The sequence below is a fragment of the Acomys minous genome (assembly GCF_964271855.1).
Source record: "Acomys minous genome assembly, chromosome: 4".
Lineage (NCBI taxonomy): Eukaryota > Metazoa > Chordata > Mammalia > Rodentia > Muridae > Acomys > Acomys minous.
The window spans coordinates 821396-1109753 of record NC_140486.1 but is presented as its reverse complement, the minus strand read 5'-3'; the positions used below and the strand labels follow the sequence as shown (position 1 = coordinate 1109753).

At 40.3% G+C, this 288358-nt stretch overlaps 2 protein-coding genes and 1 long non-coding RNA gene across 7 annotated transcripts in view; all 3 read left to right on the top strand.

Annotated features, from left to right (window-relative positions):
- The first annotated feature begins 73640 nt into the window (after positions 1-73640).
- Positions 73641-246262, top strand: RTTN (rotatin). 3 transcript variants are annotated; one of them, XM_084778023.1, is made up of 49 exons: positions 73641-73898; positions 74172-74359; positions 75835-76012; positions 76730-76819; positions 78328-78418; positions 80432-80546; positions 82516-82666; positions 86569-86734; positions 88730-88911; positions 91577-91692; positions 96363-96533; positions 106434-106646; positions 108056-108168; positions 109836-109962; positions 111350-111475; positions 111871-111987; positions 113803-113942; positions 117104-117275; positions 119865-119964; positions 125986-126074; positions 127061-127178; positions 131513-131609; positions 132186-132254; positions 139311-139499; positions 140220-140459; positions 144258-144402; positions 149239-149393; positions 156177-156396; positions 161388-161516; positions 162131-162241; positions 165444-165602; positions 167591-167662; positions 179910-180099; positions 181701-181792; positions 196126-196216; positions 202001-202190; positions 203711-203801; positions 208182-208335; positions 211514-211651; positions 212658-212866; positions 218676-218781; positions 219791-219888; positions 220635-220712; positions 226620-226746; positions 228604-228803; positions 233456-233723; positions 242620-242723; positions 243572-243641; positions 245854-246262. In XM_084778023.1, the coding sequence occupies exons 1-49, from the start codon at positions 73868-73870 to the stop codon at positions 245937-245939; spliced, it is 6672 nt and encodes a 2223-aa protein (XP_084634149.1). In that variant the 5' UTR covers positions 73641-73867; the 3' UTR covers positions 245940-246262. The 3 variants fall into 3 exon arrangements, 2 of the variants coding, with proteins under 2 accessions (XP_084634149.1, XP_084634150.1); XR_014778421.1 differs by lacking the exons at positions 228604-228803; positions 233456-233723; positions 242620-242723; positions 243572-243641; positions 245854-246262 and having other exon boundaries at positions 219791-219899; XM_084778024.1 differs by lacking the exons at positions 73641-73898; positions 74172-74359; positions 75835-76012; ... (6 more) ...; positions 91577-91692; positions 96363-96533 and adding an exon at positions 97104-99396.
- A 20037-nt stretch (positions 246263-266299) lies between these two features.
- LOC311596170 overlaps positions 266300-288358 on the top strand; it is a 181344-nt gene continuing 159285 nt past the window's right edge. Inside the window, exon 1 of the long non-coding RNA XR_014778745.1 lies at positions 266300-266337. This is a non-coding gene — a long non-coding RNA (uncharacterized lncRNA). The remainder of the gene's footprint in view (positions 266338-288358) is intronic.
- Positions 284943-288358, top strand: part of CD226 (CD226 molecule) — an 83112-nt gene continuing 79696 nt past the window's right edge. For 2 of the 3 annotated variants that reach the window (XM_084779372.1, XM_084779370.1), the window contains exon 1: positions 286112-286622. The gene's annotated coding sequence lies outside the window, so the exon portion shown is untranslated. Of the gene's footprint in view, positions 285096-286111; positions 286623-288358 lie in introns of those variants that run through there. The other variant, XM_084779371.1, reaches the window with a different exon arrangement.

The window sequence follows — 288358 nt, the reverse complement described above, 5'->3', positions numbered from 1 at the left end:
AGTGGGAGTGACTGACTTTGGCATTTGCCCGAAGAATTGGTGTCCTACTCCATACCTACTTCCTCAGCCAGTTCCTGCTGTTCTAGTCACTGTGCTTAGTTAGGTGTGGTGGCTCTTCTTGGTTGTCAACTTGACTACATCTGAAACTAACTAGAGCCCAAAAATAGAGTGGACACATATGAGGGATTTCTACTTAATCTGAAGGGGGCAGATCTACGTCTAATCTGGATCTTTGAGGTGGGAAAACACACCTTTAATCCAGATTTACTCTGTGTCATGCCTTCTGCTGGAAGCCTGTACAAGGGCATAAGGACATGGAAAAAGAAAGCTTTTCCTCTTTTATTTCTGCTTGGTCTTACCTTGCTAGCAAATTCATTCCTTCATTGGCATTGGAGCCTTCAAGATTCCAGTGCACACCAAAGACCAGCGGTGACATCCAGCCTTGTGCACTGAGCAACTACTAGACTCAGTCCAATAGTTTGGACGTTCCATTCACAGCCAGCTACTGTTGGGCTAGCTGAACCACAGCCCGTCGGTCATTCTAGTAACTCCCCCAGATGGTAGGTAGGTAGGAAGATAGATAATAGATAGATAGATAGATAGATATTCATTGTATAAGTTCTGTTACTCTAGAGCAGTGGTTCTCAATCTGTGGGTCAAGACCCCTTTCGGGGGTCAAATGACCCTTTCACAGGGGTCACATACAAGATATCCTTTGTATCAGATATTTACATTACATCACAACAGATATTACATTTATAATAGTAGCAAGATTACAGTTACAAAGGAGCAATGAAAATAATTTTAAGGTTGGGGGTCACCACAACATGAGAAATTGTATTAAAGGGTCACAGAGTTAGGGAGGCTGAAAACTACTGCGCTCTAGAGAACCCTGACTTCTACACTAGGAGGGAGGAACAACCTAAATGTCCTGTAACTGATGGATGAATAATGAAAATGTGGAACATATACACTATGGACCACTGTGGAGGAACGCCTTGAGTGGGTTGTCAATAAAGAGCTGTTTGGCCAATCAGCTGGGCAGGACAGGAAGTGGAAGGGAGGACTTCCAGGCATGGGGAGGGGAACAGGAGGAGGATGGCTGAACAAGTGGCTGGAGAGAGACTGATGGAGTGGAAGCCGCCCAGGGACTGACAAGGTATTGGTTTATATGTGGGATTTAAGGGCATTAGGATTAGAGTAGCTCAGATTCTGCCCAGCATACTGCTTGCAGCTTAAAAATAAACCAAAGTCTCTGTGTCTGTCCTTTGGGAATTAGCTGCTGGTTAAAGAAAAGTACTACCTTAATAATTTTCTGTATCAATTAATGTAGGAAGGTTAAAAGGTAATTCAACAGACTACTATTAAGCTTAAAAAAAAATTAAATCATGAGATTTGGGTGGAACTAGAAAATATTACATTGAGTAAGGTAACTCAGATCCAGAAAGACAAATGTGGATATTCTCTGCAATAACTATAGAAACCAAGAAAGTCGAAAGGGACCATTTGGCAGTGTCAACACTAGGGAGGGAAATAGAGGGTGGCATGTGATCTGAAGAGGGAAATGGAAAGAGGGAGGGACCCTATCGGGGGGGGGGGGGGGGGGAGAAGAAGATAAATGCAGACGAAGGAGAAGGATAAAATAACAGTAAGGACAGCCGAGAAAGTCGTAATGAATCATACTAGTAACTATCTCTCTGAAGAATGGTATGTCTAATACACATAAGTTGGTGGAATTTAAATGACAATTTACTATCTGGGCTGACAATGCTCCCTCTAAGAGCCAAAGACGACCACCTAAGAAAAACCCACCACCAGGCATGAGAAGTCCTCTTTTGAGTAATTGGCTAGGGTTGTCCAAGAGACTCTCAGAATATTGAACTGTTGCTATAGCTCCTGGCTGCACCCAGAGCTGGAAGGTAAGTACACCTTAATGAAGACACTTCAGATACAGGACCTGGAGAACCCTGAGCTGAGGCGTCCCTGAAAGCTTTCTCTCTGAGGACTACACTTCATGTTACCAGAAGGCACCATGCAAGCTTCCAACCGAAGGAAGCAACCAACGGTCCTGCCCAGCTATGACATCTACAAACCACAACAAAGACCAGTATGACAGGCTAACCCTAAGGGTAGGGTAGTGGCATGTATACCTTGGCAGTAACCAAGAGCTCTCTAATTGGACTTAAGATCCACTCAACAGAAAGGGAGATTGTGCCTGGTACTGAAAACCTAGCCATCTCTCCAGGGCTAGTGAAGTCACCAGTCGTGGAGGAGAACCCATAACCATCACTTTACCAAGCCAGCACAACCCCTAACTACAGTCTACATGTGTGTCTTCATACCCACAGATAAGTGTCATCCTCACTCCTCATCAAGGAAACTTCTTTTTGCAACAGAGACCATTATGGAAAACCACAACCAATCAAAATACAGAGTTGTGGAGCCCAGGCCCACAACTGAACCTAAGGCTTAGGGATCATCCTGGAAGAAAGGATGGGAAGATCTGTAGGGCCAGAGGATTGGGGAGTTTGCTATGACTTTTTGTTTCCTAGTAATGTCAGAAGCTACATCCATGAAGTCTCACCAACATGACTGCCTAAACATGAGCCGAATGAGAATGACACTGATAGACATGCCAAAGTAAGTGAGGGGAAAGTTCACGAGGCCTCAACTCTACTCAAAGAACTACAGTCAATTAAGAAATGCCAAGAGCAGGAGAAATCGTTTTCCCCAGGAAAGAGCGCACCAACTAGCTATCCGATACCAAATGGTCAGCTCTGAAAACATACATAGAAGTAAAAATGTACAGACGGATCAGGCTATATTAATTTATTTCAGATTGTGTGTGTGTGTGTGTGTGTGTGTGTGTGTGTGTGTGTGTGTGTGTGTAACAGTTAATGAAAAAAGAGGCCATGAATTTAAAAGAGAGCAAAGAATGGGATATGGGAAGTGTGGAGGGAGGAAGGGGCAGTGATGTAATTGTGCTATAATCTAAGAAAACAAAGATGATTTATAAAATGAGAGGATCACATGCTAATATTAACTATGTCAGGTAGTTTGATGATTACATAATATAGAAAACCTACTTGGGGCCTAGTTAAAATGACTATTATTGCCACATAATAAGACTTTATAGGTCAGGAGTTACACTAAGGTCTTTCGTCTATATAACGTGGTTTAATTTTAACTATTATTCTCTATCCTAAAGTCAATATTATCTTCACAGTTACATTAAAGATGAGGAGACAGGTTTCTAACACACACACGCACACAAAATCACTTTATCAGAAGTCAGACAACTACTATGGGAAAGACCAGGAATGCTGACATATCTTTGTGACTCCAGAATGTAAGCACTTAGTCACTAAAATAAAATAATAGCCATAGAAATAATGATACAGTGCAACTAACTGTAGATAATAGCATCTAAAGATACTCTTGATATCTCTGTGCTTGGCAGAATTCTAAGCCCCATCTTGGCTATCGACATGTATTCTCTTCTTGGCAGACCCTCACCCAGCTCCTCTGTAAACAAGTCAGTATTGCTTTGGGTGACATCTTTGCCCTACCTAGACAGCCACAGTGCTTGCCCATGAGTCTCATAGTCTGAAGCAGTGATACAGGGATGCTCACATGCGGGAAGGAAGGAGCCACTCTAGTAGGATAAGTCAATAAACTGATCCTGGTGCCAGAACACCTAAGTCAACCTTGTTTTGCTAGACAGTCAATTATTTTCCTCCCTTTTATTCTTATTTGTTGTTTTGCTTGGTTGGTTTTATTGGTTTGTTTCCTTTTAAACAGTCTTATATATACCAGCCTGACCTAGCAGAAGATGGCCTTCATACCCCTGCCTCTTTCTCCCTCCCTGTCTGTTACCTAAGCAAGCACTCTACCAGCTGAACTACTACTCCCCAGCCTCACAATACTTCTTTTATATAGAGAAGAATGTTAAAACAGCAATGAACCATGCTTATAGCCTAAGCATGTATGACCATAATCCTTTCTCAGATATTTTCAGGGAATCTCAAAACTAAAGCTTTGTTTAGAGTAAATGATCTTAACTTCCCCTGTAGCCCTGTGGCCTAGGATTTTACCTTATTACCTGCAATCCTACCCAATGCATGGAAACCATTGCATGACTCCATTTAGGTCTGTTGGGATATTTTGAGGTGTAACATCAGAAGCCACTAAAAACAGTATGCATGGCTACCATATGAAACAGTTACACCTCTTCTTTAAGAAATCCATGCCCATATTCTTGAGTGGGTTTACTTTCTTCCCAAGTACTGTTATTTCTCATGACTAAGCATGTCATTTAGGCCCAGGGGAGATGGCTCAGTGTGTTAAGGCACTAGCTATACAAGCCCAAGGGTCTAAGTTTGACATCAGGAATCCAGGTAAAAACCCAAATATGGTGGCATCTAGAATCACAGGAAAATAGAAAACAGAGACAAGCAAATGGCTCAAACTCAACTAGCCTAGAGTACTCTAGAATTTCCATAAGTTGCCCTCTGATTTACACACACACACACACACACACACACACACACACACACACACACACACAGTGACACTCACACATGCACATGAGAGCTAACACACACACACACACACACACACACACACACACTTTTTATTTAAACTTTTATTTTTAAAGTCACTTAATAAACTCCATCTGTACTTGTCTTAATCAGTGTTCTATTGTTATGAAGAGACACCAGGACCATAGCAACTCTTATAAAAGAAAGCATTTAGGCCGGGCATGGTGGCACACGCCTTTAATCCCAACACTCGGGAGGCAGAGACAGGTGGATAGCTGTGAGTTCGAGGCCAGCCTGGCCTACAAAGCGAGTCCAAGACGGCCAAGGCTAACACAGAGAGACCATGTCTCGAAAAACCAAAAAAAGAAAAAAAGAAGAAAGAAAGAAAGAAAGAAAGCATTTAATCGGGCCTTGCTTGCAGAGGTTTCATCCATTATCACTATGCATAGTGCTGGAGAAGAGTATCTGAGAGCTCTACGTCGTGAGAGACTCAGGGCTTGGCATGGGCTATGACAAACCTCGAAGCCCACCCCCAGTGACCACACAGCTTCTAATCCTCGAACAATGCCACTCCCTGACAACCAGCTACTCAAGTCTACGAGCCTGTGGGGGCCATTCTCATCCAAGAAACCAGACTTCATACTAACTCATCATGAAGCTATTTTCTGTGATTAAGGCTAAAAAACAGTACCTGTGTTGAGATGGCTGAAAGAGTAAAAGAGTGCATTTGCTGCATTGCTGCTCCTACTAAAGACATCACTTAATGCGACAGAGTAGTTCCATGAGGACATTTATAGCATGATACCTATACAAAAAGTTTGAAACACTTAACTAATAAAAAAGTATGATCACATGCACACATAGAAAATGCATGTGAACATGAACTGGAAAGATCTACATCAAGTTCACAATGGGTTTTTTGTTTGTTTGTTTGTTTGTCTGTTTGTTTGTTTGAGACAGGGTTTCTCTGTGTAGCCTTGGCTGTCCTGGACTCACTTTGTAGACCAGGCTGGCCTCAAACTCATAGCAATCCACCTGCCTCTGCCTCCCGAGTGCTGAGATTAAAGGGGTGCGCCACCACTGCCCAGCTCACAGTGGTTTTTATCTTCAGAGACACAGCTAAGAGAACACCAAAGTGGTGTACAAAGAGGATTTTTGGCAATCTGTAATATAGTCTTCTTTAAAATTCTAAGTTGAGTATAGCAAAATTTAAAAATCTGTTAAAATTTTGTGGTAACTTAGTACTCACTCTGTTAGTCTCTGTAAAATATAGATTTCAAGTGCAGATTCTGCATTCAATTCCAAATGCAAAGCCCCTCTCTACGCTGTTCCTGGTGTGACAACTAGGATTTCTGCTACTGAGGGCTGAGTTAGCCACCATATACACATGAGCTTGTCTGTGTAGCCCTGGCTGTCCTGGACTCACTTGTACACCAGGCTGGCCTCAAACTCGCAGTGATCTGCCTGCCTCCCAAGTGCTGGGATCAAAGGTATGTACCACCAGGCCTGGCTAGATGACAGGTCCTTTTGTTTTGTTTTGTTGGTTTGGGTTTTTTGTTTTGTTTTGTTTTGTTTTGTTTACAGTGAAGAGGGGCTGGAGTCACGGCTCAGCAGTTAAGAGCACAGTCTGCTCTGAAAGAAGGCCCTATCTATTTAAGCTGCTTACAGCTGTCTATAACTCAGGCTCCAGATCTGACGTCATCTTCCAGATTCCATGAGCACCTACACTCACTCACAGATACACACACATATACACATAACTATAAGTGGAAAAATAAATACAAAAAATTAAAGCAGTAAAAATTAACTTTGTTTAAAGCAAAACAAAATTGATAAGATCAGAACATACCGTAAGAACCCCATTGACCACATGAGTGAAAATACCCAAGGTCTTTCATTTTCTTGAAGTACAGTAAAATGTCTGCATTTTGGAAAGGAAAAGAGAAGATGCAGGTAGAGACAGGGACTGGTATCATCAGTTGGCCTTGGTGCTGCTTTATTTGATGCATTTGTCACTTCAAAATGTCAGACTTTGGGATAGTGATTTCTGAGCCTCAGCACCCATTTCACAAAGATGGAAAAGACATAGAGCCATTCAGAAAATGGAAACCCATTACAATGTTAAAGAAAACCAGAGTTGTACATTAAACTCATACATACACACACATACACACATACACACACACACACACACACACACACACACACACAGAGAGAGAGATTATTAATTAGGATATCTTGCAATACAAGAAAGGAGACTTTATTACAAAGCTGAGCTCCATTCTAAACACAGAACAGTGGCATTTGCAGTCAAAGAGAGAGTGAGGTCAGTGCATACACATTACTAAAGAGGAACTTCAGAGGCAGAAGGCATAAAGGTTAAATCATAGCATAAGGGTGGAAAGGTATAATGTATTTCCTTCACAGATGATAAAGGTCCTGGATGACAGTCCTATAAAAAAAATCAGGGAATTAAGCAAAAAAGCAGAGCACATTTATTTAATCAAGGTTTTATGTGACATGGGAAGCTTCAGAGATATGGACTAATATACCCAATGGAAAACTATTTCTCTGCCTCAGACTGACTAAAAGTAGACAGAATTGTGTATTCGGAAATGTGATTAGGCCAAAGGGACGGAGGTAAGAGTAACAGACTGACATGGAGAAACCCAGGAAAAAATGTCTGGTCTTCACCCTCTCCTAGGCCTTTCTGTGTGGCATTCCTTTCCCAGAATCAAGGAGAAGAGAAAAAGTAAACTTTTCCGGTTTTATGGCTTTGAGGAAAAGATTCTAGTTTCGATGACTCACCATGAGAACAGAGTCTGGTTTCTATGGTTTGTGTGAGGGTAGAGATAGGACAGGAGACAGGAAAGCAGAGATAACTTGATCTGGGGCCCTTCCAAACACCTTCAGTTCAAAGTTCTCAGCGTTTCAAAGTGTCATAAATCTAGAGTATTATATCCTGAGCCACAACAAGAGAAAGTGTGGCAGACAGGCCAAGGTGGTCACATAGCACCTAAGAGATGGTGGGCAGTGAGTAACTTGATCTGCTTTTTTTTTAAACTGACAAATAATATCTTCTCTAAAACTGGGTGACACAGGTTGGCAACAATCAAAGACATACACTAGCCACCAGCCTCAACATAGTTGGCCGTAGTTAGATTGTTAAAAATCTATCAACACTTAGAACAGCTCTTATCTCATAAGGCTACTGAGAGACCTAAGTATTATACAGGGAATTTAATATACACTGGGCTTGTCAACAATTCCTAATAAATTAAGACTGTATCACTCCTTAATGAAAGTTCATTAATGTATGTATGTATGGCTATGAATGTAGCCATGCGATTTTTTGGTGATTACCTATTAAACAGCATTTTGTTCTGAACTCTTAAAATTCAGAGGGGCAGAGGCTTCACTGTTCCTTCAGCATTTGCTATTGTATTGTGTGTGAGGAAGGATAAGAATTCATTCTTGGATAAATGAATGATTTAACGGTGTCAGTGCATTTGTTTCTAAGACATAAACATGAAAATTCTAGCTTTGAGTGACATCATATGCATAGTAGAAAAGAGAAGACTGACAATAAGTTTGCTTTATAGTGTTTTCATTACATCTATTCACAAAATTCCAAGATGTGCTTAGAAAAAGTATTGTCAATTTGTGAATGAGAATCTGTGTGAGTAATTTATTTGTAGATCATATGTGGAACTAATTAAGTAACTGTCATCAAGTTTACCAAACTTTTGGGTTGCTTATAATTTACTCATGCTTTAACAAACTTTATAACACATGGTTGTAATTGAGATATATTTTGTTATTTATCTCAAGCCATATGGAAAGTCTCACTTACAAACACCAGCTTCTGTGTATAAGTAAGAAATTAGACTAGGGAAGAACATGTGCTCAAGGTTAATCCTATTTTAAGGACTTAGTTCTTGCCCGTAGTCTCATGTATTCACAACGCTGAAGCAGAGTCAAGCCAGGCTTAGAAAATAGTGGCACTCCGTTGTAAGACAGACAAACAACAGCAACAACATCCTAATTTCTAGCATCAAATAAAGCCAGAAACCAACTGTGACTCATGCTACCGGTCTGTTTGGAGAGCTATAACAAAACACTGCTAGCCATGATGGCCACAGGCAACAAACATTTACCTGTCACCGTTCTAAGAGCTAAATGTGCAAGATTAAGATCCCAGTAAGTGTAGGTCACTTGGAGCCCCTTCCTGGTTGATGGAGAACTGTCTTCAAAGGCAAGACTAGGTAATTCCTGAGGTCTTCTTTACCAGAGCATTAATTCCACTCAAGCAGGGCCCTTCACAGTCTAATCACCTCCCCAACATTCCGAAATGTGCCAATATCATAAGGATTTCAACATACGGGTTCAGAGGGTACACAACCAGTCAGATAATTAGCAGATGAAAAGTGGGGTTGATTCAGGAAGGGAGCACAGTGCAAGCTCAATTCCAAGCACATGGTATTTACTAGGTCATTAGGGATACACAGCTGCAGAGCATCTGTGGGCAGTAGCTGCAAAAGGACTAAGGAAATCTCAAGTGCAGCTGGGATTCTGGCTAAGCCAACTGGACTGGCTCCTCCTCGAGGGCACTGGCAAAGGGGAGCAGGCGTCACCTAGAGGCAGGGGAGGCTGAGGCAATGGATCAGATATCAAAAATGGCTAGATAGGTAGGACAGAGACTCTGCACAAACCGACATAGCAGGAATGCTGAGACCGGCTGCGCTGGGCTTGGAGTGGCTGGAGCCCAGCTGAGGAAAGGGCCTGTGAGCCCCACATGAAGTTTAGTTAAGGATAGGATTTTTGTTGGTAACAAATCTTTCCTCACTTTATTTTTTTTCCAAAGGTTATTAACTCAAAGTTACAAACTCCTACTGTGGTGTAGGGAAAGAAATCAGACTTTTATTCAATCTATTCTTAGTTACTATAGAATGGGCCCTGTAGCAAAAGAAAGCTTCACAGAAGAAAAATGACCTTATTAATGTGTATATTCCACACATAATGGGAGACGCCCAGGAAATGAGGCAGCTTTGAGTTTCATTATGATGTCTGTGGTAGTGGATGTGGGCCATAGGAAGAGCTGTGGCACTTTAAGTTCTTTTCAGAGACCTTTACTCAGGTGGAGCTCACAGAAAAGAAATTGAAGACAGGCAGTGTGGGGCATGCGGACTGTGTGACAGGGGAAACCGGTGTGGAGCTAGATAGAGTGATGCCAAGTTGTTTCCAGACCCTGAAAATCGCGACCTTGAGACTAGCAGGAGTAAGGATCGATCCTTCCCTGTTCTGTGCTGGCGTTAGCTGACTTATGTAGTCTTGCAACCCCCCACCCTTGCAGCTCTTGAGGTAGTCAGTAGCTTAGTAGCCTGAATTCCTCTCTATGCAAATGAAGCATTACCAACCTCAGTTACAGCCAATGATGTTCACTCACCTGAAAACCCCTACCCACTTCCCCAAGGTTTCTATAGTCCTTATTTCCCCTAATAAAGAGAGCTGCATCACTGGAAGAGCTGTGCAGGTGAAAGGGCAGAGACGTCGATCGGCATGCCCACTCATTGACAAATCAGGATCCTTCAGATGGATCGACTTGCCTGTTGTAGCTTTCCTTCTCTAGTACAGAGAGTTAAGAAGCCATGTTGCACTGTGGCCTAATAACCACTGGTTTACGCTGCCTGGATCCTCCATACTCTGCTATATTGAACTAAATCTCATGGTATGGAACTTCCCATTACCCCTTTGTGGGACTACTTTGAAGGCCCTCCTTTAGGTTTGCTCATGACATCCTGTCCATAGAGGCCCTCCCCCTGCCCCTCTGTTTTTAGAGACAGGGTTTCTCTGAGTGACAGATCCAAGGTTGGCTATCTTGTACTCAATTTGTAAACCAGGCTGGCCTTGAACTCACAGAGATCCACCTGCTTCTGCCTCCCAAGTACTGGGATTAAAGGTGTGCACCACCTTTGAATTTCATTTCCCCTGTCCACGTTCCCCACACTACCTAGTCTTGAATTTCTTTTCTGTGAGCTCCACTTGAGTAAACGTCTCTGAAAAGAACTTAAAGTGCCACAGTTCTTCCTATGGCCCACACCCACTACCACTGATATCATAATGAAACTCAAAGCTGCACACTAGACAGCAAGGCTGTCTCTCCTAATGATGTTCCTTTCTAAGTTTTAAATGGAAGCCTATCTTTCCCCTCAAAGCCTCAACACAGTGTCTCTGATGTGATGGACTCCCATCTCAAGGCCCAACTATAGCTCCCATGGCCATGAGGACCTCTCTCCTAATGAAGTTCACAGATGAACTGTAATTTCATGTCTGCTCTTTTGCTGAACCCACAGCTGCCAGTTCCTTTTCTAAAAGAAGCATTGCTCGTTTGAGTCTTTCTGTGTTGTAGTGATTTAAAATGCTTTTAAAATGGTATGTGTGGGGGGGGGCAGCTGGAGAGATGGCTCAGAGGTTAAGAGCACCAGGTTGTTCTTCCAGAGGTCCTGAGTTCAATTCCCAGCAACCACATGGTGGCTCCCAACAATCTATAATGTGATCTGATGCCTTCTTCTGGCCTGCAGGTGTACATGCAGACAGAGCACTGTGTACATAATAAATAAATCTTTATTTAGTAAAACTAATCCCCCCGAAAAACAAAAAGCGGCATGCGTGCATTTCCTATCCTGAGTCACATCTTTATCTCAGCTGGCCAAAAGTCTTGAGCTCAGAAAGAACTCTCTGAAGGAAATGCTACTCAGTTTCTACATAGGGACTTTCCCTGCCAAGACTCATTTGATGTCCTGTTGGCTCAGAGTTTTGGCTGAGGCTAGGAACAATAGGTGCTAAGTACCTTTGCATTAAGTTCTAGAACATCCCCGCCAGTCTTGGAAAAGGATGCTTTTAAACCTGTTCTGCCTGATGAGCTAGTTCAACCACCTAGCTTAAGGGTACATATCTTTCACTGGTGGAGAAAAAGAGGTTTTCTTCTCTTTTAAGTCAAGTGATGAGGTGATTTAAGAAAGCCTGACAGAGACACTGGACAGCCCTTGATGCTTGAGTGAAACAAAGCCTCCTGTCAGACTGCCTGAGTCTGCAGCAACAGCTCCTCTCCCATAATGCAATAGGCCTTCTCTGCACATTGGCAATAATCTTTAAGAATAAAATCTACTGCTGAGTCTGGATTTGTGCTTGATTTGTTAGGACAAGCAGGAGAGCAGATTGACGTGTGCCTGAAAAGACAGGGACCAGAGGACAACCTGGGGCTGTTTGGTACAAAGACATCCTGAATCAAATCGTAGCTTAGAGAATGCAGTATTGACAAGGTGGGTACCTCCAAGGCTTTCCATAAAAAACAAAGAAACAAACAAACACAAAACAAAGAAGAAAGAGAGAAAGAAAGAAAGAAAGAAAGAAAGAAAGAAAGAAAGAAAGAAAGAAACGGCACTGGGAAGCTGGTTCCTAGTGTCAGAGGATGAGTGACAGACAATGTGGTACTATCAGCCGTTCCTTTCTGTTGGTTCTCAGCAGAGCACTCGCTTAAAACGGTGGCGTAGGGAGACAAAAAGAGTCAGGTGTGGTGGCGCATGCCTTTAATCCCAGCACTCGGGAGGCAGAGGCAGGTGGATCGTTGTGAGTTCGAGGCCAGCCTGGTCTACAAAGTGAGTCCAGGATGGCCAAGGCTACACAGAGAAACCCTGTCTCAAAAAAACCAAAAAAAAAAAAAAAAAGAATAAGCCCTGCCTTCCGAACCATACGCTCCTAAAAAAGAAAAGAAATGCAGGTTCTGTAAAATGATTATTCTGAGGGTTCTTATTATTAATTTTTGGGGGAGGTCGGGGAGCGGGGAGCTACCTGCAGAGGTCAGAAAAGGGTGTGGGATTCCCTGGTACGGGAGTCACAGGTGGTTATGACTACCCGCTATGCATGCTGGGAATTGAACTTTGGTTTTCTGTATAAATGGTCAGCATTTCTAACATCTGAACCTGATCTAAATGCTCTGAGGCAATGTCTATGTAGGCGTGGCAGTCAACATTACACTCAGAACTGTGTGTTTCCACTAACCCGTTTGCGAGCAGGGCCGAAGGAATGCTAGCTGGGTTTTCTCTCCTACTAAGCTACATTGGCAGCACCCCACGTTCAATATTACAGTGAACAAGAATTTCCTAAATCCTAAAAGTAGCGAAAGTTTTTTTAAACTTGATAATGCATGAGGACCTCCTTAGAGATAGCTGTTATGAGTGAAAGCATTTGTGTCTGTACAGTTGTTTCAGTGAGACGGTCTTAGGAAGTAATACATCTTTCTTAATAAAAGTTCGCATATAGTAATCCCATAGTACCATCAGCCACTTTTTTTCTGAGAATAAATAAACTAATCTTGAAACTAAAGTTGAAAATCAAGTTTTTTCTTTTTCAGTTCACTGTGTATATATTGAATGATAGTTATGTTAGGCACTAGGAAGGCACAGCCATGTTTTCTTGGACATCATAGAAGGCGATTATGGTCGTTGATGCCTTGTGCCCATTGGACTGGGACAGGTGGTACAAACATTATGGGTGTGTCTATGAAGGTGAATTGCAGACTGAGAAGAGCAAATTGCTCTCTCTATCACAGAATGGCGCCATCTACTTAGTTGACCACATGAGTCGAACCAATAAGGAAGCACTTGGGTCTGACTCATGAGGTCACTTCTGCCTTCGTTACTCAGAGAAGCCGCGAAACGATGGATGCTTATTTTAATCCTCTGTATGTGAAGTGTTTCCTGCAAGCTCATGCACTTGGACACTTAGACATCAGCTGGTGGCACTCTTTAGGGTGGCACTTTTGGTCTTGGAGTCTAGCTGGCAGAAGTAGAGTAAGAGGTGCAACAAGGAGGGTTCTAGGCCAGCGCTGTTTCCCATCTGGCCGTCTGCTTCCTCTCAGAAGCTGTGATGTGAACCTGCTGTGCTCCAAGCTCTTGATGCTATGCTAGCAGTAACCAGCAATTGCAGGGCATACGGACTGTATCGCAGCAACCATGAACCAAAACAAATCTTTCCTCCTTAAAATTCTCTCTGTTAGGTGTTATGTCACAATGACAAGGAAGGCAATTAACCACTAAGTTTTGGGGTGGTTTATAGTATCTATTAATTAATATACTTTATAGGTAAACTTTATTGATAAAAATTAACTTTATAGATAAAAATTAAGTCACCAAGATAACTTTCCCAGTACCATGCAGCTAAAAGTGACAAAGCCGGGGTGCATGTGTATGTTGGTGTTAGCTAGGCCACCGCTACCCAAGGAGCTGGAGGCTTGAAAATGAGTAGAAATCCTAAGCAACCAGCAGGCACAGGTGTTTGATTATATTATTTGTTTTTAAATTTTTAGTTTATTCTTTAATATGGTATCTTAATCTTCTTCCTATCATTGTCACAAAATGTTAGGCCATGTGCTTTACAGAAAAATGAGTACGTTTCCTCATACTTTGGGAGGCTGAGCACCTAGGATCTGTTCAGCCCAAAACCTCAGGGAAAATAATCCTATGCCAGGCAGGATTGCAATGAGAAGGGAACTAGGATGAGTCAGAGTCTAGGCTTGCTCCTTCTGTAGAAAGTTGCTTTCATGGGAACTAACAAGGGTCTTAAACCATAGTAATTAGTGCTATGTTCACAGCAAAACTGAACAGCACTTTTTTTTAAATTTTTTGCTGTGAAACCTTTGAATATTATTTGACCTTATTTTTTTTTAAACTATTATGGTTTGAATATGAAATGCTCTCCACAGGTTCACGAGTTAGTGGTTCTGGGAAGACTGAGGCGCATTTCAGAGGTAGAGCCTGTCTGGAAGAAGAGAATCATGGGAGAAAGGCCCTAGAGCTTTGTACTTAGCCTTATGTGCATTTTCTCTCTGCTTCTTGTGTGTGTGCAATGTGAGCAGCCAGCCTTCTGCTCCTGCCACCACGCTCTTCCACATCCTCTTAACTGTGATGATGCTGTCCTTCTCAGAAACCCATTTGCCTTCAAGTTGCTTCTGTCAGGGTATTTCTTTTAAAACATTTTATTTATTATTATTATCATTAGTACTGTGGTGGGGGTAGGGCACATGTGCAGCAAAAATTTTGGTTTCTCTAAAAAAAAAAAAGCAGTTATGTTATGTAAACAGGTTTTTGTTTTAATCCCAAGTATAGGCTATGAGGCTGCCTTAGTTTATCCACAGCTGTTAACTGTGATAGTCTTGTGCAGGAATGAGGTCTTTGCCACCTGTTAACAGCCTTGTACAGCTTGGAGAAAGGGATGATCTTTGCCAGATGCAGTTAGCTTAGTTCTGAGGACTCAGAGAGCAACAGGCATAAATATCAGAGCCCAGAGAGAAGAGAAAGAAGGCTTTGAGATGAGCATGTCCGAGGAGGAAAAAAGCTGCTGCTGGTTCCTTCTGCTGCTACATTTGCCACTTGCTGGTTTGCTCTTTGCTGGTTAGCTAAACTGCTGGATATCCTGACAGCTGAGATTGGTATTGCCCCAAAGAACCCAATGACCCTCATCAGCTGGAAGTAGTAAGGAGACCTTCTCTCCTACCTAGTGCATGGGGGTTGAAAGGGAGTTAGACAGATAGAAAAAGTACACCAACACACATTTCTCTCCTTCCAGGGATCCAATTCAAGCTACTAGGCTTGTGTAACAAGCGTTTTTATCAGGAGCCATCACATAGGCCCTTTTTAGGGGGTATTTTGTCACACAAAAAGAAGGATAACTAAGACAAAAGCTGATAATAATAATAATAATTAGTAACTTCATAATAATTTTTTTCTCCTTGTATTTATTGTTTAGGGAGGAGGCATATTGCTCTTACCCAGATTAATCTCTGTTCTCCATTAATACTTACCTGGTTTATTCTAATTTAACTTGTAATGATTTGATGTTTAATTTAAACAACACAGCGAAGTAAGTACTGATATTTTGAGACCACAGGGTTCCATTATGTAAGGCAAGCTAGCTTCAAACTCTGGGTCTTCTGCCTCAGCTTCCTGAGTGCTGGGATCATAAGTGTCCACCACCAGGCTTTATATTAATGATCACTATGAGTAAGTATTGAAAGCCAATTTATTCGTTTCCACTCATTTGCTCTTCAGTATATACCGCTAATTGTGATGGTGATAAAATATGTCTTTAAATGAGTGCAAATATAATAAGCTGTGCAGCCATTAACGCATGAGTAAAGCACTTGGCCAAACACATTTTTCCATTACCTAAGAAAACAAATAACTATCTATCAGTACTGAATGCATCTTATATTTTCATCGGCATAGATACACATCTATTAAAATAGCAAATTACTGTCTATTAATAATGGCCAGTAAGAAATGTTGTCAGAAATCTCTTGGAGCAGTTTTTTAGGTTATTTCTTCTTAACAATATTGCTGTATCCTAATAAAAGGGTTAAGCTTGAAAAGACAAAGCAACAGAGTGAGGCCTAGGGGGCTGTTAAGGAAACATCAGTGCGAATCAGATCTTCTGCCGTTCATGATTTTCAGGTTCAATTATGCTTAAGAATCGTTCTGTGGGGGATTGTATAGCCAACAATTACAGAGCAATTGCTTAGTTTTTCTTCAGGAGGACAGCCTCACTGGACTGCTGTCAGGCTGTCACAGAAAACAGTAACTCTCACCCGAGTTGCTGATGAGTATTGAGCGGCAGCCAGATAAGCATCTCATTCCTAACAGATGCCTAGGGAGTGTTTAGTCTTTACTGAGGGTTGGTGCGGAGCAATAGGTTTAGTTTCAGGCAGGCCACACGCAGGCTTGCTGCATGAGTAGAAGTCAAGGAACCAGGCAAGAATGTGTTTGAATATTAGAGTATCACCTTGGACCATGGCATGTCCAAGGCATGGCCGAAACAACTGCCAGGTCTTCACTGTCATGTCAAGGCACAGAGGTGCCCCATGTCAGGCCGGGATGTAGCTTAGACGATAGAGCCTGAGAGCCCTGGGGTCCATTCCCAGGGTCATGTACACTGGGCTTTTAGGTCATTCTAGTACCGCAGAGTTGGACATAAAGACAATCACAAGGTCAAGGTCATTTGTAGCTACACAGTGGGTTTGAGGCCAGCCTTGGATGCCTGAGATCTTGTCCCAAAACAGACAGACAAGGAGGACATCTCCAATCCATACAGTCCATAGCAAAAATGCTTACCACAAAATAAATAAACAAGTATAAATAAATACGGCCTTTCTTTAAAACAAACAAAAACTCCCATGAAATGGTAAAACAGATATTTTTGTGAGATAAAATCCTGTTTTGTTTTCAAGAACTTAATTATCCCCAGCACTTGGGAGGCAGAGGCAGGTGGATTGCTGTGAGTTCGATCTCCAGCATCTCCAAAGAGAGTCCAGGACAGCCAATATAACACAAAGAAGCCCTGTCTGGAAAAACTAAAAAAAAGAGGGAGAGAGAGAGAGAGAGAGAGAGAGAGAGAGAGAGAGAGAGAGAGAGGGAGAGAGAGAGAGAGAGAGAGAGAGAGAGAGAGAGAGAGAGAGAGAGAGAACTTAATAATCCTTCTTGATTGTTATACAGTTGATACGGTTTGTTATTTTGATCAAGGAGATAGAGATCTACCAAGTTAACAAATTAAAAATCTAAATAATAAATAAAAAAATACAAGTTTAAATTATATATGATTTTTCAGAACTACTGAGTAAAAGGATGAAGTATTTCCCAGGTGTGATGATTAGTTTTATTTTTATGATTGATTGATTAATTGACTGATTGAAACAGGATCTCTCTTTTGTAGCTTTGGCTGTCCACTTGCCTCTGCCTCCCAAATGCTGGGACTAAAGGTGAGTGACACCACACCCAGTAATAATTAGTTTTAATTATCAACTCACCACAGTCTTAGAATTACCTGAGAAGAGAATCATAATGCAGGGCAGTCTAGGCCAGGTTAACTTGTGTCACATATGTGGGGGTTGTCTTTCTTATGTTCATTAACATGGGAAGACCCAGCCGGTGTTGGCAGCACCATCCCCTAGGCAGAGGATCCTGATCTGAAGCTGAACAGAGCGCGCATGCATTGGTTATGCTCCATTCCCGATTACGGATGTGACACAACCACCTTATTGCCCTGATATGGTAGATTGCAGCTCAAATAAACCCTTTCTCCTCTAAATTCCTTTTGTTAGGATATTCTATCATAGCAACTAGAAAAGAAACTAAGACATTAGGCAAACATGCAAAGAGGAAAAAAAAGAAAAATATCAAAATTATTTAAATTCATACTTTATAAGATTTTCTTGTTCATGTTTTGAATTAGCTACAGATAGAAGAATAACAAACATTTCACAACTCATTTCAGTTATGAAACAAGTTCAAATAGACACACAGAAACTAACATTCAAGCTGGACATGGTGGTACATGCCTTTAAACCCAGCACTCAAAGAGACAGGCAGGAGGATTGCTGTGTGTTTGAGGCCAGCCTGGTCTACAAAGCAAGGTTCAGGACAGCCTAAGCCACACAGAGAAACCTGTCTTGAAAAATCAAAGAAACAAAGAAACCGACATTTATTTCTAACTAAGTTAATTGATATGAGCAATCTAAGTAGGTATAGAAATGCTTACATAGATTTTTCTATTTTTAATGTTTTTCTTTAAAAAATAATATTGCTCCAAGAGCAATTCAGTCTATCACTATCAAGATAAAATGTGAAATCTTAACATCAGAAAAGAAATTAAACATTGTTTTTAGTGTGGAAATTAAAACATCTTTCTTATGAAAGCCACTCTTCAACAGAATATTTTTAATCCTGTATCAGTATTGAAGTTTTCTTGTTAGGCCCATGAGACTGTTTAGTGGTAAAAGCCCTTGTCATATATGCCTGTACACTTGAGTTCACAGCCTGAAACCTACATAGAGGTGGAAGGTAAAGCTCCATGAAGTCATCCTCCGAACTCCTCACACCTACCATGGCACATGTACCCCACACACATCAGGTACATGCATGCACAATAATAACACATTTGGAAATTAAAATATTCCTGCTATTGGAAATATGGCCATATATATGGTTAATAAATAGAAAACTCAATCACCACATTAGAGAAAATAATGACAAAAAGCACCTTATCCAAAGGTCCAAGGCATTCGACAATTATACTTTGCTTTATGACCACTAGCAAGGTGTTCTGGGTCCCAGGAACTGATTTCTGGGAAAACCTGAAGCTAAAGCTCTACCCTGAGCTGTCTTTGTGCTTTTGTGAGTAAGGTGTTCCCCACTGTCAGAAAGACTCTTGAAATGCTTCCTCATTTCCTCGTTGGCTCTGTTTTTGTAAGAAAGGTCTCACGGGACAAGAAGCATGTTCTGAGCTTGGTTTCTTAATTCGCACGTGGTCCAAACTTCCTTTGTAGGGTCTAAATTATTTCTTCCAAACAGCCTGGCTCTGGTGAGATTATGTGTGTGTGTGTGTGTGTGTGTGTGTGTGTGTGTGTGTGTGTGTGTATGTGTGTGTGTGTGTGTTTGTATCTCTGTGTCTGTACATGTGCATACGTATGTCTGTGTGTATGTGTGTATGTGTCTGTGTGTCTCTTTGTGTGTTTTTCTGTGTGTATGTATGTATATGTGTTTCTCTGTCTCTGTGTGTGTTTGTGTATGTCTGTGTGTGTGTCTGAGTGTGCATGTGTGTGTGTATCTGCATCTCTATGTCTGTGTGTGTCTGAGTGTGCATGTGTGTGTGTATCTGCATCTCTATGTCTGTGTGTGTCTGAGTGTGCATGTGTGTGTGTGTCTGCATCTCTATGTCTGTGTGTGTCTGAGTGTGCATGTGTGTGTGTGTCTGTGTGTATCTCTATATATGTCTGTATCTCTTTGTGTGTATGTGTGTGTGTGTGTGTGTGTGTGTGTGTGTGCATGTTGGGGGAATAGGAGATTGTACCTGTGCTCTGACATGAGAGGGGTTGAGTAGGAGCACATGGTTTCAGCATCTTGGGGGATGGCGTGTTGAGGGTAGCCCTACACGAAGCTATCAACATTATAGGTCATCTGGGGTGACCAGTAAGCTGAGCTCGGTCTACTCTTGTTCCTGGTACTTAGCTTGCCCCTGGATGGGAGCTGTAACAGTGGGACTCACGTGTCTATGTAAGCAGGGTTGGCAAACCATTGGGGAGGAGGATAACTGCCTTGACTATTCCAGCCCATTCCAAGGTAGAACAGCCAAGGGCAGGCACATGGGTTTGGTGGAAGAGGAGTTAGAACAGTGTAGAGGAGAAGGGAAGGATGCCACAGTTGCTGAGGCTGTTGTTAAGGCTAACAGCTTTCTTTTGTTGCTAATACCTGAATGCTTCTTCATTCCTGTTGGATTGCTGACTCAACTCACTGATCTGGGTCCCAGCTTCTTATTGAGTTTTTTGGTTTTTTTGGGGGGGTTGTTTTGTTGTTTTTTCTTTTGATAAAACACTTTGGGTTTACCTTCAGTTTCTCTTAGTTGTGATTTTTGACATGGCCATTTCTTTATATAGCATATTGGTAAATATAATTCAGATATACAATTTGGAGACCTTTTTATTGGAGAATTATAAACATTTCTCATTTCCTACTTAATCCTATACTATTATGCCATAGAAGGAAATGGCATCAAGTTTAAACTTGGAATGTGGTATGTATTTCTTTTATCGGCATTGATCTCACTGTCTTCTCATCTTTTTCATCTTTAAATATATGGACATCTAAATTGGCAGTATGTTAAACTGAGTAGGTTGGACACTTCCCAGAATTCTGTTCTAGTTAGGGTAAGCTCAAAGATATTTGAAGTATATGCAATAACTTTGAAGATGTTTGGCAATGCACCAGGTGGTGTGTCAGCTCATAAGCTGTTGTGACTGGCTAGCTCACATGGTTGCTATGAAGCCTGGACTTTACCTATTCCAGTTCCGCCAGATCTCCCCTTAGCTTCTCTGACACCTGGCTCAGGAGTGTGTTCAGCTTTGAACCAACTTCCTTTGCAGGATGCTGGTAACGTCAGCACTGCAGAGATGGCTCAGTGGGTAAGAGCATTACCTATGCAAGCATGAAAACCTAAGTTCAGATCCCTATAACCCACATAAGAAGCCAAGCTAAACACACTCTCTTTAGCCCCAGCACTGTGGGTGGAGGATTGGGACAGGAAGTGAGATGTACCCCAACTCAAAGGAAGAAGGTGGGAAATGATAGAGCAGAACACTCAGTGTCCTCCTCTGGCCCCCCATGCACACTTGCAGCCTTACAGAGACTGTCTCACCACTCTCCGTAATAACATGAGATCATTCCTAAATCAGCGTCTTCTGTGAGGGTTGCCTAGGATGGGTCCCCAGTCAACCCCTGACATGCATCGCCATTCTTCTATGTTCTCACATATGCATTAGCTGTACAAATACTTCAACTTACTCCCTTATTAAAGCCTTTTAAAGATGTCAGGAAAGTCTGAGATCTTTTTCCCGTTAGGAACATAATTAACTAATTAATGTCAATCTGGATACCTCTGATGCCTTTGTTGAGGCAGTTAGCTTTCTCATAGCAGCCGAGAGATGGAATAAAAATCCAAACTAGCTATTTTTGTGTTGTTTCTCAAACTATTCTGTCATTTTGTAAAGATACTTTTAAAGTTATTGGTAGATTTATTTTTCTGTTTCAAATGACAATTTATTGCAAGATGGTATAACTAACTACAAGTTTAAACTATAACCTGGTAGTTTCAGTTGAGCAGCAAGTTGCTGCAAATTACTTATTCAAAAGCGATCACTAGACAACTCTGGATGCGGAGCAAGGATCAAAAATACCTGACTGGCCAATAGGATTAAGCCGCTAAATGAACCTTGATAATTTCTTGGGAAAGGTACACTGTAATTCAATAGACAGCAATACAGGAAGAGTTTATTTAAAACACTTATAAAAGGTAAAACAGATGAAAATTAGTTGAGTAGAAAGAATCTATTTGGAAAACAATTGCACTTTAAAAGCCTATAAAATACTGTTTATTGTAACCATTACATCTGAATTGAGGCACTCTGTGAACTCCCTCCTTGGAGACAGCTAAAAGCGCCAGCGTTAGTTACACTGTGCATTGCTAAGGTAACTAAGTGCCCTCCTCGCTGGAACACGCAGTCAACCTCACAGTGGACAAGCACTGTTAGACCGTTACAGGAACTAAGCTGAGATTGTCTCCTAATTTAAAAAATAATTTTCTAAATCAAATATACATATTTGGCACAGTGTTCATTTTCATTAGAAGATGTTTATTTTTAGCATAATTGCCACGAACCATGGACAGAGTTCTTCCACTAATGTTATAAACCTCAGTAGGCCCCTACAAACAAACAAAAAGCGTGGCAGCAATTTCCTGCGCCATGGCTGAGCCTGTGACTAATGCTGTAATGATTATGGGTAGGGGAGAGAAACACATAATTCCGTAGGAAGGTTATCTAAAATTTGCATTAAACTTTCAGGAACAAAATATAGTTTATTGTTTACTGCTAATGCATTGAGTTAGTGTGTAGAACACATATTCTATATTCCCCTAACATACAGTCTGGCACGATAAACAATAAAACTATTGTATAATCTAGATGTAAAAGACACACTAGTCACCTGCATCTTCTAAGAATCACAGAAAAGAAAGAGATCCAATTTCTCATTTGTTTTCACCACAGAGAAAGGGGAAGGAATAATTTGCCCAGTGAATTTTATTTTATTTTATTTTATTTTTGCTTTATGTAATAATAATTGGATATTTCAGGGGAAAAATCAATATCTTAACAGAGGGTGAAAATTGCCAAGGCATTATTTAGACACAGAACTCTTAGTGGAATTGTTAAATAGATAAAAGTTGCGAGCTCATTTCCTCTCCAGGAAAACACAGTAATTAAATTATCCTCTTTTAAATAGAGATTTTGCCATTAGCCTCTGAATTCATAGATGCCAACTTCAATATTCTCCACTTGGTACTATTAAAATTACCCTTCCAAATGTTGGGAAAATATTAAGGACATTATTTGTTTTTGATTAAAAGCCTGGCATTCTGCTCTGTATTAAAATTATCTGTATAGCCACTTTCCAGTTCTGATAGCCTTAAGTATGGATATTAAACCTTCAGCTGTCTTAATATCTCAAAGTAGACAAAACGAACATGTTCATGAATGCCCTAGGGTGATAAATTTTTTATATGTTAACTGGGTTCTAACCACATGCCTTACTCTGCAGGGTCCCTTTGTGAATTGTACTATAGACTAATTTTCCCACACAAATTCAAGGACAAAGATGGTGTTGTTTTACATCTATTCAAATGTAGTGGCTAAGTTTGCACAAATACTGTCATCTGGCTTTCTCTCATTTGTATTTTAATTTTATGAAGTAATGTCCTGTGTGCTCCACATCAAGAATTTTTATTCCAGAATAGGACTGCTAGGCTAGAGTCTTACTTAGCTCAGCTCAATCCAGTCTCAGGATTGTCTGCATGAAATGACTGGTCGATCCCTTTGGTTGAATCCTGTTACCAGATTCTTCCCTTTCTCTGCTCAGATATTTTTTTCTGTTTTTAAAAAATTTTTAATTGATAATATTCATACTACATCTCAATTGTTATCCCATCCCTTGTATCCTCCCATTCCTCCCTCCCCCCCATTTTCCCCTTATTCCCTTCCCCTATGACTGTGACTGAGGGGGATTACCTCCCCCTGTATATGCTCATAGGGTATCAAGTCTCTTCTTGGTAGCCTGCTATCCTTCCTCTGTGTACCACCAGGTCTCCTCATCAAGGGAACGTGGTCAAATATGAGGCACCAGAGTTTGTGTGAAAGTTAGTCCCCACTTTCCACTTGACTGTGGAGAATGTCCTGTCCATTGGCTGGATCTGGGTAGGGGTTTGATGCTTACTGAACGTATTATCCTTGGTTGGTGCCGTAGCTTGAGCAGGACCCCTGGGCTCAGATCTGCCCATCATAATGTTCTTCTTGTAGGTTTCTAGGACCCTCTGGATCCTTCTATTTCCCCCATCTCCCATACTTTTCTCACCTAGAGTCCCAATAAGATGTCCTCACCTCTATCCCACTTTCCTAGTAAGTGAAGACTTTCATGGGACATGCCCCTTGGGCTAGTGTCCAGATACAAGTGAGTATATACCATTGGTCTGCTCAGATATCTTATAGGTCTATAAAATACTATATAAAGCCAGTAACACTGAAATGTTATTTAAGGAGCATCACACCCAGTATTTTACAAACTAAGATTAATTCATATTAGAATCAGGTTTGCATTGAACATACAAAATGCACAGAGTCTTTAAAATAATGAATATTTGTCCAAGTATACAAAAATTAAAACAATGCTTTATAACCCAAATAATACCAAACCTTTCTTGCTGAGTAGTGGTGGCACAGGCCTTTAATCACAGCATTTGGCAGGCAAAGGCAGGCAGATCTCTGCGTTCCAGGCCAGCCTGATCTACAGAGAAAGTTCCAGAACAGCCAGGGCTACACAGAGAAACCATATTTCAAAAAGAATAGAAAACAAACAAGCAACAAAACAACTTAATCCCTTTCCTTTGGAATTAAGGGTACTTGATCTATAAGGAGACAATGGAGGCTTTCACAATTGCTCCATACCATATTTTTTTCTGAAATAAGACCACCTATTTAGTGAGAGTGATTAGCCAGTGAGGCAACTTTAGTGAAAGTGTAGGTCAATATTAATATGTGTTTCATTAGCAAAGCTGCACTACCCATGAGCAGCACACTTCCAAATGTATTCAAACAGGGCTCATTTGAAAAGAGAGACTTTTACCTTATTCAAAAGAAAGTGACTAAAATGGTAAAAGAATTTCAAAGCCTGAGCTATATGCAAAATAGTAAGAGGAACTTTAAGTCAAGAAGACTGAAGGGATCCAAAATCATGGCTTCTAAACATCTGAAATTATACCTTCCTGTGGTCCAAAAGGCAGCAGTGAGGTGCCTTCAGTCTAGACACAGAAAAGCCTGTTGCGCAGATAGACCAGTGTTTGCCTCACAGGTACAGGGGTAGATGGCACTTGAGAGCCACTGTCTGCTACTGCCACTGAAACAATAGAAACAGTCAAGATAACCAATGGGTGCCAAAACCAACAGCATGCGATTAGAAATGGGGTAACCATGTGACGTGTGGTGTGGAAGCCTTACCCAGGGCTTGGGTCTACTGGTATTAATGTCTAGTAAATAACTTGGACATGACAATAACTTTGCACTTGGCTCTGCATGACCGAACCCACAAGAACCATTGTTCTATTGCCCACTTCCCTGTACAAATCTCAGGTCTTTTCAGGGGTGCTGTGGTGTCTGTGTGATGTCCATGTATTGCTTTCATTTCATGTTCCCGTTTTTATTAGGCTTGTACCTTTTGAAAAAAATGAGTAATTGATGAAATTTTGCGTGCTGTGCCTCTAGTCCTATTTTTCCCATAAGCTTTAGGGTTTTGACTTCAAAATTGTGCGTACTTGGTCATTTTTATTCATTTTATTTTAAAATAACTTTCATTAAGTTTGTCTTGATCATATACATAAACATGCATTTTGGTTATTGTGACCTCTTCTGTCTACCCACCACCTCAATCAACCCCTACCTTGCTTCCCTGAAGCCCCTTTCTTATTTGTATTTTTTAAATTTTATTTTGTGACTCACTGAGTTTAAACAGGGCTGCCTGTGTGACTATGAGCTTGGATCTGTCCACTGTGGCTCAGTGGTTCATCTGTGAAATGGTATGCCCCCAGCCCCAGGACAACATGCCTGAGCGTTCTTTTGAGCATTGGTGATAGTCAAGCCATGTCTATTATTTTTAACTACCTAACGACTGGTCTCTTGCTCTATAAAATCTAAACTACTAGAGCTCTGACACCTTCAGCTGTAAATTACAGCTGGACACACAGTTCCCTAATGACACGTGTAAAACGTCCCTAGGCCACTGTGGCATCAGCTGTTTGTCTCAGAGGAGCCCACTGAAGGAGAAACGCACGAGAAAATAAAAGCACGTGCGCACATTCACTTTATACTTATTCTCCAAATTTCTGAAGAGAAAGAGGCAACGATTCCCCCCTCTGCCTCTTTGTGACCTCTCTGTACCCTCAGGGGATCTCTGGAAATCTACTTAACTCGGTTTCGGCTGGACGAAATTGATGGTTAGAAGGAGGAGGAAGCATATAACGTGATTACACGTGCCCCGATACTTCCTAGAGCAGCTCCGCGCTGCAGAGCCCCCAGGGATGATGTGTTGCTATTGCACAACCCGTACAGCAGCTTACAATTATACCACCGTTTGTCCCTTTCCTGCTTCAGCTCTAACTGAGTTACTTATCTAACGGTCCCATTAAAACCCACTTTAAAAAATTAATCAGTTATTCATGGGTTTTTGTCCATCTCTGAAGTATGTTCACCAGGAAAAATAGCCCGCATTTGCAACTTAATTGATGAGCATACATATGGTGGTATCTGATAATGCAAATAGTGATTCCTAGTTAAGTGCACCTTACATTTAGTAAGATTAAAATTATCTTTATTTTTACAGTTTTTCCTTCTAATGTGATTTTCATAAACACACTAAAATAAAAACTAGAGATTGTTTGCATACTAATTGCCATTATCAAATATCCATACAATCAGCATTGCCAGAGGAAATATAAGGGGCTTCATTGACTGAATTTTAAATGAAAAATTTTGTGTGTGCATATATATGTAAAATTGTTTCTAAAATTTAACTTTGTATGTTGTGGAAGTTATGTGTAAACATGTTTTTGTTTTAATCCCAGGTGTGGGATATGGGGGCTGCTCCAGTTTGTCCACAGCTGATAACTGCCTCCTGAGAGGACACATGATGTTTGTCAGCTGTACACTACCTCCTGTGGGGCCGTGGCCTTTGTCAGTGGGGATAAAAGCCAGACCCAGAGAGAGACTGGGGGCTCAGAAAGCAGAAGGCTGCTGAGGCTTCCCCGTGCTGCTCCTGGTTGCTGTTGATGCAGTGTGACAGAAGAAGTTGGAGAGATGTTGAAACAAGGATTGGATTTGCTCCTGCTCCAAGGAACCCAATGACCCTAAACAGCAGGAAGCAGCTAATGACAACTACATCCCCTTTCCCCATTAACCTTCTTTCCCTCCTACCTGGTGTTGGAAGGGATTGAGGTGGAGTAGGGAGAAAGAGATATGAAGAACCCGAAACAAAAAAAGAGTTGGTTCAATGTACACCAATATTTGTATCTTTATTTCTTTAATCAGACAACCGCACAATCATATACACACATATATACATACATATATACGAAGTTTAAACTACATAATTCTACACCACTAATAAAGCTTTCCTCTTTCTCTAGAATGCTTTAAAAAATGTTTCTGGTAGAGCTGGAGAGACGGCTCAGCAATTACAAGCACCTGGCTGCTCTTCTAGAGGAACACTTATCCCAGCATGGACATGGCAGCTCCCAGCTGTCTGTATCTCCAGGTCATGGGATCTGATGACCTCCTCTGGCATCACTGTGCATTGTATACATGTACGTGGTGTGCAGACATACATGCATAATTGCTTCTGCTCATACTGATCCTGCTGCCCCCCCCCTCCCTGTGAGCTGTGTGGATTAAGCCAGATAATCCAGGCAAACATAATCTTCTCAAAATTCAATTTAACTACATCTACAGAATCTTTCTTCTCAGGAAAGTAACATCCATAGACTTCAGAATTAGAATGACTCTCTGTCCATTATTCATTTTTATCACAGGAAACGGTTGGCAAACTCAAAGTTGTTATACATTTCCACATCTGCATTATAAATAATGTAAGGGCTGGAGAGATGGTTCTGTGGTTAACAATGCTTGTTGTCCTTGCAGAGTACCAGGGTTCAATCACCAGCTTTCATATGATGGCTTAAAATTGCTTATAACTCCAGTTCCAGCGGATCCAGTGCCTCTCTTTGGCCTCTACAGCCTCCTACAGCCTGTAGTGCACATGAACTCATGTAGGCATAGAAACACATACATATAAGGAACATTTAGGAAAATGAGAAATGGGCCTGGAGACACAGCTCAGTAGTTAAGAGTACAGACTGGTCTTCCAGGGCACCTGGGTTCAATTCCCAGCACCCACAAAGGTGGCTTTACAGCCATCTGTAATTCCAGATCCAGGAGCTCTGATGCCTTCTTCTGCCCTCCATGGGCACCAGGCATACACGTGGTGCACAGACATACGGGCAGGAAATACCCATACGCATAAGTAATTAAAAACTGAAACTAAAAATGTATGCATATACACATATCTTGCGTCTGTCAGTCATTGGAAGTTTTCTGAAAAGCAGGGATTTTACTTATAGTAACCACTCTTAATAATACAGTGATGTGATAAAATAAAGTTTTATTGTTTTACAGCTTTTTGTATATTATACAATAGCAAATGTTTAACTGTTTACTATATGTTAGCCATAGTGGGAATATTTTATTTTCTTCCACTGTGCTATGAAGCCAGTTCTATTATTCTCACTTTCAGATAATGAAAGATTAAAAGATTAGTTAAATTAGCAACAGTAATAACTATTGAAACTGAGGGGTTTTCCACCTTTTAGTATGTCAGTTACAACAGCATTTTATAGACATTATTCCATTAAATTCTCTTAAAACTCCAATGAGTAGAGCATGCTTCTAATCTGTACCTGTAGAAGACGTTAAATGGGCCTAAGGTCACACACTTGTAAGTGGCAGAACAGAGGGTCCCCTCTGACCTACTGGATTCTGAGGATCATAGTGTATTCTAAGGATCATAGTGTTAACCACACACTATATTAAGGCACTGGTCTGAGATTGTATAGTCAACATGTAGCAGAGCCGGTTATAACAAAAAATACCTCCCTCCTCCAGTCACCAAGGTGCTGTTCCTAATGCAGTCTTGGCACTCAGAGGCTCCAACTGCAACAGTCTAGGTGAGGGAGCATAGAGAAAATGCCTTTCTGGGTGAAATCTGACTGTAGCCAGTGTTTCAAGCTACTGCCATACCACGGTGTCTGGTTAGTTTTTGTTGGCAGCGTGAAACAATCAAGAATGACCTGGAACGACCTGGAAAGAGGGAGTCTCCAATTATCTAGATCAGACTGGCCTTTAGCCATGTCTGTGGGGGAATTTTCTTGGTTGTAGATGCTCATGGGAGGGTCCAGCGTACTGTGAGATGGGCCACCTCTGGGCATGTGACCTTGGGTTGTAAGAGAGCTGGCCTAGCAGCAGCCAGAGGGAGCGAGGGAGCTAGTAGGTATTCTTCCTCCATGGTTTCTGCCCTAATTTCCCTCAATCATGGGTTATCACCTGGAAGTGTAGACTGAATAAACTCTTTTTCCCCCCAAGTTTCTTTTGGTCATGGTGTTTATCGTAGCCAACGAAAGCAAATTGGAGAGAACCTAAACTTCCAGGAAGCAGCAAACGGTGATGCAGGAAACAAACAAACCATCAAAATGCCAAAATCAGAGTAGAAAGTTTACTCAGCAGGTCAGTTATGTACCTCTGTCACTTGCCTCGTCTTAGGGACTGTGTGCTCTTGTAGCAAAGGGCTGTTTGTTTGCAGTCATTTGTTTGATACTGTGCTCTGGCTGAGAAATGACAGTGAGCAGGGGCATCTCAAAACGAGCAACGACATCAGTGGTTTTGGTAAGAGGACAGCAGGAAAGCTCTTCAAAGTGTAGCTGCTTAGGATCGCTCCACTGTGCTCACAGTGCGAGGATGAATGTAAGATGAGGGGATGGAGAGAAAGCTAATGAGCAGATTTTCCACAGTATAATAATACCTCATAAGAATAGTGTTAGAACTAGCCCAAGGGACATGTCCCATGAAAGTCTTCACCTACCAGGAAAGTGGGATAGATGTGAAGACATCCTTTTGGGACTCTAGGTGAGAGAAGCATGGGAGATTGGGGAAATAGAAGGATCCAGAGGGTCCTAGAAACCTACAGGAAGAACATTTTGATGGGCAGATCTGGGCCCAGGGGTTCTGCACAAACTATGGCAGCAACCAAGGACAATACATGCAGTAAACATTGAACCCCTACCCAGATCTAGCCAAGGGGACAGGTCATTCTCTACAGATGAGTGAAGAGTGGGGTATGACTTTCACACGAACTCGGATGCCCCATATTTGACCGCGTCTCCTTGATGGGAAGGCCTGGTGGCACTCAGAGGAAGGATAGCAGACTACCAAGAAGAGACTTTATACCCTATGAACATATACAGGGGGAGAAGGTCCCCCTCAGTCACAGTCATAGGGGAGGGGACTAGGGTGAAAGTGGGAGGGAGGGAGGAATGGGAGGATAGAAGGGATGGGATAACAATTGAGATGTAATATGAATAAATAAATAAATAAATAAATTTTAAAAAAGAATAGTGTTAGATGCTTGGCATGGTGGCACACGCCTTTAATCCCAGCACTCGGGAGGCAGAAGCAGGTGGATTTCTATGAGTTCGAGGCCAGCCTGGTCTACAAAGGGAGTCCAGGACAGCCAAGGCTACACAGAGAGACCCTGTCTCGAAAAACCAAAACCAAAACCAAAAAAAAAAAAAAAAAAAAAAAAAGAAAAGAAAGAAAGAAAAGAAAAAGAGAGAGAATAGTGTTAGAAGGGTAAATATACATAATATTTACAAATTTGAAGGAAAATGTGCAAGACCTTATGTCAAAGGCAAACAAACAAACAGATCTTAAGGTAACGTTTTAAGCCTCACACTTACAAATTTGGTGCCTACATCATTCACCTGTCCTTCTGAGATAAGATGTGCTCTTGTCTCCCCAGCATGCAGGAGCCAGGAACTGTTTTTGATTTCATAATAGATTTTGCAGTAGAAGCTGGAGCCCCAGGTAAAGAGCATATGTCTTTTCCCTTTTTTCCTATATGAGTTTCAGTTTGGGTTTATGTTTCTGGCTTTAACACATTTATTTTCCCTTAAAAGCGTACTGGCTTTGATCCGTTGTCTTCAAGTCTTTGGCTCTTCGGCAAGCATGTGACCCATTTCTCTTCCTTGGGATATTTAAGGTCTCTTTTGCTTATTTTTGTTTTTTAAAATTTTACAAATACTTTGTTATTTCCTTTCTTCGTTGTGTTGTACCTATTGCAGGGAATTTTCGCTCTGAATGATTCTCACCTCTCGGTTTGGAGGGTTTCCCTAAGATTGTCTGTTCTCTCTTAATCCCTGTTTCTGATACTCCTATTGATGGAGTTTGTAAAAATCTCTCTTTGGAACTTATTTCATCTTCCTCTCTTTATGTTTTCTCCTTGCTTTATAATTTTACTCTTTGAGAAATTCTCTCTACTTGATATCTTAATTCTCTATTACATTCTTTCTTTCTCCTATTATAATACCAATTTCCCATTGTTGCATTTGTCTGCTGAATAGTTATAATATATAATATATTTGAATATATATATTTGAAATATATATTTGAAAGCACTCATCCAGTATTGGAACATTGTCTTATTGCTAGGAAAATACATACATACATACATACATACATACATACATACATACATAAGAATTTACACACACACACACACAGCTCTTCCATTTTGAGCTTTCCTACTCCTGCCAGCCTCTTTTTTTGCTTCTCTGCTTGGCTCTTTCCTGTCTGGGTTTCTTCAAACGCTCTGTGATCCCTCATGAGCCATTCCTATTTTTAAACAGAGTTCTGGAAGGCTGATTGGGAAGCTCTATTTGGGAGCAATGCTGCAGTCTTGTGAGGATCATGCAGGGACAGCATGACACCAGAATGTCTTGAAGTTTGTTTTCCTTTGGGGGGATGGTCAGTATTCTCACAAAGAGACACGTGTCTGCCAGTAGTCAGGGCTGAAACTGGTGACACACTGTTGATAACAAAGACCATCAGTTGTCTCTTCTTTTCTGTTTCCTGCCTAGATTATTGCTGATAAGATTTGACTGCCCAGAAATCTCTACCTCAGATCTCCCTAGTTCAGATTGTTCAATGACTTTGCCACAAACCAAGTGAGGAAACAAAGTACTTCACAAAATAGTAAAATAGTAGCCTGACTCACAGAATTTAAGATACATTACATATATTCTGTTTCCCCATACCTTCTCTGTCCCTGTTACAACAAGTGAAGGAGAGGAGGTTATTTGGGTTGTGGTCCTACACCAGACCTCAAGAAGCCAGACCAAGACAGAAGAGCATGGGTCAACTATGAAGACCTTCAGTTATTTATTTATTTATTTATTTATTTATTTATTTATTTATTTAGCACAGGGAGGTGAATATGCCTGTCCAAGTCAGAATGTAGTCACCAGGTTAAGTGAACAAAAAAAGAAAATCAAATGGAAGAGCTAAGAAGATTGCTAGGCTAGTTTTTGGTTTTGGTTTTGGTCTTTGGTTTTTTGAGACAGGGTTTCTTTTTGTAACCCTGGCTGCCCTGGACTCACTTTGTAGACCAGACTGGCCTTGAACTCACAGAGATCTGCCTGCTTCTGCCTCTCGAGTGCTGGGATTACAGGCATGTGCCACCAAAAAGTAATTGCCACACCATCATGAGGACTTGAATTTCAGTCCCTTTGAATAGGCTGTTTCTTGGAGCTCTCTGGCTACATAATAAAGCAGCCAGTGAGGTTCAGATTAGATAAGAGACTGTCTCTGTCTGGGCGAGAGTGACAGTGGTGAAGAACATTGGCTTTTCTTCCAGAGGACCCAGCTTCAATTCCCAGCACCCACATGGCCGACTGTAACTCCAATTCCAGAGGATCCATCACTGTCACATAGACATACATATAGGCAAAACACGAGAGAGAGAGAGAGAGAGAGAGAGAGAGAGAGAGAGAGAGAGAGAGAGAGAGAGAGAAAGACTGACTCTGTCTCAAAAAATAAGGTGGAAAGCAATAGAGAGAGATATCCAATGTCAACCTATGGTCTCCATATGCACAGGAATGTCACACACACACACACACACACACACACACACACACACACACACACAATTAAAGCAAATCTTATCAAACTTAGAATGGTCCAGTCAGAGTGGTTTTGCTTTGGTGCTGTGGGACCCATGAAACTTTCAATTGCACTTGTTTACAGTTTCTATTTACTTTAGTTCTTTTCTCTTCTTTTCTTTTTCTTTCTTCCTTCCTTCCTTCCTTTATTTTTCTCTGTCTACAAAACCAATCTTCTCCACTCAGTTATCAATGTTGTGACATCGGAAGCCAATGACAAGACTATAGTGATATTTTGAAAAGCTTGAGTCTTTGGAAAACTCAGGCTGAGGATGAGCTTCTTACTGTGTCCGTGCTGGGAGGTAGCCTGCCCAGGGACGTTATGAAGGGTACGTGCTGTCTCCTGAGACTGAGGTTTCACTGCAGTCCTAGATGAACTGCCATGTCAGTGTGCTGTCCTAAGCACTACTACCTCTTGTGTCGTTCTCTTTACACTTGGTACCTTTCCCTGCTGACTTTCTGCAGGGCGAGGCCTTCACCAAAAGCCAGCTAAGCCTATTCAATCTTGGACTTCTGTTCTCCAGAACGGAACCTCTTTTCTTTATGAATGACCTACACTAAAATGTTCTGATGTATGCACAGAAACCAGACTTAGACAACCATTACACTTAATTTGTTGACATATCGTTTGATCATTCATAGTGCTATTGTTATGTCTGGGTAGATCCCTTAGACTGTTAAAAAGGGTTATATCTAGGAAATGACTTGTGGAGAGAAAACAGTAGCACTGGAACCTGAATTTCTAAGTTTTACCTTCCCTTTAGTGAGCATTTATAATTTTACAAATGTAGTTGTTCTGTTTTTGTTGTTCTTGTTTTGTTTTTTGAGATAGTATTTCTCTGTGTAACAGCTCCGGCCATCCTGGACTCACTTTGTAGTCCAGGCTGGCCTCGAACTCACAGAAATCCACCTGCCTCTGCCTCCTGAATGCTGAGATTAAAGAAATGCACCACCACGCCCAGCTATGAATGTAATTTTAATGCCCCTTAGAACTTGACTGGTTAGCCATGAATCATTCCCTATCCTTCATCAGAATATTAAAATTAAAGTTTGAAGAGGCTTCTTGATGGGGCTGTAGCAAAGTGAGTGTCACATGAAAGTAATCTTTAATTGTTTTCATTATTGTTTTAATGACATAAGCATGCCTGAGTATTTATTTAAATAAACTTCAGTTTACATCTGACTCTGAAAACTAGTTATATTCTCCCATACACATCTTTCTATAGACAAAGTACAATATGTTTGAAAGTATTTTTCCATCAAATAAAAAAGTACTGTTATGTTTCCAATTGTCTCCTGTTTCCACCCACTTAAAAAAAAAGCAAACCCAAAAATTCCATTGCTACAAAAAAAAAAAAAAAACAAAAAAACACAACACTTTTCCCCTCAAAAACATTTCACAAGTTTTATAATTTGCCAGAGTGAAGGGGAGAGAAGTCATGCTTTATGCACCATCATAATTACATTTTGAGAAAATAATTTTCAGTAAACAGAGAAATAGAATGCTGAGCATTTTATTGATAACCACCATTTTACCACTTGCCTGGCTCTTTTGTTTTGGGACAAAAAAAGTAAGTTGAGGAGTTTCTCTTAGGATGACAGGCCAGATTCCACAAGCTTTCTGACAGGGCCCACATCAGCAACGGATGTCATTTGCTGTCATTCACTGTTCATTGTCAGTCTTCACACAGACTTTAGCACTTGGGTTATGTGTACTTCCATATTTCTTAAAGACACTCTGAATTTTGCATAGCAGTGGCCTACATATTGATGTAAACAACACTCCGTTGTTGTTCTGAGTTGGAGGGGGAGGATTTCTTGAAAAGAATTTCCTAAAAATTCTCAGCAGCTTTGTTCCTGGCTCCGATCAGAAGACCTGCAGCAGCAGCGGCAGTGGCAGCAGCAGCAATGGCAGTGGCGGCAGCAGCAGCAGCAGCAGCAGCAGCAATGGCAGCGGCAGCACCACCCCCACCCCCACAGCCCCTGCCCCCCCCTGGGGGGGGGGGAGCTTCCCACTGCCTGGAATGAGGTGTCCTCTGACCTCCTATTGTCATGACCTGTAACTTCATGCTAACTGCCTGCTCTGACACACCCCAGCTGCTCTTTATGAGCAAGGACACACCTTGGAAAAGCATTCAGGATGCTAGGTCATTTTTTCCATGTTATAAAATCGTATCATGGAGTTATGATGTGCTTTAAGCAATTAAACAAAGCTCCGATAAATACAGAACAATTCCTTGTTTATCCTCATGAAGGGCAATTGTAGAAAATGGAAAGAAACAGCTAAAAATATTCAGATATGAACTGGGCTTTGCCAAATAACTCATTCCTTTACAAAAAAGTAACTTTCAAAGAGATTTTTATCTGGTTGGTTGGAAACAGCCCAGTTGACAAAGTACTTGCCATGTGTCCTGAGTTTGACTCCCAGCACTCCTTTACTCACATACAAAGCCTGGTGGCATGTGCTTATAAGCCCAGAAATAGAATGCTGAGCATTATATTGATAACCACCATTTTACCCCATGCCTGGCTCTTTTGTTTTGGGGCAAAACAAGTGAGTTGAGGAGTTTCTCTTAGGATGATAGGCCAGATTTCACAGGGCCCACAGTAGCAACTGATGTCATTTGCTGTCATTAACTGTTCATTATCAGTCTTCACACAGACTTTAGCACTTGGGTTATGTGTACTTCCATATTTCTTAAAGATTTCTTAAAGGGTAGGAAAAACAGGAGGAATCTTGGAGATCCCAAAGGTTAACCAGCCTATCCTCTCCTAGTAGCTCTGGGCCCAATGAGAGACCTTGTCTCAAAAAAAAAAAAGGGATGGCTCTAGAGGAACAAAAGCTCAGGTTGACCTCTGACCTACGCACGCGCGCGCGCGTGCGCGCGCACACACACACACACACACACACACACGCGCACACACGGGGGAGGGTGGTAGGAGGGGATAACTAAACTTGCAGAGTTCTATTCTTTCTTCTTAGGTTTCATTGAATGGGCTACAAATCCAATAAGTGTTTCTTTAACCTGGAGAGCAGCCAGACTGCATGGTGAGTGCACAGCAGTGGTATTCCAGAATTCAGGTAGATCCCCACTCTGCTTAATACCTTGAGGCTTCTACCTCTACACACAGCCAATGCGCTGCTTCTCCTTCTCTGCTTCATGAATTCCTCCCAAAGGGCATTGGCTGTGGGAAAGATTAAGCTTTGTCACAGGTGGAAGCAATCTTGGCGGGCTTTACCCTTGGGGCACCCCATGAATACCTTGTGAGAGACTGTTTGGAGCCTTCCTGGGCTTAGAATTCAGGAAGCAGACCTGGGAACCCCACCGTGGCTATTGTTTTCCTAATTGACCCTCAACGGGAGAAGGAGACCGCCCTTTCCATGTGACTGAGGGAGGTGGGGAGGAGAGAACAACAAGTTCAGCCCAGGCAAGAGCTGTGGAGAGCAGCAACCGGGCCGGACCAGCACTCGGGACAGAGAGACACCTAAGGACCCGTCCCGTGGAACGGATACTGGAAGGTTCACTCTTTTGTCCCTTTAACGTTTTTTCCTTCTTGTGTATGCTAGTTGGGTTGTATAATAAAGTTTAATTGTTAAGAAACAGAGCCAACAATTGGCCCTCACACACAGCCAAAGAAAGACATGAATGCAGTTCTCTGCAACTGTGAGAACGCCATAAAACTAGGGAAATGAGGAGTTTCTCCAGCATTTGCTTATTAACTGATATTATTTTGCATAAATCGTGTCTTTTAATACTTATTGTTGAGTTGCTTTTACCTTTTCCGTTTTAGGTAACTTTTCCACATATGTGGCTCTTCCTTGTTCCTGGGGCCATTGCCCACCGGTCCTTAGGAACAAGGAGACAGAAGCAACGAACTAGAGATTAGGTGGCCTGCTAGCACAATTGGAAATAACCTTGTGGGACCAGCTGCCGACAGGCAGACCAATTTTATTCAAGGTGAAGGAGAGTTATATAGAACTTTGGTGGGGGGAGGGGGAGGGGGCACAGGGGGAGGGGGTGTGGAGGAGGAGTGGTGGGCGAGGAAGTCCAGGGTGGGCAAATGTCATTGGCAGAAGGGCTAAGGTACTGAGATGCCTCATTAGCGTGGAGAGGCATTCCAGGGATCCCAGGTCCTTGATGAACAGGTTCTATTGGGGGAAAGGGAGTTGACCCGTAACTTTCCCAAGGACAACGTAGTGACATTCTTCAAGTAGAGGGTGTCGGGTCTGGGATCACCCAGGCAGAGAAGAGGAAGCAGCAGTTTCCTTTGAGATCAGCATTCTGTAATCCAGAGAAGCTCACTAGGACAGGGAACAAACAACTCAAACAGCTTCATGAAGTCCCTGAAACCGACCCAACTCACTAGGCTCCTCCCTCCCCAAGAGCATATTAGCAACACATTGAATAAAGATTGTTGAAAGCCATTCTTGGATAAGCCCAGCTGCTTAGAAGAAGCAGTGATCAGCTGAGCCGCTCGAGAAGAAACAAAGACCAGTTGTTGAGTCAACTGAACCACCTGGGAAAGAGATCCTCCATCCTGCTGAGCTCCATTTGTGTGTGTGCTGTGCAGTGTGCTCCAGGCGTCTGGATTTTCTGAACTGTCACCCATGCTGGAGTAAGTTTTGGTAATGCATCTATCTTTGAGTCATTTCTGCTCCTTTTAACCCCTCACCCACATTCCTATAAGTAACTCCGACAACATTTACTGGTTCATCAAATTGGACTTCGGTGCCAGCATTTCTACAGTCTGTTTTCAGTTCCCTATCTAGGGTGAGTAAACATTTGTTCACATGTCCCCAGAAATAATTGTCACACTTCATCACTGGTTTCTAGAATCAGAGCAACCATGTTCATCCACAAGAGACCCACAGAAGGTCAGACTCCTTATTCCTTCTGGAAGGAGGAAGAGGTTCCCCCGCCACCCCCCCCCCCCCCACACACACTTCAGAGGGTTTTATAAGGTAAACTGTGGACTGGGGTTTGGGAGCTTTTGGGAGGGTAGGTGCCCTTACTAGTCCAGTGAGTCTTTTCAATGTTGCAACTTTTCTTCAGCTACCCAGGATATGGGTGTGATTCCTCAGTGGTGTGTCTTTCTTTAAGTTGCCCAAGAGACTTCCTAGCTGTTTAACTGCTTTTGAGTCACCCATAAGTCACTGCAACAAAATCATTGGTTCTCCACACTTGACTTTGAAACCTTTTCTTTGATGTGTTGGAGCCTTTTCTATCTGGGATAAATAGACATTTCTTTGTGGCACCATAGGAAAATTCATGTGACAAGTGGGCTATGTAGCAGGTTGGAGGAAATAAAAACTACTGCTACTTCTGTGTATCTACAGAATGAATGAAATCTCTTGGTGTGTGCCTCTGTAATGGGGTTAATGAAAAAACAAACAAACAAAAACCTCCTTAATATTAGTGTGATTATTTATTAGAGCTAAGACCAGAGCATTGTAATGACATGCTAAATTTGACTCTGAACATTTTGGCAATTAACTCCCAAACTCAATCAACTGCCTCATTGTTCTGTACCTCAAGTGTCAGTCATGATACTTTTATTTGAGAATAACAGACATTAATGGAGAAATTTAGAGCACTAAGCTGGAAGTGATGATGCTTCTGTGGATCTTCAAGTTAGAGGCTTAATTATAGCCATGAAGAGTTCATCTTTATGGCTTGCCCTCTGAGCATGGGCGCCACCTCCTCCTACCTCCCAGCGGTCACAAGCTGGCTGCATCAGCTTCAAACATGATGTGATCACACAAAAATATCCACAGGCTAGATGGACAGTGAAGAGTGTGTTTCCTGCCATGGCCTATTCTTAGAATCACTGTCTTCTAGATTCAGTCTCCGGCTTCAGGGGCTGGCAAGGCATCGCTAGCCACTCCATCAGTCTCTACTCAGCAGGATCACTGATGACATCCTGCCCCATCCGCCCCTACCCACACAAGGACTGCAGAGGACTCATGTCCTTAATAAGTGAGTGCAACCCACTGTACACTACCAATTTAGCTTGCTTTAACAAAGACTGCTGATTTCAAGTGAAAGAGGTGCAGCCTGCAGATAAATAAACAACACTGTGGCACAGTACAGTCTGCTCACACCACCAAGTATGTCCAAGTGAAATACCTAGTTTATTTTAAAATTTCATTACATTTATTTACTTATTTATTCACATGTTTATGTGGGGGCAGTGTATGTTGTCATGTGTGAAAGAACTGGTCTCTCTTTCTACAATGTGCAAATGGAGATCAAACAGGTTGTTCAGCTTGGTGGCGAGCTTTACCCGTTGAGCCCCCAAACCGAGTTTAACAGGATGGACAGACTCATTGAAAGTTAAGGAGGAAGATCATTATTCTTTTAAAATACATAATTACAATAGAATTCAATGGTGTGTTTTTTTCTTTTCTTTCTTTCTTTCTTTTTTTCTTTCTTTCTTTCTTTCTTTCTTTCTTTCTTTTTTTTTCCAAGACGGGGTTTCTCTGTGTAGCCTTGGCTGTCCTGGACCCACTTTGTAGATCAGGCTGGCCTGGAACTCACAGTGATCCACCTGCCTCTGCCTCCCAAGTGCTGGGATTAAAGGTGTGCACCACCATGCCCGAACCTCAATGATATTTTGAGAGAAGACTTCTCAATTAAGAATAACATTTGTTCATCACCTCAGTGCTCTTTGTGAGGAGAAGTGAAACATGTGAAAGCAGCCACTGCACTTCAGGAAGCACTGACACACTGGGGACTACAACCTAGGAGTGCAGAGTCCGCAGTTCCTTAATGAAGGGCACCGAGAAGATCACACCCATGTGACTCAGAGAGAACTGATGTGCTTTCAAAACACATTTCCTCAGATTTTTTTTTGTTGTTTTGGAAGAGATTTCATGTAGTTTTTAAAACTTCTTATAAAATAGAATAATTGTATAAAAGGCAGCAAGTTAATCCTTTTATCAGGCAACATAATTTTCATAAACTTAATTTTATAAAATATTTGGAAAATTCAGACGCTTCTAATAGTTTACATGGTTGGCATATATTGAACAAAATGATAATAAATTGATTTACAGTTGCATGTATCATATTCAGTAGGAAGCATGGCTGAGAGTAAGCACTGGAGAAACCAATATTGTCAAGAACATGGGCCTATATTCTTCAAAGTAGGGAAATGAATGAATTCTGGTCATGTGTTATGTCAGAGTGAAAGTGGTAAAACAAAACAAAACAAAACAAAAACAAAAACAACCTATTCCGTTAGGAACCAGCCTCCACCTGAATCTTTCCAATATCCCGAGCGAATATCCCGAGCGTCGTTTAGGCCCTAGTTCTTTGTCTCTTAGTAAATAGAACCCATGTCTGTGAAAGAGGCCTCATGTACTTTGCATGATCCACCAATAGAATCTATCTGTATGCTTTTCACTAATCCTTCCTCTGGGACCTAGCCCTGAGCTCTGTTTATCAGCCAGTAGAACTCATTTGTAAAGGTCACAGGTGCTTTGCCATCTTGGTAGGGAGTTTCTATGTAGCTGTGCCTAAGATTTGCTGTGATAATTGTCCCAAAGTTTTATGATGCTTAAGTGTGTAAGAAGAATAAAGCATAAGGTCAGACTCTGGGAGTCTTGATCCAGTGCCTACAAAGATGGGAGTGACTCAAGTTTCATTCTTCACATTAATTGTCTCCCTGCTGGCCGTGAAGTCTGTGGGATCTGAACAATAGTCTGGGTATATGAAGGAGAGATAAACCCGTTTTTTATATGATCCCAAGTGTGCGATGGGGAACGGTCTTGTGAGAGAACACGTGAGGTTAATCCATTAGAAGACAAACCACCTACCTCGTGCGGGGGGTTGATTGTTGGTAGCTGAAAAGATCTCGTGAACAGGCTCTGGGAGGAGACATATAAATGAGCCCAACACTGGAAGTGGGGCTTTTTGGAGACTTTGGATAGTTTTGGCTGTTCATCACTCCACTTCAAGATGCTCCTAGAGAGAACTGCTGGAGGGAAGGCTTCGGGGCTCTGGCTCCTGCTGAGGTTCCCTGCTCTGGTTACTCCAGGTTCCAGCAGAAGAAATCCTGCTGGCAACGCCAGGAGAATTGTTCCTCAGAACTGATATCCTTATGGTTTTGTTATTCTTTAATCCTCTTTTCCTATTTTTTAGGTTAGTCGGGTTATAAGGGACGTATGCTCAGTTAATAAGTTCATAATAAAATATATTGGTTAAGAAAACTGAGCCTACAGGTATATTTTCTGTGAAGGACAACTTTAACTATTGGAAATTGGTATACTTTGCAGGTATATTTTCAACAGATCTGTTTTGAGTTGCTCTTTTCTTTTCTTTTCTTTTTCTTTCTTTCTTTTTTTTTTTTTTTTTTTTTTTTTTTTGGTTTTTCGAGACAGGGTTTCTCTATGTATCCTAGGCTGTCCTGGACTCACTTTTGTAGACCAGGCTGGCCTTGAACTCACAGCGATCCGCCTGCCTCTGCCTCCTGAGTGCTGGGATTAAAGGAGTTGCTCTTTTCTTCTGGTCTATTTTATAGACATTAATTTTCCTTTCTGGAACATCCATTGGTAAATACTAAAGCAAACTACTCGCTATGTAGTTTTCCTTTTGATTTCTATACCAGATGGAAACAGGGGCATTCCACTAGACATACAGACATTGAAGTGGAGAGATGCAGTCTGCCAGCCAAAAAGTGCCTGGACTGGACCTTGAATCATAGCTTTTCAACTTCAATAATTGTTTCCTGTTGAGTAAGTGAGTGTGCTTTTGACTAGAAGGAACATTGGCTATCTAGCAATACACATGTTTTTTAGTCTATAGTAAGTGTATTTCAGGGAGGATGGTGAGAGAACTCTTAGGACTGACATTGACCCTTAGATATGCAGAGCTCAGAATATGTAACCCTGGAGAGATCCCTGAGGGGCTCACCATGATGGGGTGGGAGCTTCTCAAAGTCTGCAGATAATCTCTTGTTCTCCAAAACATGGAGCTGGGTAAACCTCTTTATACAGTAAAAACAAGTAGAGAAAACATAATAATAACCACACATGCAAAAAGCCCCACAGAACAGGTCAAACACATCATTCTAAAATATAGACTTAGACACAGGGGTTGGTGTTTTGAGACAGGGTTTCTCTGTGTAGCCTTGGCTGTCTTGGACTCTCTTTGCAGACTAGGCTGGCTTCAAACTCACAGAGGTCCACCTGTCTCAGCCTCCTGAGTGCTGAGATTAAAGTTGTGTGCCACCACGTATGGCAGTTGGCTCTTGGTGATATTTAATCTTGATTGTTAATGCAATAGGATTGAGAGACACCTAGGAGATTAATAAATCATGATTTTTGGTGTATCTGTGAAGGTATTTTTCAGGGAGAGCTAACTGAGGGAAAAAGTTCCATCCTGAAAATGAGGTGACACATCTAAAAGGTTCTAGCAAAGAGGAAGGCAGCCAGCAACACAAGCATTCTGCAGCCTTTGCTTCCCAGCCACCATCAGGTGAATAGCTTTGCTCTACCAAGTGCCCTTCTGACACAGCACTCGTGACCTAGAAGCAATGACGCCTGATGAGCAGGCAGTGAGACCTCTGAAATGCAGAAAAGGACAGAATTTATTCCTTCAACTTGTTTTTCTTTCTTCCTTTTTTTTTTTGGTTTTTTTTTTTTTTTTTTTTTTTTGGTTTTTTGAGACAGGGTTTCTCTGTGTAGCCTTGACTATCCTGGACTTGTTTTGTGAGCAGGCTGGCCTCGAACTCACAGCAATCTGCCTGCCTCTGCCTTCCAGGTGCTGGGATTAAAGGCATGCACCACCACCACCCGGCAACTTGTTTTTCTTAGTGTTTTGTTGCATGCATAGACACACAAAACTAGCACTGGATTGTTCTGAGCTAAAGGCATTTCAGAAAGTTAGGTGTGAGAGGTTCACTCTCATCTCAGCTCGCTCTTCTTCCCAGCTAGAGGTTAAACCCTTACATGGCAGATGCCCTTCTGGATGCAGGAAGAAGCAACAAATCTCTCAAGGGTGGGAAGTGAAAGCCTGTGAAGGCGGCATTTATCCTGTTAGTCACTTCTCCACTGAACTAACTCCAGGATCCTAACTCTCTTTCCCTCTTTATGTTTTCATGGATGATGACTTCATGTAATTGAGGATAAGCATTTGACTATGCTTCCTTGAATCTTCATTTTCTTATGAGGCCCATAAAACTTAAATTACATACATTTGCATGATTGCGTCCTGTTAACATACTTTTTCTCAGCTTAATTATCAGACCAAGCCCAAGACTCTAAGACGGAGGTAAAATCTTCTCTCCTGTCCTAGATTCCTATCTTGTCTGGTGAAGATGTAAAAACTGCCTTAGGATCTTGAAAAACATTACTACAGATCTACTTTTGGGTGACCTAAATTCAAGGAAAGATATTGTCACCAGAAATCAGGATATCTATATTCCCCTTTCTGTTGTTACAGTTGATTCCCCCCCTTAGACCAACACCGATTTTAATTAAAAGAGCAATGAAAAATTTGGCACCTGATGGCTATGTTAATTGGCTTTGATTGTCAAATTGAACGTATTTGAAATCACCTAGGAAACACATCTATGGGAGTGTCTGTGAATGAGTTTTCAAGAAAGTTTAATTGAGGAGGAATCTCCGCCTTGAGTGTAAGTGGCACCATCTTATAGGATCCTAGACTGAGCGAAATGATAAAAACAACAAGGTGAGCCATGCACAAATCCCATTGCTCCTCTCCTTTCTGAGTGCAGTAAGATGTGACTGGCAGCATTGTGCTCCAGCCTTTATGACATCCTATCGCGACGAACTGTGCACAGCTTTTAATATTGAGACAAAATAATCATTCTTTGAAGTTGCTTCTGTCCAGTCATATCCAAGAGGAAAGTAACTGATCCAGTGTTGTGAGTTAGATAACCTTTCATAAAAAGCAATGGGCTAACAACACTGCTGGGGAGTGGAGAGTGTCAGACAATAAACGTAGACACACATTTCTTCTTCTTGCATAACAGGCTGAAAAAACAAAAATAAACACCTCCCACCCCCGCCAAAAAAACCAGCTCTCATACAACAGCCTCCGTGTACTAAATTTGGAACCATAGATAAGGACAGAAGTGACAGGTCTGATTTCCAGCCTTATTCCTGACACCAACTTAATGATCTTAAGGAATTATTGTTGGCGGATCTCAAGTTCTTTTAATAAATTAAAAAAGATTAGAAGCTTTCCAATGGCCTTTAGTTTTAAAGCTTTAGGGTTTTATTCCCTCACAAGCCTTCAGCTCCAATCCTTATTATGTGCTTTGCTACCCACAACTAGTTTTTAAATATCTTTCAGCCACACTGATTAGAAGTGATAGGCTAATTCATGTGCTTCCCCTAGGCCCAAAAGTGTATCCCTTAAGAAACTCCGATGGTGAAGCCCCATCTCCCCTAACTGTGGCTATATTGGGGTATTTCAGGCTTTATGAGGACATGAAATTGTCTCTTGATCTCATGCCATTATTATCTTATTCTTTGCAATGTGAGGGCCTATTGAGAAGGTGTCTGTTACAAGACAGTCTCCACTAGAAATTGGATTGACTAGCACCCAGGTGATGGGCTTCCAGTCTTCAAAACTACAAGAAATAAGTTTCTGCTACTTAATCTACACAGTCTATGTTTTCTCTTAAAGTAAGATACTTTTAATTGCTAGCAGAGTATGTCCGTGGTAGCACAAGGCATTTCTGTCTTGGGGTCCCACAGAGTAGTAGTAGGCTTCTGGTCAAAAGGAGATGCAAAGTGCACATGCAACGTGTGTGGTGCTTTTTCCTTTCTGGCATTTGTCACCCATGTATACCACACATCATGCATTTCCCCAGCTTATGTAGGAGTCCAGCTTCATGAGCTACAGCCAGTTAGCTGTAACCTCATTTGTTCCTACCAGGTAATCCTGGCACTCACTTCAGACTTAGTAGGATAAACACGGCCATTAAGATAGTCATCTGAGAGCATTTTGTGCCATGCCTGGACTATTTCTTAACTGATATGTTAATAGTGTTTGAGAAAGCCCAAGTCCTTTCTTGTTGGCCATGATTCACTTTTGCTCAGCTTGGTATACAACCCCTTACTGCTGCCTTAGGCGTGGGCATTCTTTTGCTTGCTGCCACCCAAGTGGTGCTTCTGCATGTACGTCTGTAATTACTGGTGTTTTGTGCAATCCTAGATTTGTCTGCCTCTCTGTACTTTCTATATTGGTGACTGGTTCTCATATAGTGGGTTTTCCTGAAACATCTTGATTCTCAGGCCAAACCTAAAGTGAATTTAAAAGCCCTGTGTCTCCCGTATTACTGGAACATACACTGCTTCCTTCATTTGTTCCTCCTTTCTACCAGGTATTGGGCATAATGGTTGGCAAAGAGGATTCAGCCAATGGTTTCTAGAATGAGCTCATTTCATGAGTTAAAAATAACCTAGATCTAATAGAACAGCTGGATACTTGACCGAGATTAAGTTGGTGGCTGAAGGGGACATTGGACTCAGGGCCTGCCCTTGGGAGTTTGAGGAGATAAAGGAGACAGAATGGGAAGCCAGAATGCTGGTGTGATGTGCTGGCTGGTGTGATGTGCTGGCTGGTGTGATGTGCTGGCTGGTGTGATGTGCTGGCTGGTGTGATGTGCTGGCTGGTGTGATGTGCTGGCTGGTGTGATGTGCTGACTGGTGTGATGTGCTGACTGGTGTGATGTGCTGAAGTGCACACCTCGACACAGCCCCGGACAGAGATGAAAGGAGCCTCCTGGGCCCTAAGAATGGCAGATGGGAAGTAAAAAGTTATTGAGGCTATCGCTCAATTGCAGCGTCACCAGCTTTGAACTGAAGCGTTCTCTTGCTCCTAGCAGGCTATGATTTTTCACAGTTTGAACTCTGTATCATGCCCCCTTGGTATTATGGAGAAATAAAACTCTAAGGAAAACTAGCTCCTAGATGCTTCAGTGGGAAGAATAACACTACCACTTATTATGTGATCACGAACTATGTCTCCGTCTTTTTTGTTTTCCTCTTGTATAAATAGGAGTTAACAACAAGCTCCTTATGGCATCATGGAGATTAAATGAAAGATTAAAATATTTATTTGGAATGTGTATTTACTGTAAGCAATAGCTATTATGAAAAAAATAAGTAATCTAAAAATTACTTTTTTATATATGGTGCTAAGGATCAAGCCCAGGACCTTATAGAATGCTAGGCAAGTTCTGTGCTGCCGAGCCACTCTTCTAGTCTTCAAAACGATCACTTTTGTGCATTTAATAATCATTGCATAATCTCAATGCACTGATGCTCCACCACTGAACTGTATATACTTTATCTACACATTTTTCATTACAGTTAAGCAAGCTGAACAAATTGGCCACTAAAATATAAAACACCAATTCTAATTGTAAGAGAAGTATAGTCAGCCCTCATCTGTGAGTTTTGCATTCTTATGGTCAACAATCCAAAGTTAAGAAAATAATATTCAGAAACATTGCATCATGGACTCTGGCCATCTGGAACGATAAGCCTGATTAATTGCTTCTTTTACACTTTCTTTGGTCATGGTATTTTGTTACAGCAATATAAAAATAACTGACACATCTTCTTCCAGATCCAAAGGTACCTAAACACATGTGTATTCATATACACAAATGAAAATAATAAATTTAAAATGTAATACAGTGGATGAATATAGTCAAAGTATATTAAACGCTTATATACAAATTCCACAATTAAACCCTCTGCTTTGCATATTACACATGTGACAAAATACCATGACTAAAGAAAGTTATAAAAGAAAAAATTTAATTTGCCTTACGGTTCCAAACTGATAGAGCCCATGATGGAGGAGTAGAGGTGGCAGGACAAGCTGAGATGTCATATTATAATTCACAAGCAGGAGGCAAAAAGGGCACTTGGAATAGCAGCAGGCATTGAGGCCTCAGGTCTCACCCTCACTGACACACCTCCTTCAACAAGGCCACACCTCCTAGTTCTTCCCAAACAGTTCCACCAAGTGAGGACCAAGTATTCAAATACATGAGCCTGGGGTGCTATTTTTCCACCATAGAAAGTGTAAAGTCTCCTGGAGCAGGAGTTACAGTTAGTTATCAGCTACCTGATGGGGTACTGGGAACCGAACTCCAGTCCTCTGCAAGAGCAGCAAGTTGTCTTAGCCACCGAGCATCTCTCCCTCTCTCCTGTTATTCTTTTTTAATCTACTCTGCTAGTTAAATTTTATGTCAACTTGATACATGCTAGAGTTATCTGAAAGGAGAAAATCTCTGTTGAGGAAATGCCTCCGTGAAATCCAGCTATAAGGCATTTTCTCAATTAGTGGTTGATAGGGAGGGCCCAGTCCATTGTGGGTGGTGCCATCCGTGAGTTTGTGGTCCTAGGTTCCATAAGAAAGCAGGCTGCGCAAGTCATGAGGAGCATCTGTCTGCAGTCTCTGCATCAGCTCCTGCCTCTAGCTTAGATCTCTTGCTCTGCCTTTCTTCATCGATAGACTACAATGTGGAAGAGTAAGCCAAGTAAATCCTTTTCTCTACAACTTGCTTTGGTTTTTGTTTGTTTGTTTTGTTTTTCTTTTGTCATGGTGTTTCATTGCAGCAATAGAAACCCAACTAAGACACCTACCTCTTGTAAAATGTAGAAGAGGTAAAAGATTCTGGTGTTTACCGGGCGTGGTGGCGCATGCCTTGAATCCCAGCACTCGAGAGGCAGAGGCAGGCAGATCGCTGTGAGTTCGAGGCCAGCCTGGTCTACAAAGTGAGTCCAGGACAGCCAAGGCTACACAGAGAAATCCTATCTTGAAAAACAAAAAAGGAAAAAAAAAAAGATTCTGGTGTTTGTTGATTGACAGAATTTATATTGTAAAAATAGCTAAACTACCAAGAGCAATGTGTACAGATTCAATGAAATCCCATGACTGTCTTCACATAAATAGGAAAAAAATTCTTAAAACTCATCTATAAGCATAAAGCCTCCAAATAGCCAATGCAATTCCAGGAAAAAATAATAATACAAAGATATTGTAATACCTGATCTCAAACTATACCACTAGACTGGTTTAAATATGCCTGGTTTGCTTCATATTGCTGTAATAAACACTATTACCCAAAACAACTTGAGGAAGAGAGGGTTTGTTTTATCTTACTTTTCCACATTAAAGCCCATCATTGAAGGAGCTCAGGTCAGGAACTCAAGCAGAAACCGGAGGTAAGAAATGAAGTAGCAATCCTGAAGGGGCTTGGCTTATTGACTTGTTTCCCATGGGTCACATAGTTAGTTTCTTATACAAGCCAAGACCACTTGCCTGGGGGTAGCACCACCCACAGCATCATGCGGGGGGGGGGGGGGGGGGTAGCACCACCCACAGCATGTTGGGCCTTCCTTCTTCAATCATGAATTAAGAAAATGTCTCTACAGACTTTCCCAATGTGATGGAGGCATCTGCTAGGCTCCAAGAGGCTCGGGCAGCCCCATTCATTTCTCCAGCTCTGCCATCCACAGCACCCGGAACTTGTTTCCTAGGCTCAGCCCAGCACTCCCTGGCATCTCCCACATCCGGGGTCTGCACTGAAACTGTGGACAAACAGCAGCCTCTCCTGTCCCCGCTTCAGGAACTCCACTCTTACAACATGGTGCCCAGCCTTCGTTTTTCTCCAGAATCCTTTCAGTCCTGGAGCTTTCCTGCCACCCAAACTAGTACACATTGCCAAGTTGGGTGCCAGTGTGAGATGAAACTTTGCCCTTACCTCTCTAGACTACATTATTTGTGAGCTGACCATAAGAAAATATTCCCCAGAAAAAGAAAAAAAAAAAACCAATCTCACTTCAATGAGTCTAATCTCTTCTTAATCACAGCCAGTTTTCCAATCCCAGTTATACAGCATTGATTGTTACAGTAAAGCAAAGTTTTATTGGTCTTCAGTAGTCAGCTGGTATCTTGATAATCACCTTGTTAACCTCAGGTGACAAAAAAAATGACATATTCTTTTTTTCTTTCTTTCTTTTCTTTTTCCCCCTGAGACAGGGTTTCTTTGTATAGCCTTGGCTGTTCTGGACTCTTTGTAGACGAGACTGGCCTTGAATTCATACCAGATTGACATCTTCTTATTATTCATATTCTTCTTATTACTTATTGCTATTGATTTATTCACTTTGCATCCTGGTCATGGCCTCCATCCCTCCTCTCCTCCGAGGCTCCCCCTCCCTCCCTCTCTGCCTATCCCCCTTCCCCTATTCCTCAGATGATGGGAGTGCTCCCTTCCTATCCACCTCAGCTCATCAAGTCACATCAGGACTGAGCACATCCTCTTCCCCTGAGGCAGCTCCCCCAGGGGTAAGTGACTGAAAAGCTGGCAATAGAATCCATGTCAGAGACGGCCCCCATTCCCCTTACTAGAGGACCCACATGAAGCCTGAGCTGCCCATTGGCTACATCTATGTAGGGGGCCTAGGTCCAGTTTGTGCATTGTACTTGGTTGGTGCTTCAGTCTCATCAAGCCCCTCTGGGCCCTGGTTAGTGGGATTCGTTGGTCTTCTTGTGGAAATCCTGTCACCTCCAGGTCCTTTTCTCGTTCCTCCCACTTTTCCACAAGACTCCCTACACATCTCCCAATTTCGGCTGTGAGTATCAGCATCTGTGGAAAAGCGCTGCTGGGTGGAGCCTCTCAGAGGACAACTCTTCTAGGCTCCTGTCCCCAAACATAGCAGAGAGTCCTTAACAGTGTCAGGGGCTGGTTCTCTCCCATGGTGTAGGTCTTGGGTTGGGCCAGGCATTGGTTGGACATTACCTCAATCTCTCCTCTATTTCTATTCTTGCACATCTTGTAGGCAGAGTAAATTTGGGGTGGAAGTTTTTGTGGGTGAGTTGGTGGTCCCCTCCCTCCACTAGGAGTCCTGTCTAGTTAGAGGGTGTCCTCTTCAGTCTCCGTGGCCCCTGCTGCTAGGAGTCTCTGCTAGAGCCCCCCTTGTGTCCTCCCAGGAGCATACCCTGACTTAGGTCTCCAGCTTGTCACAGAGGTGCCCCCATCCACAGTTTCTCTTTGCTCTGCAGGCCTTTTGTTCTCCTGCCCTACTCTTCCAAGGTCTGATCTCCACCCTCATATTTCACTGTGCTCCCTCTCCTACCTTGTTACTTCTTTTCAACCACTACTGTTTTTTCTTTTATTTCCTCTTCTGAGTGAGATTTAAGCATCCTACCTTGGATCGTCTTTGTTACTTATCTTCTTTAGGTCTGTGCATTGCAGTGTTTTTATCCTGTACTATATGGCTAAAATCCACTTACAAGTTAGCATATGCCATGTGTGTCTTTCTGGGTCTGAGTTACCTCACTCAGGATGAATTTTTTCCTAGTCCCACATATTTGCCTGAAAATTTCATGATTCCTTTGTTTTTAATAACCGAGTAGTATTCCATTGTGTCAGTGCATCACAGTTTCTTCATCCATTCTTCAGCTGAGAGACATCTAGGTTTTGTTCCAGATTCTGTCTATTATGAATAAAGCTATTAGTTGAGCATTTGCCCTTGTTGCATGGTGGAGCATCTATTGGGTATATACCCAGGAGTGGTATAGCTGGGTCTTGAGGTAGAGCTAGTCCCAATTTTCTGAGAAAGTGCCAGATTTATTTCCAGAGTGTTCGTACAAGTTTGCACTGTTAAGAATTCTATTTAGCTCTGTACCCCATTTTTAATTGGGTTATTTTGTTTGTTTGTGTTTAATGTTTTGAATTCTTTATATATGTTGGCTATTAGTTGTTTGTCAAATGGATTGCTGAAGACTTCTGTTTCATTCTATTGACAGTGTTGTTTGCCTTACAGAAGTTTTTCAGTTTCAAGAGGTCCCATTTATTGATTGTTTATCTTAAAGTCTGAGCTATTGGTGTTCTGTTTAGGATGTTGTCTCCTGTGCTAATAAATTTAAACTCTTCTCCACTTTCTCTTCTATACATTTAGTGTATCAGATGTTATGTTGAGGTCTTTGATCCACTTGGACTTGAGTTTTGTGCATGGTGATAAATATGGGTCTATTTGTTTCTTTCAACATGTAGACAGCCAATTAGACCAGCAGCATTTGTTGAAGATGCTGTCTTTTCCCCTACTGTATGCTTTTGGCTCCTTTGTCAAAAATCAAGTATCCATAGGTGTGTGAGTTTATTTCTGGGTCTTTGATTTGATTCCACTGATGCACCTGTCTGTTTCTATGTCAGTACCATGCAGTTTTTTACTACTATTGCTCTGTAATATAGCTTGAGTTCAGAGATGGAGATAACTCGAGAAGTTCTTTTATCTGACATATTCTTACTAGAACGCATAACATAAATATCCAGGTAGAGTCTATGCGTCACTGTGAAGTGTGACAAGGCAAACCTCCGGCATCTGCAATGCTCTCAGCCATTAGTTTATAGGTAACAGCCTCAGCAAGTCCTAGTCTGGAGCTGAAGGACTAGAGGATTTCTGGATTTTAGTCCATATTAGAAAACCAAGAAGCTGTTATTTGACGTTAGTGAAGGCAACGGTGGCAGCACCGGGATAGACACATTTACCAGCAGAAAGCAAAGGAGAGCAGGCAAAGAAGCTGCACTCCATTCCGTGGACCTTGTCATCCCTAAGGCTGCCATTGGAAGGTCCTGCCCACTCTGGAGAAAGGTCTTCCCCTACTTCTCACTTAATTCCCAAGGGAAATACTTCTAGACCCCACAGAGAGTCGTGTTTCTTAGTTAATTCCAGATGTAGTAATGCTTACAAACAGAAAAATGTAACTCAGAGCTGGGGAGTCCATATCATCTCTTTCAGAATTTTTATCATTCAGGAAACTAGTAGCAATAAATGTTAGTAAAAAAAATACAGGTGAAAAGGAACATCTGTACATTGGTGGTTGGGAGTGCAACTAAGATGCAAATCATTCTGAAGTGTTCAAAAGAAACCAAAAAACCACCATGATAAATAAGTAAACAAAAGAAAATTGCCATATGGCTCAGATTTACGACTCCTGGGAATATACCACAAAGTATCTAAGTTAGTGTACTGCAAGTCACCTGCCACGAATATACCACTAAGTATCTAAGTCAGTGTACTGCAAGTCACCTGTCACGAATATACCACAAAGTATCTAAGTCAGTGTACTGCAAGTCACCTGCCACATCTGTGATTATCATGGCACTACTCACAGCAACCAAAGTGGAACTAACTTATGTGTTTATTCATGAATGAATAAAGAAAATACAATACATGGATGTCATAGACTTTTATCTAGCCATAAAAAGAATAAAATTATATATTTGCATGACAATAAATGGAACTAGAAATTATTATGTTAAGTGAAAAAAGCCAGACTCAGGCCAGAAAAAAATTTGCATGTTTTCTCTCATATGAGATTCTAGATTAAAATATATTTAAGAGAGAATCAGAACATGAGGGAGCACACTAGAGATGGGGAGAGAGAAAAACAGGCAATCATGAAGTGGATTAGATGGAAGGGACTGACAAACAGCCATAAGGGCAGAATGGGAGGCTATTTGGAAGAAGGAACAAACGAGATCTGTAGGCAGGGAAAGACAGATGGATAAGGATAGTGAGGATTGATAAGAACAAAGTACAACAACATATATGAGCCTATTAACTGAGCCTATTAACTAAAAATTAATAAAATGTTTTTAATGGATGGATTTAGAAATGCAGTTGTCACTGAAAACATGTAAAATAGTTGAAATATGGATATACCAATATATAAAAATATTTTACAACAAATCCTAGTCTTAGTTACTTTTTATTGCTATGACAAAGCACTCATGGTAAGGCAACTTAAAGAAAAGAGCATTTAATGGGAGCCGGGGGTGTGGTTTGATTAGGCTCCCACAAACTCATGGGTTTGAATGTTTGACCCATAAGGAGTGATACTATTAGTAGGTATAGACTTGTTGGGGTCGGTGTGGCTCTGTTGGATTAAAGTCTGTCACTGAGGAGCAGGCTTTGAGGTCTCCTGTGCTCAGCCTATGCCCTGTGTGGCACACGGTCTCCTTCTCCTGCCTGCAGTCTAAGATGTAGAACACTCAGCTCCTTCTCCAGCACCATGTCTCCTGCATGCTTCCCACCGTGATGATAGTGGACTAAACCTCTGAAACTGAGAGCCAGCCCCCAATCAAATGTTTTCCTTTTTAAGAGTTCCCTTTTTATGGCACAGCAATCAACCCTAAGACAGGAGACTTACATTTCAGAGGGTGAGTTCAGGACCATCGTGGTATGGAGCGTGACAGCAGGCAGGCATGAAGGCTGCCGACTCACAGGTATAGAGAGAGAGCCAACTGGAATGACATAAAGTTTTGAACCTGCAAACCCACCCCATAATGACACACCTCCTCCAAAACGTCACACTCCCTAATCTTTCCCAAACACCTCCACCAACTGGGGACCAAACTTTCAAGTATACTAGCTCATGGGGTCATTGCCATCCAAACCACTGCAGTTCTCCTGCATTAGTGAGACTTTTCAGCACTGTGGCAAAACAAAAACAAAAACAAAAACAAACAAAGAGGACAACAGCTGAGCCCGGCCTTGATTTCTGAAGTTTCAGTCAGTGGTTAGCTGACTCTATTACTCTTAACTTTTATGTTAAGTCAGGGTTAGTGCGAGGCAAAGCTGAACGTGGCAGAGGTAGTGTGTAGATGAGGAGGGTGCTCACCTCATACACAGGAACTACAGAGGATCATAGTAGATAGGATGGAAGGGACCAGATCATGCTCCTGACCTACTTTCTCTAGCAAGATAAATCACTTCCAAAAGTTTCCACTACTTAGCCGGGCGTGGTGGCGCACGCCTTTAATCCCAGCACTCGGGAGGCAGAGGCAGGCAGATCGCTGTGAGTTCGAGGCCAGCCTGGACTACAAAGTGAGTCCAGGACAGTCAAGGCTACACAGAGAAACCTTGTCTTGAAAAACAAAACAAAACAAAAAAAAAAAGTTTCCACTACTTCATTAAATGGTGCTACCAGCCGGGGACCCAGCACTCAAGACAGGAGCCTGTGAGAGACACTTCCAGCTCAAGCTATGATGCTTTACTATTTAACATCACTATTAAAGTTACATTCAAAGCTGGGAGTTTTGCTTAGTGGGAGAACAACTGTGTTCTTAGTGACTAGTTTATTAATAGGTTTCACATGCCATGATGAAAAATTCTTCTAATTTTTCTATTATCACCTAGACTCAATTATTATTATTATTATGATGATGATGATGTGTGCATGTGTTGCATGCATTATGTCCACTGAGGCAAGAAAGAAGGCAGTTGAAGATGGTCATGAGCTACCATGTAGGCACTGAGAACTGAACCAGGATCTCCTGCAAGAATAGCAAGTGACCTTAAGTACTCAACCACTTCTCTAGTCTCACTTTGATAATATTTTGTAACAACTTAGCATAGTTAATTAGTTGCTCTTTGTAGCTTATCATGCTATAGTTTTACCTGCCTTTTAAAAATATGATATCAAACTCATTATAATTTAAAAGGTGAAGTGTTGCCTCAGTGAATAGCAGGTATTTTCCCAATTCTGTGTTCTCATTAACTAGTATGATATGTGCACTTATGACTGTGCTGTTACAAGTCAGAGTCTCGGGGTTCATTAACATCACGTTTCTGATGAAACATTGCAATTTTAATTTTGTCTTGAATTTCTATGTATATGAAAAAATTCAAGCAATATATCTGTGGTTAATAATATTGGTATACTCTCCTTGATATTTAAATTCAGGAATGATTAAATAGACTGGAAATAATCATGTCTTGCATGGAGTTCACTGTCAGTCACAGGTCAATATTTCAGCAGGAGAAAGAGTTGAGCAAAGATTTACAGGTAAATTGTACTTCCTATGGGACAGAGATAAAAATATACCCAGCAATGGAGTCATCTTTAATAGATTTGTAGGGAGATGGGGGAGGTTAATAGGAATATAATTATCTCCCAGCAGGAACCACTGCACAGACCTCACTCAAGTCTAACCATACACTAGAATGCACATTTGAGGAGTAAAGCACTGGCCTTTAGCTGGTTATTCAGAACAGATTTCCTATTTAAGAGAGAGGTACCTTATCCCCTATAAGAGCCTCCCCCCTATTTTTTGGAGTCACCTAAAATTGAGTACTTGCTTACTCGACTTGGAAATAAAACTGTGGCCATGAAGACTTGAGTTCCAATTGGAGCTTTGATGTCAGTGAAGAATTTTGCTATGATTCAGTGAAAACGTATTTAAATTGTGTAGCTATGTTTGTTTGCTGGGCATCAACTCCATGGATCCCTCCTCCAAGTTTCACGTTAGTTCTCTAAGGGGATGAACATACTGCTCTCCACTGCTATTACATCCTAGGGGTTCAGAGTTCTCTTTGTAAAATATTTGCTGTGCTTTGAAATGTGGCTGATAGCTTTCAGACCTGGTTATCTAACCTCTGTGTTAAGTTGTCTCTAAAAACAGCATGGGGTTCTATTCTCAACCACAACAGCCATAGTGGAAAGAAATGGAACAGAATGGCTCAATTAGGAAAATCACTCAAGTAGTAGGGCTAGAATTCCATAGAAGATCATATTTTTTTAGAATGTTATTTAGCTAAAAGTAGGCCATACTGGGTGACATAGATCTTGGCTTAAGAGAGGGTGAGTGAGGAGGGATTCAAGTCCAGGCCGAGCTTCATCCAGAGACCCTGTCTCAATACATCAGACAGCAAACAAAACCCATTTGATGAAGAGACAGGCCATGTGACAAACTCTCTCAAGGTTGGCTGGATCCAAGCTTTTCTCTATCAGTCTACCAGTAGACTCTGGAACTATTTCATTAACCTGTACTGGTCACTTTTTTATGGCAGCACCGGATTTCCCTGATGACCGTAGTTTAATAGTAGACAGTGAAACCGGAAAGTATGAGTTACCCACATTTGTTTGTTCTCAAAACTTATTTGGCGCGAATGATTCTCTGGAATTTCATGTGAACCCTAAGATCATTCTTGTCTATTTAAAGAAAAGGTTGCTGTAATTTTGCACATTGAATATATAGATAACTTTGGGGGGTATTGTTAGATGAATTGAATGAAGTTGTGGTTCACATTCAGTGAGATGAAATTTATAAGGTACACTATTAGATTCAGGGACAAGAAAGGAGTGCTGGCAGGTTAAACATTCTGGGCCTAAGTAAACAGATTTTTTGAGACCTGGCTTTGCCACTCTAAACTCCATTGAGAACGCAAACACAGAGGCAAGATGATTCTACTTTGTTAGGCCTGTGAACACCAGCACCTGGCCAGTACCACCCAGAAGGCACAAACTGATTAGCTTATTATTCCTAGAAGTAATGGATGACACCCTGTAAACTTATCAGAGTAACTTAGGACAATATGAGCACATAGATGCATTAAGATCTTAGGAGGAAAGCCACGCCTGGGAACTTATTTAACGTACCAGACCAAAGTATATGCCTTGCCTCTATGTCCTCCATTGTCATGCACTTTGCTTCTGCAGTTCTACTGTCCCTGAGGCTTAGCTTAATTCTGCCCAGTGCCTCCCCCTGGGCTTGCTCACATCTTCTTTATGCATTTGTAGGAACACTCTGCATCTGCAGTAACCTGTTGTCCACCTTCCAATGATGCTTCTTTGGAACTTTTTGACCCCTATGGTCACTTCTTTAACCCCTTTGCAGCCATTACGTAGCCAACATGAACAGAAGGTAGGTATAGATACATTTACTCTGTGATCTAGAATGTGCAATCTGAGAGCTAATGTTAGTAACTAAGATTAGAATAAAAGAGCCTGTGTTTGCTCAGCCAGCTATCAAAGGAAATCAGTATAGTTGGCAAACTACTGCCGATGGAACTGACATGCAGCTTGTGGATTTATTGCTCTTCTATAAATTCTGACATTGTGTAAAGATGAATGAGCCCGTTCATGCACTTGCCACAGCACGCTCATGACAATAGTTCATTTGCTGTTTTGAACAACATCATTTGAGATGTCCTTGGGAAAACCGGAGCTATCTAGGTAGGCAATTTTGGTTTTATTAGTTGTATTGATGATTCTTGACTTCTAGCCTACAGCAAATGGATCCCAAGGTGAGGTCTTCTTTTACTGTGTCTCTTCAATTTTTCTTTCTCTCTTGCCTCCATAACCTCTTAACTGTTCATTTTATGGACTCAAGCTAAAACAAACCCTACTTTTCCTGGTACCTGAAAGTGTTAGGTTTATGGTTATTGCCAACTAGATTTTCAGCAAAGAAGCTGCACCCACAAAGGCTGATCTGCTGATTAAAACTCAGTGAAATGGAGAGGCTAGAATGCTGCAGGTCCAGAGGCTACTTACCCAATCCTGGGCTAGCTTCACCATGCCCTCCCCAATAGCCATTCCTTGCCCACCTCTGTTAGAACTAACATCCTATGAGTAAGAGACTAAAACCATTTTGGAATCTATTAATTTAGCAGGCTACTGGCTTTCACCAATCCCCAAATGAAGATGTCATCAGATATCATCTGAGGTCTACAGAAAAACTCTCAACATCTAGCTGTACACACTGATATATTTTTAATTGCCTTAATCAGTGACTTTCTTTGTCCTATGAAACTGCTTACACAGTGGGGCATGGAATTTGGGGTGATTTTAATCTGTGTTCTCTGGCCATGGTTACTTACGTTTGGCTCTAGAGGAATACCGCCTCTTTTCCCTTTAACAAGAGAGAAGCCAGATTGAATAAATCAGCTGGCAGAGTTTGAACCAGAACAGATGAGTTGAATCAGTCAGCCCAGAGCTCAGAAAGAACAAGTAAGGATGATCTTATTAAACAGTAAGTCTCAGAGGCTGAAAACATTCTAGGCCTAGGTTGCCGTAGATTGTATGGAGGCCAGAGGTGTCCAGAACTAGGCCTAGTTAGCAGACAGAGGCAGGCATCCTCCGAGACAACTATTGAAACAGACAAATTGAAATTCATTTTCCTGAAAGTTGTGTTTTTGTTTTTCATGGAAATTGTGTGTGAAATGAGTTGATGTTTCATATCTACAAAAATCATAACCAGTCCTGCACTGCAGGCACTATGGAGAAGACAAGCGCAGACTGTGTCTGATTTGGCTGGTGCCATTGCTCCCTGGGTATCTGGAACAGACTTCTTGGCTACCAAGTGTTCCTTTCAGTTGGGAGATCAATTTAATTAGTGAATAATCCTAATCTACTAATTTAGCCAACACTTCTTTTGGGCACTGTATCATTTAGCATAATGTTTTGAGACTTCACAGAACCCTGAAAAGTTTCTGGGCAGTGTGCCTTCATTTACTGAATCACTGTGGCCCCCTAGTATTTAACTTTTCTGTGGCTTGGCACTGCAAGGTTTTCAGCCAAACCTACCGATGCCTGTTTGCTAGGACCGGTTGTCTACAAAGCACCTGCTTTCCTGGGAGAGGATCTGATTACTGAGACACAGCTAGTTCTCACCAGGGAAGAGGCTTAAATTTCTTGGCCTGCTTCCTGCTTTGTCAGACTGCCCGTTGGTCTTTCTATTTGTTGTGCTCAGCCCAAGTTTCTTCCTTCTCTTTTGTTCTGGAAAGGTCCTGCTGTGAATCGCTCTCTATTTCCTTCATTCTCTCCTTCTAAGGCAGATCACGCTGTGCCCAGCCCTGGTCCAGATTGTGCTGTGATCTGAATACAATGCACCTAGTTCCTGCTGCCATCCCAGGGGAGTCTTTCAGCCACAAGGACATCTAGAGTTAAGCCTGCACCTCCACTTCACTGTCCCTGGCGGCAACTCCTGTCTTCTTCTTTTGTTTCTATTCCGGGTACCTTTCTCCCTTTTTCATTAAAGGGTTCCTCTTGTAATCATGAAAGGCAGGCCCAGTGAAGGCAGGGGAGCTTTCAAGCCACTGCTTTGTTCCAAGGACAGCTGGTTCCACTAATGCCCTCTTAAAAATGGAAAGAGTCCCACCGGGGAAATCACCTGAAACTCAAAATACTTTCTTGCAAAATGGAAGCAGAACCTACCCTCTGTGACCCTGGGCTGGAAGCGGTGTTTCTTCACATCTCAGCTTCTCCCTGCAAAAAAGAACAGAGTGGACTAGATTCGTTTCTTTATTTTTGGCAGGTGGATACGTAGAATGTGAGTCTCCTGAAAGCCTTGGACTCTGTCTTTAGAAGAGTGCAAATCTGAAAACACCTATGAAAGCTCTAAACAAGTCTGACTGACACGCTGGAGATCCAAGTTTACTGAGCTAAAAAAAAATAATAAAAATAAAAATAAAAAAAATCCTAAGTACAGCCTTTAAAAAATTCATCTTGAAGCTTCATGTTCTGAATGTCCCTCTTGAGTCTCTTGGCCTGATTGAGAACGCCCTTAGCACTTATTCCTCCCTCAAGCCCCATTTCTGTGAAGTGTCAAATGTTCTCTTTGCGACTAGTTAGTCATAAAGGGTCACCTTGGGCAAAATCACAGAATTGTAATAAGACACTGTAGAAAGTAACCCCCGTCCCCAAATTAAAAAACTTGTTTTTTAGGCCCCAGCTTTCAAAATTTTGGTAAACTGGATAACATAATTGTTGCCATTTTAAGTATATATTTTGAGATAGGGTTGTGTCCTGCCCTAAGTCACTCCACACTGTATAAACTCGTGCTTGCCCAAGTATTGCGGTGCCCAGCAGACTCCACTTTGAGGATGGAGGGTGACTCTGCACTTGGGTGAATAGTTAAAGGACACCCTTTGCCTGGTAATCTCCATGCAGCACAGACTGACACATAATGAAGTCATTATGTTCTTATTCCTGGAAGTATGAAGGGTGCCATATTGTTGGGGTGAACTGGGATGGTAGGGACTCATGAGTTTATTAAAATCATATCAGGAAAACAAGCCTGAGAACCTTATCAGATATATTAGACCAAGGAAAGGGTATATAAATCCCTCCCCTGGACTCCACAAGGAGGTCACCACAGCACAGTGATAGTAATGGCTCCTGCCATCTGACCATCCACGCTGTATACCAGGTATGTGAGCCAAGGCAGAGAATCCCTGACTGTCTTAGAAGCTTCATCTTGTCTCTATTTCCATTCTTTTTGTTTTGTTTTGGGTTTGTTTGTTTGTTTTATTTTATGTTTGTTCGAAGCAGGATTTTTCTGTGGTGCCTTGGCTAGCCTGTACTCCCTTTGTTGACCAAGCTGGCCTTGAACTCACGGCAATCTGTCTGCCTCTGCCTCCCTGAGTGCTCAGGACTAAAGGCGTTCACTACCGAGCCCTGCTTCTATTCCCATCCTTGACTGTTGACATGGCCTCTCAGTCAGTCCTGTTCACCCACCTAGACCCGTAATCCACCCATCTGGAGATTCTTGCCTCTTTGCCTCTGTAGCTGGACTCAGCACTACTTGTTGGACTCTGCTGTTAAGGTCAGGGTCCCTGAGCTTGGTGCTAAATGACGGACTCTCTTCCTCAGCTGGGTTCTCTCCTCTCTGCCTGATCTGGGGAATCCTCCAATGCTCCAATGAGTGTTACATAGCCCTCAGGGGGATTCCAGGCCCAACCCTTTCCCAATAAGAAACTCATTCAGTGTGCATGTGGGGATTCCAGGAAATACCTTACTCCATGCTAATGAGATGTCTTGGTAACTTAGCTTTCAGCCAAAGACCTTTTTTTCATACCTCTAAACATGCCTGGCGTTCTCCTCCCCACCCGCATTGGATGATTAAATACTGTGTTCCCCTTTCGCGCTGCTGCATGTAAATGAAGTACCCTCCCTCTCCCCCCCAACTCCTAGCACCAGCAAATCGAATACTTTCACCCCCATCCCCCACCTCACACACACTGCCCAAGGTTTATAATGTGCTTGATACACAAGGTAAACTCTCTCACTCCATTTCTTCACCATGATCGTTTGAGACTCATCGTTTATTCTGGGGAAGGAAGGGTTCCCCTTCTGCTCAGAGAATCCACTGCTGGATCCCCAGGCTTGACCACTGGTCAGGCCACACCCGCTGGCCACTGTGAGCTCCTGCCATTTATCTGCATGTCAGGGTGGATCAGTGCTGCCATCTTTCTCATTCTGTTCTGTCTACCACAGTGCCCATCTGTGGAGGAAAGCGCTGGCTTTTGTCAAAGCCGCCATTCCATCCACCCAAATCAAACAGGGCTCCCACCTCTGCTTTGGACCTCTGAGGCCTTCTTGCCCCTAGGCTTGGGTTTCTGAGTCCTGAGCTCTCTGCGGCCACCTGGCCTGCGGCTAGCAGCCTACCTACTGTGGACTGCCACATTTACTGTGGAAAAACCCTTTCTCCTGCATCCCAGTCGAACCAGAGATCTTCTTCCCTTTTGGTCAGACACTACCGGAGCACTAGACCCAGCGCTTTGCTTCACTTCACTCTTTTCTGCCCTGGAAGCCAGTGGTGCTCTGCGCTTGGATTTCCTCTGGAAGTGCATGCACGCACATCAAGCTCCGTGCTTGCCAGCGGCAGTGGCCGGAGCAGCAGTTTAGTCTGACCCTGCAACAGCAGATAAAGCGCCTCTGAAGAGACGCTGTTTGGTTTGCTATCTCATCCTCACAGAGATTCTATTTATTTTTCTATCAGCTTCTCATCTTTGTCTTTCTAGGCTTATCGAAAACTCCTCAAACCTCCTTGGCTCTTAAAGCCTTCGTTGTCATTCTGTATCTATATAGGTATAGCTCTCTGCATATCTATATCTATCTATGGATGTATTAACAGTGGGGTGTGTAATGAGTGATCTGTGCGTAGTTATTATTGGAATAAATGCATTTGTGTGTTGGTGGATGCCATTCAGGAAGAGCTGCAGCTGACAGGTGAGCTTCCTGGAGATGGCTCATGTTTTTGCTTGGCTGCCTTGGTTGTACCTTGGAGAGGCATGGCCCCAGGGCCCTCTCTGGATTGCTTCTTGCTGCTGCTGTGCCGTCTCATGTTTGTCATTGCTGTATTCCTCATATGTCTGGCCTGGTGTTATTGGCTGTGGGGAGACCCTCACTGCCCATAGTCTGGTGTGACTGCTTCCTGGATATTAGCCCATTGATTTTGGCTATTTTCCTGCAGGTCAATATGAAGATGAACTTTCATGGAAAAATATTGTTAGATGAATTAATGATTTTTTTCAGAATTCCTGATTTGATTTAAATACTTTTAGAAATTTAGGTTAAGATGTTTTTGTCAGTGGCTCTGATGTATAAAATCTTGATGAACAATTTAAAGTTTAGAACAGCATGCTCTTGAGCCAGGTGTCGTGGCACATGTCTGTAATTCCAGCACTCAGGAGGCAGAGGCAGGGGGCGTCTTTGTGAGTTCAAGACCAGCCTGGTCTACAAAGTAAGTCCAGGACAGCCAAGGCTATATAACAAAAGCCGTCGAAAAGAAAAGAAAAGAAAAGAAAAGCACACTCTTAATAGTTGGGCTAAGGACTTTCTGAGGGTAGGGAGCAAGAACAATAGCCTGAACCAGCACTGACTGACATGATTCCTTCTCTGAAGCTGGACTGGTGATCGATCATAAGTAATTTCTTGTACTCATTTTGTCCTCAGCTTCCTGATATGATTTAATAAAAATTGCTAATGAGTAGATGTACACCTACAGGATTTAAATTAGAAATAGCTGATTGTTTTATATATAAATAAAAGTTTAGATTTATTATTTTTTAAGGTTTTTATAAGACTATTATTATTATTATTATTATTATTATTATTATTATTATTATTATTATTATTATTTTTGAGACAGGGTTTCTCTGTGTAACTTTGGCTGACCTTGAACTCACAGTGATCCATAGCAATCCACCTGCCTCTGCCCCCGGGGCATGGGTATTAAAGGTGTGAGCTTCCATGACCAGCAGATTACTTTTTAAGATAACTGATTCTTCCTTTGTAACCTCAAATTGCAGCCTGCCAGTAAAGAGAAACTGGCTGGAAAAAGTACATTGCTTGCTTTCACGTTGTTAATCTATAGCAAGTTGCTTAGTTACAAATGTATGTGGGTTCTTGGAAGTAATTTGTTTTTCACCCATAATACATAAAACATTTGAGCATATGAGGTTTTGGGGGAACATGTTGTTGCTCTTTTTCCCCTAAGCATACTCATTGTAATTGTTCACTTAAAGAAAAACAGAATGTACCCACAGTGAAATTACAAAAATTATTTATTTATTTTTATTTTATGTGCATTGGTGTTTTGCCTGCATGTATGTCTGTGTGAGGGTGACAGATCTTGGAATTACAGACAGTTGTGAGCTGCTATGTGGGTGCTAGGAATTGTACCTGGGTCCCTTGGAAGAGCAGTCAGTGCTCTTAATCACTGAGCCATCTCTCCAGCCCCACATTGTGACTTTTTTTTTAATTGCTTGAAAGATTTTTTTTGAGATATAGAAGCTGTGGAGAATGAATACATTTGTAGGAGCTTGCTTGTTTGAATTTGCTCCATCTACCCAATATGTATATGTATGTGTGTGTAAAATGGTTGGACTTGGCTTGTTGGAGGTTTGCACCATCCATGCAATATGTAAAGTATATCTGTCTGTCTGTCTTGTGAAGTTGTTGGAACTTGCTCGTTGGAGCTTGTCTTCCTTTATCTACTAAGTGTGTGTGTGTGTGAGTGTGTGTGATTCTTTCCCGCCATTTCTTTTTTCCTTATCACCAGCCAGCCCCTAAAGAGTTAAAAGATTTCAAAGAGTTCTGAGTCTCTGGAGGACAGGTACAAGCAGTACTGGCTGCAGTTGCCAGGAGCCATCAGCTCTGGCTTCTGCTGGCTCGATGCACACATCCTCAGTCTACTCTGACCTGCAGCCGCTGGTCTCCACCAGCGTGTGCCTTGGCCAAGGTTGTCAAGGAAAGTGGAAATATTTGACAAATTGCTTCCAACGAAAACTCCATACATTATGAATTTACTTTTAATAAAGTCTGATATTTTAGACAATTATATAAATGTTTATATGTTTTTATGATATTGTATGTTAATGATCATATAGCTTAACGTCATTATGTACAAGCACACTGCTATCTAAAGATGAGCACTATTTATTTCTGGAATTCTTTTCTCTTACAAAATTGAAGTACCGTAACTGTTACTCATGTGGAGAGAGGATCTCCGTTGCAGGTTCTTGGTTTCTTAGAAGGGGATGAAAATATCAGGTCAAGAGAAAAAGTTACGCTTTCTAAAACAGTAGTTAAGAAAGCCAGCAGGCTCAGCAGTGGAAGTCTGTGTGCCGCAAGGGAGAAACTTTGTGGGCACATAAATACATATACCATTGGATTAGTTATTTGTCTTACGACTGCATTAAAATACTTGATAAAAGAATCATAGTCACAGTCAGGCAGCAGAGATAATGCTCCTTCTTGCTCAGTCTAGGACCCCAGCCCATGCAATGTGCCTCCCAGAAGCACCACAAGACCCAGAGCTACGGACCAGATAATCCCTGACAGGCATGCTCAATATAAGTAATGTTCCACACGAATGCCTGGGGTTAACGTAATACAGGCAATTCTGCACAAGCATGCTCAGACGTTTGTCTCCTAAGTAATTCTAGATTCTGTCAAACTGACTGTGTTAACCATCTAAATCATCAACAGTCACATTTCATCCTCCAGGTGGGTGTTTTTTAGGTTGTAAAACAGGTCTTCACCCTTAATACAAGAGGTCCTAGCATTTTCTTTACCACTGAATAACTTTCTAGTGACTTCTTAAATAATGTCCTTTTGAAAATGAAATTGATTGCTCAGCGGTTAAGAGCACTGGGCTGCTGCCCTTGCAGAGGAGCTGGCTTTGATTATCGGTACCCACATGGTGGCTCACAACCACCTGTAACTCCAGTTCCAAGTGACCCAAAACTATCTTTTGGTCTCCATGGGCAAATACACATGCAGGTGGTGTGATGACATACATGCAGGCAAAACACTGATACACATAAAAGTGAAATAACAAAACATATTTTGAAAAGAAAATAAGTGTAAGATGGGTTGTGAGGTGTGGTGTTCAGGTCTATGGACGAGACAAGTGCTGGCCACGGTTAAAATTGAGTGTCATAAATGTTTTGGTATTAAGCATGGCTCATGAGCTGCTTTAGTCCTCTTGTTTGAGATAACATTAAGAAAATGAACACTGTCTCTATGCAGTTTTTTTTTTATAGCAATGTACTTTTGCTTTTGTTTTGTAGCTGTGCTGACATTTATGCTTTTTGGCCACTAAAATGCAAGATAAATATAGGCTGAGAGGTTCCCATTTTTTTCCTATGACTCCTTACTTTTCTGTATTTCTAGACTACATCAATTATGTCTTCTGTCTCTACAAATTTATCATTCTAAAGTCTTCATATACTATAAGTAGATTTGAAATGGGGAAGGGGAGATGGTCATTGAGAGTAAGCAGGCTTCCTCGGTTTTGGTGGGCTTTCACTCGAGTTAAGATGCCAGAAGCCCCGGTCACATAAAACTTCCCCCCAATTCAGTGGAAATTTAAGGAATGAATTTCATGGATAACAGGAGGAGTTTAGAGTTTAGAGAGGAGCGCCATGATAGGCTATAGGGGGAGGGAGTTAAGAGAAGGAAGGAAACAGATACTATGTAGCTGGAGTGGCTCTATGCAAACAGGGTACTACTAAATTGCTTTTCTAGAAATTTTTATAGGTCTTAAAGCAGAAACTGGGCAGAGGTATGAGGAGGTGTTCAGTCTAGTTAATCTATCTAACAGATGCCCAGGTACCTCTCAGTGTTAGTCACAGCCTAACTTGTCTTCTAAGCAGTAAGGTTCATCCAAGAAGAGAAAAACAGAAGAACACACGAGTCCAGCACAGGAACCAGAGGCCCCTTCTGGCCTTCCTGGCATGAAGTCAGGACAGAACCAAGGGCATTCTCAAGTTTCTGGGGAGGACAAGAATCTTTTGAGGTTTATGTCTTACACTGCTTCAGCAGTTTCTATCTCCTGATTTCACCAGAACCACAGAACTTGTTATTTTGTGAGAGGCCTACTTTGCTTATCATAATGTAGCGAAGGTTTGCTGACATTGTAGCATTGCCAGAATTCAATTGTAAGGCTGAATAATATTTCATTATATATAAGGGCCACCTTTTGTTTACCCACCCATCTGCCAATGGACAATTACATTTCTTCCACATGCTGCTAGTACTGCTGAGAACAAAAGTTTACAGGTATCTAGTTGAGTTGTTGCCTTTAAGTCTTTTGAGCGTATACTCAGAAGTGATATTGCTAAATCAAATGATAATTATATGTTTATAGCTTTGAGAGGTAGCCATGTTTTTCCATAGAGGCTGCACCATTTTACACTCCCTTCAAAAGTATATGTACCTTAGTGTTTCACCACATTATTGTTAAAACTTATTTCGTGTTCATTTTGATGGTTGACTTCTAATGGGTGTAAAATGTCACTGTGGCACCAACCATGCAAGTAAGGTACTATTGAGTTCTTCCTCCAGATTTTTATTGTGGCTTTGGTGTACATTTCTTTAATGACTAGTCATTTACAATAATAACAACCCTTTGTGTGATTATTTGCTAGTTGCATATCATCTTTGGAGAAATGTCTAGATAATTTTTCTCTTTTTCATTACAGTGTGCATCCTACCCCAAACTCATATGTTAAAGTCTCAATCCTCACATGATGGCAATTTGGAGGTGAACTCGTTGGGAGCTTATGAGGTCATGAAAGTCAAGCCCATAGGAGTGGATCAGTCTTTGTAATAAGAGACACTGGGGCTGGCAAGAAGGACCAGTAAGGAAAGGCACCTACCAAGCCTGACCTGAATCTAATGCCCAGCATACCATGAATAGAAGGAGAGAGCTGATTACTCCAAGTTGCCTTTTGCATCCATTGGAGCACTGACTACACACACACACACACACACACACACACACACACACACACACACACACACAACGTGAGCTCAACGTGTGAGAATGCTCACTCTCATCCTTCTTGCTACATAGAACATATGGTAGACATCAAATAATGTAAAACCGGAAATGAGCTGGATCTCAAATCAGGATTACACTGTGCTTAGAGCTGATAGCAAGTGTCTAGCTTGCTGGGGATGCCAGAGAAGGCGCTTCTGAAGGGGGACCATGAATTAGAACCTTTGCAGGTAGGGCAGGTCAAGAGAAACAAAAGTGGGATAGAAGAATAAGTATTTCAAGCACAAACCAAAACCGCTCAAAGGCATTAAGAAGGTACAAGGGGAAAGTCAGAACTCCAGCTAAGGCCAGAAGGAGTGGAATTCAGTGAGAGGAGCTAGAGAAAGGGCTGCTCTGTCTGGAACAGACTCTTCAGTGCTGTCTCTGTTCCAAAATTCATGGGAAGCCATTGAGTATTTTTAACAGTGTACTGTGGAGGGCTGATATAATAACATGTGTTATACCTCATGATGTGTGCTGATTTCTTGGGGTAAGCCAATCTGAAGCAGCATATATGTTTACATAAGTCCATAATTTAGGTGGTCAAATAACCTAAGAAAGTGGAATTTGTTATTTTAGATGTAGAGACTAATATGTCTCTGGAGCATAAGGACTGAAGAATTGTATAGAAGATATATGTTAGGGCTGAAGGTGACCGTGTTTGTCAGTAGTGAGTTTGGAGACCTTTGTATTTTGGAAAGGCTTGAATGTCCTTCCAGGGTTTGGCTTGCAAAGGCAACGGCTGGCACCACTGCTCTATGATAGTGCGAACTCTGAGTGAAAAGGAGGTTGGAAAGAAGACTGTTTTATAGTGTATTAAGCTCAAGATACCTTTTAAGGAGTTCAAGTAAAGATGCTGAGCCTGTTAAACACACCAAGATAGGAAAGATGTTTTCTTCAAGGATGTCAAATACACACAGCCAAAACACTAAGAATGTAACATTTATATAATTCCTGATTTTGTCATGGTTCTTCTTGCTAAAGGTAATTTATTGTATATATGTGTAATAATATAAATGTATATGTAAAAATATGAAAAAATGCTGAGCCTGGACCTCTCCACCTCCTATGATGCTGTAGTCACAAGTGCCCTTCAGGGTGCCTGCTTTTCATGTGGGTGCTGGGGAATATAGACACCTCAGGTTTGTATCTATGATTTTTTTTATCTACTGAGCCATCCCCTCGTGCCCAGTCAAATATATAGGATTTTATAGCTTGCTTCATTACTTCCCTAAATGACGTTTCCATTTAGTAAGTATCAGCTCCTCTTTCATCTGTTTTGAGACAGGTCACTATGTAGCCTTAACAGTCTTGGAAATTACTATATAGGCTAGTGTCACCTCGAACTCACAGAGGTCTGCCTGGTTCTGCCTTGTGAATTCTGGGGCTAAAGTTATGCATGCATGGAACCTCATTAACTGTTAAAACGTCACAATACTTTGTTGTATAGATATAATTTATTCCTTCTACTCATCCATTGTTTATAGATTCATAAATTAATGAACATTTCCTTTTTCTCCCCTCCAGGACCTTGTGAAGAAGTCTACTATGACTGCTTGTATACAGGTTTCAAGACTACATATGCTTTCATTCTGATGAGACATACCCAGAAGTGGCAGTTTGGGGTTGTCTTATATTGATTTGGGAACTAATAATACTAGATTATCTTTTTGAGGATCTTTCTATTGTTTTTCAAAATGGCTGCAACATTTTACATTTTTATCAATAGTGCAAGAGATTTACAAGTCCTCCACATCCTAGTCAAAAATTGATCTTCTCTTAGATATGTGTAGTAATGTAAAAATAAATAATTTTTAAAATATATAAAAAAATAAGATGCAAGCGACATAAAAAAAATTGCTGTCCTCTGACCCAGCAGCATTTCCCATGGCCTCAATGCTGTGTGGCTGTCACCTCACCTACTTAGTTCCTGAGCACTTCCTTTTTTTTGTTTGTTTGTTTTTTTGTTTTTTCAACACAGGGTCTCTCTGTGTAGCCTTGGCTGTCGTGGACTCGCTTTGTAGACCAGGCTGGCCTCGAACTCACAGCGATCTGCCTGCCTCTGCCTCCCGAGTGCTGGGACTAAAGGCGTGTACCACCATGCCCGGCTCTGAGCACTTCCTTTAAGCCAAAAAGAAGGCAGTGTACTCACTCCCTGTTCTCCCGGGCCACCCACCCCTAGCAGCCAACAATTTGTCTCCCAGATCTCGGAGTTTGCCTTTTCTAGAGATGACTTTGTCTATAATTCCTAACTTCACATGTTAATCTAATCGCTAACAGGTCTGACACAGGGAGTCAGAGGAGTTAACTACAGTGCAATGAGACCACAAGGGTGAAACTAACTCTGATTTTATGACAATAAGAAGAGTCACCAGAGCGCTCTCTCCCTCCCTCCCTCCCTCCCTCCCTCCCTCCCTCCCTCTGCCCGCCCCCCCTCCACACACTGAGGAAAGGTTAGGAAGATACTCTCATCTGAAACTCAATTTTCAGTACCTTCCCTGGTACTTGTCAGCTTCCAGAGCTGGAAGAATATTTTTGGCTTAAGCTGCCCAGTGTGTGGGATATCAGCCTGAGCCGACCCACAGACCTATGAGTGACAGTGAACCGGCCAGGCTTTCACGCCTTGCTTCTCTGGAAGCACAGCACTGTAAAGTTTCCATCCCTGCTGTGCCAGCCATTGCTTCAATCCTTATTACAGGGGAGTAACATTCCACTGCATGGGCAATCCATAGTCTGTCTATTCCTTAGCTGACAGTCGTTTTCACTTTTGTAAATAGCAGTGCTGAAAGTGTTTGTTTTCCTTTCTCTCTGGTATATAGTAGTCCCTCCTGATCTGCACGCCACACATTGGAAGACCTCGAGCGGAAGCCTGGAACCTCAGAGAATACCGACTCCCATTTGTACCAGGGTTTTCTCTGTTGTAGATCTGATATCTGTAAATACCTGATAAGGTTTAGCTCATTAACTAGGAATAGTAATACATTAACAAAAATGATAAATGATTGATTACAGCAATACATCCCGGGAGGTTTTGTGGGTGGGCTCTCTGTTACAATGCTTCCTGAATATATTCACATCCTCTTTGTTGTTGTTGTTGTTGTTTTGAGACGGGGTTTCTCTGTGCAACCTTGTCTGTCCTGGAACTCACACTGTAGACCAGGCTGGTCTCAAACTCAAGAGATCCACCTGTCTCTGCCTCCCAAGTGCTGAGATTAAAGGTGTGAGCCATGACCACCCAGCATGCATTCACCCTTCTTATGATGACGTGAGTGGATACAGTGCCCGTATGCATGATGAAATGTCAGCACACACAGTGTGGAAGTGGCAGACAAAGGAAGCCTCACGCTTGGATGGGATGGAGCGGGATAATGTGATGTTTCATCATGTTTCTCATAACAAGTGAAATTTAAGAAGTATGAATTATTTTGGACATAAAAAGACAAAAAACACAGACAAAGGAGGGCTTGTGTATATTCAGGAGTAGTTTTGCTAGGCTGTGTGGTAATTCTATGTTCATATTTTTGACTGTTTTCTATAATCCTCCACCACTTTATAGTTCCAAAATGTTCCAAATTCTCACCAGCAAGACTAACTCTCCCCCTATCTGATGCAGCTAGATTATAATTCTGTCTGGTTGACTCGTGTTGGGGGCCTTTCCATGCATTTTTTTTTAATCATTTATGGTAGGTCTATTCTGATTCTTAGCCTGTTTTTAAGTTGAATTCTTGTTGAGCTCACTTTATTGCTATGTCTTAATTAAGAGTTTAAAAAATAAATGTAGGACAATATATGTCTATGCAATATATGATTTACAAATGGTTTTTTTCATGTTCTGTTACCTGTCTTCATTTCCATGGTAATATCCTCATAAAACAATGAACATTAAAAACACAATTCTTAGTCTATTTATACATACACAACAGAAGAGGGCATTAAATCACTTTATAGGTGGTTGTGAGCCACCATGTGGTTGCTGGGAATTGAACTCAGGTCCTCTGGAACAGAGGTCAGTACTCTTAACCTCTGAGCCATCTCTACAGCTCAAGCATAAATATTTATTGCTAATATTTTTTTACTAGGAATTTCATAGTTCAGTTTATTTTGTTCTTTGGTACATTCTATACAGTTATCTGCACAGCGTAAGGGAGCAATACGCACCCCATCCCTACCCTGTGGATACCTAGTTCTCCTATTTATTAAAACAGCTACTCGTTGTATTGATGCACTGGTTCAGACAGCCAGCTAATTATGGGTGTATTTGTTTCTGGTTTCTATAATTAAGAAGCATATGCACTAGCTGTACAATGGGAACAAGGCGCAAATTCATGTGGCTCTACTCTTGGAGATATAATCATCTTTTGTTCCAACCTCCCTGCTTTAAAATGGCATAAAATATTTATCAGCTTTCTATTTTCATATTGAGAGGATAAGCTAGAATTTTATGATGCTTTTAAAAATTAAATATTGTGTGAATTCATGGCATGAAGTTATGGTGCTTGATTTGGATAATTTATAAGCGGGGAATGAAACCTCAGGCTTCAACCATTTTTTTCTTCCTAGGAATAAGTATTATTAATAAATTGTGACCTTTATTCTTAAATAACATAGGCTGGCATTTGGGTAACTTTTTGAAAGATACACAGAACACAGGCTTGCCAGAGAGACAATGCCTGAAACCTCCCACACCTGTGGCTCGAGCCTTATTTGTTTAGGAATCTTTATTGTTTGCTCTTTTTAAATGTTGTCTTAACAAATAAATTAGGATTCCAATTAATTGTTGGAGGATGGAGAAGGATAGTCTTCTAAAGCCAATAACATCATCCATACGAAGAAATGAGATGCTGGAATATGGCTGCACAAATAAAAGGCTGTGAGGTTATGTGCAGCCCTGTTTTTGACGTCCCTGGAACTTATGGGCTCAGAACCACCAACACTGAGGAAACTAGCTTTTGCCTGTTTGAGATTTCAGTCTTGGCAGAGCAGAAGAATCCCTGCCAGCTCACGAATAAGACATTTTAGAGCCACAGTATTCCTGAGCTGCCTGGGTGGAATTCACAGCCTCCTGAGCCAGGCTATGTCTCTGACATTCCCTTCTCAGTATTTTTGTCAAGCCCAGTGCAGAGTGAAACTTCATTGATCGATTTCACTGATCTTAGTAATGTTCAGCGCTCTCTCTTCACACCAGAAGTCACTGGAAGCAATCCCTTCCTGTAGTCAGGCACTCTCATGATTGTGGCCACAAGAGTGAGTGGGAAGAGCTTGTTTTATGTATGTTTTTTTAAACAGCAGAATTAAGAAATTGGAGGTTGATTCTTTGAGGGAAGATGGTCAGATCTATACTTAAGTTAATAGTAAAACTCTAGATAAATTTCTTTGATTTGAATGCAGTAAATAGTATATAATGATCTTGCCTGATTATAAAGGCCATTTGGGATGAACGTTCATAATTCAAAAATCAGAAAGCCCAAATTCTCCAAAACCTGAACAATTTTGGGTACAGATATTATGGAAAGTTGCACACCTTCAATTCCTTTTCATGTATACAAGTGTCGTTAAAGGGCTGGAGAGTTGGCTCAGTGGTTTGCTCTTTCAAAGCACCTGAGTTCTGATCTCAGCACCACAGGCAGATCAACATCTCCAGCTCTAAGAGATGCGATGTCCTCTTCTGTCCTCCACTGAAATCTGTTTATATTCTCTCTCTCTCTCTCTCTCTCTCTCTCACACACACACACACACACACACAGAGAAACACACAGACACTCATAAAATTATGTTTAGATTATGCTGAGAAAGTACATATAAAACAAATGTTCTCAATAGCTTTGGGCCCCAAGCCCAAACTATCTAATTATGTGTAAATAAATGTTCCAATATCAAACAAACAAAAAACCAAAAACCAAAAATACAAAACATATTTGCTTCCAACCCTTTTTGAGAAGGGATAACTTTATCTTAACCCTTATGAAATCAACAATAACAAAAACATTTGAAAAGTAAAATATTTATATTGGACGTAAGTCCAACATACAGACATTTGTATAGTTACTCCTCCCAAATGGGGGTAAGACAACATGTTTATGTTGATATTTTCTCCACAGTATTATTACCCTTTACCCACTGCATACCTAGTCATCATCTAAGACTGGCTTTTAGAAATACCACTGTTATTTCCATTATTTCTGTATGTGGTCATGTGCACTGTGTTCCAATCAAGAAGTGTATCTTTGGTGCTTGGGTTGATTGCTCAGTTCTTAAGCGGTGTTTTGTCCATTTGTCACATTATTCATGATTTGCCTTGGCCCATAGGTAGAGGAAGGTTGGAAGAGCTGGGAGGGACTATTGGAAGGCCAAATAGAAAATATTTAGAAACTAGAGCAACCTTCCCATCCCCTTCTTCCTCCCAAGTAAATTGGCCTCATTGATTTTCTCACTTTCTTTGTATCTGCTCCCTCTCCTACCCCTTCCCCCACTCCTTTTCCTTTTTAACAATACAGTTTTCTCTGGTATGAATTCCTTTATCTTACTTTTGGGGCTTAGTACTTTTTTTTTTTAAATCTAAGATTATGGGTACTTCTCTTTGATTTTTAAATCTCCTCTTTTGAAAAAACATTCCCTCCTTCCTAGAGAAACTGAACAACACAATAAAATCCTCTCTAAAATGCAAATTAATTGTCACGGCTCTTACTACGTTTATAATTTCATTGAGGCGGATAACAGTGCAGGCTAGAAATATCAACTTGGAAAGCATTCAGATAGAATCTTTCCACGCAGTTCCTTTTTTCTCTTCTTGTCTCCCCTTTCTTTCCCCCCTCTCCTTTTGTGCCTCGCTTGTCTATACCTGAGGTCAGGTGTCCCAGACGCTGCAGAACTTTGCCGTTTTATTTTCTAGCTTGAGTCATTTAATAATCTGGGACAGAGTTGGAAGGTCAACTTCACACAAACAAAACAAAACCCAAGCTCTAGAAGCTACGCATTCAGATTGGCAGGGTCTGAATAAATCCCTCTTGGAGCAGAGAGAACCAGAGATCTGGACAGCTGCCAGGGACTAACCGCCCGCTTCAGAGCCCGGGACTGAAAGCCGGAACTCTGTACCATAAGTAGGGGCGGGGATGGGGCGTGTCCGGAACTTCTGAAGGGAGCAGAGTTGAGCTGGGACTACAACTCCCGACACGCACTTAGGCGGAAGAGGGTTCTACCTTTCCTTGACACCTTTATTAATTCGGCTTATTAGGCCCCAGATTGCGGTCTAGATAATGAGCAGTAGTAACAAAGAGAGACTGTAAGCTTGTGTGGTGACGGAAGCATTTGGATTATCTCACCGCATGCTCTTTGCTCAAGGGATGTCTAGCTTAGATATCGTGGAACTTCTGTTCCTAACGACCTAATTTCCGGTGGAACATTAATTTTGGCCGGACGCTGTGGCGCGACAGTTTAATTCTCCGGCGGCGGCAGATTGTGGCGGCGAGATGGTTCTGGCGGGGCTCATCAGGAAGCTTGGTAACTGTCTGTGTAGCCCGGGTGGCGGAGCCCTCCGACCGTGGCTTGGGGGTGCTTGGGTTCCGGCGGCCCGGTCGCGCTGCTGGCCCCGAGCTGCCCGCGGAGCTGATCACACTGGACAGTCCTCGCCGCATCCAGCGCACCTGCGGCTTAGTTTCACCAAGCTTTGTCCCCAGGGGGGGAAAAAAACCACGCACATTTAGGATAAGTTAGGGGTGGGTCGTCTCTGCAGAATCGGTAGATAAAATTACTTTGTGCTAACTTCTCTGACAGGTCATCAGCTGGCGGAGATCAGGGAACGCGCTCTCAAAAGTATCCTGTGCAAGATCGAGCACAACTTAATCTGCCATGCTGACCTGATTCAGGAAAGGTTGCTTTTCCTCCATTTGCTCGAATGGTTCAATTTCCCATCCGTCCCAATGAAAGAGGAGGTTCTGAGCTTGTTAAGCAGATTGGTTAAGGTAATTGTCGCTTTTAAATAAAGCAACTATGGCCCAAATTAACTGTAGCATCTACTGAAAGGCATACATGGGATTTAAAAAAATTTTTTTTTTTTTTTAAGACAAGAGGTGTTGAATTTTAACTCATCTGTGTAGATTTTGCTCATCGTTTGTTGTAATAGCCTATCTCACAGTGTACTGTACCCAGATACTAAGTTCTGGTATTTTCTGATTATTTGCCGTCTGCTTTTCATCATTTTTCTGATATTTCATATTTAAATTACACGTTTTAGTATTAAAAGGAACACATTTAAATATGCTTAATTAACAGTGCATATAATGCCATTTCATGAAAATAAATGGTTTCTGTCCCTTTACCTACCTTAAAAGTAACTTAGTTTTCAGGACCAATGTCAAGTTCAGTCTTTCAGACCTTTAAGTCACTGCCCTCATGGGGAATTCTAACGACTTTAGCATCTTGAACTACAGAAAGGATAGGATAAAGTGTCAGTAGGGAAAAGTGGCTATATATATGTTCTCACACACACACACACATACACACACACACACACACACACACACACACATACACACACATACACACACACACATACACACATACACACACACATACACACACACACACATACACACACATACACACACACACATACACACACACATACATACACACACATACACACATACACACACACACACACATACACACACACACATACACACACACATACACACACACATACACACACACACACATACACACACACATACACACACACACATACACACATACATACATACACACACACATACACACATACACACACACATACACACACACACATACACACACACACATACATACACACACACATACACACACATACACACACACATACACACACACACATACACACACACATACACACACACACATACACACATACACACACACATACACACACACACATACACACACACACATACACACACACACATACACACATACACACACACACATACACACACATACACACACACATACACACACACACACACACACACACACACACACACACACACATACACACACACTCTGTCTTGAAAAACCAACCGACCACCACCACCACCACCAACAACAAAGACATGGAAGTAGAAGGGATCCTATGAAAGTACAATGATTCATATGTGTGAAAGTGTCATAATGAAGCCCATTTTCTAAGGTGGCCATATTAACAATAAAACATTTGAAAATAAAAGAGGAATTGGAAGTGTGTAATTTTAGTGCTCAGAGTCCTGGCTTCTTTCTCTTGATTCTGGGAAGTTGATTACTCTAGTGCACAGCAATGCAGAATTTATTTGTCAGAACATGGAATATTGGATATACCAAAGTGACTATGTTTTGATTGTGGTAAAATGAACTTTAGAGATTTCTGTGTTCATGACTAGTCTTAAGACTTTTTCTTTTACTGTAGTATCCCCCCGCGGCCCAGCACTTGATTGACCTTGGTGCAGTAGAATTCTTATCTAAGCTTCGTCCAAATGTGGAGCCAGCAATACAGGCGGAGATCGACGGCATTCTCGATGGGCTTTTTGTTCTTCCTTCAGAAGTTCCTGTACTATGTTCTGCCACTTACCAAACTGATCAAATTGGTAAGTGCTTTTCTGTATTATATTTTGTATTAAATCTTTGATGTGTGTGTGTGTGTGTATAAGGGTGTATTTTTGTGGATGCCTGTCTGCCATGACATGCCTGTGGAAGACAGAGGACACCCTGTGGGCGTCAGTTTTCTCTTCCACCAGTGTGGGTCTTGGAGACTAAATTCAGGCTGTCAGGCTTGGTGGCTAGTGCCTTCCTCAGCTGAGCCATCTTGCCAGCCCGTGATGCTCCTCTTCCCGCTTTTGACTCTCCAGTGAGAACTAAAGCAACTGGGTACTGTAAAATTTGAGCAGTGAAAAGAAGGGCGATAGACAAAGAAACGCAGGAGGAAGCGCAGGAGGAAGCGCAGGAGGAAGCGCAGGAGGAAGCGCAGGAGGAAACGCAGGAGGAAACGCAGGAGGAAGCACAGCCATCGCTTGATACTTCCAGCAGGACCATCTTACACACCATGAATACTTTCACTCTAAGTAGTAACTGTATTTACCTTACAGCAAAAGAGAGAAAAGCACCCTGGGTGGAACTAGGCTAAACAGTTATTTTTATTTTTCTAGTTTTGGAAGATACAATATTCAGAGAACAAGTTAGAGTGCTCATCCTTTTTAGTTTTAATAATCACTGAAAGATTGAGAGAAAATAATACAACTTAAAAGGAATAACTTTTATTTAGCAGGTGAATTGATAACACAGTAATTAATGTTTTTTATTTTCAGAATTGTCACAACAACCTGAAGGCTTAACAGGATATTTCCCCCAAGACAAAAGTAATTTCCAGCAGATGGAAGCACCACCAGGGCCAGTGGGTGTGTATAAGTAGGGAAGTGTTTGACTTGTGAATAAAAGAAAAAAAAAATCAGTGAACTCTTCTTTCTTGCTCTGAAAATATATTGTGGTCAGGCTGGGATTTAGCACAAAGCTAAATATTTCATTTGCTTTGAATTAGTTTATGATTTGCCTCTGTATGGTCAATTTTTTGCTACGCTAAATGTGTTTGAGCCACTGCAGGCAGGCGATGGTGGTGTCTGTAGAACTTGGTGCTTGTTGAACACACATTCTTGTCTGGTATTGCGCCATGTGTACATGGGCAGTCTCGCTCATCCTCTATCCGTGAAATGGTACCTTCGATCCAGTCAGTCCTCTTAGAGCCTCGTAGTCATCCTAGTTTCCTTTTCATCACTGTTTGTCTAACAACCAGTTGACATAAGCTTAGGAAATTCTGATTTAAAGTTCTTTTGCAAGAGTCTCCGCTCCAGGTCTCTGTGTGTGGCTGTCTTGTGTATGGTTTCTGCTCTTGTGCCTCGGATGTAGAGACCTTCCTGATGGTTCTTTGTAGTGATTTAAATTAGTTTGTTTTCTGTTGCTGTGGTAAACACCGTGACCAAAAGCAGCTTGGGAGGAAAAGGTTTATTTCTTACAGTTTATAGTCTGTCATGAAGGAAGTCAGGGCAGGAACTAGGAGCTGGGACTGAAGCAAACGCCATGGAGGAATGCTTGTAATTGGCTTGTTCTCCATGGCTTTCTCAGTCCCCTTTCTTATGCCACCCAGGAACACCTACTGGGGCCTGGGCTGACATGCTGACAGACAGTACCCATAAGATAACTAGCCAGTTTGTTTTACATTGATCAAAACTAGCCAGGAAATGACTGTGGTTGTGCTGTGTCTATTTCTGCTCTTCATGCGTCCTTTTGTGCAGAGAACTTTCTGGTTGACCTTTCTTTTACTTTCCATCATAGCAAATTGTATATACATTTACTGTCTCCTCCCTAGTGGAATAGGCTGTGAGCACTCCTCTGTCCTCAGTATTTGAAACAATGCTAAAAATGGACCAGGCTTCCAGTGTGGAATCTTTGAAGGAGAGAATGAATATTTACCAAGCCACGCGAGATTGGTATTATTAGTGTCCCTATTTTACCAACTAAGAAACTGAGAAAAGTTGAAAAATTTCTCCTAGGTGACAGGGAATAGTTAAACATTCTATGTGTCAACATTTTATTGTATATTATAGTTGAGATGAAAGTGTGTGCTGAAGGGAATATCTGCTGATGTCAGGATTAAAATTAACTGAGTTTGGAAGCCCTCTGATTTTAAAATCTTTGATGGGAAGTAAGGGCTGAGTAACAACATAAGGGAACAGGAAGCAGCTAAAGGTGCTTTAAGTGCTGTGCTCCCTCCGTCTGGAAAAGCAAGAGATTTAATAATAACCTCTGTATTTACTAGTTCCATGTTCTTTTCACACCATTTGACAGATATTATTTGCACACTGTCATGTTTGATTATTTGACATCTTAAGTTCTGCTTTTCCTTTAACAGGAAACCCAACTGTGAAGTGGCTGAAGTTTTCTGTGTTTCCTTGGCTACCGCTGACCACAACAGACAGACATGTTCTCTCCTCCAATGAAAGGTATCACCCTAATGTATTGCAGGTCTTTTTGGTTCTTTGTAGCCATTCAATCTGATAGTTATCACCAGACATTTTCAAAAAAAGCAGGCCAGAAAATTGTTGTATGTTTATATCTTTGAGAAATCTACATGGCCATTCCCCCCCTCCCCACCCCCAAGCGGCCTTGAACTTACTGTGTGTGCCCAAGGATGACCTTGAACTTACTGTGTGTGCCCAAGGATGACCTTGAACTTACTGTGTGTGCCCAAGGATGACCTTGACCTCCTGCTGCTCCCCTTCCCCCTCCCGTGGACTGAGATGATAAGCTCCACACACCTGGGTCACCCCTAGTTTTCTTTTGTGTTTGGAATAGTACATACTTCATGACATGTTGTCTCTAATTGTGCAGATTGTCTGGTTGCCCGTTTCTTGTTCCCTTCTTGAGGAACAAGGAGAAAATTACACACAATCTTTTTGGTAGAATATACTTTAAAACATGGGCACGGTTAGGAGAAACACTTAAGATGCTGAGAAGGCTGGAGACAGCTGCACTGACCTGCTCTAGTGCGTATTGACTTTACTACCTTCAGAAGGAGAGGGTTGATTTATAAAAACCGGCAGAGTTCTGTTTGTTGCTCTTGGTTTTTAAGAATAATTTTAAGACTGCTAATGCTTGTACTCCAGAGGCAGAGACAGGTGGATCTCTGTGAGTTTGAGGCCAGCCAGGGCAACATAGTGAGACCCTGACTTAAAAAAATGAGAAAGTTTTATTTGTAGTTTTGTTCATGTGTGAGTGCAGGTACAAGAGAAGTCCAGAAGATTCCCTCTGGTCCCCTGGAGCAGAGTTACTGGTGTTGTGAGCTGGTTAGTGTGGGTGCAGGGAACTGAACTTGGGTCCTCTGCAGGAACAGCATGTGCTTTTGACTACCGCATTATTTCTCTAGTCTCAGATAGTGTGTTTTAATATCCATATTCACTTGGTGCAATTTAATTGATGTCACAATAAATGTCTCTTTTGATAAGGTGTGAATTAGATGAAAAATCGAACTTAGAAGAGTTAAGGCAAGATACAGAAGGTTTCTGGTAATACATCATTGTCTTAGGGCAAAGTACTGAAGAGGTAGTATTATTTTTAAACAAAATCCCAAATGCTTGATTTTACCAGTAACGAATCCAGAGCCAGATACTGGGGTGAAAGCTCAGAGGCAGAGAAAGCACCCAGCCAACCTCCCTACTCAGCTGATGTCCCAGAAGGAAAAATCCCCTTCTCCTTCTCCATGCTGTCTTAGCAACACTTCCAGCTGGATGACTCTCCTTTCTACTTCCTGTGTGTTTCTCTATCTGTCCTCTGGACTTCCTCTCATTCTCTATGGTTTTTTTCCCTGTATTTACTCCCTGTCAACTGGTTGCTTGCTCTGTCTCTCGACCTTTGGTTGACTTTATTTAGTCCTATTTACAGAAAGTTCCTGGATTAAAGATGTGGTAGAGCTGATCCACACCACAGCTAGAAGCAGTTTTTTCTAGTACACACCATCTTGGGGTTCACAGTGTAGTCAAATATCCTGCATCAAGGTAGTGCCCGCCTTAGAAACTCCAGCGGGGTTCTTGAGGTAGACAGTATCCAGTTGCTGCATCCTCAGGTAGGCGGGAGCTGAGGGGCACGGGGTAAAAGGATGCCTAGACTAGGGAAGATGGCAAGAGGATCAGGGTCCCAGAAACGACCACTATCCCGGATGCCATTTGTTCTTTTAATCAGAAAGTTGGATTTCACTCCCCAATCCCATTTGGTGGACTTGTGATGGTCTCCACATTCAGTGGCTAATGTGTCTCTCCTGAGCACAGTTAAGTGGAGGATGCAAAGCAGTCAGTACATGGAAGAAGCACCTCCTCAGAGCGAGTAGGAAAGGTGAGGACGCCTCTGCTAGGGTGTTAACAGGTACGTTACCCCTTACGCAGACACACGTCTGAGCCTGCCTGTGAGCTTACGGAGGCAGCCGTAGCGGCTCTCTTTCTGAAGTCTGTCTGTTGTCTTAGCTCTTTGAGAAGCAGTAACCACACTCTGATCTGGAACACCTGTGAGCTGCTGAAGGCCGTGATCATGCAAGACTTCCCTGCTGAGATTTTCCTTCAGAGGCCACGGATTGTTCAGGTAACTGTCTTCTGCAACTGCTTTAGGTTTTATTTCTTTTTTCTTTTTTCTTTTTTCTTTTTTCTTTTCTTTTTTTTTTTTCAAGACAGTATTTCTCTGTGTAGCCTTGGCTGTCCTGGACTTACTTTGTAGATCAGGCTGGCCTCGAACTCACAGCAATCTGCCCCCCACCACCCCCATGACTGCTGGGATTAAAGGCATGCACCACCACGCCCTGCTTTAGGTTTTAAAACAACATTTTATCTTACACATTTTATCTTAAATTGTACAGTAAGAAAACTTGTACTTTCTGTCAGGTTTGTCTATCTCAAATTATCATATTTAGATTTTCTTTTTAAAATAATTTCCTAATGTGTGTGTTGACTCACATACCAGAGTGTGCCTGTGGACTCACATACCAGAGTGTGCCTGTGGAAGTCAGAGGATAACATATAATTTTTTCTCTCTTTCCACCTTGATGTGGGTTCTGAGGATCAAGCCTAGTTCTCCAAGTTACATGACAAATGCCTTTACCCACTGAGACATCTCCCCAGCACTATTCATGGGTAATCTAAGGGAGAAAATAAGCTTTGAAAGTTAAGGGTGAACAGCAAAAATCTTTGAGTATCTTTTGTGTTTAGGGCATAATGCTGGAGAAATATGTTATTAACGAACAGTATTGATTAGCTCTTTCCCGCTGTGCAGTCTTTGCTTCTCCAGTAGAGAGGGAGAGGGAGAGATCCAGGTGGGGCATCTTGTAATACCTGAGGGCTCTCTGTTCCCCTCAGGCTGAAAGGACCTCAGTGATTGACACTGTGGGCACCTTTCATTACAGATGGCAAATGGAAACAAAAAAGCTGTGTTTTACCAAAGTCTGCAAAATGCTTCGGATGTGTGAGGTGCAGAGGCCTTGCTGTGCCTCTGTGTGCTGTGCTGTACAGTGTCCACAGGGAAAAGCCACTTTCCTTCTCCTGGATGGTGTGGTCTACAGATACTAGAAATAGGAAATGCTACTTCTTCTTCTTCTTTTTTTTTTTTTTTTTTGGTTTTTTTCTTTTATGTGTATGAGTGTTTTGTCTGCATGTATTTCTGCCTGGTGCCTGTGGAAGTCAGAATTGGACATCAGGTCCCTGGAACTGGAGTTACAGCTAGCTGTGAGCCACCATGTGGTGATGAAAATTGAACCCAGGTTCTCTGCAAGACAACAGTGCTCTTAACTGGTGAGGCATTTCACCATTCCTCGTCACCTTTTGAACATTGCTGTTGACATGAGGTCTGGCTGTGTTGCCCAGGCGTGTCTCAGACTCACATGGGCTCAGTGTACTGGTACCTCCAGTGTACTGGTACTGCAGCAGGCATGTGGCACCACCTCGACCTACTTAGATTTTATTATCTTAGATTTTGGCAGTTTGCTGTCATTTCTGCCAGTATCTCTTTTCAAACATTTGTTTTGAAATTTTACCTAATTAATGTTATTGTCATGTATGAGTGTTCATGGTGTGTATCTGTCTGTGTGCATGCCATGATGCATGTCAGAGGACAGCTTTGTGGAGCCAATTCCCTTCCTTACGTGAAATCCTGATATTGTCTGGCTTGCATGGCTAGAGCTTTGTCCCTATGGCCCTAGTTTTTCATCTTTTATCAAAATTCGCATCCTTACTTTTTCTTGGATTATTAACCTTTCTTTACTTAAGTGCCAGATCCTCCTTTCTTTTTGCATGTAGTTCTGAAAACATTAATTTTTAGAAACCAAGGTCTTGTTATATATGTTCTGGAACTTGCTATGCAGAACAGACTGCCAGCTTGAAGGTGTGGTGCACCGCCTGCCTTGGCCCAAGGGATGGAATCTTGGGCCTGCCCACCGAGCCTGGCGTTACTGTTTTTGGAGCTGTGCTCTGTCCCCATGACCATGCTGCCTCTCCTGTTGCAGGGCCTTCTGTGTCTGGATCTGTGCTCTGTCCCCATAACCATGTTGCCTCTCCTGTTGCAGGGCCTTCTGTGTCTGGTGAGGCTGGCCTTTGGAGGAGATGGGAAACATCGCCTGGCATTGCAGTCGGTGTCCTGTTTGCAGCAGCTGTGCACATGTTTAAGGAACAGACTCAACTTTTACCGAGACCCCAACTTTTTCTCGAGTAAACAAGGTACTTTGCTTCTCTGATTACCAGTCAGGGATATTGTTTATCTTCTGAAAACTGTCTGCTGCACTTGAAAGTTTTCTGTGTATGAATTTCACAATACAAATTCCCATTCCTAAAATGTAATTGGATCCTTGGATGACAGAACTACTGTAATCCCATTTAAAAAAATTTTTTTTATTAAGTATTTTTTACATATACATTTTTATTATTACACGTACATACAATAATCTGCCTACAGCAAGGAGAACCATGAAACAATTAGGAATTATATAAATGTTACATTCAGAGTGTTTTGGCTATTTGTATTTGGCAGCCTTAAAGAAAACATCTTTCCTTTCTTGGTGCGTCTAAAATTCTGAATGCAAATCAATATCTATCATATCTTGTCATTATCTACTTAAAACATCTATCTAGACCTAAAAATATCTTAACCCTAAAACAATTAAGCTTAATTGTAAAACTAAACTATCTGTTCTTCAACCCCATCAGAGACTTGAGAAGGAATAAACTTGATTACCTGAGTATACAGGGGGTGCAGGTTAGCAGCTTCCCAAATGAGAAGATGATAGAGACAGTTTGTTGCCTGAATAGTCAAGCAAAGTTGGAGTTACTAAGAAGAAGATTGTCATAAAAACTTAGGTGTGGCCACTAAGAAACGAGAAACACCCTGATGGATAGTTGTACACATCTGAGGTGGGCGCCACCTTCAGGGATTTGCTTTAAGGGTCTTAACAATGGTTACAATGTGATGTAGGTAAAACATGTTCAGTATGTTTCCTTCCTAAATGAGTTGATAAGGTGGTTTATGGGGTTCCATGTGTGGCTGTATGGGTTTGCAGGCTCATAAAGTAGGTCAGAAGAGGTCAATAGGATTCTAACTGTAGGAAGTCAGACCTTCATGATTCATTATTTTCTGGAATTTTCTCAGAAAAAGGAGTATATTCCTTTGTAGATGGTTTAAACATTTTTTAAAAGATTAATTTATATTATTTTTAATGATTTATAGTTGTGTGTCTGCATGTGGGTATGTGCACTTAAGTGCAGGTGCCTGAGGAAGGCAGAGCTGTAGTTATAGACACATGCAAGGCACCTGAGGTGGGTGCTGGGAACAGACCTGGTTCTGAGGAAGAGTGGGGAGTGTTGTGCACTGCTGAACTGTCCACATCCTGGGTGCTCTCCCTTCTCAGCTCTCCTTTCTTTTAATGTTGCATCGCCTCTGTCTCCCCCCCCCTCCCCAATATCTAGTTCCTCCTCATAGGGATGCTGTAGCAGAAGTTCCGTTTTCTGAAGCTTTTTCATGGTGACTTTACTTGCTTAGGCATTTGCAGAGTGCTTTTCTGTTTATCCCCAGACTCTTCTATCCTTATGGGCCTGGGGACCAGATTCAATTGTGACAATTCATGTGAGACTTAGGGAATTTAAATTCAAGGTGAAAAATTGTTTTGTTTGAAAACACTGATTTTTATTTTACCAACACCGAGTTTATGCTCTTTGAGATAGATGTGCTGGCAGCCACAGGCTTTTCAGAGGAAAAGTGCCACCTAGTGGACAGATGGAGTACAGGGTGGCCCAGGCGGAATGGTCCCCACACCCTGATTTCTGTGTGTTGCTGCACACGGTGCCTTGAAAGCTGAACACAACACTGCAGTCATCTGTGTTTTTACAGCCCTTGTTTACTTGGAGCTTTACTCACCCTCTGCAACTTGAGCATTCGTGCTTCAGGCTTAGAGGCTGTGAGCTCTCATCCATGTTTGTGGGGTATAGCTATCTGTAAATGATCTCAGAGAGCTGGGCCCCATGCTTTAGCAGAGAAAGAGTCCTAGTATTAATATAAACAGTCTCTGAAGACCAACTGTATATTAGGTATGTACTTTTGTATCTCCGACTGCATGCCAGGCGATAGACGAGGCTTTGGGTAGGGAGTACTGACCAAGTGGCCCTGTACAGAGAGGAAGACAATGAAAACCTGCTCTGGATCTGACAAGAAGTGTGCTAAGGAGATACAAGGACGGTGTGACAGAAGAGGATGCCATTTTTAGATGGATGGCCGCTTTTCTCTTGAACTGTTGCAACAAGAGCATCCCAAGGGAGGTCTGAGCCCAAGGCACCAAGTGGGGCAAGCATGGCCTGGGAGAGCAGGGTGTCATGGGCCAGGAGGTGACAGAAGAGACGTTATGGGGCACGTGGATCTTACTAAGCATTTCATAATTTTTGAGAGTGAGAAATGTGTGGTGTCAATTTTTTCCCTTGTATTTCTATTATCCATCAATGTATCTGTGTATTTATCATTATCTCTGGCTATTTATAAAGATATGCACATATGTGACATGAAATGCTATTATGGCTACTTTCAATATTATGTCTTATCTATAGATCTGTCTGTCTCTATCTGTCTATCTATCTATCTATCTATGTATCTATCTATCACTTATTAAGACAGGATCTCATTATTTGGCTTTGGCTGTCCTAGAACTCACTATGTAGATCAGCCTGGCCTTAAACTCATAGAGAGAGGAGGGGGGGGGTTCTTGTCTTTGCCTCACTATTGCTGGGATTGCCTCCTTAATGCACAGATTAGAGGTGTGAGCCACCAAACCAGGCTGCATGTGCATTTATAACATAAAATGTAATTATTGCTTTTTTAAAAAGTGTGTAATATGATGCATTTAATGTTCATTGTTTTACAGCTCTCTATGGACATTTTTTTTTTTTTGTTATCCTGAGGAGAGACATTAAGTAATAAATCCCTATTCCCCCTCTAACTGCCTTGATAGTCTTTAGTCTAATTTTATTGTAAATTTTGTCTATTCTAGGTACACGTGTGCTCATACAGAATTTGCCATTTTTGTGTCTGGCTTATTTTATTTGTAATGTTTTTAAGCTATGTCTTCTTTATTCCAAGTATCTATAATTTATTCCTTTCTATGGCTGAGTGATTTTCCATTGGATGTATGTGCCAGATTGTATTTGTTCATCTCTTGAGGAACATATGTGTTGTATGTACCTTGAACCATGTGTCAGTGAACAATGTCCTCCATGTGTGTATTTGCGTCTGTTGTAAATGCCAAGAATGGAGCTGAAGATCGTATGCTACTTCTTTCTTTAGCGCTGGAAGGTCTTCAAGCCCTTTTCTTGGTAGCTACAGCATTTTACACTTTTACCAGAAATGCATAAATCTTCAACACCCTGTAGTTACTCAGCTCATAGGCGCCAAGTGGTTTACCACTCTCCTTTTGATTTGAATCTCCCAACACTAACAACAGAGGATGAACGCACTAGTGATTTTTCATGTGCTGTGTATTATTTGTGTGTTTCTTTTAATGACTATTAAAATTTTTCCCATTTTTTAGCTTATTCTTTGTTTACTGTTGAGTTTTAAGAGTTATTAATGTATTCAAAATATTAAATAATTACTATACACGTACTTTGCAAATATTTTACCACTGTGTATTTTGTCCTTATATTTCAATGCACAAAAGTTTTAAAATATGATAAAGACTGGCTTATGGTTTTTTTTTTTGGTTTAATACCTAAGAATTCGTGGCCATGAGGATTTTCTTTTATTGACAGGGAGGAGTATTTGTGGCTTTAGCTCATATTTAGATCGATGGTTCATTGTGTAAGTTTGCATGTGGCTCAAGGCATGGGTGCTTTGAGAGCTTAAAGCTGGGGCCCGTTCCCCAGCGTTCTTCTTCACAGTCTCAGCTGTCACTGCTCAGAGCTCCTGAAAATCAGGTCAGGAATGTGTGAATATTTGCTGGAAAGGACAGTTTTTCTCTTTGAATTTTGTCCCTGCAGAATCATCCTGTCTCTTGTTATTTTTTTCTAAAAGTCTGGTGGATATAATCCACATTATCATAAGTCTGTTTCTACTAACGGGTAATTATATTTCTTTATTCCTCCAGACACAATCTCCCAGAATTCTTCCTTGTCTTACTGCCATGAAGCAAGAGGTCCTTACCATTCCCCGAACCCGTCCCCAGGAAGCAGCAGCCCTCGGCCTTCTGTGGTTGGGCGCACAGGCCAGCGGCCTCGAGGAGACGGCCAGGACTGGGATGCGGTGTCCTCCAGGTGACTGGCTCCCGCATCTGTGTCCATTACGAGGAGAGGACTGACCCTCCCTGTCTCCTCTTAGACCATGGTCCGTGGTATAGGCTTGTTTAAATCACTGGTTTCATAACTCTTTTATCATGAGCTGCAGGTTAACAAGTGTCAGCTTGAAAGTCTGCACTCAGTGCTCACTCAGATGCTCTCGCTTGCTCTTGTGACTCTTTCTTTTTATTTTATGTGTGTTTAACTAAAAAGCAATATGCTTGCTGCATTTTATCTAATTTGCTATTTCCCAAGAGTCCATATTCTCTATTCCTTTCTATTTCCTTAAAAAAATGGTTTTTTATTTTTTTCTGTTATTCTTATCAACTATACATAGAATATTGCCTATTTTAAAAATTGTAACTTTAAGTGAATGATGCATTAAAAAAGTTTTAAATGTGTGTGCCTGTGTGTGTGTGTGTGTGTGTGTGTATGTGTGTGTGTGTGCATGTGTGCGTGCGTGTGTTGTGTGTGTGTATGTGTGTGTGTGTGCACGCGTGTGAGGGATTTGGGTAGTGACTAGCATGCCGTGCAATACGTGTGTAGGTGAGAGGACAGTTTTGTGGATTTGATTCTCTCCTTAATCTTTTACATGTGTTTTTGGGGGTAATTCAGGTCGTCAGGCTTTTATGGTTTTATCTGCTGAACTGTCTCTCAATCCCTGACTTATGTATTTAACATAGTATTTTATGCACATTTTTGTAAGTCTAATCATAATTTGAAGTCCTGTGTATATGGAAATGAATGATTAGAGAATATGGAAACTCTTTCCGGGGACATCATTCCTCTTTGTGAAGGCAGAGTTTTTATATGTCATGTGTGGTGGGAGGGATGGCACTAGATTTCTGTTGCCTTATCCGAGGCAACAGAATATTGCAGCCCAGCAGCCTTTGCTTGCAAGCCATACCAGCAGGGTTCAGTTAGGCGACCTGGGTCTTGGCTTAGATGCTGCTGCTGCTGCTCTACAAGCTCACACAAAATCAGCATGCTCATGAGTGTTAGCACCACATGTTTTACGTTCCTGACTTCCTTAATCACCGCAGACAGCCTTGTATTAGGATAGGCGTTGTTACTGTTGCCAGTGCTTGCATTAAAGCCTGTATTTTCAAGGGCTTGAAACCATGACAGCTGCTAAGGAGGAGAGTCGGGCCTGTGTGTGACAGGAGAGCACAGTGCTCATGCTGTGGTTGGCTGATGACTGAGAGGTTTCCTTTTGCTTTGCTGCATTGTTCTCCATGTGTGAACAACTTCCTCTGGGTCTGTCTGACATTAAGCGAAACTGGGCGGTTCCATTCCATATTTTGGGATGTCTGGAGTCTTGAAGCTAAGAAAGAAGGAAATAGGCATATCCCAGGGAGGGTTGAATGTTGCCTGTGAGTCAGCTGTAACCCTGCATCACATAAACTGAGTTACAATTCTGAGGACCCAAGATAAGAACATTTGAATGGAGAAAGCATTTTCAAAATTATTATATGATGTCGAATGTACTGCTAAGTAGCGCATTTCCCATGGTATCTTTTGGGGTATTCTCCAGTTGCCCATGTTGGTTTACTTAGAACATTTCCTGTTTTACCCTCATGCTTTGCACCCATCAGTGCTTTGCTGTAAGCCTACTTGTTCTCTTCTTAGAAGTGAGTGGGCCATTGCTGCTCATGTTTGCTGCTGTAGGAATGTTTGTGTTTCATAATCATCAATATGAGAAGCGAGGCATAAATAAATGTTCAATTTTTCTGTTTTTCTCCTGAGGTGTTGGAGTTTGTAATCTAGTACATGCTAGGTGAGTGCTGTCATAGACCTGCACCCCTAGCTCCTTCAGGAATAATCTGAAGTTCTCTGTATGGAATTTAATTCATCAGAATTCTTATATGCGTCAGTGTGGTTATGAGTGGTGTGGGTTCTGCTGTGCAGCAGGTAACAGCAAGTCTGCACAAAGCTTGTTTCCTTACTCAAGATCTACCTTTGCTTACTTTCCAGTGGAAGTAGTGGTCATGCTCACGTGACCTCGAGGGTATCTGTACATTCTCCTTTGGATGTGGCCCATGTCGATCTGCCGGAGCTGGAGGCGGAGGATGCCCTGGAGCTGCAGTTCCAGCAGCTTAGTCTTCCTCAGTTCTGTATCTCCATCCTGGAGGCAGCGGTTCCCCTGCTGAGGACAGGTCAGCTGAGCCGGGAGCCCTGGGTCTTACATAATCTGTGTTTTATGTGTCTTCTACGACTGATTGACTTTCTTTCTTTTGTATTAAGGCTTTTAGTATCTATTTTTACTTATCTTTCCTAAGAAATTAGTAAACCCCCTTACCCCTTTTTAAATTTACTAAATGTGGGTGCTGTGCTGATATTCAAATAGGGTATTCTTGTCCTTTCATTCGTGGTCATCGGCCTCTTCTTTATTTTAAATGTGAACACTAACTATAAAATTTACATGGAGAAAGTTAAGAAAGATACATTAAGACCAGTAGGAAAATTCACTTTTGCTCTTTAGTCACTGCTTAAGTTACTCTGTGTTGCTCACACTTCTCACTCATGTCTTTTAAAGAAAATATTTATTTATAATTTTTGTGTTTGAGTGTTTGTTTTTTACATATAGGTATGTGCACCATGTGTGCTTGATGCCCATGGGGCTAGAAAAGGGCATCAGGTCCCCTTGAATGAGTAACAGCTTATGAATCAACACGTGGGTGCTGGGAACCGAACATGGGTCCTTTTGAAGAGCAGCAAGTGCTTTTAACTACTGAACTATCATCTCTCTAGCCATATTCATATCTTATAAGCCAGGATATAGTAACCAACCCCCTAATTAGATTCCTAACCTTTATAACAATATAATTTTCTTTAAGAAAACCCTCCCAAATATTCTGGTCACATTTTACTCATATGTGCTAAGTATTCTTTTCCTAAAGAGTGGTAACAACAGTGACAGCATGGCTGCTGTCTGCCAGAGTCTAGTCGTAGAGCCTGGGTTGAGGTCTCAGTTTGCTCAGCCATTATTGGTACTTGGTTTCATGAGCGTTATTTTCTGTATTTGTTTACAACCCATTTTCTCCTTCAGCAGTGGCTGTTAGTATTTTTGTCCTCATGTTGTCAAAGGAGGAAGCTAGGGTTTAAAATGGTCTGCAGACTTAATTACTGTTGAGATGGCCAACAGCAGGACGCTAACCAAAAGCTCCAAACACGGAGTTCATGCTCTTTTACACGTCTTGGTGTGAACAGTATTGGAAGCAGCAGTGACTTTTATTCTGCAAGTCTAACTTTCCCACTCAGTTTTGGAGATTGGAGCAGGTGTTCATGTTTTCTGGGCAAGTACTCACCCCCCCCCCCATTTTCGCAGTTGGTAAAGTTGTCTAGGTAGACAGATATAAGTGAGCTTTGTCCTTGTTAGTTTAATTATCAAAAATAATCTCATATTCATAACTAAACATTAAAGTTTTTGTTTGTTCTGTTTTGTTTTTTGCCTGTGTGAAGGTGATATAGAGAAAAATAGAGCAAAGGTGTAAATCTGGGGAACATTTATGTCTAGAAATAGCCTCTCTGCTTCCTTCCCACAGTGCTGATCATGGCTTCCAGGAGTGCGTGAGTGCACATGATTTCACATGTGACAGTGCTGTGTGATGGGAGAACTGAACTTTGGCATCACCAAATCTTTTTGTTTATCTGTCTGGTATATTGGGAAGAACAGTTTTAGACTTAATGATTTTGCACTTAACCTTTCTTTAATTTGCTATAAAAAGTCAGATTGATAATTACAAAGCTATATCTTGCACATAAAATTTTCTAAATGTTCCCTTGCCCTTTTGCAGTAAATTATTGTATAATTTGTAATTGTTCAGTATTGTAAGAGGTGTAGAGAGAGCTTGTTCCAGCTGTTCTATTGAAAAAAAAAAAAAAAAAAGAATGTAGATCCCCCGTGATTCAGGATTTGTTTTACTAATAATTTATTAGGAATTAACCTTTAAGATGCAGACCTTTAAGAGTAGTCTTATTTGAAAGTTTGCCTCACATAGAATTTTGGAAACTGTTTTTGTTTTCTGTTTCATCAGAGAAAGATTGGTTTTATTCTTTTGAAATGGTCTGGTAATGTGCCCAAAACCTGTTATGTAATCCAGTGCTGGAATATTTGTGGGTAGTGGCCTTTTGTTTGTTTGTTTTAGATAGTCTCAGGTATCCCAGCCTGCTCTTAAACATACTACACAGCTCAAGATGACTTTGAACTTCTGATCTTGCCTTCACCTCTTGAGTAATGGCATTAGAGGTGTGCCCTGCCAGACCTGGTGTAGGCCGCGCTGGAGAGCGAGCACAGGGCCTCAACCAAGCTAGGCAAGCTTCTTCCAGCTTAGTTACGTTCTCAATACTGGGTGGTGCTCCTGCCGATTTCCTCAGGACATGGTACTGTGGATGGACGTTTATTCTTTTAGCTGCTGTGGTATAGGATTAGCTTCCCATGTGACTCGTGTGTGCAAATACTCTTCTATGACAAAGCTTAAAGCTTCTGGTAGTAGACAGAAATGACTAGAATGAATTCTCTAAACTTCCTTGTTTTCCTGCGTAGATGTATAACGTGCATGGTCTCTGAGTTTGATTTTGCTTAAATCTGTTTCATTGTATTTTTAGTTATTTCTACTTTCAAGTACCGTTTCCACTTATGAGCACATTTGATTTGTTGTAGTGGATTGTGACTTCCTCATTCATCTCTGCCAGCAGTTTAAACACATCAAGGATGGAAACATAGGAATTTGGAAGCGTGCCTAGCTAGAGGGTCCAACTAACTAACTGAAAACCAAGTGACTTTCTTTCCCCTTGCACTTCTCCTGTTTTTATGTCTAGGCAGCAGAGAAGTGATAATAAGAGTTCTGGAACTGCTTGCAGAGGACATGGCACTCATTGGACAAGCAATTTCATCTGAAATCTGGGAGGACAGTAGCCTCTTTGCTATAGATGTGGTGAGGAGCATTCTTTTCCTTGGGGTACAGTGGGTTTAGCTTTCTGGCAGAAAAGCTGATAGGCTCATTTTGTATGCATTTCTGAGTGCCTTTTCCTCAGTGGTTTGGTTACGTTCGTAGAGACAGGTACAGATCAGTAACAGGCCACTGGGCATGATAGCTGTCCTGGCACAATCCTTCTCGTTCTATAACAGAGCTGTGGCATCTCATTAAAAAAGTCACTGATTTGTATTGCTGTGTTCTGATTTTAAAATTTTATACTTTTGCTCATAGAAAGTGTTAGTTCCTAACAAAAATAAAATAATTAACTTTAATTGTTACTATATGTAAGATAGCTTGAGACTAACTTCACTAACATTATTGAACAATTTATAAAACACAGTGTTTCCCAGCTTTTTTGTTTGTTTGTTTGTTTGGTTTTTTTTTTTTTTTTTTGGGCTTAGAGTAAATTTGTATCTTAGGACCTACAGTTGAAATATACCTTAAAGTTACTTGAAAGAATTCTGTTTTTTTTTTCTTTACAATTTCAAGAAACAGTTACATTGGCTTAGTTTGTTTTTAAAAATGATAAAAATGTAACTCATAAAAATAAAACTCAGATTTCTCTTGAAATTTTTTTTACTGATATCATTACAAATGAATTTTAAAGAAAAAATATTTGTATTGGTCCTAGTGTATAGAAACATAACTGAATGTTGTATATTGATTGTGTGTGTGTGTGTGTGTGTGTGTGTGTGTGTGTGTGTGTGAGCTTGTTGAACTTACTGATTCTCAGAGGTTTTTCTCTCACTGTTTTTGTTTTGGTAATTTCTTTAGGATTTTCTTTCTATGGAATCACTTAAGAATAAACAGTGTTAGGATTATGTTATCTGTGAATAAAGACAGCTTTATTTCTGGTTAGTCAATTTAGATAGCCTTTACTTTTTGTTGCCCCATTGCGCTGGCTAGAACGTTGAGTACAATGGGAATGGCTATGCTGAGAGCCTTGTTCTCCTCCCACAGGGGAGTAGTCAGTCGTTAAGGGTTAGGTACACTCTGAGGTCTCCAGTTCTGTTAAGGCTCTTATGGAGCTGAGAGGAAAATCTCTGTATTCTCCTCAGAAAAGACGAGCCCCCCCCCCCCCCAACCCACCTCAGCACATTGTCACATCTGGACTGAGCACATCCTCTTCCCCTGTGGCCTGGCAAGGCAGTCCTGCCAGGGGTAAGTGATCAAAAGGCAGGCAACAGAGTTCAGGCCAGAGACAGCCCCCACTCCCCTAGGGCACCCATATGAAGACCAAGCTGCCATTGGCTACATCTGTGTGGGGGTCTAGGTCCAGTCCATGCGTGGTCCTTGGTTAGTGCCTCATTTTCCTCAAGGCCCTCGGGCCTGGGTTAGTTGGCTTAGTTGGTTTTCTTGTGGAGCTCCTGTCTTAGGGGATTTTCTTAGTTAATAATTAATGGAGGAGAGCCCAGCACACTGTGGGCAGTGCTGTCCAGTGGACCTGGGCTGTATAAGAAAAACAGCTGAGCAAGTCAGAGGAAGCAAGCATGTCAGCTGAGTTCCTCTGTGGTCTGTACTTGAGTTCCTGTCTCTAGCTTCCTGCTTGAGTTCCTGGCTGACTTCCCACAGTGATAGACTGTGAAAAGGAGGTATAAGCCAAATAAACTCCTTCTTCCCCCAAGCTGTTTGGTCAGTGATTTATCACAGCAAAGAAAACAAACTAGGGCAGATGCTTTGCCTCCCACTCTGTGTTTTATTTGGTAGATAATTTCAGAAGTACACAATAGCTTCAGGAACATTGTATTAGAAGATCTGTATACTGCCAAAGTTTGGTTGTTATTTTTCTGCTAGAGATTGAACCCAGGATCTGTTGTTACACAAGAATTTTACTCCTGAGGTACATCCTCAGCCTTCAGTGTATCCTTATATAATTACAAATGATAACTTTTTCAACATTTCATTGTAATGTAATTCCTTTGTCTCTTTTGTTTTATTTTCAAATTATCTGATAAACATTTTCTTTGAAAGAATATTATCTATCTTGTTTATGTCAAGTTCTCTTTGTTTACTTTTCTTTTTGTTTATCTAGCTAGGAAAGTATTACAATATAAAATATATATTGCTTTTAAGATAACTTGTTCAGTGTTTTGTGAGTGTTGGGGATAAAACCTAGGGCCTTGCATGTTTTCCTGTTTTGGCTGTTAGAAAATGAGCTGTTAGTAATCCTTAGGAATAGAAGTCAGAACATAAAGACACAACTAAAATATAGATACTGCACATATTTACATAATAAATACTCGTGCATTAGTTAGCTTTCTGATGCTATGATGAATTGTCAAGGGAAACAGTTTATTTTGACTCACAGTGTTGAGCTTACAGTTTAAGACTAAGTGGGCCCAGTGGCTTTGGATTTCAGGTTTGTGTGATAACAGTGATGGTCTGTGAATGATGCCAATCTGCGCACCTCGCAGCCAAGAAGCACAAAGAAAGGAGAAGAGGCTAAGGTCCTTCCGCCGGGTTCTACCTCCTGATAGCTTCACCCTGGAGACCAAGCCTTTAACACTTAGACCTTGGAGGCCATTAAGTTTCTAACTCTAGCTGTGCCATGTATGTAAATGCCAATCCACAGCATTATTTTTTTTAGTGGTACATGTGTCTTGAAGAGATACATGACATATAAGAGGTATAATATGTTTTCAAGCTCTTCAATTTCTGATAATACTTTTCGTTTGTCTGTTTTCTGCCTTTGAGACAGAGTCTCATGTGTCCCAGGCTGGCCTCTAGTTTGCTGTGTAGCCAGATGATCTTGAACTTCTGATCCTCTTGCCTCCATTTCCTGAATCCTGGGATTATTAGCATGAGCTACCTTGATAAGGCATGAAAGTTTAGAGCTTCTTGCGTGCTGAGCAGAATACAACCAACTGAATTGCATCCCTAGTCCCTGAAAAATAATTCTTCATTTTGGATTAAAAAAAAAACTTTTCAAAAAGGAAGAGATTTTATACATATAGACACACACACACACACACACACACACACACACACACACACACACACGGTTTATAGCAAGAGATTTTATCCTTAGAAATATGAAGAATGGATTTTCAGTTGTTTCTTAAATTAACTTGAAGATTCTTGTCTAGAACATTTATTTCTGAAAGTCATTCACTTTTTCCTTTTGGCTGCTGCTTTTTGGTGACTCAGTGAAATTCTTTTTACTGTAAAGGTTAAATCTGTTATATAAGTACGAATTGATTTGTAAGAAATGCTAAGTCAACTATCAGTACTTGAAATTATATGTGATTTACTTAAGAATAAATACCTCCTTGGTAAGGCTATTTTCTTTAATGTTATATTAAAAGAAGCAAACAACTGAAATTTCTTTATGTTCCTACTATGACAAACTTTTAAGATGAAAGTTAAAGTATTGCAAAGGCATTGAGAGACAATTAAATTGTTATCAATTTAGAAATGAAGACTTGAGGATGTATAATCATATTTTTTAGACAGCTTTAAATAGTTGAGTAATATCTAATATTCTGTAACTCAGTTTTGTTCAGCACAGTGTAATGGATCTTCTCTAGAATTGAATATTTTTATTCATTTGAAGTAAATATGAAAAAACTTATTGTTGCTAAAACAGAAAATTTACTGCTAAGAGCTTGCCAAAATTATATTTTCCTGGAGTACCACATTCTACGTTGCATATACAATGAGGTCCATGTTTTTCCTCATACCACATGGCAGTCAGGTCCCGGAGCTGGGAGACACGTGTTCCTTTCAGATGAGTTCCAACTCCTTCTGTCCTTCCTTTTGTTCCTTTTCGATCTCTGCGTCACTGCTGTCATTGTTGCTCACTGACCAGTGGCGCGTTGGCCTTCGTGAATCATTGCTTCTAAAATCCGAAGTAACTCGCAGTGAGTGAACGGTGTTCTCTGTCTGCAGGTCTTTGCATTTCAGTCCTTCTGTACACAGTGTTGGGAGTAAGACCTCCAGTGCGCTCTGTCATTGCTCTGTTCTACCGTCTCACAGAAGCTGTCCTCTTATGAACCCGGCAGTTTAGAGAGCATGTCAGTATACTAGGGGAGTATATTTTGGTCTATATCGTCATGACTTTATGATTCTCTTTATATAATTACCTTTTACTATAAAAGATGCAATATCCTTGTTAAGTAGTAAGTTACATGGAAATTTATAATGGTAAAATAGTTTCCTCTTGAAACAACCTTACTACTTAGAAAGAAAGTTGACATATTTTGGCAATGTTTTTAGTCAGTTGGCTTCTATTTTATTATTTAATACATTTGAATCAATGTGAGAAGATTATCTGTTAAATTACTTCCTCTCCCCCATTCTACCTGCCATTGTTTTCAGCACATATTAAGGTGACAGTGGCAACTGGGATGAGCTTATAACCCTTTAAGCTTTTGTGTTTTATTGTTTTTGTTATATTACTTGGATCTTCTCATTAAATACTCTAGAACTTATAGCTTTTCTTTACAGTGTCAGTGCAGTGTCATCCTTTTTACTTTTTATTGTCGGATGTGGGTTATCTTTGATTAGTGGAATACATTTTCATGTTGGTTTGCCAGTGACTATTTTAACAATAATATTTTATTTGTTCTCCATGACATTTGTATATTTACATACAAAGTTGGTTGTTTTATCTTGTTTAATGTTCCCAGAAAGAGAAACTGCTCCACATATTGGGGTCCCTTGGAGATACCGTGTGTTACCGTAAAACCAGCTTTAGCTTGGAGCAAGCAGAGGCTCTACTAGTGCACCATAGGATGGCCTTTGTCAGCATTGCACTGTTCACAGTTCGCCTGCTGCAAATCCTTCTCCCTGTGGAAAAGGTAAGGGACAGAGGCTGGCTGATTAAAATGTACTGGAAAGTGTAAGTAAGTGGCTATTTAATGGGGTGGAGGTGTGTTCTATTTAGAATATTTACAAAATATATGTGGTATATAGCCCTGCGTGCTACATGGCTTGACTCTGGACACCTGACTAGGGTGATGAAAGAATGAAGAAAGGACAGACACACAGACCCACACAGAAAACTGGGGTCAGGTGGGCCATTTTCTCTGATGGAGGCACAACCTGGAAACTACATCTGTACCGAGGAGGTGGGCTTATTGTATACAGCTGAACAAGGATGCAGGGTTTGCTAATTTTGGAAGGAAGTCTCTGTCTTAGTTGGTGTTCTATTGTTATGAAGAGACATCATGACCAAGGTAGCTTATACAAGAAAGCATTTAACTCAGGGCTTGCTTACAGTTTCAGAGGGTGAGTCCATAAATGCCATGGTGGAGAGCATGGCAGCCAGTAGGGATGGCAGGCATGCAGGCACGGCAGCAGGCATGACACGGCAGGCATGCAGGCACGGCAGCAGGCATGACACGGCAGGCATGCAGGCATGGCAGCAGGCATGACACGGCAGGCATGTAGGCATGGAGGTGGCAGATATGGCAATGGAGCAGTAGCTAAGAACTTATGTCTAATCTAATCTACGAGAGAGAGAGAGAGAGAGAGAGAGAGAGAGAGAGAGAGAGAGAGAGAGAGAGGGAGGAAGGAGAGACTGATCTAGGCCTTGCATGGCAGTTTAAACCTTGCATCCCACCCCCAGTGACATGCCTCCTCCCACAAAGTCACATCTTGTAATCCTTCCTAGACAATCCAACAACTGAGAACTTTATATAGGAAGCAGTCTTAGGTTGCAGGCTTAGTGGAAGAGGAAGCTATGCTTGATAATTTTTGCATACATGGCACACGGATTAGAGGAAGGCTTTGCAAATTCCCTCTGAGTCTGAGCTGAGACAGGCTTTGCCGTTCTCAGTGTGGCTGAGGCACTGGGGTGCTAGACATGCCTATGTCCATGTCAGTAGTGTGCATTCACTAAGGAAGTCGTCTGCCCCTCACACAGTCACCCAAGGCTTCCTCCACTCCTCACAGCGCCCTCCTTTTTGTTTCTTAAATGCTTCCGATGCAGCTTGACTGGCTCAGTGGCAGTTTAGTGTGATCTCTAAAACCTGGTTAAGGAGAGAAAACATGGTGGCCTCTGGCCTGGATGGTTTAGGTTACCTTGCTTAAAAACTAGAACAACTTGAAAGCCAGTTAGATCCTTCCCTTCCACCACCTCTTCTCAGGGTTGCTTATAAGAGCTGCTGCTGGCCTTGTCCACCAAGAGGAAGGAGCAGAGCCATTTCCTGAGGTGGCGCCCAGCCTGCTCTGTAGTGGACAATAATCTGCTATGAAGGAGTCCCCACCTAAGAAGGTGTCTGCCTCCTGGGACCCTAACCTCTTGGCAAGGGTGCTGGAATCCTATGGTGGGGAGGAGGCTGGGTTGTCCTGCTTTAGCTCAAGGTCAAGACCAGCTTGCCAAGCACAAGAGATCCCTCTGCCCCCAAGCACTTCTACCCCTGGGGAAGGGAAGGCCTAAACAAAGATCTGGGCAGGCTAGCTGGAAGCCCACGAACTATCTCAGTGTGACCTGCTATGCCAAACCCAAACTTTGGAACTCTGAAAACGTAAAGAATTCTGACAGTTAGGGAGATGACAGGCTGTTAACAAGGACAACCCTGCCAACAAAATCTCCTTTAGAGTACCAAAACATAACTTGAAAGTCCAGCATAACTGCTTCTTTCTGGGTTCTGCTTATCTGTGTTTTACACCTAGCACCGAGACATGCACTTCCTTTTCTCTCTCCCTCTTCCTCTTCCCCCCTCCACCCATCTCTTCCTCTTTCTCTTTCTTTGCATACTTCTCTTGGACCTGCACAATTTGGTCCTGGAAACCTGATTGGGTTGACAAAAGAATAAAGATAGGACAAGACACACAGACACATGTAAGATCAGCTGTTTGTGATGGAGACACTGACACCAAGTGCCACCAGGAAATTCAGTGCGAGGAAGCAGGCTTCTGTATATGGCTGAACAAGGAAGGATCTTTAGCTAGTCAGGGTAGGAGGTCTCTCTGGGGTGGGGGGTGGTCTCAGCCTGTAGTGATCTAAGAGGAAGCTGTGGGTGCTAGTTTCTGCATACTGGTCAATCTTTCCTAAATATGCATAGTTGGATCAGAAGAAGGATTTGCCAGCTCCCTGATCCCGACTGGGGAAGAATTGCCGTTTCCATAGTGTGATCAATGAGGTCCTGGACATGGCTGTGCCCTGTAAACCACGCCCGTCACTCAGGATGTCCTCCCTGCCTTACACAGCAACTCGTGGCTTCCCTGGCTGCCCGCAGTATAGTAATTTTAAGAGAGATGTAGAAAGTGACCAGCACCTTGAACAATTTTGGCAAAATCATTTGATAGAAAGGGATTTTTATTTTCGCATGTTAAATGCGTTCTAGGTCTCGGCACTCGCATGCATATTCCGTCATTTGTTTACCTAATCAGCATTTAGTTTATTCCTGTAGTTGGTTAGTAGTGTTGGAGACTGGATAGAGAACTAAGTAAGAATTGGTCTCATGGAACTTAATCTTGTCTAAAGCTTGCTATTATCCAATATATGCATTTACATTCTTGACTTGCCTGGTTTCATTAATAAAAAAGGATTAATTTTATGTGTGAGTGTTTTATCTGCATTGTGCACCTGGTCCCTGTGGAGGGCAGCAGAGGGCATCGGCTTCCCTGGACTAGGAGCTACAGGTGGTTATGAGCTGCCAGGAGCTGATGTCAGGAATTGAACCTGGGTCCTCTGCAAGAACAAGCTCTTGACCGGTGAGCCATGTCCTCAGCTCCTGACTTCATCACTTGATAAACTAGGGGTCACATGGAGGGCAGTCATGTCTTCAGTTCTAACTCATTTTACCTTATTATTTTACTTTTACTAAGCATGTAGCAAAACATATAAATCCCTCATGTGTACAGACAACAGACATACACATACGCATACCTGTGTAATTGCTGGGCCATTTAAATGAAAGGGTGTCATTACAGATACACTTACGCTCTCATCTCTGCAAGTGAGTAGCGTAGCTCTCGATGCGTGTCACTCCCGGGCAGGTCAGCTACTGCTTCTGTACAGCTGGGCAGAGTCCGTCGTCGGCCCCTGGAATACATCGTTCCCAGCTGTGCACAAATTACATCCCGCTTATCATACAGCAATGCCATTGACTTTCTCCTGCTTTGACTTTTCAAAATAGATGAGCAGTGCCTTCGCACCCAGGTGTTGGTCACGTTGGTTTCTTAGTATTCTATTTTTTACACATGCTGTACTCTCAGTTGCATACTCTAGCTTAATAACTGCAGTGGGTTTTTCCTAACGGCACAAGTGTATCTTGCTGGCGTTCTTTGGTTGCCTCCTTTTTCCAGCAGTATAATTACTTGATATTTTATTTTGTCTGCTTATCAGGAGACTCTTAGGAAATGTGTGTTTGGTGGTATGAACTGTCCTGGTACTTGCAGGCTAGAGAGGCGGCTCAGGGTTTAAGACCTAGTGCTTCTGCAGGGGGCCTGGGTTCACTTCCCAGCTCACAAGCACCTGTAACCTTAGCTCAAAGGATATGAGACTTTGTGGGCATCCACATGTGACACGTAAATAAAAATAAAATCTTAAAAACATAAATGATTTGTATGGTTAATATTTGATACTCAGCTATTTGTTTTTGTATCTAAGCTATGTTGACGGTTTGAGCTAATTCTGTGAGTCCAGGCGTTAGTATGTCTTTTCAAAGTTCTTTAGGTCATTGACACATTCCTTTACAAAGCTACTTTTCCACCCTTGATGTTACTAAGCTTTCTTCTCTTCCAGTCTTCAGTGCTTTTATAAAATCTACTTTTCTATTTTATGTAATTCTTTCTTTGTAAAGTTTAGGGTTTTTTTTTTCAGAATATGAAATAATCTCTTATAGAATTTTAATATACAAAATAATAAAAATTTATTGATGATTTTAAATTACTTGAGGTTTTCCTTTATACTCAAATTGAAATTATATATAAAATTATGCATTTATGGATCTTTATTATATAGTATATATTTTCTACTTAATTAGGCACTTCATAAAATTTAATGGATACTAATATTTCACCACAAAAATGTTTCATGAATTTTAAAGGCATTCTTCAGGAAATTAAATTTAGGATTTTTTTTTAAATGATGTAAGGAGTAACCCTATGCCAAGTGTCTTTGCATATTTACTCCTGTTTGGATTAAGTCTATTTTGCATTACTGGATCAAAGTAAGCATTTAGCACACGTTTTTATTAAATATCTTGCAAGTCTACACACTTTACCATCTTTACTAGAGAACAGGTGAAATAAGTTGAACATGGAAAATATAATTGTGATCTTATATGTGGGAAAATTATTAAAAAGGAATATGTTTGAGAAATTGGAAAGAGTTGGAGGTGCTTAGAGCCAGCATTTCTTCTGCTTATGGCTAAACATTGCTTATGAAATTATGTAGTAGTTCAGTAATAGCTTAGTTAGGCCATTTAAACACTTAAAAATTGATAGTCAAAACCATAGTCTATAAGGGCTTTGGGGTAACTTCCTGTTACATATATTCAGGAAATATGCAGTTGGATGCATTTCAACCTAGGGACCACTACTTGAAGAGACAGAGCGTTACCATTTTGTCACGGCCTCTCCCTGCCCATTCCTCCCCTTACCCTCTCAATAAACGCCTCCAGGCCTCTCTCTGCAGACCACTTTGTCTGCTTTGAAGATCATTTAATGGAACTGTGGAGTCTTCTCAACTTCTTGTCTTTTGAGCTTTATCACTGCTGCTGCTTGTTTAAGCAACTTGTTAATTTTTATTGCAAAATATTTTGCCTTATGCATATCTATTAAATGGGTTCTCATAGATATAAATATGATTTACAAATCTTATTGAGTACATATTTTTGTATATCTGTTTTACTTTTTAACATTTATTTATTTATTTTTAAATATATTTTATTAATTTATTCTTATTACATCTCAATGGTTTTCCCATCCCTTGTATCCTCCCATTCCTCCCTCCCTCCTTTTTTCCCTTTTTCCCCTTACTCCCCTCCCCTATGACTGTGACTGAGGGGGATTACCTCCCCCTGTATATGCTCATAGGGTATCAAGTCTCTTCTTGGTAGCCTGCTATCCTTCCTCTGAGTGTCACCAGGTCTCCCCATCCAGGGGACATGGTCAAATATGGGTCTCTGGATACATGTGCCATGGTGGGTCAGACTATTACTTGTGGGCAGTGGCTCTCTGTGCTATTGTGGGTCCTGAGGACTGAGCTCAGGTGGACAGGCATGGTGGCAGGTGCCTTTACATACTAAGCCGTCTCAGTCACTCTGACTATATTTTTAAATGTACAGTTACATCTCTGAGTTTGACTGTTAATGGTAAAATCTCACACATCATTCATATTCAGGTATTCTATAGTGTAGCTTTTATAAAAAAAATGTAGCCTATTTTAATGAAGGTGTGTCAGTTAATGCATTAAAGATAATCTTAGAGGGCACCAATATGCATTAATAGACCATTTGGAAATGAAAACAAAGCAACATCCTCTTGGATTAGTTTAACCAAGTGTGAGTCCAAATTTTAATTCTCCTCTTGTCTTTCTGTGCTCTTGCCTACTTGTGGTTTGTAGCTGCTGGTCTATCCTCTGTCTGTTGCGTGTGTCTGTGTGTGTTGCCTATGGTTGTGCCTGTGTCAGATGTCTGTGTGTCTGTGTCTGTTGCCTATAGTTGTGCCTGTGCCTGTGTCAGATGCCCGTGTGTCTGTGTCTGATGTTTGTTATGCCTATCCTAACAAAGAGCTTTTCTCTGTATTTATTGAGCAGTGCAGGAAACAGCATGGGCTAGGAATAAGAATTCTTTATAAGAGAGTAAGTTACTGACCCCGAATAGCACTCAGTAGTGCAAACAGTTATCAAGCTATATCCACAGGTTGCTTTTAATATTTATAGTGAATATTTATTTTAAGGTTGCTTTCAACCTACTGTGTGCTTTCATCAAATGATTACCACAACACAACACATTATTATGGGTTAGGAGCATACAAGAGTGTGTAACTTAGGACTCAGACTGCACTTAGCTTGTAAAAGACGAGAACATGGAAAGTGCAGGGCATAATATGCTTGGTGACTTGTTCAAGTCTGGCTGAGTGCATAGTAGGGCAGCAAGTGAAGCACACAGTCTTACATGATAAGTGTGATGGCAAGGCCTTGAAAAGTTTACATTCTTTGAAGTCAAGAGATAGTTTCAGAAAAAACATATCACCACAGACGGCATAGGAGACCATGACAACTAGAAAATTGCTTTCTGTGCCTTTTTGTTAGCCTTAGTTATTAACCATTTTTAGTTTTGTTCCTAGAATCTTGTGGAGAATATAGTTTTGATTCTATTTTCTAATAATATTTAAGATATACAACATTGCCATTGTTTTTTTCTTTGTTTTTCTGAAGACAAATCATATTTGTAATTTTTCATAGTACATTTTTAACTTACAAGTTCACTAGATCAGTTTTGGACATTGCAGGAAATTATAGTTAATGTATTTATAGGTTACTTGGTTATAGTTGCTCTAATTAGCCCAGTACTTTAAATGGCATCTAAACACAAATGCCTTCCTCCATCACTCATTTCTCTCCTTTACAAACATGAGGTTTTGCTGCCCCCTGCCTGTGAGGAGTCACTAACAACTGGAGGGGAATTTGAGCCGTGTTCACAGTGGTTTTCCTTTTAAGTTGATATTTTTTGATTGATAGTGACTTTATTAGAGTATTCATACTTTGTTAAGATATTAATAATCTTGTGAAAGAGTATTTTAGTTGAACTAGATTGGGAAATAAAATGAAGGTTATTTCACTTGAAAAAATATTTGGCGCAGGGGGGTGGGGGGAGGGAGGGCGGGGGGGGGGGAGGAGGGTGGGCGGGGGGTGCGACTGAAAATACTGGCCCTGAATCAGAAGTAGAAGAATCTAAGATCCAAGTGTATTTTAGGAATGTACTTGTATTCTTCTCAGCTTGCAAGCAGAGGTAAAAGTGAAGAGGACTTCCTACACCAGGTCTTTTGGCCTTTAATGATGTGTGTAAGGTCTCATTGATGCTGCTGACTGCATGAATCAGAGTGGGGCATTTTGAAGTATGATGTGCAAATACCTCCTAGCGATCTTGCTAATCCTATCTTTCATATTCTGACTCATTAGGGTAGGGCCCCAAGGGCAGGCTTTCTTGTCCTCCACACCTGCTGTTGCTGGGGACACAGGGCCTTGGGCTTGCACTGTGCTACTGAGCTGCATCTCTAAACTGGAGGTCCCTTTTCTAACAGGCTCTTAGGTAATGCTGTGCCTTGCAAAATTAAATTTAGGATCTTTTCACAGTGTTTAGAGATGTTGATATAACAGTTTCCGATACGAATATGCAGAGTGAAAATGTCAGAGTTCCTCTTTGAGGGAAAAGGGGAAAAGGAAAGAAATGCATATTCATCAAGTACTCTGTACTCTGTTCTCTGCTTAATGCTGAATTCAGACCCAGCTATTATTTTTCTCAATAGAGTTAGGCACTACTCTTTTAAACAGAAATGTAGTTACTGTGGAGTTAGACCCTCTAGGTTATATTATTTGGGCACAGTGTGTTCAATTCTCCTTTACTGGTTTTTATCTTCCTTATTCTTTCTTCTTTAGGAGACTGACCTCATAGAACATCCTCCCTTATGTGATCTTTAGATATGATATACTTGTTTATAGTTCTAAGATTTACATTTCCAGGCAAGCGTGCACATATATAGTTCATATCATACATATGTTCTGTGTCTCTAGTGTCCCTTCAGTGCTCTCACGTGGGTAGTGGTCTCTCCAACTCCCCACCTCAGACCTACTTCTTTGCTTCATAAGTGTTTTCTCCCTATAGACCTTGTTATTTCAGTAAAGAGTATATTCATTTAAAAGGTCCAGTCGTTAAGTAGCGTTTCTCCAATGTGAAGTGCCTGAGTTGAACCCAGTGTCCTGTTTGGTCTGTGCTATCGCAGTAAGCTCTTCATTGGTCTCTCTGTTTTCAACCTTTGACTTTTACTCTGTGTTCACTGCAGTCTCAATACTTGCTTGCATCCTGTCAGGGGTTCCATCTGGGTGCAAATCCTTAAGGAAGATCAAATCCTTAATTGATCTGGTTCATCTCCATCCCTAAGCACTATCTGTAACGGCCTACTTGGAGCTTGTTTCCCCTTTTGATGTCTTTGTTTCATGACTGGTGCAGGCTACTTACTGTGTAGGAGCATCTGGGAGGAGAGAGCCTTAGTTGAAGAACCGCCTCCACCAGATTAGCATTTTCTTGAAGGTGATTGTTGTGGGAGAGCCCCGCGCAAAGTGGACCATGCCTGTTTTGGGGCAGCTAGTCCTGAGCTGTACTTAAGGAAACTGAGCAAGCTATGGAAAACAAGTCAGTACACAGTATTTCTCTGTCATCTCAGGTTCAGTTCCTGGCATCAGATTCTTACCTCAAGTCCCTGCCTGGGTTTTCTTCGGTGATAGTTTGTAATTAGTAATCCAAGTAAACCCTAACCCTCCCTCACTTGGATTTGGTTATGGTGTTTATCAGAGGAATAGAAAGCAAACTAGGATACTCCAGTGTCACTTACAGAGCGATACACTGCTTCAGAGCAGTCGCACCCCCACCTGTTCCACATCACTTGTCTCTCTCTTTCCGATCCTGGTTTAGTTTTTTTTATTAGTACTCCCAGTCACATCTGACATCTGTGAATGCATTACTTACTCTCTGTCTCCTTCTGTGGAATGTCAGCTTCATCGGGAGAGATTTTGTTTTGCTTCTGCTGTGTTTCCAAGATGTGGTACAGTGTCCAGCATGCATGGGGGCAGAGGGAAGGCCGAGGTAATATTTGTTGAGTGAACTGTAGGTGAGAGGGTGTGTAGTGAGGGTTCTCTTGACTCTCTAATAGCTGCTTTCTAATGCACCTATGTTTTTCCACGGCTTTAACTTAAAATTTGATTCCTTTATCTTTTGATCTTTATTTGACAACTATTTAAGGGTAGTGTTGCTTAACTGATCCAGCTCTTAATATTAGACTTTCAGGAAAGTGATGATTATTGTTAAAACAGGCTGTCCATGAAATAAATCATGATTAAATTCAGTAATAAAGACAGTATTTCAACCATACTATTTAGACTGTGGAATGATTTTTCTTTGACGTTGACTAAACTACATTTTATTTTTAAAATTAATACTTAGAATCTTACCATGAGCTATAATTATTAAAAATTAGTTATAGTTTTAAATCCATTGACTTTGATTATAAAATATATAGAATAAGTCTGTCTTCCATTAAGTTTTATGGGACTATTTGAAATATTATATTGAATTTCCTTGCAAAAAGAGCATAGTTTAATATTTGCTCAAATAAACCACGTTGGAATTGGGTTAGTGTTGTACTGTTTCATGTGTGGTTAGTGAGCCCTGCACTGCAAGCTCCTTTATGTCAGAGGACACGTTTGTGTCCTCAGGAGCGTGCTGGCTCAGATCTTACCTCATAGCAGAGGTGTAAACAAGAGCGGCAGCTCTGGGTATCGGAGGGGGAAGGTACCCAATCTTCCATATTTGCACTGAGACGGTCTAGGCAGAGAGAAATTGCTCTGCATAAAACAACGAAGTAGATGATAAGGTGATATTTTAGGAAGTACAGTTTTGTCTTGAAAAGGATAGGTTTTTGATAAAGAATTAATAAGAAAGAGACTCAACTTATATTAGAGCATACAGTTTGTTTCTAAAAAAGCACTTTAGAAGATTATTAACTTTTTTTTTATTTTAATCAAGGCGAGTGAGTTTTTGCCGGAGTCCGTGTCAGCAGCACTATTCCTTGTCTCTTTGGACATGCCTATTTCTTTGGAATATCCAGAGATTCATGACGCTGTTGTGGCTTATTTGGAACAGCTGGATTCTAAAAACTACAGCATTTATAAGCGAACCGCAGAGACTGTTTATTCAATTGAATGTACCTGTAACTTCCTATCTGATGTGGGCAAAGAGGTAAAATATTTTGCAATTCTTTTAAATATTTTTGGTGATGTGCTTAGAAAAATCTAACTTATAATGTCCTAACTGATAGACATTCAACAAGTAAATTGATATTTGATAAAAATGTGATATATTTTTTATTGAGTGTGTATATAGTATGATTAAAATAAGGATGTAATTTTTACTAAAGCAACACAGAGACAGTAGCATTCTGAATAGTGTATGTTCATAGAATTAGTGGTTTCAGAAAGCGGTAACCATTATGTCTTACACAGTGCCTGGATAAATGTCCCATAGTGTGGGAACTGAGTGATGATTGATTTGATCAGAATTATGAGAGATACATTAGTGCATGCTTATACTTGTAGATAAATTTTTGTTTTTATCTTTTATGACAGTTACTACATGTTTTTATGAAGAACCCATTATTTTTGTAGCTGATAATCATATTCTTGTTATTATGTGTAAGATAGTGGGTATCTTAAAGTATAATAGCTAAGCAGTAATTATTTTTACTTATCTTATTTAAAAATACTGTTGAAACATAGCCTATTATACTGAAAGGCCAGTGGATCGCAGAGATGGGTCCCTTGGAGAGAAGCATGAGTAACACCTCAGAATGTCTAAGTGGGTCCTGAAGGGCATGTGCACAGTTCTTCCTCCTTTTGAGGGTATCTGTCAACCTTGTGTTTATAATTTTCCTTTACTTATTTATTATGAGTTTTTCATATTTTTGCTGTATTTCCTCTCTTACCACCTTTCCCTGTACTGGGATGGAATCTCAGGCCTTGTACTTGTTAGGTTAGCATTTCACTGCTGGAGCTGAACTGAGCCTCCAACCCATTTTGTTTACTTTGCTGTTTGTTTTTGTAAATTGAGCAGAGTAGCCTTGAGTTTGTTTTGTAGTCCTGTTGGGCCTTATGCTTGGCCTCCTGCCTCAGCCTCCTCAGCAGCTGGGATGAAGGTCTGAGCTACCTGGTCTGCCCCCCCCCCCCCTTTTTTTTTTGTCACTTCTTGATGCCACTCGCTTCCTGTTTCTTCTTTTGCAATTTTCAATTGAATCTTTAAGTGGCCATTTTTGTGCATTCTGCAGCCTTTTGTCTGTGTACATTTAGGTGCCTTCTTGTTTCCAGAACTTGCCAGGATCATAGGTGAGAAAATACACTAGTCTTTTCGACACAGAGGTCACAAATGAGCAAAGGAACCCCAAATAATGAACAGTCTGAGGGGACATTTCACTAGGATTTCCCCCACTGTCTGCCCTCTAGGTTGATATTTTTAGATTGATTCTTCAGAAATTGGACTTAAATGCAAACAGGGTCTCTGAATTATTTAATTTCTTGAAAGTACTTAGTTAACTATGAGAATTTTAATCTATATGAACATTGTATTTCCTATCTTTTTTTTCTCTTTTATTGCAGGGAGAAAAGAATCTCCTAGAATTAGTGGAGCTGGCGGACCAAGCTTTGCGGAGCTTTCCCTATCATCAGTATTCCCCCCTGATAAGGGAAATCATCCACATTTGCTCAAAGATGTAATGTTTCCTTTTTAACTGTGACAGTATTAATATAGGACAGTGTGTGGATTTGCATGGGTCCATGTGCATGTGTGGGGATTGGATGTGTGGCATGCATATACATATTTAGGAATAATATGCATGAACATGGGTTTATAAGCTTAGGAATAATATAAATGAAACTGAACTTGCATGTTTCCTATTTTAGTTTAAATTGCTTTATGGGTTGCACTATTAAATTGTATATCTGCATGAAGCCAGTTAACTGCTTTATTCAAGAGTCAACTTTAACAGTGTTGTGCCTGTAAGAAAAACGAGTCGTTCTTGGATTTGTGTGCATTTGTAGTGTCCCTGTCAACTACTCAAACAGTTATTACTTTAATAATCTGAGGTTCTAAGTCACATTTATAGGCCCAATGCTCAGGACACAGAAGCAGGAGATGCACTTGGAGTTCAAAGTCGCACTTACTGCATAGTTAGACCTAGTCTCAAAAAACTAAACTCAAGACAGAAATAATTCCCCAAGTTTAAGATTTCTTTTTGATAAGTATTATAAAATTACTAATTTTCTTCAACATATTTTTAGGAAGCATTATGCATTGGTCAGTTTATTTTGAGATATTAGAATGGACCCCTATGATAAATTCCACAATATGCCAAACATCAGTTAACTTTTGAATTTGAATTTTGTTTTATTTTTATATTTTTTTGGTTTTTTCGAGACAGGGTCTCTCTGTGTAGCCTTGGCTTTCTTGGACTCCTTTTGTAGACCAGGCTGGCCTTGAACTCACAGCAATCTGCCTGCCTCTGCCTCTCGAGTGCTGGGATTAAAGGTGTGTGCCAACTTTTTTTTTTTTAATTAATGTATATGTGTGTGTAATATGGGTACACATGCCATGATGTGTGGAGATACGAGGATGATTTGGGGGAATAAATTCTCTCCTTCTGTAGGATCTGGGAATTGAACTCAGGTCATCAGGTTTGTGTGACAAGCACCTCTACCCTCTAAGCCATTTCACTGGCTCAAGTCCAGAGATTTTTTAATTAAAATTTTATTTATTTATTAATTTTTGTATGAGTTCTCACTAAGAAGCCTTGGCTAGCCTGGAACTTTCTATGTAGTCGAGGATGGGACTTAGTGATCTGCCTGCCCCTGTGTCTTGAGTGCTGGGCTTGAAGGTATGTGTCACCATGCGTGGCTGCAAGTGTGAGGTTTTAAGGATGCTTCCGTTTTGTTTCTTTCTCTCTATCTTCTCTTTTTTAAAAATATATTTTATTAATTTATTCATATTATATCTCAATTGTTATCCCATCCCTTGTATCCTCCCATTCCTCCCTCCCTCCTTTTTTCCCTTTTTCCCCTTACTCCCCTCCCCCATGACTGTGACTGAGGGGGACTTCCTCCCCCTGTATATGCTCATAGGGTCTCAAGTCTCTTCTTGGTAGCCTGCTATCCTTCCTCTGAGTGCCACCAGGCCTCCTTATGTTCTTTAGAGAGAATATATATATATTCTGCAGGCATATTCTCCAGGCATATATATATATATGCCTGGAAAGTTCATGCCAATCTCATTAATTAAGGAAATATGTCATGCAAAGGAACTGCAGCAGGAGGGGATCTCTTCCAACCTGCTTTATAAACCTCTGTTGGCCTCCGATATCTTGGCTGTTTTCCTTTTTCCCAGCTGGAAGTCTGCACAGGCCAGTCCATTGCTCCAGGGAGAGAGTCAGAAGGTGTTTCTCCACATGCTGGCTCACCCAATGCTACAGGTGAAGGTGGAGACTTATCAGTGCTGCCTGGAGATTGTAAAGGTGGAGTTTTCTTTTGCTTGTTTTTGTGTTAGTGCTAAGAACTGTATTCCGTAGGTAGGTGGTGGTCATTAGTCAGCTCTGAGAAGGTTGCACTACAGATCTAACAGCTGGAGCTGCAGGTGTAACGAGTGTGTGCAGCTTTGCCATTCTGAATTCTGATCTGTTTTCACATCACTAGAAACACTACTACAGTTCCACAGCTACTCTTGGTGTTGGTGTCCTCCCATCCGTGCTTTTATAATGTATGTTTACTGTAGTCTTTGCATGCCTTTATAAGTTAAACATACTGTTTTGTGCATCTAAAATTGAGTTTCCTACTATACAAGTTTTTGCCAAGTGTTTCGTTTATCTGAAGAATTTGAGATCTACTCAGTTAATTCATCTTTACTGTTATAAGTTTAGACTTACTTCCTTTTCCTTAATGATGACTAGTCAAGTTGAATCTCCTTTTTACTGAACCAAGGTTTTTAATCCTCAGTGCTGGGATTTTCAATCCATGGTGCTCAGGTGGCACTATGCCTATCTGAGGGGATTTTAAAGCTATAATATTGGTAGTATATTTAGGATATGGCCATAGAAGGCTTACAGAGGGAATTATTACATTTATGGATGAATAAAATGAAGCTCAGGGAATTGTGTGTATCTTAAGGAAGTGATAGCTATCTTTAAACATTAAGGCTGAAGCGTTACCTGTTAAAAGTTTAAAGTGGTCTTTTTTGTGGCAATGATAGTTAAAAATAAAAATAATATATATATATATATATATGCATATAGGTATGTATGTGAGATCACATGTGTGTATTTTGACTTGTGACTTGTGAGTAGTTGTAAGGACAGTAATTTGCAGTATGAAAGAAATTGAGTTTAGGTTTATGACTCATTATTATGTGTGCTTCCACCTACTGTAGTTACATTCTGTTAATATTCATGATTACTTCTGCTCTCTCACATTACATAGCTTCTAGGAAAACATTTTCTTTTATACTTGAGAAAAGATTTAATGTTTCCTTTTTTCGTATGCTTCTTCATGTATTTCTTCCCCAATACTTTTTCTTTCTGTCTTTTTTATTATTTGAATTTTGTTTTTCTTTTTAAAGCCTCAGTAAATGAAGTCACAAATTAAGCACATCAGGTTTAAGGTTTTAGAGTTTTGTCATGTCTTTTATATCTGTTGACATTTAGAGGTTATGATAGTTTGGTTATTTATGAAGATTGTTTATTGAGCATTATATAGCCTGTATAGATTTTAAGTTAAGTAGAAAATCTAACTAGCTAAAAAACTTTTCAATGATGTGAAAACTAAAATTGGAAATATATTATAAATAGAAGAAAGAAGACTCTTAGAAAAATCATTCACTAATTTCAAAATATTTGTATTATTTTACAGGAGTGTTTAGGTGTCCATAATGTCACTAAACCTGTATCTTCACTTTGTAGTGGAATTCACTTTCTGCTTCATCCAAAAGTTCTGTATGAAATCTCTGCATTTGGTATTCAAGAACCCAACACTGAGGTATAATATGTTAAAAATATGGGCAAAAGATTACTCTGTCACGTCAAAGAAATGCTCTGATAGAACTGAACAACTTGATGAGAAGCTACAAAGAAATATGCACGTGATGTCTTAGCTCAGTTCTGATAGTATTTATATAAAAGGAAATGTTAGCTAAGCTGAGTGAATGAAAATTTAGAATGCACTTGATCCCACAGAATCAGCTCAACGTTTTATTTACATTTCCTCTTAGGCATAGGGAGCTGCAGAGTAGTTGTTATTTCAGGTAAACCAGCAGAAACCAGTCAGGGAGAAGGCTCACAGTACCAGCTATAGACGGTGTGTGGCGAGGGGAACAGTGCCGCTGAGAGGACTTCCTGGCTCATCTCATGGTGTGGCCGTGTCTGTTGTTGCAGGTGAATGCTGCTGCCAAGGCCATTCTGTTGTATCTGCTTCAGGGACGATTGATGATGACAGCACTGACCTGGAACAAGTTTATCGAATCTCTCTGTCCTGTCATGCCAGTGCTACAGGTACTCTGTGCAGTTCATTTTGATGAGACATTTATCTTCAGCTGGTTGTCAGTGATGTAAAAAGCATGCAAACAGCAGAGCTGGCACAGTATGAGAAAGATGAAGTGGAGCTGTGAAGGCACTGGGGATAAGTGAGCAGGAAGGGGGCGGCTGTCTTGTTCCTGCCAGAAGCTGAGACAAGGATAGCTAATTTGCCCATGTAGACTTTACATATCTGGGTGGGAGGTCAAAAAGTACTGACTGTGCAAAATAGAGCTCAACCTTTTGTAAAGGCTTTGAGGCAAAGCCAGCAGTCCTTGTTAGGCAGACGTTGCATAATAGGCTGGCCTCATGAATTCTATTTGTGCATGCATTTAATTAGAGTAATACTTTGATTAATGAGCTCTAGGCACAAAGTTTTCTTAAGCAGTCCTTCTGGGCATTGACAGAATGAGGGAAGTTTAGGTTCCTACCTCCCTTGGATGGAAAGGCAGAGCTGGGACCCACAAACCTTTACTTATCTTAATTAAGTTTTATTTATGTGTATATATGTGTTTGTATGAGTGTATGCATGTGTGGGTACTCATGTAGACCAGGAAGAGGTGTCAGGTCACCTGGAAATGGGGTGATAGTCACTTATGAGCTGGCTGAGGTGGGTGCTGAGAACTGAACTTCGGTCAGAAGTGCTCTTTACAGCTGAACCATCATCTCTCCAGTCCTAGGGTTGTTTGGTTTTAAGTACATAATTATCTTTATCTTTAGAAACTGAACAACTGTCGAATTACTATAAAATATATTGTTTCCATGATAAAAAGTTCACATTCAAAACTATATTTGTGTGTATTACATAGGGCCCTGTTGTAGGGGTGCTGATGAGGGACAAGATTCTCTGGCTTGTCTGAGAAAGGCATGGTTTGCAGCTGGCTCACCTGCTAGGAAGGATCAGAATGTGGAGAAAGCTTTTGTCTAGTGTCGTGAAGGAAAGTGACTTTTATTTACCCTTCCCTTCCACAGTTTCTGTTTCAGTTTTTTTGTTGTTGCTGTAACAAGAATCTTGGCCATAAGCAACTAGCAGGAGGGAGGGTTTATTCGCCTTAAGCTCCCAGGTCACAGCCTGTCATCAAGGGGCCATGGAGGGACCATGGGGGAGTGCTCCTCTGTGGCTGCCCACAGTGGGCTGCACCCTTCTGCCTCAGTGACTAATCAGGGCAACCCCACTGACATGCCCACAGGCAGATCTGGCCTATGTAGTACTTTGGTTCAGGCTTTCTTCTCAGAAGACTAGACTGTGTCAAGTTGACAGTTAAAACTTAGAAGGACATCTAAGAATGAGCTTCAGAAACATTCTCTTTTCTCACTTTCGTGTTCTCCACACTGTGTTACTTGGAGTAAAACAATGATGTACAAGATATGGCTGTAGTTCACTGGAAACAGACTACAACTTCCTATGGACAGTGGTTATCTGTTCTCAGTGAACACATAGGTTTCAGTCTGTTTTCCACATGGAGTTCCTGTAGCACTCCTGCTTTGTTGTGTTTGGAGAGCACTAAAGATCTGTCAAGTGTGTCAGGTATGGAGGTGCTACTGCTGGGATCTTGGAAAACAGGAATATCAGGATATTTTCCTTAAAATGTACTTTAAATTTTTATTTTACTTTTAATTTAGTTTTATTTTGTGCCTTTTTTTCACATAGGTTATTTTCAAAAGAGGCTCTGTTATTTAACTGACTTAAAAAGAATTAATGAATTGCATGACGTGCCTTACTTACTCTTATTTTCAAGTGGAAAGCTTTATATTAATAAAACTGAATAATAGTTTCTCTTAAACAATTCTTAGGGCCATGCTGATACAGAAGACCCTTTAGGCAACTGCATTCTCCTTCTAAGCAAAGCGAGTTCTGAGCCTGGAGAAGGCATTCTCCCCTCTGCTACCCGGCTGAAGTCTATCCTGCGACTTCTGCTAGTGAAAAAATCTTCGTGAGTACAGGAGGAACAGTCTTTTACATTTAATTAGTTTACTTAAAATGCTTATTTTATTGCTTTTTTATTTTATATGTATAGACGTTTTGCCTGCACATATTTCTGTAACCCACATTTGTGTGTAGTGTTCTAGAGGACAGGAGAGGCCAGTAGATCCCTTGGTACTGCAGTTAGGATGGGTGTGAGCTACCATGTGGGAACTGGGAAAAGAACAGCAAGTGCCCTTACCTGGGGAGCCGTTTCTCTAGCCTGAGCAATCTTAAAATTTTTACATTTAATAATGGGTATATATATGTATGTGTCTGTTTGTGGTATATATATGTGTATGTGTCCGTGGTATATATGTGTATGCATCTGTTTGTGATATATATGTGTATGCCTCTGTTTGTGATATATATGTCTATGCGTCTGTTTGTGGTATATATGTGTCTGTTTGTGGTATATATGTGTCTGTTTGTGGTGTATATGTCTATGTGTCTGTTTGTGGTATATATGTGTCTGTTTGTGGTATATATGTGTATGTGTCTGTTTGTGGCACACATGTGTATGCATCTGCTTGTGGGTGCCCACGAAGGCCAGAGGCACTGGATCCATTTAGAGCTGGAGTTAAAGGCAGTTGAGAGCTGCCTGTCTTGGGTGCTGGACTCAAACAGTATCCTGTGGACCAGTAGTAAGTACTCTTAAACTCTGAGCCAGTTGTTCATCCACAGACATTATTTTCAGACAGATAATTTTGTTTTCCCTGAAGATAAAGAACTTTGTGGAAATAAACCACTAAAGGAGCAAAAGGAAGAGACCCTGCAGATGTCTGTGCAGTGTGACGTGACGTGTGGTGCAGGAAGAAGCAGGCCAGACAAAGTCAGCACGCTCCTTGGGGCTGCCTTCCATGAGGACTGCCGAGCTCCCTGGGAAGCACTAGCAGTTTTTAATCTAGTACTGTACTCTTTTTCACTTAGCCAGTACTGGCCTTTGGTGAGGCACCATAAAAGTATATTTGTCATTCTCATAGGTAGATTAGTTATTTTTGTTCATTCTCTGACAAAATAGCTAACAAAAGCGACTTAAGAGAGGACGGGCTTATTTGGCTCATAGCTTCAGGTTACCGTCTGTCCCAGTAGGGAGGCCGCAGCAGTTTGAAGCAGCTGACCACACTGCACATGTAGTCAGCATGTGTGTAGACGGATGCTGGTGCTTAGCTCATGTTCTTTTCATTCAACCGAGAACCATAGCTCATGGGAGTCTACTGTTCATGGTTAGGGTGGGTCTTCCCACCTCAGGAAAACCTTTTTGGACACACCCTCATAAACATGCCAGAGATGTTTCTATGGTGATTCTGAATCTAGAAGTTGACAGTGAAGAATCATAAAGGTCACAGGGGCCCACTGTCTCCAGTAAGCAAAGACGTCTCAATAGGATGCATGAACAAGGTCTGAACTCTCTTTGAGTAAGAGAAAAGAACTTAACATCGTTTAGCTTAGTCATTTTCTTCATTGGATTAATTTGTATCCCATCTGTAAACTCAGTGAAGCTGGAACCCTGTCTGCTGACTAATCTTTATATCCTCACAGGGTTTATATGCTAGAAAGGAAGACACACAAAAATTTTTTTATTTTTCTTATTTCTGGCATTGGCTTAGAAGAAACAATAGCACCAGGTTAATGTCTAGGCTTCCTTCCTATCCTGCCTTTCTTTCTCTTCTGTCTTAGTTACTTTTCTATTAATGTGACAAGACAGCATGACCAAGGTAGCCTATAAAGAAAGCACGATCCAGAGGGTTAGAGACTATGATCATTTTGGTGGGGAGCCTGGCAGCAGACAGGCAGTCATGTCCCAAAGAACTAGCCGAGAGCTTACACCTGATCCACAGCCCTGAGGGCTGGGGTGTGATGGGGGATGTGTCTCCCAGTGAGCACATCTTCCCTAACAAGGCCACACCTCCTAATCTTCCCAGTCACAGCGAGTACAGACCAAGGATTGCTGAGCCTTTGGGGTCATTTCACCCACATACATCACCACGTTCTGTTCTCTGGCCTCCAGATGCTTTGTAGCCATATCAAAATGTAAAGTGCATTTAGCTCCACTTCTAAAATCCTCATAGCCTTTCAGGTTCAGCCCTGTTTAAAAGTCCAGAGTCTTGTTTGAGACTCAAGGCAGTCTCTTAATTGTAACCTACTGTAAAAGCAAAAAGCAAATGATTATACTCCCAATACAGTGTCACACAATATACCTTACCATTCCAAAGAGAGGAGAGGGGACAGAGTGAGGAGACGCTGAACCAAATTAAGACTGAAACCCAGCATGACAAACTCCAAATCCTGACTCTGTACCCTATGTTAAAGGCGGCTCTGCTCTTCCAGTTTGGCTGACGGCAGCATAGGTCTCTCTCTCGGGCTGGTTCTGCTCCCTGCTTGTGTATCCCCTAAGCATGTATCTCGTGGCTCTGACACCTTCAACATCTAGGAGTCTCCAGTCTCCTCCAACAAGGCCACACTCTGAATCCTTCCCAAACGCGACCACCAAATGCAGACCATGCATTCAAATAGATGAGCTCCTGGGGACCAGTCTCCTTCAGACTGCCACATCTTGCAGTTCTGTTTTCAGACTGGCTTCATCACTGTGCTGCCCAGGTTCATGTAAATGCCTGTGTTCAAGAGAACCTTCTGTTGTATCCTTGAGCAGCTGGGGCTACAGGTCTGACATTGAGATTAACCTACTGAAGTTGACTGTGTTATTTATTTATTTATTTATTTATTTATTTATGTTTTCCGAGACAGGGTTTCTCTGTGTAGCCTTGGCTGTCCTACACTCACTCTGTAGACCAGGCTGGCCTCACACTCACAGTGATCCACCTGCCTCTGCTTCCTGAGTGCTAGAACTAAAGGGGTGGGCCACCATGCCCAGCTTGACTGTGTTTTTTAGTCTGTGAGTGTACAATGTCCTTATTAATTATTCTGTGTTTTTAATGTTATTTTATAAAACAAAATTGTCTCCATGTAAATAGTTCTATATGAAAGATTTCTGTAGAAATAGGAAAAGAGTAGTAATGGCAGTATATATGGGGATAGTTAAACTTTATTATGATAATTATGTATAATTCTAAGCCTGTTTATAGATAGTTACATAGTATGAAATGTTGACTTAAATGCTTTTTGTTATAGGGTTCGTGCACTAGCATTAAAATTTTTAGCATTTCATCTTACTAGTGAAGAAGGGGCTGATAAGAAACGCCCATTCATAGATGCCAGAGTTCTCTCCAGAGTTGCTAATCTGTTTATTGTGAAAAAACCCATTGACCTTAAATTGGATGATAGGCGAGAACTAGTTATTAAGGTAAGCATAATTTTTGAGTTTATTACTGTCTGGTACCTTGACACATTATATAGCATGTCTTTTATGTGATTTTCTTTCTTTTTTTTTTTTTTAGACTGTGTGTGATAGGAAGGGAGATAGGTAATTTGGGGCTGGTTTCTTGTATTTGGTATTGATCTGGCTTCTGGGAATTTATCACTTGAGTGCCTATTGTCTCCAGGAATTATGCTTTGTTTAACTGAGTGTTGTGTGCTAGAAATGCAAGTTATTCATGGAGTGTCTGAAATGCATTACAGTTGAATGCAGCGAGAAGTTTTGTAATGAATTTTTGTTTATTTTTCTAATTAAAAAAAACCCAAACATGTGTATGTTTGTATATATGCTTGTGAATACAGTGCCCAGTTGCAGCAGGGCATTGGATTCCCTGGAGCTGGATTTACAGATGGTTGTGAGCCACTTGGTGTGGATGCCTGGGATTGAACTTAGATCTTTGAGAAGAGTAGCATATGCTCTTAACCTCTGAATTATTCTCCTGCTTTTTTTTTTTAAATTTTTTTTAGTTAATTTCTTAAAATATACTTGTATTAGGGGTGTGTTTGTGTGTGTATGTGCATGTGTGTGTACACACAAATTAGGCTTTTCCTTTGACCATATGTGTTGCTGGAGATGGAACATAGGTCATCAGTCTTGGCAGCAAGTGCCTTTACTCATTGAGCCTCTCACCTGCCCTTATGACCAAAGAACTACTGTCAACATAAAAATATTGACAACTGCTAGTTAGGAAAAGAGAACTTTTTTTTTGTAAAAAATATTTCAGCCTCTGATGCCAGGGGAGTTTCTCTATGATTTTACAGTGATTATAAGGTTTTTGTTTGTTTGTTTGTTTGTTTGTTTTTGTTTAAGCTCTTTACTGAATCTTTGGCTCCTTTAGATGATTCCAGAAGGTTAGCACCTGTGATGCTTAGTTCTTTTGTCAACTTGAAACAAGCTAGGATCTTCTTGGAAAGCTTAACTGTGAAAATGCTTCCGTGAGATTGGCATGTAGGCAAATCTGTGGGCATTTTCCTGGTTAATGATTGATGTGGCTCATCCCACTGCTGGTCCCTCTGCAGAGCAGGCTGTGGTGAGTTGTATAAAAATACAAGCTGGGAGAGCTAGCAGAGCAACCTGTGAGTAGTGTTTCTCTGTGGTGTCTGCCTCAGTTTCGGTGCTGACTTCTCCTCAGTGATGGAAGCTGTAAGATGAAGTAAACCCTTTCCTCCCCAAGTTGGCTTTGGAGAAAAGCAAACTAAGGCAGCACCTATTTAACCAGGGCTGTCCCTACATCACTGAGCTGAGAGAGAGCTCTGCCATCTGTCCTCATCCTCCTTTCATTTCTGTGTTGGTTTTTATTTATCCTTTGATTTGGTCATCAGCATCGGTATTATAGGGTCATACAGAGCAGTTAGTGTAGTACTGCGTTTTTTGTTTGTTTTTTGTTTTGACAGGGTCTTGCCCTGTGGCTAAGGCTGGTCTTATCATATTGGCCTAGTTTTCTAAATGCTGGCGTCTGGATTACTATATCTAGGTTCTGAAACTTTTTTGTTTTGTTTTTAATGAGCAAATGCATTCTTAGTTTTGTTCTGAATTTAATGTTTTGTGCTTTATGATGGCCTTGGTCAGAGGATTTGAGGATCCAGCTTAGGGAATCAGTGAGTACCAAATTTCTATTAATCATTGTTACCCTTATGTAGAATTTGGGGAAAGAGAGGAGAGGACTCCTGGGGTATGTGTTCTGGTTTGCTTTTTGTTGTTCTGAAAAACATTATACAAAGCCAATGTAGAGAAGAAAGGGCCTATTATGTTTTACAGCTTGGTCCATCATCAAGGGAAGCCAAGTCAGGAACTTAAAGTGGAAATCATGGATAAACATTGCTTACTGGTTTGCTCCCAGGGCCAAGTTCAGATACCTTCTTATACAGCCCAGGCCCACGGCTCACAATGGCCTGGGCCCTAAGCATCAATTAGCAGTTAAGAAAATGCTCCGTAGGCTTACCTGCAGGCTAATCTGATGGAGGCTGTTCCTCAATTGAAGTTTCTTCTTCCTGGGTGTGTCAAGTTGACAGCTGAGATTAGCTGTCACAAACAGAAGTTAGCAGAGGTTGTGAGAGAAAAGGAATGTTGACTTAGTTCTTTTTATATTGCTGCTTTCGTTATCTCAGACTCTGAGCTTAAAGTAAGCAAAACCAATCTCTTCCTGTTAAAGCTGCTGGACTTGTCAGCAGTGGCAGAGATGGTTAAAGAAGAGGGCTGTGGGGTTTGCAGCTGGTGGTTTACAGGAACAAGAGAAAGTATTCTGAGTCATAGGTCTGAGATGCTCGCCTAAGGTTCGTGTGGTATAACAGAGATGCTAGGATATTCTCAAGGTGTTAATGGATTAATGGGTGACTTAAGACTGTTAGCAATAATGTTCATTAAAAAGGGAAGCTTATATAATGGCTGTTTCTTTCTGATCCTGTTTCCCTATTACCAATCATATCATTGTTGCAAATTTACATATAAATGTTTACTTAAGTAAGCTGACTTATTGGAGAGTTGGAAACAGGTGAAAATATATGTTTTGATTTTCAGCTGGAGACTGTTGAAAAAGTGTATGAAATCTTCACCTCCGATGATGTTGATCTTGTTTTGAGAAAGTCAGCTGCAGAGCAACTAGCTGTGATAATGCACGGTAATGTTTTTGGTGTTGTTGTTGTTTGTTTGTTTGCTTGTTTTGGTTTTTGTTTTTGACAGTGCTCGTTGCTGACCTAGGGTTACTGTGCAGTAGTATTGGTTGACTGTTCATATGACTGTTCATAGTCCAGATCTAGCCCTAACCTATTTTACCCATCAAGATAAGGATGCCTCATTATATGTTTAGAATTGTTAAAAAAAAAAAAAGCAAGACCCAAAAATGTGTGACAGAACTTACTTCTAATATTTATTACTGGGTTCTTCACAAAAAGTTTGCTTGTCAAGCATGTTGTCCATATTTGATCTATAAAGTGCCATTGGGGGCATTATCAAATATATTCTAAAATAGTAATAAAATTATGAATATAAAGTTATATATTTAAAAAATTATTGGTATGTGGTAATTTTGTACATGTTGCTCAGTGAAGTGAATCAAACAGTACTTCTGGGTAAGATAAAAAAAAAAATACATTGTGGCCTAGAGAGATGGCTCAGTGCTTAAGAACAGTTGTTCTTGCAGAGCATCTGGATTCAGTTCCCAGCACCACTCACAGGCCCACAAACGTCCAGAACGTCAGTCCCAGAGGATCTAATGCCTGCTTGTGTGTATTTCGGATACTGCATGCAGTTGGTATACAAATATACATGCAGACAGAACACTGGTACACATAAAATAAAATTTAAAAGTTCATTGTAATTGTATGTATGTATGATTTATTGTTTAAAAAATGTATGTGCATGGTTTAAAAATAAAGTAGAAAAAAATACTGTCTGATTTCTTTGTACTATTGCTTAGGTTTCAAGTCTTTCGTTAGTCCCCATCTTTGATGTATGTACTTTAATGATTCTGAGATAAAGGTAGCTTTCATTTATATACTGCAAAGACGTGGTTAGCATCCCTTGGTTATCCCTGGGTTATACCCAGGACATTATTAAGCCCTGTGATGAGAGGATAGTTTGCAAAGGCATAATCATAATCAGTATATGCAAAATAACTTTTATTCTCCTAGTCAGTTGTTGTCTGGGAGGCTTACTGCCTCCTCCTGCTATTTTAGGCCTAGTCCTGGAAGCTTCTAGCCTCCATGCTGTCTAACCTAGGCCTAGACTCTCCAAGTCTCCAAGTTTAATAAGCTCACCCTCACTTGTTCTTTCTGAGCTCTGGGCTGGCTGCTTCAACTCAGCTGTTCTGGCTCAAGCTCTTTTCCCAGCTGACTTACTTAATGTGGCCTCTCTCTCTCGGCCTGGAATTGCTCTGCTTAGCCTCAAACTATTTTAGCAATCTGCTCTAATCTTCTGGATTCTTCTCATTTTCTGGTTCTGTCTGTCTTTAAGCATATTTCTGTTTTTGTTTGTTTGTTTGTTTCCTTTTTTTCCTTTCCCTTTCCCTTCCCTTCCCCTTTCCCCTTCCCCTTCCTTTCCCTTTCCCTTCTTTTCTTCCTCTCTTCTCTTCTTTTCTTTCTTGGCAGCTTCCGTACCTCTCCTTGTCCCAGTCCCTCCCTCTCAACTTCTCTCCCCCTCTGTAAATGTAACTTTTGTTTTCCATGTGTTTGGATTCCTGTCCTGACTTCCTAGATAAGGCAGTTTAGGGGAAAGAGATACAAAGCCAGGCAGTGTAGTCAGAGACAGTACCTGGTCTTTCCATAGTATCCCAGATTCCTCTTTGTTTTGTGCCAGAAACGTTTTAGATCTAACATTTTCTTTAGACAATGTATCAATTTCTTCTATTGTACCTTCCATGCATGGGATTCTTTCTTCCATCTCTTGTATTCTGCTGGCCATGCTTGTGCCTTAGTTTCTCTTCTCTTACCCAGGCTTTCCATCTCCAGGATTCCCACAGTTTGTGTTTTCTTTATTGCTTCTACTTCTATTTTCAGGCCTTGAACAGATTTATTCATTTCCTTTGCCTGTTTGTATTTCTTTAAGGGATTAATTCATTTCCCCTTTAAAGGCCTCTATCATCTTCATAACATTGGGTTTAAGGTCATTTTGTTGAGCTTCAGCTGTGTCAGGCTATCCAGCACTTGCTGTAGTAGGATAGCTTGTGGTGGTGATGCCATATTGCCCTGGCTCTTGTTGCTTGTGTTCCTATGCTGGCTTTTAGCCATCTGGGTTTTGTGGTTATTGTAGGTTTAGATGACGATATCTGAGCTCATCTTTTTTTTTGGATGGGTATATTTTGGGTGTCCCCCCCCCACTCCATTGGTTTCTGTCTCTCCTCTGTCTTCTGTCTTGAGTGGCCTAGGGTTCTGGTACTAGTGAGTCTTCAGGTCCAGTTGGGTGTTTCCCCTGGGGTTTTTGTGGCCTACATGGCCGCTGGGTTTTTGAGTGTTATTCTTCCCTCTAGAGTCCCTAATACCAGTGTGACCTGGGGTTCCTGGTGCCAGAGTGGCCTTTGGGAAAGCAGGCAAGAGTTGTGGCCTCCAAAAAATGGAGTTCAGGGGTTGGGGTACAGGTTAAAGCTATTGGGTATGCTTTAGGGGACTTGTCAGGCAAGGGCTTGGTGCAGGGTCTCACCTGGTTGTCCCTGATAAAGCACAGGAGACAGTGTGTAGTTTACTACTCTTGTGTGTGCGTTAGGGGGACTTGGTAGTCAAAGGATTGATGGGGTAGGAATCTTACCTCGTTGTTGCTGGTGCCAGTAGGCCCCTGGGAATGCAGGCAGAGCTGTGGTCTTTCTTAATAATTTTCTTAATAATTAATAATTTTCTTAATAATTAATGATAGATGTGTGAAGGCCCAGCCCATTGTGTGGGTGTCATCTCTTGGATGGTAGCCTTGGGTTCTGTAAGAAATCAGACTGAACAGACTTATTAGGAGCAAGCCTTTAAGCAGCACACCTTTATAGCCTCTGCATCAGTTCCTGCCTCTAAGTTCCTACCCTGTTTGAATTCCTGTGCTGGCTTCCTTCAGTGATGGACTGCAATGTGGAAGTATAAGACAAATAAACTCTTTCCTTCCCAACTTGCTTTTGTTCATGGTGTTTCATCATAGCAATAGTAGCTTTAACTAGGACACAGCTCACTGTCTCATATAACCCTGTTCACAGTGCCCTATCTGTGGTTTTAATAACAGTAATACAGACCAAAGAAAATAGGCTTTAAAAATATGGAAGCTGGGTGTGATACCTGTAATTAGAAGTCTCAGTAGAATGATTTTAAGTCTGGTCTGTGACCAGCCTGGAATACATAGTGCGACCCTGCCTTAAATAGAGGAAAGAAGGATGTGGGTGTGGTGTATATGCCTGTGTTAGGCGTTGGTCTGATGTATGTTGATGATAATTAATAAAAAACCATCACCCCCGGGCAGGGCAAATGAGATAGGCGTGGCTAAGGTTCCGGGCTTGGGGAGACACAGAGAATCTTGGAAAGAGAGAGACCTGAGGAGAAGAGAGGAGAAGGCTGCGCCATCATGAGTTAGGTGGGGGAGAAGCACATGGCCAGCATGGATGGAGGATTTGGCCCAGATGAAGAACATTAGCAAGTATATGGGATTAAGGATGGGAGGTAGCGTGATAGAAATTATTAGAAGCAGGTGGCGTGGGATTGGGCAGGTGTGGGATACCTGCCCCACTATGGGAAGTAGTTTAGAGGATTGATATGTGCCCTGCCCCAGGTTAACTAAGGCTATTTTAAAATGTAACAGGTGTCTGTGTCTTGATTAATTGCTAGCGAGTTAGAAAATACTGCTGTAATAATAATTACAGGCCTGATAATAAACATTATTAGGCCCTACTGGTAAATCAACAACAATATACCTGTGATCCCAGTTCTTCAGAGGTGGAGGCAGGAGGACCAGGAGTTCGAGGTCATCCTTAGCTGTAGCCTGGCCTGCCTGGAGACCTGCACTAGATGAACGAGTGAATTTGGTTAATAAAAGTTACACAACTTTTATGGTAATACTTCAGTATTACTAACATTTCAAGAGTAGAATTTGAAAATACCCTATACTGTGGTTACTGAAAATCCACGTTTTAAAGACTGGCAATAAAGCTAGTTATAGTGAAGCCTATTAGCTTAATATCAGTATGGAGATGCTTGTGGCTTTATTAGTGAGAACAGAGGAGAAAATTTGACTATAAATTATTTCCCAATACTTGTAACTAATTTATAAACTAGAATTTCTGATTCTAGTAACAGCTGTGTGTGCATCTGTGTTTGTGTATCTCTGTATAAAACCCTTAAATTTTCTTCTTAATGTTCTAATATTTGAATATGTTTGTTGTTTTTTTCAGAAATATATAGTACATTACAATTTTTCCTTTTACATTTTCTATTAACTTGAGGATGAAAATCATTCATTAATAGAATGATGCTCATGTTCAACCCATAACTACATATTACTTTATGGAGAATTCTAATTCTTTCGAGGTTATCTATTTGGAAAAGAGAAGAAATGACACAATATGTAGAAACATTTGCCATGTAGAGTTAAAATAATTCCATTGCATTCTTAAAATTCTAGTTCTACTTAGTACCTAAATAGGTTGTGTGTCTGTTAGCTTTATAGTTTTATATTTTGTATTTCATATTCCATCATGGGCATAGATGTCATATTTGCTTGTAGCTTACCTGATTTTATAGTGTACAAAATCATTAACATATATTTGTATAGTAAGAATTTGGGAATTTTGGTTTCTTTAAAAATCACCCAGTGGGGAATTGGGACAAATTCTGGGACTTGCTACTGGACTCCAGGTGAGAGCAGTATGGAAGAAGGGGGGACGGAAGGACCCAGGGGGCTCAGGAACCCCACAAGGAGACCATCAAGGCCGGTGGGTCTGAACCCAGCGGGACCTGCACAGACTGTTGCACCAACCAAGGACAATGCATGCAGTAAACCTAGAACCCCAGTTCAGATCTAGCGAATGGACAGTGCATTCTCCACGGTTGTGGGGAGAATGGAGACTGCCTCTGACATGAACTCTGATGTCCCCAATTTGATCACTTCCCCTTGGTGGGGAGGCCTTTTGAGCACATAGAGGAAGGGGAAGCAGGCTATCTGGATGAGATCTGTTAAGTTGTGATTATATGGTGGGGGGATAGGGCAGAAGAGGGAGGGAGGGTGGGAACGGGAAGATACAAGTGAGGGGATAGCTGTCAGGATGTAATCTGAGTAAATTATAATAAATTAAAATGAAAAAATCACAGAAATATCATGTTTTCATTTTAATCCCAGGGGTGGGGATATGGGCTTTTTTGCAGCAGCTGACTATGATTTGCCTTGTGCTCTAGCAGATGAAATTGCCAGCTGCAGAAAATTTCTGTGATGGTGTGACGCTTAGGATTCTGGGGACATTTTAGAGGGTACATGAATGCTAGAGAAAGGTGGTGGTTGGTTGGTTGCAGTAGTCATGCACAAAGAAGAAACAAGAAGAAAAGAGGAAGAGAAGGAGGAGGAGGAAGAGGAGGATGAAGAGGAGGAAGAGGAAGAAGAGAAAGAGGAAGAAAAGGAGGAAGAGAAAGAAGAGGAGAAGGAGGAGGAAGAAGAGGAGGAAGAGGAAGAAGAGGAGAAGGAGGAGGAGGAAGAAGAAGAGGAAGAGGAGGAGGAGGAGGAAGAGGAAGTAGAGGAGAAGGAGGAGGAGGAAGAAGAAGAGGAAGAGGAGGAGGAGGAGGAAGAGGAAGAAGAAGTAGTAATTCGATGTCCTGATGGTGAAGATCAAACTTGCCTCAAGGAGCTCAAGCCCACAGTCAGCAGGAAGCAGTCTAACAATAACGTCTCTTCCTTCCTGACCCTGATTTTATTTTATTCAGGGATCTCTTTCCTTTCCTCTCAATCCTTTCTTCTCCCATCTCTAGTGTTAGGGGGATGAAAGGGAAGGAAGAAGAGACGGGGTGGAGAAGGGTAGGAGGAGGAAGAACCCACAAAGTAGCAATGCAGGCTACGGTTTTGTCTCCGAGTTTCAGCCCCAGGTGTGCCATATTTTTAGTAGTTTGAAATTTGGATGCATAACTGCCCTGTATGTTTCAAAGTGTTTTTTAAAGCCACAAAACACTTAACTTTTAATACTATTTTTCTGTAGATGTTAAGACGCATGCAGTGGTGAAAAAGTTATGCTTAATTGAGAAGATAATCTGGTATTTAAATGAATGCGTGGGTCAAGATGGCAAGGTAAGACTATAAAGTCTGGACATTTTTTTATAAGTTGACTTTTTTAAAAAGAGAGGTTATATCTGCATGTGTGTGCGTGTGTACATGTGCGTGTGTGTGTGTGCATGCAGGTGCACTTGCCTATGCATGGGTATTTCGAGGCCAAAAGGTGACACTGGTTATCTACTTTTCTCCATCTCCAAATTATTTTTGAGGTAGGGTCTTTCATTGAACCTACAATTAACTCACATTTTTGTTGAGCTAGGTGGCCAGGAATCCCCAGAATGCATCTGTTTTTACATACCAAGTTCTGGTTTACCACACCCAGATTGTCCATAGATGCTAGGATTATATCCAGGCCCTTCTGCTTGCAAAGCAAGTACTTTCTCCACTGTGCCATGTCTCTAGCACAGTAGGTTGATTTAATTAGTTTGGAACTGAATTTAGCTGAATTTGGAAGAATACTTAAATTTTTAGTCTCAAAAGGGTTACCTACTCATCTTTTATTTTTGATTTCTACAAAAGGTCTGTAAAGGAAAACTAAGCTTAGAACTTCTGAGTTTTATAAAGAGAAGTATATTCAATGTTGCTTTTATTTTTAAGTAATTTTTTAAAATTAAAAGTATGATTATTTTATGTGTATACAGGTTTCCTGAATTTATGTCTGTACACCACGTGCATGTCTGGTGTCTTTAGAGGCCAGAAGAGGGCCTTGGATTTCCTAGAAGTCAACTTACAGGCAGTCATGAGCCACCCTGTGGGTGCTGGGAATTGAATCTAGGTCCTTTCAGGAGCAGACCGTGCTTCTTATCCACTGAGGCATCTCTCCAGCCCAAGTTTTAAAGTAATTCTTTATGTAAAAAAACAAAAACCAATCCAAACCAAACCAAAACCCAAAAAACAAACATTTAACATCTTTTCATTTTATTTTCATGTAATTTAATGATAAAACCATTAAACTTAGAATAAGATAATGTGGTATATTTTATCTCGTTTCCTGTTGGCAGGTTATAGAGTGCTTGATTCCACCATGCCTCACCCTCCTGAGGAAAGTTTTATGTGCTGACCCAGTTGTCCGTGCTTCCTTGTCACAGCAATCTTCTCTCTTGACCCTGTTATTCAGAGGTGAGTAAAGAAGGGAACTAGTGTAAGCTGTGAGCGCTCATTGCATGGCTGCAGGAAGCATTTACGTCCCATTGTACTAAGAACAAAGTTCCTTACTGTTATACTGGAAAGTAATCATGAAGAGCATGATGCCTTTGTGTAAATACAGTTGCTACCTAGGTAGGCAGCAGCTGAGAAAAGCTGAACTCTGACTGCTGCACCTGCTTGTTGGTTTGTAGCTCAGTGCTTACGTGGTGATCATTGTCTTTGAGGAGATCAGCCAACTGCCCTTTCTTCCTTTAGTGTCTCTGTCCTGCCTTAGTCTTCACTTGTACCTTTGCATTTGCTTATGAGCTTAGACTGGGATTGAGACTGTAGGCCCAACTAAATCACACTGAGTGACTTACTCTGAGCATCTGTATATGGATGTAATTTGAAGAAGCATTTAAAAAAATCCATGTTTAATTTAATTTTAATGACATTTGGATAGAAAATATGGGTTTTATCTTCTTATCATTTGCTTTTATATAAAAAAAAAATACCCAGGTCTGTTTTAAAAGAATCAGGGTGGACTTACTCAGGGCCAGAACTGAAGGCCAGCAAGCAGGGCACACGGTTCCCTTAGACTGTGCGTCGAGCCTGCTGCCTGAGATCCACTGAGGGGCTGACCCACAGAGGCTCTGTCTCGCCTGAGCAGCACAGAGTTCTGCAAGCACTTCATTGCCTGTAACTTCTGGGGCTTTTTTTTTGTTTTCTGTTTTTGGTTTTTTGAGACAGGGTAGCCTTGGCTGTCCTGGACTTGCTTTGTAGACATGCTGGCTTAGAACTCACAGAGATCCACCTGCCTCTGACTTCCTGAGTGTTGGAATTACAGGTGTGTGTGCCTTTATACCTGGCTACTTCCTACAATTTTTGTCTCACTGCTTTTAATTATTCTTCCCTCCCAATTTGTATCCCCATGGTGTCCTTAATTATTCTAAAGAGGCATTTTGGTCAAATATTTCAATATTTTGTGACCTGGTAGGCACTGATGAGATAAATCAGATTTATATTAGAGTATATAGTATTATAAAATAATTTTATTTTAGCATTTTCCCTTCAGTGATAATCTGTTTACAAAGTGTGTCGGACACAGTCTATTTAAGAAACATTTGCAGGACTGGAGAGATGGCTCAGAGATTAAGGGCACTGACTGTTTTTCCAGAGGTCCTGAGTTCAATTCCTAGCAATCACATGGAGGCTCACAACCATCTGTAATGTGATCTGATGCCCTCTTCTGGCATGCAGGTGTACATGCAGGAAGAGCACTGTATACATAATAATAAATAAATAAATCTTAAAGAAAAAAAAAACATTTACAAAGTTGAAACCAGGAAAAAAGACTCTTTTTTAAGGTCAGAAAATTTTAAGTGCAGTGTGATTTTTGTTTTAACGTAGTGCTCACCTGAAGGAATAGTAAGTATAGATTTATGATTTTATCTTTCTCCTTTTAAAACATAATCATTCTTTCATTTGCTTTCCTTTTAAATTTTGTTTTTTGAAACAGGGTATGGCTGTGTAGATCTTTCTTGTTAGAACTTGCTATATGGACCAAGTTGGTCTTGAACTTGAAGTGATCAGCCTGTCTCTGCCTTCCGAGTGCTGGCGTTGCAGGTGTGCTCCACTGTCTAGCCTCCAGTTTCTGTATTCGTGTTAATAATAATCCTACTAACCTCATTTAATTTCATTTAGTCTCTCATTTATCCATTTTAATTTAAATTATTCAAGTTTATGAGTACCTAACGGATACTAAAGCTCTTTTACAATTGTGGGATGGTGCTTGGAATTAAGCGTAGGTCCTGTGTGCGCTAGAGAAGAGCTGCACCGGAGAGCCACCCCCTGCTGCACAAGCGCTTTCCATGGCAACATAAGCTGTATTGTCTTTTTTTTTTTTTAATCAGTTGTTCTCTCTCATGCATGAAACTTTCATTTTTTTAACCAGCTACTCTGCCAGGAAAATCTATTCCTCTGTAAACATTTATGAAGCACATATTATGTTGTGGGTGCAGTGGGAGGCCCTTCTGTCAGAGTTATGAGCATGGCCAATGGACTGTCAAAGACTTTGACCAGTAATTACAAACACAGCGTAGTAACACCTGATGTGGGACCCCTGGAGCCAGAGGAAGTGCTGAATGTAGTAGTATCAGGGAAGTATTACATGGTGCGTCTAGGAAGCATGATATCTAAGCTAGGGCTTGAGATTTGGGGGTTCAGATAGACACGACTCACTTACTGATAGAGGAAGAAAGTATGTTGCATATCTTAGCTCGTTAGGAACAATGGATTCGAAGGAGGGTGGATGAGGGGAAATGGTAAGATTAAAAAGCAGGGCAGTTCATGCAGGAGCTGGTAAGCCTGAGTAAAGACCAGAGAAGGCTATTTGAGGTTGGTCAATGGGAACATGTATTTTAGAGATTACTCAGTCCTAGCATGGAGAATTGATTCACAGGCTTTAGTGATTACATAACCTTGCAAAGCTCTGTTTTGACTTATAAGCTTGCTATGACAGAATCTTGTACTGTATTTCAGAGGTAGAAACTAACTAGATAGTATTTATTATACCACTGTAGAGGGAGGTAATTGAAGTTGCAGAGATATTTGGGGACTTGGGCATAGTCATAACTAGATTTGTGGTAGAGGCAGGAGAAGAGCTCTAGTTTCTTTATCTTTTTTCCAATCATGACTAAGTTACATATCTCCATTGCAAAATTCTGGACAGTATAGAACTATATAAAATAACATTTTATAGGTTTTCATCATCTTTTAAAAAAATATCTTCAACGAATAATGTTGTATTGTTGCTTCATTGTTTCCGTTTGTCATATTACTGGATATTTGCTTCAGATTTTTTGTTGTCAGAAAATCATTTGTATATCATCTTATACATTTACTGTCATTAGAACTTCTACTCCCAGTATGGAATATGGTTAAGTTCTTCTCCAATGAAAAAAGAGCTGGTTTTCTTCACCACTCTGCCTTCACGGGTGTGTCTCATTGAAAAATTTTTTGTAGAGAAAAATTGTAGTTTATATAGTTGGGGATGGGAAAATGAGGCTGTTGGAGGAGGAACTAACCAAACTAAAGCATGTGTATAAAGAAGTATTGCTCCCTGAGTAAAAAAATAAAATGAGGAGTATAGTATTGCTCATGTGATACGAGAGCCCTGACTTGGAGCTGGGTGCGAACTGAAGGTTTAAGCAGATACTGGGCAGGGCTGTCGGGGAACGGATGGATGGGGTTAGAGAAATGAGAGCTCAGGATGCACAGAAAGTCCTTATGAAACCTCACTAGTTTGTCAGTTATTTAAAAATATAACAAGAAAGGAGCTTGTCATATATTAAAAACCTTTAATAAGCTTAAATATTTTATGGAAATAAAATGTAAGGTAAGGATCTAAGTCTGTTTTAATCCCATATCATAACCAGTTGTATTCCAGAATTTTTTTTAGTATTTAAATATCCAAACAATCTGTCTCTGCTGAGGAAATTGTCTGCTTAACATTGGTTCATTTTTATATGATTCTTATTTCTTTACCTTTTAGATTATATTTTTAGTCATGGTAATTACATATTTATTTTTTCTTACAAGTAGGAAACTGTATTCTATAGCCAGATTTCTTGCTTGTGTTTCTATAACGTTGAAGATTCTGTATTGTCACTACTCCTGTGTGATGGTACAGCTATTCCAGCTTTAGAATTCCTTAGTTTGCAGACTGTGCCATTGGGAATGTTAGAGAAGTAGATGGGGCTATTTTATGTTGAAAGACTTTACTAGTGCGTGGTGGAGGTCGTGTGATCACTGCTAATCAGATGTCTTTCCCCACAGCTTCTCATAACAGAGAAAAGGCAGAGTAACATAGCATAAACACAGCCTTTTAGCGTTAGGTCTAAGTTTAGGACCATGTTTGTTTTTAAGACGCAAAATTATAGAGGATCTCTAGTGAGAAAACTCGGGCTGGAATTATGTAACCCAACAAAAGCATCCCCTGAAGCTGGATCACTTTGCTGAGATTACCTGCAGCTGGGCAGTGCTGAGTGAGCAAGTCTGCACATGTGGCTCTTGGACCAGTAGTGCCAGCATTTTCTGGGAACCTGTTAGAGACGCTCATTATATATGTAGACTGAGAAATTGTTGTATATGCCTTCCTGGTAATTCTCACACGTTTGTTAGCTTGAGAGACAGTGTTTTAGTTATGTCAGTTTTTCTGGGTTATTGCTGTATTTCTCTTTCTTTCAAGTTAAGACATTTTAAAGCCAAAGTTTATTCTTTCTGGAATTGAAAATGTATTGTGAAGTCGCATTCCTTTTATTCCTCAGTTTCCTTGATATTTCATGAAGATTGTGCTGTGGTGACTGAAGTTGGGGCTGTGTTTTGTCTTCTATTGTTTGATGAAGTGTCAAGAATGGATACATGGTGAGATATGAGGACTTTTATTCGCTTACCCTTAGCTCTTTAGGTCTGATGCACTCCTACAGCAGCGCACTGAGTTCTTGTGACTTAAAGCCTTTTCATGCTGTGCACATGTACTATGCTCTTTGGTGTGAGTAAGTGTTATTTAAATCCCATGGGTTCAGAAGTCACCCTGACTTACATTTTTGAGCATAACTAAGTATGAAATTGAAATTATTAGTGATTTTTGTCTTGGATATATTTTTAGTACATGTCTTCAGCTTTGTGTGCTTTACAAAGTATAACTTAAAAAAGTAGAAAATATTTAGAATGATAGTCTCTGATTAACCTGGCCTTAAGCATCAGGGGGAGGAGCCACAGAATTTACTTGCTAGTATATCCACTTTATTATATGAGATCTTATTATATGAAACTACAAACCAAAATGCAATTTACTCTCAATTAAGGTGGTAGCAAACACTTGACTATATTGAGTTTTAGACTTAGTTATAATCTTGAATATAGTGCTCAAGAATGCAGTGGGCTGTACTATATAGAAGTTTGACCTACTCATTTTTCTTTTTGCTTTCTTTTAAATAGGTCTCTTAATCCTTCTAATAAACCTTCTTTGTCATCAGTCTTCAGTTTGCCTGTTTCAGTGTTTAGAAGGTAAAGAATTTATTTGTCTTATTTTCATGGCTACTAAACTATTACTACACAAAGGGGAATTTGCTGTCTGTAATTTGTTATAGTTTTCATTTAGCATTTTAGTCATTTAATTGGCAGTAATTTCATATTTTCCTCTTCATCATCCTTTGGAGAATCTATAAATACAGCTCCCTCTAAGCAGCGTTTCATTTCAATCTCCTGAAATGTTATAGGAAAGCTGAAAGAACTGCAGTGTGTGTCCGTGCTCCCTACATTGTTAGCAGTTGTTCACAGGCTGTTTCTTTCTCCAGATATAATCTCTATTATCAACCATTTGAAAATAAGCTTTAAAATAATTTTTCACTTTTCGTTATTATTATTATTATTATTATTATTATTATTATTATTATTATTATCATCTCATTTACATCCCAATTGTTATCCCCTCTCTCTTATATTCCAGTTCCTGCTCTCCCTCCCTCTTCTGCCTTACTCCCCTCCCCTAGGCCTCTGATGGGGGCCCCGTCCTACCCCACCATTTGGTCACAGTCTATCAGGTCTCTTCAGGGTAGCCTGCATCTCCTTCCTCTGCCACCAAGGGGCAGTGATCAAATCGCAGGCACCAGAGTCCATGTCAGAGGCCATCCTCTCTCTCCCCCTCCCCACACACATGGAGCATGAGCTGTCCATCAGCTACATCTGAACAGGGGGTCTAGTTCCCTGCATGCATTGTCCTTAGTTTGTGCATCAGTTTGTGCAGGGCCCCTATCCAGACCCACTGGTCTTGGTGGTCTCCTTCTGGAGCTCCTGGCCCCTCCAGGTCCTTCCATCTCACTCCCCTTCCGTACAACTCTCAGTCTCCTCCCAAGGTCCAGCTGTAAGTCCCAGTGTCTGTCCTGAACTCCCGCTGGGTGCCGTTTCTCAGAGGACATCTATGTTGGGCTAATATCCACTTATAAGGGAGTATGTACCTGTCGATGCCGCCCCCGACCAGCAGGAAAGACACCAACACCGGGAACTCTTCTTGCCACAGTTTTATTCAGGATCCTGTACTTCCAGAGTGACCCCGGGAAAAGCTCCCACAGAACTTTTATAGTGTGCCTGGTCCTATCAGAGACTGCCACGTTGTCGCTCTTGGTTGGTGCGTTCAGATCACACCACTTCACGCTATGCCTTGTTCGGATCACGCCATCTCACGCCATGCCTTCAGGCATGCGCATAAGGGGCTTACTCACTGCGCATGCGCATAAGGTTTACTCACTGCGCATGCGCATAAGGTTTACTCACTGCGCATGCGCAAAAAGGGGCGCATTGTGCCGGGGAAGCAGCAGGGGGCGCTGCTATCTGTGGCTCTCCACAGTTCCCCCTTATTCATTACATTTTGAGCAAGTGGCACAGAGAATGCCTGGTAGGTTGTCCCCCCTGCACTGGAGAAATAGGCTGACAAGATGGTTGAACATTGGCCATATAGCCCATCCACAATTTCTTCTTCTTCAACATCTTCTTCTTCTCCTCCCTCTCTTTATTAGAAAAGGAGGTAGATGGATCCATCATATACAGGTGAGCTTGGGTCCCTGAAGGGAGCGGGCATTAACCAGAGGGGGGCAGCATTGACTTGATCCTCCTGGGGCCACATTGGCCTGTCAAGATGTCTTTTTGAGGAGGAGAGGGGGGTCCTGATCTGCTGTCTGTGGGCATCCCCAACATACAGCAAACAAGACAGTTTCCGACATCAACCTCTATGCAATCAGGTTTACTTCTCGGGGGACTCAGAGTCAGACAATTGGGTCCTCCCCCTGCGGTACCTCGTCCTACACCCCTTGCAGGTGCCCATGCCTTACGGCAGGCAATATCTGAGTATATGCCATTCTCACCATGCCAAGGAAGGGGAAACGGAAGCACATTAGTGTCATGGCCTTGGTCTGCCAAGTGCATGGGGGATCTATACCCGTCACTGACTACTACTTCTCTATCATGCCAAGCCACATTTGAGGAGATTGCCCAGCCTCCAGTGCAGCAAATGCTTGCATCATAGAGGCCTGCGTGCGATGTTGGTGGGCGTGCATCCTGCATATGCACCAGAGTGCTAGGTAACTGACAAGGACCAGACACACTGTCAAAGCTCTTATTCCTGCCCATTCCTGCCTATGAGAGAAGGCGTTTTGGGACCACTGCGACAGCCCAGAGACCATGGAGACGTCAGTTCATGTAGAATTGATGTGCACTAGGGAGAGACGCAGTTCCTGCAGGGGACTATCCAGGCTTCTGCTCCAGTTATCTGCAAGATACTGGGAGAGACTGCTAGACAAGTTAATAATCTGAAAACATAAGCTTGCCTTAAGGGGAAAGCCCATATTTTCTGTATCAGGTGCAATCTCTTTTGTTAACAAAACATTGGTGGTGAAGATTCTTGGGAAATTTGTGGTTGTATGTTTTGGAAAACCCGACAAGATTCTCCACCTATACTCAGGCTGTGTCATGGAGCCCGGAATGTTTCCCACCATTATATTAATAGCTCGCAAGTCATGTAATAATCTCCATTTGCCTGATTTCTTTTTTATAACAAAGATGGGTGTATTCCATGGTGAAACTGAGGCCTGTAAATGACCTAGTTCCAGCTGTTCCTTAACCAACTCATGAGTGGCTTGCAATTTTACTGAGGGCAGGGGCCACTGGGGAACCCATACAGGTTCCTCAGTTTTCCATGTAATGGGAATTGTATCCTCAGTGGCCCCTAGGAAAAACCCAGACCCTTACGGTCAAGCTTTGAAATGCCGGCAATAGGATCTGGACGTCCCCGCAATTTTTTTCCAAGTCCTTTTCCTCCAATATATCCCGTATTATTCATCATCTCCTGGGACTGTCTGCTGTAGGACTCCTGATTAGTGATCTTATATCCTATTGCATTCAATAAATCTCTTCCCCACAAGGTTATGGGGACTTCTAATACATATGGTTGGAAAACTCCTCCATGTCCCCATCTTTCCAATTTAGCATTCTGACACTAATATTTGGGGTTTTCTCGAAACCCAGCCCTCTGAGTAAGTGACTAGAGGTTTGAACAGGCCATCCGGGGGACCAATCACCTTTAGCAATTATGCTGATGTCGGCTCCAGAATCCATAAGGCCGGTGATTGTTTTTCCTTCTGTTAAAAGTTTTAGAGTGGGGCGATTTTGTAAATTCATAGCCACATAAACCGAAGCTCCTGAGGATCCAAATCCCTTCTCTCCACGTGTTTGATCTTTTGCAGGGAATAAATTATGACAGCTAGGAAGAATGAGCAACTGCGCTAGACGGTCACCGGGTGAAATTGCGCTCACCCCACAAGGAGATGAGATCATAATTTTTACAATGCCTGTATAATCTGAATCAATTACACCGGGATGAATAATAATGCTTGCAATGTAGTAGAACTACGGCCAATTAGTAGTCCCACTGTGTCTTTTGGTAGAGGGCCAGTGAAATCAGTGGCTACCAACTGAGGCCCCATTTGTGGGGTCAGTACGAGTCTGGTGGTGGAACAGAGGTCGAGGCCTGCACTCCCTCTAGTAGCTCTCCGGGGCGTTGCCATTCTATGGGAGAACGCAGACTCGGCCACTGTTCCGGAGCCCTGGTCTCCTCCATTGCCCCATATATTTGAGGGCCCTGAGGACGAGGGCCCCGTGTCCCGTTTTTTGGCCGTGCTCCCCTAAATCCTGCTGCTAGTGGCTGACCATTAATGTCTTTTACTGACCGGCATTCATTAGCCCAATGATTTCCTTTCCTGCATTTGGGACAGAGGCCAGGTGTACGTGGAGGAGGATTTTGACTAGTCTGATTAATCCCCCTGGGACACTGGCGTCTGAAATGTCCTTCTTTGCCGCACTTGAAGCAATTTTGAGGACCAGTAATTCCCTTTCTATTCCTTCCCTGGGCTGCCTGCATCACGGCTGCAGCCAATCCTGTATTTGATAATGGTCCTCCTATCTCTCTGCAAATCTTTAACCACACATCTAAAGATTTATGTTTGTATGGATTTATAGCTTGTCTACACTCCTTGGTACATTGCTCAAAAATAAGTTGTTTTATCAAAGGCACTGCAGTATCTGGGTTGCTGAAGATCTTGCCAGCGGCATCAACTAATCTGGCCACAAAGTCGGCAAATATTTCATTGCCTCCTTGAATAATTTTTGTGAGATTTCCAGATACTTCTCCTCTTTAGGAAGGGCTTTCCATGCCCTTGTGCCAATAAAATTAATGTGCTCAAAAACTTGCACCGGATATCCTGTCTGTTGGTTAGCGAAATGTCCCTGCCCCATAAGCATATCCTGGTCCCATGCCGGTTGTCTGTTAGCTGCATTGGCAGTTGCCTGCTCAGCTGAGAACTCAATGTAATAAGCTTTCCAATCTAAATAGGCGCCAGGTGAAAGGCAGGCTCGTGCTAAATTTTGCCAATCTGAGCGTGTCATGCAATATCTCCCTAGGGATTCCAACTGCGCCATAACAAAGGCTGCAGTCGTGCCATAAGCATGAATAGACTCAGCCAGTCTTTGGACAATTTTAAAATCCAAGGGTTCATGATAACGATTCCCTTGTGCATTCTGAAAAACTGGGTAACAATGAGGGGCATTTTGCAACTGAAATTGCCTCCATACTTCAGGACAGGTGGACCTACCTCCCCCTGGTATATGGGGCGGGGGTCTTATTCCGCCTGGAGATTTAGGTGGCTCTAGTTCAGGAGCTGACGGCTGCGTTATCTTGATCCCCTTCTTTTTTGGTATAATAATGCTATCTAGCTGTTCAGCCAACTCCTCTAATTCTTCATTCTCGGGGCCAGAATCGTCCCCTTCAAACCGTTCCTCTTTCACTTTCCCCAAAATATAATTCCCCATTTTGTCCGAGTCCCGGAACTTTATTGTCTCAAAGCCTGAGAACTTAACAGTTATGTCCCACTGACCGGGAACTTACCAGCTAGCTGCCCTGGCTGCCGCAAGTTCTGAGATTCCCCGTATGGGCCACCAAAATGTCGATGCTGCTCCTGTCCAGCAGGAAAGACACCAACACCGGGAACTCTTCTTGCCGAAGTTTATTCAGTATCCTGGACTACCAGAGTGACCCCAGGAAAAGCTCCCACAGAACCTTTATAGGGTGCCTGGTCCTATCAGAGACTGCCACGTTGTCACTCCTGGTTGGTGCGTTCGGATCACGCCACCTCACGCTATGCCTTGTTCGAATCACGCCACCTCACGCCATGCCTTCAGGCATGCGCATAAAGGGTTTGCTCACTGCGCATGCGCATAAGGTTTACTCACTGCACATGCGCAAAAAGGGGCGCACTGCGCATGTGCAAAAGGGGCGCATTGTGCTGGGGAAGCAGCAGGGGGCGCTGCTATCTGTCACTTTCCACATGTACCATGCATGTCTTTCTGGGTCTGGGCTACCTGACTCAGGATGATCTTTTCTATCCTGAGTTCCATCTATTTGTCTGTAAATCTCAAGGTTTCCTTGTTTTAAATAGCTGAATAGTTTTTCACTGTATAAATGTAGCACAGTTTCTTTATCCATTCTTTGGTTGAGAGACATCTAGGTTATTTCAAGATTCTGGCTATTATGAGTAAAGCTGCTATGAACATAGTTGAGCATAGTCCTTGTTGTGTGGTGGAGCATCTTTCAGGTATATGCCCAAGAGTGGTATAGCTGATTTTGAGGTAGCACTATTCCCAATTTTTTTGAGAAAGTGCCAGATTGACTTCCGCAGTGGTTGCACAAGTTTGCACTCCCACCAGCAATGGAGGAGTGCTCCTCTTTCTCCACATCCTCGCCAGCATGTGCTGTCACCTGAGTTTTTGATCCTTGCGATTCTGATAGGTGTAAGGTGGAATCCCAGAGTCGATTTGACTTGCATTTCCGTGATGACTAAGAATGTTGAACATTTCTTTAAGTGTTTCTTGGCTTTTTGATATTCCTCTGTTGAGAATTCTCTGTTTAGCTCTGTACCCATTTTTTAATTGGGTTATTTGGTTTGGTGGTGTATAATTTCTTGAGTTCTTTATTTATTTTGGATATTAGCCCTTTGTTGGAAGTAGAGTTGGTGAACATCCTTTCCCAGTCTGTAGGCCGTTGTTTTGTTCTGTTGACAGTGTCCTTTGCCTTACAGAAGCTTCTCAGTTTCATGAGGTCCCATTTATTAATTGTTGATCTTAGAGCCTGAGCTATTGCCATTCTGCTCAGGAAGTTGTCTCCTGTGCCAGTGAGTTCAAGGCTCTTCCCCACTTTTTCTTCTAACAGATTTAGTGTGTATGGTTTTATGTTGAACTCTTTAATCCACTTGGAGTTTAGTTTTGTGCATGTTAATAAATATGGATCTATTTGCATTTTTCTACATGTAGACATAGAGTTAGTCCAGCACTATTTGTTGAAGATGCTATCCTTAGTCTTGGACAAGAATTTGATTACTGAACTATAGCCCTAGCCTGTTGGATTATGTTGCATTATTAAAATTATAATCAATATTTGTAGCATATTAGGTGTGAAATACTGTAAACACTGTAAAATTAACTTGGGTTTATTTAAGAGACATAAGTATTGAATTTCTCCTTGTATCTAGAAATACTTATGGAATGTTGAGTTTATCAATCACTGTGTTCTTAAGGGAAAACAGTATGTTGAGCTCAGCCTCTTAGTAACTATGATCATAGACAATTCTGTAGCACCCTGAGAGCCTCATGTTGTCCACCACTGAGGTCCGACACAGCAGCACCTCATGTAAATGGAGAAGCGGTGGTTTCAAACTGTCAGGAAGTCTGCATTCACGTTTTAGCCAAGCACCTTTAATGCTTAATTTACTGTAGTCATGCTCCTGACTTCAAGGAACAGTGCTATCTGCAACAATCCTAATATATAGAATGTAGCCATACTTAGGAAAGAGTAATATAGTATTTTGGAATGTGGATGAGATGACAGAATAATTAAATATTATGTAAAATGTGATAAATTTAACATTGCTAAATAAGAAAGTCACAAAACTAGCTGTCACTTCTAGTTCATTATTTGAGTCCTACTTGAAGTTTATAACTATGTAAATTCACTTTCTTTAGGTATCATCTACCAGTTCATGTGGTTGGCCACCATGCTGTGAGTCCCTACTCAATAGTTTTGCCATTATCTGCTGAGTGTTTGGCCCTGAGGCCTGTGTCGGACATGCTGAGAATAGCTTGGAACCTAGCGTGGTATCATGGGAGTGATAATCTATTAAAAGAAATGACCTCTGAAACTAAAATTCAAGAGTAAGTTGTTATATTAAGATAAAAATTATCACAGATTAAATTATGTGGAATTAATTAGGCTTCACTTGTCTAGGTTAAAAGCTTTTTTACTTGATATTACCAACTGAGTCTAACTTAAGATTATATTTTCACTTTATTTCAGGTCTGTGCCTATTAAAAATTATGTAAAGCCTTTTAACTAGAAAGGATTGTATTTTATGCAGAAACTATGTAGTATAAATATATATTCATCTCATTCAGTTAATCATGCCTTGGAAAAGAGCTATGGCATGAGAATAAAATTCAATAATTTTACCTGAGAATGTTCTTAACTTTTGGATGTCTTAATTGTCTCGAGTGAGTAATACTATATAGTGTTTCATTGATAAGGAAAAAGTCAGTATCCACAGTTGAAATGTTATTGTAAAATATAACATCTATGAATTTATATATTAGTATTCCTTTAGCTATAAGTTAACCTTTATTGAAAAGCAAATAAAGACAAAACAATTGCCCCCCCCCCCACGCCCCGCCCGAGACAGTGTCTCTCTGTATAGCCACAGCTATCCTGGACAAGCTTTGTGGACTAGGCTGGCCTTGAACTCACAGCAATCCACCTGCCTCTGTCTCCCAGAGCACTGGCATTATGCTCATACATCACCATGTCCGACTCAAAAAACAGAATTTTTGAGAGAGGCTTATGATAGAAATAAATGTGGGTTTATGTTCTTTTATGCTCAGGTTTTTAGGTACACTGCAGCTGTCCACAGAAGATACCCTCACACTGAGGATAACGTACACCGTGAGTGGTCTGCAGGACTGCCTGCACTCCATCACCCAGGCTGGGGGCCACAGGGATGTGAGGGCTGCCATTTCCAGGATGAGTTTTTATCTTTTGAATGACAAGCTGTCTTTGAAGTATGACATCGGTCCATGTGGGGCTACCTTACAGTCCTTGGCTTGGCATACTGTGCTGAACAGGTGAGTGTGAAATTTAGATTGCCAGTTTGAAAGACTTGTTTAGGATTATCTTCAGATCTCCTACAAATACATAGTCTTCTGCCTATTTGTACAGTTGCTGTTATGAAAGATATGCTTTAAATAGAAAGAATATTTAAATATAAGAATATAAGAATATTTAAATTGAAATAGAAAGGAGAGTCTGTTATTTGTGATGAATAATAACAAAAGAGAAAACTTCACCTTGGTCCTGGCATTCCTGAAGGACCATAAGCAGGTACCTCAAGGATGAAGCCTTCTGACATTAGTAGATCGATAAATAGGCTATGACTTCCGCTGGCTGGTTATGTTGCCTAAGTTTTCTTCTCAAATAATTGATTTAATTTTTCTTTCTGCTAGATGTTCATAAAGTTAATGGCCATGTGGCTATCTTTTGGTAGTTACTTGAAAGATTTTAGCTTGTAAGTTTCAAGTGTTGAACTGGCAGCAGATGGCTACATTTGAAACAAGATGGAGAAGCCCAACCTGCAAGCAGTTTTTCAGTTTATTTTTCATATGAGTAGTGTAAATGTATCACTTTCTGAACAGGCACAGCATATAACTTGTAAATTTCAAGTTCTCTACTTCATTGTTAAGGGATGTGAGAATAACTAATCATCTCCAATGATAAGTTGAACCAGCTTGTGAGATGACATTGTGGAAGAGCTGATGGCTTGATAATATGCAGTATAATTTTATATATTGTTAACATATGAATTAGATTATATGAAAAGTAAAGGTATCCAACATGAAAATGGTCACTTTTTAGTTGTTTTCCATTCTCCTGTTGTCTGTGCTCTTGTGGTTATTTATGATGGATGTTTTATGGAAGAACTGTTGTATTGTGTGCTACTGGCATGATTTTTCCCCGCCCCCCTACTACACTGTAACTTGCAATAGGCCACAGTGGGGATGTTATATTGTGTAAGTTGGTGAGGCCAGCAGCTTAGTCCGCTGTGTTACCAGGCTACCCCTTTTATGCATACCAACTAAAGCAAGTGAAAACTTTGCAGTTTCAATAACTTTGATATATTCTATTTGTAAAAAAAAAACAGTAAAAGCTATTAATCTATCTTGACTTCATTATACACATAGGATTTCTTTTGCACGTTAAAACTATAATGCTGTGCCAAACTGAAGCAAAGGCTCTCTGATAGGTTTGTATCAATAGAGCCTCGAGGGTAGTTCAAATTGTGTATTAGTGGTAGCTGTATGTGAGTGTCACATTTCTTAGGATGGTATTTTCCCCATACATGGACAGTATCATATGCGTATGTTCCATAGCTATGCATCTGCTACATCTAATATACTGTGGATTGAAAATAATAATAATAAAAAAAGATTGGATGGTCAGATGGTTCAATGGTTAAGAGAGTTGCTTCTCTTGCATTGACCTTAGCTTATTTCCCAGCGTTGGGTGGCTCACAATTACCTATAATTTCAGTTTCTGGAGATTGTATTCCCTTATCAGTCCTCTTTGGGCTCTTGTACACACGTGGTGCACATACATACACACATATAAACAGTTCTCCCAAAAGGAAGCATCTTGATGAGAAGATGGTTTTCCATGTCACTGTTTCCTAAACAATACGGTGTAAGAACTGTATTCATGATATTTACACTGTACTGCATAGTCAGAGCAATGCAGGAGGATATGCACAGGTCATGTGTAAGCACTATGCCATGCTACACAAAGGACTTGGGCATCTGCAGAGGTTGGTGTTAGGAGCCTAATTAGTGCAAATTGGATGGGTGTCAGGCTGTAGAGATTATTTTGTCTAGCCGTGTGAATCCCTTTCTATGTTTCCCTGTTCAGCAGCCATGCACCTTTGGTGTGAGGACCTTTTTTAAACAACGACTGATCCATTTTTTGTACTTTGACCATAAGTTCTTGTTTTGAACTGTTACTTTGTAATTATAGCTGCTTGTGTGTCCTTTAAACTTACTCAGAATTAATTCTAACTATATTTGCATGTGATATCTCCCCAGTTATTTAAATATAACTATAATTTCTTCTCAGACTTTTCTTCCTACTGTTCTCAATGTTCTTTAGGCTTATTTGTTCATACTTTCTTTGTCACTGTGATGTGATGACTTTTAAAAGGGAAGTAGTAGTGTGGAATGGACTAGGCAAAGAAAAAGGAACACTGTCCTTTTTCCTAGTGCATTTAGCAAACAGTTACTTACCTACTAGGTACTAGGCCCTTCAAGGAAATTTAATAGTAAGCCAAACAAATAGCTCCTCTGTTCTCTTGGAATTTATGGTGTAGCAGCGAATAGTTTTACTAGTTGTAGGACTTCTCCTCGGGAAGTGACTGGTGGGAGACGGGAAGGGAGGGTGTCTATGCCCAGCGGAGGACTAGTGATCCAGGGGAAGAAGTTTAAGTCAAAGCACAATAGAGGTTCGTAGACAGGAAGGGAAAAGATGCCAGGCAAAGAGACAGAGGCCTCCAGTTAGAAAAGAGTGTCTTTGAGCAACAGAAAGAAAGAAGTTACACATGGGCTTAAAGGATATGGGAGCCGAGAAAGAATGAGGCTACAGAGATGATATTTTATGGGTCTGCTGGCTATTAGGGAAAATTTCTTGACATTTTTTGACCTTGACATTTTATTTTGTTAGAATCATCTCTTCATTCTGTCTTAAAAAATAATTTTCTAATCTGTATTCCTTTAAAACAAGACTTGGTGTCTTCTCAATTCACATTTCACAAAGTGGAGGCTTTAATGGAAAGGTGTCCTGTTGTTCTCATCCTGGCCCAGCACGCCTCTCATGATGGCTTGTGTTAGCATTTGTGTTCCAGCACTTAGTAGCCATATGACCATGAAAAAAACTTACCTAATCATATCTTGGCCTGAATATTTTCATTTCAAAAATGGAGGTATCTAGTTTTAGAAACAAGTTTTTAAAACTGGCAAAAGGCCGGTGTATAGTGGATGCAGTTCCTGTTGCTCTGTCAACATTCTGATAAAGCTCCTTGGGGTGTTTTTAAATAAGCCATTTCCAATGCTGTTGCATCTCATCTTTTTTCCTGATTGCTTTTAAAGCTCCCCCCCCCCGAAATGTCCTTTATAAACAATCTTTAGCTCTCTTATACCAGTGTTTTTTTTTAAAGAATCTTAGAAAGTTGCTTTGACTTCTGTGATTCTTTCTAAGCCTCCTATAGCCTACTGCAGCTCCCACCCCCCTCTCTCCCTCTCCCTCTCCCTCTCCCCTTCTCCCCTTCTCCCCTTCCCTCCCTCTCCCTCCATTTTCCCCTCCCTCCCTCTCCCCTTTGCCTTTGCCTTTGCCACCCTGATTTTCCTAATTGGTTAGACTTGGATTTGGAATCGTAATTCTTATTAGTGAAGACTGACACTGCCAGATTGAAAATGCACAGACAGAGGGAATGTTTTGGGCCCGGCATCCCCTTTGGCACTTTTCCTGAGCTTGCTATTTTTATTTTTGATAGTCCTGGGTGAATCTAGAGCTCTGTACCTGGGAGGCAAGTGTTTTACCATTGAGCCACACCGCCAGTTGACTTTACACTTACCTTTTTCTCTTGATGACTTACTTGTCACTTCATTTTCTTTTGTTTTTAATTTCATCACAAATTTTCTCCACAATGGCTGAAGTTATGAGAGGCAAATGCCCGTTTCCTTCACCTGTGCATCTCACAGCATCTAGAGGCTTATCATATAAAATAGGGTGCTTTTGTTGACTGTACATATTTAATGAGCAGTGATGATGTGTGCATTTTAAAGAGCTAGAAATCATGATTACTGTCTTTTTCTAAAATATAGGTTTTTACAAGTACTTCCTGCTTGCACTGAAGATGAGAAACTGCTAATAGATATCATTCATTTTTTGAATAAGTTAATAAAGGAACAGAGAAAAAGCCCATCAATAGAACTTTTAAACTGGATTCTAGAGTTACTTCTTAGGCATGTAAGTATATTAAAAGAACTCAAATTTTTGGTTTGGGAGGAAATTTATTTGGAAATATCACTTACATTGGAAAGGATAATGCTTACATTGCATGTGCTAAGTAAAACAATTGTTACTGTGTAGTGAATGCTCCTTGCAGTGGCCTTCCTGATATGATCGACGCTGTTTATTTAGTGGACATTTTGTAGAATAAATGAGATCCTGAATCTTGGTGTTTAATTGATTCAGTTTTGTTGGTGAGCTTTTTGCTCTATTTTAATATTTATTTATGTTAGTGGATTTAAAATTTTTTATGTATTTTGAAATTTTTCATACAATATATTTATTATCATATTTTATCCTCCCAATACTACTATCAGATCTTTCCACACCTCTTCTTTCTGTCTCTTAAAAAACACTAAAATACAAACAAAACACCAAAACCCACATGGAGTCCTATTTGTGTTGTCCACCGTTCCTGGGCATGGGGAATACCCTGGGGTGTGGTTGACATACCTGGTGTCTTGCCATTAAAAAACTGCTTTCCCTTCTCCCAGCAGCTAACAATTGCAGGTGTTTCTGGATAGGGGTGGGACTTTGTGCCCACTTCTCCTTGCTGCTGGCTTTTGACTGTATTGAACTTGTACAGGTCTTGTGCACGCTGTCACAGTCTTTTTGGCTCATATGTATATCAGCCCTATTGTCTAGAAAAATTGTTTTCCTGAAGTCTTCTACCACTTCTGGCTTTTGAACTTTCTGTCTTCTCTAATATATAGATCCTTGAGCCTTGAGGGAGGGGTATGATACAACATCCCAGTTAGAGTTGTGTGCTCCAAAGTCTTTTACTTTCTGTGCATTGTCCAGTTGTGGGTCTTGATGTTCATTATCATCTACTGTAAGACGTTTCTCTAATGAGAGCTGAGTGATAAACTGATCTGTGGGTATAGCAGTATGCCATGAGGAATAATTTTATTGCTTTGTGCATTTATCACTAGTTAATGACTAGTCAATATTCTATTCCTGTGAAGAGACACTGTGACCCCATCAGCTCTTACAGAGGAAATCATTTAATTGGGGCTTCCTTTCAGTTTCAGAGGTTTAGTCTATGGCAGCATGTGGGCAGACATCATGATGCACAGGAAGTAGCTGAGAGAGTTCTGACACCTTGGCGCCCACCTCCAGTGACGCACTTCCTACAACAGGCCACACCTCCAGTGACGCACTTCCTACAACAGGCCACACCTCCTAATTCTTCCCAAGGAGTTCACTCCCTGATCACTAAGCATTCAAACAAATGAGTCTGTGGGGTCCATTCTTATTCAAACCACCAAAGTCATGCAGCCTGACTAAGAAGTGGAAGAGAACTGAATGAGTGGCACTCAGTCTTTACTGCCGAGTTGCTGGGGATTTGCCTGTCCAGTCTTTACTATCAAGTCTTATATTTAGCTGAGTGTTTCTAAGAAACTTACTAAGAGCACTAAAGGCTAACTAACAGGTGGTGCTCAAGGGTTTGTTCATCTATGTATTTATGTCTATGAACTCAGTAAACATAAACCTTTTCAAAAATAAGTAGGTACACAGGAATTAGAAAGGAAGGTCTGACCTGTTATAGAAGATGGTAAACCTTATAAATAAGGCAAACATATCTATTGTGTTTTGACATATTTGCAAAGTTTATAAGAATACCAAGTTCTGTATCTTGAAACTTGAAAACTCTGATTGACAGGGATGTTTGTATACTACTTAGTGTTTATGATCTTCTCCTTTCATGGAACTAGTGAAACCTGGCTGCTTTGCTCATAGCGAAATGCAGCATCTGTCCTTATACTGCCCATGAACATTTATTAACTCAAAACCACACATAACTTTAATTTCATAATTTACTTAACAGTAATAAAATAGCCAATGTAAGGAAGTTCAAGGGTACATGTACAAATATATTTATAAACTAATTATATAGAATTGTTGCTATGCAATGTCGCAGTTGTGTGTGTGTGAGAGAGAGAGAGAGAAAGAGAGAGAGGGAGGGAGAGAGAGAGGTTAGTATTGCTGTGTACATAACTTACATTTAATGAAGTAGAGATGTTTATAAACTTGAGGCATTTTTTTTCATTTTCTATGAATTATTCCTTGATTTCTTGCTGATTCTACTCCATAATTGCCTGCCTGCCTCCCTCCCTCCCTCCCTCCCTCCCTCCCTCCCTCCTTCCCTCCCCATTCTCTCGCTCTCCCCCTCTCCTTTCCTTCCTTCCTCTCTCCCTCCCTCCTTTTCCTTTCTTCCCTCCCTCCCTCCTTTGAAATGTTCCTCCTTTGAAATTTTTGTCTTGGCCTTTATTACCACTTTATTTATTATCAGGAGCATATTGTTGGGAATATATTACCTTTCTGTGTATCTTAATATAATGCTATTTTGTTAATATAGAACTAGATAGTAAGTGCTGATTCACATTCTTATAATAATGATTTTTTTTAATGTTTGTAAAAGTGGGGCTGTAATTTTCCTTTCTTTGGGAACGTTACTTAGAGCTTTTTGTTGTTGACTTTCCTGTGACACGCCCTGGTGCCATAGTTTGCTGAAAGCATAGCGCAACTTTCAGTCACAGACTGCTGTTCGGTGTAAAGTGAGGCATACGTGATGAGTGTGGTGCACAAAGAAAAACGTGCCATCACTGTACAAATTTTTGGCTTTTTAGAGGTCAGCAGCGACAAAATGAAGGCTCAAGAAGTTTAAAATGAGGATTGAATATCAATATGAAAGGAAAAAAGCTTGAGGTGTGAAAGATTAAGTATTTGTGATCTGGAGATAGTGTCAGAAGCATCATCCCTGTTCCCTCTTGCCCTTGTCTTGTGTTTTAGAAATGATACTGTTACAGTTCACTGGATCTGAATGTTAACAAGTGCTCTGAAGTTACGAAGGGAGAACATTCTCAGCAGTCTGCCAGCACAAACAGCTTGCTAGTACGATTGAGAGTCTTTGGGCAAATCTTACTTTTAGATAAATACTTAATATTAGTATGGCAATCAGTAGTGTCTGTTTAATTTTTACTTGTATATCAGAATACATGTTTCTTGGTTGTTAAGTATAGATATTTGAGAATCTCAGTGTGAATAGTTTGTCATTCTACCACTATTTGTGGGAGATATTTGGCATATAACTGTGAGTTACCCTTTGGGCTATTAATATTATAGAAAATATATTGGTTTTTAAAAAAGAACAACCTAAGTGTGTGACCTGATTCTTTTATTTGTGGGAGAGAAATAGGTTTATCAGCTATGTTTTAGTTAATTTTAATTATTCTATGGGTATTTTTTACTTAAGATAAAATAAAAAGCTTGAAAAAAGTACTGCTTGGTTATAAAGCATAGTAATATAAATTAAAACCAAGTCAGCCCTCCCCAGGTCTTCCCAAAGTTTTCACTGATATTGTTTTTAGAGTTATATATCTGATTAATGTATTCTCAACATACTTTATAATGTAAACGATTTGAAGATTTTCTCCATTTTTTTTCACTAAATGCAATGTAAACATTTTAAAGTTGAGTTCTTTACATGAAATATTTAATAAAAGCAGTAGCTACATTTAGATTTGATTATATTCTGTACTATTATGTGCGCAGTAGTGATGTGACACAATGCTAAGAATGAATGGTTAATTAAATTTGAGTATGGTGCATCTTGCTCTGCATTTGTAGGATTTATCCTCTTTCTCTATCTGATTGCTTATCTTTAAGACAGATGTGGAAACAGAGATCGTCTAGTTACTCAGACTTAAATGAAATCTTGTTTTTTCCTTCTTTAGCATAGTCTCTGTGACACTAAAATAATGTATGATGTGCCTATCAGTACTTCCAACACCTTATAATATTTTCTACTCTCAGTATTTTTAGAAACAATCCATTTAAATACCTTCAGCTCAGTTTTTTAGTTGGTAAACAAAATAAATTTTACAAAATAGAAATTTGATTCATTTCTTAACCTATCATATTGTCAAATATTACAGCAATAATAGCCTTCAACATTGGCTTATATACCATAGGACTTTTCACATCCTACTTAGTCAAATAAATACATTAGTACTTTGCGGGGGCGGGGGGGGAGTGTGAACAGGGTAATATGGCAATATATCAAAAGGTTTAAAACTATTACAGTGGATTGTCTGAGTAATTCCAAGGATTATGATTTTTATATGAATCATAATCAGAGGTGTGCACACTTTGTTGCAGCTCAGGGAAACCATAAATCACTGAGTTTCCATACATAGTGTTGTAAGCCCTTATGGCCGAGGAACAGTCAGATATCAAAACGAGGTATAAAGCAAATGGTAATCAGAGTAAGTAGGACAAGTGTTTGAGTAGTGGATCTTTCACTTAGTGTAAAACTCATGATTTAATTCTGTTTATACTCCCAGCCACAGACCCAAAGTCACGCACATGGCGTTGTGTGTGCTTTCCTTCCAGATATCTCATTGCACTCCTTTCCCCTCGGTTCTTTGTGATGGATGCACTTTCCTCTCATTGACATAATAAATCAAGACTGTGTTAAGCTGCGCATGGTGGCACACACCTTTAATCCCAGCATTGTGGAGCTAGACGTAGGTGGCTTTCTGTGAGTTTTAGGCCAGCCTGGTCTACAAAACAAGTCCAGGACAGCCAGGACTATAAGAGAAACCCTGTCTCAAATAATCAAAAAAGCAAAGCCAAAAAGATAGTGTTGAATTTAGAATGTCTTAAAGAATGTTGTTAAAGCCCAGGGCTATCAGTTTTACTAGTTAGATAATAAAGCAGCAACAAAAATACTTTTATAGAAAACAACACATATCAGAGAATAAGTATATTTTTAAAATGTTTGTGTTTTAGAATCCAAACCCTCTATTAGACCTGCTGGTTCTAACAGAATCTCAAGCACGAGGAGAAACAGATGAAGTCCGGACTGCTGTTAGACAACAACTCCAGAAGGAACTGATCGCTCTTCTCAATTCCTTGCTGCTGGCTTTCATGACAGTCACTGACAGGTACCATTTGTATTGTTCACTATTTAGGAACATTGTATAAACCATACTTTTCTTTGATTTCCAAAGGCTGATTTCTTAGTTTTTTAAATTAAGAGGTAAAAAACTATTCACCAGGTACGTACAATCTGTTTGTGTTTCCGGCGGAGCCTGGTTGTAATTTATTGATCTAGACATCAGTGCCTATGTGTTGGAAGAAAAATAAAAAGATTTTCCTCTGTTCCCACACCATGGGAACTTTTGACTCATAGATGTGACTTTTCTCTTTACCAGGAAACAAATAGATTTTTAACTAGTGAGTAACAGTTGGTTTTGTCTAATTCAGATCAATATGACACAGTCTACCCTGAAATTCCATCTGTTTCAGACTGAAGCCTTAGTCTCAAAGATGTCCTCACGCTCACCTTTTGATGCTCATCGGCAGGTTCAAGTTGTTCTCCCTGTGTTCTCGCAGACCAATTGTGCCCTAGGGCGCTGGCAGTCTGATGTAAGGGCTGATTAGTTCACACGAATAGCTCATAGACTTTGTGGGGATACTTTACTTACATTTACTGCTTTATCAAGATTTTAGGACAAACTTATGGATGGAGGGTTACACAAAAAGGACTGGAGGAGTGTGGTTTGCAGTTTCCATGCTTTCTTTGGGTGTTCCACCCTTCATGTTGAGCTATCCACAAGTTCTCCAAGCCAAGTCCTTTGGGTTTTTCATGGAGACTTGATATTTATGATTGCTAATGATTAATTAGGAAACCTAGCAAGGCAAATGTGCTGTAATGTTCGTAGTCTTTCTATGATATAGTCTTCCCAGCAGCGTATGAGGCTGGAAGCTTTGGAAAGAGGAATCTTGTGGTCTATGATCTACTACCAGGCAAGGTTAGGTCAGAGATGTCTTCACTGACTGGGAGATATGTCCCACAGTCTAGCTGGTTTGAAGCTCCTTGGCTCTGGCGGACCTTTCCCCCAGTTCCTCAAACGGCAGTGAATTTTCTTGTTATGTCTCCACGATGGAAAAGAAGGGGAGGATTCACATTCTATCACTTTGCCTTTGGGAAGAAAAATACTGCTTTCTTTTTCTGTCTCTGGGAGTGAATTATGAGCAAGGAATCACAGCTGAACCAAAACCAAAACCAAACACCTTCTCAAGCCCTGTGTGCCCCCTACATCTCAGGGCATGTGCACATCCTGAGTCTTAGACCACGTGTACAATCTACATCTCAAGGCATGTGCACATCCTGCATCTTAGACCACGTGTACAATCTACATCTCAGGGCATGTGCACATCCTGAGTCTTAGACCACGTGTACAATCTATATCTCAAGGCATGTGCACATCCTGCGTCTTAGACCACGTGTATAATCTACATCTCAGGGCATGTGCACATCCTGCATCTTAGACCACGTGTACAATCTACATCTCAGGGCATGTGCACATCCTGCATCTTAGACCATGTGTATAATCTACATCTCAGGGCATGTGCACGTCCTGCATCTTAGACCACGTGTATAATCTACATCTCAAGGCATGTGCACATCCTGCATCTTAGACCACGTGTATAATCTACATCTCAAGGCATGTGCACATCCTGCATCTTAGACCACGTGTATAATCTACACCTCAGGGCATGTGCACATCCTGCATCTTAGACCACGTGTATAATCTACATCTCAAGGTATGTGCACATCCTGCATCTTAGACCACGTGTATAATCTACATCTCAAGGCATGTGTACATCTTGTGTCTTAGATCATGTGTACAATCTACATCTCAAGCCATGAGTGCACCTTACATTTTAAGGTATATGTACCCTACATCTCAATCTCTGTGTATTTGCTACATTTCAAAGCATGTGTGCACCCTACATTCTCTATGCATGTGTGCATGCACATAGTAATTTTTTCTTTTTACCTAACGTCCTTATTCTTTCTTAATTCCCTATATACATATTAGAGCAATTATACTCATTTTATGACTGATTATTTTTATATGGATGATATTCAAATATATGTATATAATCTTGATTTTCTTTAAAAGATAGTAAAAATTAAGATAAAAGCTAAAATATATTTAGCTTTTTTAAGTATACATTTGAGTCTTAAAGATGGCTTATAGGGTAAAAGTGATTGGTTATGTAAACCTGACAATCTGACTTTGATCCCTGGTTCCCATGGTAGAAAGAGAGAACTGAAAGTTGTCCTCTGAGCAACATATGCATGCTGTGGTTTGCATGTGCTGGCACCCAAACAACACACACACACACACACACACACACACACACACACACAAAACCAGCAAACACATCACACGCATACATACAAACCAAACAAACACACCACACACATACATTCACACCACATTACACAGCCACACACACCAAACACTCACTCACACACACCAAACACACACACATATACCCCCCAAACAAACACACGACAAATAATCACTACAATAATAATATAACAATATAATGTTAGAGTGCACATTTACTGATTTTAATGTCTTCAATATTGTGCAGTCATCACTACCATCTAAATTTACCATATTTTCTGTATATAGGCTTTATTAAATTTATTACTAATATATTTTTTTATGTTAAACATAATTATTTGTTCAACTTCCCCTTAATTTATTCTAGTTTGTAGAAACAACAGACTTTTGCAAGTTGATCTTGGGTCTTATAGTTTTAATAAATTTATTTATTAGTTTAAATAGTTTCTACACATTATTATGCCATCTTCAAATGTAGATCACTTTTTTGCCCTTTTAAAGTGACATTTCCTTTTTATGTGTACCTGTTTTGGCTAAAAATTCCAATGTGATGCTGAATGGCAGTAGTGAAAGGAAGCCTCCTTCCTCATTTTGTTATATTGGGATTTCTTTTTCTTTTTCTTTTTCTTTTTTTAAAAAGATTTATTTACTATTATGTATACATTGCTCTGCCTGCATGCCAGAAGAGGGTATCAGGTCACATTATAGATGGTTGTGAGCCACCATGTGGTTGCTGGGAATTGAACTCAGGACCTCTGGAAGAACAGTCAGTGCTCTTAACCTGTGAGCCATCTCTTCAGCCCCTTCTTTTTCTTTTTCTTATCTCAATTTGTAGTATGTTGTAGTGTTTGTATGTGTGCTTCTTGTAATGCTGGAGAAATTCCCATTTCTCCCATTGTGTAGATGTACCACAGTTTCTTTATCCATTCTTCGGTTGAGGGATATCTAGGTTGTTTCCAGATTCTGGCTATGATGATTAAGGCTGCTATGAACATAGTTGAGCAAATGTCCTTGTGGTGTGGTGGAGCATCTTTCAGTATATTCCCAGGAGTGGTATAGTGGGTCCTGAGTTAGCACTACTCCCAATTTTTCTGAGAAAGCGCCAGATTCATTTCCAAAACAACAGCCTATAGACAGGGAGAAGATCTTCATCAACCCTATGTTGGGCTAATATCCAAAATATATAAATATTTCAAGAAATTCTAAACACTACAAACCAAATAACCCAATTAATAATGGGGTACAGAAGTAAACAGAATTCTCAACAGAGGAATATTGAATAGCTGAGAAACACTTAAAGAAATGTTCAATGTCCCTAGTCATCAGGGAAATGCAAATCAAAATGACTCTGAGCTACTATCTTACCCCCATCAGAATAGTTAAGATCAAAAACTCAAATGACAGCACATGTTGGTGAGGATGTGGAGAAAGGGGGACACTTCTTCATTGCTATTTGGAGTGCAAACTTGTACAACCACTGTGTAAGTCAATTTAGTCCACTTTTTAATCAGGTAGCAGTATCAAGAACTCTTGCCTAAATGTGTTTCTCTCTCTTTTCCTAAATGAAGCTTCAAAATGTATTTATTTCTTTAAAATGCAATGGCATACATTTATGCTGAGAAGTACAGCAATAAAGACAGCTGAAGGAAGTAGAGCATGTGTGCATGATGAATGTACAGACACACCACACATGCCTAAATGCCTGTATATAGTCTTTTAGGGTCAGAGTCACCACTCTGAAAAGATCTTGTCAGTTTAAGAAAGGGAGCAAGTAGATACATAGTCAAAAATGTTCACTGATTGTTATTTTGTTTAAAAATTAGTAAACAGTACTACAGAGACACAGAGAACTTACAGGAAAGGCAAAGGTTATTTATATAAGTTCACTATCTCACAGGTCAACCACAAAGCAACCTAACACAATTTAAAATCTTCCTCCCCCTCTTTAAATTCACACCTTCTTCTCTTCCTCCCTTCTTGCCTCCCACACTCTGGGTAGTTCCGATGACGACCCCAGAGATTAACAATATAATATTTACTGTTTTTCTCCAATGAGATGCATAAGTTTCAAAATGGTACATGTTAGATTTAGTTGTCAAAGAGCACATCTAACATGACTAAACTGTTATTATAAGTGTAAGATGGGTCTGTAATAAAAGCGTTGTCTATGAGAACACTTCACTTTTCACAGTATTCCTTTTATCTTACGTTAATGTTATGCTGTTGGGTTTATAACCTTTATAGCAATAAAAAGCAACTGGGAAAAAGGAAAATAATACAATTTTAAAGGTGCAATAAGCGTAATTGTGTCATAGGAAGATGAAATAAAAAACCCTCCAGGCAAACTTGGTTCTCATTGGAGAAAAACAATAGATATTATATTGCTAATCTCTGGGGTAGTCATTTGTAGTACCCAGAGTGGTGGTGATGTTGGGGGCAAGATGAGGAGGGAGAGAAAGAAGTTTTAATGTTTTTGTTTTGTTTTGTTTTGTTTTTTTTAAAGATAGGAACACTATAAATTGTGTTAGATTGCATTGTGATTGACCGGTAGGGAAGTGAACTTCCATAAATGACTTTTTACTTCAGTGTAAGTGCACTGTGCTTCTAAAATGCTTTAACACCCAGCCAGTGGGAGATATGTAAAATAGGAGAAATATATCTGATGAAATAGATAGTGATGCAGTCAAAGTTGTCAGTGTTAGAGTCTTGTAAGCAGTGATATTGAAAAAATATTAGCTTTTATTCAGTAGTTTGTTATTAAGGTAGAGGAATATCGAATGGCTGAAAAACACAGAAATGCTCAATGTCTCTAGCCATCAGGGAAATGCAAATCAAAATGACCTTGAGATTCCACCTTACACCCATCAGAATGGCTAAGATCAAGAACTCAAGTGACAGCGCATGGTGGAGAGGACGTGGAGAAAGGGGAACTTTACTCCCCCAGTGCCGGTGGGAGGGCAAACTTGTACAACCACTTTGAAAATCAATCTGGTGCTTTCTCAGAAAATTGGGAATAGTGCTACCTAAAGACCCAGCTATATCACTCCTGGGCATATACCTGAAAGATGCTCTACCATACAACAAGGACATTTGCTCAACTATGTTCATAACAGCTTTATCTGGCATGAATTAATAACATAATTCTTTTTGTACTACAGCCAGAATCTGGAAACAGCCTAGATGTTTCTCATCCGAAGAATGGATAAGTAAATTGTGGTACATTTATGGAAGGGAATACTACATAGCTATTAAGAACAAGGAAATCTTGAAGTTTGCAGGCAAGTTGATAGAACTAGAAATGATCATCTGAGTGAGGCAACCCAGGCCCAGAAGGACACACATGGCATATACTCATTTATAAGCAGATATAATACAGGATAACCACACTACAACACACAGACCTAAAGAAACTAAACAACAAGGAGGACCGGGAGAGAATGCTTAGTTCTCATTCGGAAGGACAGATCTAATAGACCCTGGAAGCAGTTGAAGAGAAGGAACAGGAAGGGAGCCGACCATAGTGGTCCCGTGAAAGACTCCACCCAGCAGGGATCCAAGCAGATGCTGAGACTCACAGCCAAACTTCGGGGTGGAGCACAGGGAGTCTTATGGAAGAGTTGGGGGATAGAAGGACCTGGAAGGGTCAGGAGCTCCACAAGGAGACCAGTGGAGCCAACAATTCCACGTGGAGGAAGGGGGTGCTGCAGAGACTGATGCACCAACCAAGGACCATACATTGTGAGGACCTTAGACCCTCTGCTCGGATGTAGTCTATAGGCCGCACAGTGTCCTTGTGAGTCTCCTAGTATGGGGAGAGGCAGCTACCTCTGACATGCACTCTGGCACCCTAATGCTGATCACTATCCCCTGGTGGGGCAGCCTTGCCAGGCAACAGAGGAAGAGGACACTGGCAGTCCTGATGAGGTCAGATGTTAGGGGAGGAGAGGATGTAAAGGAGGGAGGGTGAGATCCAGAGACCAGAGAGGGGGCTACAATCGGGATCTAAAACGAGCAAATTAAAAAAAAATAGTACAAAAAATTATGTTATTAATTCATGCCAAGGTACTTAATTTTAGGAATTTGTTCTTTAATAAAAAATGTTCTATTTGTGACCATTTTGCTTATGTGCTTAAGTTTTTAGGGAAAAAAGGTAAATTTTAATTAAGTAAAAACACTTTAATGGCACTTAGAGATTTAAGTATAGGATTAATATATGGAAGTCAGTGTCACTCGAAATATGTACTTTTTAATTTCAGCTTTGGCTTCACTACAGGGTGGCAGTGCCGATATTTACTTACATATTGTTTTCAATGTACCTGTTACTTATGTTTCTCTTGACTTTCGTTTGTTGATATTTTTTTCTATGCTTCCTTTGAAAAATCTTATTTTGAGAGGAATTATTTTCTACTATCTTCTCTAATTGATATATTTCTAATGTAATGCACCAACAGAAAACACCTCAGCTGCTAAGACTGCCTCTTGAGCCCTCACTGTGTGGTTTTCCTCTTTTTCTACGAATAGGAAATGCTTGGAACTTTTTTACGTTTTCCAAACACAGCTGTCTCTAAAGCTGCTCCAGTGCCTCAGAGTCACAGACGCTCCTCATTTCTATGGCTTGCCTTCCTTGGAGAGGACCTTAGCAGGGATGGCTCACCTCACTGCCTTCCCCGGCTGGAGTGCACACTCTACGCTCTCAAAGCCACTGGAGATTTGTGCGAAGTACTTGTCAGGTCTCTTGGAGGTGAGTAACCATGACAACTCTTAAGACGTATCCACTGATAGTGATCAGTTTTTATTTTCATGCCAGGAACAAATGTAGTGTGTATTGTTATATATAAGGTAGATTAAAGTATAGTATATGTATAACTCATAATGTTAGAATGTCTTAATTTTTAAACAAATATGGGAGATCATATATGCATACTTACATTTTGAAGAAAAACTAAGGCTTATCTTCAGTCTCTTTATGAAAGTGATTTTCCCCCACTTATTTAGCTTGCTAAAGTTTCATTTTTACATTTGGATGTTGGGTGTGGGGTGGGTGGGGTGGAGTCTGTGCATGCCTCTGCACAGATGCGATGATCAGGGGACAACTGACAGCGGTCCTTTCTCTCCGCGCTCCATGTCAGTCCTAAGACTGAGCTAGGTTCACCAGGCTTGGCAGCAAGCACTTTTATGTGCTGAGCCATCTCAACAGCCCCGTTTAAATTTAAATTATAAAATATAATACATATCCAGAAAATACACAAAATTCAACACTAGCCTAGTGAGGTATTACACAATTAATCCCCACATGATTGCCCCACAGTCTCCAAATAGAACCTAGCTGACAACTCTGGCGTGTTGTCAACCATGTTCCTTTTGATAATATTCCCCAACGGACCTTGATAGCTTGGTGTCCTGTCCTTTTTTATTATTGGTAGTTTTACTATTTTATCTTGTGTCTGTCTACAAAATATTTTCTGACTTTTTAAAAATGTACAAATGAAATAACTTGTTTGAATTGATTTCTTTCAGTAATATCCTTAGGAAGTTTATTCATTTATTCATTGCTTATTAGGATAGATTAATTTTTTAAAGTAATCTGCATACTACCCCCAATGAATTACACTTAGTTTTTAAATATTGTTTGCTTGCAGCCAAATTTGGATGTTGTTGATTTGAACATATTGCCTTTTGTTGAAAATGGGGGTGTTATGTATATTTTAAAATTTTTTTCTCATTTTGTTGACTTATGGAATCTTAATTTTTATTTATTGACTCTGTATTCATTAACCTTATTTCCAGTTTCTAAGCAAATGCCTTTAACTCTTCACTTATTGACAGATTTTGTTCATGAAGTCATTCAGGCTGGAATCTTCTATTTTGAAAGACTGTAAGATTTGAGTTGAGTTTTTAGTAGATCTATAATTAGACTAGGTTTTTTTTTTTTTTGCTCGTCTTAGTAAGTTATATTTTCTAGAATTAAAAATTTTGTTTGCCTAATTTAAAAAATCATTATACAAAAATTATTCATCTCTTAAAAGTGTGCTGTATGTTTAGCTCCTGTTAGCCTTTCTGCTTTTTCTTACATTCTCTCACCAGTGCTGATGCTTGTTATTGTCACAAGGGAATAAACTGTCATCTTTGCTTCTCTTTGTAGTGCCTTTCCCTGTTAGATTTTACTTGTGTAGAAGAATACATTTACAAAAAGTATACAATTTACCAATGTTTTAGGTGTGGTCTTACCTCACTAATTTCTGCTCCTGATGCCTCTTTTCTTTAATAAGCCTTTTTGTCTCTTAGCATATTAGAAGCATGGCCTTAATTACATCCCACAGACATCATTTGGCTGGCACTGTTTCCAGTATGATGCAGCTGATTTAACTGAGATAGGGTCGTGCACAGTATGCAGAGAACAGTTTTGCTGTGGGGAACTGGCAGCCGTGCATTGTGCATCTGCCCAGCTAATGGAAGGCTTAGCAGAGCTGGCTGCGATTCCGCTGCAGTAGGAAAACCTCGGCATCTTCACGGGCTGTCAGGAGACTGACTCTCGTGCATGCTCACTGTGAGAAGTTGGTTATGAACATTTAAGCTTATGCTTTTTTATTTTTATATCTACATATATTTTATTTAGTTTTTATGATTTCAAACCTTTTTATTCTTTATCATTTTATACAAGTTATTTTCATTCTATTTGCCCTCTCTCCTAGGCTCTCCTCTAGGTTCTCCTCACTTCTTTACCTATCCAATTTTGTGCCCTCCCTTTTCTGTTTCCCTTTCTTTTTTTTTTTTTCCCCAGCAAAGACTGTTTGACAGTTTCTCTACATAGAGTTTAAGGTTTAACTAATTTTTTATTTTTTGAAATAAGCCTTTTCTTCTTTATCATAGCTATGTGATAAGCTTTGTTGGTCTGCAGATGGCATTTACCTATAGCCATTTCCGCATGTTGCTGTTATTCGGTACATAATCCGTTAATCCCTGTGTTTCACTGTTGGGTCATGACAGCTGCCTTTGGAACATTTCTACCTGCTAGTGGCTGTCTGCTTTCTCAGCACAATGATTGTAATCCACAGCTTATTTTCCCCTAAAACTATGTTCTGTTTTTTAAAAAGACTTAAAAGTGTTAAATTTTAAAGAAACATTATAATATTCAGTATAAACTTTGCTGTAGCCTCTTTAAAAAATGCAGTTTAAAAATATATATATATACCACAAAAGACATACTGTAAGTTAAATCATTAATTACTCCATGATACAAGATGTGTGTGATCATAAATATATGAATATTTTACCCAGGTGTATTAGCCAAAGAGATGGTTATAATAGTTTTTTAAAAGGTAATTTCGCTAGTAGATCTAAAAATATAATTAACCCAGACTCCAATACCTAATTTCTAGTATTAGTTATTATGTGACTTAAGAAAAAACACAAGTAATTTTTATGGGACATATGTGCTCTTTGTTTATTTTTTTATTTTAAAATAATGTTTATATGTGTGTGCATATGAATATGTTTGTGTACATGTGAATATGTGTGTATGCACATGAATATGCGTAGGAACCCAGAGAGGGTGACAGGTTCTCCAGAGCTGAGTTACAGGAGCCCTGTGGTGTGGATGCTGAGAACGGGGCTGTGTCCTCTGGAGCAGCCGCCTCTCTTACTACTGAAATGTCTCTCCAGCACTACCATACGTCTCTTCAAAACAAAATTTTATTTTATTTTTTTTCAGATCAGGGATTCATGAGAAGCTAAATGTTGTTCTGTTTTTATTTGAAAAGCATCAGATGTACTTTTGTTTTTAAGATTAAAATTTCTGATCACAATTGTCCTTCAAATTCTAGAAATTAAAATTAGCTATGTATAATATTGGAGAATAAAGTTTTTAAATAGCAAACCCAGTCAGAAGGTAGTAATTTAATTTTATGTTCAGCTATCTTGAGATAATAAACTTTAGCAGAACTTATTAACCAAGGAATAGATAAGAATATTTCACAGTTATGGAAATTTGATTAATGAGTACTGATTTGGAATAAACAGGTGTTTGTTTCATGTTTCATTAAAAAAGGAGAAACACGTCTTTATATTCAGTGACAGGAAGTTGATGTCAAGAAAACATTTTATTTTAGAAGGGCTTTAGGCTCAGTTAACTAGGTGACTGGGTCTCTTATGTATACTGTCCAAGCTCATTATTCAGAAGAAAGCGCATACGAGGGGACTAGCAGGACGCATTGTTGGCCCCACTGATCTGCTTAGTGGTTCCTGAGCCAATCCCGTCTTGAAAGAGCTGTTCTTCCAATACCAGGCCCTGTTGTTTCTGTACATGAGATCCTATATAAGGTCAGGTGGTCACAACTAATTAGGATATGTGAATGAGCACTAAGTTAATCCCAGTGTTCTGACAAATTATACCAAAGCTATGGACAGATATGATGACCTGGAAATAGGATTATTACAAAGATGGTAAAAAGAAAATAATAAGGATTTGATCATTCAAGATTTTTATTTCTAATGTACTCACTTAAAAACCTAAGTTTTTAATTATGAAGAACATCATATGAACCCACATTTTGGAAGTTAGTTGAGCCTATGGAGCTGTTGGTCATTGTCTAGCTTCCGCCTAGTCTTGTCGTTTGAGAGAAAATTTAAATTATCTGTTTACAAAAATTTATCATTGGTCAATATTCCTAAATTTTATATCAGGTAATATAAAAATCACATATATATATATATATATGTATATGTATGTGTGTGTGTGTGTGTGTGTGTGTGTGTGTGTGTGTGTATAATTTCCTTCACTGCATGAATTCAAGAAACAAATAAAAGAAAGCATAAAAGAGCCCCAAGGGAGCTGATGTGAAGCAGCCCATGTGGAGGTTTCCCGTGAAAGAGAGCAGCGAGGCCTTAGCCAGCCCCAGCACTTGCAGTTATATTAGTGCCCAAAACAAGTAGTAGTGCTTGCTTGGACTTACAACAGCATTTTTCTCCAAAGATATGGGACCTAAATATAGTATCTTAAAAAAAAACATGATTAAATATGAACTAGAAATAATTTTTGTCTTACTGAATTTTTAAATTTTAAATTGATAATCTATAAGGAGTATGTTTTCCCCTGCTTGGGAACAATGTCTGATTCATACAGAAATGGTCAAAGAAAATGCCACATTGAAAGTGTTTTATAGAGCAAACATCAGGACTTTTCTGATGTAGTTGCTTAGCTAAGGGGTTTCTTCACAAGATAAGTACTACTGCGTTGCCACTGTTGGGGAAGTGTGAGAGCTCTCCGATGTGTGGAAAAGAAATGAATTAATAAGCATATTCTCAAATGAGAAGAAGAAATCTAAGATCATTCAGAAGTAAATTAAATTTCTACTTGTGTTTAACACAAAGTTTTGCATAACCCTGGCAGTCAATGAGTTTTGTAGATCTAGTAATTTTGTATATACTTTTCAACTACACATTTAAAAATTTTTAAATAGAAATGTTACAGCACTTAAAATAAGTATCGGAAGTCTAAAAAATGTCCTAAGAAGGTACTAAATAAACATCCTTTGAACTGATCCCACAGTTGAAAATGTTTAAAAATATTTTTTAACCATGGTAAACTTTACCACTGTGGTACTATTAAGTATATTAATAGGACTGTTTTAAACTTCTATGGCTAAGCTTGATTAGATAGTTAGCAGAAAGATGCCTATTGGTATATATCCTTACAAGGAAAACCACTGTAAAATTGTTTGTATTTTCTTCTAGGTCATCACTTCTTTTTATGTGGAACGGGGAGGAAATGCTATGTCCTTCATGGGAAAAGGTGTGACAAAGAGCACCGTGCTTTGCTTGCTTCATTTATCCCATGAGATGATGGCCCAGGAGCCAAGCTCGGTAAGAGAAACACCAGCTGCCATCATCTCAGCTGCTGCTTGAAGAGGAATGTGCTGTGTCTCGCACATTCCAAGGCTATGAACGCGCTAAGAAAGTGTTATTTTAGAGTTGGTAGTAATAGGAATTATTGACATAGGGAGCTGTAGAGATGGAAACTGTTACACATGTGCCTTACACACAAAACAAACAAAAATAAAATCTATTTTTTGTTTTTGTTTTTTCCAGACAGGGTTTCTCTGAGCATCCCTGGCTGTCCTGAAACTCTCTTTGTAGACCAGGCTGGCCTTGAACTCACAAAGATCTGCCTGCCTCTGCTTCCTATGTGCTGGGAGTAAAGGTGTGCTCCATCACGCCCGGCTCAGAAATAAAATCTTTAAGACAGTAATTGTTTTGAGTTATAACATTTCTTGAAAATTATATGTGTCTGAATTTATTTAAAACTTTAGTTTGGTTGGAATCATTAAGGTTAAAAATTGTGTTAAGGGAAGCCAAGATTTTTATTTGTATTATTTTGGACAAAAAATGCATTTTTACTTTTTGATCTTCAAAAAATTAGACTCATTATAAGCTCTCTAAACTTACTTGAATTACTCTGTCTTTGGTTTTCATTCTAGGAGTGGATGCCACTTTGGTTCTTGCCTTTGGGCAGTCACAGTGAAGAACACGCTCCTACTCAGCAAGGGCTGGCCTGGCTAATTCCCTTATGGGTTGATAGAGACCCAGAGGTCAGTATAGAAGAGTAGTAAGTATGTTACATCTAGATTCAAAAGCAACTACAACACAACAGATATGCAATATTATGGGTTCTTGTAGTTGATACAACTTATGTTTTATTTAGCCCCCAATGTTCCCTCAGGCAACGATAAGCAAACACTGTTGACTGGGTTATTGCCATAAGAGAATTTTTGCCTTACAGTTTGTTGGCTGGAAGTTCAAGGTCTGTGTTCCAGCATAGCCAGGGTCTGGAGAGGGCTCTTATTTTCACTTACAGACGCCTGTCATTTTACATGGTGTTCATAAAGCTTTTCGCTGTACATACGTCAGGCTGTCACCAGTCTGGTTGGGGGTAGGACCTCATTGCTAAGAGTTCATTATGTTTAATTATATTGAGGAAGCCCTATTTCCAAACAGGTCACATTGGGAATTAAAACTTGCACTGAGATTGGAGGGTCATCCTTCAGCCTTGCTTTCCAAATTTGTTCCATTAAAATTCACATCCCTCTCTTTTCAAATAAGTACATTAATCACTATAAGTAGATTTAAAAACCAAACACCAAAACTTAATTCACTTTAACCTGAACTTTAGACTCTGAAGTCCAAACTTTTGTGTGAATATTATCTAAATCAAGAATACATGAGAATTCGTGAGGAAAGAATTTGTTCTTACCTAGGAAACTATGAAACACAGAAATTATGTATCTCTATTTGATTGTAGAACAGTCGTAGGATACAAATTTCTAGTCCTAAAGGGAGAAATAGGAATGGAAGAAATGAGGTTCCAAAGCAAATGCCCACGGCGAGGAAGGACATTGCACTAGCACTCAAGGATTAAACTGTGGATTATGGCCCTCTGGAGGCTGGAGAAACAGTCTCAACCCCAGCTTCCTACAACTCAGTGGGTAGCCTGACCTCTTCAGGCTGTCTCCCTGGGCTCCACCTGTGATGATGTGGTTACGGACAGCACCACCTTCCCTGAGGAATTGGACTGTGCCAGCCTGGCCCAGTGAAACTGGAGAGGCCACAGCCTTGGGAAGTGAGGGTGTTGCCTCGCCGCCATGCCTAGGCTAGGAATGGCCGCCCTGAGGGTCTCACTACATTTGGAACCATTATTCTCTCTGAGGAATTGCCTGTGTAATCCAAGCCCCTCAACCTCACAGTCACTGCAGCTCATTTTCTTGTTCCCTGCCATGCTACACTGGAATTGTCTCATCTCCATTCTGGCTCCTCCTAAAATGTCTAAACAGTGCTCATAATTGCTTCTCTGTGGCCTTTCCAGAACAAGACTTCCCATTTTGTACATAGGTAGCTAAGAACTTTTAAAAAATCACTTATAATTACCCTTAAAAAAAAACTCAAAAAAAAAAAACAACCCCAAATATATCATCCTTATTCAAATCATGTGTCCTTTGCATTTTGCTGTAAGCACTCAGGAGGTATTAATACACTCAGCACTTTACATAGAGATATTTTCAGCTATGTGCATAATTTCATTGCTCACAAAACACTTAACATTTGAGCACAGTTGGACCACTTTTACTTCTCTTTGTGTAAAGCAGCTTTACATTACTACAACAAATGCTAGGAGTAAAACAACTTACAAAGAGTCAACGTGTATTTTGGCTCACAGTTCTGAAAGTCACAGTCTCTTTGCTTTTGGTCCTGCAGCGGAGTCTTGCTGGGCGCTCATGCTGTAGCTGCTCACCTTCTAGCAGCTGGGCAGCAGAGAGAGAAAGCAGGCCACTGGGTCTCAGTATCCTTTGGGGGGCTTGCTTCCCTATCCTTAACAGTTCTACCTTCTGCTAGTAGTCCCATGGACTGGAGATGACACGTAACACACAGGCCCTTGGTGGTTACTTGTCCAAATCAGAGCACCATCGATTCAGGATCACCTTTCTTCTATACCACACTGCGAGTAAGGTCCTCATTTCTTTCTGACGTCACACTGGAATCATTCTTACAATTGATCTTCCTGCAGTCTTTTAGACTCTAGCCTGTTGTGTAGTTCAGAAGTCACGTCTGTGTCATTAGGTATCTGTTCTTGTTGGTAGGGAAAAAAAAATCTGTATTAATGTTTTCAGAAGGAGCTGCCTCAAACAAGCAGCAGTGTGGGTTCCCACATTTGTGGAGGCAGCTGGCTTCTTAGGAGACTCCCTTTCCACTATGCATGGCTGCCTTCTCATTACTTGTTCATTTTCCTCTTCTTGTTACAGGACATGGGGAAAGACATCTTGTCTTTTTAAGGCAGCTACCCCACTTCATTTTAAAAGCCTCGTAATATTAATGTGCCATTTGTTCAGTGATGTTGAGTAAGAAATGGTGGATCGTATTTAAAACCTTGATTTGTAGACGTATTATTTGATCTGAACTTAGAATGTACAGCTTTAGGAACTAAGCACTTGGACTCATTACCTGACTGTTTTATGGATGTGTTATTTTTATTCTGTAATTGTTACTAAAAAATGCATTGTTATCTTAAATAGCAGTTATGCTATGGCCAGCATTACTGTACCAAATTAAGCTTTCTTGAAACATTTTTCTCTTAAAATAACTTGAGAAAGTACTACATGCCCTATAAAGAAATGTGATCCAGCTACATAGTTTTTAAATGAAGTATTAAAAAATTAAAACTATTTATTTGGAAAAAATACTGCTAAATAAAAAGTAGAACATAATATTTTTTAAGAATGAGGAATAAATAGGAATCATGTTTGATAAATAAGTATTCTTTGCTTTTCCTTAAAAATCCTTATAAATTATAATTGCTTTAATACTTATAGCTATCTAGGTTAACCTCATATAACATTTGATTATAGTCTACTTCTTTTTCAGGTCATTTCTTTTCTTTTCTTTTTCTTTCTTTTTCAACCCTGATACAGAAATTTTGTAAAGTCAATGCTGTTTTCACACATATGTAGGACACTGTTTCTATGTGTCTTTTAATATGTAGGTATGTAAGGCCAGTGACATCTTCATGCATTTGAAGGACACTGTTTCTGAGTGTCCTTTAGTGTGTAGGAATGTAAGGCCAGTGCCATAGTCACACACGTGTAGGACACTATTTCTGTGTGTCCTTTGGTATGTAGGAATGTAGAGCCAGTGCATGTTCACACAGTTCTAACACACCTTTTGCACCAGAGGGGTGACTCCATGCTGGCATGGAGCATGCTGGGATGGAGCACCCTTGGATTGACATCTCTGTCTTGACAGGTGAGATTCACAGCACTGGGCTTGGGCTCAGCACTGACTGCTACTGAAGCTGGCTGTGTGGCCTTGGCAAGCAGCTGTCAGAACATCTCTGGTGGGCTCTGGGGAACTGCGGTGAACATCCTTCTGGATCAGTCAGAGTGCAGCGTGGTGCGCCGGGAGGTATGTCTGTAAAGCAGCCTAATTCACCTGCCTTCCCCTTTATTGACATTAGAAGTCTATTGCACGTCAAGTCCACTTGACTTGCTGTTTGGGAGAGTAGACTGACAAAAATCATTATTTATTTTGCTGACCAAAAATTAAAATGACAAGTGATTACTTTACAGTAAAATTCAAGTCCTCTATTCAATTAAGGCAGAATATTTAAAATTTTTGTATTACATATTTATGTATTTTTTGTGTATATGTACATGCATATGAACACACGTTTGTGCACGTGCTCTCCTGAGGGAGGACAACTTGTGAGAACCTGTTCTTTCCTCCCATCAGGTGGGTTCTGGGGATACAATTCAGTCTTGGGAGTAAGTGTCTCTACTTGCTGTCTTTACCTTGCCATCTTACTGTTCCAGAAATGATATTTTAATATGAGCTTTTTATATTACTTATTGTAAAGTAATTCACAGAAAACATTTGTTTTTAACATGTATTGGCCTTTAATGTTTGTAATCCCTTAATAATGAGAAGTATTTTCTTTTTTTTTTTTTTGAGGCAATTCGATTTTATTTTTTTTTCCATTTTTTTTTATTATTAATTTATTCTTGTTACATCTCAATGGTTATCCCGTCCCTTGTATCCTCCCATTCTTCCCTCCCTCCCATTTTCCCCTTATTCCCCTCCCCTATGACAGTTCCTGAGGGGGATTACCTCCCCCTCTATATGATCATAGGGTATCAAGTCTCTTCTTGTCCCCTGGATGGGGAGACCTGATGGCACTCAGAGAAGTATTTTCAAAATAATATTTCACAGTGCATGTCAATAATATTTGAAAATAATATAAACACTAACTTAATTTATGTTCTTAAAGTTATTTATTTATTTGTTATTTAGTCATTTACCTGTGCACATGCCTGTGCTTATGAGGGTCAGAGGACAAATCCCCAGTCAGTTCTCTTTTGTCATCTTGTGTGTTATAGGGACCAAACTTGGGTCATCCATAAGCGCCTCCGCCCACTGTGCCATCCTGTCAGCTCAAACTGGTGTTTGTTTTTGTTGTTGTTATTTATTGCTGCTTCTGTCTAGTGATGACTCATACTAGTAGTTTAAAAATTACGAGCAAATAGTGCTCAGAGGTTTCTGAAGAAATCATCAGTTCCTGGCCCACCAATATCCAGTACCCAGTGGAAAAAGCATAGATCATTTTTCATATTAGCTGCTGTCATAATTTCAAATGGTAATTGTTACATTTATGCATTTTTTTGATTCATTAATTTTAAACGTTGGGTTTTTTTGGTTGGTTTGTTTGTTTTCGAGGCAGGGTTTCTCTGTAGCCTTGTCTGTCTTGTACTTGCTTTGTAGACCAGGCTGTCCACGACCTCACAGTGCTACCCCTACCTGTCCCTCTCCAAGTGCTGGGATATAGGCGTGTGCTACTGTGCCCGGTTTAATTTTAAACTTTTTAAATTCACCACCAGTGCAGATGGATGGAAGGTTTTCTCTTAGAATTTCTCACATTCTCATTATTCTCTTAGTACAATTGCGGAAAATCTTTCACTAAATGAAATTCAGTTCTTATGTTCGTATGATTCGTCACCTTATGGTCTGGTAGGTAGAACTGGACATTTGTGCTTTGAGATTATTAGGAAGCTTTGTACGAAAGAGAAGGAGACTGAAGAGGGAGAAGGCAGGTGTTTGCTATCTGTGTGTGTAACCCTAGGAACGAATTTGAGGGCATCATGTGCATTTCTTAAATGCTTCTAGAATCTCTTATACTAGTCAATTTTGCATCAACTAAATTTTGAAATAGTAAACTATATTTTCTTATGAAGTAATTTCTTAGTTTGCTCATTACATAATTCAGTCATCAGCTGAGAAGAAATGAGTTTATGAGATCTTGTAGCCTGCTGTGGCCTCTATATTTGATTACAGCAATTGGTTATTTCAGAGATGACAACAAGATGGCAGTATTGACATTTTGTGTTTTTAATTTTCAGGCTGCATTTATTCTTCAGAATCTCCTTGTAATTCCGATGCCTTCAGAAGTTAAAAATGATTACACTTGGCAGGTGGGAATAAACAGTTATCACTCTAGCAGATATTTTTATTCATTATTTTTTAAATTTTCAGCATGTGTGTGCAACTAGTCTTTTGTGTCTGTGGGTTTCATATTTGTGGATTTAAGTAACCAGGCGTTGAAAATATTCAACAGAAAGTAATTGTACTGAATAATTACAGACATATTTCTTTCTTTTTTCCTTTATTAATTTATTCTTGTTACATCTCAATGGTTATCCCATCCCTTGTATCCTCCCATTCTTCCCTCCCTCCCATTTCCCCCTTATTCCTCTCCCCTATGACTGTTCCTGAGGGGATTGCCTCCCCCTGTATATGTTCATAGGGTATCAGGTCTCTTCTTGGTAACCTGCTGACAGACATTTTTCTTATCATTCTCCTTAAACAGTATAGCATGACAAATACATACAATAGCGTTCAGTTATTGTAAGTGACTTAGTCAGCCGAATATGTATAGATAATCACAAATAGCACTCTGCTTATATAGGAATTAATTTCTCTGCACAGAGTTTGGTATTTGTGAGAGTTTAAGAACCAGTCTCTTGTTGAGACCAAATGGCTAGACTTTATTACTTAAAAACTGTGTGTACGGCAGCAGACATTTCTTAATTAGAGGGTGGTAACTGTCTGCTGCTTGCTCACAGTTAAACATTCTCCGGGGCTGTGAAGTGGCCCAGCAGGAGAAAGGAGCGAACAGACAATAAAGTTGTCCTCTAACCTCCACACGCATGGCACATGTGGCCATATACTCACATAATAATAATTTAATTAAAAAATTAAGATTTGCTTATTTTACGTGTATGATTGTTTTGCCTTCATATGTGTGCACCACGTGCATGCCTGGTGCCCACAGAGGTAAGAAAGGAGTGTCGGGTCCCTTGGAGCTGGAGCTACAGATGATCATGACTCACCATATAGGTGCAGTGACTCAAACCTGGGTCCTCTGTAAGACTGAAAAGTGCTCTTAACCTCAAATAAAGTCTTAATCTCTCCAACTTCCAATAAAACATTTATTTTTATTTATTTGTTTGTCTGTTGGTTTTGAGACAAGAACATGCCATGTAGCCTTGGCCAGCCTGGAACTCACTGTGCACATCCGGTTGACCTCAAACTCAACAGAGATCTGCCTTTCTCTACTTCCCAGAGTTGGGATTAAAGGCATGTGCCACCATACCCAGCCTGATAGGACATTTATAAAACAATAAAATTGTAAGGAAAAAACTCTATACTTTTAGGATTAGTAATGCTTAGCATGATATACACTAAGTACTTTTCTAGAAGCTTCATGTGTATTAACTTCACGTGTATTAATGGTTGTTTTTGTGAATGTTTCTCTTATTTAATATATATATATATGTTTGGAATACATATATATTAGTTTAGAATACATATATATAGTTTAGAAGTTTTAGCACACAGGTTTGGAATAGTGTGATGAAGCCATATGGTTAGTCAGTGGGAAACCCTTGCTGTGAGTATAGAGAGGGTTTTTTTTTTTTTTTTTTTTTTTGGTCCACATCATTAAATTGGCTCTGCAATTTAATAATAAGGTGGTTGTATTTAAAAAATGCAATCATATTAAATTGTTTTATTTTCCTGAGTTAGCATATAGTTGGGGCCATGATTTATCTCTATTTCCTTATATTAGATTTTTAAAAATAATGAATGTCAAGTCATTAGTTAACATTTAAGTAGATAATTTGTAGAAAAAGAAAGTGATGTCATTGTAGGCATGAAATGTGTTTGCTATTATTTTATCTTCATCTATGATTGTATGCCTATGAGAATGTTATGTGTATTTCTCTAGATCCTCTACAAATGTTTATTTTGAAGTTCTCCTCAGAATATGAACTAATAGTTACTGAATCAAGCTGAGCTTCAGAAAGGCTGATTTCAGTGTGTCACCTGATGTGAGATCCAGCTGGCAGTTACTTCCTGGGGTGTTCACTTCTTCAGTCTTTACAAAGCCAATTAGCTGTGCTGTTGCCAGAATTCATTTCTAGCCATGTATGTGTGTGTGTGTGTGTGTGTGTGTGTGTGTGTGTGTGTGTGTGTGTGTTCGTTCTTGTGTGTGCATATGTATGTCTGTGTGTGTGTGTGTGTACATTGTGAATGTGTGCATGCACACATGTGTGTGGGTGTATGTGTGCACCACAGTGCAGGCCGAGAGGATGGAAGCAGGTCTGTGAAGTCTGTTTTTCCCTCCTTCTTTTATGAGGTGCAGGGGTGGGGCTCAGGCCATCCGGCTTACACAGCAGGACCTTTTACCCTCTGAGTCTTCCTGCTATCCTCTGAAAATGGTTCTAAAGTCTTTAATTTCTGAAAGACACTAGTGTTTTGTTTTTACCATTAAATTGGATTCTTTACCACATATTACTTTTACTTCTTTTCCTCATTTCTTACCAATATAATTTGTCTTTTTGTCTAGAATGTTTGTTTTTGAAGGTTGGGGCCATAGTTTATTATTTTTCTTTAATTAATTAAGTTATTCATTTATTCACTTTCCATCCTGATTGAAGCCCCCTTTCTCCTCTTCTCCCAGCCCCAGCCTCCTGCCCTCTTCACCCATTCCCCTCTCCCATTCTTCTCAGAGGAGGGACCCCACCCCACCCCACCCTGCCCTGCCTCACCCACCCCACCCTACCCCGCCCCGCCCCGCCCCGCCCCACCCTACCCCGCCCCACCCCGCCCCGCCTCGCCCGCCCCACCCTACCCCACCCCACCCTACCCCGCCCCGCCCCGCCCCGCCCCACCCTACCCCGCCCCACCCTGCCCTGCCTCGCCCGCCCCACCCTACCCCACCCCACCCCACCCTACCCCGCCCCGCCCCACCCCACCCTACCCCACCCACCCCGCTCACCCCGCCCCACCCGCTGCCATTGCCCCAGTGCTTCATGCTGACTCAGGACTTATGGTTCTGGGGACTGAACCAAGGCCTTGCTTATGCTGGGCAGCAAGTACTCTACCACAGATAGGTTTGATGTTTTGAAATGTGCTCTAACAGTTTCCACTGGAGAGGAGATGGCATTGCTTTAGAATTTCTGGCTTAGTAGTATGCAAAGCACAACTTTTGTTATTAGCCTTATGTAAGGGAAGTCTTTCTTTTGTATCATAATATCTCCCATTTTCTGTATAGATACAGAAATATGCTAGAGATGGAAGAGGAACAGATGAACAGCATGTGAACACTGCTTCCCTTGGCCTCCAGTGAACGCCCGTACCACCTTCCCTTAAAGGCTAGGGAGCCAGCCCTGCTGAGAATGAGAGCTCAGTTCTTGGTCTAGAAATCTTCACGTATTGTAGCTCTTTCAAATTTAGGGCATTTCTCTTAAGAATGATGTTTATAACGGCTCACCTTTATTCACACCAACTATCAAGGCTGTCTATCCAGAAAACAGAATCAGTGTTGAAGCCCTGGAAATTATATTGTGGTTCTAGCCACGCAGTGCCTGTCCACTAGTGCTCTACAGCCCAGCTGCTTGTGGCTGGTTTGGTTGTTGGGTTTACTTTGAAGACTAGCGTTCCCAGTGCCTGCAATGTTTACAACTAACCTTAGACTGGATTATGACAAGAAATCTAATGGTCAGAAGTGGATATTCTCTCTCTCCCTCCCTCTCCCTCCCCCGCCCCCCCCCCCCGTGTGTGTGTGTGTGTGTGTGTGTGTGTGTGTGTGTGTGTGTTTATGTCCATGCCTATGGCATTTGCTTAGTGCTTGCATATTGGGGGTATTCAGTGACCAAATTTAATGATCTGGAGCTAATGACCTGATTTAGGGAAAGACGGGCATTTTACAACGTTTTATGTATTCTACTAGTGGCTTATGCAGAATTTTTGTAATGATAGAGTTGTTCTTCCCTTGAAAAGAATATAATAGTATAAAGGAGTTATTATGTGTTTCAATATACCAGATTATTACTAGATTATGAGGGTAATACACTTGTTCTCACTTTGCTTTCTACATTTGCAATAGGCCTTTGAATTGGCACATGCACACTTCTTCACTCAAATTTCCCAGTGTTATTTTTCATATGTGGTTTAACTTGTCTGTGTGATGGTTGTTCTTTTGAAAAATATTTTTATATTTATTTTTTATAATTTATTCACATTACATCTCAATTGTTATCCCCTCACTCTTATCTTCCTGTTCCCACCCTCCCTCCCTCTTCTGACCTATTCCTTTCCCCTAGACCTCTGACAGGGGTGGCCCTCCTACCCCACTGTCTGGCCACAGCCTATCAGGTCTCATCAGGATAGCCTGAATCCTTTCCTCTGTGTGCCCGCAAGGCCATCCTGCCAAGGGGCAGTGATCAAATTGTGGGCACCAGAGTGCCTGTCAGAGGGTCAGCAGCAGTCCTCCCCCATGTCAGAGGGTCAGCAGCAGTCCTCCCCCATGTCAGAGGGTCAGCAGCAGTCCTCCCCTATGTCGGAGGGTCAGCAGCAGTCCTCCCCCTACGTGGAGAACGAGTCGTCCACTGGCTGCAGGAGTCTAGGTTCTCTGCATGCGTTGTCCTTGGGTGGTGCTGCCAGCCTTGACTGTCCCTGCCTCCTCTGGGTCCTTCCATCCCCCAACTCTTCGATACAACTCTCAGTGCTCTGCCCAGAGTCCAGCTTCTAGACCCAGTATCTGTCCTGATCTTCCACTGGGGGAGTCTCCCAGAGGACATCTATGTTGGGCTAATATCCACTTATAAGTAAGTATAAACCATGCATGTCTTTCTGGGTCCGGTTTACCTCAGTCAGGATGGTTTTTTTCTAGTTCTGTCCATTTGCCTACAAATTTCAAGATTTCTTTGTTTGTAATAGCTGAGTAGTATTGTGTAAATGTACCACAGTTTCTTTATTGATTGTCAACTTGACACACCTGGGAAGAAGGAGCCTCAAGTGAAGGAATTACCTCCATTAGGATAGCTTAAGAGTGTGTGTTTAAGCTGGGCAGTGGTGGCACACGCCTTTAACTCCAGCACTTGGGAGGCAGAGGCAGGTAGATCTCTGTGAGTTTGAGGCAGCCTGGTCTACAAAGCAAATCTAGGACAGCCAGAACTACAAAAGAAACCCTGTCTTGAAAAACCAGATAGATGATAGATGATAGATGGTAGATAGGTAGGTAGGTAGGTAGGTAGATAGATAGATAGATAGATAGATAGATAGATAGATAGATGGTCTATAAAGCAAATCTAGGACAGCCAGGACTGCAAGAGAAACCCTGTCTTGAAAAACCAGATAGATGATAGATGATAGATAGACAGACAGACAGACAGACAGACAGACAGACAGAGAGGGAGAGGAGAGGGAGAAGGAGAGAGGGAGAGAGGGAGAGGGAGGGAGGGAGGGGGAGAGAGAGACAGAGAGAGACAGAGAGAGAGAGAGAGAGAGAGAGAGAGAGAGAGAGAGAGAGAGAGAGAGAAAGAGAGAGAGAGAGGGAGAGAGAGGGAGGGAGGGAGGGAGAAGGAGAAGGAGAGAGAGAGAGAATATGTGTATGGGGGTGGGGCACATTTTTTGATTGCTAAATGATAGAGGAGGGCCAAGCCCATGGTGGGCAGATGGGCAGGGTTATAGAAGGAAGCAAGCTGAGCAAGAGCAGGAATTAAGCCAGTAGGTGCTGTTCCCTCATAGTCTCATGGTCTTTGTTTCAGTTTGTGACTAGAATTTAGCTTCGCTACAGAATGGACTATATAACCCATAAGCCAGATAAACCTTCTCTTTCTCAAGTTGTTTAAGGTCATGGTGTCTATCACAGAAACAAAACTGATTTTCTGGTGTCTTTTAAAGGTTTGTTACTTTCTGTGAATCACAGGCACACTGTTCCTTTCCCCCTTCATTATGAAGGATGAATTTCTTAAAAACAAGGACATTCTCTTACATGATAATAATAGTTTTTATAGTATGTTATGCAATTCTACCAAGAACCTTATATAAATATAATGTTTGTTTAATAGTTAACCAAATCAAAATAAGCTACTGAAAGGTAGATTTCAGGGTACCTGACACACGACCTAGCCGACATCTATCTTCTGGATCATTTCCTTTCTTTTGTTTATGGAGAAAGGAAATCCAATCTTGGATCCAACTTAGAATACATTTTTCATTTAGTTATTTTCATCCGAACGTGTTTCTAATTCTTTTACATCTATAATCTTTTTGAAGGACGCATGCTCTTCAGATTCTGTAATGTCTTTCTGTTAGTCTTACCTGTTTCCTTATGATTAAATTTGTATACTTCAGTCTTTTCATAAAACACATAGAAATGATGTACTCGGACTTATCTTTTTTCTATTATTTTGGTTATATTGATTGATTTCTTGGTGATTGCCTATTTTTATTGTTAAGAAACATTTTGATACTTTGTCAATGTTATCTGAAGTAATTATATGACATTTACTAATGATTTTGTAATTATGTCATTTCTTTCTATATTCACTACATTCGACTCTAGCGCTTTCCTGTTTTTCACTGCTACTAGCTTGTTCACTTATTTATCCACTTTAGTATAGACTCCAGGCCTCTTAGTTTGTTTCTCAGATTGCCACCTCTGTCTCTTTGTTTGGTTGATCAGATTATTCTAGCTTTGGCTAAGACTGTCCTTGATGATGACTCTTTTGTCCTTTAGACTTGTCTTTGGAAAGTTGGAACATTAAGCTTACTTTCTGGTGAAGAAAGGTGTTATCCTTTAGTTTTCTGGCCTCAGCCTAGAATCAGGTATTTGCTCACAGGTCTCTGATTACTTTCCAGTAATGTATGTATGGGGGCTGGAGAGATGGCTCAGCAATTAAGAGCACTTACTGCTTTTCCAGAGAACCCAGGACAGCTCACAACCACCTGTAACTTCCGCTCTAGGGGATCTCATGTCGTCTTTTGGCCTCTGTAGGCATCAGACATGCATGTAGTGCCCAAACATACATGCAGGCAAAACACCCACACACATGTAAAAAGTTTTAAAGAAGAAGCAGTATGTACACATGTATTGCTAATATGGGCGTTTTTTGTTTTTTAACATTTTCTATTTTGAGGGAGGGTCTCTAACCTAGGCTAATCTCAAACTCCTTATGTAACTGCAGATGGCCTTCCGGCCTACAGGCCTGTACTACCTACCATTTCTAGGTTACATGGTGCCAGGGCCTTGTGCATGCGAGTCGAACACTCTGTCAAACAAGCTACCTCCCCAACCCTATGAGTGATGCTTAGAAATGAAGTCTGGTGTATGGATGTGCTCCCTGTTCTTGACTTCTCTTGCTTCTGTGTCTGTGCATGTGCTAGTCTTTGTGTGTATGTTTTTGATCAATAGAAGCACTTATTAGTATATATTATTAGTTATAAGTTATTCATATATATGCTTCATGTTTGTATAGTCAATACACGTATTTTTATCTTTTACTGTTACATCATGAAGCACTTTCAATATTTCACAAAACATTTTTTGTTGAACTCATCTTATTGGTGGTCATAATTCATGTGCTTTTATGAATTTTTAATATTTGTAGGATCATGTTTTTATAGTCTTTAGATTATATTATAGTACTTTTATATGTTACCAAAGTAATTCCATTTTTTATTCTTCTTACATGTAATTCTTTGCTTCTAGTCTATTTGCACAGTGACTACAGGAGTAAAATATATGTCTTACAATTAATATCCTAATTTTTTTCATGCAGAACTATATTTTCAAGTTAATTGCCGAGTTCTGAGATAATTAATCTGCACCATTCTTTGCAATTATGTTTATAATTGGCACCTGGTGACTTATGAGTTGCTTTTTCTTTATACACTGCTGTGCTGAGTGTTCCCTGAAATTCAGCTGGTGGTCCGTCAGGTCCAAGGCTCAGTTCACCTGTTGAGCACAAGGGTGATGATGACACAGACATCTTGAGATAAGCCATTAGATCATGTGGACTTCCTCACAGTACCAAAAGAGAGCGATTACAGTTGCCTCTGTGGAGCCAAGCTAGTGTAAGTCTCTGTTGGCCTGGCTATTGAATCATGTGTCTTCAGTGGGAAGCCTGCGTCAGGCCTTCTTTGTGCATATGCTGGGCATGGCCGCATTGCTGACTACGTGCCATCACCACTGAGAAACTTTGGCATGTGGAGATTAGGGTCAGCTAAAAATAATGGTGTCTAATTCACATGAATTACCGTTCATGCAACTTTCTTTTGAAATATTAAAAGTGGTTTTAAGGGGCTGGAGAGATGGCTTAGCAGTTTAAAGCATTTCTTGCTCTTCCACAGGATGTGAGTTCAGTTCCCAGCACCAGCATCAGGCAGCACACAGCTGCCTGTATCTCCTGTTCCAAGGGATCCACTACTCTTCTGTCCTCTGTGGGTACCCCACATACAGGACATGAGCACATATAGAGATGCACCCAAACACAGAGAGAGCCACATAAAAATGTATCTTTTAAAACGTTTTAATGCAGTAATTCTTTATATTTTTAGAAGTGATGATTATTTCTAGTAACAAATGCCCATAGAAAGCAATAGAATATATAATGATATTCGCTGCTTGTCTTCAGACACAGAGAAGTTTATCCCTGAGTTTAACTCTTCAGGAATCAACCACATGTTTCTAAGTAATATATTTTCAACATTATGTTTATTCCTCTGACACTTGCTTGTGCCACTGTTTCGTTCCTGTGTGACCCATGCAGACACTGCTAACTCTTGTTGTCAGTGAGCACCCTTGCTCTTGTTGGTTTTGTTGCCTCTTGTCCCGTAGGGCCGCGTTGAGAAGACAGGCAAGCCTGATATGTGATGTCTTTCTACTCTCCCTGACGTCTGGTGCTAACCATTGCCAGTTTTTACTTAGACTGTTGCTTTGTGGGGTTTGGTGATGTTTGCATTGTTACCAGGCTTTTGTCCACAGATTGATTCTGGACGTTGGAAATCACTACTTCACTAGAGACAGGAAGTGGTCTCTGGCTAAAAACCCCTTATCCACCTTTCATGGCTGACCCATCCAGGGCTTAGGGGCAGAATTCCTTAGTGCACAGAATTGAAACAAAGGAATTTATGTGGCATTTTCCCCCTTTTGGAAATCCTGTTTATTTTTCCTGCATTGAAAGTCCATGTTATAGCTCAAAATTTTCTATTAATTTTCTTTCCTCTCTTGTTAGGCTCCCCCTTTCCTGGTATTCACCCCTAAAATGATCATATTCTTACCTAGCCCTTGTAAGTTCTAGCATATTTAAAACTCCCTTTGAAGCTTTACTAGGGTGGTGGTTTAGCTATGCACTAGGTTGAATACCATTCTTCCTAAGAATTTTACCCCATCTAATTATGGGACCAGCCATTAGAAAGGCAGATTATAATCCAGGGCTGTTGACACTTTGTTTTCTTGTTTATCTCTCACCTTTTACTTTCCATCATTTTTTTTTCATCTTTTTGTTTTGGTTTGGTTTTGGTTTTTTGAGACAGGGTTTCTCTGTGTAGCCCTGGCTGTCCTGGACTAATTGATAGATCAGACTGGCCTCGAACTCACAGTGATCCACCTGCCTCTGCCTCCCAAGTGCTGGGATTACAGGTGTGTGTCACTACACCCGACTTCCATCATATTTTATTTGTGGTTTTCTAGAATTTTGTCTTAATTTTTTTCCACTGATCACTCATTAAGCTCTTTACTTGAGGACTTGGCTATTCTATAATTTTTGGCTCGTCTCAATTTCTTTTTTACTATTTATTTTTTAAAAATGACCTTTCTCCTACAAGAAGAACATCATGATTGGTGGATCTGGACCTGGGGGGGGGGGCGTGGTCTGCCCAAGCTACTGCACCAACCAAAGACAGTACATGAACCCTACTCAGATGTAGCCAAGGGACAGAACATCCTCCGCAGTTGTGTAGAGAGTGGCCACTGACTCTGACATGAACTCTGTTGCCCCATATTTGACCACTTCCCCTTGGTGGGGAGGCCTGGTGGCACTCAGTGAAAGGATAAGCAGGCTACCAGGATGAGGCTTAATAGGCTGTGACCATATATATGGTGGGGGAGGAGGTCCCCTTCTGTTACAGACCTAGGGGAGAGAAATAGGGTGAAAGAGGGAGGAGCGGGAGGATACAAGTGAGGGGAAAACAGTTGCGTTGAAATCTGAATAAATAAATTAAAAAAGAATAAAATTTCACAAATGTAAAAAAAAGTAAAATTCTTTTTTTTTTTTTGAAAAAATTTTTTAAAAAATGACCTTTCTTTTTATGTGTTAGGGTTTTGATCATAAATGCCCCCAATGGTTATGTGCTGGTGGGTTGCTGCTGGGTGCTGCACCGTGGAGCATTGTGGTGCTGGGAACTGAGGTTGAGTGCAGGAAGTCTGGGGCAAGGCCCTGGGGCACATTTTGTACATGGTGGACGTGCCTGGTCTGGGTCCTTCTTGCTCTTCTGATTCCTGGCTGTCCTGAGGTGGCCAGCGCTCATCTGCTTTACTCTTCTGTTACGATGTTTCTGTTTAGCCACAGACCTAAACTCAATGGGGCTAGCCACACCCTGCTGAAGCCTCTGAAACCATGGGCCAGCATAACCTCTGTTCTTCTTTGAACTTGACCTATGTATAGTCAGGGTTAGAAAACCAATTAACATTGTTATATTTTGTGTTCCAGAAATGAATCCATATCAGGCCTCTTGGGTTAATTTTACCAAGTTTCTGTGTCATAATTAGATTTATACCACCTTCTTAGGTATTATTTTTATGGATAATCTAATTTAGAATTTAATTATTAATTATATCTTTCACTATCTTTGTTTTTTAAATTTAGTTTATCTTCTTAAAAAGATTAGAAAAATAATGTTTAAGAATTTATTTTAAAAATAACAAGTATGATTTGGTTAGATTATATTTGTTATTTTATAATTTAGAGAATACTTGCTAGAATTGTTATAGACAACATTTCTCACTTCTCACTTTACCACTGCTTTTGAGATAGAAAAGCAGGGCCTCAGAAGATGGAGGCCTGTGGCCGATCCTCCTGCCAGCTGCTCCACCATCCATCCACTAGGCCTTTGATGGGCTAAGGACTCAGCAGATAGTTTGTGAAGAGCTCTGAATAGTTATTTTTGCTGTTGTCATGATTTATACAACTTACATTTCTTTACCTGTTCTTGGTAAATATTTATGAATTTAGCATTCTGACTATGATAGAGAAGGCAATTACATAGACATAATTAATAAAATGAATTAAATAATTTTACATGATTAGTAAATGCAAAGTAAAATTAATTATCCTTAGATAATATATTTATGTTACTCTAGTGATTTTGTTTTATTGACTGAGTTTTGTTAAGTAGCTGGAGTTAAGTTAGAGTTAAGCTTTGAGAGATGTTTTGTTGTATTTCTTTGTTTTTACTTCTAGGGATCAAACTCAGGGCTTTCTGTGGTAGGTGAGTGCTTTATTGCTGAACTACACCCCTAGCCTGCCTTAATAAAACCACAATTATCATTTAGCTTGTTAATTCTTTCTGAGTGACAAAGGTGTTGGCTTGTGATGTTTTGGAGTTGTTGCATGTCTCTTGTCTTTATCATGTGCAGATAAACATATTATAATTTGCTTTAAACATTTTGTAGTGGTGACAGTAAAGTTACTATTTAATTTTTTTTTTTTTTTTTTTTTTTTGGACAGATAACTCACCCACCGTAGTTTAGTAAAGTCATGCATTAAAGGACCACATTTGGGCAGTAGTGGTAGAGCACTCACCTACCATAGATGAGGCACTGGGTTTTCAGTCACAGAATAATTTATAAATAAATGAGGAACCACATTGCTTGTAATTGACCATGATGGCTAAGCATAGCCTTCTGATGCCATTCTCCTGTTGTATCTTCTAGACGTCTATATTTAAATTGTTTATTTTTGCCAACTCACTGATAAGTAGAAGCATTTAAAAATTATTACTATTATTTAATATTAAACTATTACTTTGACTACATTATTGCAGGTATTTATAATTCTTATGCTATTGTGTGTTGCTTTAAAGACACTATTGTTGTATTTGTGCTTAAGCGTGTAATTACTTGGTTGAGAATGATCATTTCGTAGAAGCATTTTTATGAATTGACCCGTTAGGAGGTAGAGTTGATCAGCCTCTGTCAGAGGAAATGTACGCAGCAGAGACCAGTAAAGTGAAGCACTTTCTGTTGTAGTCTACGCAGCCGTACTAGAAGGACTGTGGTAGGAGCTGAGACACGTTTGCCTTAGCAGGGAGATGCAGAGAGAACAAGGAAATGGCTTGCTAAGTCAGTCCCTGTCTTCTGTCTCCCCGCAGGGCCCCTGTGTGCACGATGAGGATTCTGGCCTGTCACTTGTAGGAAGACCTGCACTTCAGGCCCTTTTATATCACTGCCATTTCTATGAACATTTGACTCAGATGGTGCAACATTGTTACGTAGGAAGATATATGTTTGATTTTAATTTTTCTACTTTTACTGAAACTTCAGAATACAGTGATTTAAATGGCAAGTGCATTACCTTTATTATTATCATTATCATTATTATAATGGTTATTACAAATATAACTTCTTTAAAATGATGTTAAGGGGTCTGGGAGATGAGTAAGTGATTAAAACAAGTGGGAGACTGAAGCTTGGACCCTCAACGCCCAGAGACATGCAAGGTAGGGTGTACAGAGTGTAACGCCCAGGGCCAGCGCCTAACCAGCTTAGTCAGCGTGACAAGCTTTGTGTTCATGAGAAAGACCCTACCTTAACATATAAAGTATTAAAAGCAATTACGGAAGACACCAAACTCTGACTTCCCAGTCATACCTACCATCTACACATGCAAAACCACATGTGTTTACTCAAGAACATTTGGAAAATAATAAAAGGTACACAGGAAAAATTATCTCTAGTCCTATAACTCCGAGAATACCCTTGATATGTTTTATTCTTACCATCATTTTTTTGCTATGTGATGTTTATTTTATATATTTTATGCACAGTTTTTTTTAGTCTCCATTTCTCTAAACATTGCTCAAACATTATGCTGTGTTATAAATTCTTCATGGCAACCATGTTTGGCATCTTATTAATGTTTTATAAGTTATTTTATGACCTTCAGTAAAGTTTATAGCTTTTTTTTCTCTAGTAAAAGCTTAGACTTTTTCAGAATATTTATCCCTTGATATTCTATAGTTTTTCCCCCTACCTTTCTTATGAATGAGTTATTTTCTAACTAAAAGTCTTAAAAATCTACTTATTTTTGGTGTATCTTGAATTATCAGAACATTTTGCTGAAACCCTTTTGCTTTTTTTGGTAGATAATTTTGGATTTATTTTCTAATAACTACATATTACATATTAATGCATAAACCCTACTTAGATCTTATAAAATGAATATCTATTTAACATAAATTGTTTAAATTTCAAAATTAATATTTAAGTATAATGTTTTATAATCTTAACATAGAAGGTTTAATAAAAGTATAAAGCCTCTCAAAATATATACATTTATTCACTGTCTAATAAGTGTATATGTGTATGTAACTATAAATAAGACTTGTTTATATATCTGTATGCAAATATATATATACAGATGTATATATATACACACACATATATACACATGTATGTATACAAACACACACACACACACACATACACATGATGAGTAAACCGAAATCAGGAAATTGCATTGCTTTTAATTGTTTAAATGTGAATTTATATTTATTTAAATCCATAATTCACATTTCTATTTCCTTTTTGAAGGAATTGGAAGTAGCATTTGATGAAGCTCTTTACCTTTATAAGTGACATCTTTATTAGAAAAGTGAGTTGTTGAGTTGTTCTGACTTTGCGAGTCACTGTCACTCCTGACATGGCTCTTAAGCACGTCTGCATTGCAGTCTTCTGGGTGTCCACCAGGAGTGTGCATTTACAGTTTCCCTCTGCTGCAGGGTGCGAGAGTCCCTGGAACAGATGCTCTCAGGGAACTGCACCAACAGCCTCTGAGTGATTCTTGAACACAGTGAAAGTCCGCATCCGTTAGTTCATGGTGGGTTTCCTTAAGGAGTTTGCGTTCTGTTAGTTGTTATATTAACTGTTCTCTGTTGTCACAGGTTTAGATGACTCATTCAAGTTTTGGAGGGCTCCCTCGGGGACATCTGTTCAGGATCAGGAGCCAAGCTCTCTTTCCACCTCAGAAACAATGGTAATTGAGAAGGCCACAGAAGTGTTTCATTTTGAGTCTCTGAATAAATTTGAATTTGCATAATAGTGAGAAATATTGGCTATAAGTTTAACATTAGGATTATAATGGTTTTAGAAAGTGCATTCTGAAAAGATTCCTGCACTGCATTTACGTAAAATATTCTGTTCACTATGTTCTGTTTTCTGTGTGTGGTAGACATCTTTTTGCTTTTCTACCTAAGAGCACTGTGAGAGGCAGGGCTGGCATTCCAAGTAGTGGAAATCTGTGTGTACTTACATGTCCTTATTTTTGCATATGTGGCTTTCTTCCTAATAGCAAATGCTGGTCCTCATTTTTGCCAAAGCATATGAAAGGCACTTCTTCTAAATTGTGAAACATATTAACTTTTCACGTACTTGCTGATAATGATTGTGTTGTAGAATCTATTAGGAAAGAAAAGGTTTGGTACCTCTGTTTTTAGAAGTTTAAATATATAATATGTATATATATATATATATATATATATATATATATATTAACAGTTATATAGACATTAATCAGATTTACCTCCTATATTGTCCTTTTTCCTTTTTCCCTCTTTTTTTTTTGTTAGACTAAAAAGAAAAAAAGAGTTGTATGTAGTGCTAAACTAGACCTTGATGTGGAAAAATAAGATAATTACCCTGTTCCCACTAGATGTCATACTTTCCAAGCTTAAATGTAAAGATATTTTTATGGACCTTAGTTCAGCAAGTATCTTTCATTCAGCAAGAGAAATATTATGATTAAATGCCAAAATGAGTTGTATTAATTGATTCAATTGAAAAATCACTAGGACAACATCAGTATATGCTTCAAAGTGAGTTTCCTGAAATGATCCAGTTTTCACAAGACTGTAGCAGAACCCTGCTAGTAAACTTTTAGTCCTGTGACTAGATGCTGTGAAAATCAGCCGCAGGTAGGAATGGTATATTGAAGTTCACAGTCTCAGAGCTGAGCATTGGTGACGTGGCTTCATTGTTTCTAGGCCTGTCTGTAGAGAGGCAGAGCATCATACAGGGAAGCATGTGTGTTCACCTCCTGGTGTTTAGAGGAGGCACTGGGGTCCAATGTATCCTTCAAAGCCATCCTTCGTCTGCTTCCTCTAACAAGACCATAACTCTTAAAGTTTCCATCAACCTACCCATGATTAACTAAACTATGAAACTTTTAATGTGTTAATCCATTGATGAAGTCAGAGCCCTTGAGATCTGATTGTCTCTCAAGGGCCTCACCTCAGAAGGGCTGCACTGGGGAGAAAGCCTTTAGCACAGGAGCATTGGAAGGAAATTAGAGATTCGACCCCTGAGACAAGCTGTAAACGCTTTAATTCTTTGTTGAAGGGGGTACTATGTAAATGATAATCTCTGTGTGTTAGCTATTTTGTGTTATTAGATTTGTATTTATCATATGTAGGAAGACCTTGGTACTGAAAGAAAAATCAAATTTGTAGTTTTTGGTTTATATTAACATATAAATATCATAGCTTAAAGCACTGGATTTCTGAGACTAGCTTTGGAAGAACTGAATTTACTATGATCCTTATTTAAATGGAAGTACCTTTACGTGCTTAGCAGTGTATTGATGTTGCAAAATACTCAAAATAATCAACCCAAAAGGAAGAGAGGCTTATTTTGTTTTGTAGTCTGTAAGGTTTGGTACCTCTGTTTCAGTCCACGGTCTTCCCTGTTACTGCTTTGGGCCTGTGATTATACAGCATACTACCATGGATGTGCACTGTGTGATACAGGAAGGCTGCTCATCTTCTGACAGCATGAGAAGAAAAAATGTTTTCATGTGTAACACAAATTTAAATAAAACAGATTTTTAGTTTATTTAAATATTTGAAAATTTAATTTAAAAGGACACTGAGAAAAGACACTGAAAAGAGCTGTGATTTTCATGTCCAGGGCGTGCCCAGTGATCTAAAGTTCTCCCACGAGTCCTACATCCTAAGGGCTCTGCTGTCCCTTCCCAGTAGCACTGTGGGCTGGGGACCAGGCTTCAGTACGAGCCTTGGGGGCCTTCAGTATCTAAATTACATAACAGTCCTTAACTTCTTTGTGCTTGGTTGCTTGCTGTATAGTGGGCTGGCCAGATGGCTCAGAGACTGTGCAAGCTTGATGACCTGAGTTTGAGCCTTGGCTCTCACAGTGGAAGGAGAAAGCTAACTGTCAAGAGCTGTCCTCTGATCTCCACGTAGGTGCCATGACACGTGCGTGCCCACACTCATACACATATATACTATTAATAAAAATAATATATAAAATGTGCTAATGAAATAATTGAAGTTTAGAAATTATTTTTAGTAAGATTGTTATTTAACGGTCTCAGACATGAATATAAAGCACTTAGTTGTTCTCACTCCTTGCCCTCTCTTACCGACCTCATGTCCCAATCAAGCTCTCTTCCTCCCTACCAGTCCCTTTCCCAGATTCATGTCTTTTGCTTTTATTTCATGACCCTTTTAATTTAACTAGGGTTGTTGTGACTGTTTAGTTATGGAGTCACCAGTGGGCATAGAACTGAGGGCAACAGCTCCCATGTCCTATTTCTAACAGTAGTAGTTGAGCAGTGAAGGTCAGTACTCCCTGACTGTTGGTGGTCCCACTCTCACACAGACTCCCTGCGGGCGTTTGTATCTGCTGTCAGTTGGTGGTTACAATAGCAGTATCTTTCCTAGATGATATTATTTGCAACCTTCCTCCAGAATAAGTTTGGGTCAGAGGTTTTGTGGGTGGATTGGTGACCCCCTTCCTCTGCTGGAAGTCCCGTCTGTTTTCAGGTGGCTAGTTCAGGCTCCCTGTCCTCTGCTGTTAGGGATTTCAGCAAGGACCACTCTCATACACTCCCAGTGGCCTCTTCTGTCCCAGAGATGCTCCCCCACAGGTTTTCTTTCTTTCTTTCTTTTTTATAAAGATTTATTTATTTATTACATATACAGTGTTCTGCCTGCACATACACCTGCAGGCCAGAAGAGGGCGTCAGATCACATTACAGATGGTTGTGAGCCACCATGTGGTTGCTGGGAATTGAACTCAGGACCTTTGGAAGAGCAGGCGGCGCTCTTAACCACTGAGCCATCTCTCTAGCCCCGTCCCCCACAGGTTTTCATTCTCTTCCATGTCCTCTCCCTCCTACCAACCCCCAGTCCCTCTCACCCCACTTCACTCTCCCCACACCTGGTCCCCAGCCTTGTTACCGTCCCTACCCATCTCCCACGCAGCTCCCTCCCGTTATCTACGTCAGATGCCTGGGCTTTTTTGTTTTGCTCTTTTTTTGTTGTTTTGTTTTTGTTTTTGTTTTTTCCTCTTCTGTGTGCAATTTAAGCATCTTCCCTTGGGCCCTCCTTGGCATCTTTCAGACTTTCGGATTAGCATGGTTATTGGTTATCTTGCTCATTATAGCTAACGTTCACTTATAAGTGAATGCACACCATGTCTGTCTTTCTGAGGCTGGTTTACCCAGCATCTATCAAGAAAATTGTCAATTTCGTTTAGATTTTCCACGTTTTGGGGGTACAGGCTTTTGAAGTAAGACCTAATGATTCTTTGGATTTTGTCAGTGCCCATTGTTATGTCCCCTTTTTCATTTCTAATTTTGTTAATTTGGATATTGTCTCTGCATTTTGATTAGTTTAGCTAAGGGACCGTCTATCTTGTTGATTTTCTCAAAGAACCAACTCTTGGTTTTGTTGATTCTTTGTATTGTTTCCTTTGTTTCTTAGTTATTGATATCAGCTCTGAGTTTGATTATTTTCTGCTGTCTACTCCTCTTGGGTGTGTTTCCTTCTTTTTGTTCTAGACCTTTCAGATATGCTTTTAAATTGCTAGTATGAGATCTCTCCACTTTCTTTTTGAAGGCACTTAGTACTATGAATTTCCCCTTAGCACTGCCCTCATTGTGTCCCATAAGTTTCAGCATGTTGTTCCTTCATTTTCACTGAATTTTAGGACATCGTTAATTTCTTTCTTACTTCCCTGATCCAGTGGTCATTGTGTAGAAAGTTGTGCAGTTTTCATGAGTTTGTAGGCTTTCTGTTGTTTCTATTACCAAGTTCCAGCTTTAATCCATGGTGGTCTGATCCAAGGTATTATTTTAATTTTCTTGTATCTCTGGAGACTTGCTTTTTGACTAACTATATGGTCGGTGAATGTTGTAGAAGGTTTTATAAGGTACTGATAAGAAGGTATATTCTTTTATGTTCGGATGGAATGTTCTGCAGATATGTTAGGTCCGTTTGATTCATTATGTCTGTTAGTTTCATTGTCTCTCTGTCCATTGGTGAGACAGGAGTGTTGAAGTCTCTTACTACTAATGTGTAGAGTTCTATGAGTGAATTAAGCTGTAGTAATTTTTCTTTTATGAATGTGGGTACCCTTGCATTTGGGGTATAGTTGTTCAGAATTGAGATGTTATCTTGGTGGACTTTTCCCTTGTTGAGTATGAAGTGTCCTTCCCATCTCTTGTGATTAATTTTGGTTGAAAGTGTGTTTTATTAGATATTAGAATGCAGCTTGTTCCTTGAGTTTGTTTACTTGGAAAACATTTTTCCAGCTCTTTACTCTGAGGTAATGTTTATCTTTGTTCTTGAGGTTTGTTTTTTGTACGTAGCAGAATGATAGATCCTGTTTTCACATCCATTCTGTTAGCCTGTATCTTTTTATTGGAAATTGGTGTTGAGAGATATTAATGACCAATGATTGTTAATTCCTGTTATTTTGATATTGCTGGGTTTGTGTGTGTGTGTGTGTGTGTGTGTGTGTGTGTGTGTGTGTGTGTGTATGCGCACGCTCACCTCACTTTTGTTTTATTCTGGTATGGAATTATTTATTTCTTCTGTTTTCTTGGATGTAGATAACCTCCTTGGGTTGGAGTTTTCCTTCTAGTATTTTCTGTAGGAATAGACTTATGGATTGATATTGCTTAAATATGGTTTCATCTTGTAATATTTTGTTTTCATCATCTACAGTGACTGAGAGCTTTGTTGGGTATAGTAATCTAGGTTGGCATCTGTGGTCTCTTAATGGCTGCAATATATCTGTCCAGGCCCTTCTAGGTTTTAGAGTCTCTGTTGAAAAGTCGAGTGTAATTCTGTTAGGTCTGCTTTTATATGTTTCTTGGCCTTTTTTCTTCTGCAGCGTTCAGTATTCTGTCTTTGGTCTGTGCATTTAGTGTTTTGATTATTAAGTGGTGGGAAGATTTCCTTTTCTGGTCCAATATAGTGGGTGTTTTGTTAGCATCTTGTATGTTTATAAGCATCTCTGTTTTTGGGTTGGGGAATGGTTTTTGTATGATTTTATTGAAAATATTTTCTAGTCCTTGGAGCTGTGACTCTTTGCCTTCTTCTATTTGTATTGTTCTTTGGTTAGGTTATTTTTTTCATAGTATCCCAGGTTTCCTAGGTGTTCTGTGTCAGGAAATTTTTAGATTTAGCATTTTCCTTGACTGATGTATCGATTTCTACTATCATGTCTTCTATGCCTGATCTCTTATAATCTGTTGGGGATGCTTGTGTCTTTTGTTCCTGTTCTTTTCTCTAGATTTTCTATCTCTAGGATTCTCTCAATTTGTTCGTTTTTACAGTTTGTTTTCTACTTCCATTTTCTGGTCTTGAACAGTTTTATTCATTTCTTTCACCTGTTTAATTGTGTTTTCCTTTATTTCTTGAAAGGATTTATTTGATTCCTCCTTTAAGGCCTCTATCTTCTTTGTAAGGTTGGTGTTTGGGTCACTCTCTTGTCCTTTGCCTGTGTTAGGATCTCCAGCGCTTGCTGTAGAAGGATAGCTGGGCTCTGTGGTGCCATATTGCCCTGGCTCTTGTTGATGGTGTTCCTTGCTGTCCTTGAGCCATGTGGCTGTCCTTGGTGTTAGCTCTGATAGATGTGCCTTAGGAACCTGAATGTTCCTGTGGTCCAGCAGTCTTCTGCTGCCTCTGCTGCCTCTGCTGCCTCTGCTGGTTCTGCCCTGCTGCTGCTCTGCTGGTTCTGCTGGCTGCGCCCCAGGAGCATCGGGCAGATGAGGCATTTCAGGCTTTTTTTTTTTTCCCTTCAGCACTTGTAAGTGTTGGGCCTGTATATTGTCTACAGTGCAGATAGAGTAAGCAGTGTCCTAGTTTTCCTGAGGCATTGTCCTAGTAAATAAGTAGTACCTCATTGTAGTCTCTATTTAACTGGGTCACAGATACAGCATACTTTTCCTCCTGAAACCATTTCTTTTCCCTCAAAAATTCACCAAATAGGTATTTATGCATGGTTAAACCACAAATGCAACACAGCTTTATGACCAAGACTTGGTTTGCTATTGCTTTAAAATTTGTTTTATCTTTTGTCAGAATAAATAACACAAAAATGTGATTCATTTTCAAAAACATATTCTTCATGTGTAACAGAAATTTAAATAAGTCTGATTTTTAGTTCATTTAAATATTTGAAAAGTTTAATTTATGAGCCATCCTTGTCTTGGAGGAAAAAAACACTGAATAATTCTTGTTAACACTGTGTTACAAATGAAAAATTGAGAGATAGAGTAAGACCCATTACCTAAACCAGTAGCAGCCATGCAGATAGAGGTGATGGCTCTGGTTGTTGACCACAAATGTCCTATGTGTTAAATAGTCCAGGTGCAAACAGGTTGCATTGTAAGGATGATTGAATATTGTTTTTGTTTATGAAGTGGTCATTTGCAGGATCATGTCCTTCCTTCTGACACTTCTATACACATATGTAAGTGGCTGATATATTCAGATGTGTCTTAGGTTCGGTACTCACAAGAGTTAAAACTAGCTAAGACTGTATGTAAAGCTTAGCTTGGAAAACGACTGCATATTGTTATATATTAAAACATTCAGAAAGTGTGTGATGTTAGATTTTGGAGTTTGAATTCAAAATACAGCTTACTGTAAGCTGAGCCTTCTTTGGGCGTGAAAGGAGTAAGTTATGCTTTATAAAATTAACATGTGAAAACTTTTCAGCATAGTGAAATGACATGGACCATTGCAACTGATACTAGGAAAATACCACTGACATTTGCCGGGGCATTAACAATGGTTCTATGCATGGAATAGTGTGTGTATGGAATGGGTCAAGAGGCTTCAGAGGAGAAATACTTTGCCTTAAAAATCTTGGATGACATCTGTATGACATCAGTGACACGACTTCAGTAAAAAGGGTATAAAAGAAATAACTATCCTTGTTTTAAATAAATTTCAACTATTTATAGGTCGTGCAAAAACTAAGTCTGGTGTTTTGGGAAGAAGGAAGATACAAATGGCGTGTGTTACTTAAGCATTGTTAACATAGGTCATAGGTGTGCCTATGTGTGGTTGGTTAGTTTGGGAAGTATAAAAATTAATATTTACTAACAAAACTTAAATCTTGATAGTTAATGATATCTGCATACTGTTTTATAATATAATAATTTCATTATACAGCATTAGAATGAATGTGATAGCTAATAAGAATAGGCTATTCACTTTAGCCTCCTTATTCTATAAGACATTATGTACGCATGCACGTTTGCATGTTATTTTCAAAATATTTCATATTTCTCTTTACTTGTCACTTAATATTTTTAAGCTAAGTTACTATAGATTTATAGTCAGTACTATAAAGTGCTAATACTTAAAGAAATGGATGATCAATTTGGAAGTGAAAAAAATTCTCTCTGTTGGTGCTTTCTGTGTTTGCCATGCCTGGCTACTCATTTTTTATGCAAATAGACTAGGATGTTCAGTCTACATTATGTGGTGGTGGTACCCTTTTCACACTGAAAGTTAGGCATGTACCTCAAGGTCATGAGGCTGATTGAGAGCAGGGTAGGGTAAATACAGGGACATGTACACTCTTGCGCCATATGCAGTGCAGCATGAGGAATACAACTCAGTCATACTGCTAGTCTCTGCTTGCGAGTAGTCATTCTAGTCAGAGAGGCATAGATCTTCTCTCATCCCCGGTTCATCCTTTAATGATGTTTCTGAGATTTCTGCTTCTTATATACAATCCAGTTGGAGTGATTTAAACTTCTTGGTGTAAGTTATTAAAATTGATGATAATAAATTATGAAGCTTTTCTGCTCTTGGGCATAAGGGTATCAATTTATAAAAATGAACATGTGGACTCTGCATTCTCACTGAAGTTTTTATATCTCATATTTTGCCATGTTTTTCAAATGTGGCTAGATATGTATCCTATAAATCATTTTCCCTTTATATTTAAAAATTAAACAGCAATTTAAGCACTAGTAATGATTTTCATGGAATAAAATCATGAGGTTCATTATATAGTTGCTTTGACAAAGAAAATACTCAGGTTCTCTTGTCAGGTGAAGAGTAAACCAGGGCATTGACCATGCAACCAGGTGCTCTGCCACTGAGCAGCCCTACAGGGCACTGACCATGCAACCAGGTGCTCTGCCACTGAGCAGCCCTACAGGGCACTGACCATGCAACCAGGTGCTGTGCCACTGAACCGCCCTACATGGCACTGACCATGCGACCAGGTGCTCGTTCACTGAGCAGCCCTACAGGGCACTGACCATGCGACCAGGTGCTATGCCACTGTCAGCCCTACAGGGCACTGACCATGCAACCAGGTGCTTGTTCACTGAGCAGCCCTACAGGGCACTGACCATGCAACCAGGTGCTCTGCCACTGAGCAGCCCTACAGGGCATTGACCATGCAACCAGGTGCTTGTTCACTGAGCAGCCCTACAGGGCACTGACCATGCAACCAGGTGCTCTGCCACTGAGCAGCCCTACAGGGCATTGACCATGCAACCAGGTGCTCTGCCACTGAGCAGCCCTACAGGGCACTGACCATGCAACCAGGTGCTCTGCCACTGAGCAGCCCTACAGGGCACTGACCATGCGACCAGGTGCTCTGCCACTGAGCCGCCCTACAGGGCACTGACCATGCGACCAGGTGCTCTGCCACTGAGCAGCCCTACAGGGCACTGACCATGCAACCAGGTGCTGTGCCACTGAGCAGCCCTACAGGGCACTGACCATGCGACCAGGTGCTTGTTCACTGAGCAGCCCTACAGGGCACTGACCATGCACCCAGGTGCTCGGCCACTGAGCAGCCCTACAGGGCATTGACCATGTGACCAGGTGCTCTGCCACTGTCAGCCCTAAACACACAAGGCTTTGTTTTTGCTAATCTTAACAATTAAAGTGTCCAGTGAAGTCTTTTGGTTTTAAAAAAGTACAATGCAGATGAAGTAATTTCTGAATATGGGTTCATCTTTCTCTCCCCAGTCCCTCCCCCACCTCTTTTCTTCCCCAGATCCACTCTTCCTCCCTCAACAGCCCACTCCCAGACCCACTCCTCCCTTAGGAAGGAAGGAAGGAAGGAAGGAAGGCAAACAGGCAGGCAGGCCTCCTAGGGATATTCACACAAACATTATTTTTTATATTGTTTCTCTCTCTCTCTCTCTCTCTCTCTCTCTCTCTCTCTCTCTCTCTCTCTCTCCCTCCCTCTCTCTCTCTCTCTCTCTCTCTCTCTGCTATTTCAAAGGAATGCTTTTAATTGTTGCTATTTATCTTATGCTGAAACATAATTTTGATACTTTCAAGTATGTGTGCAAAAACACTGTAAGAAAAGAATCATTGTTTTCAGTTCTTATAAATAAAATTTCAAATCTTTTATTTGTTTTCTCCAACTTAATTGAGGTGAAATTCATGAAGTATAAATTTAGGATGTGATTTGATATGTGTGTACATTGTAAAAAGACTACTAGAGTCACATTGGTTATGATAGCCTTCCCTCACTATGTGTACAGTGTGTATTGTCAGCAAATTATCAAATGTGTACAAAAATGATGTAAGAAAACTGTTGAAAGATTATTAAAATTAGTATTGAGTTATTATTTTAGTGAAATCAGTGGTTACTCCTTAAGCAATGTGTACCCAAATAACTGCACAGAGAGACTAGGATCTGTTTAAGTAGCCTGTACCACAATGCTACACAGTAATTACTCCATCCTAAACGTCCATGTTACTGTAGATTCCTCCCATTCAGATTTCCCACATTCTATTGGCTTTCTTTTTTTCTTTTTGGTTTTGTAAGACAGGGTCTCTGTGTAGCCTTGGCTGTCCCGGACTCGCTTTGTAGACCAGGCTGGTCTTGAACTCACAGCGATCCACCTGCCTCTGCTTCCCAAGTGCTGAGATTACAGACATGTGCCACCACACCCAGTTTATATTTGCTTTTTAAATCATCTGCTAGGCCTAGTTAATTTCTCCTGGAAGTTTTCTCCTTGTGTTTCCATCCTCTTCTTTCTTTCTCTCTCCTCACTCACCAGGATGTCCCACCCTATTTTCTGTTATTGCTTAGCATTGGCTAGTTGGTTTTTATTGGCAACACAGAACTAATGGTGCCACATTTACACAAACTTGAGACAGGAGATACATAGATTAAAGAGCACAATGCAATGTCCAGATTGAAACCAGATAGCGGGGTAGAGAAATAAACATTTGAATAAACAAAGGTAAACTGTACACAGTCCACAAGAACATTATGCCAACAGAAAATCACATTACTATTAACTGTAGTCATCACTCTGCATATTGGATCCTCAGAGTTTACTTGCTTTCTGTCTAAAAGTCTGTATGCTTTCATCACCATCTCTTTTTTCCCCTCCCTAGATTCTTACAACGGTGACTACAAGAAGTTAGGTCAGTTATAAGATGGTGGTTTTAAGTACCACAATCTGTCTCTTCTCTATTGTCTTCTGTAACTTAAGCCAGATAATAAGGTGAGAATCATATATACCATCAGCTTAAAGAGGACTCAGCTTGTCTTATTAAGGAACATCAGTGGAAGATATCAGGGTATATCACAAACAGACGTGAAAATCAGGGAAAAGCCTACTGGGTGCATCTAAACTTTTGACATTTTGGCACGATGTCATCTACAGAATTCATACTTAAGAACTATGTAATCAAGTTACAGGAACATTTTTTAAATCTATTAATGTTGTAAGAAAATTGACACTTTTGTGTTGTCTTGCACCTGCACCTGTTCTGGCATGCATGCAGTTTGACTAGATATGCGTAGTTGTAGTTTTGTACTGAGACCATTTTAATGAACCAAGGAAATTATGAATGAATTAAATGGGTTTATTGTTGGAAGAGGATAGATCTGTGACTCCCACTTAGGTTTCCTGCTTAAAGCGGGAAGGAGTAAGAATGAGGCTTATTTACTAGGAAGAAGGCAGGACTGACTAAGCATGGTGTTTAAGTGAACCATCTCCCACCACCTCCACATGGGGGTGGACAGAAGTCTTAATCTAGCTGAAGCTTTCATTGGGTTCAGGAAAGTCTGGAAAAGAAAGCATCTGCTCTCAAACGGAGGCAGATAGCTCTGTCTCACTACACATGCATGTGAGGGTTTCCTATTGAATAGTGTTTATCCTGCCAATTGTAGACTGAGACTATGGGTTATGGACTCGGCTGACAGCAAATCGATTGTCTTGAGGAACCAGGGCCAGAATGAGTCTTGCTGTGTGAATCAGTAGCATGCATCAGCTAAAACACTTACGTGATCAAACACTTATTATTTGAACTTTTAGTCAAAAGGAGGAGATTTTTGGATCAGTACAGAATATTAAATATAATTAAATATCTCTTACATGTGTTTTACTAATATTTTTTCATGAAGTAGAACAGTTCAGCTTAATACATGTTTTCTTTCTTTCTTTTTCTTTTTCGCTTATTAAAAAAGGAGTATACCCCACATGTTAAAATGAAGAAAATGTTTAAAAAGAACAGTGGAAATGTAGGTCATCCATAGTCCACGTTTGAGGCATATTACCACACAAAGAAGCTCTTTGATTTCCTTAGCCACATGAGGCAAATTCTAACATAACAAATAGATACTTCTAAAGCATCTTCCTTAAGCTTAGGTTACCTTAATCTTGTCCTCTTTACTTTTTTTTTTTTTAATAGCTAAAGGAGCTTTTGACAGGAGCAGGTATATTTATTATTTAACTGCTGCCGAGGTTGTAGTATTAGTCATGGTGTTTGATTTTTCCTAGAACCATAGTAATTATCTTGATTACTTTGACAATTTTTTTACATGCCTCTCAACTGTTATCTGTACAAATATATTTTTAAATAAGCAAGTGTTAGGCTACTTTTCTTATTATCTGAATTTAATACAAAATAATGGATTTAGTACTTGTCTATGAGTGACTTATTTACATGAAACATTCCTTCAGAAGGCTTCTTGTACTTAAATTCTGTTTTTGGCTTCAGCATTTTCTCACTTACTGTTGTCAGAACCATGATAGTTACTTAAGGGGAAAGATAATGTCTTTCATAATGTTGAAAGGGACATTTATTAAGTATATATAGATGTAATTGCTGTGAATTTCTTCAAGTTCATATCTTTATTATTATTAGAAACTATAAATGAAAACAATCTTAATATTTGCTTTGGTGTTTATCAATTTAAGTCAAAGGTGATATATTTTAGGAATAAGTACATCTAGTGTACAGATATGACCTGGTGGTATTGCACCAGCAACAATGCTGACTTCTCAGTTCTGTTGATGCCCTATGTCATGTGTACACACTGACACGGGCCTCCCCAGATATGGATCCTTTGTGTATTTTCATGGAGAAAAAATGATGGCAAGAACAAGAGGTGTCTTACTTCCTGGAAAGGGCACTTTCACATAGAAGTGCAGAGCGCAGGAGCCTGAGAACATCCAATTTCAGGAGGTCACAGCCCATCTGTAAACCTCTTAGTGAATTTGTGTTTGCTTTGTACAGCATTTCTACTAGGTCTAATGTTTTTTAAAACATTTATTCTGAAACACAGTGTCAGCATTTTGCCAAGCCGTTTTTTTTTTTTAAAGTTCTTTTCTGATATGAGGCAAAATATAAAAAAATTTTAATACTTCACTGATTAAAAAAAAAATCTAGATCTGCAAGTTTTCCTCTACTTTATGTGTACGGTTTGTTTGTTTTCACATGTTTGTTTGTCTGTTCACCACATGTATGCTCTCTGCAGATGGGAGACAGGGTGTCAGGTCTCCGGGGCATGAAGTTATAGGTTGTTGTGAGCAGTGTGGGTGCTAGGGACTTGGGTTCTCTTGAAGAAGATTAAGTGCTTTTAAATTCTGAATCATCCATCCCTCCAGCATTTACACTGATTTTTATAGGTTTTATTAAAACTTAAGTGTATAATTTGAGACATCAAAAACAAACTATCTTATTATAAATAAAAGAAAATGGGAGCTGGAGAAATGGCTCAGCAGTTAATAGCACTTGTTAATCTTGTGAAGGATTTAGGTTCAGTTTATTCCATTTCCTAGGAATCCAACACCTTCTTCTGTGTTCCATGTTCACCAGGCACACAGATGGTAAACAGACATATATGGAGGCAAAACACCACACACACACACACACACACAGAGAGAGAGAGAGAGAGAGAGAGAGAGAGAGAGAGGGAGAAATGTAAGAATCTAAAATCAATAAACTTTAGTATATATATATATATATATGTATATATATAAATAAGTATGTATCTTAAGTCTTCCAACATTTTGACAGTGAGAGCCATAAGTTGCTTATGAAAGAAAAAGTATTGGCTCAGGACCCCCAAGTTCTCACAGCACAAAGGAGACTTATTTGCCTAAGAGGACCAAGGAATACGAGACAAAGACAGGAGATAGAAGATGAGGGCAGAGAAGGGAAGAGAGGGGCAGGGATATTTGTTCCAAAAGACAAAGGAGAGGAGACAGTCCTGGCAGGTAGGAAGTGGTGGCTTTTAAGATTTATAAGTGGGAAACCCCCGTGTTAATTAGGTGGGCATGTTAATTAGAAGGCTCTTGTTTCCTGGACTGCAATAGTTTGGTAGCTAGACCTTAATAGTCAGCCTCAGGAGGAGGAGGATGTAGCCAAATAAGGGAGTAGAGCTTGGTGGCTAGCTTTAGGAATGTCATCTAATGGCTTTGAGCAAAGCAGAGGGAAGTGGGGAGGAGGGCAAGACCTGCTAGAGCCCTGTTCAAGCTGGCCAGAGCCCTGTCAGCTTATATCAGAAACGTACATTGTAATCAGGCTTCAAATCAAAACTTGGCTCTTTTGAGTTACTGGCTTAGGATGACATTGTAACAATTCCTATAAGAGGTCAGAGAAAATGCCATTATCTGGGAACTAGCAGTAACTCAAGATTTAAAGTGTTTTGTGGTTGTGTTACCTAGAAAATTCAGTTAAAACCTGCTTTCTGAAGGATATTTTGCATATCTGCTATTTGTTTCATTTTCCACGCTACAACATTAATGAGTAAAATACCCTGCCTGGTTCACAGGTGGCTGCCTCGGTGGGCAGCATTGAGATTCAGACCCTACTGCCGTCAACACTTGTTCCTGAAACTGTGCTTGACCAGTTTGTAACTCAAGGTATGTGTGTGCGTGTGTGTGCGAGTGTGTGTGTGTGTGTGTGTGTGTGTGTGTGTGTGTGTGTGTGTGTGTGTGTGTGTGTAGCCCAGGGGTTGACTTTAGAAATCTTTCCTAATCGCCCTCCTTTTAATTTTTTACCAGCACAGAAAACTGTAAACTAAAGATTTGCAAATCAAAGGTCTTTTCCATCATTACTTTAGGATAAAGCCAGTGTGACTGACATTTATTTCCTCATGAATGTTTCCTGGAACACTTGTAAACTTCCTAACCTGGACAGTGTTGTTCTCTTGAGTGTCCTATAGAAACCTCATGTGTCCCTTGTGCCATGTCCACTTGAGCTCCATGGGTTAAGTTTTTTGAGCATCTTTCATTTTTTCTTAAAGAACTTGGAGCCCAATTTTCTCCCTTTCTTTGGAGATAGGCCAGCCCTGCATTCTGTCATCAGGAACTCATCCATGCAGAATGTTTCTCTGGATTCCCCACAGTGCCAAAGGCCGTTGCTGATCCATTCTTTATTAGTTCTTGGAGAATTTTGAGTTTTGTATGTGTTTTGAGCATATTCACCCTATTCTCTCAACTCTTCCCAGATCTACATGCCCTTCCGTATCCCCCAAATGTTGTGTTCCTTTGTACGGTTGAGACAGGGTCTCACTGTGCGGCCCTGACTGTCTTGAACTTCCTTTGTAGACCAGGCTGGACTTTAATCCATTGAGATCTATCTGCCTACCTCTGCTTCCCAAGTGCTGGGATTAAAGGCATTTGCTATCATGAAACTTTTCAAGATGAAGTGTGCTGTCCATACATTTTTGGATTTGTTTTCCTCCACTGAACATGGTTACCTTACCAGTGGCTACAGTCTTAGAGAAAACTGTCTCTCTTCCAGCACCTAGCAATTACTTTTTGCTCCAGGGCAGAGGATGGCATCATATGCCCATTCCCCTCTCCATCTTGTTTTTGTAGACAAGGTTACTTTCTGAATCTGGAGCTCACTGGTTGGTCAGTGACCTGCCCATCTCTGATCTGCAGTACTAGGATTGCAGATGTTTGTTCCTATACCCAGCCTTTACACGGGTGGTAAGCATCTCAACTGTAGTCCCTGTGCTTGGTGACAGGCACTTTACCCATTGACCCATACCCTGAGCCCACTCAAATATATATATATATATATATATATATATATATATATATTAGGGAGATATTCTGCTTTAATATAAGATAGGAAGAGAGGTGAGTAGGGAAGGGGGAAGGAAAATACAGGAAGTCCAGGCAGTTTTTAAAGTACATATCTAGAGACCAGATTTTTAATTAAGCAAATTGTAGACCTGGTAGGATTATCTAGAATAAATAATCATGAATAACAAAACAAATGCTATTAAGTGATAAATGTGAATTTGATTAGCAAAAAGTCTGTGAGACTAGAGAAGTGGCTCAGAAGATAAGAGTGCTACTGCACTTGCAGAGGGGCCAAGTTAGGCTCCCAGCTCCACACTGAGCTGCTCACTGCTCCCTGCAACTCCAGTTTCTGGGTATCTGTACTCAGACGCACCCCTCACAGTACATACTTTAAGAAAGAAATGGTTTAGATGTCCCTAAACAATTATTCTCTTAAAAAATTTGACGTGTTTATTAGTTGAACAATATTTAGTACTTGAGGCAAAAAGCATTGCATCTTAATTCATTCCATTTTTTAAACCCTCTTTTGGGAAAAACTCAGGGTTAGGAATGCACACGAGCAAGCTGCAATATGGTTTTACTTATGTTATGCAGCTGCGGACAGAACCCAGGACTGTGCTCATGCTAGGTACATGTGAAATCCTTTAATATATTTTACAAATGCCAGTACATGTTATTCGTAATATTCGAACTGCAACCAACTCTGCTTTAAGTTGTAATTATATTGAAGTTTACAAAGTGAAAAGTGAAATTATACAAATACTAGAAGAAAACATGAATGGATGCTCATAAAACTACACAGAAGACTTTCTAATTTTGTCTCAGAAAGTCAAATTTTAATGAAAAGGAACACATTTTACATTTAATAATAGTAATAATAAATAAAAGCAACTTATGTAGCAGAAAATACCATCAAGTGAAGAGATGACTTGACAAAACTAACGTAACTTTGCAGCATAGCTTACAGAAAGTGCTGTATAAGCATATAAAGCATTCCTAATTCTTAAAAGGGAAAAGAGCTGAGCCAATGTAAAGTGAGCAGAGACATGAGGCAGACATGCACAAGACAGGAGGACCCGTATCACCAGCTAAGTACAAACTGATGTTACACTGTGACCCTCTTTCTTAGCTATTAAATTAAATAGCCAACGATTAAAAAACATCGGCAGTGCATTCTCTTGGCCAGGCTATGGAAAAATAACACTTTTATAAATTGTAAGAGGGAATGCAATTAGTGTGACATTTTTGGAAGGGAGCCTGGCAATAGCTAATGAATCTGTAAATGCATTTATCTTACAGGTAGGAAATTTCGTATGGCTCAGCTTTAAAAGTATGAAAATACATATGTACATGATTAGTCAATGAAATATTATTTGTAATTAGGAAATATATCAACCACCCAGATACCCCAAAAGCAGGAAGGTGGTTTCAAATTTATCTACATAATGAACTATTGAAAAATAGTTCTATTGAGTTATTGAAAAATTAGGGAATATATCCAAAACTAGCACATAGTAATTGTTCACAAAATATTGATAAATAAAGAAAGCATCTAACTGGGTTAGGGGGATGGTTTGGTGGGCAAAGTGCTTATTGTGCAGTCCTCTACCCCCACGTGAAAAGCTGGTTGTTGTGACACATCTTTTCATGCCGATGCAGGAGGCAGAAACTGGTAGATAAGTGGGTTCACTCAACAGCTACTCTAGCTGCATTGATGAGGTTCAGGGTCAGAGAGCTCGAGGTGTAAAACAAAAAAGAGGAACAGGCAACTTAGACTCTGGCCTCCACATATGGCTCAGGGTTCAGGGTACTGGTTGCTCTTCTGGAGGACCTGAATTGATTTCCGGCTCGCACCCAGCATCCTACCACGACCTGTAACTCTGGTTCATGGATTCTGGTGCTCTGCTCCAGCATCGCAGCCATTGGGCATGTGTACGGTACACAAACGTACACTCAGAAAAAACAACTATATACATAAAAGCAATAAAATAATAATAAAAGGGAGGAATTTTTTAAAGGGGGAATTTAAAAACATGTATGTCTTCATGTGTTATAAAACAGGAAATTAGTTATTGAGTGAATGTGTGTTGGGGGGAACTTCATGAAGGCTGGAACAAGGTAAAAGTGGCTCCACAGCGGGCACAGTGACTCTCTTCTTACATAGTCTCCTTGGCTTAATTACACTTTTATAACCAAAGGAAAGGGAAAAGGAAAAAATTAAACTGACAAAATGTGAAAGTAATGTGGAATACAAACAAGATCATCTAGTAAGTAGTTCATAACCTCACCCTCAGACTTAATGACAAGCAAAGGAAAGTGCAGGCAAGCATTCAGTCATGAGGCTGCTTTACCTTTTGCAGCTAGCAATCCTTAATCTTCATATATACATGAGACTGAGCAAATGAGTGAGTAGACAGTGACAATGAAAGGCTTTTTGTTTATAAGCGAAACATTAAAGGACTAAGGGTGTTTAATAGACCCTGTAAAGTTAGAATAGAGTTGGAGCTGTTACTATGAATTGTTTTTATTCATAGATGCATGTGTATCTGCCCAAGTATAAATGCACACATGCATATATAACTCACACATATATACGTGTACACACACACACATGCATGTGTATAAATGTTTCCAGTCTCTAAACAATGGCACATGGATAGCAGTACATACACGCATGCCCAGGCCTTTGCTCCTGACTCTCATTCTTCCTTGTGTGCAGTCAGAACTCTGGAACAAATGCTTGATTTGGGGCCATGAGATGAGAAGGAATAACATGAATCTGGACCAACAGAGGTTAATGGAATGTATGGGACAGATTATGGAATACGTGGAACTGCTATTGAAAAGAAGTATCCTGGGATAATTCAAAAGAAATGAATATGTTACACAGATTACGAATGCTTGAATTATATTAAATAAATAAGTGATCAGAAGGAAATGCTCTTCCATCTGCTAGAAAGCTAACTAAAATAAAAAGTGATAACATTGGAGAATTACCATTTGGTAGCCATTTTAGCATAAAATAAAATATAACTTTATTGTTGAGGAACTTAATGGGCGCCACCTGTTTCAGTAATGTTATGCCATTGTAGGCAAATTCTCTGAAAGAGCAGTGTACATGGAGGAGAGCTGAGAGCTTCAGCCCACAGCCACAGGACTCCATCAGCACACTGAAGTGGACTGAGTGGCAGAAGCTGGTCACATCATGACAGAAGGTGAAAAGAGAGGGAAACAGGAAGAGGCCATAAACCAGATATCACCAGGAGCCTCCCTTCTCTGTCCCTTAAGTAGGGCCTACCTCCTAAAGTTCCCAGACCCACTGCAGGTGGTGCCATCAGTTGGTGTTGATGCATCACAACACGAGCCTGTGCAGGACATGCATATCCTAACCATAGCAAGGTCTTAGTTAAAAGCTAATATTTCCAATAGTGGGAAAGTAGAGTCATATCCCATGATAAGATGCACTAAGAATCTGATCATGACGAGACCTCAGATAGGTTTCCCCATAATATGGTCTTGGTCAGGAAAGGCAGAGCAAGACCAAAAAACTCTTTCAGTTTAGAAAGCAGAGGCATTTTGAATAAATGCAAAATTATATTCCAAATAGATCCATTTTTTCTTATGCTTTCTAGAACATCTGTAGGATGATTGGCAAGATGTAGAAAAGGTCTGTAGTTAGATATTAAATAGTATCCTTGTATCTGTGATAATTCCCTGACTTTAATAATGGTCCTCTAGTAATTATAGGCTATGACTCCATATTCAAAAATTACTAAGGAAGCATGTATCTATGAATCACAAACAATTTATAAAATAAAAGGCTCCACGGCAGGTAGATAGATAAGTAAAATATTTAGCTCATAATTCCTTGTACTCATGCTTTTTCTTAAGTAGGAATTAATTAAAAATATTTTCTCAAAAGAATAAACAAGGACCAAGAGCGATAAGGAAAGATGCTGAGGCGCGTTGGATTCAGCCCGGAAAGGTCCACGGTCCTTATCTAAAATCATGGTTCCTGTCAACCAGGTTTTCTCATACGTCCACAGGGATCCGCTGGCCCACACCTAATTACCAACATTACTCTGAAGCCCTCTTTACTGTTTGGTTCCCTCTGTCATGACTGTGTGCTCGCTGCTCTACAGAAGTAGTTTGTAGATTGCTGTCTGAGTTCCCATTGGAAGTGTTGAAGGATGCACTATCTACTGCACCTTACTGGTTTTCTAAAACCCAGATGTTTTTGGAAGTTGGAAAGATTCCGGCACTTAGAATTTTAGGAAAAAAAAGATTGTGTTCGAACCTAGGCTCTCATTACTCTTTCTCAGGACGCACGCGTGTGTTTGTGTACGTGTGCATTTGTGTATCTGTAGTTGATGTCGGGTGCTTCTGGGCATACACATGCATACTCACATCCATCCTGAGTGGGGGTGGGGGCTAAGAATAGGAGCAGTCAAGCTCCGTAGCTTCAAGGTTAAGTTGAGCCATGCAGTTATAAGAATTAACCAACTGCGACCCTTCCATCTCTAGGAACTTCCTATGCTACGAAAACTTCTAAATTTTGTTAATAAGCACTAGGAAACCGAACGATTTTTTTCTGCTCTTTATGAATAACAGGTCAGCGTGAAGCCAGATCAGTGCGATCTCGTGACTCATCATTGTCAGCTCCCAGTCACAAGCACCATGTGTTTGTCACTCCGTCTCTGCTGTCAGCAACCTGTAGCCTTTTAGACAACCTTTTGGCAGTTACTCCAAGAGACACTGCAAATGCTTTTCAGCAGACCCATCTTATAGAGCGTCTCTGCAGGTAAGAGATAACTGGGAGCAGAGGGTCACAGACGCAAGCGCGTGTGTGCCCGGCAGCCTGTCCTCACTTGTTCCAGGCCTTTTCTTTCGCCACAGTTGTCTTCGTAGTTGTTGCTGTTGTTATTTCCTCGCTCTGTTCTAATACTTGTATTAGCTTCTTAGCTTGATTGTTAAGGCCAAAGAGATTTTTCTTTAATTTTAAAAATTGAGATGGTTTTAAACCTTACGTGCCTTCTAGAATAGTCAAGGAATGTAGTATAATCCCCTTTGTTGTTCTTCACTGGACATGAAGGAGTGTGAGGCTTCTTCTCTGTAGCAGTCACATCAGAATAATGCTCCCAGGTTGAAAATCACTGTTGAATTACATTTGTATGTAAATTGTCATCAGAAATATTCTGATAGAATTCAAAGAAACAATTTGATTCATTGAATTTTTCATTTTCCTAATGTTAGTGAGCTTCTGATGATGTTTTTAGCACAGTGGCCAAGCCTTGGCTATTGTGTTCAGACCTAAGCGTATAGTTTATTCCTTGCTTGGTGTTACGTTGTCCTGTAGAGTGTATTGCTGGCCCCAGCTTAAAGGGGTGAGTGTGAGGAAAGCTACTGTCCAGAGACCTCTTGTGGGTGGTAGATGTGACTTCTCTGGTCTTCCTGACACAAGCCACTCTGTCTGAGCGTCCCCCCTGCCCCCTGCTTCTTTTAACCACAGGCATATATATGTCCATTTATCTGATGTTCTCATTTTCCCACGGTTGAACACTGCTGTCTGAAATATTTTTTTCTCTTTGCCAAATCATATTGCTTTCTCTCTCTTCTGGCATGTGAAGACAGAATTGGGAAAGAATTCTTTGTTTGTGTCCTAGGTTTTCTGTTTGCTGTGATTAAACACTGACCAAAAGCAGCTAGAGGAGGAAAGGGCTTATTTGGGCTACAGGTTTCAGGGCATCATCAGTGAGAGAAGCGCTGAGCCCAGGCAGGAACCTGGGGACAGGAACCGAAGCCGAGGGCTTGGAGCAGTGCTGCTCACTGGCTTGCCGGCTCCTGCTTATCATAGCCTTACCACAGAGGTTCATCTCCTCAAGGATAGCACCTCCCACTCAGATCAACATCAGTTTAAGAGCACACTTCACAGACATGTCGCTAGGACAATATGGTAGAGACAATTCCTCAATTGTGGTTTCTCGTGTTCAGGTATGCCACACTGACAACTGATGCTAAATATGACAATTTCACATTTTAGAATTCTTTGTTTTTCACACTTACCTAACAATACTTTTCTGTTTTCTGAAATACTCTATGAAACTATTTATATAATATGTAGTTGTAAAAGCCCTTTCTCTTTATTTATATGCAGGTTTATATTGACACTTCAAATTATGGTGTTTTGTCTTTAATAAGAAACATAGTAACTATCTATGGAATGTTTATTTATATTCAGGTTTATATTAAAACTTCAGATTTGTGTTTTGCCTTTAATAAGAAGCATAGTAACTATCTATGGGGTGTTCTTTATCCTGACAGCACTGTGGATGCCTCCCTCATAGAGACGTGCATCCAGGACCTCACGACCCCACTAACTTTACCATCTGCTGTTGAGCATACGCAGGCTCAGGTAAGCATCTTGGATCTGCCTCTCACCTGTGTCATGAGCTTCTTGGCCTTAAGGGTCAAATAAGGAATTCTGCTAAGAAGATCGAACCACAAGAAAAAGATATGTGTGGTATTGTTTGCTTTTTGAACTAGGTTACTTAAAATTTTAATATAAGAGAAACTGAGATGGGAGATAAGAATAGTGGACACTTTTTCTAACTCCATTATTAATCAGTTGTAAATGTTTTGTTGTTTCCCAGAGCACTACTTTATAATGGGACACTGGTATAGCCTACTTCTATGATTTTACACTGTCTCTGATATGTCTTTTATTTTCACCTAGGTTGAAGTTGTTAGACTAACATTTATATTTTATTTTTTCCCCTTTTTATTTTATTTACTTATTTATTTGTTTTGAGGCAGGGTTTCTCTTTGTAGACCTTACTCTGTAGACCAAGCTGGCCTTGAACTCACAGAGATCCACCTGCCTCTGCCTCCCAAGTGCTGGGATTAAATACCTGTGCTACCACCCCATCTTAAAAAAAAAAAAAAAAAAAAAGAATGAAAATCTAAAAATGTTTAACCAGGTGACCAAAATAAATAATTTTTTTCTTCACATCTATTCACTAAATTTGGGGTTCTTGCCTAGGCTCTATATGTAAAATATGCTTAGCAATTTCCAGTATAATGATTCCTACTAGACGTTTTATTTAAAGACCAAATTTTAACAGGGCGTGTATTGAGTGTGGGTGAGGGGTGGTGAGTGGTAAGCGAAGTCGCTCTTCTGTTGCACTCTCTGCATGCGGAGTGTCTTGGAAATACTGTGCGTGGCATTTTTGAAGCATATGTTCTTTCTAGTGCACTAATTTTATTTGAGTTAGCTTATTCACAGGATATACTTTCTCTTTAGATTTTTGTTCCTACAACTGACAAATCACTGAATAACTTCCTCTGGCTTACAGTCTTCCCTAAGTCATTAAAACAAAGACCTTTCACCTTTTGTTTGAAGATGATAAGCATTTCAAAAGAAAAGATAAAGCAAGGGACAGTATCAGAGATTGAGGCAGAGCGCTGATCTACTTAGAGTGTCCAGGGAAAACCTTCCCAATCATGATATTTGACCTGAAGTGAGGAAAATGGTCCTGTGGGCATAGCAAGGCCTCTGGGATAACAGTGTGGTTGGTCTGTCCAAGAAAGAGCAAGGATCCAGAACTGTGTCACCTGATCTTAAATACCACGGGTATCACTAGTTCCATCATGTCACAGAGCAAAGGAAGGTTGGGGGATCTCCCACAGTGCAGAGCAGGGCAGGGCGAGCTGGTCATGCAGGTTGGTTCCAGAGTGCCCTGTGGTCCTCCCTGCCGCCTGCAGTACATGGATTAGTGCTTGTCCGTCCATTGCTGCTTGCACAAGAATACAGGAAATTCTCTAATATTTACCAGATTCTTATAGCTATTGTTGATAGAAAGCAAACGTCTATGCCTATAAGGAATCTATGGATTAGGTGCAGAGGAAACATAGAAGCATACATGAAATGTGAAATATGTTACCAGGTAGTGACAAATGGTATGGAAAAAAATGAATGACATTGGGTACAGGGTGTGTCAAGGGTGTGTCACAGGGGAGCTGTTGCTACAGAATAACCAGGGGAAAAAAAAAACCAAACTACCAGAGCATCAGACAGAGCAGAGGCATGGGCTGGAAAGGGAAACAGGCAAGGATGTCTGAGGCAGAGGGCGGTGCAGAGTGCTGGTGGTCGGGGTACAGTCAGCTGCAGGCAAAAGTGTGTTGGAGTGTGTGATTGGCAAGTTCTTTTTTTTTTTTTAATTTTTTATTAATTTATTCTTGTTACATCTCAATGGTTATCCCATCCCTTGTATCCTCCCATTCTTCCCTCCCTCCCATTATCCCCTTCCTTATGACTGTTCCTGAGGTGGATTACCTCCCCCTGTATATGCTCATAGGGTATCAAGTCTCTTCTTGGTAACCTGCTGTCCTTCCTCTGAGTGCCACCAGGTCTCCCCCTCCAGGGGACAAAGACAAATGTGAGGCACCAGAGTATGTGAGAAAGTCATATCCCACTCTCCACTCTACTGTGGAGAATGTTCTGCCCATTGGCTAGATCTGGGTAGGGGTTTAAAGTTTACCGCCTGTATTGTCCTTGGCTGGTGCCTTAGTTTGAGTGGGACCCCTGGGCCCAAATCTGCCTATCATAATGTTCTACTTGTAGGTTTCTAGGATCCTCTGGATCCTTCTACTTTGCTATTCTCCCATGTTTCTCTCATCTAGAGTCCCAATAGGATGTCCTCCCCTCTGTCCCAGTTTCCTGGTAAGTGAAGGCTTTCGTGGGACATACCCCTTGGGCTAGTATGCAGATATAAGAGCAGCCTTATTCATAATAGCCAGAACATGGAAACAGCCTAAGTGTCCCTCAATAGAAGAATGGATAAAGAAACTGTGGTACATATACACTATGGAATACTACTCAGCTATTAAAAACAAGAAATTCCCGAAATTTGTGGACAAATGGATTGAGCTAGAAATGATCATAATGAGTGAGTTAACCCAGAAGCAGAAAGAGTCAAATGGTATATACTCACTTATATCTGCATATTAGCCCAAGTTCTTGGTTTTTATTGTTGTTGCTTTGTTTTCAAAAAATGCCATAAAGAAAAAAAGATGTTTATTAGTGATATCGGTATTTAACCTTAAATGGCTAAATTATAGAAATAATTCATCCTTTCTCTCACATTTCTTACTGACTTTATGTTGTATAATATTTCCAGTTTCCAGAGATTAAATTTTCTATAACTTTAATAGGGCAAAAGATGAAGAAATTAAAAGACTTTACAAACCTGAGTCTTGTGGTACATACTTGTAATCCCAGCCCTTGGGAGACAGAGGCAAGAGATTAGGAGTTCAAGGTCAACCTTACATGTAGAGTGAGGCCAACCCAGACTACATGAGACTCTCTTAACAGCAGAAAACAACAGCAAAAGTGTTACAGAAATAAGAAAATCAAACTTCACATCTGTATAAGGAATTTGTGAAGGGTAGAGGTACATATATGTTTCTGTAATATAAAATGAGCTAGCGTATTCTATAAAAGAATTTCATACTCAAGGAATAAGTAAGAGAACAGCTATTTCTCGGTGGTCTGAGACCATGTACCATGGAGGTTTGCACAACTCCACGAGGGAAGACCAGTCCCCAGCTCTTCATTATGTTCTCATGGCATCAGTGAGTGAAAAAACTATACTTTTAGACATAGAAACTGACCTCAGCGTAGCTTAATAAAGTTCCCTGATAAGGACATACTGCCTAATAGCAGTGCTGCTTCTATTCTTTAACTGCTGTCTACCAAGAAGAGGTTTTGAAAGGACGTTTGCAATGTTTTAATTATAGTATTAGTGTTAAGAAAATTCCAGGTGGTGCATGCCTTTAATCCCAGCACTCAGGAGACAGACAAAGGAGGATCTCTGTGAGTTTGACGCCAGCCTGGTCTACAAAGTCCAGAGTAGTTTTATTGTTCATCATGAGAATTTAATTTTTTGCTTGCATTTAAGAATATTGGGTTTTAAAGTCAGTCCCCAGTCTCCACTCAACTGTGGAGAATGTCCTGTCACACGAACTCTGGTGCCCCATATTTGACCACGTCCCCTCGATGGGGCGACATGGTGGCACTCAGAGGAAGGATAGCAGGCTACTAAGAAGAGACTTGATACCCTATGAGCATATACAAGGGAGGGGGTCCCCCACAGTCACAATCATAAGGGAGGGGAGTAAGGGGGAAAAGGGAGGGAGGGAGGAATGGGAGGATACAAGAGATGGGATAACAATTGAGATGTAATATGAATAAATTAATAAAATATATATAAAAGAATATTGGGTTTTTAAATTTTTGTTTTAACTGAAGAATAACTAAAAGCAAAAATACACTTTATTGATAATAATAGCTAGGCTATTAGACTAGATGTATTTTATTCCAGTAGTTTTGAACTTTGAGGAATATTTTTGTAATCAGATCTTTCTTTACAAACTGATTTATTTTGGTTTTAAATACCCTCTTTGTTTCTTCTAGGATATTGGTTCCACTTTACCTACTTTAAAAATATAGACTTTCTTTAAATGAAATCTAGAAATCAGCTTTGAAAATTCTGTTTTTTTTACTTGTGGTGCACTTGATAGTGCTAATGTGACCATTATTGACGTGCTTATAATATTGGAAACTGTGCTTTGCCTTATAGCACATAATGGTTAATGAGTGCTTTTTGGGGTTTATTAAATGTATTTTATTAAGAAATTATTTCTTTTAACACACAAAAAGTAAAATACCATGATGCCATTGATAGGTTTTTCATGAGATACTTATTTATTGTATTTTATCTCTTTTTGCAAATAGGCTTCCTTTCTCTTGGAATACCTATCCTCTTTGTCGCAGCTTTTGCAGTCCTGTCTGTTGGTAGATCCAAACCTTGTGACACAGGATGAGCTCCTGAAACCTCTTATTACTAATGTCATTCGAGTTCTCATTGTATGCATCAAAGATGTATCGGGTAAGTCTGTCTGTCTGTCTATCTATCTATCTATCTATCTATCTATCTATCTATCTACCTATCATCTATTTGTATGTCTGTCTATCTATCTAAATTAAAATACATTTTATGTGTATGGTTGTTTTATCTGCATGTATAAACATGTACTGGAATTGGGGGGCAATTTGGGGGCCAGGGAGAAATCTAGTGTAATGGAAACTCCCTGAGATCCATGACTCACTACCCCTGGAGCGGGCTAGGGTTATGGAATTCTGATAGTGGGAGTAGCTTTTCCTATGAGATCCATGAGTTCACTACCCCTGGAGCTGGCTAGGGTTATAGCACCAGGTAGGCATCGTTTCCTTCTTGTGGAGGGATTTCTGTAGGGAGCAGTATGTCACCACCAAGGAATAGGGGCCATGGCTGTGACCTCAGGGCCACTGTGCCGTGCCACTCGATGTCGCAGTTCGTAGGCAGCTGTTTAGCTAGGTAGGACTCTCAGTTGCTTCCCTTCTTTGGAAGCTAGGTTGCACCTGCAGCTACCATGAAATGTAGTCCGCAGAGAGGAGGCTTCCAGGCCAGAACCAGCTCAGATAGTCTCGGCCCTGTGTCCAGAGCACATGATCTTTTCAGCAGAAGGGACTTCAGCTAAGTTTTATTGTTACAATTTAGATGAGAAGTGAACAATGTTGAGAGAGCAAATCTTGCTCTGTGCCACATGAAAGCTTTTGCTTTGTTTTGTTTTGTTTCTCCTCTATACTCCCAATATTTTGGGAGGTTTTGATCATGAGTTTGTAGCTAGAATGATCTGAAGTGGCTCCAGGAGAAACTTAGGGTAGATGAGTCAGATAAAAAAAATGCATCAAACATCTCCTCCATCTGTCCTACAAAACACATGCTACGCTCTGCAGTGAGCGCAGAGTACTCTCTTTATGCTTGTGGCTAAGGCCAAATGGCAGTTAAAGGTATGAGCCAATTTACCATATAATATGAGCATTTCCTGAGATCGTTTGAATTGTATGGAGTTGCTTTGCCTTTGAGGTGCGAAAATGAAAGATGCCATGATCCAGAGTAACACCAATCTTCAGCATTGTTCGTATCCATGTTAAAATTACTTTTGTGTTTGAATTGTAATATTTTCATGCTTAGAAATTCTCTTCATTGTAGCAATAATTTAATTAAGTTTAGTAGGTTAGATTGTAGTCTAAGCAATAATAAAAAAGTGACTCTTGTGAGAAGGGCGTAAAGTAGACATTACAGTGATCTGTGGTCTAACACAGCTCTATTATGCCTCATACATTCTTTTTATTTAATAATTTCTTATGTTGGTTTTTTTGTGGCTATTGCTTGGCCAACACTGACACTGAGTTCATGAAGAAGTGCGAGGCACTACAATATTAGTTCTACAAAACTATGATGAAGATGACAAGTCACTTCATCTAGTAGTCACTTGGCAAGAGGTGGTGTGACTAATTATTATGGGTATATGTGTGTGTGTGTGTGTGTGTGTGTGTGTGTGTGTGTGTGTGTATTATCCTTCCTATGTATTTTATCATTTAAGAATTAATCTTGTGAATGGTTGCAGAAAGTATGCAAAATAAAATGATCAGCAGTATCTGAAGGTACATTTAGCAACGAGGTATTTTCTTGAATCTTGCAAAAATATAAATGTTCATTAAGGAAAGTATTTTAAAATTGTTTTCTTAGAAACTAAGTTTTGAATGATTTTTTAATGTACTGGCTCACTTCTATTATATTTTTATACATTTATAATATATACAAATATATTAGATATTTAGACCTATAAATATACCATATACTTATATGATTTGATTTGCTAACTCAAATATGTAATTAAATACCTTATAATATATAAGCAAATAAATTCAACTAAAATATTCTGTAAATATGGTAATAAATTTCAATGTTAATAGCATTTTAAATTTATCTTCCAAGTTAAACATTTCACCATTCTTAAGCCTTTATTGAATAAAAAGAGTAAGCTTTTATGTAGTTTTTTAAAGGGGCAATACAAATAAGCATACAGAACATGAGTGTATGGGTGCACAGCCTATCTTTGGAATTAAGTATTTATGAGACTGGCAATGAGGAAGCATCTAAGATACTTCTTAGTGACTTTGGTGTCATAATAGTTGAGGAGTACTTGGGCTGGTTGTGCCTTGAGTCCTCGGAAGATGCTCTCTCTGAGCTCCTCGTTGGTGCTGAGGAATATCTGGACAGTGTCTCTAGCTTTAGTAAAGTTTGATAAAAGATGACAGAACAGCAGAGGTGTGATGAGAGAGGCTCCAGAGAGAGCCACTGCTTTGCAACTCCCATTTGCACAGCATCCTCACTGAGGAAGGCTCACTTCTCTACCACAGGGTCCTGTAGGGAGCAGTGCTCAATCCGCTTCGTAACATAGTTTTCTTTGTGGGATAATTCTCTGCTTGGCTCTTCAAAGAAAGTTTTCTTTCTTTTCTGCCTTGACCTTAGCACATTGTACTTTTCTTTTCATCTCTGCACAAAGCTGCTAGAGGGAATAAGTTTGTTTGACAGGAGTAGCCAGTGTCATGTTTTATATGTCTACTGTGCAGTTCTGAAATTGTAGCTTATATTTGTTGCATCACACTTTCTGATTAATTGTGCAGGCTAGCTTTTGTGCCAGCTTTATGCAGGCTAGAGTCATTTGGGAAGAGAAACCTCAATTGAGAGAACATCCCCATTAGATTGGTCTGCGTGCAAGCCTAAGATGCGTTTTCTTGCTTGATGATTGGTGGAGGGTGGAGGGCCCAGTCCATTGTGGGCAGTGCCATTCATGGGCAGGTGGTCCTGGGTGCTACAAGGAAGCAGGCTGAACAAGCCACGAGGAGCAAGCCCATAAGCAGCACCCCTCCATGACCTCTGCATCAGCTCCTGCCTCCAGGTTCCACCCTTTTTGAGTTCCTGTCCTGGCTTCCCTTAGTGATGCGTGGTGATGTGGCACTGTAAACTGAATACCCTTTTCATCCCCAAGTTGCTTTTGGTCATAGTGTTTTATCACAGTAATAAAAACTCTTAACTAGGAAAATAATGATTTTTTTTTTTTTTTGGCAAGTGTATACATCATTCTGTAGGTGCAGTAAAGTATTAATGGTAAGTTGTGTATTTTTGAAAGTTCTCTTCTTGCTAATAACTTGAAGGGTTTTGATGAATTTTACAGATGTACAGTTAGTACTGGCCTTTTATCGCACATGGACACATTTGTTTGACCTTCTGGCTACCTTTCTGAGGAAAGCGGGTGCTGTGTCTCTTCTTCCAATTACTTCAGCTCTTGCCAAGCACTGGGAGGCAGTGACTGGTAAGAAGATCTTCAAAGGATTGGGGTCTTTCACCTAATAAAATTAAGATAATCTTTATTTTCTGTTATATGTATAACTTCTCTGAGTAGGTATGGCGTTGTATTGGAAAGAACTACAGGGTATTGGACTTGAGAATTTTCAGTACTCCTGATGAGCCTCCTTTACCCTGAAACACAGATTTGAAAAATTGCAATAAATCCCACTATGCCACTATACACGTGAAAATGTGTATGTTAAGATTATAAAATAATTACATAGATTTATATTTGTTCCAATAAAAGTCAGTTCTTTTTTGCTATGTCTGCATTCTGTGTTAAACGTACATACATGGAATTTCTTACAAAACGTGGGAAATTCTAAAATACTATCTTTTTCCAGTATACTTTTTATAGCACTAAAATCCAAAAAATGCAGTTATTTTATATTTTCTATTTCCCATTAAAATAAGCAATTGATTGTTTTTAAATAAGAGAGTTTTGATTTTTTTTATAGTCTTGTAAACTATAACATAGCAGGACTTTACATAAATACTTCTTTCCAACATTTTTTAGTCTTTAATTTTCATTTTATAGAATTATTTTTAAATTGTTTTAAGAAATCATATAAAATAGGTTTCTATGTGGGTCACATACTTGCTAGACAACTGCTGAGCCATACCTCAGCATACCTCCAAGCTCAGGCTAACGTTTTCATAGTTTTGAAATAAAAATTCAGAAGTTAAAAATTCTCAAAACTTTAACATTAGCTCAAAGTAGTCACCCACATATTATCCCCATGTATATATATTGAAAAATTATGTAATGAAAAACTAGATTTCTTAACTCAGCATGTTGCCTCAACACTGGCTTTAGAACTGTTTTTTCCTATGCATGTACTATCGATAGCTTTGCATCATTAAAAGATAAGAATGCTATTCATTTAACTACTAAAACCAACCTGATTAATTTCCTCCTTAATTTTGAAGAAGTTTTCAAACATTTGCATCTGAAACCATTCTCCCTTTAGATACACTGTGCAGATGTGTGGGCTTGTCAGTCAGGTGCCCTGCCCTGAGTGCTGCCAGCCTGCACTTCCTGTCTGTTCTCTTGGCTGAGGAAGAAAAGAGACGCCTCCAGGACAAGGACACAACAAGTGCCCCAACAGTGGCATTACTCCTTGATGGAACTCAAGAAAGTCCTAAATCTTCAGAGCGACTTAGTGAAACAATTCTTCAGGTATTTGGTTTTTTAAAGTTTTTTCTACTTTATGTATCCTTAAATGAATTCACTATCATTATTTATCATTTAAAATTTTCTCAATCATTTTTAATAAAGAATTAATATTCATTTTGAATAAGTAAACAATATAATATGAAACATAAATAAATTAACAAGTATTTACAATTAGAAGCATTACCAGCACCCCGTCTCTGTCCCCGCCCCCAGTCTCTGTTTCACTGGAGACCCTGGGACGTCTTACGTGCTAGACACCTTCTATCATTAAGCTCTGTCCCCAGCTCCTTGTTTTGCCTTTTATTTTGAGGCAGATTCTAAGTTGCCCAGGCTGGCCTTGAACTCATCCTATAACCTAGGCTAACCTTGAAATTATGATCTTCCTGCCTCAGCCGTTTGAGCATGACATTGCAGGCTGGGGCATGCTTACCATAGGCTGTAGCTTGTTGGTAGAGTGCTTGCATAGGCATGCATGAATCTCTTGGGTCCATGTCTAAAACTACAGACATTGGCTATGGTGACACACACCCCAATAATCCCCGCACTCACGAGGTAGAGGCCAAGAATCAGGAGTTCAAGGCCAGCCTCAGACATATGAAACTCTGATGCAGATCTGGGTGGGGTCTTTTAAATTCCATTTTATGATTTTCTTCCCTTCTCTGGAAGGTGGTAGAAGTATGTGTGAAGTATTTTCAAATCAGTTAGATGTGATTTACACAGTTGTTCCATCTGCTGATATGTGGCGGTCCCTTTGTTGCTTCAAATGTGGAGATTTTCTGTCTTCTCGGTTTATAAATGCTGGCCTAAGGAAGATAGTTATGGCATGACTACTTGTACATTTTTTTAGCATCAGCCTTGACCAAGTTGGAATGCAGAGAAGGCTGATAAAAAAAAGGTAGACGTGAGGGGAAAATGAAGAGATAGCAGAATTTTTATGTCATAAAGTCGGAAGAGTATGCTGCTTCTAGGTAGAACAGGACCAGCAAGAAAGAGAGGGGAGCGTAACAGGGCCTAACAGTGCGTATAGAATGTCACAGTGAAGTCCATTGCTTTGTATGCTACTAGAAATTTAATTAAAAGCAACAACAAAAAGACAGGAGACACTCTTTGGTCCAGCTAAAGTATGCATGGAAGATTTATAGGGATCCTTGGGGGAATTTGTTTTCTGTCTTACAGAATCTGCTTGCTTTCTCAGTATGGCTAAGAATCCTGACAGACTCTCCTGTGTTTTGGCATCTTTCTCAGAAGTTGTTTGCTTCAGAAGCTTTGTCTCCTCTAAGAGCTGTTTGTTCTGGTGAGGCCATAGCTTCCCAGTACCTCCTTCCTTACGTCCAGGCTCAGCTTTTCCCAGTTAAGAACTAGATGCCAAGTTGGAGAATTTGGCTCAGTGAGTAAGAGCACTTACTGTTCTGGCAAAGAACCTGCCTCAGCTTCCAGTGCCCATATGGTGGCTCACACCGCCTTTGCCTTCCCTCCTCTGCAGGAAGACCAGGGACCAGGAAGTCTGGCCTCTTCCTGTAGCAGTTCTGCTGGACCTGGGGGATGCACAATTGTAGCTAGGGCAAGCAGAGGATGGTGTTTCCTAACAAAGTTCTATTTCATTCATAGTAAAGGTGAGCCAGCGTATAGTAAGCTATTTGGGGAAAACGCCATGTCAGAGGAATTAATTCCGTTTGACTTACTCTTCTGTTTCTCTAAAACTCTGTAATGTTACTTTTTTATAAAGCTCATATTTTATTACCTGTTGGTGTTACAACTGTGACAAAAGAAAATGAGGTATTCTTCAGCCGTAGGTGTCAGGATTTCACTAATGTATGTTTCTTCTCTGTTCTTCCAAAATATACCATCATCTGTTCATTCTGTGTAGGTATGGATACATGCTTCATTTATTTAAGACATTTCTTAATCATATTCTTATTGTTCATATCAATAATAAAATATGGATGCACAGTTAAATGAAAAGGAATAAGTTGTAGGTTGTTTTATGTCTTTCTTTCCTTCTCTTTCTTTCTTTCTTTCTTTCTTTCTTTCTTTCTTTCTTTCTTTCTTCCTTTTTTGAAACAGGGTTTCTCTGTGTACCCCTGGCTGTCCTGGATTCTCTTTGTAGACCCAGGCTGGCCTTGAACTCAGAGGTATCCACCTGCCTCTGCCTCCCTGAGTGCTGGGGTGACAGGTGTGTGCCGTCACGCCTGGCTATGAGTGAGTAGATTTAAGATGGAATGAACAGAGGACTTTTGTGCATACATTTTAGAAAATGTGAGTCTAATGTAAGGCAGGGCAGTTATTGATGGTCTTATAAATCTATGACTACTTAGTATTTTTTGCCCCATGGCTAATATATGTGAACCAAAGTATCATCAGAATTCACTAAATGGCAACTTATTATTACAATTGATATATTATTTTACTCTGTTTATGTAGGCTATGGTTTGTGACACATGCTTGTAAAGTAAAATTATATCTTTGAATTATCAGGAGATAATCAGGAGTATGGAATATCCTAAAACTGATATTCCTCAAAAGAATACTTAAAGTCTCTATGAAACTATACTCTGAGGAATATCATGTGTGGACCTTAGACAGATTATTTAATTATTATGATTCGGTTCTTCAAATTCAAAATCAGAGCATTTCATTATTTATGTTTCACTTCCTAGAAAATTGTTATATCAGAAATTAATGAAAATGTCTTGTCCCAGAATATCTTCTAAATGACTACTTATGTGTAGCGAATACATACTGAAATGGTGCATAGGTATATTATAAATATGTGTAAGATTATTTTTGTTATTGTTGTTTGTTTTTTTGTTTTTCAAGACAGGGTTTCTCTTTGTAGCAGTAGGCTCTCTCTTAGGGCCTATGACTCAGCTAGCCTTGGGATTCTGACTCCATCAACAGTGCCAAGCAAAACTTCTGTCTCTTGGACTGAGCCTTAAATCTAACCAGAAAGTGGTTTGGTTTCTCCTATGTCATTCAGGCCACTATTGCGTCAGGGGGTATATCTGCTGCATTGTAGGCCATTGTAGACCACAAGATTCACAGGTCTGTAAGATTGATGATTACGTTTCTCCTTGGTAGCATGCATTCCACACTCAGCACTATGAAACCTAGGCAGTGGTGATGAGCCTTCGAGATGAGCACCAGCTGTATTTCTCTGTGCTCTATGCTTGAGGCTGTATTGTCTTCACCTCACTGGCCAACAGCTCCAAATGAAGAAATAATCCTTGGCATGTCTGTGATGTCTAGTAGTGACATTGTTGCTGCTGCTATAGGCCAACTCCACATACATGTGTGTGTACATACAGATATGCCCACTTTTTTAAAGGAAGTATCTACAGAATCAGGTTTTCATTTGGCTTTTAACAACAATCTTTAGTGTTAGTTACCTGCTCCTTACCCTCCTCCTCTACCTGTCCTCCCACTCCCAGCCACCTAACCCTTCTTTCTTCCTTATTTCCCATTCTACCTGTATTTTACCTCCTCCATCTTCAAAATTCTCTCAGCCATGGCCCCTTGTTTCCTGACTTCTTGGGGTACTCTAATTTAAACACAAATCTAAAGATTCAAAGCTAGCATCTTCATATGAGGTAGACTTTGGCTTTCTGCGATCTGGATTATCTTACTCAATGATTATTTTCAGCTCCATCTATTTACCTGTACATTTTATAATTTCCCTTTTTTTAACAGGTGATAATATTACATTGTTTAATTATAGCACATTTTCCTTACCCACTCAGCAGTTGATAGTTATCTAGACCATTTGCCTTTCCTGGCTTTTGTGAACAGAGTAGCAATGAATGTGGTTGAACAAGTGTCTTTGGAGGAGGATACCAGATCCTGCGGGCACATTCCTTGGAGTGTATAGCTGGCATTGTCGTAGAACTGCTCTTGGCTTTCTGAGGATTCCGCACACTCAGTTCTGGAGTGGCTGTGTGAGTTAGCAGCCCTAGCAGTAGTGAATGAGTGTTTCCCTTTCCTCACGTTGATGCCAGCATTCGCTATTATATGGGATTTTTTTCTTCTTGTTTTTTATAATCTTTTTTGAGACCTTTATCAATGAGCATTGCACCTACATAACTACTTCTTCCTTTCTCTCTCTGCTCTCCCACTCTTCCTGTGATCCCATTCATGAAATCTTTATTATTATTGCATGTTTATATGTATGTATTATCTGCATGTATATGTGTATTTATGTGAGTACATACATTCACATATAAACTACTGAAATTATCTAGCCTTTTTTATGTGCACACATGTGCAGAGCTGCTCATTTGAGTTTAGACAACCTATTAGGAAGCTCATCTGTGAAGGAAACTGATTCTCACTTTCTCAGCAACCTTTTACCACCTAGCTCTTCATCTACCATGTGGAATTTCTGTTATCCATGTTGGTGTCTCAACTGGTATTGTCATTATGTTGGTCTTCTTTAGGAAACCATACAGCTGCATGTTCATGGGTGTATTTTTCCTGTCATGTCTAGGAGATTCTAATTAACAACAGGCATCCTGGCCCTCTGGCTCTTATAATCTTTCGTACCCATCCCCTCCCCCTTTTTGAGCCTTAGATCTAGGGGTTGCATTGCAGATTTATCATTTGAATCTGGCTACCCCATTGTCTACTTTTTATCTACATTTTGACCATTAGTAGATTTCTGTAATATTTTTCACATGTGCAACAATGAAGCTTCTTTAATAAGGGGTGAAAGCTATACTTCTTTGTGGGTATGATGATACACATTTGGAATCCAGTTAGAGTTGTTATCAGTATAGGAAACTAGTAATAGAAGGTTCTCATCTTGAGTCTGTGACCCCTCCATCCACAAGTAATGGGCTAGGTTTACAGTATCAGACCTGGGTTTACTTCTTTTGAGAGCCTTAAGTCCAGTTAGACAAGGTTGGCCGCACCCAAGAGGAAAGTGCCACCATTACACCACTGTGGATATCTGTCTAGCCCAGTCAATGTTGTGTTTCTTGGTGTCACAGGACTCTATGTTACCTTTCTCTCTTAGCAGCTTGCACAGCACTTCAGGGCACAATCAGAGGAAGTCCTTGAGAAGGAGACTTCTGGGTCAGCTCCATCCCAGTTTCTCAAAGTCCTCTGACTGAGGTACAATAGGGTCTTAGCTTCAAATCCTGGGGACAAAAAAGGACAGCAGCATAGCCTATATTGTGTTAGGGATTGTTTGGACTCCACTGGCCAACAGCTCAAGAGGGATTTCTTGTGCTTGGGATTTCTTGTACTGAGATTTTCACTAGGTAGCCTCTGGCTCCTGGGGGGGCACCATTATTTTCCTGTGTCATAACTTCATTTAAAGTATATGTCTATGTCTATACATATTATGTATAATTTTAGGTAAACATAAAATAATGTGAATCCCTCTGTCATATTCAAATATCCTTAGAGTTATTTATCCCTCTTCCTTCTCCCTCTGCCTTGTTCTCTTTTTCCTGTTTGAACTGTTTTCTTCTCCCTTGCACCTGTGTCCTGCTGGTCTCTCCAGACTTCGTCCTCCCACAACCGCTTGGTGACTGTTTAATTTCTTGCTGCGTATTAATCCACCACCGTCACCACTCCCGTAGATAATGAGACTTTGAAAGTGATAGTAATTCTGTTCCATATGAATAATATCTTATTTCATTTTTCTTTGCAGAACATTTGTAGATAGTAATAATTTGTTAACTTGCAGTTTTGTTTTGTTTTTAATTTCACACAATACTTGAAATGTCTCTTGTCTAAAACATGCCTTGGTTCACAGAAGTTTTACTTTATATTGAACTTTTCTTCTAATCAGCTTTCTCTGTGCTCTTTGTAGTGCTATGAAGGAAAATCTTCCAAAGATGTCCTGAAAAGAGTTGCCGCCAGTGCGCTGATGTCACTTCTGGCTGTCAGCAGAGGAGCACAGACACACGCTTTGAGATGTGAGCGTCACCGTCAGACACTTATATGGCATCTGGCCAATCTGTTTGTTTATTTTGATATTCTTTGGACTAAAATGGAAAGAAAGTATAGTAAAATTTCAGTGATATTTAAAAGTTTTTTTTTCACACAGCAGTACAGTAATTATTCATTACTTCTACTTTTTATTTGTTTTTAAGATTTGTTTTATTTTTAATTATGTATATATGTATATGTGCATGTGAATACAGTGGCCTGTGGAGGACAGAAGAGGGCATTGGGTCATTTAGAGCTGGAGTTACAGGCTGCTGTGAGCTGCTTGACCTCACAGGCCGGGTGCTGGGGCCTGGGCTCAGAGTCTCTTAACCACTAAGCAATCTCTGCAGCCCTGCAGTCATTGCTTAAAAAAAAAAGGACAGGCTGGGAATACAGGACCCTGGAATTTGAGCCCCAGCACTGAAAAAGGAGTCAGTCAATAATACAGAGATGATACTTGTAGACTGTGTGTTTCTATTCACATATAATGATTTTTACTGTAGAGAATATTGATAAAGAAATTTCAAGCTTCATAATTATTAGTATACAAGGACATTTTACTAACACACATGTAGTTTTTATGGTATGGTAAAGACAGAAATATCAAGTGAGCAGTATTTTTATATAAATTTTCACACTAAAAGGTCATGATTTCTCTTGTGGACATCAGGGAATACAAGTCTGAGAGATGAAAGAAAATAATAGGAACACAAAGCCCATCCATTCAAGTGATTATTTGCTGCTAAATCAAAGCATTCAGGCTGCAAAATATAAAGTAGACCTGGAAACTCTGTTATTAAGAAATGAAAACAAATGGGCTTTGGTATTGTTGTGCTCTTTTTTTTTTTTTCTTTTTTCTTTTTTTCTTTTTCCTCTTTTAATTCACTATTCTTTCACAAATATATTTAAACAGTTTTTTGGTGACTTAAGTATTTGCAGCCTTAGTGTCCTCAGGAATGGACTAGCCTCTTGACAGTTGCAGCCTTTTTCTTTCAGCTGATCTCATAGAGAACTGCATGGAGCAGATGAAGCACATCAACGCACAGCTGAACCTGGATTTGCTGAGGCCTGGGAAAGCAGCACTGAAAAAAAAGGTGACTTCAAGGTCTGAATTCTGCTGTAAAGGAACATGGATAAAGTGGCCATGTCTCTATTGCTCTCCATGGATAGAGCGGCCATGTCTCTATTGCTCTCCATGGATAGAGTGACCATGTCTCTATTGCTCTCCATGGATAGAGCAACCATGTCTCTATTGCTTTCTATGAACAGAGAGGCCATGTCTCTATTGCTCTCATGCCTACAATGAGCACAAGGTTGAAATCAGTGTTTGACTTAGAATATAGGTAGAGGCGGGTAAATTATTGGGATTAAATCTCATTTGAAAACTCTTAAGTGAGGTTTATATGTTATTTATTCTTGTTATGTAGTTAGAAATATATACATTCACATGACATATTGCAAAAACATTTTATACAATGAGATACATGAATAAAAGTGTTAAGTTCTCTAGGGAATGGGATCTATAAGAACTGTAATTTATTATGTGTTTATATGTTAGTTACAGTTCACACATTTCAAATTTATTATCTCATAAATAAGTAACTTATAACAACATGGTGACAAAATCCTGCAATTGATGAGGCAAGATTTTGCCTTCACATCTGGGAAATTCTGTATATACCCTTCTATGATTTGTAGGTGTTTGTTGTAGCGCTTAGTTGCTGGATTGTGTATATAAATTGTACCTTCATGCAAACACACTATAGCATAGTAGCTATATAATATCTGTGGCCGTAATAGTGACCAATAACGTTTATATCATTTCCTTGTGTCTGTACAGGAGGATGGCTTTGTTAAGGAGTTAAGCATTACCATGCAGCTTCTAAGAAACTGCCTTTATCAAAATGAAGAATGTAAAGTAAGTAGAGCTCCTCAGACTGTTGACAGCAGTTTAAGGTAGTGAGTAGCTGAGGTGTCACGTGAAGTGTGTACAGGAAAGAAAGTGGACCCTCTGGTTTCTCCTGTTCAAGATGTGTAGTTGACTGTTTCTTAAGCTCAGAGTTAATTCCAGAGCCAGATGCATTTAATCATGTTGTCCTTCAACACTGATTACATTTTTATATCAAGGCTTGAACTTTATGATTGAAACGTAACTTCTTGAACTCTTTTATTCTATATTATTAGGCATTTAGATGCTTTTGAACTAGAAGGCAATAAATGGCTGTATGTGTCTTATGAAGTGGAAGTTTTCAAAGGTGTTTGTCAAAACTGTTAAGAGGGAGTAATTGATGGTATTTATAATTTTAAAAAAGTTAAGCATGCATCCTGCATCAGACTAGATATTATTTTCCCCGGCCTGGTCATTTCACCCTGAGAGAGCCCTTCCTTCCACATCTGCTGTCTCCCCTGGCCTTGCACAGTGCTCTTTGAAAGCCATGTGCTTTTGTTTTGTTTTGTTTGTTTGTTTTATAAGTATTGGTTCTGTCTAATTAAGCCATCGTGATGGTACTATTGTGTGACATAAAATCTTCTGAACTCGTGAAGTTGCTTGATCTGGAATGACCTCACTTTTGAGGCATTAGCTTTAGCATAAAAAAATGGTGAGATTAATTGTAGAAATTTCTTTCTTTTGTTTTTAAATTTCTTGGCTTTGTGTTCTTGTGGTAAAACTTGAAAAAGGATATTGTATCTGCAGAAATGTGGTAAGCATGCATTACTTAAGCTACCTTAAGTAAAATTTCAGGTAACAGTTATTTTAAAAAAGGCGGTGTGGCCTTGTCAGAAGAAGTGTGTCACTGGGGGTGGAAAATGGGGATGAAGTTTAAAAAAAAAAAAAGAAAGAAAGAAAGAAAAAAGAAAAAACAAATCACAGCAGCCCAGTCTCTCTGCTTGCTGCCTACAGATGAAGATGTAATGCTCTTAGCTACTTCTCCAAGTCCATGCTTGTCTGCTGCCCACTATGATGATCACAGACTCAGCCTCTGAAACTGAAACCATGCCCCAATTTAAATGCTTTCTTTTATAAGAGTTGCCTTGGTCATGGTGTCTCTTCACAGAAATAGAACCGTAACTTAAGACAGCATTTTATAATTCCTAGTACATGAGTTTTCCTCAAAATAGATTTATTATTAAACATAAGATTCCTTCGTGCTAAGTACTGTCCTTATTATTCATTCCATTAAACCTTACTTGGGAAATAACCCAAAAGATTTGACAGGTGGCATCTACCTATAAAGATTTATGAAATAATTACCCCATCTTCTAGTCATTTTTTTTCACATTTGTATTGAATAGCCATTTATAAAATAAAATTTTTCATTAAGTCACAATTTCTATTTTTCTGACTTGTAAAGAATAAATAAAAAATATAAGTGCATTACTCTTGAGTATAAATATAATTCTATGGAATAAAAATTCTTCATTTTTACTTTAAATCTCTGAAGAAAGAGATTGGAGATGACATCAGAAGATGGAAGGATCTCCCTTGTTCATGGATTGGGAGAATTAACATAGTAAAAATGGCCATCTTACCAAAAGCAATTTACAGATTCAATGTAATCCCTATCAAAATACATATAAAATATTTTGAAGATATTGAAAGATCAATTCTCAACTTCATATGGAGAAACAAAAAACCCAGAATAGCAAAAGCAATCCTATACAATAAAAGATCCTCCGGAGGAATCTCCATACTCGATCTCAAGCTGTACTACAGAGCAACAGTAATTAAAACAGCATGGTACTGGCACAGCAACAGGCTGGTTGATCAATGGAATTGAATCGAAGACCCAGAGATGAATCCACACACATTTGGTCACTTGATTTTTGACAAAGAAGCCAAATCTATTCAATGGAAAAATGATAGCATCTTCAACAAATGGTGTTGGTCTAACTGGATTTCTACATGTAGAAAATGCAATTAGACCCATATTTGTCACCATGTACAAAACTCAAGTCCACGTGGATTGAAGACTTCAACATAAAACCAGAGAGATTAAATAGGTTAGAGGAAAAAGTGGGGAAGAGCCTGGCACAGGAAACAACTTCCTGAACAGAACACCAACATCCCAGGCCTTAATGTCAACAATTAATAAATGGGACCTCATGAGGCTGAGAAGCTTCTGTAAGGCTGGAGACACTGTCAAGAGAACAAAGAGACAGCCTACAGACGGGGAAAAGATCTTCACTAACTCTTCATCTGACAAATGTCTAATATCCAAAATATATAAAGAACTCAAGAAATTAACCACCACAAAACGAAATAATCCAATTGAGAAATGGGGCTCAATCCATTTGTCCACAAATTTTGGAAATTCCTTGTTTTTAATAGCTGAGTAGTATTCCATAGTGTAAATGTACCACAGTTTCTTTATCCATTCTTCTATAGAGGGACACGTAGGTTGTTTCCAAGTTCTGGAAATTGTCATAATGAGTGAGTTCACACAGAAGCAAAAAGAGCTAAATGGTATATACTCACTTATATCGAGACACTAGTCCAAGGTGTACGTCCCCATGAAAAACTGTACCTACCAGAATAGTGGGTAAGAGGGGAGGACATCCTATTGAAACTTTAGGTGTGAGAAGCCTGGGAGAAAGAGGAAATAGAAGGATCCAGCGGGTCCTGGAAAACTACAGGCGAGTCAGCCAAGGAAAAAATAGGCAGTAAAAACCTTGAACCCCTACCCGGACTAGCCGATGGACATTCTCCACTGTTGAGTGGAGAAGGAGATCTAACTTTCACACAAACTCTGGTGCCCCATATTTGAACATGTCCCTTGGACGGAGATGCCTGGTGGCACTCAGAGGAAAGATAATAGGTCACCAAGGAGAGACTTGATACCATATGAGCATATTCAGGGGGAGGAGGTCCCCCTCAGACACAGACTTAGGGGAGGGGAGGGGAGTAGGGGGGAAGTGGGAGGAAGGGAGGAATGGGAGGATACATGGGATGGGCTAACAACTGAGATGTAATATGTATAAATTAATAAAAATGTATTAAAAAAAAAAGAGAAATGGGGCTCAGAATTAAACAGAGAATTTTCAACAGAGGAATATCAAATGGCTGAGAAACACTTAAAGAAATGCTCAGTGTCTTTAGTCAGATCCAGCCAATGGACAGGACATTCTCCACAGTTGAGTGGAGAGTGGGGTATGACTTTCACACATACTCTGGTGCCTCATATTTGACCACGTCCCCTGGATGGGGAGACCTGGTATCACTCAGAGGAAGGATAGCAGGCTACCAAGAAGAGACTTGATATCCTATGAGCATATACAGGGGGAGGAGGTCCCCCTCAGTCACAGTCATAGGGGAGGGGAGTAAGGGGAAATGGGAGGGAGGGAAGAAAGGGAGGATACAAGGGATGGGATAACAATTGAGATGTAAGATGAATGAATTAATAAAAAATTTCTTCATTTTTTCCTCATTACTACATATTGATTACTAAGGTAATAACTCATTAAATCACCCTCTGCCTTCCCACCCTGACTTATGCATGTGCATATGTAACATTAAGGAATTTTAAGGAACATAAGGAACATTAAGGATCTATTGGAAAGATCACGTGGCTGTGAGGAAGCGAAACCAAACAATGGGCAGGGCTCAGGAGAAGGAACTATGAGATGCTGGGCAAAACGTGAGCAGGCCCTAACTGGGCGGGGAAACAGTAAAGGGGTGTGTGGCAAGTAAGTCTGGGGAGTTAAGGTGAAAGGAGAGAAGTAGAGAATTGCTTCCTGACTCTAGTTCAACTGGATCCCGTGTAGGAACATATGATGGGGCAGAGTGAGTGATGAGGGACCTGAGGCTCAGGGTTGCCATGTGTGTGCTCTGTAAGCCTGGCCATCGGGTGGAGAACCGTTTGTAGCCAAGCCTGTATGGGCCTGAGGAGTATGTGGGCAGAGTAGGAGTATGGAATCAGTGTGTGCACCCATGGAAGAGGAAGCAAGAAAGCCGGAGAATAAGTATAGAGATAAGACAGAGGGTGGAAAACGAAGACAAAGAGACCTGTAGTAATGCCCCAGTGCAGGAGGGCGTGGCAGCCACAGAGGTTGGAGTGGTCTCCATGAGTCATCAGAACAGGAAATCAGCTGATGGGACCTGAGCATGCGATGTAAGAAGTGGACGTGTCACCAGTGAGAATGGACCTTTCTGCAGCTTGATCATGGCATGACATGAGTATATTTGGTTCTCCTAATGTGTAAACTACTTAATGTAATCAGAGTGATGAACACGTGAAGGACTAGTTAGTAAAGATGGGGGGAAGAACTAATGGAAGGTAAAGTTGCCGAGGAGACTGGAGTCATGTTTCAGATTAACTTCTGACAAGAGGATCACTGGTTCTTTACTGCCCGGAAGAGGAGAAGGATATATGGATGAGAGAACACATTCGTGTGGGTAGAATGCAGCATAGATAAAGAATCCACACGTAATTGTTTCTGTCTCTGAAATAAGTGAGCAAAGTTATTGGTTGCTAGGATGGGTCTGAGTGAGAAGCAGGAAGGATCAGCCTGAGGAAGACCATTGCGAGTAACTTCAAAACTTAGAGAGTATTAAATGTCTTGGATGACTTATCAGTTATTCTACTGTTTGGTTCTGTGTGCCCTGAAATGTGTGTATAATTATGTACATGTGCACTCGTGTGTAGGTGGCTATAGAAATTACCTTATAATTTAAAAAGATATATTCTGCTGCACTTCTGCAAGCAACTGTATCTTAGCTACAATATCGTCCCAATGGTAACTGATTTTAATAAAGACTAAGTTATTTAAGAATCTGCTCAAATTACATAAAGGTAGTCATTATCTTCTGATGCATGCACACATGCGTGTACACACACACACACACACACATTTCTCTATTCATGCCTTCCATCTGTTTGTGGTTTGAGGCTACTGGCCAATGGGTAATCTGTCTGTTTTGTGGGTCTGCACATATGTCTACATCTGTGCCCATGTCTGTTGTCTGATGCGTATTTGTGTCTGATGAGACTTTTCTTCATGCTTATTGAACAGCCTAGAAAACAAGGTGTGGAAAGGAATGGAATATTTTTTTACACAGCTCTCTAACATAGCTTTTTACAGATGACCCAGAACAGCACTTAAAACCACAAACTGATGTCATCAATTTGTATCTATCTATATTAGGCTTCCATTTTTGTGGCAGATGTTTATTTTGAGGCTGCTGCCAACCTATTGGCTGTTTTCAGCAAATAATTGCCACAGTGCACACATAGTATGGGTCAGGGTATGGAAGAGTATATAATTTAAGATTAAAGCTATGCATTTAGCCGTGGTTGTCAAAGCTGATGGGGTGGGAAATCTAAAGCATATTAAGGGCAGTTGCGTGCTCTCTTACAGGCTTGTTAAGCTTAAACAGGTTAAGCATACAATAGGACAGCAAATTAAGTACATAGTCTTAAATAATCTCAAGGCATGTTGTTAACTTGGTCTGGAGGTCTGGGCCAAGGTCAGCCTCTTTGGAGACAAGAGCTGTTTTCAGAAAATTGTCTCACCTCATATGTACTATATACACATTAAGAGAAGAAAAAAGCAGAATCAATCAGTATTTTCTTGAAGACAAATATCTGTCTGTGGACCATGTCTGACCTTTTACTTCCTAGTTTACTTCCTACTTTACATTCTATAGAAACTGTTGTCTACAGTTTTATCTGACTAATATATCCTAGCTACCCTTCCAGAGACTGGGCCGCTCCTGATCAGGGCTTTCTAGTGTGGAGCACTGCTGGGCTGAGGAAGATGCATTAATCTGTAGGTGACAACTTGTATGTCCAGACTAATAGTTGTCCTTATTTACTTTCCAAAACAGGTGGCAGCTCTTGAAGCACGCCTTGTGCCAGTCCTGCACTCTCTCTGGCCTTGGCTTTTGATGGAGGATTCACTGATGCAAATTGCCTTGCAGTTGCTTTGTGTCTATACTGCGAATTTTCCAGCTGGTAACTAGACTCCTGTGTTCTTTTGATGATAAATTAAATTCTAAGTTTCATATGGTATTAAGCTGTAATGGAAAATATGTATATTGATGTCTGTCTCCTTATTAAATAGATGTTATTCAAAGGCAAAATTTTGTATGGGTCTTATAACTCCAGAGCATTTTAAGAATATGTTTGATGACCTGGGAAAGTTGTTGGATAGTTCAAGAAATAGATAGGCCTGATTATATATGGCAGTGGGAAACTACACTTAGAGGATTCATCCAAAAGGTGAAAATTAATGAAAAAGACAGCTGAAGATCAGAACCTTTATAGATTATAGAACAGGAGACAGGTATAATAAAAGTTAGTTCAAGCCACTGTTGGTTTGGTGAAAGTTGCTATCACTGGTCATTCATTTGGTGGGTACTATGTTGACGGCCCACAAGGCCATGCGCTCTGAGTTATAGTAAGACTGATTAGACTATGAGGGGAACATGATGGTGGCTGTACGGCTGTAGGAAAAGAAGAAGTGTGAGACCACTGTTTTAGAGAAAGTAGACATCAGAGAGGTGAAGTGAGGGCATTGGCTGTGCTTAGTGCCCTATGGTCAGATACACAAGGCTTGACTGATCAGCAAGTATGCATGATTTCTTCTGGCAACATTCAGTAGTTCAGGAGCAGAGATATCCACATGCCAAAGGATGCACGTGGAAAGCATGGGAAATAAAATCCACTGTGGGGCCCATCGTGTCGCTGCTACATGCCATGGTAATGTAATTTGTGAATAGTCTGGTACCTTAGCTGTCTGCTTCATCAGCCTACTTATACTTAGGTGGTGGGTGTTTTTTGTTTTGTTTGCTTTTATTTGTTTGTTTTTGCATATAACAGAGTGAAGCGTGTGAACTGCCGTTCAGTGTCTGATTGTGTGTCAAGGTTGTCCTCTCTCCCTTCTGCTCCTGTCCCCCTTTCCTGCTGGTTCAGTGTCTTGTCAATGTGTCTTCTATCTCAATTTTCCCTGCAATGTGGCCAGCTGAGCATAGCAGATGCATCCTTAAACTTTATAAGAGTATTAGAAGTGTTAGGGTGCCACCAGCCTGAGGCAGAAATATTATTTTTCTATTTGATATGTTTGTAAGCAAAAATGCATCATTTAATGGAAATATTGCTATTTGAATATATTTATAAAGTTAAGAATACAGGAAAGATTACCATATTTCTGTTTGTACTTAATCACGTGTGAGCTTATTTAACAGACTGTGTTCATCTAAAGTATGACAAGCTGTTCTACTTGCATGAACTTTCACAAAGTAATTCTACTTTGGGTTACGATTACAATACAGTCACCAAACTGTATTCCTAACTCTTCCATGCTTTGTTTTGTTTTGCTACCCTAATAACTCTCAGATGGTTACCTGATTTGCTCAGATGCACTGACCTCTGGAAAGCCACAGATACCATGCTAGCTTCTGCTGCCTGTGAGCTCTGTGGCCTTGAATGCCCCGTGATGAGGCCTTTCTGAGTTCTTTATCTTTACCTGAGTACTATGAAAAACGGTGTTTGAACTGTCCCAGTTACCTCTCATTGCTAAGATTCTGTTTATATGCTTTCTTTATGAACTATTAAAAAGACCATTATGCTAATCTAATCCTTTCTTTAAAAAATAAGCTGGCATTTTAATGCTCCATTGAGGTAATTGAGCCCTGAATGAGGGAGGTCACTCCGCTGGGCGAGTGCAGATGTCAGCATTAGGCTTCATGCTCATTTGCAGTTCATGGGTTGGTGACCAAATCACTTTGGCAGACAGATATGCTTACCACTTTGTGTTTTAAAAACCAAGCAGCAGAACAGAGCAACTGTAACTGGGTGTTTCTTTTGAAGGTTGTAGTTCCCTTTGTTGGTCAAATTACGGACAGTATGTTCAGACTGCACACAGAGGCACCCCCAGCAGCTCCCTGATAGTGTGTATCCTGAAGCTGGCTTCTCAGATGCCTGTAGAGAACACCCCCATTCAGCAGATGGTTTTTATGTTTCTTTCAAACCTCGCCTTATCTCATGACTGCAAGGGAGTAATTCAGAAGGTAAGCACTCCTACATGTCATAAAAGCTATTTTTCAAAATAGTCATGTTGATCAAATTTTAGAGTCAGTTTCTAGGACTCTTTTCTTGTGATTTTAAGACATTTTTTTAAGGATTTGTAAAATAATTAAGAGACTAAGCACTTAAAGTCAGTATGGGAGGCACCAAAGCTGAATCAGAAGTAGACTCGGATTATTCCATTTCCTTTTAGTTGTCTTCATAGCTTTTAAATTGTGTTTTACCTCAAAAGTGGCAATTTTAGAAAAACATTGGTATCATACAAATAATATATTTGGTCCGTAAATAGACTAGTCAAACAGTAACAATCTCCATTCATACTATGGTGACAGAAAGCTGGATGAAATCAAATCCCCTCTGCCCCCAGTTACATTTTTACTTTTGTACTTCTTAATGGTGTAATATCCCATGTTTGAGGTCACTGGATCTGGGATTCTAAAGCTTCACCTTTTATCACTGATTTTTAACTGAGTGAATAAAGGAAAGGCATGGGTGAGCCAAATCCCCGAGCACATTTGTAGGGGGCAGGGTACTGTTAAGGTTAGATGTGGGCAGGGTCTCTACGTGGGACATCGTTATCAGATCATCTGGACTAACGACAGTGACATGGGTGTTTCTGTCTCCTGTGCTTGAGCATCAGACAGGGTCCATAGGAGTCGAGTGTCCCCCTGACTGTTTCATGTCTCTGAATATAATCACCAATACATAGAAAATGCTCTCATACAAAGGAAAGGAATGATCCATCTTACTGTGGAAATATTTTCTATATTGTATTACACACAGTTGCTCTGGCTCATGAATCTCCTCATTACATTTTTTTTTAGAAGTTTCTGAAGCCAGTTGATGTGATGTTATCTTAAAATCAGCCATGGAGGGAACATTCATGTCATATAACTTGGCAAACACCAGAGTCAGTGATCCGCTTCACCCTCACTCAGCCAGTTCAGTTGTTTATTTACAAGCATACGGTTAGATAGTTTCTTCATGTAAATGCTGATATTTCAACAGTTTATACATATGTGTGCATGTACATATTTATATACATATATGCCATGTATGTCATTTCTATATATGAGTATTTGAATGTATTTTCTCTTTTAAAATTTTTATTTATTCACTTTACATCACAAATGCACCCCCTTCTTTCTCTCCTACCAGTCTCACCCTCCCTCTCTCTTCCCCCTTACCTCCCTCATCTTCTCCTCAGAAAAGGGGAGACCCGCCCCTTATAAAGCCAACCTGGCACATCCAGTCACACCAGGACTAAGTGCATCCTCTTCTGCTGAGGCCAGCAATGAGTCAATGTCAAGAACAGCCCATGTTCCCCTTGCCAGGGGACCCGCATGAAGCCCAAGCTGCCCATCAATTACCTACGTGTCAGAGGCCTAGGTCCATACCATGCATGCTCATGGTTGGTGGTTCAGTCTCTGTAAACCCCCACAGGCCTAAGTTGGTTGACTCTGTTGTTGTTCTTGTGGCGTTCTTATCTTCTCTGGGTCCTTCTGTCTGTCCCCCAACTCTTCCACAAGACTCTCCAAGCTCCACCTAAAGTTTGGCTATGAGTCTCAGCATTTGTTTTGGTGTGCTGCTGGATAGAGCCTCTCAGAGGACAGTTACACTAGTCTCCAGTCTGCAAACATAGCAAGATATTGTTAATGGTGTCAGGGGTTGGCTCTCTTCTATGGTGTGGGTCTCAGGCTGGGCCAATCTTTGGTTGGGACATAACAGCAGAGACTGAGAAAATCCAAACAATCATTAGATCTTACTTCAAAAGCCTATACTCCACAAAAATGTGGGAATATATTTTCTTTATACAATTTCATGTATATGTATATGTGTGTACACACACACACACACACACACACACACACACACACACACACACACACACACACCACTTCCAAAAGATCTCATCATGAGCTAAATGCACACGATTGCCCTTCTTCAGAATGAAGGTAAATACATGTGAGAACATGGTACTGCCAATATACCATTTTCTACCACTGCCTTGTAGACCTTGTGGATGGAGTACAAAATTGAACCATCCAAATGAAATGCCAAGGCAGTCTCAAGTTCTGGTGTTTGACTTTGAGCTGGAGACTTATTTTCCTTCAACTTCAGGGTTATTGGTTTGCTTGTTTGATTGCTTGCTTGCTTCTTAATAATTAAAGAAGACTACCTTCTACAATTCTCTGTTTACAATTCTGGTTCTATACTTGGGAATATTGTGGGACAAAATAAAGATAGCAGCAGCCTCTGGCACTACCACAGAACTCTGAGGCATGTGAGAGCTCCGTGGGTGCTCTGAAGGGGGATACAGCAGTGGAAAAGTGCACTGAAAAGCCTATAGTAGCTCTGGAACAACTAAGAGAGAGAGGGAAAGAAAGATGTGTCTTATGGACTAATGCTTTTAAAGAGTGGACTCATGAAATTGGAAAGAAAGAGGGTGGAACAGACCTCTGTGGCAGAGAATGATGAATACCTTTGGCATCTCAGCCAGCAGGATACAAGCATAAAGATCATGCCTGATGAGCCATGGAGTGATATGAGGTGGCCTGGAGCTCCTGCAGGAACAGGCCAGTACTCCCTAGGCCTGCCCAGCTCCCAGCATTGTGCTACAACGGCCTACCAACCCAATAGTCATGCCCAGCAACAGGCACAAAGGACAAGCAGTGTGCAGCAACTCTAGCTCCCGAGAAACTTGTCATTACTGAATAGGGCCAGTTGTAGGCCTACCAGCTGGTCCGCAGCATGGAACCACCCTGACCAGCTGCACCACCACCCTGACTCAGTGCAACAGCAGGGTATCCATTGAGACAAGTCTCAGCGATGGCCCTGAACTTACGGTGTTTCAGAAACCTTGAAGCAGACCAACAATTTGTCTGCATTTAAAGCTCTTTGGGCAAAAACGTATACTGTGTTACACACTGCAGTCTCTGGGCAGTGAGTGCATGGTGGTGACTGGTATGAGAGAGTGGATGGGGAACATTTCGCTGTTAAGTAGGGCCATCCGGGTGATGTACTACAGCCTGGAGCTTGCACAGACTCAGACCCCGAACACACTGTCCAGCTGCACATTCACCCTGGTTCTGCACAACAATGGCATGGGAACAGTTCATTTTCTGGACCTCCTGGAAAGACATCTACAGCCCATGCTGCCCCTGGAGGCCATGGTGGTATCGGTGGTGTGTGCTGCTGCCTCAGGTTGTGCTTAAGCCTGAGGTCCATATGGCTGTCCATGTTCTGGGCTGCCACTAGAGGCTATGTCGACATTTGTAGTCTGTACCACTGGAGGCCACGTTACTGTCCATGGTTTGTTGCTACCGGAGGCCATGCTGATGTGTGTGGCCTGTACTGACACCTGAGGCCATATTGATGTCCATGGACACTGTTACCACTGAAGGCCATATTGATGTCCATGGGTCAGGGTGCCAGTGGAGACCATATTTGTGTCCATGGCCCAGGCGGCCCCAGAGGTCATGTTGATGGCTTTGGCCTGTGCTACCACTAAGGGCTATGATGGTGTCTGTGGCCCATGCTGCTGCAGAGGGTCGTGTTGGTGTCTGTGGTCTGTACTGCCGCTGAAGGCCATGCGCAAGTCTATGAGCCACACTCCCACTGGTTGTAAAGAGCTACTTTTGCAGTGGTATTGATGATTGCAGACTCACATTTCAGAAAGAGGGACATGAAAGTTTTATGTGACAGCTCCTACTCCCACACCGTCCCACCCTCTCCCTCCCAAAGAAAGAAACAGCCTAGAATCCATCAAAGAGGACTCTTTCTTAAAAAATGTAGTAAGGATGCTGTGGTGTAGCTCTCCACAGTTGATGGCTTCTGGAGGGGATGAAGGTGGGGGAAGGACTCAGTTTTCTTTAAGGGGCTTGCCGCTGGGAATTGGACCGTGCTCCAGTGACTATATGGGCAACACAAATTGACTATAGCTTCCATACTGTCACCATAAGCCTCTGTTTGAGATTATTAGTATACATTTTGTTTTCATGTACTTAATAACTATCACATAGTTAAACTATTTGTAGTTTGAGGAATTGGCTTTATTTGAAGGATACAATGACTCCAGTTCCAAAGATATAATTTTATCATCTCTAAGTTTAATAGATTATCATAGCCATGAAAAATTTTCTGTAATGATAAGACATAGAGTAAAATGAATGTAAAGTGTGTTCATAAATTTAAGAAGAGAGCACCTGTAGCTATAATAATCTGAGCAGCTGCAGACCTACCAGAGTTGTTAACTCCTGTGCAGAGTGGATTTGAATTTTGTTTCTTTTTCTCTCAGGATATATTTAATGAGTAGCAAAATTGCCAGAAGGCAGATAAGAGAGGGGACTCAGGAGGCCCACTCTGAATTATCAGCCCCAAATAATTGAGTTGACTATAGTTTATTTACTCCATCATCAGGAAAAAATAAAACAAAACAAAACAGGAATTAAATTTTAAGCACCATTTTATTCTTGCCTTTACATTTATACTTGGAAGTTGTGTAGATGAAGTATTTGGAAGAAAGAAAAATTAAAACTGGGAAAAGAGATATCAAAATGTAAGTTAATTGGTCACCAAGGGACTAGGAAAATAATGAAAGACCTGGAAAGAAATAATATTCTGTGTTTATCCACAGAGCAACTTTCTACAGCACTTTCTGTCCTTGACATTGCCTAAAGGAGGAAATAGACATCTCAGCAATCTGGCCATTCTGTGGTTGAAGTTACTCCTGAATATATCATTTGGAGAAGACGGACAACAAATGCTCCTGAGGCTGGATGGCTGCTTAGACTTACTCACGGAGATGAGCAAATATAAGCATAAGAGCAGCCCTTATGTCCCCCTGCTGATTTTTCATAACATTTGCTTCAATCCTGCTAATAAGCCTAAAATCCTGGCTAATGGTAAGTAGCTTCAGTGTGGACTCACTTCATATGTGTTGTGGTGTGTAGACTGTTCTACTCAGACTAAAACACAAAGTAGCTCTAATTTCCCAGTATTTAAACACCTACTGTGCTCAAGGCCCTGTAGGAGGTAGGGAGGGGTAGGTTTTCAAGCATGGGTGTTGATCAGCAACTGTCATCCCAGTGGACACATTGGGTGCAGGAGGTGTCTGGGAAAGAGCATCAGTGGCAGGGGTGCTCCCAAGCTCACTCTCTGCTTCTCGATCTCTTCTTGTACTGTTACTCTAGTTCCCTCTCATTTCTTTTTTTAGTTAATTAATAATTTATTTCTTCACTTTACATCCGAGTCATAGCCCCCTCCCCCCTCTCCTCCCAGCCCCCCTCTTCCCCCTACCCACCCACTCCAGCTCATCAAGTTGTATTAGTGTTGAGTTATCCTCTTCCCCTGTGGCCCGGCACGGCAGTCCCATGATGGCGGAGTGATTGAAAAACAGGTCAGAGCAGCCTCAGCTCCCCATACTAGTAGACCATATAATACCTGAGCTGCCCATTGGCTACATCTATGTAGAGGACCTAGGTCCAGTCCATGCATGGTCCTTGGTGCTTCAGACTCCACAGTCCCCTCTGAGCCCAGGTTAGTTGGCTAAGTCAGAATAGACCTCTGGGAGGATATGAGGGGAACTATAGTTGAGTAGCAGGGGTCATGGAGACAGATGAGAAACCCTCTGACTAGACAAGACTGTTCGTGGGGGGAGAACACCAACCCACCCACGAAAACTTTGTTCCAAAACTTACCATCTACAAAACATGCAGGGATAAAGATAAAACAGGTAGAGCAGAGATTGAGGGAATGTTCAACCATTGCCTGGCCTAACCCAAGTCCCATCCCTCAAAAGGAAGCCAACCCTGACACTATTATTACTGACACTCTGCTGTGCTTGCTGACAGGAGCCTAGCAGAGCTGTCCTCTGAGAGGCTCCACCCAGCAGCGATTTTAAACAGGTGCTGAGACTCACAGCCAAACACTGGGTGAACTGTAGAGTCTAGTGGGAAAGTGGGGAGAACGGCAAAAGGATCTAGAAGTGACAACGCTCCACAAGAAGTCCCCCTCATTCCTTATCTGCCTTTGAACAAATGAAAACTTTCTAGAACAGTTGTCCCAGGTGTAACTCCTGCCCTGCGTCCCTTCTATCCTGTACCAGTCCCTTTGTCCAAAGCTGCCTTTCTCCATAGTGTGGTCACTATTTGATATACTATGAATTTTATGTGAGTAGCTTTTTATCTCTATTCCCCTTACATTGGGACATAAGCTGTTTGGAGTCAAGCAGTTTTCTTGTGTGTATGGAGCACCTGTAGTGCCAGTCACCAGTAAGCACTCCATAAGCATTTACTTATTGAGAGAAGTCAGGACAGGCAGCGCTGAAGGCCACAGATAGGGAAGTTAGCCTTACAGGCCTACAGGCCTCATGCTCTGAGATGTAGTGTAACGAGAGGCAAGGATTCAAAAGGAGTCGAGGAGAAAATGAAACGAGGGAATTGGAGGGCTCTGTTTCTGAAACCACAACTACAGTTGAGGTAAGTGTGAATGTCATGTGGAATTTTATAAGAGACACCTTATTGTGATAAAGGAAACGAAAAAGAAAAAAGGAAGTGGACTCTAGCTGCACGTCTACCTGCCTTTCTCGTCTTTCAGAGCTTCTCTGAAACTACATCCTCCATCTACAAAATACTTTGTTTTGGAAAAAATGGGTTTATAAAAACACAGAAAGTGCCTAGCATCATTGCTAGTGCACGGTAGATACTTTAAGACATGAATACTCCTTTTCTTTCATGTTTTACTCCTAATTTTTCTCAGATACTTTAACACCCCTAGCTTTCCAAGTGGGTAGAAAGGACGCCATGTTCATGTTTTGTGTGCACATAGTAGAGTAGAGCTTCTATTTTTCTGATAGATGTCATACCGAAAATTGTTCAAGTTCAGCCAGCTTCAAACTCACCCGATTTGTCTTTTCCCACTCTTCTGCTGACAATGCTTCCCACCACTGGGAGGTGTGTATCAGTGGTTATCTTCCACTGCATCTGCTTTGGTCCTCACACCTGTAAAATGAGGATAATAATAAGCACTATTTCCATGATAAGTAAGTTGCATACAGATCATCTGCTGACAGTTTTGATTCGTGGGAGCAGCTCAGTAGCATCTGGTGTTGTTTATTCCCCATTCTCAGAGTAAGTGTTTTTTCGATCCTCCTGCTTATTGCAACCTTACTGTTGAGTCAGGAAAATGAAAGACTTTTGGGCAACTGAGAAGCCTACACTTTTCACTCTAGATCTCTGGGTTTATGCTATGGATTTCCCTGGAATCAGCAATGTTTTCTCTCCCCCATCAGTATTAAGCAGATGGACACAGTTGGAGAGGATCCCTTCTCCAGCTCTCTCACACATGATCTCAGAGGGCTTTCTAGGCAGGGGTGAGGTGAGAGCCAGCAGCTGTGCAGGCTCTGTGTAGAGCTATAAGGGCCTGTCCCAGGCTTTCCACATGGTCAGTTAGACAGCAGGCTTTAGGAAAGTCAGCAACGTTAAAGAACTTAACAAGGCAGATTGTGTGCCTCTAATCATTAGTACCAGACAAGGAGTGTACATGGTTACCATGGACTGCGCATTGGGCCTGACCTAGCTACTAAAAATGTCCATAGCCTTCCCTGTTTCTGATAATGTCCAGGGTAGGTGTCTTTTGTAAAAAAACACACCGAATATACAATAAAAATTTACACTGAAGTGTCCTAAGTTATGGGAAAGATAGGGAGAAATTACAGGCCAATTTTGACTGAAAGCTTGTGTCCAGGTGGATAGCTCCTTTGTCTGAAGGAAGCGTTCCATTATCATTGGCTAGCTTGTGTCTAGAACATTGAAGAGAAGAAAGAAGTAATGGCCTTCGGGTGAGACTCTCACTGCCTGTCCTGTGTGCATGAAGCAGGGGCTTCCAACACCCATTCTTGTACGATAAAAGTAGATCAGAATAAAAACACTTCCCCACTTTATCTGGATGAATAAAGAATAGAAAAGAAGTGGGCGTAAAGGGGGGTCCCACAGACCACCCCCTCCCAGTCTTCATTCAGGGCACATGTTCTTGATATGATCCTTGATTGCTTGATAAAGATCACAAGTCTTGGAAGAAGCAAAATTTCTCTGCCGGAAGAAAGTTCATGCTAGAGCTTAGGGAACTGACACAAATAACTTTTCAGATCACTAACTAGAACAGTTAATCAAGTTTATTTGGAAGAAACAGCAGAGGAAAATATACCAACTCTTTTCTCTACCTAGACTGCAAATAATTATAAGAAGCATTTCTACTATTTCAGGATGTTTGGTTGGACATTGCTATTTTAAAACATTAGATTGCCTAAATTTAAAATAATATGGATGTCTGTCATTAGCAATATACAGTTTAGGTGTAGAAAAGAGATAATTTAGGAACTACAAAATAGATTAACAACAGAGAGCTTTAAAGATAAGAAAGGATTAAAAGCAGAAAAGTTAAGTGATATAACAAATACCCTGAGACGACATATTTTAATAACCTTCTAAGTGAAGAGGAGAAAGAATGGAGGAGGAAATGGTTAAAGGATGATGGTTCTTTCTTTCTTTCTTTCTTTCTTTCTTTCTTTCTTTCTTTCGAGAATGGGGGAAAAAAGGTTTATTTCATTCTTCAATCACGAGGAAAAGCCAAAGCAGGACCACTAGACAGGATCCTGAAGTAAAAACCACAAAGGAATTCTACTCTCCTGCTAGCTCCCTGCTTCTGTTCAACTAGCTTCCTCGTGTAGCCCAGGACCACCTGCCCAGGGCTAACCGTCCACACTGGGTAAGCCAACCTCCATTTCCAGTAATTAAGAAAACGCCCTGGTCCCTCCCCCAACAAAAGACCATAGTACAGTCTGATAGAGGCAGCTCGTTAACGGGGCTCCTTCTTCCCAGGGGACTCCAGGGGACTCCAGGGGACTCCAGGTGACAACCAAGAGCAACATTCATGGTTCTCTTAACAGAGACACTGCAAACCGTGTTAGGCTGAATCTCATCCTCAGTTTCTGCGGGCCAATCCTGTGCTTTTCTGTTTTCTCCCTTCCTTTTCCCTTTGTCTATCTGGTCTTTGAGAATTTCATTGGCTCCTCCTCAGACTCCTCCCAGATCACCTCTTCTGTCCTACCCACCCAGATTCGCTGCCACCCCCTACTCCCTACTTTAGATCCGTGAATCCAGTCTGTGCTACCTGAGTATTCTCAGATGTGTGGCCTTCCTTGGAGTGTGGTTCCTTTCCTGTTTGCATCCCCTTTATCTTCTTCATGTGTCTTATTGTTCTAGCTACGACTTTGAGTAGTATGTTGAACATGGTGGGATAGGTTAAAAATTCTTGTCTCATTCTTTATTGTAGTGGTAATGTTTTAAGTTTTGACGCATTTAGGATGGATGATGTGCCTACACCAAACCCAGGAGGGACTACACTCTTAAAAAAAAAAAAAGCTGGCTCCCCCTCATAGCAGCTCTAAATGCCGGTAGCTTCTTGAGTGGGGCAGGACTTCATGCCCACCTCTTCTGTTCATGCCAGGGTTTACTCTGGTTTGTGTTTATGCAGATCTTGTGTATGCTGTGGCAACGCTGTGAGCTTATATGTCTGCTTGCCATGTTGTGCCTGGAAAACATTTTCCTTGTAGTTATCCACCACCTTTGACTCTTATAAACTTTTTGCCCCCTTTTTCTTCTACGACCCTTGTGGAAAGTGATAATAGCAATGATGTTCCATGTAGGGCTGAGTATTCCACAGTCTTATTTTCTGTATCTTGACCATTTGTAGTTGTCCATATTAATCTCCATCTATTACACATACAAACTTCTCTGATAAGGTTGAGAGATGCATTAATATATGGGTACAGTGAGAACACTAGAAGAAGATTTAGTACTGCGTTTAGCACAGTATTGGTCATAGGTTTTTCCCCTAGGACCTATGACCTGCCTAGACACAGATTCTTGCAAGCAACATATCGCAACATAATAAAGCAATATAGAGCAAGCCCACAGCTGCATCAAGAAGCTTCTCTGATGTGGGCGGAAGGGGGCACTGATCATTTAGCTAATCTGTAACCAGTTGCCCCTCCTACCATTGACTTCTTCCCTTGGCCTTTTACACCCACAGTTAATCTGTAACTGCCACTCAGCCCTGAGTTGGTGGCTAGAATCGCATTCTATTCTCCGCCAGATGAGTGTTAGCCTGATGGTAGTGGCTGAGATTGTGCCACACTTCACGCAGGGTGTGCTCACTTAACTGAAGCCATCTTTCAGCTTTTGCACTAAACCAACCTTGATTAAAGCACTTCTTGAATTCTTTGTGCGTATATTTCAGTCTTGCTGATTCACTTTTAATTTTAAGCCACTTAAGGTATCTAAACTTCCTAAGTTTATGATTAATTATAGTTTCCTATTATCCACCCCTGTCTTTTAATTATAATTCATACTAACGTCTTGAATTTAAAATGTTTATGTCCTTTTTTGTTTGTATGCTGTATTTCATGATAAAATGTTTTCTTAACGTTTTCTTACTCACTTGCTTTACATAGGGCTAACACATTAATTAGCCTGTAAATGTGGCTATTAAAAATAGTGATTGTTGCTTGTTAAAGAAGTTAAGGTGTAAACTTACTTAAATTATAAGGATTATGGTGTCTGAATGTTTGGGATGTAAAATTACTCGATGATTCTCAGTTGGAACAAAATCAAATTACCCTCATATTTTATGTAGCCACCCACAATCCATATGCCAAATTACATTATATACCTATTAAGTCTAATTTTGGAGAGGCTACTTTATAGGAAAGCCGTGGGAATCTGGATAATGCACCTGAGGTTCAGGCATGAGGGCCATGTGGGCAGAACATGACTGCTCCTCAGCTGTGTCGTTCCACACACAAACTTGAGTTTGCTTCATAAGACTTTTTTTTTTCTTTTCCTTACAAAAGAGTTTAAATTCTTTACAATAAAATCACTTGGATTAGTTACTTTTCCGTTGCTGTGATAAAGTGTCCTGACAAAAACCAAGTTAGAGAAGAAAGGGCTTATTTTAGAGGATCACAGTCCCAGAGGGATAGCGTCTATCATGACTAGAAAGGGCGTGGCAGCAGCTGCGTGAGGCCCTCCTGATAGGAAGTCCAGTGGTCATGGTTTATCCCCGTATAGGGAGCAGAGGGGAGACAGGAAATGGGGTAGGCTATAAAGCCTCAGAGCTTGCCTTCCTTCGTATTCCTCTTCTGGCCCTCAAGGCTCCCCCTCCTGTAGGCTTCACCTTTTTCCAAACCTACTTGATTTGGGTTCTTTAAATGCTTATACCTCCCTTCCAACCCACCTACCCTAGATGGGAGAGAAAAGAGGTTAATGGGAACATGAGAAGTAGACCTTGTTGAATTCATTTCCTGGGAGCGATTTCCCTGGCAGAGTCAGCAAGATTTCAGCAGACCAGCAATTCTGCCAAAATTGCTACTGGAACCTGGAGTCTATCTAGGAGCATCTCGAAGTGGAGCGATGAACAGCTAAACAATACCAAGATGCAAAAACGAAACCAACCAAACAAAAAAACAGCCTCTTGTTTTGGGCATATATATATATATATATATATTCATTCTCTGAGTCTGTACTAGGATGTTTTTCAGCTGGCAAAAACCAACCCCCCACCCCCAAAGTGGTTCATCTTCTAAGTCGATAAGCATCACCTGCTCTCTCACGAGTCTGTTTCCCATCCCATACTTGGGATCAAAACAAAAACATGTTTACATCCAATACCTATCCCACAATTCGGATCAAAACAAAAACATGTGTATATCTACTACAACCTCCTGTAGGCTTCACAGCCTTCCCTAACAAACTGGAGACCAAGTGTTCAAATTCATGAGTCTGTGCGGGACATGTTTTATTCAAACTACAAAATGATTTAAACAAAATGTTAAGTTGTTGAATTTTCACCCAGGTAGTATTTTTTGCGCCTCTGAGCATATTGACACTGTGATTTGAATACATACTATTAAGTAGAATACATACCCCTGGCTTTCATTTGGGGGGAAACCTGCAGGGGAATCTCTGTAAGAATTAAATTCCACCTGCCCACAAGCTGAGCAGGTAGAGGGGATGAAAGGACAGTGGTGGGCGTGGCAGGAATCTAGGCTTTAGTTTTGGATTGCTTATTACTATGCTTTCAGCAGATTATAACCAAGGTGGAAGAACTTTTCAAATGGTGTAGTCATGGCTAGCACTGGCTTATTTCTATAGGCAGGCAGAGAAGACAGTATAGCCTTTCTTGTACTTGTAGCTCTCCCTGCTGGGCAAGGTCGGTACCCTAATCCTGGAGACCTTGGAGCAGTTTTTGTATCAGGCAGTGTGGAGGGGAGTGCTGTCATGGAGGAGTCCTTCCTCAGTGGTCTCGAAGCCTGCTGGTGTCATCTAGCTGTGCAGTGCTCTCTCCTCGAGATAGGAGACCTTAAAATCATTGAAGAGATGAACATCAGGTCAGCCTGACTGCTTCTAGTTGACACTGGGAGCATAGATGGGTTTAGAATCTCTACTCTTGCTGACCTTCAGGCTTCTGAGGGTAATCATTGGATCCAGGTAGATGGAGCTAGAGTAGCGCAGAATCCTCTGAGTGTGGAACAGCTGTAACTGGGAGCAGATACAATTAAGACAGCAGCTGTGTGTACAAGGTCCAATCACTAAGAGCATCACTGCTGAGGTTGCAATGCATTTAACCCCTCCCTATGACTTCCAGAGAGTCAGCTTTGGAACTGCTAGCTAAAGGGTGGACTTAGCATGTTCTTGTGGGCCGTGTATGGAGGGGAAACTATCAGAGCTACCAAAATATATATGTGGTAGGATGTTCCTGCTTAGAAAAGCACGAGAGTGTTTTAATATGATTACATCTGGAGTTGCTGTGATTAATCCCTATCTGGATTGTCAGGAGCCCAGATATAAAGCCTGATCCATTGTTTGTTTTATATCATTAGCAATTATTTTAACTTTCATTATAGTTTCCCACTGGATGTTTAAGACCATGCAGGGGGCCAAAATTAATCTTTCTTTTTACTGTCAAGGCAGTTGATGGTCTGGGGCTTAGGGGTTGAGCAGTGCAAGTGTAATTAGATTTACTGTGTGGTTAATGTGTAAATAGTTTACTGAAACAAGTGACTCACCATTGAAAGCACAACATTTTTAAAACCGTACAAATTAGAAAACTAATGTGAAATATAATGATATATGAAAATAAGAAACGAAAGATTAAACATTGTTTGAAATGCCCTGGCAATTGCTTTGGACGTAGATGCTCAGAATCTTCACTTAAAATGATCAGACTGGTATCAGTAAGTCTTGATTTCCCCTCTTCTGGTAGCTTTGCAAAAAGGGATATTTCTTGTATTTAGAAATGCCATTAAGTCAAAATGTTCTCCTGATATAAAAATACAAAATTCCCACGTGACAGTATGTTTGTGTAGTGATTATTCTGATTTTTGATAATCTGTTTTATACATGTGACAATGAGAGCTATGTCAGAACAACCTAATGTAATCCACAGTGCACTTACTTTTATATTACTGTCTTTTAATGAATATGCCTTTGTTGAACATGGACCAGAAAATTTAGACAGCATTGACATCCAGATCCTCTGCGCCTGGTGTGAAAACTGTCCTGCGATACCCCATCACATGCCTCAGGCTGTAAAAGATACTGTTTGAGGACAGCAATTGCATTTTTATTCTAATGGGGCAGTTACTATGTTTCTTATCACTGTACTAGATCAAAATAAGAATGTAGTGACGTATGTGGAACTGAACTTCTTTTTTTTTTTTAATAATGTGCTTATTTGTAGAAAAGGTTATTACTCTTCTGGCTGCCTGTTTAGAAAGTGAGAATCAAAATGCCCAGAGGATTGGAGCAGCTTCACTTTGGGCTCTAATTTACAATTATCAGAAGGTTGGTTTTCAAAATCGTTGGTGAAGTGGAGGGAGGGGAGTTGGGGCAGTTAATAATTAAAGCTCTTGGGATGTATCCAAGAATATCAGAAAAATACCAGCCAAGGATACAAATGAAATCACAGACCCAAGTTTTCTTGGTTCGTTCATATGATTAATAATCTCTCAGTTTGTATTTTTTTCACTTAATTATTTAACCAGGATTGGACTCAAAAGAGTACCTCTGATTAAGTGAATTTCCTTGTTAACATCAATTAAATTTGCCAGTTTGTTGTAAATTTAGTAAAAATAATTTCTAAAAATGTGTCCAGGAGAAATGCATCTTGGTGGAAGACTGAACAATAGTTTTATCTGTGCATGTTATTTGCCTTTTTTCTTCATGTATCATCACTTAATTTTACAATGAGCTCAGTCCCTTTAAGACTGAAACACAGGGGCTGCCCAGAGAGAGTGACAGAAGGAGGCTGCTGAGCTGTTCTTCTGTGGCCTCTGGTCTTCAGTACACAGGAGGATGCAGTGGTGGCCCAGGAACCAGATGGCAGGGCCAGGGCACACAGATTTCCTGGAGATGATGCATCTCAGCTAGTCACCTGTATGGCTCCTCTTCACCTGGACCAAGACGCTGCACCCTTCTTGCCTGCATTAGGGGGGAAAGTAAGAGTGAGTGGAGGGGAGGCTTCAGAAGGTGCAGCAGGCTTGACACAATTGGCTGAACTGATTAACTCTTTACATTATTGCATCTTAACTATATCCTGTTAACAACATAGCTAGTAATGGGCTGTTAGTACCGTGTTATCTTTGTCCTTAGTATTTGGGGATAAATCTAACAGATTGTCTTACCTTCTTCAGGCAAAAGCAACTTTGAAAAAGCCGTCAATAAAAAGAAGAGTAGATGAAGCATATTCCGTAGCAAAGAGAAGTAAGTTTTAGTTTAAAGAGATTGCAATTAAATTTAAAAAGGGCTAAATGAATTTCCTTGTTACTAAAATATCCGAACAAGCCATTGCAAAATGATGGTATTGCACACTGCTTAGCTAGATTTTGAGAAATATTATCAACGTAATATCAGATGGGCCCACATTTAGCCTGTATTTTTTTTTTTTTTGGTAATTTTTTTGACATAATAAAATGTCCTGGCAGATGAGTATTTGAAGTATAAAGATTTCTTAAATTGTATCTGTGTTTTTCCTCCAAGTAGGTTTTTTCTTGCTCCATTTTTTCTTTTTTCTTTTGCCAACAACTGCTGTGCTATTGAGCGTTCTTATGTGGTAAGAATTGGACCCAGTTAGAATTGACCTTGAAGAGGAAACTTTGGTTTAATATTAGGGAGCTGAAGTCTTCCAGGCATAGATTCAGTTGCCCTGTATCCATGTTTCCCTGTGATCTGCAATCATGATTTGAGGGGTTTCGTTTTCAGAGCATGCCAAACATTTTAAGTTAGCCAGTTTGCAATGAGCGTTATGTTCGAAACACCTTTATCTCAAGATAACGAATTCCATAGTGTATATGTACCACAGTTTCTTTATCCATTCTTCTACTGAGGGACACTTAGGCTGTTTCCATGTTCTGGCTATTATGAATAGGGCTGCTATGAACATGGTTGAGCAAATTTTCTTGCTGTGTGCTGGAGCATCTTCTGGGTATATTCCAAGGAGTGGAATAGCTGGGTCCTGAGGAAGCCCTATTCCCATTTTTCTGAGATAGCACCAGATAGATTTCCAAAGTGGTTGTACTAGTTTGCATTCCCACCAGCAATGAAGGAGTGTTCCTCTCTCCCCACATCCTCGCCAGCATGTGGTGTCGCTTGAATTTTTGATCTTAGCCATTCTGATGGGTGTAAGATGGAATCTCAGCGTTGTTTTGATTTGCATTTCCCTGATGATTAAGGAGGTTGAGCATTTCTTTAAGTGTTTCTCAGCCATTTGATATTCCTCTGTTGAGAATTCTCTGTTTAGTTCCATGCCCCATTTCTCGATTGGGTTATCAGTAGAAGAATGGATAAAGAAACTGTGGTACATATACACTATGGAATACTATTCAGCTATTAAAAACAAGGAATTCCCAAAATTTGTGGATAAATGGATTGAGCTAGAAATGATCATAATGAGTGAGTTAACTCAGAAGCAGAAAGACTCAAATGGTATATACTCACTTATATCTGCATATTAGCCCAACGGGCATGTCCCACGAAAGCCTTCACTTACCAGGAAACAGAGACAGAGGAGAGGACATTCTAGTGGGACTCTAGATGTGAGATTCATGAGAGAAAGGCAAAGTAGAAGGACCCAGAGGGTCCTAGGAGCCTACAAGTAGAACATTATGATAGGCAGATTTGGGCACAGGGGTCCCACTCAAACTAGGCACCAGACAAGGACAATACAGGCGGTAAACCTTAAACCCCTACCCAGATCTAGACAATGGACAGAACACTCTCCACAGTAAAGTGGAGAGTGGGATATTACGTTCTCACACACTCTGGTGCCACACCTCTGACCATGTCCCCTGGATGGGGAGACCTGATGGCACTCAGAGGAAGGACAGCAGGTTACCAAGAAGAGACTTGATACCCTATGATCATATAGAGGGGGAGGTAATCCCCCTCAGGATCTGTCATAGGGGAGGGGAATAAGGGGAAAATGGGAGGGAGGGAAGAATGGGAGGATACAAGGGACGGGATAACCATTGAGATGTAACAAGAATAAATTAATAATAATAAAAAAAAAAAAAGATAACGAATTATGTCTTTCCTGTACTATAGTAGTGCTGTTTGTTATTAATGTTTGTTTCTGAAAAAAAAAAGGGGGTATTGGTTTGTTTTCAGCTGTGATCTTGCATTTTAGGAGGAAATGGGGAATTGGTATGTAAGAAACATTCTGGATTATAGCTCATGTGTGTGAATTATACAGATGTGTTCTTACATATGCTTCAGATAAAGCATTAACAAGAAAGGATTAGAAATATGTAACATTTTAATTTTATAAATGTAAAATATTTTTATAATTCTGGTATGTCAAGAACATAAATGGCTTACTAATAAATCTTTTTAAAAGCTTCATGTAGAAGTGTCCACACATATGTGTAGCATTAAGTTTAATAAAGTGATATTTATAGCTCTTATTTTTCTATATCAGCTTTTTCCAGCTCAGAAGAAAACCCTCTAAATGCCTACTATTTGAAATGCCTTGAAAATCTTGTGCAGCTGCTTAACTATTCCTGAGCCATGAGGCACTCTTCTCTAGAGCTGGCTGCCATGCACGGGAGACCTTAGGCCAGCATTGTGTAGCAGCTGCTCCCTGACTGATGCTAACCCGCACTATCAGTGCCTGCCTTCCCATGAGGCAGCACCAGCCATGTGGAAAGGACTGGTTCCTCCTCACTCTGTTCATTCTTGGCAGTGTTCCAGAAGTGAAGACTTGCTGACCCAAAATGCTGCAAAGACAGACTTCTGGCAGTATAAACATTTTTATACTTTTCTATGTAATATGTTTTGTAAAAATTCTATTTAATAGTTATTTAATAAAATAATATTTTTAGATACTATTAACTGACGAGTCTTACAGACTTTAAATGTGTATTTTATTCTTTGAGAATTTCATTCATGTATGCAATGTACTTTGATCACATTTGTCTCTCACTCCTGCAGTTCTGCCAGACCCTCCCCTTACCATCCCCCATCCTACTTTCTTTTAAAAGATAACTTATTATGTCTAGTTAGTGCCACACATAAGTACGTTGGCCAACCTGCCAACATCTAAATCAAACTGATTCTACCTGCCCTAGAAGCCATCATCTATTATCAGAGTAGTGCAGCAGCCAACGATGGGAGTGCCCCTCGCCCATCCACTTTAGACGATTGCTCAGATTGGCCTTGTACAGATAGCCACAGCTGCCATGAGTCTGACGTTCCTGCCATGTCCAGAAGACACTGTTTTGCCTTGTCTTTCCTAACCTATGACACAGAGAGAGAGAGACAGAGACAGAGAACCTGGCCTGGGCTTTTGAAACCTTAAGCCCCAAACCCAGGGACATACCTCCACAAAGGCCATGCCTCTTAATCCTTCTGACTTGGGGCCATGCAGTCAACATATGAGCACATAGGGAGCATTCTCATTCAAACAACCACAGAGGTGAATATGTAGAGATAATTTGTCCAAGTTGGTGAGGTTAAGAATGGAGCGCCGCTAAGCTTGGGGTTTGTTTCCTAATCCCCAAGGTACACTGCAAGTCCACTACCTAGCACTCCTACAATTTAAAAGGATTTGTATTTGGATCTTGTGAATAACCAGTAGTTTCCTGGAAAAAAGATGCTCTTACGAAAATGATTCATTGGTTGACTTTTCCACACATCCTAGTATGACATGCCTTGTCCCTTTAGAACCAGGGAGAATTGTTACTTTGTTGCCTGTGAGTTGTGTTAGTCAGGCTTCGATGGGCAGTTACTGGAGAAGGCTCGTGTCCTGAGATGGATGCTGAACAGTGAGCAAATACTGAAATCCTGTCTTGCATGGCACCGTATGTAGACACTATTCTTACCGGGTATTTGGTACATTTTTAACTTTCTATACATGATGTGGTGAAGCTCTTCTTTATAAAATTAACTTGGGAAAGTGGAAAATTGATAAAACAAGTCATCATCTTACTAGTTAAAAGAAAGTTTTGGTTTAGACAATGTGACTTATTGTAACCCCAAAAGAGGAATAAATGACACCAATGCATTGTGTCTGTGAATTAAGGAAACTTAGACTTTATTCTTTGTAGGTTCATATTTAAGAACTTTCTTACACAACCTAAGCAATGGGACTGCATGAGAAATCTGCAGGGCATGAAGTTCATGCTGTAGGAGACTGCCAAGTCCCCAGGAATCCAACGGCCTGCCAGCATCGCACACAAGGAGCTCAGTGTGATCTTTGCATCTCATTTGCTCTTTCTGCATTGAAATCTGTTACAGAAAATAAAATCTTGCTTAATATTTCACAGAACACCCATATGCTCATATCTAATAAATTTCTCTTTAATTTTTCATTAAAAATCTATTTTATATAGACTCCTCTTTTTCAGCATCATCTTTACCCATTCTCTCTGCCTGTGTCCATGCCTCTGGTCCTCCAGTGTTGTATGGATGGATATGGTCAGTGATGTAAGCATCCTGGGGTAGACTTCTGGCAGTTGCCTGTGAATTCTGAAAATACTGTTGCTCTCAGTTCTTTATTAGAACATTCTTCCTTTGGCTTAACATGAAACATGTCAGTTAATAAAATGAAAGTTTACTATTTTAATTGTTTTCTAACGATGTTCATAAAGATTGATTGTGATGCTGAAGAGATGACTTGGCGGCTAAGAGCACTGGCTGCTCTTCCAGAGGACTAAACTTCAGTCCCCAGCACCCAATACTAAGGCACCTCAGAACCATCCGTAACTCCAGCTCCAGATATCTGACCCCTACTGACTTCTGTATACTCCTGCACTCGTACGCACAACACACATAATTAAAAATGAAATGCATACTAAAATGTTAAAAGGCTGGCTTTCCAGAATCTGTGAGTACAATTCCCGTTTTAAGTCACTTTCTATACCTGTTAGGAGAAACCATGATCCCAAACAGTAACTGCTTTAGTGAAAGAGGAGGTTTTGTTTCCTATCTTTTCTTCTTTCTTTCCTCCTCCCCACTCTTTCTTTTATGTACAATGCAAAGGGAACTTATTATTTTCCACTTCCCAGACCCAACAGTGAGAAGGCAGCCAAGTGTACTCCTGCACTCATGTGCCCATTTTTCTGCTTTCTCAGGGCATGCTATCTTCAGTAAGCTTGTAAGCTTCAGGAAAAATAAAGGCTAGAAAAAGGCATCTCCAGCAGTGTGCTATCTTTTTAGAGATGGTTTCCTGAGGTCAACAACTTGCACATTTGCCTTCACTGAACATAGCATGCAAGCACTCACACCCACAAGGGAGGCTGAGGCCTGTAGTTCCTTATTTAAGTTCAGAGTCGTGTCTAGGAAAGTAGGTCTCTATTGTTCAAGAAATGAACAGCTTGATTAGGCAACACCAGCCTCTTCTCCAAATAGCAATGGTGTAACTTGTTCTAACAGAAAAATGTAATCTTATTCTCCCAAATAAAAGGTAAGGAAGGTTAGCCACATTACTGAATCGTTTTATGTGCGTTGAGACTCAGTCCTAATTGCACGCACAGCTAGTGATATTACTATGAGAGAAGGAAGCAACATGAATTTCAGTGTGAAGGCTGCTTCTCTTCAGTACCCTGCGTGGAGTCTATTGCTATGAGTGGAAGCTGATAGTATCTTTCTCCCTATCATGAAGACGTGAGGCCAGGAAGGAACAGCAGTCAGACCAAACATACGCCCAGTGTTCCAAGAGACAGCAGTTTACAATTAGATGGTCAATTAAAAATAAAATGCTTCAGAGAATTTAAAAATATCCACCTCCAACATTTTGCAATATGTGAATGTCTACATATTCTTTAGTCTTTTGAAAGGCTGAGGCCTTTTAAATGCATCTCATACTGTTTGGTAATAAGTCACAATCTATCTGGAGATTTTCCAGTATTGGGTTTTGAGAGTGGAAAAATACCAATGTACTTGTTGAACAAGCAAAATTAACAGCTTTCAGATTTTTGTTGCTCATGGACATCTATGTTGTCCATAAACATTCATGTATATTTAAGAGTGTTGTGTGTATCTAAATCCCCACACGATGCCAGGGATGAGCACTGGAGCTGGAGTTGCAGGCAGCTGTGAATCCCCTGTTGTTGGTGCTGGGATCACAGCTCCGCTTCTCTGGAGGAGCAGCAAGTGCCCTTACCTGCTGAGCCACCATCTCTGCAACACTCGTACTGGTTGTTTTTGTTTTGCCATTTGTTTCTCAGTATTCTTCCATTTCAACCATCACATCCAGTAATAATTTGTGATTTCTTGTTAGCAACTCCTTGTAAAGCATTTAACTTAGCTCTTATTGTAAACAATTATTTTGTGTTCGTCATTAACATTTTACCTAATTCTAAAACTGCCACAAAGTGTAAGTGTTGCAAGTGACTCAGAAAGATGTAAAACTTTCCTGTAGTGAGAGCCAGAAGGAGGCTAGTCCACCAGCCCCATTCCCAAGCTGTGCTCACGTGTGCCTTCCTTGGCCATTTGTTTGATTGGAAGAAAATGCTGCAGGCCTAGCCAGCTCTTCCTGTATCAGTTAGAAATGCAGTCCCTATCAGATCCCCAGGCTTCCTCAAACTTTAAGGCTATGTATTTGTTGGTTTCTCCTTGCCTAACTCCCTAATATTAGAAACAGCTCACCTCTTACCTCCATGCGCTCTTTACGTTCTCTGACCTCTGACTTAATCCAACTTCCCCCCTTCATTTCTACCTCTTTAAAAAAGCCCAAGTGAAATGTCTCCTTTCCCAGGAAGCTATGTCAGATTCCCATCTGGGAGAAAGTTCCGGGGTTTATACAACTACTTCAAGTGTTTATTTAACCTTAAGCTCACTTAGTTCATTTGCTAATGTGTTGTGCTGATTTGCATATAGTCACAGCTCCCACTGACATGCCCTTTGATAAACTGGAGGTAGTGCTCCTTGTGATGCATGGCAAAGCAGTTGCAAGGAGTGCATCTACCTGAATGAATGAGGATGAAAAACTCCTCATGGTAAAACTAAGCATGACTTACAGAAGTCTATAAATGTTAATTGATATCCTGTTAAGAAAGCAATAAAGGCCTACGTGCTAGCTACGGTTTGAAAATATAGCCAGCAGTGGGAGAAAAAAAAAGGAGGCCACAATGCTTCCAGGATCCTTTTTATTAGTGACAATCATAGATTCTTCTATTTGGGAGTTAATGTCAGTGTCACCTTTTGGAAAATAAACCGCAAGTCCTGAAAGTTACATAAGCTGCAAATGCTGCAGTGTGTCAGCTGGTGTGTTACTTAGATCAGCTTCTTTCCAGTTCTTACTTCACGGTGTTCACATATGGCAGCAAAGGAGCCCACAGTTGAACAAGATGCATATGGCACGTTTTTGTTTATTTGCACAGAAATAGAAAGTAGTGTTAAAGGCTGGAGGAACATTTATTAGTTCAACTTAATGAAAAGCAATAGCAGTGCACATTGTTTCCGATACCTCCACAGTGGGGAGTGCCATCTATCACTGCGTTACTTTAAAACTGTCAGGCTTACTCCTTGGCAACAGCTGATAACACATACCTCCAGCTGCAAGAAGGAAGATACTGACGCTTTTATATTGTCAAATTGAGTTTGAACCCAAAGGGAAAGTTCTGGCTCTACAGTCTAACTCACAACTGTCAGGTCCAACAAAAATGACATTAACTGTGTATAATTTAAGGATTTGAAATTGCTCTGCCTGGTGAGGAATAAGATTCTAAACTACTAGGGCTGTTGATGCCTTCTTTAAAATTCATTCCAAGGGTATCTTAACTCTTATGACAAACTGAGGCACAAGTAAAGAACCAGAAAGTTTCTTTGGGTAGATCAGACTTGCACCCTGGGACACACAAATGCAGTATGTGTATTTGAGGACCTTATGGATTCCAAACCAATTTTATCAGCTGCTTATTAAGGCAAATATCCTTGAAGCCCTATGTTGATGCCCTTTCAAAGTCTCTTATTTTTTTTCAAAGATGGAATTTTATGACTCAAGATGAGCATGCCCAGAGGGGGGTCCTGTCAGCCAGGTTTTTGACACATGCTGAACATGCCCCAACTGTTTCTGTTGGCATCTTACAATGCAATCTGAGCATGCCCAGAGGCACTCTGTCACCCATCTTCTTGTCACAACCTGAGCGTGCCCAGAGGCATCCCTTTCTGCCTCTGTGATCTAAGATGGACATACCTAAAGCTCTTCTTTTCTGCCACTTTTAACCTTTTGAGAATGTGGTCCATAACCTTGAGCTAAAAATGGAAACTATTTGTCAGCCATATTTCCTTTTGGAACTGTTCTGTTAAATTTTTTTCAGTACTGAGAATTGGAGTACCTGAGCATGTAGGCAAGTTCTTCATCACGGAGCTGCGTCCTCAGCAAGTGGACTGCATTTTTAAGCTGAGCATGCTCACTAATGTGTTTTTAGATTGAGCATCCCCATATATGTGCCTCTTCTTCTTCTTCTTCTTCTTCTTCTTCTTCTTCTTCTTCTTCTTCTTCTTCTTCTTCTTCTTCTTCTTCTTTGAGACAGTGTCTCTCTGTGTAGCCTTGGCTATCCTAGACCCACTTTGTAGACAAGGCTGGCCTTGAACTCACAGTGATCTGTCTGCCTCTGCCTCCCAAGTGCTGGGATTAGTGTCATGCACCGCCACATCCCACTTAATGTTCTTTTCTATGTAAATAGACAGTTTCCCAGTTAAAAAGCTCCCTTTCCCTTGGCTTAAGGAGGCCATTTCTTTGGAAATAATTCCTGTGTTCTCCTCACCTGCTTCAGGTAACAGGTCTTAGTCACTGAATCATTTCTTCACTCTCCTTGTTTTAGCTTCTCAGTTACCTAAGCATGAAACACTGCATTTATTATACTTTGAAAGGTAAAACTCACTAGTGCATGTGAGGATCATGTTTACAAGAATTCGGTTTCTCTGCATCAACTGAGAGGACCATATACTTTCTCTCTTTAAAACTATTTATGTGCTGTACATATTACACTTACTTATTTGTATATATTGCACAAACCTGGAATGAAGACCAACTTAGTTATAGTGTATATTCGTATGTTGAATTTGATATGCAGAGTTTGGTTGAGAATTTTTATGTGGATACTCATTAGGTAAATTGGTCTATAGTTTTTTTTTTTTTTATCATATTGGCATTAAAGTAATGGTAGGTTTGTATAATGAGTTTGGTAGGGTTCCTTTCCTATATATTTTATGGAACAATATCTTTCCTTATTTCTTGCATTTTTTCTAGTATGCTTTTACTACTATAGATTATTTGGATTTCCGTGTGTGTGTGTGTGTGTGTGTGTGTGTGTGTGTGCGCGCGCGTGCGTGATGGACTACATGTATTATGAAAACAGAAGTGGGTACTGTGTGAAGGAGAGAAATGAATAAGTCATGGGAAGGTATGGAGGATGCCAATGGGGTGGTTTATGAGTTAGAGTGTGAAGGTGAACATTATTCTTACAGTTTAAAATTACTGTACTTAAAAGGTCTATAAAACAAAAATGCCTCTAACCTGTAAGCCCCACTTGTCCAAGATAACTTCCCAGAATTCTGGGGCTGCTTTCCTCATTGCCTGGTCCTATACAACTTTAACAAAACTATTGTTCACGTAAGATGATAAACCGTGTAGTTTTGCTTCTGTAAACAAGCTTGTGTGCTCCTGGCTGCACATAGGCAGGATGTGTGCTTGCCTGCATGCAGATGGGATGTGTTCCTGATTACATGTAGGCAGAAAGTACTTCAGGATGTGTGCTTGCCCCTGATTGTATGAAGGCAGGAAGAGCAGAGCCTCCTGAGTTTCGCCTTTATAAACCTTAACTCATGTAGTTCAGGAATGCATCTCAAGAGTCTTCTGGGGTGCAGTCCTGGCACTATGAGAGTGGTATGGAGGAATAGGGGCATGGAAGTGCCCAGGGGATTCAGGAGCCCCACAGGGAGACCATCAAGGCCAGCGGGCCTGGACCAAGATTGTGGGGCTATACAAACTGTTGCACCAACCAAGGACAATTCAGGCAATAAACCTAGACCCACTGTTCAGATCTGGCCAATGGACAGCTCATTCTCCAATGTTGTGGGGGGAGCAGAGACTGACTCTGCCATGAACTCTGGTGCCTCTGACTTGATCATTTCCCCTTGGTGGGGAGGCCCAGCAGGAACACAGAAGAAGGGGAAGGAGGCTATCCAGATGAGACCTAATAGGTCGTGGTCATATGGTGGGGAAGGAGGTCCCCTTCTGTCAGAGGTCCAGGGGAGGGGAATAGCGCAGAAGTGGGAGGGAAGGTGGGAGTGGGAAGATACCAGTGAGGGCATAGTGATTGGGATGTAATCTGAATAAATTATAATAAATTAAAAATTAAAAAAGTTTTAAAAAGACTTAAAGTAGGAAAGGGTGGTCAGATGAATCTTGGAGGAGTTAAGGTGAATTTGACCAAAATATATTGTATGAGATTCTAAAATAATTAATAAAAACTTTAAAAAGAACAACACAAAAAGAGTTCATAGCAATTATTCCTCTCCTAGAAGAATGATAACTTCCATTATTGGTGTTTGGTGATAGTGGTAATAATTACTGTAACCTGTAAGTCACTGTATTCTGAAAAGGACACAGAATAACATGGGCTTTTTTTTTTTTACTGGATCTATTGCATATCTCAATACAGGTTGTGCATCAGATGTATGCATAAATATTGTTCATATTATTATACATATAGTATAGTTCAGTAAGGCACTGAAGAAATTAGATAATAGAAACAAGAACATTAATGGAGGAAGTACAAACTGTGAGAAAAATGTCACATTGTTTTTAAGGCTGAGAATGTAAGTTTTGTTTTTAGGAAGGACAGGTACAAATTAAAAAGAGATAAAAATCAATAAAACAATGACAGAAACAAATCACAACATATAATTAAAAGTAAGTGGCCTAAACTTTATGAACAAAGATGAGTTCAAAAGGCTGAACTAAATACATATCAATGTACACTGTCTCCAGGGTTGGAATAAAAGGATAAAAAGTCCCAGTAGCAAGCATGGAAAACTTCTTTTGATGTCTTTAGTCAGAGGAGTACAAGAGACCCTCAGAGCAGTATATATGCTATTGCCATTGCTCTTGGTGCCTTTGTGAAAACACGTCAAGACTCTGTTGCTGGACACATCACACTTCAGAGAGAGGATTTACAGGAATATATTTGGATGTGACATGGAGGACTCCTCAAAGAGAAAAAGAATCAAGAACCTATCCAGCTGTACTGCCAACAAATCACAGCTGTGACAGGCATTGCAAGATATTCTGATAAGTGCAATAGCGGCACCTGTCTGGGAGTAACCCACAGACACTGAATTGGACGTTAGACCGTCTTAATGGGAGGGAATTTATGCTCATCACTGTAAACTTAGCCAACTTCCTATGGTGGGGGAAGCCGTGAAATGTAGTGGAAGTTTGGTTTCTTTAAAAACTCAGTTATATAAATACACTTTTGTTTTAATTCCAAGTGTGCAATACAGGGCTGCCTTAGTTAATCTACAGCTGATAATTGCCTCATGTGACTCAGAGAGGGATGTGGTCTTTGTCAGCTGCAGATAATTTATTTCTGAGGCATCAGAGAGGGTATAGATATCAGAGCCCAGGGAAAGGAAGAAAATGTTCTGAAAAGGGACACTCTAAAAAGGAAGAAGGCTGCTGTTGGTTCATCCTGCTGCTGTGTTTGCTGTTTGCTGTTCTGCTGGTTAGCTGGACTGCTAGATATCCTTATGAATGAGACTGGTATTGCCCAGAGTCTAAAGAGGTTTACGTCATTTTCCCTTCTAACCTTCTTTCTGTCCTACCTAGTGTTGAAGGATTGGTGGAAGTGGGGTAGAGGTATAAGACACCAAAGTAAAATAGATTAAAAAGAACACAACAATGAAAACTAGTACTGCCTGTTTCCAAAACCAGCAAGATCTATAATTGCGTTTATAGTACCGACATATGTAGTTCTCATGCCTCATGAATGAAGCTTCTCTTTTTTAGTAGACAGAGAAGTGATAATTAGAGAAAGCCACGACTGACCCAACTACAGAGATCAATGGAATGTGGAGTGCACATCTTCAGTTAAAATATTTGCAACTCAACCTCTGCTCAGGAAACATCGTGAAGAAGGGACAGGAAGATTGTGAGAGCAGAGGATCAGTACAGCTACTGCAATAACGAAAAGGACGTTAAGTCAGAGAAGTGGTTGTAGATCTGGGAGGAATTGTGTGTGTGTGTGTGTGTGTGTGTGTGTGTGTGTGTGTGTATATGTGTGTGTGTATGTGTGTGTGTGTGTGTGTATGTGTGTATGTGTGTGTGTATGTGTGTGTGTATGTGTGTGTGTGTGTATGTGTGTGTGTGTGTGTGTGTGTGTGCGTGTGCGTGTATGTGTGTGTGTGTGTGTGTGTGTGTGTGTGTGTGTGTGTGTGTGTAGTATAAGGTGAATACTATCAAGGTACATGTATCAGGGCGCTGTCTCTGACATGAACCCTCTTGCAAGCTTTTTGCACACTTCCCCCCAGCAGGACTGTCTTGCTAGGCCACACAGAGAGAACACATTTAGTCCTGATACAACTTGATGAACTGCGGTGGATGGGAAGAGGGGGGCTCCCCTTTTCTGAGGAATGAGGGAGAGGGAAGGCATAGAAGGAGGGATGGTGGACTGGGGGGTAAAAAGGAATGGGGCTACCACCAAGATGTAAAGTGAGTAAATAAATAATTTTTAAAATGCATGTACAGTTCCCATGAGTTTGTAGGCTTTCTCTTCAATAGTTCCTGCCTCACAAATATGTCTGCCAGAAAAATTGAGCTAGAAGGCCAAAGATGATGCACCAACATTGTAGAGAACTTTGGGTGACCGTTCAGGCAGCAAACTGTCTCTGTCATCTTCCCATTTGGGAAGCTGCTAACCTGCACTCCCTGTGTACTCAGGTAATCAATTTTATTCCTTCTCAAGTCTCTGACGGGGTTGAAGACTAGATAGTTTAGTTTTACAATTAAGCTTAGTTGTTTAGGGTTTAAGATATTTTCAAGTCTAGATAGATGTTTTCAGTTGATAATGATTAGATATGATAGATATTGATTTATACTCAGAATTTTAGACTCACCAAGATAGGAAAGATATTGTCTTTAAGGCTTACAAATACAAATAGCCAAAACACTATGAATGTAACACACACACACATACACACACATATATTTCCTGATTATATCATGGTTCTTGCTGTAGGTAGTTTATTGTATATATGTGTAATAATATAAATGCATATGTAAAATATTTAATAAAAATGCATGTACAAAATTCCCTAAAATCAGTAAATTTTTATAAAATGAATAAAAATGAACACATATAAATTATGAACAATAATAAAAAAAGGATGAAAATAAAAATTGTCATTGTAAACTGGTATTCATGTAAAAAAAACTGACTTCAGGATTAAATATTACATAGAGATGAAAAGAAGGAAAAGAGTGCAAGAGAGGGCAGAGGAATCAGAGACCCTCTCATCCCTCCACTCGGGACTCCCATAACAACATTAAACTGAAAGCTATGCCTTTTATGAGATGACCTGGTGGAGATGTGTGCAGGCCCTGTGCTTGCTTTTCCTTGCCGTTACATCTGACGATGGGTACCTGCATTTGTTTTCATCTGCTGCAGGATGGGGCTTCCATAATGATGGACGAGTAAGGCAACAATCTATGAGTATAGCAGACTATTATTAGGACTCATTTTATCAGTACTTTTTTATATAGGTCTCATACTATAACTCAATATTGCCTTGAACTGGGGCCCTCCTCCTGTCTCAGGCTCCCAAGTTTGAGGAAAGAATAAATTACTCATTACTCATAGATCAAAGTGAAAAATACATAAAAAGAATGTGGAAAAACCTGATATCACAACTGATAACCTTGACCTACAAGATTTGGCAAAGATTTGCTACTAAAATTTAAGGAAAATAGGCTTTTCCATGGTCCATGTCTACTCGACCTCTGATAAGTTTGTGTATTACAAGAATTCTTTCCACTTTGTAATTAAGTTATAACTAATAAAAAGATGAAGTATGTTCATAGTTAAAAACTGAGACATTTCTAAATAACCCCAAAGTTAACAAGCGGAAACCACAACGGAAATTACTGAATGATGATGAGAAAGTGCCCATAATACCTGTGGGACGGAGCAAAGGTGAGAGTTCTCACATTTGTCTTTCAGAAAATTTATGTCTGTAAATCTCCATAAAAATAAGGGCCTCCAAATTAGTGAGTAAAGTGTCTATTATGAGACTTTTGAAAAATCATGACGGAATTTATGTCTGGGTCTTCAATCTGATTCCAAACTATGTATATTCTTAATACTTTTGTTCAAAAAGTAGGTTGCTCTAGAAATATAGATTTATTTCTAGGACATCTGTTCTATTCTATTGCTCTGTATATCTGGCTTTTTTGTTTGTTTTCTGGCTTTCTTTTGTATGCCAGAATCACACTGTTTTGTTACTATGGCCTGGTAGTAGAGTTTTAGATGCAGTATTATAGTACCTTCTCTACTTAAGATTTCATTAACTATCCCTACTATTTTCACTTCAATGTGAATTTTAGGATTACTTTTCTAGATTCATGAAACATATTATTGAATATTTAATGGAAAATATGTGATTCTGCAAATTACTCCCCCCCCCAATTTTACACAACATATTTCAATCATATTTTTCTCCCTTAACCTTTCCCAGATTCTTCCTTACTTCGTGTGTTTTCTCCATTTCTCAGATTAAAAAAAACAAAAACAAAAACAAAAATAAAGAAATGAAAAACCAATAAAGAAAAAAATCCACCAAACTGAAACAAAACAAAAAGGCACACACATGGAAGCAAACAAACAAATATGGAATTCATTTTTGGTTTACTCAACTATTCCTGAGTTTGGGATCTACCCAGGAATTGGTTGATATAATCCAGTGATACTCCATTGGAGAGTACTCACTCCCCCTTTCCCAGAAAGCACCAATTAGAAAATTTCGACCCAAAATTTACACTGCCTACAAGATGTGCAACTGCAAGGAAACAGTCTTCTGGATACAATAGGATTGATACATATATTAACTGGCAGAGACTGAAACAGCATGCATAGGACCTATACAAGTTTAAACCAGATAAAATCCCAGCTCAGAAAAGTGGAAGTGAACACTGTCATACCCTTTACCAAGGAGCTCTTTTTCTTTTTCTTTTTCTTTTTCTCTCCATCAGAGATTGAGGGTATGTCCAACCAATGCCTGGCCCAACATAAGACCCACCTCATGGAAGAGAGACAACCCCTGACACTGTTAACAATACTCTGCTATGCTTACAGATGGGAGGCTAACATAGCTGTCCTCTGAGAGGCTCCACCCAGAAACCAATCCAAACAGATGCTAAGACTTCTACCTAAACATTAGGTGGAATGTGGGGAACCTTGTGGAAGAGTAGAAGGAAGGATAGAAGGACCTGAAGGGGACAAGAACTCCACAAGAAGACCAACAGAGTCAGCTAGCCCTAGCCCAGGGGTGCTTATGGAGACTGAAACACTAACCAAGGCCATGCATAGACTGGACTTAGGCCTCCTGCACATATGTAGCAGATGGGCAGCTTAGTCTTCATGGGAGTCCCCTAGTAAAGTGAGCAGGGGATGTTTCTGACATGAACTCTGTTGCATGCTTTTTGATCACTTCCCCATTACGCGGCTGCCTTGCTAGGCCTCAGTGGAAAAGGATGCTTTCAGTCCTGATGTGACTTCATGTATTTGGATGTGTTGGAGGGGGTGGGGTTGGGTGTGTTCCCTTTTCAGAGGAGTAGGGGAGGGGAGCTAGGGGGAAAGGTAGGGAGGATGGGACTGGGGGGAGAGTGAGGGGGCTATGATGGGGATGTAAAGTAAATAAATTACAAAAAAAAAGAAAGAAAAAGAAAAAAAGAAAGATAAAAAGAAAGAGCTCCTTGGTAAAGGGTATGACAGTGCTCACTTCCACTTTTCGGAGCTGGGATTTTATCTGGTTTAAACTTGTATAGGTCCTATGCATGCTGTTTCAGTCTCTGCCAGTTAGTATATGTATCAATCCTATTGTATCCGGAAGACTGTTTCCTTGCAGTTGACTACAACATCTGGCTCTTATAATCTTTCCACCTTCTTCTCTGCACATAATCTCAATCTTTGAGAGGAGAGGTTTGATAAAAAGCACCTCGTTTAGAGCTTAGTGCTCCCGAGTCTCTCGTTCTATGTAAGTTGTGCAGTTGTAAGTCTGTGTACCAACTTCCATCTACTACAAGAAGGCGCTTCTCTGATGAGGGGCGAATGATGCCCTGGTGGTATAAACTTGCTATGGGTATAGGAAAGTTTCAGAATCGTTCTATGCTGTGTTTCTCGGCAGAATAATAGTGGTAGGTTCTCCTTTAGGGTCCATGATCTATACAGTGTCAGGTTCTTGGCTACTTATGCATTGTCAGTATGGGTTTCATCTCAAGGAATGCACCTTAACACCAATTTTTTTTAAAGAGTAGTTGATTAATCCCATAACATTTATGCCACTATTGCACCAGCATATCTTACAGTCTGCTGTAGTCCACATGATTTGTAGCTGGGTAACATTTGTGATGATTTTTGTACTCTGGTAGTAGGCAAAGTCCCTCCTGGCACTATGAGCGCTAGTCAGTGTGGGTAAGGCTTTGGCACAAGTTTAGCCTCTTTATGTGCAATGATGTGAGAAAATTAATCTTTGGCAGTAGGGCCTTACCATCAGGTAAAGTAGCTAATAAGCTTGGCAATATTATGTGATCTTTGGTCAATGACTAAGTAAAATGTAGCCCATCTCTCACACTTTTTTGGTAACTCGGGGTATTGTCTTCCATATTACATTGTGACTCCACTTAAATGCTTGTCATATATGGATATATTTTAGGAGCTTCAACAGTAATAGGTTTCCATATGGCTTTTCAAAAGGCCTTTACTGTCCCTTCCCATATTCTTTTCTTTCTATGCCTTTCCATCCTCCTTCCTCAATTAATTCTTCTAAGAACTGTGTTTTAATTCCTCTTCCAATAGAATAACCACAGAGGGACCAGGGACAGGACAGGATCTTCCAAGGATCGCAAAATAAAATGCTTTGTTAATGATATCATTTTCATAACATTGATTCTGCCAATCAATGAGTGTGACAGATCTGTCCATCTTAGAGTTGGAGGTAGAGACTAGGACTGTAGTCACTAGTGTGCAGTTCCAGCATAAATGAGCTGTGTGTGAGGCTATAGAGCATGAGAAATGCTTTGTGCACCAGAAAAAACATTAGGCTGAGACCAAATTCCTATCTTAGTGAATCTAGAAAATAGATTTTATAATCAAAGATTTCCCTTAAACCTTAAGATTTAATATTGGGCTTAGTTTTACATTGGGAATAGGAGGGGAGCACTTTATTTCCTCTTATTTTCTCTTTTTGTAATGAAAATGTCAGTGCTATACCTATCCCTTCATTATGTTTTAGAAACAAAATTTGTTTGATTTCCTGGCTTGTAACTTGAGAAGAATTTGCTTGGAGGTGGAGCATCTCTTGAGTCTCAACTATATATGATGAGACGATTGACTTATGTTCATACTATGACAAAAGTTCTACAGCTATTGGAATGAAATCATTATGTTTTATATTATAAAATAGCATGAATTTGGGGAGATCTTGGGTGGAATATTTGTATGATTCTAAAATTCATCTTGTAGTCTAATATGCAAAAGGCCTACACAAAAGTGATTAAATTTTAAAAGCAGAACTACATTCACAAACACACTTGTTTTGTTGCCAGACAGCAAAGTAAATAGTAGCAATGTGTTTTGGTAGTTCAAAGTAAAAGGTAACTAACTCTACCTCCTTAGACTTACTGTCTTTTTTAATTTAATTTTACTAATTTATTCAGATTGCATCTCAGTTGTTATCCCATCACTTGTATCCTCCTGTTTCTCCCTCCCTCAGGCTTTCAGCCTATTCCTCTCCCCTAGGTCTATGACAGAGGAGGACCTCCTCCCCCACTATATAGTCATAGGCTATCAAGTCTCATCTTGGAAGCCTGCTTATTCTTTCTTTGAGTGCCACCAGGCCTCACCACCACAGGGAAGTGGTCAAATATGGGGCACCAGAGCCTGCTTAAACTAAACAAAATTCACAACAGAGGAACATGAAATCACTGAGAAACACTTAAAGAATGCTCAGCATCCATAGTTATCAGGGAAATGCAACTCGAAAGAACTCTGAGATTCCATCTCACAACTATCAAAATGGCTAAGATAAAAAGCTCAAGTTACATCCGACTTTCCACTCAATTGTGGAGACTGTTCTGACCATTGGCTAGATCTGGGTAGGGGTTTAAAGTTTACCACCTGTATTGTCCTTGGATGGTGCCTTCGTTTGAGCAGGACCCCTGGGCCCAAATCTGCCTACCATAATGTTCTACTTGTAGGTTTCTAGTACCCTCTGGATCCTTCTACTTTGCTATTCTCCCATGCTTCTCTCATCCAGAGTCTCAATGGGATGTCCTCCCCTCTGTCCCAGTTTCCTGGTAAGTGAAGGCTTTCATGGGACATGCCCCTTGGGCTAGTATGCAGATATAAGTGAGTATATACCATTTGAGTCTTTCTGCTTCTGGGTTAACTCACTCATTATGATCACTTCTAGCTCTCACATACTCTGGTGCCTCACATTTGACCATGTCCCCTGGAGGGGGAGATCTGGTGGCACTCAGAGGAAGGACAGCAGGTTACCAAGAAGAGACTTGATACCCTATGAGCATATACAGGGGGAGGTAATCCCTCTCAGGAACAGTCTTAGGGGAGGGGAATAAGGGAAGAATGGGAGGGAGGGAAGAATGGGAGGATACAAGGGATGGGATAACCATTGAGATGTAACAAGAATAAATTAATAAAAAAAAAAGAAAAAGAAAAAAAAAAGCTCAAGTTACAGCACATGCAGGCGAGGGTGTGGAGAAAGGGGAACACTCCTCCATTGCTGGTGGGAGTGAAAACTTGTACAACTACTTTGGAAATCAATGTGGCACTTTCTCAGGAAAGTGGGAATAATTCTACCTCAAGACCAAGCCATACCTTTCCTGATAATATACCTGAAAGATGCTCCACCATGCAACAAGGACATTTGCTCAACTATGTTTATATAAGCTTTATTCATAATAGCCAGAATCTAGAAACAACCGAGACGTTCCTCAACTGAAGAATGGATAAAGAAACCATGCTGCATTTACACAATGGAATACTACTCAGCTATCAAAAACAAGGAGATAGATGGAACTAGAAAAGATCATGCTGAGTGAGGTAACCCAGGCCCAGAAAGACACACATGGTATATATTCACTCATAAACAGATATTAGCCACATAATATAGCAGCATAACTACACTATAATACAGAGCCTGATGCACCAACCAAGGACCAAGTATGATGAGGACCTAGATCCTCTGCTAGTCTCATTGTGGGTCCCACAATTTGCGAAGTAGGGACTATTTCTGACATAGACTCTGTCCCCCCAACTTTGATCACTCTCCCCTGGCATTGTGGCCTTGCCAGGCCACAGAGGAAGAGGATACATGTGGTACAGATGAGACTTGATAGCCTGAAGTCAGATGTTAGGAGAGATGAGCTTCCCTGAGGACTAGGGAAGGGAGGGAGAAGGGACAAGGGAGAAAGGGAGGACCAGGAGGGGATGAGAGAGGGACCCACAATCAGGATGTGAAGAATTCAAACTGCAAAATAAGCAGGTAACTTATACTGCTAATCCCACTACATGGGAATAGATCTGAGACTGGCTGAGACATGAATGTCTGTGCATAGACAATGCTTCTTGTTGGCTACAGAATCCCTGTGATTTATTATTAGATACCATTCTTCGTATGGCATGGATGAAGAGTCACAGATGTCTTTTCTCTGCTCACATGAAGAGCAGAGAACCAGCCTTAATTATTCTGTGCATTATGCAAACCTTATATATTTATAATTTTAGGACTGTATAATGCTTGTGAGAAATTATATGTTTTCAGAACTTAAGATGATGCCGGATCAGACCTGATAGGATTCATTCCTCTCAGCTTGCTGGACACTGACATCCTGCATCCTTCATGTTCCAGCACCAAGTGCATCAGTTGCTGTTCCTCATCAGAACAGGACAGCTCCCCAGACAGCTTCAAAGAAAGCTTGCAACCCCAATTGATCTAGCATTTCAGACTGTCCCACACAGGACTCTAATTAAGCCTGGAATTTCTCAACATTTAAAAACTGAACCACAAATACTATTCCTTGCTTATTTAACCATTTCCTCCAATTTTATTTGGCCCCTACAAAGGTATTATTCATTCCAAATCAGCCAGAAGTAACCTGAGAATGACACTCCATTTCCCTCAAGGGGGATTGGGTAGGACTTTGGTTGCTTTCTTGGCCTATAGATGTTTATTTTCACTGGGAGTTGGTTATAACTTATTATTGGTCTTATTCAGAGAGAAAACAAGGTTGGACTCACAGATCTTTTCTCCTTTATCTTTCATTCTTAGGTTTGGAGATAGGGGTTGAAAAGAAAGAAGGGGAAACAGAAATGTATAGGGAAGATAGCACAAAAAGCTGATTAGTGAATCTACTCAACTTAATGCCTTAATTGTTACTCACAAAGTTAATTCACTGGTATAGAATTTTCTATATTAATGCAAAATAAGTTTAATTTTAGATACATTGGTGTATAATTCATATTTAAGAGTATTCTTTACACACTATATATATATTTCTGCTCTAATAAGAAGTGCTGTACCCATATAATACAACGTTTACTTCTAATACTTTGAAAGTGTTATTGCAGGGTGCTCAGGATAATTAAGTAATACAAGTTAATTGTTAGTTGATAAAATCATGGTCATGTCAATTAGTAGTCTATTTATATTACAATAATATACATCCTAGATTTAACAGATAGAGATTTTATATATATATGGTAAAATAGTTGGATATGGTCTTCAAAGGCCTCGAGACCTGCAGAACATGGCATTTAAAGATATTTTTTTATTTTTAAAGTTTTGTTTGTTTGTTTTTTACAATAAGACAGGTTAACTCCTGGCCTCCGGGCAGCACCCAGCCTAGCTCAGAGAAGATGATGAGCATCAGTGAACTTCCTGATGGAGATGTCTTCAAGTGTGGCAAACATCCACTAGGAAAAATGTCCTCGTTTCTACCACAGACAGAATTCTGCCTGAAAAAGGGCAAGCTTGGATGTAGGCAGAGTTGATGGCCGAACTCTGCCAAGACAGCGCAAACAAGTTCTCAATAGTTCCTACCTCACAAATATGTCTGTCAGATATGTTGAGCCAGAAAGCTGAAAATGGTGCTCCAATATATTAGAGAGTTTTGGGCAACTGTCTCTGTCATCTCATTTGGGAAGCTGCTAACCTGCACTTCCTGTAAACTCAAGTAATTAATTTTATTTCTTCTCAAGTCTCTGATGGGGTTGAAGACCAGATAGTTTAGTTTTGCAATTAAGCTTAGTTGTTTAGGGCTTAAGATGTTTTTAGGTCTAGATAGATGTTTTAAGTTGATAGAGATGAGTGATATGATAGATATTGAGTTACATTTAGAGTTTTAGATTCACCATGATGTTTTCTTCAAGGCTGCCAATATAAATAGCCAAAACACTATGAATGTAACATAAACAATTTATATAATTGTTTCTTGGTTCTTCTTGCTGTCAGTAGTCTATTTTATATATGCATAATATAAATACATATGTAAAAATAAAAATACATTTTAAAATAAAAATAAAATTGTTTTAAAAATAAATATCTCATTCTTCATCTCAAGCTCCCCCCCAAAAAAACCCAAAACAGATCTGATATCCAGGGCCATGCTACAGCTAGCTTGGCCCATGGTTACACGTGAATTCCATTTGAAATTAGAAAAGTAGCATAATTCAGATTAAATCCAGATAAATGACATAGAAGATCTGACAGCATTTAAATACCGAAAGGACCCTCTAATCTTAAAGAAGAGAAAAGACAAGGAAGATGTTATATATGAATGGATTTAGTAAATTGTGAATTGTGTGTTCAATGTTTATGTCAAGAAAAAATGTACTCTTCCCTCTCACAAACACACACACAAACACACACACACACACACACACACACACACACACATACACACACACACACACACCATCACCAACAGCAACACATAGACAAACACCACAGATACAGCTGCATGTACATCAGAGCTTAGAGACGACATGAAGTTACAGAGTGAGATCAACCTAAAGTGACACAAACAACTTCAAATTTCACACCACATTTAAGCTCCTCATGGACTCCAGCACCCTACGGGCTACCCTATGCTCCTCTGCAGAAGCCAGTCCCACCTGCCTCACAGTAAGGCTTGTCTTTTCTCAGGGTTCCTTTATTTAGGCCTCATTACCTGGCATCCAGCCTTGTACCATACATCTCCCGTGTGAATGTCCTATAAAGCAGGTATTTCTGACTAAAATTTATTCTCAGACTAATTTGACATTCAGTGCCAAATATTTAACCACCTACCTCTTTCCTGAAAAATTTAAATAGTGAGTCATTGCTCTACAACCCGATGAAATGGAAGATCTGTTTCCTGTGTGCTCTGAAGGATACGAAGACAGATCAAATAACTTCCATTTCATATCAGGAGAATATAGTTCCAAGTATGCTGAGAACAGTCACCAGTTGCCTTCCCTAAGTTTGCTTTACTGTATAAGACTTTCCATATATTTGAATTTAAGTGTGTGTGTGTGGTGTGTGTGTGTGTGTGTGTGTGTGTGTGTGGTGTGTGTGTGTGTGTGGTGTGTGTGTGTGTGTGTGTGTGGTGTGTGTGTGTGTGTGTGGTGTGTGTGTGTGTGTGTGTGGTGTGTGTGTGTGTCTGTGTGTGTGTGTGTGTGTGGTGTGTGTGGTGTGTGTGTGTGTCTCTGTATGTGTGTGTGATGTGTGTGTGTCTGTGTGTGTCTGTGTGGGCATGTGTGTTAAGTTGTGATGTGTATGCATGTGGGTGTGGTGTGTGTGTATGATATGTTGTAATGTGTGTGTGTTGAGGATCATTCACATTATTGTAGATTTTAGAATAACTAAACTTACATTCTTCATTCTCTAAGTCTTATGTAGTGTATCTTGAGTGTGTTCTTTGGAAAGGCAATATTAGTACTTACTTATGTGATAGGTACTCGGCCAGAACCAATTCTGACAAAGTAAAAGTTTTACTTTTACTTCCAGGCTATGATGGCCTAACTCTCAATTCTGAGAATTTGAACTGATTTCAGAACTGTTGTGAAAGCTTTACATATTTGGGGCTTAAGGTTTTGTTCATGTTACTCTGAGCTTCTTCAGCTCTTGTCCCTCTGTGTACTTTCCCCCAAAGGTCACATGACGTCTTTTAACTTCACTCATTACCTCTGTGGAAAGGTCATGCTTGCAAACTTTTTGTTTCCTGTTCCTAACTGCTTCCTCTTCTCCTCTATCCAGCGGCCTCCCCTGTGTTTGCCTTCCCAGATCCCCTAGGTCTGCCTAGCCCCATCCCTAGGGTGATCCAGGATTCCTCTCTGTTCTAGCAATCACTCTCAGAATAGCATCAGTAATAGTGTTTTCTCTTTTCCTGGAGCTACTGTTTGCTCCAGCTGATAAACAATTCCCCAGCCTCAGGTTCAGGCAGCCAGTCACTGCGTGATATACAGAGATAACAGTTTCTCCGTGAAATTTGGAGAATGTTTCCAATTTTTCTGTCCATGGGGTTTTATAAGGAGTTATGGGAGTTAAGTAGTAAAAAAGCAACACATGGTTGGGTTAAAAATGAGATAAAATATACTGCTGTAAGTTCTTGTGTGCTTACTTTCTTAAAATATTTCTGAATTCGTTGCAGGGATGGCTATAGAACTCAGCACCGTCTGCATCTTTGGCAAGCAGCCTGCCACTGAGCAATGATCTGAACCATGTTCAAATTTTAAAAGACTATATCCATACCTTCTCAGAGTCGCTGAACTTTTTAACGCTGTAGTACAGTTGAGCATGTCAGATAATATCAAGCTCCTGGACACGTCCAGCTATGGTTCTTCTATTTCTACCTCTGCTTCCTCTCCCAAACTCAGATTATTAGCCCAATATTGTCCTATTGGCCATTGACATTAAGGGAGCCTCAATTTGCAGTTACATAATGAAATGCATGACTAGAGCTCCCCAAAGGGAAAATAAGTGCTGTTCATGTCACTGTATAGAGTGTAGTACATCTCTTTTCTTTCAAGAGAGAAGGATGATTGTGAAAGTTATTAAAGTACAGAGTCCAGGGATTTTTCTGACATGATCTGCCTAACAGTGACAAGTGGGCAGGACAAACATGTCAACTACACTGAAGCCTTGTTGACTTAAGTACTTTTCAGAGATACTATGGCATCCTGGATGAATCTTCAGGGAATTCCACAGTCATTGTCTCCAGTAGGAGGTCCACTCATTCTTGATGTAGTATTCAACAGCTTAAAAGCTTAAAGGAAAATTAAGATCATATTGGTTTGTACCAAAGAACTGGGCTTTCTGTCTTTGCTAAGAGTTGGCCGGCACATGGTTAATGAAATTGTTCAAAAAAGGGTTGTCAGCATTTGTAGAGTCATAGTGATGTCAACTCTAATAATGATTGCCTTGTTGTTTCACTTACGTTGTTTTTTTAAACAGTCTTACCAGGTAGACTAGCTTAGAACTCCAAGTGTTTCCATTCCAGTCTCCAAAACGCTGACATTACAGTCCTACGCGACCATGTATCGCTAGTGATAGAAAATCAATAGGTAAATCAAAGAGTATTAGAATGTGCATATTTATTCAAGAACATAGGATAAGAGGAACAGTTAAGAGATTATAGAATGATTGTTTATAAGAAACAACCCAGGGTTTGGAGCTCTGAAGTTTCTAATATACAACTCCTGGATGTATATTCCAGAGGGTTCTAGAATGTGTTTCAGCACACCTCCATATTACATATTTTACTTCCTGTTCAGGCCAGACATTTTGATGCCTGTCTAGAAAGCGAGCCCATGCTCGAGGTGTGGGGTGATACAGAAGGAGGTGTTTTTATAGTCTAATGGTGGGGATGTCATTGGCTTTAGGAAATGGCAGTGTGCATGTCAAGGAAATTGGAGTTGCTTTGGATTCCATGCTGGGTGAAAAATCAGGAGGGCGGAGAGAGACTAGAGCTTCAGCAGGACAGAACAGGTGTGGCCCAGAGGAACTGGGGGAGCAAGTGTTGAAGAATTGCCAGGGTTTCTGTAGGACTTTCTTTGTGTCTGTTTCTGGCTCTCCACCTCCTCCACCCAACACTGCAACAAGCACTTTCTGCAAAGAGCTTCGCTTTATGAAAAGTGGATCCAGAAACTGGTTGAGGGTGGTTTGAAAACACACAGTGGAGCTGGCACAGCGGGTCCTTCCTTGCAGTGAGCAGAATTGAGAAACAGTTTTGACGTTTGCAGAGGGACACGTAACTCCCGGTTTTCACTCAGTAGCAGGGTTCTTCCCCTCTGTTCCTCATTCTATGTTGCGTCTCTCTTCTCCATGGCAAGATTTTTGCTTCCCTATCACACTCAAGTAAAGACATCTCATTTCCTATCCCTGGAGACAAAATGATTTCTCAATCAGCACACAAGGAGTACCACCAACAAGCTAGGACTCTATAGTTGGTGAAGTTCAAGGGTTTTTCTTTTGTAATTATTTTCATCTATAGCCTCAGAACTGAGAGGACATAGACAGAGAACTGTGCTCAAAGGGACTTGATTTTTTTTCTGTATGGTTATTTTATTATTTTTGTTTGTAGTCAATCTAGTTTGACTTTTTTTATCTTTATTTCTGTTTTCTATATGAAGAGATGTGTTAGTGACACATTATTCTTATTTTTACCCTTCCTTTTTCACTGACCCACAGACACATTTTGATATTAGCTTATACTTTATTCTTTTGTATTTCTTTTCTCCAAAATAAAAAATATGATATATATTATTTTTAATTATCTTAAAATTACATTTGTTTATTATTTTGTGTATGTGTATGCATGTGACACAGTGCACCTATAGCTATCAGAACACAACTTATACAGTCAGTTCTCTCTTTTTGTTGTGCAGGTCCCAGGGATTAAACCAAGGACTATTATAACTTGTCAGGATTGAGACCATGTGTCTTTACCTGCTGACCCAATTCACAGGTCACATCTCCCCTTTCACAGAAAAGGTAGCATGCTTTCCACATGTGTTTGTACTTTCTTACTCTATGTTATGTGACTGTGCAGCAATCTATATCCCATTCTTAGTATCTCAGAAATGAATGCTCACAATTATTTAATCTTTCACAGGCGAGGATTATTTCTTAATTTTGTTGTTATAAACAATGTCACAGTTATGAGCAAATTGTTCTTATAATTTATTTTTTTTTTACTAGTCATCATGAGCTTTGTTTAGAATATTCCTAGAGGACTTCCTGGGTCAGAATCCTAGATATAGAGGCAGAACTGTCCAACTTTTACTCATAAAGACCCATTGTGGTCAAAAAGCAAAGAATAGTAAGTGCCACACACTAGACACAAGCCCAAAATACCATGATCTGCATTACATGGAATCAAATGAATGTTGTTGAATTTAATGCACTCTTTTTTTCTGAAGCTGACTCCAACAATGACCTTCTTTTTCTAAAAATCAAGCTGACTTGTAGCCTCTTGCACTCTTCTGTTGCACTTGGCCCTCTTCAACCAGTCATCACTTACTAAACACTTTCCATTGCATGGTGGGTGCTACTTTGGTAGCTTATACAAATTTTGACTATATAACCTATTAAATAACTATTCACTTTTATCATTTAAAAACTCTTATCCTAATGTACAAATAGTCTCTGTTTACATAGTTTTGAGGTGATCAGAAATTCATAAGTACAGATATAATCATCATCTATATCATGGTGTTATTTATGTTAAGCTCTTAGTGACCCAATGCTATCATTGTGGCTCATTTGGTAGAGCACTCACCTACCATTCATGAAATTCTGGATTGAGTTACCAGCATTACATAAACCAAACATGATGATATATGACTGTGATCCTATCAATCAGGTAGTAAAGGCAGAGGGATCAGAAGTTTAAGGTCATTGCTGACTGCACAGTGAGTTTGAGGCCAACTTAAGCTTTGTGAGACATTATTATTCTTTCGTTTGTTTGCTTTTAAGTAACTGTAGTGACAACACTTCTAGGACAAATACTGTATTCATTTTAAAATGGTTTATTATTTTTATGTGTATATGTGCCCTCATGCTTGTGCTTGGATATGTACTTGTGAGTGCAGGTTCACTTAGGCTCCAGAAGAGGATGTCAGAGCCCTTGGGTCTGGAGTTACAGGTGGCTATGAGCCACCCAACTGGGATCTGAAGTTGGGTTGCCTACAAGAGCAACAAGCACTCTTAACCATTGAGCCATCTTTTCTGTCCCCATATTCTTTAAATGTTTTTATTTATTCAATAAAATATGCTCATTATAGATAAAAATAATTGATGTGCTGTCATTTAGTAATCTCATTCAGTGGATTTTTACTCATCTTTTCACTTCATATTTTGTGTTATAAAGTATGGGTTCATATTATTTTAGTGGCATGCTATTATCATGCAAATTGAATCAACAAATTATTAAATGGCCTTCTTGAAATGTAAAACTTTAAACTTGGGTAATATATTAGAAACAAATGTTAGAGTCCTTATATGTGCTTGGTTATGCACAGTAAATTTTGTTATCAAAACACCTCTAGCACTAGGAATGATGTAGTTAAAAGATGTCCATCTAAGAATAAGAAAATCACATGAAGGAACATCAGTAAAGTAGGATGAGGAATTACTAAAATAGAAATGGAGCAGAATGGTACAGAGATTATTGTTTCTGGAACCTTCTGTGTTGAGGCCCACAGAGAACAAAGTAATTTTACATTTGCTTTTTTCTGAATTATTTCACACACACACACACACACACACACACACACACACACACACACACACAGAGAGAGAGAGAGAGAGAGAGAGAGAGAGAGAGAGAGAGAGAGAGCTTTAACTGTGTTGCTTAATGCTTCAAAAGGAGAATGTGTCCACATTATTAAGCTTTATGCTTCTTACATTTGGATAGAAAAATCAGTTATTTAGCATGTAGCATATGCAGCTTTTCAAGCACATCGTGGATCTATAGGATGAGACTGGACCAGGCCAAAGTTGGATAAGAAGCCTGTGGTAAGAAGAGGAGAAAATCAACCTTTATGTGTTACAAGTTTATGTGGCATTTTCTTTTTCTTCCTCTAGCCAAGCATTACATAACTTTGTGGAAGGAGTTTGAAGAATTCTGCTTTCCCAAAAAGTTGTGGAGGGCACTGTAAGGTTTAGTAATGCCCATACTGTTTTATATAAATCTGAGTCAAAGTCAATTTTAGGCAAGAGAGAGCAAAACACAAGTCCCTTCAGACCAAGTTAATGTCCTCTGGTCTTGCTGAAGAGGCAACTGAATCTCCACCCCAGCTCTTGGCAGGAGCCATCTGGCAAAGGCCCTGGGGCAGCACCAAAGGACCATTAAAATTATGATATTCCTTTCTCTTTTTGTAGTTGAGATACTTGCAGTTCACTTGTAGATGTAATAAATAAGCCAGAGACATTCCACAAACCATTTAGCAAGCTTCCCCCAGATGTTGACAACTTATAAGACATATAACAATGTCACACTAGGACACTGGCATTAATACAACAGGCTTAACCTAGATTCCCCAACTTTTGCTTGTGCTCATTTGGGTGTGAACGCCTTTGAAACAGGAGGACACCCCAGAGGGAATGTTACCATAGAAAATCATTTATTTTCTCAATTTACATTGCTGACCTGGGGAGTATTATAGAGGAAAGGAGCAACCTCTTAGGTTGCTTACCAACAAAACTCCAGAGGTTTCATGATTTCTGTGATGCCCATTTATCTACTGAGTGGAGAAAAAGGTCTACACTGCTGTAGGTGGACAATGGACATTACAGTTAAAATTGTGGACTATGGAGGTAAGTATCTGGAATTGAATCCTGGCCTGGCTAAGTAGAAGATGTCAAGAGGGAGGAAAGATGTCAGGGGAAAAGGTAATCATTTCTTAGTAATATACTTCTAAGATTTAAAGAATGATTAAATGGATTTGCCTGAGACTCCACTGAAACTTGGTGTGGACCTAGTTCTGCTTATTCATGTGGACACACTCCCATTCCTCCTTCTTATCCCGTTCCTACTCTTCCATGACACCTGAAAATGCCGAGCAACATTTTCTACCTGGGACCCCAGCTGAGACGCTGTGCTGGGACTCACGTAGGTGGCTCACATTATCGTTCCCTGCTCTTTTTGATGAACTCTCCATTCTCATTCTTGGCCTTGTTGCAACCGTTTGCAGGTGACCCTCCCCTGACCTCCACTCTATTCATTAGAGACACCAATTCATGAAACAAAGCCAGGTCTCCCCAACCCTTCCATCTCTGTCTCTCCAGATATATTCTTTGTTCTGCTGCGACTTGCAGGAAACTCACATCTCACCACCCCTTCAAATCCTTGGGGACGTTGCCTCTTGTGGATGGGATCCCATTGGCTCTTTCCCACAGCCTCTTAGGCCAACTCTATTCCTGTTTATTCCTCACCAACTTATAGACGCACTCTCTACCAGAGAAATATAGTCACCACACTTTCCTAAGACCCAGAGAAGACAAAGAAAGCAAGGAACCAAATAAAGACAAGACAAGAGATCAACGTGTAGAGTCACCTTAATCTTCTTAACTCCAGATGCCTGGACACCAACAGAAAACACAAATGTTAATAGCCAATATAACAGGACAGAACTATAACCCAGCAACACTCCTATAGCAGGCCCCATAAAAGGAAATTTAGCAGAAACATAAGAAGTTAGGGGATATGAATAAATTCCATAATGAAATGTGTGAAAGCACAGTGGCATGAAATAATGCAAACACTTTAAGACATGAATGTAGAAATAGAATGGTGAAAGAAAACTCAATCTGAAATAAAACTAGAAACAAATATTTAAAAAATCAAACATAGTCTCAGAGATAAGACTCACCAACAGAATACAAGACATGGGAGAAATAATCTCTGGATCTGAAAACAAGGTAATTGGATACCTTAGTCAAAGAGAATGTTAAATAAAAAAAAAATTCAGCCATAAACCATTCAAGAAATCAGCCACACTATGAAAATGCCAAATCTACAGATAGTAGGAAAAGAAGAAGGAGAAGAAACTCAGGCCAAAGGCTCAAAAAAAAAAAAAAAAAAAAACAAACTTTTGACCAATTAATTAAAGAAAATTGCCCAAACTCAAAGAAGGAGATACCATCAACCTACAAGAAGCACTCAGAATACCAATCCTAAACATTTTTCTGCCAAACACAACCATAGCCAAGTTCATAAAGAAAACACTGCTGTAGCTAAAATCACATATCACAGTGTGACAAGGGTTGCAGCTGACTACAGTGACTCCATTTTGGTACCTCAGATGAACTTTGTCTTGCTGAGTAAAGAGCCAGTAATGGAAAGGGGAACTTAAAGAGAACAGTTCTGGGAAGAAAAGGAGCTCTCTGCAAAAGTTCATGTGCCCTCTCTAGTTTTGCTAACCTCATATTTTTGCTTTTATAATATTTGCTTAGCTTACAGCTTTGGGAAGGAAAATCTGTGGACTTCTCAGGCAGAATGTGGTTTTCTTGCCTAAATATGGACCATGAAAAGTGTTTGGGGCTGTACTTGGGTCCCAAATATACAGGTGTAGACAACAGCTGCCTAGAATTTCAGTTGGCCCATCCACAGTTCCTGAGTGATCTTCTCTGGTGGGAGCCTCACAACACAGTAATAGTGTGCCACTACTGTGCCCTGTACTTGCTAATAGACATGCCATCCATACAAAAACTAAACAGACATATTATAGACCTAGCAAATATTTTCAGAGCATTTCAGCCAAACAAAAAAGAATATACCTTTTTATCACTTCATGGAACTTCCTCCAAAATTGAAAACATAGTTGTACACAAAGCAAGTCTCAACAGATACAAGAGAATTGAAATAACACCCTGTGTTCTATCTGACCACCATGAATGAGACCTGAACATCAACAGCAACATAAACAAAAGAAAGTTTGCAAATTAACTGAACCTGAACAACTCACTACTGAGTGAAAAATGGGTCAAGAAAGAAATTAAGCAAGAATCTAATGAAAATGAAAACACAACATATCCAAATACCAATATGGAACTAAGAAGCAAGGCCATAGTATGGCCTAAACACACACACACACACACACACACACACACACACACACACACACATACACATACACACACACATACACACACAAACACATACACACACACACACACACACACACACACACAAACACACACGGAGAGATCTCATCATATTAACAACTTGGTTGGTACACCTGAAAGCTCTAAAACAAAATGAAGAAATATTCTCAAAAGTAGATGTGTAAAAATAATCAAACTCAGGGCTGAAATCAATAAAATGGAAACAAACAGAAATTACAAAGAATCAATGAAAAAGTCAGTCTTTTGAGAAAAACTAGTAAAATTGATGCTGTCCTAACTAGGTTAGAGATGAAAAGAGGAGCATCAGAACAGACACCGAGGAAATTCAGATAACCATAAGGGTATACTTTACAAATCTCAACATCACTGAACTAGGGTACATAGAAATAAATAGATCATTTTTTGAAATATATAGCATACCAAAATTAAATCAGGATCAGATAACCATTTAAGTAGATTCATAACCTGTTGTGAAATAGAACCAGTAATTAGAGGACTCCCAACAGCAACAACACAACAAAAATAAATGCTCAGGCCAGAAGGTGGATTCAGATTCATCACAGAATTCTATCAGACTTTCCAAGAAGAATCAATGCCAACACATCTCAAGTTATTAAAGTTATTACACAAAGTAGAAACAGAGGGTATATTTCAATGCTTAAATTTTTTATGAGGCCACAATTACCCTGATACCTAGACTATACAAAACACAAATTAAGAAAGAAAATTACAGACCAATATCCTTATAAACATAGATGTAAAAATTCTGGATAAAGTGGTTGTACAGGTTTGCACTCCCACCAGCAATGGCAGAGTGTTCCCCTTTCTCCACCTCCTCGCCAGCATGTGCTGTCACTTGAATATTGCACAGTCAGGGGCTGGAAGCCCCCTTCATAGTACTCACATAATTCACATATTAAGGGGATTATAAGGACAGCAAAAGTAGCAAACAGAGCTATGCTCCATAACAGCATGAAGCCTTCAGGACATGCAGTTCTCAGGGTTATGCCTCACCGACACACACCCATCGTGGGTATGCTAACTGGTGGGCTGCATTCCATGAGTTCTAGGGCTGTTTTGCTGTTCCCCCTGCACAACCCTCAACAGAGTTATATGCTTTTTATTTATAGAAAAATGTCAAAAACAGGCCAGTCTATAAAGAAAAAGATTAATGAAGACGGGAAGCAACCTAATGGGCACAGTTGTCTTCGGGGGTCAGTGAAATATTTGGGGTTAGATAGTAGAGGTGGTCTCACAACTCTTTGATTTTACTAAATGTCACTGGATTTTTACACTTTTTGGATGCGTGATTTTATGCTCTGCTAATCTTACCACAATGGAAAATTAAAATTTAAAATGTCTTTAAAAATCTTTTTAATGACCAGTAACTTTAGAAATTATTTCCTAGCTGAAGAGATCATGAAAAGAACATTGCGGTTTGAGCAACTTTCACTCACTCCTCTTGGACTCTAGTCACCGGAATGTAAGGATTTGCTTTTCCTGAGTTGGCTGCATTTAAATCATGTCCAACATTTAACATTATGAATACCCCTGTGATGTATTCACATGGCTGATGATAGTTGTGAAAATAATCAAGTTTTAAATAAAAGGCTTAAAAAAGAAAAAAAATTTCAATAAAGTACTCAACAACAACAAAAAAATATCTACCACGATTAAGTAGGCTTTATCCCAGAGGTGTAAGGATGGATTAACACAAACAAATTGATGAGTACAATTTACAAATAAACCAACTGAAATGCTGGAAAGGTCTTTGATAAACTCCAACATCTCTTCATGATAAAAGCTCTGGAAAGACAAGGGAAACAAAGAATATGCCTCAACATAATAAAGGATTTACAGTAAGCCCATAGCTAACATCAACCCAAATGGAGAGAAACACTAAAACCAGGAACAACAGTATGGTGTCCACTCTATCCATAACTATTCAATATAGTCCTTGAAGTTTTAGGTAGACCAGTAAGACAACTGAAGGAGATCAAGGGCATACAGACAGGAAAGGAAGAAGTCAAGGTGTCTTTATTTGCATATGATAAGATTTTATGCTTAAAAGACCCTTAAAGCCTCCACCAGGAAACTTCTATAGCTGATCAACACATTCAGCAAGGTAATAGGATACAAAACAGACACATAAAATCAGTAGTCTTTCTATATACAAATAACAAACAGACCGAGGAAAAAATAAGGGAAAAAACACCATTTACAATAGCTTCAAATGAAAAGAAAATATTCTGGGATAGCTCTAACCAGGCGAGTGAAAGACTTGTATAATAAAAATGTTAAGATATCGGAGAAAGAAACTGAAGAAGACATCAGAAGGTAGAAAGATCTCCCATGCTCATTACTACAGTAAAAATGGTCATCCAACTAAAATCAACCTACAAATTCAACACTGTCCTCACCAAAATTTTAACACAATCTTTCACAGAAATTGAAAAGGCAGTTTTCAGTTTCATGTAGAAATGTGCACATGTGCATATGTACATGCGCGCGCACACACACACACACACTACACAAGAAAACATGATAAGTAAAACAATCCTGAATAATAATAATAATAATAACAACAACAACAACTGTGAGAGGTAGCACTCCCCCCCAATTTCGAGATGCACTATAGATCTACGCTAATAAAATTTATAAAAACATGGTATTGCCATAAAAACACATTGATCAGTGGAATAATATTGAAGAACAAGACATAAGTTCACACACCTATGGACACCTGATATTTGACAAAGAAACAGAACATACATGCTGGGAAAATAGTGTGTCTTTAACCAATGATGCTGGTCCAGCTGGATGACTGCATGTAGAAGAACTCAAATAGATCAGTTCTTACTTCAGCCTGTAACACTCAACTCCAAGCAGATCAAGCATCTTAACATAAAGTAAGTTACTTTGAGTCTAATAGAAGAGAAAGTGGGGAATAGTCTTGAACTCATTGGCACAGGAAGACATTCCAAACAGGATACTAATAGCACAAGCACCAGCACCATCACCTGAAACTGAAACGTGTCTGCATGGCAAAGGACACCATCATTCAGACAAAGCCGCAAGCCACAGAATGGGAAAAGATCTTTACCGATCACACATATGATAGAGGGCTAATATCTAAAGTATTTAATGAACTAAAAAACTGGACATCAAGAGAAACATAACCCAATTAAAATATTTGGTACAGATCTAAACAGATAACTCTCAAGACATGAAACACAAGCGGCTGAGAAACATTAAGAAATGTTCCACATCCTGAGATTTCATCTTATACTAGTCAGAACGGGTAAGACCAATAAAGCAATTATTAGTCATGCTCACTGGGATGTGGGGAAGGGGAATACTTATTTATTGCTGGTGGAAGTGCAAACTTGTGCAGCCTCTGTTGAAACCAGTGTGGCATTTCTGAGAAAAGATAGAAAGAGATCTACATCATGATCTACATCTGTACCACTGCATCACACTACAAAGATACTTGTTCATCTATTTGTTCATTGCTGCTTTACTCATAAGAGCCAGGAATTTGAAACAGCCTAGATGTTTTTCAACAAATGAATAGATAATGAAAATGTGATGCATCTGCACAGTGTAATATTAGATGCTAAAAAATAAAATTATAAACTTCACAGATAAATAGATGGAGCTAGAAAAAAATTATCCCGTGTAAGGTAAACCCAAACAAGCATTGTATGTTTTCTCTTGTATGTGGATATTAGCTTTTAAACCTTCGATGAGTGTGCTACAATCTGTATATCCGTGGAGGATAGACACAGAGTAAGGGACTAGGGAGAGGGAAGGATCTTCCAAGGAATATATAGAATATATAGTTATGGAGAGACAGGAGGGAAACTGGAGTGGGAGGATTAAATGGGAAGACAGCTGGAAAGAGAAATAAAAGGAAATATAGGAAGGAACACAACACTAAAGGTCACTTGAGGGGTTATATGGAAACCTACTACTACAGAACATGTGCATGTACCAATAACATTTAAATGGAGTCGGCCAGGCAGTGGTGGCGCATGCCTTTAATCCCAGCACTTGGGAGGCAGAGGCGGGAGGATCCCTGTGAGTTCAAGGCCAGTCTGGTCTACAAAGTGAGTCCAGGACAGCCAAGGCTACACAGAGAGACCCTGTCTCAAAAAACAAAAGAAAAGAAAACATTTAAATGGAGTCACCAGATAATGGAGGAGGCAACAGCTCAACTAGATATCTCTTGCCATAAGTGAAACTTCCTGTGTCAGGAATGTGTTACATCTAGTTGGGCTGTTGGCCAAATGGGGGTCTATTTAAATCCCCAAATAAGTCATACTATTGCCAAGGCTATTGCTTGCTGTTCATAGATGGATGGTAAGGCCCTATTCCTAAAGACAATGTTACATATCACCCTGAGTATGAGATGTTGAGCTGGTAAATAACTAGAACCTTCATCCCCAGTGACTAGTGCTCATGGTTCTGGAAGGTTCTCTGCATATTACCATAGGAGAAATGTAAACACCAGCTCAGGCACAAATGCTCTGAGCTATGATGGCCTGCCTGCAAGATATGCTGGCACAGTGGTGGCACAGGTACAAGACAGATGGGGTCTCAGTGCTTAGAGCAGAAAAAAGACATGCGCTCCATATATGATTAAGAAGCCATATCAAATTGGCATTTTCTTGTAAAGGAAAATTAGTTTTGTGATGGAGTCTTACTGGTATGTTAACAACACTTTAGGGTAGGCCCAGGCCCAGCAGTAGTTGGCCAACACAAAACAAACTCAATGGTAATTTTGTAGACTTGTCTCATATTGCTTGTGTGGGTATGTTTATTTTCTTATTGGTCTTTTGACTGTGTATTATTTTTGTATTTTTGTATGTGTTTGTTCTGTGTCAGTATTTATTATATATTTATTTATTCCTTCATTTTTTCTTATTTCTTAAAAAAAAAAAAACCTCTGGCTTGTTTGTTTTATAAAGAGAAAGAGAAAGAAAGGCAAGAAGTTGGGTGCCAGGGAAGGTATAGATCTGGAAGGAGTTCGGGGAGGAGAAATTGTGGTCATGGTCTAAAAGAAATATTTTTCAATAATAGAATGAAAGAGGATTATAAACAAAGTATATAATTAAGAAGTAGAAGTGTTAGGGAGCCATAAGGATGGATCAGCAGGTAAAGAAAGGTGCATGTCAATAAATGTAATGGCCTGAGTTTGATCTCAGGAACCGCAGGCTGGAAGGATAAACAGCCTCCTGCTGGTTTTCTCTGACCTTAGTATAGGTGCTATGCCACATGTGTGCCTCCAAAACACACACACGAACACACACACACACCCGCACACACACACATGCACACATGCAAACACACAGACACATACATACACATTCTATGCACACACATACACACACATATACAATGCATGTATACAGTGCACACACACACACACACACACTCATAAACAAACAAATAAATGTAATAAAAAAGAGAGAATGTTGGGTACATAACAATGATTCAATTACCACCAGCTGGAGTGTCTACAGGTTGACAACTAGGTGGGAAGAACAGCAAACCTCATGGTGATCCTGGGGATGTGGAGCCGAGGACCATGCACAATGCCTTGCTAGTCATGGCAGCTGCCTTGAATCCTAGGATGGTGATGGTGGGAGCAGAAAGGACGAGGACAATCTTAAAAGTATTTTTATGGACATGCTCTAGTATTTGGTGATGTAATATAACATATTAACAGCAACAACTCAAAGATGGCACTGGTGTGTTTGTAGCTGTCATGACTGTGGTGTGTCCTAGACATCATTATATAACTTGCAGGAATCCAACGATCTAGGATAAAGGATAAATGTTTCAAATTTTGTCTTTATTGAGAGGAAGGTATATGAAGTCATTTAGGCTCTTTATACAGAAGTCCGATGCTTGATCAATGTTGGTAATGAAATAGTCTTAGTACACAGCTGTACTACAAGGAGAATTATGCCTGAGAGGCAACTTTGAACTTTGAGGACATCTCTGCTTTTTATTGAGGGCACTGAAGTGGGAGAATAGGTCCTCTGGGAGGGAATTAAAAGAGAGAAAGGCATGCTGGTACTCACAACCAAGAGAAGAAACCATACAAGTGGGAAGAATTAAAATGGTCTCTAGTGAAACAAATATGCATAAATTAAAGCCAGAAAAGAAAGTGGAGTTAACAATAGCACAGGTTTGAGTAAATGGGGAACTTGGTAAAATGACTTGCTGTGCCAGATACATAAAATTCAACACCCTTTGCATATAGAGTAGTGGATTTTTACCTTGTGTTAGAATTTACTGGATTTTATCTTCATATTTTTTTCACTTCCTTGTTTTGTATCATAGGATCCAAGCTATTAGGAACCAAGAAACCTTCTAACATTATTATCACAAAATAATATGTCTTGAGTTAGTGGGTAGACACTTGCCACCAAGCCTGACAACATGAGCTCAGTCCCTGGATCAGTGTAGAGGAAGGGGAGAGCTGACTCGAGCTGTATGTTGCACATCACGCACTCACCACTGTGGCATATAGGTGCCCCCTCACTCCCTCACCAAAATACATAAATACATGTCTAAAAATTACATAAAATTACACACAGACAATGGTTTGAACAAGGAATCGTCAGTTACATGTGTGCATGGCTTACTACTTACTTGCATATCTTTCTTCTCTCACCAACAACTTTATGATGTTTCCTTCCAGTTAGTTGTCTTCCCTTGAAACCTCCATAAACTGACCCACAGAGCTGAGGCCACGACCTAGTGAACTCTTCAGGATTCTCCTTACCTCTGTACCAGGCACTGAGTCTTCGAATAAGCTAAAATCCATGCTTTGCAAAAAAAGAAGGAAATTAATTTGTATTTTATTTATGGGGAAGACATAATAATGACACCTTTTATATATAATTATATATTAATTATATATTAAGATCATATATATATATATATATATACATATATATATCTTAATATCTGGATTCTGTGAGAATAAATTTTCTTGAAGGAAAAGAACTTCTCACAAGACAATGATCAAAGACCTTGAGGCAGGAATGTCATCTGGGATTTTGTGAACGGCTTCAATGTTATTATAAGTGTCCTTAAAAGTGGAGGCAGAGTGACAGACTGGAGTATGTGATTGGACAGATGCCGCAATGCTGACCTGGAAGACTGAGAAAGATCCTTCAGGAAGCCTCTGCCTCTAGGAGCTGGCAAAGCCCGGAAGACATGCCTTTGCCTTGAGCCTGTGCTTCCAGAGGAGGAAGCACAGTTCTGTGCATGCCTGGGGTTTAGTTCAGACTTGAGTTTGATTTTACACTACTAAATTTATGGATTTATAGTAGTTTGTAAGGTTGCAAGTGGAGAAAAATGAAGAGGTTAAGAAGGCCCAAATTTTTTTCTTGGTGGAGAGATGAAGAGCAAGAGAAAGAGGGAGGGAGAGGGAGACAGAGGGCACAGAGAGAACCCCCAAACCACCAGTAAGGTGAACAGACTTGAGACATTAGAGCAGCAGCCTCCCCATGTAGTTAGTCTACAAAACTGTGAGAACTTTTCACAGAGCGCTAAGCTTTGGGACTAGTTTGTGATTTCATAATACATAAGATGGTAGATGAGTCCTGATTCTGCTCAGTGTGAGAAGAGGACTCTGCTGTGCAAGATTTCCTCTCCGGGGAAGGAGGTGCAGTGCTCCAAAGCTGTGTCTTCTAAACAGTTTGCTAAGGATGCTGTACCAGCATTATGGCCTCTGTCCCAGAGAAGCGTGAAGAAAAACATCTGAGGGCTGGATCCTAGAGCAACATTCACAGTTATGAAGTTTCCCTTTTACCAGACAGCTAACATTTCTCCTGCTTGAGATGATGTCTTAATTTACTAGATCTAAATTATTAGGGAGGGGCCAAGTAGAACAAGGGAAGTAAATATGTTCATCTGAGAAGGAAGAGGTTGAAGATGGAGGATTAGAGAGTTGCATCAAGTCCTAGACGCCAGCTTGACGGAGTCATATGAGCTCTGGTTGCAGCCAAGTATTCAAGAATTGGAAGTTCTGGCTCTCTAAGAGCACACTGCTCCATCACCAGCTGCCAGCCCCACAGGTGCACGGAATTTCCAGGAAGTTGTGGAAGGACAATACTTCAAGCCTCATCTGTGCAAAACCTCGAACCTGCCCACCGAAGTTAAAGATAGCAGCAGTACAAATTTGAAATTTTCCCATTTGAAAGCATGCAATGTTTATATACAGTTGAACTTAAATCTGGACTTCCAGGTCACATGCAAATGCCTTTTGCTCCAAGGATTTAACTTGAAATCTTGCTTCCAGGAATATTGGGCCACACACTTTCTAAGATTTCAACTTCTGAAAGGCAAGGAAGAATATCTAGAGAATTGGGCTGCTTGGCAGGGAGCATGCTGCTACACTGGCCACTACTGCCTTTTACCTTCTCCTAGGATGGAAAGTCCTGGAGTAGTGAACTTAGATTCTCTGCAGAGCTCATATTTACATTTAAAGCTCCCACTAGGCATTCCGATGCAGCTCCTCCTTTATTGATTTCAAGAACACACCTGTGAAATAAGAGTTACGCTCATAGGATACAACTGCTTACAAATACCTGTAAGATACCGGATGATGCTCCTGGCATTGGGGCACAAGCTTGGTGACAAACACTTAGATTTTCCTCAGACTATCCTGAACTGAAAACTGTGTCCCGCGAGCCTATGTGCTTCCAGGTCATCTGAGACAATGGACGGTATTTGATACAGCAGTGAAGATGGCAGGTTTCACACACTTGAAGTGTTCATCCTTAAGTTGATGGCTCAGAGACAGAACACACACACATACACACACACACACACACACACACACACACACACACACACACACCAGCAATGGTCAGTTTTACATACATAGCAAACAATAAAAAATAAATTAAAACATGCATGCTGGCTCATACCTTTATTTTGTAATGGAAGCTGGCTCCTTCTGTGTGTAGGATGAAGGAGATAGTCCTCTAAAGAGATAGCTGTGTTCTCTGAAGGGCTCCTGCTTTCTTCCTGAATGGATACGTGTAAAGAAAGTTTGATCTCACTGTCTACAGTTAATGTTGGCTTGTTTAATCTGACTTCATTTCATACCCTGGTATCCCATGTCCTTGGGACCTGTAACCCACTTTTTACTTGAGTATCATGAAGAAACCCTCTGGTCCAACTTCTATAGCTGGCAGTAGTAGCAGATTTTATCTCTAAAGCCAGAACCATCTTGACTGAGGGATGGGTAGAGGACCATCCTCTCCCATGTGATCTGACAAAGAGAAAGGCTGGCTGTCTCTAAGTAGTCTTGGTCATTGTTATAGCCAGAGTTACTACCTGCGTAGTCTGTACAAGATCATGGGTTTCTTGGGATATTGCTCTTCAGCTCTAAAGTCCTCTAGGTAGCTTTTTGGTGACTGTAAAATTTATTATCCAAATAAAGACATTTTTAAGATTGAAAGGCAATATAGATTGATAAGGAAGGAAGGAAGGAGGAAAGGAGGGAGGGAGGGAGGGAGGGAGGGAAAGAAGGACATATCTTAAGTACATAGTTTTTTGACATTGTAGGCAACAAATATTTCTTCAAACAACCTAGGTACAGTAGTATTGAAAGTATAGGAGGCAAAGTAACTTTTGCAGCATTTAAGATGTTAAAAAAGTCCCCACTGGATTCTGCCAAGGGTAGAAAATATCTGCTCTAAAGTTTGAGAGATGGGTTCTGCCTTCCAGGAAGCTTCCGTCTCCCTGGAAGGGAGTGCCATTGTAGTTGGCCAAGGGTCTAGGCCTCCCCAGTGGATGTAAGACTGAAGTGTCGTGGCTGGTTACATAGGGATGAAGGTTTGAACCCAAGTCACTGCACAGCACATAGTCTTGTTTCTAGGATGACACTTGACTTTCTCTTTCTTGTAACCACAATGGAGACACAACGTTATCAAATGGTGACAGCACAGAGCGATGTGGAATAGAGGATGACAGAGAATGGTGCCAGGAGACGGCACTGAGGGGAAGAGATACCAGGTATCAGAAAGCTCCTGTCTGTCAGTACAGCTGAGTGAGTGGACTGCTGCTTCCTGTTTCTCAGGAAAGTACTCTCCCAAACCCCAGAATGCGCCTAGATCTCACACTTACAGTCTTCATTCCCTTTAATGTACTTGCAAGAATACATTTCCTGAAAACCTTAAGATCACCACTAAAACAAAGGTGAAAGTCAGAAGAGGAAGAAAAGGCCAGTGGCTAGAGCAGCGTGGTTGCAGAGACCTAGGCCCTCGGGGACGCGGAAGGCAGGTGAGCAGGAAGGCATGGATTCTCAACTGCTTTTTATGGTGGTCTGTGTCTTGTCTGTGGGACTATATGAGCTTCGCAAAACTCTTCAATCAGCATTTTGCAGCAGCCTTATGCATCTAAATATAGATTTGTGCAATCATTGTAGAACAAAACAGTCTCCTGTGTGCATTTATCACAATGTATGCAGCCAGTCCACTGGAGATGGGCACACAGTTATTTCCAGTTCTTATTATCAGAACCCACTGTAATAAATATTACACATTTTAAATAAATATCTGTGCTAACTTTGCTAAGTTTACCTGTTTTAGGATATACATTTTGAGTTGGTTTTGCTGAGTCTGAAGGTATCTGTTACAAGTCTGTTTTTCATAAAGCCTGTTTAACTCTATAAACACAGAAAATTTAGGGTGTTTATCACTCAACTCTACCATAGAAATGTTTGCTCTTGTCAGCTCTTATCAGAGATGATAGCCCTTGTTTTGTGTCTCTGTTTACACACTTATTTAAAAAAGTTAGATCATTATTGTTTTAATTTTATTGTTTACAGCTGATGAGAGTAAGATCTTTGATGTTCTGCATCCTTTTCATTTTTGCTTTAATTGGGAGTATTTAGGTAATTTTGTAACCTATAGTTAAAATGTTATTCTTCCCTCTCATAAATTGTATTTATCTCTCTCCAGATTTTTTTGTTGTGTACTTGACATGCTAGGGTTCTAAGTTAATAGATAGGAAAAGGAGCTGTTACATTTCCTTTAATTTTTGAGCTTTGGTGATGTATGTTTATAGTAGTTTAGATAATATGCAAGTTACAGTCTGGAAAGATGAATGTATGGCCATATATACATACATACATACATACATACATACATACATACATTCATACATGTATGGCCATATGTTTGTGTGTGTGTGTGTGTGTGTGTGTGTGTGTGTGTGTGGAGGGGAGAGAGAGAGAGGAGAGAGAAAGAGAGAGAGGGAGAGGAGAGGAGAGGAGAGGAGAGGAGAGGAGAGAGAGAGAGAGAGAGAGAGAGAGAGAGAGAGAGAGAGAGAGAGAGAGAGTACCAGAAGTATGTTTAGATAAAGCCTGAGATAACAAAGCTTCCTGAATTATAGATACTACTGAAGGTACCTTTCTTTGATTGGTAGGGAGAAATGGGGAAATGAAAAGAAAGAAATGAACATCAAGTTAAAAAAATGCTTTAGTTTCAGTTTGGAGTTAGAATGGAGAATGAAAAGTGCGTAGAGGCTCGGAACTCTCTGAGTTTGCAATGAGTGTGAGTAGATGAAACAGTAAAATTGCTTCTAGATGCAGAAGACTTCTTGACTTCAGGAGATCCTGCTTCATGAAGCAGTGCTTGGTAACAGTGGTTACTTGAAGAAGCTGTGGTGGAAAGAAAAGCTCAACTGCTAGGAAGAGTCGGGTCCCAGAAAGAGTGGTGCTCCCTGCGCTGGCCGGTGTCTAGGGAGCTCTAACACCACCATCTCTCTGCAGTAAGAATACAGCCAAAGAGCATTGCTTGCACCAAGGTAAGTAATTGTTTTACAGAAAGAAAACTGGACCCTGGAGTTTATGTAGAACTATAAATTTATGTCTGTACGTGTGACATGAAATTAGAGCCAATACTTTCTAGGAGGGAGCTAAAGTGTTTAGTGGAAGCAGAGGTAAGAGAAAGTGCTGGAAGAGTGAGAAGTGAGGGAACATAGTGAAAATGGAAAGCATACTTGTATAAAAAAAAGTTCTATGAAGCCCAGCACTACAATTATATATATGCCAGTAAAACATTGGGTGTGGCTGAGCTGACTCTTCACACAATTAGAGTGTGGCACAAGTATATAATGCAGTGCAGGAGAAATATAGGAAATTGCTGTCATTACTTGACTGTCACGTAAGCTTGTGATTTAAGTGATGGTTATAGTTTTGGTAAATGGTGTCATTTAAATACTCTTCTGTATCTTCACAGAAATTTTTTTTAGCCATAATGCAATTCCTAAGATAAGAAAATTGACTTGACTATAAGTATCTGAGCTATCACACTTAGTCTTCCATGTCTTGAGAAAGGTTGAATGAGGTGAACGTAACAAGTGTCTGCCATTCAAAGACTTTTCTAGAGTAAAAAGGTTGGCAAACTTTTCCTGTGGAAGGCTATAGCACAAAAAATATCCACAGGCAAAAATTCAACAGACAAGAAGGGCTGTGATCCAGCTAGCATTTATAGGAATCAAACAGAGGGCTGGATTCAGCTTCTGGCCACAGGGTATCATTTTGTTCCAGAAAATTGCCTCTGAATGCAAACTAAGAATTCTGACTTGAGTGGAACATAAGTTGCTGAGATTCTCAGGGAGCCATGGTGTAGAGGAGACTACAACCTCCCCAGTCCATAAAGATTCCATAGAGATGACTCACAAGGGCTTGAGTAGGAAGCACAACTATGGTGTTTTGGCAGAATCTACTTAGAGTTCTAAGCACCCCCCAAAAGCTATTATGGTGTCCCAGCACACAGCCATCCTCTGCATTTGAGAACAAGAACTGAAACAGAGATCTGATACCTGTGATCTTCCCAATAGCGGCCACCAGTTTTCAGACAAGCAATGCCCTCTTCTCGGCCTTTCTCTGTTCTCCTAAGGTTTGGATGAGAGAAGATGGGCATCACAGGGTATGCCAACATGAATCTGCGAGGAAAAGGTGCCATGAGAATAGTCAAGTCATGTGAGAATCCTCCCAGTGTTCAGAAGCAGCAGAAACACCTAGGAATCAGAATGTATCACAGATTCTAGAAGGAATGCAATCAAAGGAATGGAGAAGGGCCTGTCTGTGTGGCTAGAGCAAGTGTGTCTAAAGATGCTCACCAGAGCCACCTGAGAAAGCTCTGCAGACAGACCCCTGCACATGGGCATTGCTGTGATGTTTTAAACAGTGGGAAAAAGAATCCAGAATGTGTTGATTAATGGCTTTCTTGAGGACAAAGCTCCTCGGCACAGACAACTCTATTAGAAAAAAGCCAAACCTCTCCATAAATCACGTGAAAAAAAAATGACTGTCGTCATCACATAAATAGCTCAGTTGCAACCTCCATCTGTTTTTGGTTAGATGTTGATAGATAAGGCTTGTCCCCAGCAAAGTGGCCAAACTTCTATCTTCAATTGCAACTCCACCCATAGCATTCCAAATGCATGTGTGACCTTTAGGTGCTTTGATTTCTGAATGTGAGTGCACCTGAGCTCTATTCTCTGATGAACTGGCATTGGATGACTTGGGAATGAGC

Bases quoted from the DNA above. Each gene is read 5' to 3' on its own strand.
- RTTN (XM_084778023.1), top strand. From the start codon at position 73,868: ATGGTTCTGGCGGGGCTCATCAGGAAGCTTG. The intron at 140,460-144,257 runs GTGAGTGTGAAA...TCTAAAATATAG, and splicing joins TGGCATACTGTGCTGAACAG to GTTTTTACAAGTACTTCCTG. The intron at 208,336-211,513 runs GTAAGTCTGTCT...TGAATTTTACAG, and splicing joins ATGCATCAAAGATGTATCGG to ATGTACAGTTAGTACTGGCC.